The sequence below is a fragment of the Doryrhamphus excisus genome, linkage group LG18 (genome assembly GCF_037039965.1).
Source record: "Doryrhamphus excisus strain RoL-2023G ecotype Guam linkage group LG18, RoL_Dexc_Guam_v1.1, whole genome shotgun sequence".
Lineage (NCBI taxonomy): Eukaryota > Metazoa > Chordata > Actinopteri > Syngnathiformes > Syngnathidae > Doryrhamphus > Doryrhamphus excisus.
This window is the reverse complement of record NC_136374.1, coordinates 13,995,981-14,233,726: the sequence shown is the minus strand read 5'-3', so window position 1 is coordinate 14,233,726 and position 237,746 is coordinate 13,995,981. Positions and strand designations below refer to the sequence as shown.

Sequence of the window (237,746 nt, the reverse complement as noted above, 5' to 3'; positions counted from 1 at the left end):
CTCACATTCATACCTATGGACAATTTGGAGTCGCCAATTAACCTAGCATGTTTTTTGGAATGTGGGAGCATGCACGGGGAGAACATGCAAACTCGAGGGTGGGATTGAACTCGGGTGAGGTCTCCGCGCTAACCACTTTTCCCGCCGTGCAGCCCCTCTTAGGAAACTATGGTTGTCTAATATGAGCTTTACAGTGCCACAAGCACATATTAAGACCCATATAGTGGAGCAAAATTACTAGAAACAGTTGTAATTATTATTCAACTACTTAGTATTAAATATTATGAAAGCCCTCTGAACATTATTATGTTTGTTAATGCATGTCATTAGATGCTGGATGTCATTAAATTGTGCAGTGTAGCTAATGAAGTGATGTCATGTGGCATCTGGCAACTTTTTCACATTCATGATGGGAATATTTAAATCCTGTTTTGTTTTGTTTTTTTTCCCTACAAGGAGAAGACTAAATCGTCTTAATAGAGAGAATTAAAGAGGTTTGCATCCAAGCTGGGATTGAAACTGTGTGAAATGGGAGGGGAAGGATTGATGAGAAATGACTGTGCGTCTGTGTGGAGGGAGGGAGGAGGGAGGAGGAGAAGGAGGAGGGAAAGCAGGAGTGTTGGGATGAAGAGAGGTAGAGAGAGAGTGAGAGAGAGAGAGAGTGCGCCTCCTCCATCCTAACATCTCCGTGTGTTGTATCACTGCCGCGCGGCTCAGCTCGCCTCAGCCGCCTATTGTTTGTTTATTTGAATCAGGCTCCGACGGGACCAGAACACCAACCAGTCCCAACATCATCTTCTTTTCTCCCCACCCCCCCCCCCCCCCCCTCCCTTCACTGCAGGCGACATTCTGCATGCTGCATCCGCGCTCAACTTGTGCGCCTGCTTGCACTTGGACTTGCATCATGACGACTAGTTTGGGGGCACCTTGCAGCCGCGTTCCTCAGGAATGGTGGGGACTGCACATCCGCATCATGGGGAGCATGTAAACGCCAGTGGAGTTTGGGATTTATTGCAACAAAGGAGGGAATGATGAGCGTCTTCTCGTTGTGCTTGCTCCTGTGCGCGGATCTACTGGATTTAGCCGTGGGTGAGTGTCACTTTATTATGCTTTGGAAGCAACAATAAATACATAAATATTAATAATCTGAACCACACAAGTGAGTGCATGCATGCTGCATAATAGCCTGAAATGGAACGTCTCATCCGGACAGCATGGATTGTGGTGTTTGGTGGTGGTGCTGATCAACTTTCCCGACCCCCCCTACCCCTCTCCCTCCTGCAAGTGGTGAATCATAGTAAAACTATAAAATAATCCATGCAGAAGATAATCCACGCATAAAGAAAATGAAAGAAACATGCATTTGACTTGCACAGATTGTTTTGCAGCAGCGCTCAACAGATACCAAGACAGCAAAAACATGAAAGAGCAGCAGTGTGGAGCTCTACCCTCCTCTACCCTCTTCCTCCTGGCACCTTTCACTGTCATGTACACAGGGAGGCAGTATCATGCATGATGCTGCATTTCTGTTTATATATTCTCATATATATATATATATATATATATATATACGTAGATTACTTGGGAATAATGCTTTCTTTTGGATGTCTTTTTTGAGGTGGCGATGCAGTAGCACATCCATGCAAGTGTGCAAAAAAAAAAAAATGGCATTGATTGCACTCATGTAGAGCAACCCTTTTTTTACATGGTGTGTCACAATGGCCTGCAGGGTGAATGATGTTGTTTTAAATAGACTAAGGTGTTTTATTAGCATTGCAGTCAAGCAATGGAGTCTCACATCAGCAGCAGTTAAGATAAGGATGAAAATGGATGATTTAGAATAAGATTTTAGAGGTGAAACAGTGCAGACAGTGTTTTAATGCAGTGCGCAATAAATAATTAGAATAATAATTCCAAACTTGAAATGTGATGTCTTCGTCTGGCATCACAATAAGGTTACAATGACCCGTACTTTTACACTGAGTTGACCTTTACTGACCTCTCAACTTCAGCAGGTGACAAACCGCTGCCTTGTTTAAGTGACGTAACACACTCGATGATGCTTTCATGCTGTACTTTCATCACTGTACTTGATCACTGCGCAAACAAGTGGAGACAAATGCAGGGTTTAAAAGCCTTGAGAGCTGATTCACCGTTAAAAAGGCACAGCTGTTGGCTGTATTTGTTTGCAAGAGATGCAGCAAACGGAGGATTTTCATCCTTTTTTTTTTTTTTTTTACTGGTGCTGCCGTCTGCTTGGGTGTCACTCTCACCTGACAGTGCGACAGGTTGACTTTTAATGTGCGTGGCGTGGGGCGGTTGCAGGATAAAACATCAGGCTGTGATGCGGCATGTTAAACTGTCAGTAACCAGCCTCGACTAGTGGAATTGTACCCGAGAGGACTTACAGTATGTGTGGCAGTTAAGCATGTCAAAGAGTCACTGGAAAAGACACCTGGATTATGCTTACATTGTGAACAGAAGGGGCTGCACGGGGGTCGAGTGGTTGGCGTGCAGCTTGGAGACCATGGTTCAATTCCACCCTCGGCCATCTCTGTGTGGCGTTTGCATGTTCTCCCCGTGCATGCGTGGGTTTTCTCCGGGTACTCCGGTTTCCTCCCACATTCCAAAAACATGCTAGGTTAATTAGCGACTCCAAATTGTCCATAGGTATGAATGTGAGTGTGAATGGTTGTTTGTCTATATGTGCCCTGTGATTGGCTGGCTACCAGTCCAGGGTGTACCCCGCCTCTCGCCTGAAGACAGCTAGGATAGGCTCCAGCACTCCCCGCGACCCTCATGAGGAAAAGCAGTATAAAATGAATGAATGTTCACAGAAGTGTGAGATGTAAATCAAACCTCATTTAAGTACATGGAACACTATTGGCAGTATTGGTGTTTTTAGCCTGCAGTGCACCTGATTGATGTGATTGACTTTTGAATTGAAGACATTATGCACAAACCTAATTATATGAAACTTTGGCACCGTAGTAACATAAGAATACAACATTTATAGGTCAGAAAAATTAAAAAAAAAAGCATAAAAGGCATAATTGGTCCCCTTTAAGGTGCAATGCATTAATAAGCCCATCCCTTTCTATCATCCACTTATTTGTTTTGGTCTTTTTTGCATGGTAATTTTGGCTCTCTGACCTCATTTCCTCCCCAAAGAGTGAGTCCTACGTGATATATTATCAACTGTAACATGTCATCACCTGGGAAATACCCAAGTCCCAGGGTTCTCTTCATGAATAATCAATAATGAAGTGTGAAATCAGTACTTAAATATATGAAGTTACAGTAAAAAGAATTGAAATCGTTATTTTCGGTTGTCTTTCTGTATAATATGTGCAATATCACACTAGCAGTGTGATGTTTCTTGAGGGTCAGATTGGAACAACTTGACGCGTGAGGAGAGCTTTCCACTGTTCAATACTTCTAATTCCGTGAAAAGAAAAACCTGAATGAATGGTTCATGGATGCCCGAGGCTCAGTGGCGCATGTGGGGAGCAAGGCTGAAGAGCTTGCTTCGATCCCTCAGAAGAACTATTGTAGCAGAACAAAGCTATGCAGGAAAGCCAGCGCGCAGAGGCCGAGTGATGCGCTCGAGCCTTGCTCTGTTGGGACACACACCGCCGTCCGAAACGATATTCCAGAACCAGTACATCTACCATATGTATTGCAAATAATTCTGATCAGAATTATTGATTTAATGTTCATCGTCTCTTCTCTGGTCATCACTCGGCATGGACTCTACCACCGCTATTGTACGTATGTGAGCTACACTGCTAACATGGCGGTGACATTTTAACATAATGGTAGGTTAGTTGGCTGATTGATAGTTGGTACAGCCCCAGAATGTATTTTTAGCTGTGTAGTGAAGCCTGAATTTTTGCGTGGTGGGATTTTTTACATCAAATGGTGGGCCTCTTTATTTACCGTATTTTCTGGACGATAAGTTGTTCTGGAGTATAAGTCGCACAAGGCCAAAAATGCATAATTACGTAGAAATAAACATACATAAGTCACATTTAAGTATAAGTCGCATTTTTTGCAGGTAATTTATTTTAATTACTTAACCAAAACAGACATTACGTCCTCTTGGAAGGCAAGTTCTAACAATAAAAGAATAGAGAACAGGCTGAATAGGTGTAAGATATGCTAACACAATGCTTATTCAGCTACACAAACATTAACATAACAAAAATTTTTTTCATTTATAAGTCGCAATGGAGTATAAGTCGCAGGAACAGCCAACCTATGAAAAAAAGTGTGACTTATAGTCCGGAAAATACGGTAAATGTATCCAATAATTTTGAGTCGCAAGCTAACACGGCAAGCTAGCTGATGTTAGCCATAGTGTGTAGAAGAAGCTTTGGTTCAGACTACAAAACAAAACCGGTTGACAAGCCTACAATGATTTAACTCATAATTGGAACACTAAACGTGTTGGGAGACTTAAACAAGTCCAGTTCCTCCAACCGGATAAATAAATCATCTAAGAATAATCTTGTGCACATAAGAGTTTGTCTCAAAGATGGAGAGATGTGAGCAATACCGCCGGATTTACCGGCCGTTGGATCTTTGACGAGGTCTGATGGTTTCCGTTGCCCCGTGACTGTCTGCTTCCAACAAAGTGAGATAGAGGTTGCTTTTTGATTCCCAATTGTCAGGAAAAAAATCAGTGCCAATAGAAATATGAGTCAGTGTTGTTTGTTATGAAATGTGAATGCATATGATGGAGCTGGAGTCTCCATTCTGTGAATATTGTTCTTCTCTTAAGATCTCTTGAGCCTTCCTTTCAAAGAAGCATCAAATGAAAGCCAAAGAAAAAGCAAAACCTGGACAGATTTAGGGTCCCTTGTGAGACTCTAATGTATATCATCTTTGACCATCTTTAGTGGCATTTATGTCCGAAAAAAATGATAAAATTTAGAATTGGTGTGATTTAATGTTGCTTTGAAGCTTATCAGCAATGACCAAAACCATCCATCCATCCATTTTCTTTACCGCTTATACTCACAATGGTTGCGGGAATGCTGGAGCCTATCCCAGATGTCTTCGAACTGGTTGCCAGCCAATCGCAGGGCACATATAGACAAACAACCATTGACACTCACATTCATACCTATGGACAATTTGGAGTCTCTAATTAACCTAGCATGTTTTTTCATTCATTTTCTTATCCTCACAAGGGTCGCGGGGGTGCTGGAGCCTATCCCAGCTGTCTTCGGGCGAGAGGCGGGGTACACCCTGGACTGGTCGCCAGCCAATCCTAGGGCACATATATAGACAAACAACAACAATTTGGAGTCGCCAATTAACCTAGCATGGTTTTGGAATGTGGGAGGAAACCCACACTTGCATGGGAGAACATGCAAACTCCACACAGAGATGCCCTGGAATCAAACCCGGGTCTCCTAGCTGTGTGGAGTGTGTAGCCATACAGTATATATCGTATTTTCTGGACTATAAGTTGCACAAGGCCAAAAATGCATATTTAGGTAGAAAAAAAAACATACATAAGTTGCACTGGTGTATCCTCACAATGGTTGCGGGCATGCTGGAGCCTATCCCAGCTGTCTTCGAACTGGTCGCCAGCCAATCACAGGGCACATATAGACAAACAACCATTCACACTCACATTCATACCTATGGACAATTTGGAGTCGCCAATTAACCTAGCATGTTTTTTTCATTCATTTTCTACCGCTTATTCTCACGAGGGTCGCGGGGGTGCTGGAGCCTATCCCAGCTGTCTTCGGGCGAGAGGCGGGACAAACAACAACAATTTGGAGATACTAATTAACCTAGCATGTTTTTGGAATGTGGGAGGAAACCCACACTTGCATGAGAGAACATGCAAACTCCACACAGAGATGCTGGAGCCTATCCCACCTGTCTTCGGACTGGTCGACAGCCAATCGCAGGGCACATATAGACAAACAACCATTCACACTCACAACCATCATTTAATTTTCCCAGCTCAAAAACACAACCTCTTTACGCTGTTAAAATATTATTAATTAATTAATGATAATAATTAATATTATCATATAATATATATTATATATATAATATATTGTAGAATTATTAACAATTGTTACATTATTAAATAAATATAATATATTAATTATATCTCAGGCACAAGATTTTCTGTGTCTCCTTTTAAGTACAGTGATACAGGATTTTTTTTTCTATTTTATTAATCTAATAACTTCTGACTAGACTGCTGGTTATTTTTGATTCACATGGCACAACCTCTCCGTGTGTGTCACCATATCCTGTGCCGCTACGCAAACCCCATTAGTCCTTCACTCTATTATGTATTCTACTGATAGCTCTAATGCGACATTCTATGTGAAACAGTGTGCCTGTGTGGTTTGTGGAGATATTTAACCCAGTAATAAACTGTCATTATTTGACCTTAAATGACTCAAAAGAAATATAACATAAAAGAAAACCTCCAGTATTTTTCCTGGCCATACGTAGTCTTTGTGTATTAAACTGTGGTTTTGCTTATGCTTACCTATTTTTCAGTTCAAGTCTTTCATAGCTCAAACTTTCAGTTAATATGATGAAAGCACCATATGGAATACTTGTATTGGGTTGCTGACCCAGAAATGGCAGCTTTTGTTGGAAGGCTGCAGTCAGCTTTGTGTTTTTAGCGCCGTGTGCTAATAGCTTCCAACGAAAGGTCCCAACAGCCTTCAAAACACTTTTGTACGTGAGGGCATGCACCCATGCACAAATGCACAATATCTGTAGCTTTATTATGGAGGCTTTGCGGTTACTACTTAAAGTAAAGCTCAACTCTGTCCTGCATGTGTCGGAATTACTGTATGAGTGCAAGTGAATATGAGGGCACCATTTGAGTGAGGGAGGGATTTACGTAAATCCTACAGATTTGATTGGATTGCTTTTAAGTGGGTGTTGAAAAGGAAAAGTGATTCTAAAAGAACTGGAGGTTTCCACTCACGCATTTGTAACCACGCGGTAAAGCAACAATTCAAGATAACCAACGTTTGTTAAATTGTGTCTTATGGTACCGGTCATCCTTCACCACATTACAGTTACATTTTTCAAAAAGTATTAATAATTCATGCTGTTTCCCGGTTGAATACAGCCTATTATTAGTTTAAAATATGAATATTAAAGAATTGTATATATTATTTGCCTTAATTAAGCATGTTTAAACATAAAAATGTCTGTGATGTGGGTGATGCTGTGTAGTATTCTATATTGGTCACTAGGTGTCAGTAATGTTACCTTAATATTTTGTGCAAAAGACTTAACTTTTATTACAGGTTTGAATTATCAGGCACAAAAATAACAATATGCCGTTTGGTTAGCAGGCCTCACAGCTAGTAGACCCGAGTTCAATTCCACCCTCGACCATCTCTGTGTGGAGTTTACATGTTTACATGTTTTCTTCGGGAACTCCGGTTTCCTCCCACATTCCAAAAACATGCTAGGTTAATTGGCGACTCCAAATTGTCCATAGGTATGAATGTGAGTGTGAATGGTTGTTTGTCTATATGTGCCCTGTGATTGGCTGGCCACCAGTCCAGGGTATACCCCGCCTCTTGCTCAAAGACAGCTGGGATAGGCTCCATCACCCCTCGGTAGACAATGAATTATTATTATTATTATTATTATTATCATCCAAGCTAAAATTAAATTCTGAATCTGAAATGTCATTTCCTGCTCTCCACAGGGCTCAAACAATGTTAAGAACGTTTTTTAGAAGGTCATAAACAAGTTTTCCGATGCTGTAACTACAACAATATTTGATTCATGAATAAGGAATCCTACTTTGCGGAAATGTACCTGTCCTGGTCCTGTCCTGGTCTGGTCTGGTACCAATAAACCGGTATGAACTAAGGACTACTATAGTGAGGTTAAGTTTGACAAAGCATTCTGTTCAGTTTCGGCCATTATTAATCAAGTATTTGTTGTCGTTAATCGATGTATATTGGAGCTAAACATGAATTATCACTGCTGGCCACCAGTGTAACCAGTTGCTTGTTTTGTTTTCGGCAAATAAGACTCGGCTCCTGTGCATGCAGCTCATTTTTTTTTAGGAAGGTACGCACACTGAGACAGCAGTAAAGGGAATATCTTCAACAACATGGCTAACAATGAACAGCATGATGTCTGTGATGAACACAGGAGAAGATAGCTGCCACATATGCTAATGATGCTTTATCTGCTTTTCAGCCAAACGTACGAAACCCAATCATCTTGTTGACATTTCTGACACACTAAAGTGGAATGTTTGCACTCAGTTAGACACCGGAAAACAATTAAGACTTTTTCAGCCGTGCGAGCTTCATTAATAAGGTATTTCCATGGAAGACAATATGGCGCCCCAAGGGTGGGCCACATGAGGGGGGGGGGGCTTGCTATATGTCTACCGCAATGTAAACAATGCAACGATCTCCACAACTCTGTCCTCCTCCACTTTTTATATTTTCAAAGCACTTTTAACACTGATTAAATGAAGACTCTTGTGATGAGTAGAGACAACTTGGCTCAAGGGCAAGGGAGTTCAAATAGATAACTAACTTCCACCATTTTCTCCACCACCCCCGAAGTCCTTCATATCACAGATGTGAGTCTTCCTCGTTGATGTCTTTGGCTTGCGTGGGAGTTTTGAAGCAACTCTGATTCCCTCAACAGCTGCTGACTTGCAGCCACCGAACAAAATCTCTTGAGAATTTGAACCGACAGAAAGCTGTTTATGATCTTCATCCGCACCATTTTGTCCATAGCTTTGTACCGTTTCCACACTTATCAAGAGACATATTAGCTGCGTTATTAGAGACTCGCACTTTTAAATTACAGCAAGATGTTCCAGAAAATGATATGTAAATGTTACACTTAGGGGGGGGGAAAGTGGGCTAATAAATTGACAATAAAAGCACAAATATTGCGGATTTCGGAAAACAACAGATAGAATGATACAGCACTCTACAAGAAGCAACAAAGTCTGAAAAATTAAATTATTTAAAAAAAAATCTAAAAAATTGTTACAACTATAATGATGAAAATGGTAATATTAATGATGATTATAATAATGGTGATAATAATAACAATAATAATGGTAATAATGATAACAATAATAATATTACAATGATAAGAATAACAGGGGAAAACAAGACTATGGCATGAATATGATTATATCTTGCAAAAAGGGGTAGGCATTTATTAGCTTTTGCTTCAGCCTACTCCTTTTGGGCTTGTGATCAGATAGTTGAATACAAATGTAAATAATGCAAAGTTATATTTTGATTCATGTAAGAAATGCACTGTAATGTTTCATATATTTGCCCCCCCAAAAAAACAAAACAAAAAACAAAAAAAAACAACACACAGCTCGGAGACCCGAGTTTGATTCCACCCTCGGGTGTTCTGTTTTCTCCGGGTACTCCGCTTTCCTCCCACATTCCAAAAACATGCTAGATTAAATGGTGACTCCAAATTGTCCATAGGTATGAATGTGAGTGTGAATGGTTGTTTGTCTATATGTGCCCTGTGATTGGCTGGCCACCAGTCCAGGGTGTACCCCACCTCTTGCCCCAGTGCAGCTGGTATAGGCTCCAGGATAAGCAGTAGAAAATGAATGAATGGATGTTCAATGATGTCAGAGTATTAGTCAGGGGAGAATTATCCTTTACAACTGGATAGGCAATCCATACTTCTATACATGTACATGTATAGTGTATGTACACTGACTACTCTAAAGTATATACAAGTTACATTCTTTAGGATTGTCCATTGAGAAAATTATACTGTAGTAAAAATTTGTATGGAGTGTCTAAATATCCTGAGTGACTGCTACATTTTCTTTATTTGGTTTAATATTCCACTCCATTCAAAGCGTCCCACAGCCAGTGAATGCAACATGCCAGCAGCTTCACCAACCGTTCAGATTAGACCTTAAAACATGGAAGAGACTGGAAAGGAGGGGGGATCGGGGGAACATTAATCCGCACACTTGACGTCACACTGGATTGGCTGAAATTGTGCAGATGGGAGAGGAAAACCAGGATTGTGTGGGTTCTGCATCTGACAGATTATTCCCTCTTTATGTATTCTGACTTCCTACATATATGAGCCATGGGGAGATTTTTTGCCCTCGGGACAACATCCCTGCATTAAAAATAATAAAAGTAAAAAGAAAATCATGAAGCCATCAATCTGTCATCGTACAGGCAGGTCTTGGTGCTGAGTCAGTGGATGACGGGACACCGGAGAAGGGCTGCCGTCTGTGATAACATTTATCAGCAAACCTTTGATCCGTGTCATGCAAATAGAGAATTAATCTCGGCAACAAGTGACATGAATTAAACAGTCATTTAAAGCTCCGTTGCATATGGATCTGCACTCTTCGTGTATACAGGAGTTAAAACTTTTTTTCCGTCCTGCCATGATTGCATCATATGTTTGCCACTCCGCTCTTTTTTTTTATACACAAAGTAAAGATAATATAATTTATTCTCCCCCAATAAAAGTGTCAGTGTTCATTCGGTTTTTAAGTGAAAATGGCTGAGGCCTTCTACCTGGTTGCTAACTCGCTCTCCGCATCACGACATCACCGTCTCGCTGTCGTTTGCTCATGTTGTCGCCTCGCGTGAGCGAAAGGACTTGTTGCGTAAACAGATCTTGCGGGGTCATGGCGTGATCTGCTCCTCTTATGACACTAATCTCTAGCGGGAACGCCGGCACGGAATTAAAAGCTGTTTATGGAGTCCAATTCGACCTAGGAAGCAGAAGAATGACACAAAAATGCCACATTAATTTGATTTCTATGGAACTTTTGCCCACTTTCCTTAGCTACTTGCTATTGACTTTTCCACTGGCAAAAGCAGGTACTAGCAGGTACTTATTTTGAATATGCAAATACTTACTTTGCAAAGGAATACCATATACAGTTGTCTCTCATATATCGCGGTTAATTGGTTCCAGACCCGACTGCAAAGTGAATTTCTGCGACTTAGCATTCAATATTAATAAGAGGAATATTTTCATAGATAAAGCATCTTCTTTTTACAATTTTTAAACAATTTTTAGAGCCCTAAAAACATGAAAAACCCCTTATAGTCACCTTTACTTTCTTTACTTTATTATTCTTTGTTTACAACACATTGGTCAACTGCAATGATCGAGACAGTTGTAGCATGCTAACTAGTTAGCCTCTGATTTTTTTTATTCAAAATTTAAGAAAGGTTTCAAACGGACGAAGTATGAAGTCAAAAAGTTACCACTTCAGACGGAATGGGATGAGAACTTTTTTTTTAGTACGTCATGTCGGACATGCGGGCTGCACGGAGGTCGAGTGGTTAGCGCGCAGACCTCACAGCTAAGAGACTCGGGTTCAATTCCACGCTCGGCCATCTCTGTGTGGAGTTTGCATGTTCTCCCCGTGCATGCGTGGGTTTTTAATTCGGGTACTCTGGTTCCAAATTGTCCATAGGTATGAATGTGAGTGTGAATGGTTGTTTGTCTACATACTATATGTGCCCTGTGATTGGCTGGCCACCAGTCCAGGGTGTACCCCGCCTCTCGCCCGAAGACAGCTGGGATAGGCTCCAGCACCGCCCTGCGACCCTCGTGAGGATAAGCAGTAGAGTACCCGTAGAAAACCCACGCTTGCACAGGGAGAACATGCAAACTCCACACAGAGATGGCCGAGGGTGGACTTGAACCCTGGTCTCCTAGCTGTGAGGTCTGCTCGCTAACCACTAGACGGGACAACTGTATAGTCAAGCCAATTGATGATTGCTTTAAATGATAATGCTGCAGCATTACACTGTACTCCACAGTCTCCACTTTGCTGCAGTTCTCAGTCATAACTTGAATACATTTGAACTCATCATGGCCACGTTGAGAAGTAAATACAGGAAGCGGTACTGTTTTTGTAGCGTGTCTTAGGCTACAACAACATGACTTTAACACTAAACTACAATATTACTCAACAAATAAGAAACTGACCAATTGTTATTTGGATTGACATCAAATGTTACACTTTCATAAATACCTACTTCCTGTCTGAATATTGTCATTAAGATTCATGCTTTCATGCATTATTCACAGAGACCAAGTAAAATGTTGAAAAAGGTCCCAGCTCACTAAATTGAACATAAATTACTAAAACTGCACCAAAACGTAATGGGTTTTTCCTTGGCACCATCAGAATGTTAAATGAATGCATTCTCACATTTTGTCCATTAAAACCGAACATTATTATCTTTTGAAGAAAACAGAATTCTTAATACATATCTAGGACTTGATTGTGCATCCATCCATTCTAAGGGTGCTTCATGTAGTGTCCTATGTAAATACATAGAATGGAAACATCCTGCAATCTATCTTTATTGCTCTTTATTAAGACTCTACATATCTTTGATGTTGCTGTTGCATTTTCTGTTATTGGTTGCAAAATGCCTTTGCCTTAAATGCACATTAATATTACATAAGCAGACACCATACATACGAACATACATACATGCACTGGCTTTTTTAATTGTCTCTTCCGCCTTGACTTTTAGTGTGCGCTTATTAGGTGCCGCTCCCATTTTCCTCCACTTTTACGAGAGTAGATATTTCTCCCTGAGCAGAATCTCTGATATGAAATTGCTATCCCTCGCGTTTGAAATGACTCACAATTAATTTTACTGCGGCTTGAGACGCCGTTAGATTAAATACAGTATGAGCCGTATTATCAGCTGATGGAGAGGGAGTAGGAGGGGGTGGGGGGGGGCATCATAACCATCCCAAGGGATGTGCAGAGCTAATATTAAGCAATTAATAAACAGTGTGGAAACATTGTGGCTGTAGAGATTAATTCAGGTGTCATTTTAGCAGGCGTCACAGTTTATGGCTCGTCACTTATGACGTGTGCACTGTGTGCGGCGACCATTACTTGAAACTCAGTTGCACAGTTCTTTTTCTTTTTATGCATCAGTCTGATGTTTGAGGTCATGTTTATTGTCTGTCGTGCTGATAAAATAAATAGATAAAATCTAAATCCAAGATTATGTTTAAAAATGGCAGATTTCTACTACAATTGCTACGGTGACACTTTCCATGCAAAGTTGTGAAATCGCAGTGCTACTCCTGGTGTTGGTGTTGTGTTCCCCCCCGTGGATAAAAAAAAGAGTAAATCCTGTAATCTTGCATCTCTCATGTTGATTGTGCTTGGGTGGCCGTGCTGTCAGGGCTCAGAAACTCATTCATCCTGTGTGTTATTAGACCTTTTCACGCATCTGAAATTCAATCCAGTCTGCAATGAATGTGATTAACAGGAGGAAGGCAGAGCAAAAAAAACAAAGAAGTCGTACAAGAGGAAAAACAAGTGGAAAGCGAAGATGGAAATTGCCAGACTGCAGTGCCAATCTATCTTTCGACATGAACTCAGATGGCAACATTTGAATACAGGTGTTGATTAAAAGTAAAAAGAGTAGCAACGGAAACTGTCGTCTCAACAAATAGGATACAGTGCAACCTCTAAAGTCGAACAATCGAGCTGTACGAGGTTTCTGCATCTGCAGTCAAACAAACACATTAAAGCATCATCACGCGTCATCACATGAAAGGTCGGCAAATCCCACGGGCTTCCCGTCAGTGAACATTTGTACAGGAATGAATTGCAATGAAGTGAACATCGCTGGAGATGGACATACTAATCAATGACTCTGTAATTTGATGTTTTTACTGTCAGTTTGTTTTGAAGCTTTATGTTGATTATCAGTGTCTTGAAACAACAGAGGCAAAAGGGAATTGACTGTTTGCTAACTGGAATTATTGCACAGGATACATTTTGCAAGATAATCACATTCTTCCGGTGAATTCACATGCTTACTATTGAATTGAATTGAATCCAATATCACCTCGTACTCCGGTACGAGGTACATCATTAAAAAATAAATAAATAAATAAAACCTTAAACTGTATTATTGAAAGCAGGAAGTGAACAAATGTAGACACATGCCGCATTTGTACAAGTGCACCGTGGGAGGACGTCGAAGATTAACAATAAGTAGAATTGTTATGAAAATATTCTGCAGAACACCATAGTAGGGCTGAAGTTAAAATGTTACCAAAAATACACTGTATATAAAAATATATATGTAATTAATGGCTTAATTACTTAATTAAAAAACAAAACAAAAACAAACAAACAAACAAAAAAACCTTAAACTGTATTATGGAAAGCAGGAAGTGAACAAATGTAACAGTTACTGATAGTAAAAGTACCAGATGGAGGGGTAGGATTTAATAAGCTTTGCTTCTTCCTACTCCTTTTGGACATGTGGAACTGTGAACTGATTATGTGATGCATTCAATTGTAATCGGATGCATGTTCAAATGAAATTAAACCAACGGTGTGTTTTAATTTATTCCACCCACGGCCCGCCTCCAGCCACACTTTGAAAACATCATTACCTGAAACTTTGGTATTGTTTAACACAATGTTTTACAACATTGATACAACTTTGATAAGGGGCAGTTAAAAATGAATCGTAGTCTGCATTTGTCCCATGGGCCACAGTTTGGACACCACTGACTTAGCCACATTAACAGGTTGTTATTTTGTATTTTGAAATGCGTGCTGATTTAAATAACGGCTCCTTGAGTCATTTATAAATGTGTCGTCACTCTTCACTCTTGTTTGGCTTTTCAATGAGTGATGATACTACATCCTGCAGCTTGCACCATCGTACACCTGTTCAAGTAAAAGAAAGCGCCACGTTAGATTGAAACATTTTGCTGTCATTTTACTTGTCTTGATGGATTTCCCCATCACGTTTCCTCATGTGGCTGCTTCTACCGTCTCAGAAAGCGAGATGAGTGTGAGAGAGTGCTCACATTAAAGTCAAGCATTACGCTGCATTCTGCAGGACGGTGAGGCTTTCATCACCTCCCTGTTAACACTCAGGGAGAGAAAATGAAGGAATCACAATATTGTTGGCTCGGGCCGCCAGTGAACGTTTGCCAACATTGACAGTCACCCATAGCATCTAAATGAACACATGACGTGATAGTAATATGTATGTAGGAATTTGTGTTTATCCATCCATCACGGGGGTAGGCTGGAGTCTATCCCAGCTGACTACTGGCGACAGGGGCAGGGTACACCCTTGACTGGGCGCCAGCCAATCACAGGACACATATAGACAAAGAACTACCTGCATCTAGCCACCCATCTAAATGATATGTATCTGAGTGGGCGGGGCATAAATCGGAATTGGGCATGGGTATATGTTATAGGTTTACATGCGTAAATCTGTGTACTGTGTATGTGTGTAAGTGATCTGTAAGACTGACTACTTACTTATTTTTTTAATGATCTGTGTGAAGTTGGTGATTCATGCAAACATACAATGATGGCAAACAGGGAAATACCGTATTTTCTGGACTATAAGTCGCTCCGGAGTAAGGATCGACCGATAGATATTTGCGTTCTTTACTTGAATCGGTATCGGCCGATACGGGCGTGGGTTTGCCGATATATTTTTCCGCCGTATGATATACATACAGGCTTCCGCCAGGAAGCTATGTATTGTCAGAGGACCCTGCAATACACCCAGTGGCGACATCGCTGCCACATCATAGCAAGGGTACGTTTTCAACTTTTAATTAGCCTCTATTTAGCCATATGAATTGAAGAAGCAAAAGCAGTATCGGCCACAAATATCGGCCCAAGCAAAATCGGCCATCGGCTAAGGGTGATGGAAAAAAATCGGTATCGGCATCGACCGGAAAAAAAACATATCAGTCGATCCCTACTCCGGAGTATAAGTCGCACAAGGCCAAAAATGCATAATTAGGCAGAAAAAACATACATAAGTCGCACTGGAGTATAAGTCGCATTTTTTGCAGGTAATTTATTTTAACTATTTGACCAAAACAGACATTACGTCCTCTTGGAAGGCAAGTTCTAACAATAAAAGAATAGAGAACAGGCTGAATAGGTGTAAGATATGCTAACACAATGCTTATTCAGCTACACAAAAAATAAACATGAACAGAAAAGGTGTCCAGTGTTTATGTAACATAAACACTTTTTTCATTTATAAGTCGCTCTGGAGTATAAGTGGCAGGAACAGCCAACCTATGAAAAAAGTGTGACTTATAGTCCGGAAAATATTGCAGCATATTTAGAGGGGTTTAATATGTTGAGTGTTCGATGCAGCCACTGCGGCGTTGTACCTAATGTTGTGGCTAGTCAAGGCGGCAGTCAATCGGTCTGTGTAGTGCCAACTGAAAATTAACAAAATTCCTATATTGTAAGTGATGACTTCATAGAATAAGACAAAAATAAATTTCATGGAATATAGCACTCATGTGTAAGTGACCGATGTCACACAAGCTTGCATACATTACGTGACACGTTTACCAAGTAACTTGCGATGCAAACCGAAATAGAGGCGAGCTGAAGAAAACCTAATGAAGCGGAGGCAGCGTGACCGACGCAACCCGAGTTTTTTTAACTTGCCGATTGCACCGTGTACACGAATGAGGCACAGCTGAGCTGCCGCTGTCTAGGGAGAGGCGGTCACTGTGTGTGAAGCGTGAATACGTAATGAGCATGGTCTTTAAACACGGATACAGATAATGATGACATGTACTCATTCCATGCATGTTTTTGGAATGTGGGAGGAAACCGGAGTACCCGGAGAAAACCCACGCATGCACGGGGAAAACATGTAAACTCCACACAGAGATGGCCAAGTGAAGATCTGAACCATTTGTGTCTTTATTTCTTTTTAATTTGAATTAATTATGCAAATGTTTACCCTGAAGGACAAATCAATATTAGTACATTTTCTACTGCTTTTCCTCACAACGGTCGCGGGGGTTGCTGGAGCCTATCCCAGCTGTCTTCAGGCGAGAGTTGCGGGCCAGCCAATCACAGGGCACATATGGACAAACAACCATTCACACTCACATTCATACCTATGGACAATTTGGAGTCGCTAATTAACCTAGCATGTTTTTGGAATGTGGGAGGAGTACCCGGGGAAAACCTACGCATGCAAACTCCACACAGAGATGCCCAAGGGTGGAATTGAACCCTGGTCTCCTAGCTGTGAGGTCTGCGAGTTAACCACTCGACCGCCGTGCACCCCACAGAGTAAATTCACGCAGGTTATCTTGACAAGTGTCGCAATTGAACAGCCTCATAATTGCTTCATCACACACCTTGTCAGTCTCTCTTGTTGTTGCTCTTTGTTGTGTCCTGGCGAATGAAGCATTTAGCTTGAGCTATCCTCTTCATCCATCCATCTATTTTCTATACCGCTTATCCTCACAAGGGTTGCGGGTGTACAGTCCACTTGCATCACATCACGCCAAGCGGGGCTCTACAGCCACCTACAGGATTGGAGTAGAAGAGTATTTAATGGAAAAAACATATTTAACATGAGCCATGCTTCTTGTCATTCATTCATTGTGCTGCTATCATGGTGGCTATCATTTGTCTCTGATGATTGGCAGAGCAATTAACACGGCTGTGATATGCAGAGCCTATTTTCATCGTTCGCCCAATTTCAGTTCCGTGCCTAAAATGGTGGGGGAAACGTCTCTTGTCTATTTCAAATCAAAGCGTTTTGCGAGACACACATTTGTCGTCCTCCAGGGACAGACACTGTTGATGTACATGGCTTCTATCCGCCCAGACTCTCTAGTGATGACACCATTGCTGATTGCTATCAGCATGCTAATCTCACAGTAGTCAGCACAGAGGATGCTATAATTCCTCCCCTTTCACCATCCCGTCTGAGGCTACACAGGAGTTCACATTAATCCCATTGTTGGAGCTGCTCTCACAAGGAACGACATCAGACGACGAGTATTGGAATACAGCAAGTCGGGGATTGAAGAGTTTGAAAGACGACATTACTTTTTCTTCGTGATTGAAGTCGCAGTCCAAACAAGACTGAAATGGCAGCCATGAGAGCCTTTGGGGAATTGTGGCGGCGATATGTTAAACACCCTTCGCTTACAGTCCTGTTGAAGACTCACAGCTGATTACTTTGTACAAAAAGATGTACTCATGGACAACATCATTTTCAGCACGATGGCGTCTTTGGCACAATGAAAGCGATGATCTTTGTTGAGAAGGCAACCTGCTGCTTCGCCGGGCTCCAACAGCACCGTCAATGCACTTCAGCTCTCCTCGGCTGGGATCAAAATAACGCCCGGCGCGAGCAGATGATGTCAGAGTTACATCACGCGACCCAAAGCGTGCAGTCACCAGCCAGTCAGGCTGCTTAGATCCCACAGCAGATTGAAAACTAGAAGTCTGTCAAGGACAGTAAAAAGGTGTACTTCAATTATAAAAGTACACAGTGTGAAACTTCACCTTTTTGCTGTTGAGTGTTTTTAATGAATGAAAGATACTGAAGTGCCGTGGGCTTGTTTTGAATCATCCAGTGCTTCTTGTACATAAGTACAGTAATTTGTAGTGAGCGTTGATAAGTGCATGTACTGCCCCTGGAAGCCACAGAATTTATTCATCAGGTGAAATAAGAGGCGGAATATGGATGGATTCAAGATTCCTTTTTTTTTTTTTTACTATTTGTGCTACTTTTATACTGAAAAAAGCGTGGTACAAGGTCCACAAAGGCATGTTTTGATGAGTTTGGTGTAGAATAACTTAGAACCTAGACCTATAACACCAACAAACCCTTATGGGATGACATATTGTACTCCAGTGTTGGTTTTGGTCTGACTTACACATCACTTCTAAATCCATAGTTCATGGTTTTGTTTGGTAAACTTAAATATTATTGAATTTATTGATCACTTTTAGTACTGCAAAGTGCAGAGAAACACTGTGAAACTATGAACTAACAGTACTAACTTTTGGGTTCTATGGAAGAGAATCTTGTAGGCAGTTTACTTTACAGTGGAATACGTTTACTTGACAATAAAACCTTACGTTTCATCCTTAGTCTGTTAAACCAAAACACTGAGACTATAGCGATATCCGCAAGATAAAAATACCGTATTTTCCAGACTATAAGTCCCCTTTTTTTCATAGGTTGGCTGTTCCTGCGACTTATACTCCAGAGCGACTCATAAATGTAAAAAAAAAATGTTTATGTTACATGGACTGGGCACTTTCTGTTCATGTTTATTTTTTGTGTAGCTGAATAAGCATTGTGTTAGCATATCTTACACCTATTCAGCCTGTTCTCTATTCTTTTATTGTTAGAACTTGCCTTCCAAGAGGACGTAATGTCTGTTTTGGTCAAGTAGTTAAAATTAAAAATTACCCACAAAAAATGCGACTTATACTCCAGTGCGACTTATGTATTTATTTTCTACCTAATTATGCATTTTTGGCCTTGTGCGACTTATACTCCAATGCGACTTATGTATGTTTTTTCTACCTAATTATGCATTTTTGGCCTTGTGCGACTTATACTCCAATGTGACTTATGTATGTTTTTTTTCTACCTAATTATGCATTTTTGGCCTTGTGCGACTTATACTCCAGTGCGACTTATGTATGTTTTTTTTTCTACCTAATTATGCATTTTTGGCCATGTGTGACTTATACTCCAGTGCGACTTATATATGTTTTTTTTTTTACCTAATTATGCATTTTTGGCCTTGTGCGACTTATACTCCGGAGCGACTTATAGTCCAGAAAATACGGTAGTTTTTCACGTTAAATGCTACAATAAAAATATCACTGTGGCTTGGTTAATATACAAGTCAGTTATGTAAATGGAACACCGTTGGCATTTTGTGAGGGCTTTAGCGTCAGAATAAGTATTTCGAATGACGTCTGTTGTTACCTAGCTTATATTAACTTGTTTTCTTGCGCTTCAATGCACAGAAAAGGGAAATAAATATGTGTTCAAAAGTGCAGTTCCCCTTTAAAGCTGACGTAACCTGTCATACTTTAGCAGCGTGGATCTGCTTCCACGTTATTTATTTTTAAGGTTCCCTCCCAGTTCAAGCTGTATACGTATTCAAACTATATACCCTCACAAGTGTGACATAAGGGGCAGAGGCAAAGCGGCAGACGACAAAGCAGCAGGCTGCTTGATATTCCTAAAGGCTCGGCGTCTTCGGATGGAACTTGAAGTGAAAAGTCGATGCCCTTTGTCGCTGAGGGCGTCACATGAAAAACACACACTTATGAAGGCAAGTGTGAGGCCGCTATGCTGAGGATACTCTAACAGTATCCATTCATACCAGCAGCTGTTGCCTCCTTTGGAAACCATCCAAATCAATGTGGCTTGAAACGAGGACTCCAAGATCACTGTTGCTGCCGTTTAAACTCCTTTTAAAAACCAGTGCACGCTCTAAAGCAGTAGATCTTCTATAAAAAAAAAAAAAAAAATTGCTTGCTGCTTGGGAACATCCTGGTTTGTGTCCAAAAGCTCTCCTGTTGGGCTCTTTAGTCTGCCCTCGGGATAAAGTACCATCAGGCTCCTCCATCACCAGATGTAATTCTGCTGTAGGCAGCATTCAGGCAAAATCAGCCACATGCCAAATGCTTTGTGGCTAACCGTCAGCAAAAAGATAATCAATAGAGATTTACAGGCGGAACCTTGACGCTGGGACTCGATTGTGCAAACCACCAGGCTCAGCTACAGGACTAATGTCATTTTCACAGGGTTTGCCGACTTCAGGCATCACGACAGGGCGATGGTTGGTACGGTGGTACTGCATCAAGGACCACCTGTGTCGGATCAGCTGCAAAGACTCAGTACAGGAGCGAAGTCATTATGGAGCCTGTTTGTCATTTTTAGCGCTTTCATGGATGTTTTTTTTTTAATGCATATTGATCTCATCATTACTGCCGGTCATTGTGAGGCTCAAGAATCCCAACATTTGGGAGAGATGAAATGATGATCCGTACACAGCTGTATGCAGGGAATTGATTAAACGCTTGATTAAACACAAGGCGGAGGAGTGTGGCAGTCTCATTCAGAAGCATATGCAAATAATCTTGTGTCCTACATTATTGCCTTTCATGAACTCTTTCTGCTAATGCATATTCACCATTACACTGGGAGACCATGCAGGCGCGTATGAGTTTATAAACATTCCATCACACCCACACAGGAGCAAAAAAAAAATCGACTAAGTTCTGTTCAAAGCAGTGATGTAACGATTCCATTTGGGATTCAGGGTCAATACACTTTAGAAATAGTTAAGATCCAAGGTGTTTGTTCAGGACAAATGGCATTCAGCAGATGTGCTGCTTCATAAATACGTAAACTAAAGAAATATGAGAGAAAAACTTAACATACAGTGCAAAAATATACAGTAAACACAACTATTGTCGTTCAGGTTGTAGCGCCATCTGCTGGATCCTGTTGCCCCCACTTGGCCCTAATGCAAGTCATAATAATTTATTGTCTTTGCGCTTTTATTTGTAACCCTTTTATATTTTCTCCATGTTGAATGGAAAATGGCTTTGAAGTTTTTGCATAATCTTGCTTTTGGTGGAGGTTATTACCATCTGAATGGAATTTCCCCTCAAGTGACTAATACATTGTTGTTGTTTTTCTTCTTCTTGCTTATTCACCATTGTTGCTTTTCTTGGAGTTAGCATACAGTAACTTGACTAGAAATGAAGAGTGGATGTGCTAATTGGCTTGAGACACAACTTTCAATCACGGCGGGTTCAAATTCAAAAGGATTACATTGTAAAACCCAAACAACAATATTACGATGCAATGCGGTTATTGTTGTATCCCAATGGGGAAACCTGGGAGACGGATTTGTCGTCGGAGTGCCAATTTTAGTGTGCCAAACACAGTTAATACATTTATGTCATATTGCATGTGCAGTTTTCAAAATTGTATTGTTGCCAGCATGATTTAATTGGATTCTTATTTGCTTCTCTTACTGGTTGATAGTCGGAGAACATATTTTTTGTTGACTATTGGCCATGACGTTTTTGATAACCTTTCTTGATACAAAATTGGTACATAATGACTATGGCACTTTTTGATAACTTACGTTGCCAAATGCAGTTTTTGTCTCATTTTGTTCAGTGTTTGTTTGTGAAATCTATCCAGTGGCATCACAGTAAAAAAAAAAAATACACAAGATGGGACCTGAGATTAGGTTGAGGAATAACATTGAAGGGCATGTTTTGTGCTTGAATTTTTAAAAATGTCACTTTCTCCAGGTCTGGAGGAAACGAGCCATCCCATTCGGAGGTTCATGTTCAGTTTAATGCATCCCCAAAAAAAACATGAACCAAAAGAGCACCAGTGAGACAAAGCTCAACAAAAAAACTACGATCAGGATACAAACTAAGGGCACGGCAGTACTAGCACAAAACAAGGCGTACTGGTAGCACTTGACAAATACAGTTGGCGATTTGAAACACAAAGCAAGGCAGGATATAATCATGGTAGCCATAAATACTCTAACAACTCTTTCCAAATGGAATCTTTCCAAATGACCTTTCCGAAAGCAATGGTATCCATGGAAAGGAATATTCCAATCTCTTGTCTACATGCGCCGCTATAATCAACCAGAATAGTCAATGGGGCATTCGCAGTAAAGCGTAAACACCAACATCACGTGATACCGACTTCCTTGAGTTTTTCTTTCACTTGTTGGAATAACTCCGTATTGCCAGTTTTTCGTTCGTCCAGTCTTGAAATTTAGTTTGAATCAAAAACAAACTTTCCGCAGCAGTCCAGTGCCAATTGCTCGCCTCCATTTTTTAAAATCAAAGAACGTCTGGAGCTGCGTGTTACGTCATATCTCAGCATTCGCTGAAAGAACGCACCCGGGAACAGGAAAAGATGAAGTTCAATCTTGCTAATATTTTATAATTAAACTCGGGACATGTTTTATATAGATATGTATTTTCTTTTTTAATAATAAAACTGGACTTGTGAATGGCGTATAGAAGGGTTTAGATTCTGTTCCACAGATGGCGCTAATGCACACGAAAGCTGCTTACCATCCGCCAATAAACAACAGAAGAAGAAAAACACCACGAAGAAGAACACAGTCTGACAACTTTCCGTTTGAGCGAGTACAAGATACCTCAATCGGATTGGGGAAAGGAATATTCCATCCCTGTGAATCCGATTATATATTCATTCGGATTGGCACTTTTCTTTGGGAATGAGGTGTATACAAAGGTTACATTCTTTCCGTTTGAGCAAATAACCCGAATGGAATTGGAATATTTGGGTCCATGTAAACGTGGCTATTGTTAAACAGACTGATTGCAGATATAGGCTGTCCATATTGAAAAGTATGTTATGTAGACGAGCAAACTCTACTCTCTGAAAATAAAGATGTCACCTCCCAGTTGCCGTCCCGTGACCAGAAGTGACAAAAGAACAGTTGAGCTGACCATATTTTGGTACACAGTTGTTCTGTTGAGCAACATTTATGGTACATATGTATACAGTATCATCAGGTAGCTGTTGGATACACTGTCGTTGTCACGGCCAACGATTTCTAGAGCTTTTTCCCTGTAAGTTGTCTCTTCAGTGTGCGCTTTCAGATGTCGTTGAACAAAATCTTTTCATTAAAAAAATCCTTAGATGTACATGTGCGAGCAGGCAAAACACTCGTATTTATTCATCTCAATACAGAGAATAAATAAAAAATATAATCGACACAATTGTAGACTTTATTCACTTGTGAAAGGCCAATGAGTCCATGAACAACCTCTTCTAAGTAAAGTGTTTTTCATCGGTGCCTCCGAGCATGAAGATGTAATACTTTTTTTAGCATTTATTTGCTAACTGTATCATGCAGTAGTCCTGCAATAAAAGTACAAGAGCTCCCACGAGGCTCCCAGTAGCAAGTTGTCCTGCTGTGTCGCCTAACATTAGCCCATAAATCATTTCTCATGTTTGTCCAAAGCGGAATCTTTTTCCCACAAAGAGCTTTTGATATACAACAGAACAGCATGGATTAGAATGGCTTTGATTGAATTCCATTTTGCCCTTCGGAGTGTTTTGATTTGCTGCCTCGTTCTTCCTGACTTGGAGCTCAAAGCCACCTGTATCAAAAGAGCCACACTTTTTTTTTTTTTTTTTAGGTTCGCCGTAATCATTGTCTGACTTTCAACACTTGTATGCTCGGGGAAATTGTTATATTGACGTAATCACAAACTTCCAAGGACCTTCTTTGGTCTCACTGTTAATTCTATTTTTAGAGGCTGTCCACACCGCGACATGTGACCGGAAGTGGGCAAAGTAACTGAGTATTTCGACGTGACTCACACCCGTCAGCGTTCTCCTGATGTTTTATAGTCTTGTACTCCAAAATGACTCGCAGAAGTAATTCCACACAAGCCTTGGAGACGACAGACCTTCTTCTTCTTCTATAGTTTTGGTGTCACGTGGTTCTGTCTGAGTGTGTCTGCTTACAGCGCCACAGGAAGGTGTACCTTATATTTTACATCGTTTTCACCAGTGACCAATTCCTGTCCAGATGCAACTATATGCTAATCTGCATTTTTTTTAGTGTATAAAATATGGCTGGACCCCCTTTTTCCTCGCTTCCAATTCAACTCGATACCTGAATTTTGATGTCTGACGATACCAGTACAAGAGCTTTGCTTGTTTTAATTAAAATTAAAATTAAAATTAAAATTAAAATTAAAATTAAAATTAAAATTAAAATTAAAATTAAAATTAAAATTAAAATTAAAATTAAAATTCTCCAAATTGTCCATATGTATGAATGTGAGTGTGAATGGTTGTTTGTCTACGTATATGTGCCCTGTGATTGGTTGGCGATTTTTGATGTATTGTTCCATTTTTTAGTTTAAGTTTATTTCTACAAAGGGGTAGCACACAGGTAATTGCATGGGGCCCCTGAAATGTCTCATAAAATTGATTATTGATTTTTTTGTACCTACATTTAAATTACATATTGCTTTATTAGTCTTAAACTACATCCTTAAAACAACATCAAAATTCATAACCTTTCATAAGCGTTTCAACCACTGCCCCTCCCTTCTCACGCTATGTGTGAATGGTTGTTTGTCTATATGTGCCCTGTGATTGGCTGGCCACCAGTCCAGGGTGTACCCCGCCTCTCGTCGAAGACAGATGGGATAGGCTCCAGCACCCCTCACGACCCTCGTGAGGATAAGCGGTAGAAAATGAATGAATGCATAATCACGCATCCTACAAGTGTATAAAACAGTTAGGCAATACAAAATTTGAACCACTCCAAAGTATGAGATTCTAACAGTTGATATAATTCAAATGCAATTTTATAGAGATGCGTCAGTTTCAAAGATGACATCAAACAAAAAATGGGGTGACTCCATTCTGCTAATGCAAACAGTCCTGAGCTTTGAGAGGAAACAGAGCAGCGTGTCCATCTGTCTAATCCTTTACAGTACATAAGAATATGTCAGGGGGGGTCATTCAATAAGCTGCAAGGCAGAGGATGAATCCTCGCCTCCTGATTCCATTCATTTCATCTTAGCCCATCTCTTACTGCTGATGTCTTTACAATTCGATCTGAGGCTACGACGGAGACTCAAATAATAGGAATAATCTGAGGATATCTTTGGGCCGAGATGGAGATGGATTTCAGGAAAACACAATGTTTAATGATTCATTATTGCGCTCGGCCACTGAAAATGGATGAGCTAGACATTTTATCCTGATTAACGCCTCTAATGGGTTTGCCCATAAAACCAAACTGTAGCATCAGTGATGCATGCAGAGTGTCTGGCTTTCATATTTCCAGGTTGATAACACACGCGCTAATCCATCACCATTGACAGCCATCATTAGAATAATACACAGAGCAGATATCTGACAGCAGCTCTCTTGGTGGCGCTTGCCAGTCGAGTAAAAACCAGCTGAGACAAGCGAGTAACCTTGACGGCAGGAGGAGGAGGCCACTTGGTAAAAATTCATCACAAAAAGTTCACTCTGCCCAAAGATAACTTTTCCATTTATTTGCAAATATATATACTTTTTCTTTTGGATTCTTTCCCAGGCACACTATTGTTTCACAGGGTCCTGGCCCAGCATTTTAAGCTAATGTGAAGATAGCAAATAATCTACATTTACTATAGTCTTATCCAGCCAGCGCTGAAGGCATAAACACCATTTGTGATGCAGACTTGTTTGAATATGTGACCGCATCTGTGCACCTGTCTGATTGGACTGTTAGGTTTGACAGCTTTGCACACTGTGGGAGGCAATGGCGTGTGGCGAGGTTTATGTGGGGTAAGGTTCTTGGTAAGTAACTTCCAGATCACGCATGCAACTACCCCTGCAGGATGATGTTAGTACTGCAAGTGAAATTTCTATGGATTTGATGTCACACTAGCCACGTTTACGTGAGTTTTTTCTCTTTCTGAATGGAATCTGAGTCTGGAGTCTGATGTCAATTGCAGCCCGTTTGAGCATCCGTCATTTTTAAACACGAAAAAGTGTGTAACAAAGACATTTAAAATCAATAAATAGTACAAAAAGCTGCGTATAACACCTCATTGTGCAGCAAACTGCATCCAAAATATGTCAAAAGTAAACAGTAGCCACGTTTACATGAGGAGTTTTTCTCTTTCCGAATGGAATCTTTCCGAATGACCTTTCCGAAAACAATGGTATACATGGAAAGGAATATTCCAATCTCTTGTCTACATGCGCCGCTATAATCAACCAGAATAGTCAATGGGGCATTTGCAGTAAAACGTAAACATCAACATCACGTGATACGGACTTCCTCGAGTTTTTCTTTCACTTGTTGGAATAACTCCGTATTGCCAGTTTTTCGTTCGTCCAGTCTTGAAATTTAGTTTGAATCAAAAGCAAACTTTCCGCAGTAGTCCAGTGCCGATTGCTCGCCTCCATTTTTTAAAATTGAAGAACATCTTGAGCTGCGTGTTACGTCATATCTCAGCATTCGCTGAAAGAACGCACCCGGGAACAGGAAAATAAAGTTCAATCTTGCTAATATTTTATAATTAAACTCGTGACATGTTTTATATAGATATGTATTTTCTTTTTTAATAAAACTGGACTTGTGAATGGCGTATAGAAGGGTTTAGATTCTGTTCCACAGATGGCGCTAATGCACACGAAAGCTGCTTGCCAACCGCCAATAAACAACAGAAGAAGAAAAAAACCACGAAGAAGAACGCAGTCTGACAACTTTCCGTTTGAGCGAGTACAAGATACCTCAATCGGATTGGGGAAAGGAATATTCCACCCCTGTGAATCCCATTATATATTCATTCAGATTGGCACTTTTCTTTCGGAATGAGGTGTATACAAAGGTTACATTCTTTCCGTTTGAGCAAATAACCCGAATGGAATTGGAATATTTGGGTCCATGTATACGTGGCGGTAAAATGTCACGGTGTATATAACACAAGTCCGACATGTTGAACTAAGCGCCAACTAGAATAGTGTGTACTGAAAAGAACTACAGACTTGTCAAAATAAACTAACCGCTGACAGCTGTTAGCAAGGCAAGCTAACCGAAGCTCAAGGAGGTTGCTTAGCAACAATGCCAAGAAAAAAATCTATTTGATTCAGGCGTGGCGACCTCGGGGCCAAATACCCCGGAAAGGCCACCCCTGAAAAGAATCCTAACCTTAAGCTTGACAGCCATGGGGCCACCCGAGAAGCCTGAAGACGTGGGGCACAATTTTTTCCGTCTGAGACGTTGAAGTGGAGAACTCAAGTGGAGCTCTCAATGTGTAAGAGCTTATAGAATATATTGATTGCACAAAACAAAGAGCTACAGCAGCAAATGGCGGCACATAGTGAATATGTTTACAGTGATTATAAACATTGACTCCTATTGCAACACATTGTTATAATGCCTTTTTTTCCATTTTCCTATGTATTTAATATTGGCGAGCAGTACATTTGGAATACAGGAAGTGAACACATGTATTGCAATTAATATGAACGTTTGAAACTGTGAATTGTATTATTTGATTTATTCCAATGTAACTTGTTTAAATGTACAAAATACACTTTAACTTATATTAGCGACATGCTGACAAACAGAATCTGGCAGTTGCCATGGTTCAAATCAGTGAGTGCACTTCATTAGGTACACCTGCACAATCTAACGAGATCTAAGAAAATGAAGAGGAACCAGCAGGATAATTAATAGAGAGTAGACCTCTGCCAAAATTGCACCGTTAATAAGATGAACTGAATTGTTTTCATCTTTATTGACCAATATAACTTCAGATAAATCAAAGCTTGCCGTTGTCTCTTGCCACTTCTGAATGAATTTTGCACCCACGTTTTTTAAAAATGTATTAATTAGTAAAAACACATTTTGTGGATGAATATGGCCTAATGTTTGTCAAAGAAAAATGCATATATTTATGTATATATACATATATTTCTTGCCTAAATTAAGCATTTTCAAGAGTAAAAATTGCTAAATTACCTAACATACAAATATTAAGGCATTCAAAAGACGCTTTCAAAGGCACTGAATGATAAGTTATTAAGTTATTACTTATTGTAATGTTCAATGAGACACAAAATCACCAGACTTGATTTTTTTTGTAGCTTTCTCATAACAGGCAAAATAATCCTGAATAAAGTCAAACTAAAACACAACTCTGAACCCCCCCACATCACTTCCTGTCCACCCTCCACATTTATAGCAACACATCTTAATGGTTTATTTACACACATGGCAGTTTGTCTATTATGTTTTGTAATACAAGTATTCAAGGTGACTATAGTGTTGTTATTTCATATCTAGAGGGCTCTAATAATGCTTATTTAGAAGGTCATGAACAAGTTTTTAGGATTTTATGAAAATATTTCAGTTTTAAGTAAGGAATCCTACTAAACTGTACATATAATGGAGATTTCATATCCTATACTTGATAAACAACCTTACAGTTTGTTGTCAACTGGAGTTCTATCAGTATTTAGATTCAGCAGTACAATTGCTGAATCAATGTGAAAAGTCATTATTTAAAACTGAAATATTGGACTGACATCAAGCAAATGTTTGGATTAAAAGTGTAAAAATGAGACGAGAGAAGTAAAATGCACCACAAATAAAACATGTAGGAGGCGAGCGGCTGTTAAAACCCGCAGGTGAGACAAAGGCGACAGGGGCTGATTAAACTAATAAGAGACAGGCGAAAACAATAGCTGACGGGTGGTGAAACACATGCTGCAACAATTTGAACAATACCATCGCAAACAAATGGGGCTTCGAATGATATAGTCATATTAATAACAAGCGTCGCGCTATGTGATTAGTGGCACTCATGACATGACTTCACCGTCACTCGAGATGAAATACTAGTGAAATAGTACACAAGTATGCACACTTGATTTGTCAAATGATGTTTATCATGATGAAATATCTCGCTTTAGCACACAAGAGACGAGGAATGAGAAAGTACACCACTAGCTGTAGTATCTGTGTCTGTTCACCCATCTAAATTATCTATATCATTAGCCGTATTCGGAGGTGGGCGGAGCATAAACCGGCAGTGGGTGTGATTTAACCGGAAGCAGTGCGCTCTAGACGGTAAAGTTGCATAAATTCCGGACACGCTGTGCATCCACGCGGCGCCCTCACATCCGGCTTCTGAGCTCCGCAACACCAACGGCGCCTCTGACAAAGTGTGTCCGACATTGAGTGCTATGTCTCAGGTAGGCGAGATTGCCACACGTCCGGCTTCTCCTGAGCTACTATGTTACCACTTTGAGTTCATACATGGTAAGTCAGGGGTCTCCAACTGGTAGATCATGAGCTGCCAGTAGAACCTAAACACTTTTCAATTAGCTTCTCAAAGACTTAATCATACATTATCAGCTCCTACACCCACCATATTAGAAAGTGGGGTTTGTTTGTAGTTAGGAAGCACTTTGGGTGTGTGACCAATCACAGGAGTGGCTGGACGTGGGCCGTAGGTGGAATAAATTACCGTATTTTTCGGACTATAACTCGCACTTTTTTTCATAGGTTGGCCGTTCCTGTGACTTATACTCCAGAGCGACTTATGTTACATAAACGTTGTTTATTTTTTTGTGTAGCTGAATAACCATTGTGTTAGCATATTTTACACATGTTCTCTATTCTTTTATTGTTAGAACTTGCCTTCCAAGAGGGCGTAATGTCTGTTTTGATCAAGTAATTTATAAAATAAATTACCCGCAAAAAATGCGACTTATACTCCAGTGTGACTTATATATGTTTATTTCTACGTAATTATGCATTTTTGGCCTTGTGCGACTTATACTCCGGAGCGACTTATAGTCCAGAAAATACGCTAAGTATCTAAGTATATCTAACATTTGTGACAATACTATCCAAGATAAATGTGTCTTGCCTACGAGCATGTCTTGAGCTGCACGAGTGCTGCCAGCACTGGGGAGTGGCATTTCATTCAGCAAAAAATGCATTCCATCATGTACTCTGACAATGTGGAACTGTTGGGAAACTGCTGAAACACACTTCTAAAATAACAAGTGCTTTGCCGAGAAAGATGAAGGTGAAGGTGATGGAGTGATCAAATATGTCTCCAGGCCTGAAGCATCCTCAAGAGGAAGCAAGGCGGAGAAGTGTTTCGGTGAATTCCAGTAACAACCTGTGTAGCTTTGATGAATTCCTTGCCCAAGAGGATTAAGACAGTAGTAGAAAACATTGGTGCTCACACAAAATATTCACAATTTGGACATATTCACTGTGGGGTGTACTTTGTTGTGTTGCCAGCTATTTAGATAAGAATTGATGTCTCTTGTCCAGTCTGAAATTGACATGGATTGGTCAGAAGTTGCTATATTTATTATTCAGCGATACATGCACCGTGTATGTGTGTAAGTGATCTGTAAGATTTTATTATTATATATATGTATATATATTTTTTGTCAGCTTTGTTTACTGTATTTTATCAAAAGTACTGCACGGCATACGTTCCGAAACTTAAGATTGCAATGTGCATACGGCAACATATTGAGATGGGTGTAACGTTTTACTATGCTTGTGTATACAATGTAGTATGATAGCCATACAGGCGGAATGTTTGATGGAGCTCTTACTATTGTGCAGGTAACTAACAAAAAATATACTGCTATTTTGGTATAAGACTCCAGTATTATGATGACTTGAATAAGACAAAAATACAAGGAAAAAAGTGGTCATGCTGGGGTAGCATGAGTTAGTGCATAAGTGACTGCATGGTGCTGTCTTGTCAAATGCACCGCATACATTACGAAACAAGTTGACTAAGTAACTTTTGATAAAGACCAAAATATAGGCAAGTGAGGAAAACCTACTAGAGAGGTGGCAGTGGGCAACGCCACATGAGCCGTTTTCAACGTGCCAATTGCACCGTGTACGTGACTGAGGTACCACAGCTCCTCTGCTGTTGCCACTAGAAGCCTGCAGAGTTGATCGGGGTGGAGGGCGGGTGGTCACTGTGTGTGACCGGCCAGTCGCAGAGCATGAAGATTGAATACATCATGAGGATTTTCTTTCAGAAAAATATATGATATGATATACTCGTATAAAATAAGATATACCCGGCAAAAATTTCGTATTCGTAACTGATACTCATTTATAACGAGTATCAGGCTCATTCCTATTGACTAGCGTTGGGTTATATATTTTTATGTAGCAGTATGCTGGTATATATTCTAACAATTATAAGAAAATGACATATTAGTGACATATAAACGATATATCGATAAACATTAATGATAACGATAAAAAGTGACTGCACGCCACAGTGGATATATAAGATGAATGAAATGCTATCATTGTGGGGAGAAGGAAAGTTTGTGTGTGGAAGTATATACACAATCTCCACACAAACAGAACACACTTCTGTGACAGTCCTTCAAAATAAGAGCGCTATTTTCCCCATTTTTGCCTAAACAAAACAAGTGTCATGCAAAATGTCTTCCACGAGTGACGACATCACTACTTTAGTCTGTTACCAATAAATAAACGTTCTTAACAATTTGAAACATGTGTATTTTATTATATGGCTTTTTACAAGACTCTGCTGAATTGTTATTTTATATTGTTTTATATCGTCATATTACGATACATACAAAAGATTTTATGATATATGCTAAGGTCCATATTGTTCAAGCCTACTACTGACCTTTTTTAAATTAATGTTGTCCCTGAACAAGATGTAATGTTGCTAAATTGTTAGGGCTGTATTCACTCATATGAGAGACTGTACAAAAAAATATCCATTAGCTCCTTCGCAGGAAAAGCTATTTGTATAGTTTAAAGACTTCCTTTCCTTCCGATCCTCTCAAAAAGATAAAGATTGCAAATGACAGAAATGGAGTAATCTTCCTGATTACTTGCATTGTTAGTTGTGTGGAGCAAAGCAAACAGCTCTTTATATTGCAGCCAGGAACAATTCCTCCCTCTCTGAATTTGGGTCGCCACTTGCCTACAAATCCGCTTTTTTTTCCCCCCAGGTGATTAATCTCCCAGACAAAGCGATGTTGGAGCAGGGAAGTTATCCATGCGCACAAAGAGAAGGTGACGCATCCCTTGCAAAACATAGATGGACAACCTTTCTAAAAAAGAAAAACAAGTCCGAAAATGCCATGTATCCATCTACTTTCCTTGGTGTGAATACGCCTCATTAGAGTGTATACTGCCACAGCAATCGTAGGTATGAGGCTTGTCAAAAGAGGCCATATTTGTGCTTGGGTCTGCACCCTGTCGTGACTGACTGCCACCCGTTGGGCAAGGCGAAGTTTGCAAGTGCTGACCTCTAAGAATTTCTCACTGAGAGGCCTGTCACTCACATGTACTGTATATACGGTTTAACCTGTGGCTCCTCGGAGAAGATGTGCTTTGATTGACAGGAGGATATTTATATATGGTCTCAATGCCGCAAACGACCCAAGTGTTCCGGCCTATTGGCTTCACTTAGGAGTGATTTCCTCGGAGACATGCCAGGATAGACAATGTTTTTTTTTTTTTTTCTGTTGTGGCGAGTGAGCGACCATATCAAATGACTCAATTAATCAATTCCACAGCCAAATTGACAGCATTTAGCCTGTGTTGTTTTATCATAGCTTAGTCTGCTGCTTCTCATTACACTTACTTTCACACCTTAAAACACGGCATGAATTCCGATTTTTAGGGAGCTGCCTCGCAATTAGACTCTCCCACAGGGTTCCACACTTGTCTGGACTTGGACATACCTCATGGAAAAGCTGTTGAATAGATTTAGAGCAGCTAGTAACGTTATTTTTCCAGTTGACTGCTCGGCAAACAGCAGCTCTGCAGATGTTATATCAGATAGTGGATCATCAAGGTACATCAGAACCCAATGATCTGTTATCCCCTCATTACATTCATTTGTCTATTTAGATGTAAACTACATACGCGCCAGGGTTGTAAACGTTCAGAACGGCAACATGGTCTCAATGGAAACTAGAGCCTGCTGAGTTGCAATGATGCAAAACTACACCACTGTCGGCTGCACGGTGGTCAAGTGGTTAGCACACAGGCCTCACAGCTAGGAAGTCTAGCTAGCTTATATTTTACCTTATATTTTACATCGTTTTCACCAGTGACCCATTCCCGTCCAGATGCAACAAAATAAAAATAAAAATAAAAATAAAAATAAAAATAAAAATAAAAATAAAAATAAAAATAAAAATAAAAATAAAAATAAAAATAAAAATAAAAATAAAAATATGCCATTATTATTATGATTATGATTATGATTATTATTATTATTATTATTGTTGTTGTTGTTGTTGTTGTTATTATCATAATAATGCAGGCCGAGTGGTTTCCTCCCCCATTCCAAAAACATGCTAGGTTAATTGGCGACTCCAAATTGTCCATAAATATGAATGTGAGTGTGAATGGTTGTTTGTCTATATGTGCCTTGTGATTGGCTGGCCACCAGTCCAGGGTGTACCCCGCCTCTCGCCCGAAGACGGCTGGGATAGGCTCCAGCGCCCCCGCGACCCTCGTGAGGAAAAAGCGGTAGAAAATGAATGATTGAATAAAAATAAAAATAAAAATAAAAATAAAAATAAAAATAAAAATAAAAATAAAAATAAAAATAAAAATAAAAATAAAAATAATAATAAAAATAATAATAATAATAATAATAATAATAATAAAAATAAAAATAAAAATAAAAATAAAAATAAAAATAAAAATAAAAATAAAAATAATTATATGCTATTGTTATTATTGTTGTTGTTGTCCTGAGTGGTTTCCTCTCCCATTCCAAAAACATGCTAGGTTCATTGACGACTCCAAATTGTCCATAGGTATGAATGTGAGTGTGAATGGTTGTTTGTCTATATGTGCCCTGTGATTGGCTGGCCACCAGTTCAGGGTGTACCCCGCCTGTCGCCTAACGACAACTGGGATAGGCTCCAGCACCCCCGCGACCCTCATTTTGAATGAATGAATGAATACACCACTGTCCTCTGTTGTAGGAATAACAAATTAGAGCTGATTTAGTTGGGATTTTATGGAAAAATACATTGGGAAAAACTTTTAAGTGAACCAGAAGTGTGTCCAAAGATCTATAGCATCTCTTTTAATGCTACAGAAGTCACAAAATATTTATTTAAAACCAATATTCAAACATAAAATATGCACAACTGTCTGTATCACTGCATGAATAATTTTATAAAAATCCATACCACCAACTATCCCTACTGAAGTCCTCGTCAAACAAATATTTACTCATAAGAAAGCCCATTTTATATATTCCTTTGAAGGCAGCACTATCCTACCCTCCTGACTGTTTTGCCGCCCATTTTGCTGAATATGCTTTATGGACACATCTCAGGATGATGGTTCAATAAAAGCACCCAATTTCTGGCACTGCAAGAGTCGTTTTCATCGTACACAATACCTGCACCTGCTGTAAAGAAAGAATCATTATTCTGTGTGAGTCACAGAGAAGCATAGACGGCTAAATCAATCACTGAGTTCAAGCAAGCACTGTCTTCCTCTTACTCTTGGCCCGTCTTGATGAATACACACTTCCTGTTCAGACAGACTCATAACTTACACCCCTTAATGATCCATTCCCATGCCGCCTGGGGCCGTATTCTCTATATTTCCATAGCCTTTGGAAAAAATGTACTCTTAGCGGCATTTAACATTCAGCTGTGACAAGTGATGGCTTTGCAAAACGCGGATGTCTTGGCTGGTACTCAAAGATTGACTCACATGACCGTTTTACTAACGTCACTTCCTGTTCTCACCTTGTGAAAATAGTGGCAAAAATGCATTATCCGTAATTTAGGCTTTATTAGAGTGTCAAAAATTTATATTTTAGGCCCAATTTGTTGGATGGTCTTGGATTGTAACCACCGCGGATTGAAGGAATCTACTGTGTCTCGTTGTGGGTAGGTGTATATTTTGACTCGTGGGCTGCATTGAGTTAACAAAATTGTCCAGGGAGGCCAAAACATATATTTAACACACACACTATTTTATGCTTATAATTTTCCTTGAAATATTTTGTCTAATTTTATGTGTAAAAGTGTCCCTTTTTTCAGCAGCACTTTAAACATCAGACCACATCAAACCATGTAATTAAATTTTACAGTTTTACAAATTTTTCATTTTTGTTTTTTTTTTTTTTTTTTTTTTGCAAGACATCCGACTTGCAAGTCATGTTGCCAGTTTATATGTTAAAAGTTGAAATACTTAGAAAGCAACTGGTGGGCCGGATTGAAACGCTTGATAGGCCGCATGTGGCCCCCGGGCCATAGTTTGCCCACCCCTGGTGCAGACGAATGAGCCAGACATAAACAGGAACGGGAATGTTGTGCGGCTTTTATTTCCTATCTGTCCTCTGATGAAAGCATTAAATGTGATTTTATTTGGCATGTTAAAAATATTGGTAAACAAAAATATGATTTCCCTTGTCTTGTGAGATTCAGAAAAGTGGTTATCTCGAAATAAGGAAAAGACAAAATAAAAAAAAAATAAACAACAGTAGTGGTCCTAATATACAAAATATAAACACCACTAACTTGGCATTCAAATTGCACTTGCAACAAAATACACAACTTTGTCTATTACTTTGAAAACATAATACATTTGATTCATGCCTTGTTTTTATATAAGTATACTTGAACTCACTTGAAAATGGCCGGCAGTAAGCCGGTAAACAAAGCAAAAAGCACAAAGTATACACCCACCCTTCTATAAAGTATTCATATAGTGTTGGTGAAACACTCATGCCGCAATGTACACTGTACTTCCCTACAGTGGTACTGAATGTTCAATTCAGCAGTATCAATTTCTCCCAGATGAGCCATTCTACATCAATCTGTCATTCTACCCAATGGAATGTCAGTCTTACAGTATTAGGCTTTTATGCAATTGTCTAATAATACAGCACTTAGTATATTTAGCTGACATTACCAATTTGAAGAAACATTTTCCATTTCCAATCGTCTTTCTTATGATAACTTCTGAGAACCATCAGCTGTTGCACGGTGGAGATGTTACACATGTGACTTTGCACTCGCTTTCAAACGGGAATAATAGCAACGGTTACATCTAGAGTGGGAATTAAATGTTTAGCATGATTGTCGTGCAGTCAAAGGTTCTGCGTATGAATCTTGACTTGATTCTCTGACTTTTGTGTGCATAGTTTAATCATGGCGTGTCAGTGTTTACTGTAAGTGCGAATAAATTAATGAATGTGGTTTTGGTTCACAGATACCGAAAATGCTGTTTTATTTGTTTGTTTGGACCAGGCCAAAACACTTTGAAATACCGTATTTTCCAGACTATAAGTCACACTTTTTTTCATAGGTTGGCTGTTCCTGCGACTTATACTCCAGAGCCACTTATAAATGAATAAACTGTTTATGTTACATAAAACTGGACACCTTTTATTGTTAGAACTTGCCTTCCAAGAGGACGTAATGTGTTTTGGTCAAGTAGTTTGTAATACAATTTACTCGCAAAAAATGCGACTTATACTCCAATGTGACTTATGTATGTTTTTTCTACCGAATTATGCATTTTTGGCCTTGTGCGACTTATACTCCAGTGCGACTTATGTATTTTTTTTTTTCTACCTAATTATGCATTTTTGGCCATGTGCGACTTATACTCCGGAGCGACTGATAATTCAGAAAGTACAGTAGTTTTTCACATTAGATGCTACAATAATAATATCACTGTAGCTTGGTTAATGTAAATGGAACACCGTTGGCATTTTGTGAGGGCTTTAGCATCAGAATAAGTATTTCGAATGACGTCTGTTGTTACCTAGCTTATATTAACTTGTTTTCTTGCGCTTGAATGCACAAAAAAGGGAAATAAATATGTGTTCAAAAGTGCAGTTCCGATTTAAAGCTGATGTAACCTGTCATACTTTAGCAGCGTGGATCTGCTTCCACGTTATTCCGGAGCGACTTATAGTCCAGAAAATATGGTAGCTGCATCAAGAAGGGAATGGTTCATCTCGACTTATGAGAAGTGGAATTACTTTTGTGAGTTATTACGGATATACGTAAAACAACAAAATATCAGGAGAATGGAGACTGAGTCATGTCGATATGTTGGCTTGTCGTCGAAGCTGACTTCCGGTCATGTGATAGCAACATGGTGGCGGTGGTGTCGGTCATATCTTCGTTTTGACAAGCTGAGTTTTTCATATTTTTGAATCTGGAAGCCGTTTTCAGAAAATAACATTTCATTGCACCCGGAATGCCGTTTTCATGTGGATGGGAATCTGACTCACACTTTGCTGTTATGACCTGAAAACGCTTTTGTGTTTGCAATCCAGTTGATTACCCATCACCACCACCCCCCCCCTCTCCCTTAGGCACGCACGCACTCTCCCTCGCCCTGCGGCCATACGCACATGATTGCTTCCTCTATGTGAGAGCACCGCTCTGCTGATGTGTTTAAGGACCTCCTGTAGAGAAAGCTGTAAAGCTCCTCTACAGGACAACAGTGCTATGCTGCGAGTAGGACTGTTGGTAAGAAAGTATACTTGCAGTCTAATTTCGTAACCAGTTAAGTAGCCCTGCTTGTCCATGAACGTACCTAAATATTTATCAATGCTGTAAACACCGCCTTTGATTGCTTTCCCGATGCATGGCCATTCAGCATGATTGTCATCCCTGTATTATGGTGATATTATATCTTGGTTGCTGTTTCCTGGCAATCACGTACAATTAATTGCTCAGACTGACATTGGCATAACACATTCATAACATAATACATTCATCCATACATTTTCTATGGTGTTTATTTGAGAGGCAGGACACACCCTGGACTGGTTGCCAGCCAATCGTAGAGTATATAACACGTTCACACAATGTTTATTTCTTATTTTCATAATTTCATCATGTATTGCATTTATTGAGGGTCGCAGGGGGTGCTGGAGCCTATGCATTATGTATTTTTTTCATCTTACTAAAGTCATCACACAGCAACTTACCACTCCAAAGGCAGTGATCAGAAATTAAAATTTTTGGATGTACCAATACAAGTTTAAAATGAAAAAAAAAAACCAACAAAACATTGTAAGGATTTCCCATAAAGGCATTGTGTCTGAACAATGCATTCATTGGGGTGCTGCAATGACATCCGCCTCCCTGTGAGTCTTGTGCTCCCCAATCCTCTGGCTTCCACTGGTGGACAGAAGCAGCATTGGAGGGCCATCTATGTTGCTTGTCCTCCAATGAACCGCAATGAACTAATGCATTATGGGTAGATGACTAAATAGTTGATGTTTGCTATTGTGTGGATACAATCTTATTGTCGTCAGCCATTTTCATCTATTTATTCCTCCCTTCATCCTACTTCTTCTTATTCCGCCTCATTTTTTGTATGCTAATAAACTACTTCCTAGCCACTTCAAACAAATCCAACATCAGCTCACTCAGGACAGCTGGGGTACCTTGTCAGGTTTGTCAAAATATTTAGTGTAATTTTGAAAATGTTCCCATTAGAAATGAATGGCAAATTTAAATGGCTCCTTCTTGCTGGTGAAAAGTCACTTAAAATGTTCTGTTACTGGAGCTACGACAGTGATGTCGGGGCTTGGTTGACGACGTACATGCATCCCAACCCAACCAGTACCTGGCTCAAATGGTAACCTGACGCATGTAATGGTAATGGTTTAATTTCATTTGAACATGCATCAGATTACAATTGAATGCATCACATAATCAGTTCACAGTTCCACATGTCCAAAAGGAGTAGGAAGAAGCAAAGATTATTAAATCCTACCCCTCCATCTGGTACTTTTACAATCAGTAACTGTTACATTTGTTCACTTCCTGCTTTCCATAATACAGTTTAAGTTTTTTTTTGTTTTAAATAATGTTCCTCGTACCAAAATACAAGGTGATATGACTATCCAATGACATAGTAAATAGACGAAGTATTGGATGACATTTTTAGGTAATTGGTTATTTTTAGCCTTATGCATTATTTTATCTGTTTGAAGATGAACTATATCAGCAAGTTGAAGTATTTGTGATTTTAGAAATAAGGAGCTAGTATGTTCTCTGTAGGCGGCATTATGAATTATCCTTACTGACCTTTTTTGCAGTGCATTTGCAGGAGTTTGATTCCACAAACTGAAATGCTATGGCTTTTTAACATAGTCCTAGCATATAAGTGTTTCAAATGTAGATCATATTTCTCCTAAACACATGAAGTGAGTAAGTGAGTAAGTGAGTAAAGTCAGTAATTGCTGAGACGTACAGAAGGGATAAGATTAAATAAGCTTTACTCCATCCTATTCTTTTTTTGTTGAATTGTGTGTGCACGTTTGCATCATTTCCATTTAATCATGTTTTTGTCATCTGAAAACAAATCATAGTCACATCAACCGTAGTCCTATGTTGGCATATGTGATTGTTTTTTTGCAATGTGTTTTTCCTTTAATGGTTGACAATGAGAATCGCTTTAAGGCCATTGATAAACACTGCATGCTGTCAGGCGTCCCAACACATGCGAGGCACAGTGTCCCCCGCGGTGAAGAATATTGCATGCTAAGAGGCTTTGGACAATTTTCTGTGGGGAAAGTTTGCGTCAAATGCTCTATGCTGTTTTAGTAGAAGCCTTTTATCCCTGTTAGATGGCACTCCATGGTCACGAAAATGACTATATCCACGACAACAGCTATGAGGGTAATTAGCTCAATGATTTAAGACCTCTTAGGGGCCTTTGGTCCATGGAGGGCTTACCAGAAGGCGCCCCTGCACAAAGCAGAGATGGAGATGTTATTGGAGCTTCCAGTGGATGGGGCGGGAAGTAGCATTGTTGCTCCATTCATCTTCCTCACAGCGCACAGGCTTTTTCCCGCTCATTAGAGCTCCACTAACGCTCTAATGAGGAAGCAAGAGGGGAGTTGGCTACGGGGCGGAGACACTCAGCGGTCAATTTATTTTTGTTTGAAGGTGACCACGCCGTTTAATGGAGGTCGAGCGCTCTCCGCGCATGTCATCTGTCTCCCCCGGAGTTGTCCAAACTCTTTGCCGTGGCTTTGTCTCATTGAACTTGTTTATCACCTCGTCTTTTTGCTTCCTTCGATTCTTCGCCGCTTCTGTCGTTCGCTCACTGTGTGACGTTCTCCTTCACCGCGGCAGAGGAGGTCCTATCGTGAATAATGCACGTCAAACCGCAGAGGTCAAACGGAATGGGTTCTGCGAGATAATGATTGGAGCGACGGTCGCTCAGGCGCCACCAGATTGTGGAGCGTCTGAGCTCGTCATAAAACGACAGGGGAGGATGCTCGCCGTGTCCTTTAAGCGTTATGAATGTTGAAGAGGCAATGTCAGTACGGCCCCACTTTCAACGCCACCCTGCTCTGTCTGACGATGCCGCTGTCATTTTCATCCCGGGGAAAAAAAAAAAAAAAAGTATCCCCACAGTTCATCCGTGGGTCACACAGGATGTTGGCTGGTTACAAACTCCATCTTTGATGGAGTGACAGCCTCGACTGCGTGTCATCAACCCACGTCGCACGCTGCTCAAACATAATATTTATTGCATCTGTCGTCTTGTCTTTGAACGCCTTTGATGCTCGCTACTCACCACGCGCTCCGAGTTGTCTTTTCCACACGTACACCTCCTGTTTATCCTTTTGTCCGCCTGCTGCTTTTTGAAGTAAAAAAAAAACAACATGACGACTTAAGAGCAAAAATGGCATCAGGGCGGCGTCCTCCTCTGATAAGACACACAACACTTGCAGCCCAAAGTGCTTCCAATTAAACGGCAATGAGCTGGTATCGTACGGCGCTGTCCAATTCACTGACAGTACACAAAATATTCTGTTCTATTAAATGTCGTTGTCAAGTATTTGAAGTGGGCGGACAACAGTCAAGTACATGTTTGGAATCCAACATGTCACCTGTCAAAGAGAGGGAGGTCATTGCTGGGTTGTAATTAAAACAATAAAGTGAAGTTTTATGAAGTGTCATAACTGACTTTGTCAACTTCATGAAAATGATTTGATTTTTAAATTTTGCTCCTGACCCATTGAAAACAGAGCACACACTGCCTCGGGCTTTGTGTCTTGCTGGATGCTGAATTGTATGCCGATTTAGTTGTAAGGATTGTTAGAGCTCCTTATTTGTTCTCTGTAGTAACTTTTTGTTGGATCACTTGAGTGCCTGCTCAACCATTAAGAGTGGAAATTGCACAACTAGTAATGTTTTATCTTAGCTGCCGATGCCAGAAAGTGAGCCATTAAACATGAACTATCCTACATCTGCTCATCTGCTTATGTCACTTAGTGCTATTTTGTGAACAAAGCTGGATTGTCCAATTGAATGTAATTCTTCTTTACTGATTACCGATATGACTGCACGGTGGACGAGTGGTTAGCACACATGTCTCACAACTTGGAGACCCGAGTTCAATTCCACCCTCGGCCATCTCTTTGTGGAGTTTGCATGTTCTCCCCGTGCATGTCCATTGTCCATAGGTATGAATTTGAGTGTGAATGGTTGTTTGTCTATATGTGCCCTGTGATTGGCTGGCCACCATTCCGGGATGTAACATTCTTCTCGCCAGAAGACAGCTGGGATAGGCTCCAGCACCCCCGCGACGAATGATTCCCGATAACCATTAGCATATAACCAGTCAAGCAAAGGGAATAATGCAGCTTTCCCCTGACCTGGAGCATTTTATTAAAATAAACGTACTATCATGGTACTATAGCAATTTCTACAATAGAAATGTACTATAGTGTACTATAGTGGTACTAGCAATTTCTACAGTAGAAATGAGCAGGATAGGGTCTGTTTTAGTGTAATGGTAATGGTTTAATTTCATTTGAACATGCATCAGATTACAATTGAATGCATCACATAATCAGTTCACAGTTCCACATGTCCTAAAGAAGTAGGAAGAAGCAAATCCTACCCCTCCATCTGGTACTTTTACAATCAGTAACTGTTACATTTGTTCACTTCCTGCTTTCCATAATACAGTTTAAAGTTTTTTTTTTAAATTATTGTACCTCGTACCGAAGTACGTAAGTAAGTATAAGTGATTTTAGAAATAAGGAGTTAGTATTATGAATTATCCTTACTGACCTTTCTTTGCAGTACATTTAGCGAGTGAAGATTGCTTTTATAGTTATTAGCCCATATTTCCACACAATAAGTAAGATATGGTAGCCTCGGCTATTTTAGTAGAAAATGAATGAATGAATGATTCCCAATCAAGCAAAGGGTTAGAGTGCAGCTTTGCTCTGATCTGCAGCATTTTATTAAAAGAAACGTACTATTGTGGTACTATAGCAATTTCTACAATAGAAATTAGCAGGATAGGGTCGTTTTAGTGTGACAAAACAAGACCACCCTTAGACAGTTTCTCTTCCCATGACTTAGGTACGGCTAGAGCGAAGATCCGTCCACTTCATATCTTGCAAGTCACCACCATTTTGCTAAAGGTGAAAGCTAAACAGAAATGCAGTGTTGTTGGATGCACATCATTATGTCATCATTATGTCACTTATCCGTCACAGAGTCAGTTGGTTAGATGATGTTTGACCTGGGATAAAGCAAAGACGTACCTTCTTAAAGGTGTTTGAGGTAGGTAAGGTCAGTAGGGCGGGTACTGACTGATGTGCTGACTCATGGTTTTAATATACATTTGGTTCTTGTGTAAAGCAAAACCGCAGTAAGGATTATTGTTTTCTAAAACAAGAGACTATGGAACTGAGGGCAAAGTTCTGTCCATCTTCTTTGGTGCTCACAAGGTGGACAAGTTTGTTTTCTGAGGTGAACTCGCATCATCTTGAACAGCCGCACCTTCTTGGCAGCAGGAGATAATTGTTTCCAAATGTCAGTACTTAAAAGTGATTCATTGTTGTGGTGGGAGAATCCCAACACTCGGTCAGCCTTTCTATCTTCTTTGCTGATGTATGCCACTTTTTTTTTCTTTTTTAGCTTAAATGCCTCACTCGTTCATGTTTAGGAGACACTTAGATTTAACAGCTTGCTACATTTTGGCTATGTCTCCAGGCAAACAAACGCACATGGCCGCCCTGATGATCAGCTTTTCAGTCATGGGATATGACCACGATGAAGATAGCGCTTGATTTATATCAAATCTGGCTGCGGATTGAATTGTTTTAATAATTTATGGCCTAAAATGTTGTCTGTGAAATTATGTATGAACATTCCCTCTCACACGTGAAGTCAAAACTCCATTCTAAGACTCTCCAGCAATACATCTTTCCCCACATCCGATTGCTCTAGTCCTTGCCCGCCTTGCTCCACAATTAGCGGTAACGTTCACACCCGATTTGCTCCGATATCCCGTCGGCCCAGAGGGATAGCTAACCTTGTGGGTGGGTTCAGGGTTTTGCCAAGGATGATGCTCGCCGTCCTTATTTAGACCTTATTTGCTAAAGCTCAGCGGAAGCTCAGATGGATGAGCCTCGTGAGTGAAGCGGCGGCATGTTTGAGGAGAAGGTCCTCCATCTTTTAGCTTGATGTCTTTGCCTGCTACCATCGCTCAGGTCGCATCTGACGTGTGTTTAAGCCGTCACACTTTCCCATGAGCATCTGATTTACAATAAAGATGGGCGTCTGCAGTCCATCAGATCTGCTTGTCAGGAGACACCCACTGGCCACGTTAGGTACCACTGCACACTTTCCCTCATTTTGAATCTTGATTAATAATACTTTGTCTGTTTTTAATGTAACTTATATTTACATGTCAATACTCGAGGTATTTTAGTAAGATCGAGAGGAAAAATACATCTTAATTAAATATTGATTGATACTGAGAGAGCGCTACTAATTTAACATTCATTCATTCATTTTCTACCGCTTATCCTCACAAGCGTCGCGGGGAGTGCTGGCCAGCCAATCACAGGGCACATATAGACAAACAACCATTCACACTCACATTCATACCTATAGACAATTTAGAGTCGCCAATTAACCTAGCATGTTTTTGGAATGTGGGAGGAAACCGGAGTACCGGAGTCACACTTAAACTTAAACTGTATTATGGAAAGCAGGAAGTGAACAAATCTAACAGTTACTGATTGTAAAAGTACCAGATGGAGGGGTAGGATTTAATAAGCTTTGCTTCTTCCTACTCCTTTCGGACATGTGGAACTGTGAACTGATTATGGGATGCATTCAATTGTAATCTGATGCATGTTCAAATGAAATTAAACCATTACCATTACACTAAAACTCCACACAGAGATGGCCGAGGGTGGAATTGAACTCAGGTCTCCTCGCTGTGAGGCCTATGCGCTAAACACTCAATCGCCTCCATCATTCATTCATTTTCTTCCGCTTATCTTCACGAGGGTCGTGGGGGGGTGTTGGAGCGAGAGGCTGCGGTACACCCTGGACTGGTCGCCAGCCAATCACAGGGCACATATAGACAAACAACCATTCACACTCACATTCATACCTATGGACAATTTGGAGTCGCCAATTAACCTAGCATGTTTTTGGAATATGGGAGGAAACCGGAATGCAAACTCCACACAGAGATGGCTGAGGGTGGAATTGAACCCCGGTTTCCTAGCTGTAAGGTCTGCGCGCTAACCACTCGACCACCGTGCAGCCCAGATATGTTTATTCAGAGATAAATATTGTTTGGTTTTGTGGTGAATTTCCGAGCAGCTACAGTATGTGTTGTATGTACCGTATGTTGCTGTGCTGTCGCAACAAAATATTATTTCTGACGCGCAAAGACAACGACACAAAGTCCAATAAAATACCAGACGAGTGAGCGTGGAAAGTATCCAAGCGATTAGCAGCTGTTGTCTGTGAGACATGTGTACCTGACGGCCGCCGCCCAACTCCCACACGCCTCTGGCTGCACACAATTATTGCCTTCTCAGAGGCTTGAAAGGAGCTGTCAAAAATAATGTTGTCTCTCTCTGACTTGCTGTAAATAAAACTTTTAAGCTCTCTCCTATTGAGCGGCTGGCAGCGCTGCTCATCCAAGTATTGGACGTTTGCCGTCAGATTGTGATTTTCATTTTTCTCACACCATCACACAACAATTGGATCCAAATGGCGTCGGTGGAGCATCGCGACCATCGGGTCTCAGCTGTCTCGTAAGCCGTGTGCAAAACTTTTCATTTATTCAATGCAAGAAAGATTAAAAAAAATATATAGGTACACTTATGGGAATTGAAAATGGAATGAAATATATTTGTTCCCTCTTTGCTGCTCTACGGCTTCTATGCTGTTTGACGAAGTCTTTTCCACAAGATTTTTGGAGTGTCAAAAATCAGAGGCCACTGCTGGCTCGCAGTCTCCACACTGTAGTTCATCTCAAAGATGTTGTTTTACACCAAAATCATCAAAGCATGGCTTTATGGGCCTTCCCCAAAACGTTCCCACAAAATTGGAAGCATATAGTTGTCTTGCTAAGATAAAGAACTGAGATGCTCTGCCAACTAAGGATTCCAACCTTTCACTGATTTATTAATTGGCGTGCACATCGGTGCATTTATGTGGACAATATCTTATAGCAGCTGATGTAAAAGGTCATTAGAATATTACTTTATTGCTGACTGGGAATTACCTCGTCCCCATTGTCGCCTTCATTGCATTCGTCAAACCGTAACTTATGTTGGTTGGGAATGGACACACACACACACACACACACACACACACACACACACACACACACAGAATGTGCTGTCCGCTTTGCACAAAGAGCACAACACAATGCTGTAGTAAACCTGCCTGCTTGTTGAGTGGCTACTGGCTTGCTGAAAATAGGCAGCGTTTTATGACTTATTGATCTGTACTTTGCGGTGGACTTTGCCAAGGATTTTCGGGATCAGTTATCTGTTCTGCAACATGGAAAGTGGGATGTGTCCATGGGTTTTTTTTTGGTTGTTTGTTTGTTTATAACGAGACTTTACATATTTTTCAGTTAAACAAACCCCAGTAAAAAACATAGCAAAATATCTGTCTCCAATTTAGCCAATTAGCTTCTTTCTTTTTACCTCCCTACAATGCTCACAGTACAGTGGTACCTTGGTTTTTGTATGCTCAGGTTGTTGTAGGATTCAACTTTTGACAATTTTCCCCAAAAATTATTCCCAAAACCATGTTTCCATTTTCATACACTGTCTTAGTTATTGAAACCGTGTGCCAATTAAACTTGCATAACATTCTGCAAAATCCAGTGTCCAAACAAAGCATCCATTGTTGACTAAGTCTCTGTTAAAAATTGGTTCTATCAGTACCGGGACACTATAGACAGATTACGACCTTGGAATCCTTTAATTATCTTTATTGTGAGTGTGGGTGTGGTTTATTTGTGTGTTTATGTGTTCATAGAACGCACACAGAACATCACTCACACCTCAATCACAAACTGACCTCTCGTGAGGTTGGTGCCACCGAGCACCGTACGCCGTTGTACTGTACCAAGACCTCCAGGCACAGAGGAGGTTTCTTTCCCCAGGCCGTCGCTCTGATTAAAGGGTACCTATTATGCTCAGTTTTCAGCCCTTCGTATTGAGTTGTGGACTCCTATAGAGAATCTACACACAATGACCAGCACAAAAAGCTTTCTAGATCTTCCAGAATCTGAACCTATTCCAGCTGTATTTCTTTGGATTCCGTGCTTCCCGTGAAAACAATCTGTTTTATTTTATTCCACCCATGGCCCACCTCCAGGCACCACCACTCCACTGTGGTTGCTCAGAAGGACTTCCAGTGTTGTGCCAATACCTGAGGAACCCAACCTTAGACCTGATGAAGGGTATAAGGGTTGTGTTTGAAAAAACAAACCAAAAAAAATGTAAATTCATAAAATTTTGCGATAAATGCAGCTCATTTGCTGGTTTATTAATCACATTCTCTTTAACTTGAATTGCACTGCCATTATATTATTATCCATTTTGCACATCTCAATCTCACATTTTAATGATCTTATCTTAATTATCTTAAGTGTCTGTGTTTATTTACTGTGATGGCTAATTTAACCAAAGTCAAATTCTTTGTTTGTGTTAGCTTGGCCAATAAATCTGATTCTGGTACTTATTTAAGTGTGACATAGGGAGCGAACAGTCTGGTTTTTATTTTGGCGATGTGATGCTGGAGACTGGACGTTGTCTTTTAATCCCAGAACCTGCCAGATGTGATCCATCTATGTGTGCTTATATTAATTTCCCCTCTTGTCCCTAATGCAGTTTGGCCCAATTAACACAGTAGCTCTTTTAGCAGTGGGAGGGGTGGGGTAGGAGGTGGGGGGGGGGGGCGCATGTGTCAGAGTTGCAATTGGCTGCAGCTTTGAGCTGAGTGTGATCCAAAATGGAGGGACAGCTGTGAATACCAATGCTTCCTGCTTCCCCCAACCTGCAAAGAGTGATAGGTTGTGCTCTCTGCCTTTGGCTTCCTCAAGCCACTTTAGAAATGCATCATCTGCAGAAGGTCAAAGTAGGATGGGGAGAAAAAAAAAACCTTAAAGGCACACATGAGTGCACAATTAGAGGAAAAACTGAGACGCCTAATGGGGAATTTGGGGAATTCCTTGGAATGTAAAAGTAATTTTAAACCCATTTATGCCATTTCTGTGCCTTTTTCAGCATCGAAACAATGGGCACCATTAAGGATGGGTGGTTCATTTCAATTAGAACACCATTTCCAATGTAGGCGTATGGCTTTTAGAAATAGACGTACAGTTGCTTGAGATGCAGTTCACTCTAATGCACTTTGGCTAATGACTGGACAACAAAGGGACGAAAATCTACATATTTACAATATTCAGAAGTTGCCCACAAACAATCTTGTCATGGTTGTCTTGCGATACCCTGACTATACACACATTGTGAAAATAGTTGGTATCATTGCGCCAATGGAAAAACCCACACATATCACTGGATTAATTGGAAACTCAAACAAAAACAATATATATTTTTTAAACTTTTGGTTCACCGTGAAAAATTAAGTACCGTATTTTCTGGAAAAACACTTCCAGATTCAGAAAATATGAAAACCTCAGCTTGTCAAAATGAAGATGTCACCGACCCACCGCCACCATGTCGCTATCGCATGACCGGAAGTCAGCTTCGACGACAAGCCAACATATTGACATGACTCAGTCGCCGTTCTCCTGATATTTTGTTGTTTTACGTATATCCGTAATGACTCACAAAAGTAAATTCACTTCTCGTAAGTCTAGATGAACCATTCCCTTTTTGATACAACTACCGTATTTTCTGGACTATAAGTCGCTCCGGAGTATAAGTCGCACAAGGCCAACAATGCATAATTACGTAGAAAAAAACATACATGAGTCGCATTTTTTGCAGGTAATTTATTTTCCAAACTACTTAACCAAAACAGACATTACATCCTCTTGGAAGTAAAGTTCTAAGATATGCTAACACAATGGTTATTCAGCTACACAAAAAATAAACATAAACAGAAAAGGTGTCCAGTGTTTATGTAACATAAACTGTATTTTTCATTTATAAGTCGCTCTGGAGTACAAGTGGCAGGAACAGCCAACCTATGAAAAAAAGTGTGACTTACAGTCCGGAAAATACGGTATTTACCTGTAGTTACTTTCCTAAAAAAAATAATGAAATAAGTAATGAAATTACTGTCATCGCTTGGCTTTGGCATTCTGGCAGCAATTCCAGGATGAGAGAGATGAAACCAGACTGCAGGTAAAAATTGATTAAATATTTTTGCCCTGCATCGACAGTATGCCAACAAATGAGCAGTAACCAAAGCAATGCCAAAGACTGCCTAATAATAACACACCACATTTCACGACCGTAATGATGCTGGAAGTCGCTATTAATGAGATTACCCATTAATAGAAAACTGGTAATCAAAGGAATTTTAACAAAGTGTTTAAACTTACAGCAATCGCACCATTTTTATCCAAACCATATGTAACAAGTGTGAACAGATCCTTTTTCTCTCGGTGCTAAACAGTCTTCTCAAACCGATGAATATAAATACTATGATCCTTATATTCTTACACCACTTTCACACCAACCAGCTAATAGTTAATCATTTGGAGCAGCTTGAAAGGCTGACTAACAGGAAATAGCCACAGGACAGAGGACATGTCTGCTTTGACGGTGCCATGCCAGCTAGCGGGAATCATTAGGCGACAGCAGAGTTAATGCTGAGTGATCAATGGTGGGTGTAAATTTTGCCATAGGGGCAACAACAGTGATGAAGGATCAAACTGGAATACAATACCTTTTAGTTCAATCAGGGCGCATTTCATCATCCGGTTCAAGTGCAGAAAGGTGAGATGATGAAGGGGAAAAAAGGCCACTAAAGGTAACTATTGTAAGGTTACATTCAAGCATTTCACGATGTTGCGTCAATTGTGAAGTCATTTCCTTTGTCAGAATATGAATAAAAGAGGAGCTCAGAAAGCTACCATCATTCCTCCACATGAACAGATGGAATGAGAAGGTGTAGACGGGGGTGTCCAAGTTTTCCCTTGTGGGCTACATGCTGAAAAATTGAAGGATGTGGGGGGTATTTTCATATTTTTAAAACTATGTTCCGATCAAAGTTTTATGCTGCTGATACCGATCCCGATTATCCTTGAGTGAAATCATCTGATACTGCTAAGGTTTTTTTTTTCTTGTGAGAGCTGCTTTTACAAAATGAAAAGAGCTATTAATTTTTGTAATATTTATTTGACCAGAACATTAACAAAATTCTGGTATCCACAGCTCATATTTTGTATTTCTCAGTGCATTTATTTCTACAAACATGAATGAAAAGCAGGTTTGCCCGTCTCTGCTGGGCCCCTCCAACCGCATCCGCTGCCCTATGAATCGCAAATGCTGCCGACCTGTTTTTTCTGTGCCCTCAGCATCCCGGAGAGGAGACAAAATGTCAGCACTCGTACATCAACTTAGCACCACTGCTGTAGTCCGTCCCACACTTGCCTGAACAGCGGGTTGGTACCGTGGCTTTAACCGCTGCCTGACGAATGACCACATCACGAGCCAAGTGTTTGGCTCCCTAAATGCCACACCAATCTAAAGATTTTTAAAGCGCCACCCCAGTGAGACGTATTTTGTGGCATCTTTTGCAGGGTCTTTTGCAGACATCCTGTCTCACAAAGACAGGATGTCCCGCCCACAACAGACATGGTTGTTCTGATTGCTGGAGTGGCAGAGCTGATCGGCAGATACCGATGTCGATACCATGCTTTTTCATTGATATCGGCCGAGACCGATCGGTGGCTAATCGATCCCCTATTTAAAGCTTCTTAATTTTTGTTTTTGCCAATTTTTGTTATACATTTGTGACCGGGATTCGGCCTTAACGGGCCCTTGACCAATTAACGGTAATGGAATCAATCATGATCGCGGACCAATCACAGTGGCAATTAAATTACTCCAGCTGTTATGGTTAATGCTACTCGACTCAAAATTAGTCAATAAAATTGTTTGTATACTTGTAGGAACGATCCATTCATGTTCGATTCCGCTACTCAAATGGAACCATGGCTTGCTCAAAACTAAGTTGATCAAGAAAACCGATCATTTAAAAGTGAAAGTGAAAATTCTTACTGAATGCAGTGCCAAACCGATGTGTCTCATGTGTTCTGAAACTGTAGCGGTAAGTGTGAAAAATCTACGAGACTCATAGCACATATTTACAGCACAACATGTAAATGAGTATTCACTGCAGATTTTATGAATATTGGAGCAAAACAACATCTTTCGCTGATGGGAGATTTGTGGTGTGCCGCTGGTGCATCGAACCCACCCAAAGGTAAACAAAGTATTGTTGCGGCTTTTCTGTTAGACACTTACTCAATTATGATTTGATATTTTTTCAGAGAAAACAATGCAGTTTTATTCATTGTTTGCACAGTGAAACTTTTTATTAATTATGTAAAATTCGGTCCTGTTTTTTTTTTTTTTTTATGCAATTTAAATGCCAAAATAAATGTGTTGTCGGCCAGTGGTTCTCAGTTACTTTATGTCATGCACCCACTGGGGGACAGAAACATCTTCACACCGGCTCAATTTGAAATATTATTGAGAAACTGATATTATCTGTATTGTACAGACTGAACTTGAAACTGAAACCTGAAACTGTACACGGTGCATTTTTTTTTTTCCAAGACAACGGGCACGATTGTGCATCAGTCACTGACAGTTTTTTTTATTTTTAATTTTTCTCTGCTTGCTTTGGCTGGTTTGGCTAGTGATATAAAGTCAGTTGGAAAACTGATTGTTGTACTGAATGTGGTGCTTTTTTTTATTTTTATTTTTTTAGAAAAAATACAATCAACAAGGCTGACAGATTATTTCCCTGTTTACCATGTTTGCATGAATCTTCAGAAAACTTCACACAGCTCATTAAAAATAATTAAGTATCACTTACACCCACACACAGTACACATATAGCTGAATAATAAACAATACATATATCAACTTCTCATCAACCCATGTCAATTTCACACTTAAAATAATGTACAGATGTATGCTCCGCCCACTCCGAGTACACATATGGATACAGATAATTATGTTGGCTGAACAGATACAGATGGTGGTGTACTCTCTAGGGATGAGCCGTATACTTGTTATAAATAAGTATCGGATAATGCATTCATGCATGAACACAGTGCATCATACACGGAAAACATAATACAGTCCCATCAATTAGGTTTGACTGTAAGGTAATTGACGTTGATTGGCATGTGATGTGTACAGTACAGTACAGTACAGAACTGAGTTGTGTGTCTTGTTTTTCAGTCTTAAGTGCTTTGTTTTGGTATATTTTTGAGATCAAGGCTTTAAAACAAGGAGGCTCCACAACAGTGGAAAGGTTAAAGCGCTAGCTCGGAGGAGGATTGCACATTAATGTGAAAAGCAAGTAGATCCACCATGTCAGCCGCGCAATCAATCAAGTGTAAGTCAACATAGTCAAAATAAACAGAGTGCATTGCGCTGACACGGCGCTGACATTGCATCACATGACGTAACTCCACAAAAGCATGGCGCTGCCACAAATCTGTCTCAACTGTCCATCCCTCCACTTTCGATGCCGCTTACCCTCACCAGGGTCCGTCTCAGATGTTTCAACCTTATTTCATTGTTTTAATCAGCGCTCCAAAGCATGTAATTGGCTTTGGGTGTGTTCCCATTCTCCTTTGCTTAAAAGTAAAGGTTGACTGTTAGAACGAGGCTCTGCTTACCTCGCCAAAACCACTGATGCTCTTTAACAGAGGTGACTCACGGCAGACGACTTTGATGCATCTTTTGCTGTGACGTTCCTCGGAACCACGGGCGACTCTATTGAAGCGCATCTTGAAGAGACGGAAGAGGTTTAAAAGCTGCTGAAACAAAGCGGGCCAGCAGTGGGCTGGTGATGCAGGCAGCGGGGGGGCTGGCAGGACTTTAATCCTGGCCGCAGTGCTGATAAATGGGTGCCAGAGTTTCATTCATACCACTGCGCTTGGCTCCTCGGTGATGATGGAAAATGCTGCATGCCCGTGAGGCCTTTTGATGTGGTAGCCAAACATGGATCATGGCCCCCCTGTGTTGGGCCGGTCGGGGGCTGCTGGTGCTGGGCTTGCAGGTGGATGGAGTCGGGATTCAGGTAGCTTTGATGAAGAAACAGAAGAGTTTCTTGGAAGTCTGAAAACTTAACGGGGGGGGGGGGGGGGTGTGGATGATTTCTTTTGTTTCAGGTGGTGCAGCGTTTTGAATAATTTTAGTTACGAGGGAGGGGATGTCATATGCGGGATTAATTTGCTGTCATTACACGGCCATATTTGAGGCAATTGAGTATTTTCATGGTTGATTTTTTTTTACTCCCATATCATATTTGGTCCTCCGACGACCTAGTTATGTACGTAGCTGTAGCTTTCACACCTTTGTATGGTGTCTATATGTGAAATGTCAATACATGTTTACACTACAAGTGATTAAACAATGACATTTGCAACTTATGAGTAGCATAAGTTGATAATCGATATTACTGATAATGTTTTCGGGTAATTTTTTTATTAATTATTTGAGATAATAATGCAAATACATTGTATCAAAAATGATTTACTTAACAGTATTTAACATTGTAATTGTCATAAAATAACATTGTAACATAATAAATGAAACAAAAAATCCCTTATGAAAAATTTGCATCAAAAACAATAAACTTTAATTATTTACTTAACAGTATTTAACATTGTAATTGTAATAAAAATAACATTGTAACATAATAAATGAAACAAAACATTTTAAAAAATCCTTTATGGGGGAAAAAAAAGAAAAATTGCACTAAAATAAAAATCATAATCATAACCAAAAACAATAAAAAAATAGACCCTCAGCACAACACTCCAATAAAAAGCACACACAATAAAAACTGTCACGTCTTGTCATTGTGGTGTTTTAGGTCAACCCCAGGATGTGCGAGATGAGACCTGATGCATCTAAAATTAATATTTATTAATATTTGCTGACGTGCAGCGACAGGAAATCACAATATAGATCATAAACAAATGACAATGCTTCAACACAGGGAGAAGAGCGCACATGAATGAAATGCACATCAGCAAGTCTAACTAAGAACGTCAAGGTTGGAACAAAGAATGGATCAACACAGGAAGTGACTACAAAATAAGGGCATGGAAACAGAATCGAAGGCACAAAAGAGAAACAAAACAAACAATGCAGATTGTGACAAAAAAAACTATAAATAGTCTCTATAGTCTCAAGTCTCTATATAGTCTCAAGTCTCTATAGCAATAATTGAATACTGTATTGTATTGAATAATAATATCTACGAATAATGAACATTGGGTATTATTCCTTAACAGGAAGGCTTAAAATGGAAACTGTTTTATACCGACCCATACCTCCCTCCGACCACTTGGCCACTGAAAACCAATACAGCAATATATTTGAGATAAATCATTTTTAAAATTTTACAAACAATTGATTGAGAAATGTGCAATGTACCGCTGTCACAACAACAACAACAACAACAATATGCCTGATAAAAAAAAACCTGTTATTTTGTCTTAGACACTATTCATCATCAACACAGATTATGCTTCAGTCATCCATAAAAGGTTGGTTCGGATTTCACAAAGAGCAATAATCCCTGCAGGGACATTAGAACATGCCTTGCCCAAGGACACCTCAGCTGTAGAAGTCAAAGGTGGCAGCATAATAAGGTCATGACTGACCGTACTCCCCCCTTTTTGCTAACATTCGATAGGCTGAAATTATGGTGAGATTCAATTAAAAAGCGCATCCTGTCCTTGGGCTCAGCCTTAGTGCTGCACTTAATTTAATATGCTCTTTTTTTTTTGAACGCATCGCACACGGCCCACTAGTGATGATTGTATAAGCACGGCTCAACATTAACGAGCCGGCGTACAAAGTGATGAAGCGGCAAAGTTTAAAGGTTCTCCTTCTAAATAGCCACACATGGACCGGAGGAGAAAACCGACATTTTAGCCGTAAAAGTATGTGATACAATAGCGGAATGGAGAGAAATCTCGACACAGTCTGTCGTGATCTCTTAACCGAGTATATTATTCGCAATAGTTGTACTTCATATCTTTTCTACCACATCAAGGCCGACCGTTTTTTGTCATTTGTATCTGAAAAGGGTTTGTATTAACACAGACGCAGCAAAAAAAAAAAGATGATTAAATGCTCCGTCTCAGCTTGATGTTCCCCTCACTAAATTTTACCCGTTTGACATTCAGAGTGTCCACCTCATTTCCTGCCGCCCGCTCATGACCTGCACTGGTGCAAGGCTTCACACGTTGAATGCACAAACAGTGATTGATACACTCCATGTTACCACGACAACTTGCTTCCGTGGCAATGCAGAGACCTTCATTAATATGGCATCCCGGTCCTGTATGGCTTATTTAGGACACAATGGTATATTCCGTTGTGAGACATGTAAAAAAAAAAAAAAAACCTGAGTTTATCCCAAAAGCTGCCTGGCATGTACAAACATGCAGAGGACCCAAACTGATTATACTGCAGGCTTTTATAGAAATTGGAATTAAAGAGCGGTGAACAACAAGATAAACTCCTATTTGGAAGATTACTTTTTTTGGGGGAGGGTATTAGGCTTTGGGATTTGGGGAGCACAATTTATATTTACGCTGCAGGTGTCCACTTTGTTTTACGAGGCAAACAAACGCGTTAAGACCAGAACCGACAACTTCTAACGCGGCTTGATCGTGTTTCTGTCAGCAGCTGATTTGCCGAATTAGAAGGCCGTCTGACTTTATCTACTCACTGCAAGTTTGTTTGCATTGGGGGCTTTGTGTTGGACGTCCAAATGTGAAAAGCAATAACATTTAGCTAATAGGCTCGCATTTATCTGATAGGACCTTTTAAAAGAAGTCATTGCTTTTGTTCAGCTGTCTCAACGAGCATGTTGAATAACAAGACTTTGTCACCGGCACACGGCCGTACGGGTACAGCTTATCCCAGCTGTCTTTGGGCGATAGGCGAGGTACCCCCTGGACTGGTCGCCAGCCCATGGATTTTTTCATGTTTGAAAATTATATCATTTATTAATTCATTTTCTACCGCTTTTTTCTCACGAGGGTTGCGGTGGGTGCTGGAGCCTATCACAGCTGTCTTCGGGTAATAGGTGGGGTACACCCTGGACTGGTTGCCAGCCCATGGATTTTTTCATGTTTGGAAATTATATCAATAAAATTCATTCATTCATTCATTTTCTACTGCTTTTTCCTCACGAGGGTAGCGGTGGGTGCTGGAGCCTATCCCAGCTGTCTTTGGGTGATAGGTGGGGTACACCCTGGACTGGTTGCCAGCCCATGGATTTTTTCATGTTTGGAAATTATATCAATAAAATAATGTCAATAAAATCCAATCCAGACTTGAGTTCAATCCCACCCTTGGCCATCTCTGTATGGAGTTTGCATGTTCTCCCCGTGCATGCGTGGGTTTTCTCCGGGTACTCCAGTTTCCTCCCACATTCCAAAAACATGCTAGGTTAATTAGCGACTCCAAATTGTCCATAGGTATGAATGTGAGTGTGAATGGTTGTTTGTCTATATGTGCTCTGTGATTGGCTGGCCACCAGTCCAGGGTGTACCCAAAGACAGCTGGGATAGGCTCCAGCACCTCCGTGACGCTCATGAGGATAAGCAGTAGAAAATGAATGAATGAATGAAGTTAATTATTTGACCTTTTTAATGATTCAGGGGAGGGCTGCACGGTGCTTAAGTGGTTACCGTGCAGACCTCACAGTTAGGAGACCCAAGTTCAATCCCACCCTGGGCCATCTCTGTATGGAGTTTGCATGTTCTCCCCGTGCATGCGTGGGTTTTCTCCGGGTACTCCGGTTTCCTCCCACATTCCAAAAACATGCTAGGTTAATGACTCATACCTTGAATACAGGTATGAATGACAACTGGGATAGGCTCCAGCACCCCCGCAACCCTCATGAGGATAAGCAGTAGAAAATGAATGAATGAATAATAACAGGTTTCATTTAAAAACTGCATTTTTATTCAGCTGTGTTGTCATTGACTAATATTTTAATGTGTTAATGACAAAAATAATAACTACAAATCTGTCTACATTTATCTATCTATCTATAAGAACAGTTCCATGATTATGTCATCAGCTCTCCAGAGGAAATACACAAGTTAACAGCACATTTATCCTGCTCACATCCGAGGTCCCAGACGGATTCATGTTTCCTCCTTTGTGAACGGTGCAGCCATGAAATGTCTGACGCTCTGACTCTCCCGACACCGCTTCCTAAGCTGCTTATGCCGCCTTGTAATTTCTTTCACCTTGTGTGGTTTTTATGCTTCCATATTGCAAAGACTAACTTTGCGTCCTTAATTAATTGAATTTATGCTAATTAATATCCTGGGACTTTATGGAATGTAGCATGGCTTGTGGTCCTGACGCTCATGAAGCTGACTTGGCAGGTAAATGCTTCCTCGACTGGCAGACCTCCTCATATGGATCCTTGTTGGGATTGGTACCAAACTGGCACCTCCATCGATATACAACTTTAACTTTGTAGACTGAAACTGATACACTTTTAACTGGTAAATTTAATGTTCAAAAATACATCATTTAAATAACGGGACAATTCTTGGCTGCACGGCGGTCGTGTGGTTAGCGAGCAGACTTCAAAACTAGGAGACCCGAGTTCAATTCCACCCTTGGCTATCTCTGTGTGGAGTTTGCATGTTCTCCTCGTGCATGCGTGGGTTTTCTCCGGGTACTCTGGTTTCCTCCCACATTCCAAAAACATGCTAGGTTAATTAGCGACTCCAAATTGTCCATAGGTATGAATGTGAGTGTGAATGGTTGTTTGTCTATATGTGCCCTGTGATTGGCTGGCCACCAGTCCAGGGTGTACCCCGCCTCTTGCCCGAAGACAGCTGGGATAGGCTCCAGCACCCCTGCGACCTTCGTGTTTATATATATATAGATATTTTTTTAATTTATTTTTTATATATATTTTTTTTACAATTCCGTGTCATTGTTTCATTGAAATGGACTAGTACTACACATTTAACACACGCTGTTAACAAACATGAAAACAGGTTTCTTGGCGGACGTTAACAGGAAACTGAAAGCAAAAGTGACAAAGAAGCCCTTGGTTCTTTTATGGCGTATTAAGTGGTGCAATGGTGGACCCTTTTCTCTGTGTTGTATTTCCTGTGTGGAAGCGACAATTGTCATCAATGTCCTGAAGCACCATCAGGGCGAGAGGATGCTGATTGGGGTGGAGGATTGCAACAGACATGTGGCCAATACGTGTCATTTAGCACAATAAATCATATTGATGGTCCATGTTTGTTCCATCTGTAAGCGGCTATGTTTCACCTCACAAGCTCTTTTTACGTTTCGTCCGTTTCTATGCATCTTTTTTCTTTCGACACTTTCAGTAAAACTAAATAAAAGCAAACAAGCAAAAATGCTAACCTAAATTGAGACAAGTAGAGCTGAGGCAGGGATGGCTAGACTCATTTAACATCTTTTAAACTTTAATAGGTTCTGTTCCAAAGTGCACAAGTTTGCTAAGATCAAAGGTCAGATCAGAAGGTCAGTGGTCAAATTTCCCTCAGATCTTCAAACTGGCATTGATTGTTGTATAAAACTAAATAGGATTTTGAATTATATTCCGTTAATGGTCGTGGAGATTAAAAGTCAGTCAGTGGCTGTTCATTTCCTTCTTCTTTTGACGACGAAGAATTTTCCATCAGTTATCTTTTAGGCAAGCCAGAAGCCCATTAATGAAAATATATCTGCTCCAGTATGGTGGTTATTGACATCAAAAGTAAAATAGGTACGCAGTTTTTGTAATATTTCACAGATTTGGATTATTATATCGACTTGGATTATTATATTGTACCAAACCAATTAACTTTTCAGTCTGAATGATGAGGTCAAATCTATGTCGTGTTGTTCAAGCACCTCTCACAATTTTATTTTTTAAAGCTTCTGTATTTTATATCAAGACAAAAACACCACAACTGGCAAGATCACAGAGTCTGTGATCATCTGTGGGATGTGAGGATTCCATATTTTCCACTATGCTTAATGCAGTCCAAATTATCATTATTGACCGTGTCATGCCTCGTTAAGGTTTTGCTGGCATCTTGGTCCATGGAGCGCCGAGGCTATCTTGTTTAGGTGTGGGTTCCACAGCTGAGGAAGATGGAGCATCTTCATCACATACACACTAATAGACAGGAGACAAGGATATGGCATGCATTTTTTTTTTTTTTTTAACTACAAATGTGTTATTATTCTGAACGGATATTGTTTTGAGAAGCTAAACTCCGAGTACCAATCTGGGTGGTAAGTCACCTTTACTGTAGTACACAGGGGATCACAGGGGGTGCTGGAGCCTATCCCAGCTGTCTAGCTGTTTTATTTTATTTTATTTTATTTTATTTTATTTTATTTTATTTTATTTTATTTTATTTTATTTTATTTTATTTTATTTTATTTTTCATCATAAGATTAATACAAGCAAAGCTCTTGTATTCAGGTAAAAATCAAGTATCATTTATTCATGTTTTTAGAATGTGGGAGGAAAACATAGGAAAACCCACGCATGCACGGGGAGAACATGCAAACTCCACACAGAGATGGCCGAGTGTGGAATTCAACTCGGGTCTCTTAGCTCTGCGGCCTGCATGGTAACCACTCGTGCACCGTGTAGCGCTCCTACAACTTAATGTACAAGAATCTGAACTATCCATTTAAACTACTTTGAGCCCAAATCTGACACCTCTAGTATGAATGGTGGTGCAATTAGTGCTACAATATACAGGATAACACCATGGCCACTTAAGTTCAGCAGCGCCACAGGAATCGTTGAAACTGGCTGAATTACTGAGGGACAAAAACAGCAGCAAACTCACACATGCACCTCAGCTGTGTCACTAATGGTAATGGTTTAATTTCATTTGAACATGCATCAGATTACAATTGAATGCATCACATAATCAGTTCACAGTTCCACATGTCCAAAAGGAGTAGGAAGAAGCAAAGCTTATTAAATCCTACCCCTCCATCTGGTACTTTTACAATCAGTAACTGTTACATTTGCTCACTTCCTGCTTTCATAATATAGTTTAATTTTTTTTTTATTTTATTTTTGTCACGTACCAAAGTACGAGGTGATATGACCATCCAATGACATAATGGGTACCATACTAAGTGTCAATATAGTGATATATATAGCACATCATGACTGGTTCAAGTCCTTGTATTTAGCAAACATCAACTGCTCATTGTTGTGCATTGTTTGTGCAAATGTGAATAACATCTAATGAGAAGCCCACACTTCATAGCGTATTTATGTAAATGTGGCCAAATAGTTGAAGTTGCAACTCACTCTTTTTCCTGAGCTTATTTTGACGCATTTAAAGACCAAATTGATGATAAAAATGGTCAATCAGTCTTCAAACCCTCCCCGACTCCATTTACAAAAACATTTTAGCCTTTCATCTCTTCGCTGAATAATGTATTAAAACTTTAATAAACCATCCGGGAAGGGGAAGAGATGCAACTTCCTTTTTATTTGACTGTAAAATATTAATTTTGACTCGATATTGGCTGTAAATATGCTTCTTTTTGTTTTTTTTTGAAACTGTGCAACACTGGGGAGGCATGGTATTTTTGATTTGTTGTCCTTTCACAATTCAATTTGAGATTAAACATTCAAATTGTCACTTTTTGAAACAAAAAACACATTTTTTATTCAATGTAGCAACATGCATCAATACTATATAAAATTCTCTCTGTAGTTTAAGCTGCTTTGCAACATAGATAAAGTAAAAAGTGGTACACTACCATGAATCACAACCCGCCACCCAAAAATAAATTTAAAAAATCCACATATTTGGGTTCTGGCCCATCAGTGGATGTCTTTTGTTTGCCCGTTTTAGCTCAGCAAATTGGCATTATTAATGGCGGAACGCCGAGTTTGCAGCCCTCATTAGATTATGTTGTTGTGATAGATGAAAACAAGACAAGGGCCTCTACAAGCAGCTAATATACGCCAATTAAACACCCTCTGGCCGACCACTCCACACCTGCTTACACATAAATGGACTTAAGTTTGAGGGTAATTTACCGTTATTAGCTGCACTAATAGATAGGTGTATTGAACGTTGTCCTCCTGCTTAGGAGTACAAATATCTTCCTTGTTTATGCTGCAACTGATGGTAAAGCACGGCCTTTGGGGTCTTTGTTTTTGCCTTATTGATATGCCCCCCTTTAGCCTCAGAGTACATGAGGTCGACTGGCATAAAGAAAGAAAAAAAATAAGCAATTACTGTGCGTGAAATTCAAGGAGCCGTTTGGATGACGTGACCGCGATTGACTTGCGTGGGAATGAGAGTGAGTGTAACGCCGCCTGCATGTGCCCCGACTCCTCCAGACGTGAACCACCCTGACGAGTGCATCACCCGTGCAATTTGCTCTTTTGAAATTTCCCATTCCTTTTCCTGCATGGTTTCCAGTACTGGCAACGCCACGTTTTACTGATGTCACACTGAATTGTCCACAATGTATTTGTGCACCAACACCAGTGGACGCCGTGATCATTCAAATATTGTACTTTAAAGGAGCGATATCTTCCTCATTTCAGGGGATTTTGAAATGATATTGTGGGGCGTTATAGTAAGTTTATTTTAATAAAACAGCCCTTAATTGGTTCCAGACCCGACCAAGATTTCCAATTTCCACAAAGTAGGATTCAGTATTAATAAATGGAATATTTTTGTACTTAGGGCAAACAAACCTGTTTATGATTTTTTGAATTATTATTATTAGAGCTCTGCAGCCCATGAAATAACACCCCTATAGTCACCTTCACATTTTTAGAGGTTCACTAATTTTTTACTTCATTTCCTATAAATGTTATGGTAATGGTAATGGTTTAATTTCATTTGAACATGCATCAGATTACAATTGAATGCATCACATAATCAGTTCACAGTTCCACATGTCCAAAAGGAGTAGGAAGAAGCAAAGCTTATTAAATCCTACCCCTCCATCTGGTACTTTTACAATCAGTAACTGTTACATTTGTTCACTTCCTGCTTTCCATAATACAGTTTAAGTTTTTTTTTTTTTTTGTCCCGTACCGAAGTACAAGGTGATATGACCATACTATGACATTATGTGTATCATAGTAACTGTCAAAAGAAAGAAAGATAAAACATATAATTGTATGTGTGGTGTTAGTTTAGGAAGAATTATTCTGATGATTTAAATAACGATCAGACTAAATTTTATGACCAATTTATGCAGAAATTCCAAAGTTCTAAATTCACTTTATTTTTCTTCCAGCTGTATATTCTTATTCCCTTTCAATATGTGTGTTAAGTAAAGTTTTTAAAAAGTCATAAAAATGATAAGAATATGAATAAAATATTCATATTCATATAGTCAAACAACCATTCACACTCACATTCATACCTATGGACAATTTGGAGTCGCCAATTAACCTAGCATGTTTTTGGAATGTGGGAGGAAACCGGAGTACCCGGAGAAAACCCACGCATGCACGGGATTGAACTCGGTTCTCCAAGCTGTGAGGCCTACGTGCTAGCCTGACATATAAGTAGTGTAACTAATATTTGAAAGCCATTAAGGATAGTTTCCATCCATCTATTTTTGACCACTTTTCCCGTTCAGGGTTAAAGTCGGGAGCAATTTTTCGGGAACTGATCCCACACCAACTGTGCACACTACTAGCAATGGTTCCTCAGTGATGTTTCTCCTCAAGCTTCCCATTCCTGTCACTCCAAACAAACTTGCTGCGTCACAATGTATCTTCTCTTAATAAATACCGAGACCCTACAGCAGTAAACACATTAATGGCGTCATTAACGACTTACAATTAGCCACTTATAAAGAATGAGGGATGACTGGAGTCATCTGGGAGGAGCGAGGACGTCTTTGAGCACAGGTGGCTAACTTGCCTTTCACGCTACACAAATGGGTTTTTACCAGATGGGACGGAATTTAAGTCATTAGCTGCTTCTTTTTTCTGCTCTGTATACTTTAAATTCATGAACACCTTGCAGCATCACCGCTATTTTCCTTCAAGTTCTACATAGTAATGTTGTTTTTTTGTGTGTGTCATGGCAGGATACTTGACAGTTACCATCGAGCCGCTGCCTCCCGTGGTTGTGGGTGAGACTGTGACCCTCAAGTGCAACTTCAAAACGGACGGAAGGCTCCGGGAGATTGTTTGGTATCGGGTGAGTGAGCCATTAATGCTCTCCAGAGAAGAAGACCTTTATTGTGACACAATGAATTGGCTGCTTCCTTTCTGTATCAGGCTTTTATTTTGGCCAGCTGCGCGGGAGGCATCTCTGGCTGTCGTTGGCGTTGCTTAATAGTTCACAGCTGGCGATTTGACGGTTATTAAAGTCCCGAGCGGTTTACTACGCCACGCAACTGCTGCCAGTAATTAAATTTCTGTTGGGGAAGAGTGAAAAAAAATGTGTATGCTTGTAGGAAGTTTATTTGGTTCACAAAATCAACACTGTATTAAATTAAAATGCATGTTCGTTGACATGCACTTTAAATGGAAACTTCCTGTCTAAGATTTATGACAAAAACTCAATAAGAATATTGAATATTCTGATTTAATTTGATGGTTTTATGAGCATTTCTTTTATTCTGTTAGTTCTGGCTCTTCTAAATAAAATTACAATTGTTGCAGACAACACAGTAAATATCTATTTTTACAGGTTTAAACATTGTATTCGCTGAGATCACTTTTTTTTTGGCCGAGTTTTGGAAAGTGTTGTCATCATAGTTTAAAGTGATGGAAAAGGACTTAAAAAGAAACTCTCCTCACAATTGCTCACAGCCGACAAACAGCAATTTGCTGCGTGAAGGTCTGTCGGAAACACAAAAACAATTTGGACTCGCAGCTGGAAAGGAAGAAACAGCTGCCCCCTGTGTCGCTCTCAGCTGTCCACGCCTCCGACCGCTTCTCTCCAAACGCATCCGCATTTTATATTGATGTCTTTCTTTTGTAATAAGTGATCATTCAAGTGTTGGAGAATGCAGCTCGGTAGAATGAAACTTAAGTATTTTCCAGCAGTGCATCATAGCAAGCTGTTAGGCAAAGTGAAAGTAAAGTTATATCAAAATAAAATTACTTTTGAAAGTACCTTTACTTAAAAAAATATAAAATTGCTCCCAAACATTGATTATTTCATAAATGATGAGTATTTCATGGTTGACTATGGCCTACTATTCGTCAGAAAATATAATAATTATAATAAATTCATTCATATTCTACCGCTTATCCTCACGAGGGTCGCCAGCCAATCACAGGGCACATATAGACAAACAACCATTCACACTCACATTCATACCTATGGACAATTTGGAGTCGCTAATTAACCTAGCATGTTTTTGGAATGTGGGAGGAAACCGGAGTACCCGGAGAAAACCCACGCATGCACGGGGAGAACATGCAAACTCCACACAGACATGGGCGATGGTGGAATTGAACTCGGGTCTGAATTTTCTTTGTTAATTAATTGTGGATACTCCCTATATATGTCTCTGGTGAGTGATGTCACAATAGAGTCGTTGGTGAATACCTGAACTGTACAAAAATCGGTTATCTAATGGGAAAACAGCTCGTTAGTGACCATTCATCCAATGGACAGGTATTATCATTATTATTGTTGTAAGCAGGTGATAGGTGATGGCCTCCTCTGTTTGCAGCCTGGCAAACATGGCTTCTTTTAAACCAGCAGTCCTGCATATCCAACAATTGGACATTGTTTTCCTAAAAAACAAAATATTTTTGAAGGGGCATTTTTTATATTGGTCCATGTGTTTGTTTAAGGGTTGCTTGGTCTCTCCAGTGTTCGGATCATTGCACTCTTCGATGCACTGCACTGTATAAACAACAGTCCTTGGGTTGAACCAACTTTTTTTTCTGAAATGTGGTATATTATGTTTGGAGAAAATCCTTCCGAGTTTCTCTGACAAACGAGCCATGTTAGTACCACCAAAATCCGCATCCATTCTGTTTCGGTGCTCAGGCTCAGGTGTAGTGCCCAGTCTTTGCTTTCTGGATTTAACAAAGGCCCAGTGAGGATCCCTAAAGTTAGAAAGAGCCTTCCTAATGGTTGTCTGTTCTTTTTGTATTCGGTCTGTTGTTTGTAGTTGTGTTCTGAGTAGCAGTGGACGGACCCATCCAAATACAACTAATAATGATCCCAACGTTGGTATCAGTATTGATCGATATCAATGTAAATAGATTGATACTGAGCCCTCAGTTGGTTTCATGCCCAACTGCATCTGTTTCATTCAAGATGCAACCTATCTGTGTGAAAATCCGTGCTACTTGAACAACAAATTTGTTTGAAATCTCACCATCAAGGAGTTTATCACTACAATTTAAAAATAACTATATAAGATTTTTTTTTTTTTTCATTGGGGACCCCATTGCATTTTCCAGGGACTCACTAAATTCACCATCTGTGAGTCCTGGTCCTCACAACATTGAACATCATTGTACACTACCGCTCAAAAGTTTGGGATCACTTGCAAATTTCTTTGTTTTCCAAAGAAAAACACATTTTCATGCATTTCACACACATTTGTATCCATTTCACAAACAATTAAAATGAATGAGATGATTTTCAAAGAAGGATGTACATTTTTGCATAGAGGCCTACTATCAACAACTGTCAGTCCTCTGCATCAATCTCCTGGTATGGCTGCTAATCCAAGTTCATCATTTTATAAGGCTAATAGATGATTAGAAAACACACCTAAAAAATCTCTTACCGTGCTGTTAACTACTCCCTTCAGAGAGCAGCACAAACTGGGTCTAACAAGGACAGAAAAACGCTGCACAACTGTGCAAGAAGACAAATATCTGAGAGTGTGTCAGCATGTGTAGCATTAATTTATCTCATCGTTGGTGCATGACGGCGCTGTTTTTCACCACATAGTCTACGTATATTAACCTGAGCTTTAAATGGTCAAATGTGGTTTAAATAAGGTGTTTACATGTGTTTAAAAAAAAAACTTTGAATTCATGCAATTCATGCAATGAGTCAGCCTTTTCATAGTGGCTTATACAGCACTGATTTTATATTAATTATGATAGTTGTAACACCAACATAGTGACACTGATATATGGTAATGGTAATGGTTTTATTTCATTTGAACATGCATCAGATTACAATTGAATGCATCACATAATCAGTTCACAGTTCCACATGTCCAAAAGGAGTAGGAAGAAGCAAAGCTTATTAAATCCTACCCCTCCATCTGGTACTTATACAATCAGTAACTGTTACATTTGTTCACTTCCTGCTTTCCTTAATACAGTTTACGTTTTTTTTTTGTTTTTTTTGTCAATTTCAATGTTGTCTTCTGCATTTGTTTTCCTTTGTTGCTCTTTTGTTTTGTTTGGCACACTTTGCAGTCAACTTGTACATAGCGCTGCTTTAAAACAGTGATTTTCAAGTGGTGGGTCTTGACCCAAAAGTGTGCCGCATAGCCGTTTTCGGTGAGTCACGGACATATCACGGCACTGTAGTTGTTTGTTATGAGTTGTTGCTTTGAGGTCATCATTCAATGAGTTAACCTGTCAAGGTCAGAAAGAAGCAGATCCGTAACATTATACATGCGTGTACACGTGTGTATCATTGACCACGGTCCTTTATGCGATGGTGTAATTACATCAGATGGGAATGAAATAGTGTCCTCCTTCCTCAGACAGCTGCTGTTGAAGTAAGCGCTCCGTGCATGAAGTGTTCTCACGAGGAAAGTAAAGCGGTAGTAGCAGAGAGTGGCCCCATTTCTCGGGTGGCCACGACTCAGCATAACTGCTGCTAAATTATAAATCAATGGCCCATAGTTGGCTGCCAAAGTTTCTTTAATCTCTTGCTTTTATTTGACTAAATACTGTTGACTTCTCATTTTACCTCCAGTTGCAGTGGAACCGAGGCTGACACTCACCTGGGGAATACTTCTATCTAATCGAAGCTTAGCCAATCAGCAAGACTTGTGCACAGACTGAATATTTCAGTGCTTGCGGCGTTGCATCCTGACATATTCTGTTTGAGGATTTTTAAATGCATCCAGACTGCAGTTGGAATTAGCGCTTTGGAGAACCTTTTAAGCCACAATTAATCAAAACGCTCTTCAACGTTATGTGCGGAACAAGAGCGATAACGGCAAAGGATTTGAGTCCCTTTCATATTGAATACTTGTCTGTTTTATCATCCATCATGAATTAGGCCTTTTCTGTAAAGTGAAATGTAAGGGCATGCAAACTTGACTCCTTTAAAGCTTTTTCCGTCTTAGCAAGATTGCTTCATATTTTATGAAATAAACTGTCTGTGCACTTTTTAACCTCTCCAGCATTACTTAGATACTGTATGTTTCTACGTATAATTAAATAGAAAGCACAAGTATGATGTGGCAGCTTGCAAGCGGTTGACTGAGCAGCAGAACAAGGCCAGCTTTAAAGGCAAAAATCTAAAATGTCAACGGAAGAACCTTGTTGACTTTGAACAATCTATTTTTACCATTTTATACCATATTTTATACCATATTTTATACCAACATTTGCTATATTATTTTTTTAAATTTTATATTATATCTGTTCTCGTACTTAGTATATTATTTTATATTTATTTTATTTGTTCTTCTACTCCAGTGGCAAAATGCTAAGCCACAATATAGTGATATGTTGGAATGGCTGATCAAAACTATTTAAAATTGACAGAAAAAATATAATTTGGCTTATGACAGAAATTTTTGTTATATCGCCCTATTGCGATAATTATTATTATTTTTTTTTAAATATACCTTTTGTTGTGTTGTTTTACTGTTTCACTGTAGGTTTTATGCTTTCTTTGTAGCACTTTGAGATTTCTGTAATGTAAAGTGCCATATAAATACAATTTATTATTATTATTATTATTATTATTATTATTATTATTATTATTATTATTATTATTATTATTATTATTATTATTATTATTAATGCATTTTGATAACGGAATCAAACCATGTCCTGCAAAATCGAGAGTGACAAGTTGCAAAAAGCTGCTGTGGATTGCTAAAAACACAAGAGTTGTAATTTTTGTTTGGATTCTGAATGACAATATTAATATGGGTATATAATAATATATATATATTAATATTTATATATATAATGAAAATATTCATTACAGACCTCACTAAGATTGGCAAAGTCCATGAGGGACAAAACAGAAAAAGAAAGCAGGATTTCATGGATGAAAAGCCAACAAAAAGTGGTGTGAACGGGTGTATCAAAAAGTCACAGTAGGAGAAAGCTAAAGATAAACAGAGGACCCACAGCGAGGAAAACAAGGCTGGTGGTCACCAGACCACATGCTCCTACTCTCACCCACGGTCACAAGCTTTGGGCATTGACAAAAACAGCAAGATGCAGGATACAATCAGTTGAAATGAGTTTCCCCCGTAGGGTGACCAGACTCACCCTAAACAATAGGATGGAGGAGCTTGCTTATCTGGGTTGGAATAGTTCCGCTGTTCTATTACATTAAGAGAAGCCCGTTGACCGTCTAGTCCGATTGCTTTCTGGACACTTCCCTGGTGACGTGTTCCGGGCAGACACAGCCAGGAGGGCTAGGACATGCTGGAAGGATTATGTCCTGCAGCTGACAATTGGAAGAGGTGGCCTTCTGGGCTTTGTTACTGAGATGGCTGGGTCCAGATAAGTGGAGGAATATAGATGGATGGACGGATGGACAAAGCAAACTATTTCATCATATGAACTTTTTATCAACTTTACTATGAATTTCTGGCTGCACGGTGGGCAAGTGGTAGGCGTGCAGGACTCACAGCCAGGAGACCCGGGTTCAATTCCACCCTCGGCCAACTCTGTGTGGAGTTTGCATGTTTTCCACATGCATGTGTGGGTTTCTTTCAGGTAATCTGGTTTCCTCCCACATTCCAAAAATTTGATTAATTAGATTAATTAACAATTAGATTAATTGGCGACTGAAAATTGTCCATAGGTATGAACGTGAATTGTTGTTTGTCTATATGTGCCCTGTGATTGGCTGGCCACCAGTCCAGGGTGTACCCCGCCTCTCGCCCCAAGACAGCTGGGATAGGCTCCAGCACCCTTGCGACCCTTGTGAGGAAAAAGCGGTAGAAAATGAATGAATGAATAGATTAATTAACAATTAGATTAATTGGCGACTCCAAATTGTCCATAGGTATGAATGTGAGTGTGAATGGTTGTTTGTATATATGTGCCCTGTGATTGGCTGGCGACCAGTCCGGGGTGTACCCCGCCTCTCGCCCCAAGACAGCTGGGATAGGCTCCAGCATATAGTATGTGACCCTCGTGAATCTGATTATATATTCATTCGGATTGGCACTTTTCTTTCGGAATGAGGCGTATACAAAGGTTACATTCTTTCCGTTTGAGCAAATAACCCGAATGGAGTTGGAATATTTGGGTCCAAAAGGGAATAAATTGTGTTTATATGCAAATGAGCTGATATCTGCATTGACACACTTCAGAGTATCCCTGGGTTATTCGTCCTTTTTTTAAAATATATATATATATATATATATTGATAAAATAAATAATGATAAAATCTTGTAAAAGTAGCTCTCACCAGAAAAAAAAAATCTGTATTGGTATCGTTTCATGGTTTTAATCAGTATTCGATATCGGTATCGGCACCATCAAACCTCAGATGCATCTTTTCTTGTTAACATTGTCCGTCTTGTCTAAGAGCGGCCATAATGCCTCGTCTACCTCCTTGCACCATCATCTCCACAACCTACAAACGGATTGCAGCCATTCGTCATTTTGTGGGCGTACGGCTATCCAAAGGCAACACAGGCTTCTGTTCTTGCCCCATGACATATTCACTGCGATGCTGTCAGCACAGAAACGTGTAGTTAAAGCATCGACCAGCTGCGTTTGGACACGGGCCAGCTGCCTTAATTGCTTGGAGAACAACACAAGGTTTATATGTGGAAACACTCGGAAGCGCTGACCCGACTGCAAGCACACATTTCAACTTCAAAAAGAAGAAGACGAAAGTTATTGTGGGATGAGACACTTGATGCCCACACAGGCTCAGCGCAGCTCATCTTCTTCTAATACCCCCGACTCGCACCGTGGCCCTGAGGGGGAGGCTACTCGCATTTCCTTTTGGCCCACATTTTGACAAATCCCATTAAGGCTGTTTACAGGGTCCAAGCACAATATATCAGCCATGCAAATGACTTATCTGTTGTCTGCCAAGAAGCATAGAGAAGCCACCTGAGGGACTTTCTGTCCCCTGACTTACTTCAAAATGTTGCAAACCTTTAAAAGTCAAACCCAATCTCATCCGGAGGGATTTATAGTGGAATCTGTAAAGTTGAAGAGTTTGGTTTACAACCACATTTTTGGGTAAATGTATGCCTAAAAAGTCAAACAAAACTTTGTCATCATGCATGGCACCATCCAGGACTTCAACGAATAATAAGACCTAAGTTTTGGGATTTTGCTGGTTGATCTGGAAAATATTATGAACATCAGTGCCATCCCCTTTCGGAGCGTGACCAATAGGCACGTGTTTTGACCACTGAACACATCCATACGCCTCTCTGCTTGGCATGCAACCCGCCTGCCCCAACCCCGAGCCCAGTCCCCAAACTTGGATAGAGTTGCCAGTGCATTCCACACTGGCTCACATTGCGTGAAATGTTCCCCTTCCAAATAAGTATTTGAACTGGGGCGGTGGGGATTGTTAAAGCTGACTGTTGGAATGGCGGCACGGTGGTCGAGTAGTTAGCGCGCAGACCTCACAGCTAGGTAACCAGGTTTCAATTCTGGATATGGAGTAGAACGCATGCACGTTCTCCCCGTGCATGTGTGGGTTTTCTCCGGGTACTCCGGTTTCCTCCCACATTCCAAAAACATGCTAGGTTAATTGGCGACTCCAAATTGTCCATAGGTATGAATGTGAGTGTGAATGGTTGTTTGTCTATATGTGCCCTGTGATTGGCTGGCGACCAGTCCAGGGTGTACCCTCACCCTTGTGAGGAAATGTGGCAGAAAATGAATGAATGAATACTTTTTAACTAATTCATTGCCAGCCATGTTCAGGGACCAGTGCTCAATGCTGCCAGGGTTTGGGGGTATTTTGCTGAACTTTCAAGACCCACAGAATATTGAGTTTTAGGACTACAAACTATGTAAATAAACTTTAGACTCTCTTCTTTCATCAGAAAAAAAGTTTGTTTTTAGCCTTTTGGGGTCTTTATAAATCAGCAGTAGTACATAGGGTGGTTCCAGCAAAAGTACCTGATTTTGACCAAGAAACAAAGAATTAAATTCTCCAGAGAGAAGCAAAGTCAAGCGGAATGGTGACTGACATACATATGTTTTGTTGTAGTGACACCTCAAACATCTCAACAGATGTTTAATTCTATCAAACAACAAAAATGACACAGATGTAGAACGTAGTAACATAAAACATAACACTAAATAATCATCTATTTCCAGATGTTTGCATGTGTTGGGACTATTTACAGATATGTGCATGGGTGTAAAGTATAGCCATATGCGTGTACACGTGCGTGCAAACTATTCCTAGATGAACAACAACAGCATCACCAACATCACACCCATCCTTTGTGATCGCAAAACAGATCCACAGCCAGAAAAACTCTGTTCCTGTATAAGCTGCCTGAAACTTGGAACTTTAGTTAGAAGGTTATAGAACTGTTGCCCCAGAAATACTTCGCCTACAAGTCTGGAATTCACACGCAAGATACATAAGACTTTGATCTGTAGCTCCTGTGATAAAAAAAAAAAAAAAAAGCAAAAGACGTCAATAGTCTTTGGCAGTCAACGTTACATTTTGAAAGGAGACGTCTTTGGCAGTGAATGAGTTAAAAACCTTTCCTGAACAAAAAAAAAAAAAACTAAACTAAAAATCTGGGCTCAAAAAGCTTGGTGACACTGATATAAAGGATGAACTCTTTAGGGCAGAATTAGTCCCCTAAACAGGTTGCTGTTCTTTTGGTATTACATGTCAGACAGGATTTTTCACCTTTTAATTTGTTTTTTTCCCACTTTATGTTACAACTTTTTGATTTGTTTGGGTTTTTAAGTACTTTCCTAATCAGTAATATAAATGAATTTAGTCAGTTTCAAATATCAAAATCTGCACACAATTACCCTTTTGTGTATTCTTGTCATGTATTTGATCACTTCTTGTTGGATCACTGGGTACTTTGAGCTGCAAAGGTGTGATTTTTGTTGTGGTTAATACTATTTTTTTCATTGAGCTGAAATACAGTAGTCCGGAACCGGAGCCAAGTTTAAAATCTGCAGGAAAGGGTTGCCCGGGCAACAGCAACCTCACTTAATGTGAAGGCACAGCACTCTCCTGTGGCAGCGTTTTTCGGGTATCTAACTTGGCACTACCGAGTCCCTCGGCGGAATTGTGTAGGGAGCTCTCCTGCATGACCAAAGACAAAATTCGCCCACATCCAGAATGAGCATCTGTGCAGTAAATGAGGGGAGAAGACCAAGCAAACTCCATTAGTTTTATCTGAGAAGAATTATAGTCAGGTAAATATTTCCTAGATTGTAACTTTTGAGACGTGTAATGGATTCTTGCTCAGATATGACGACAGACCAAAAACTGATTATAAACATTATTATGACATTTTTATTATGACAAGTTGTCCATGACTTTGCGTATTTAGACAGGTTTATTTAGTATTTAGCATTTCCCAAATAGAGGCTGCATGATGTAAAACAAGTGAGCGGGTGGTTAGTGCATAGGCCACGCAGCTAGGAGACTCGGGTTTGATTCCGCGCTCTGGCATCTCTGTTTTGCATTCCAAAAACATGCTAGGTTAATTGGCGACTCCAAATTGTCCATAGGTATGAATGTGAGTGTGAATGGTTGTTTGTCTATATATGCCCTGTGATTGGCTGGCCACCAGTCCAGGGTGTACCCCGCCTCTTGCCTATCCCAGACAGCTGGGATAGGTTCCAGCATCCCCCACGACCCTCGTGAGGATAAGCGGTAGAAAATGAATGAATGAAAGAACTTTTTATGAACTTCATACAGGGCTGTTTTTAAATAGAAAATGGTGGTGCATTCACTGACCGCTGAACAACTCCCAAAACCACGGATTATCGGTGAAGCACAAGGGACACAAACATTTTAAATGATGGTCTTTCTAACAGTGCTAACATTACTCTCATATTTTAACAACAATATCAATCTAGGTGGGATGCACGGTGGTCGAGTGGTTAGCGCACAGACCCGATCCAAATTGTCCATAGGTACGAATGTGAGTGTGAATGGTTGTTTGTCTATATGTGCCCTGTGATTGGTTGGCCACCAGTCCAGAGTGTACCCCGCCTCTCGCCTGAAGACAGCTGGGGTAGGCTCCAGCACACCCGCGGCCCTCGTGAGAATATGGAAATGAGTTATTAATTTGAATTAAAAATATAGATAATAATAATAAAGTAATAAAATAGTATTCACTTTGATTTTTAGACTTTTTCCCTGAATATCCCTCACAAATTGTGCGTAATTGCGAAGGTCTGCGTCTAATTGAGTTTCTCGCTGTAACCAATGACCCTCTGTGTTGCTTCTAAACAGAATATTTTAGTAGTCTTTTCTGCAGTAAGAAAACGGAAATAAAACGATAGGGAAAGGAGCCTCCTCTTCCCAGGCCCGCTGCTCCATGCTAAACATGGCGCCCCAAAGGGGAGATACAGTGATGCGGATCATTGCACCATGCACTGCCTTTCCCTGCAAGGATCACACTGAGGCAAATAAGCAGCCTGTTATACACGGGATGATAATTACCTACTTCATGTCAGCAAAATACAAGATGAGACCCCTTTTTATCCACAAATGCTAACAGCAACAAGGGGAACGGTCGTTGGCCTGCTAATGGATGCTGCTGACATGAAAATGGGATGCTTTCTTGCCAGTGCTGCTGGGAGTAAATAATGTCTTCTTTGTTGGTGTCATCTCCAAGTACAGATCACATCCCCACTGACTAATTAATTAGGCCCATGAGATCATTTGACTTTCCCTTAATGACTCCTTTGCTTGCCTAGAAACGAGGCATAAAAACATTCTCATAGGCTTACTTCCTATTATAGTCGGCTGCCGTTATAAAAACGTACGTCATTGTATTACATTAACTCTTTATAGGGCACTTCTTGAAAATAATTCAAATAAAATAGTCAGCCTTTGTCATTAGATTATAGTGTATGAGGGATGTTCTAATCAGGGTTGTATACTGCCAATCAGAAAGTGAAATAATAATAATAATAATAATAAAAATCAATATAGGTCACATGGATTATCCACCTATCCATTTTCTGTACTGTTTATTCTCATGAGGGTCGCAGGGGATGCTGGAGCCTATCCCAGCTGTCTTCGGGCGAGACTACAGCCTGGACTGGTGGCCAGCCAATCACAGGGAACATATAGACAAACAACCATTCACACTCACATTCATACCTATGGACAATTTGGAGTCGCTAATTAAACTAGCATGTTTTTGGAATGTGGGAGGAAACCGGAGTACCCGGAACAGAGATGTCCCAGAGTGGAATTGCACCTGGGTCTCCTTGCTGTGAGGTCTGTGCGCTAACCACTCCAGCACCGTGCAGCCCCCTGCATAACATTCATTCATTCATTTTCTACCGCTTAACCTCACGAGGTCACGAGGGTGCTGGAGCCTATCCCAGCTGTATTCGGGCGAGACTACACCCAGCCACAGGGCACATATAGACAAACAACCATTCACACTCACATTCATACCTATGGACAATTTGGAGTCTGGAATTAACCTAGCATGTTTTTGGAATGTGGGAGGAAACCGGAGTACCCAGAGAAAACCCGCGCAAACTCAGAGTGAGGAATTGCTGGGTCTGTTTGTGAGATAATTCCAACCTGCAATAAAAGACTGTTGTTCCGGGGATCGGATCTGGTGATTGTTTGGCTCATTGAACATTACAGTAACATTATAGACACATAGCGACTGGATTTGAATACCATGTCAACATCTTTGAATGCGTCTTGTGAATGCCTAATATTTGCATTGTAGTTTTTAGCCTTTTTTATGCATGAAATGTTTAATTTTGGCTAAACATATGTTACATTGGTTTAAATATGCATGTTTCGATGCATGTACAAGCCAAGGGAAACTCTTAATTGTTAGTTAGCAGGGTTCTTTCTAGTTCGGAAATCAGTTGTATATGTTTTGCATGATCCTAACTGTGTTTTTCCATTTACTTTTTAACAATGTCAAAAGGACTGCTGTGAAAAAGGTCATTAAAACACCAAAGCTAGTGGTGGTCTTGGTTATGTTCCCCTTAATGGTACCATTCATTACTCAACTTTGCTAATTGGTTGCAAAAGTCACAATACCCAATTTTCTAAATCTGATCCCTTAGCCGAAAGACCGTGGAATACAGATGACCAGGATTTAATTTTTTTTAATCTTTAGTTCCTTTCAAATTGCCAACACGTCCCGAAAACGTAATCCTCGGACCAGAATCATCCCGGATTTCTAAAAGCCATTCTTATCATCGCAGAAGGATCAAACAGGAGAGTGATTACTTGATGATTAGGAGTGGCTCAGAGCCTCTTTGTGGCATTTGCATTAGACGAGGAAGTCATCTCCATGCCAGATGAGCCTTGGCAGCCGCGTCGCCGCCAGACATCTCAATCAAACGTCCGGCAGGAGAGTTGGGATGGTTATATGTTTATTTGTTTATCACTTTTATTTTTTATTTACTCGTTTATTGCTGTGTTTGCTTGGCGAGAGCGAGTTAGACGTGTACCGAGGGATGAAAAACAAAAAAATGAACTACTTTCCAAATGTATGATATCGTATGAGTGATATCATGTGGGGCTGCATGGTGGTCGTGTGGTTAGCGCGCAGACCTCACAGCTAGGAGACCGGGATTCAATTCCACACTCGGCCATCTCTGTGTGGAGTTTGCATGTTCTCCCCCCGTGCATGCGTGGGTTTTCTCCGGGTACTCCGGTTTCCTCCCACTTTCCAAAAACATGCTAGGTTAATTAGCGACTCCAAATTGTCCATAGGTATGAATGTGAGTGTGAATGGTTGTTTGTCTATATGTGCCCTGTGATTGGCTGGCGACTAGTCCAGGGTGTACGCTTCCTCTCGTTTGAAGACAGCTGGGATAGGCTCCAGCAACCCCCGCGAAGCAGTAGAAAATGAATGAATGAATGATATCATGTGAGTTTTACATAATGAGTAGCTTTTCATTGGCTATCTCAAAAGTTATGAATTATCTTGGAAGGAACAGTTGTCTGGCTGATAACAACCACTGATTAATTTGAAGCAAATACAATTATCCAAAAATGGGACTGGCTCTTATATGACTTCAGAACAATATCGCAAATGAACCCCCCCCGGCTGGCTTAAATTTGGATTTCAAACAGCTCCGCAGTGCCGGCGCGGATGATAAGAGTCAAAAGGAAAGCCCTCATTTGGAGGAAGCAAATGCTTGTAGTGAAAGTTGATTTCTGAAAAGTGAATTAGGCGGAGTTAAAGCAGCCGTCCGCCCGCTGTGCATGATGGCGCTGTACTTGTCTCTTTTTGAAAATGTTGTGATTGCACATTCACATTTATGATGGCCTCATCCAGCGGCGTGATTCCATCTGAAGGAAATGTTAAGAGTCTGTGATGCAACTTTTGTCTGGTATCAGGAAGCAGTGTGGCTTTCCTCCCACCAAAAAAAAAAAATATATATATATATAGTAACATTTGTGGAGTTAAGATACGCAGTTCCTCAAAAAGCGGCTTCTACTGTGAGGTTGCATCGGTCTCACACTCGTCTCGTTTTGTTACAGTGATGCTTTTAGTTAGCCATTCTGGGAAAAAAAAAAAAAAAAAGAACGTTGTGCATGGTGTGGGGGCATGTGTGGAAGGTGCTTGTTGCTGCTGTCCTTCTATAGAGAGGAAATAGAGAGCTATCCCTGCTGAAAAAAATAGACCAGCTACCAGCATATGTTGTGTTTTCATGCTCGTATCCTGGTCTCCAAATCTAGCTATATAGCTGAAAAGCTCTTTATTTAGCTATATCCCTGCTGTAAAAAAAACAGCATACGTTTTGTGCATATGTTGTGTTTTCGTGTTGGTATGATGGTCTCCACCCCACTGTGGAGCTGGTCTACAGACCAGCATACCCGCAAGACCAGCATATGTTATGTTTTGATGTTGGTATGCTGGTCTCGAAATCTAGCTATATAGCTAAAAAGCTCTTTATTTAGCTATATCCCTGCTGGAAAAACAGGTCAGAGGTCATAGTGATGACAGCATAGGTGTAATCATCATTGTCATCGCTGTGTCATAACCAACGACAACGCTACTATCATTCTAATGTTAATTAGACTTAAAATTTAAGATGCATTTAATTTATTTGTAAGGACATTGCAAATGAAAAATTAAAAAACAATTAGAAACGAAATTACAGCATTTTTATTGTAAATGTTACAATTGATATTTCAATAAATAGTGCATTGCTGCCGTGAATTACACCAAAATATATACCAAAACAGAACATCTAGTTAATTTTAATTTGTAAATTGATTAGAAAATAAAAAAAAATTGCTTGTTGTATGCTTTTGGTGTCCCTTTGAGGAGAAAAAAAAAGAATTATCAACCATCCATCTAGTCAGTTATCTTATGTCTTCCTATTCAAGGACACCAGCTGGAGACTCTGCATTCACATGGGTTGGCGAATGACCTCACTATCACGGGTCTTATCATTCATCAGCTGCTGGTAAAGACCCGTTAATACGTATCGATTAGAGAGCTCATGCTACATGTTTAGTTGGACACAAGGATGTCATATATTTGAATAACGTGATGATGTTTGACTTCCTGTTAGCAGAACATCTTTGACAGAGATTTGTGAATACTACGGTTCACTTTTGAGGAATGTTCACCCAAAGTGTCCATTGATTTGTTTTTACTGTCTTATGTTGTTGTTGCTCGGGATGCCACTGAGAAGTGGATTGAGGTTCAGCTGCCCAACTCCAAAAGGACTCATTTGATTCTCGTCAGGCAACAAAATAGTCTTTACTGTTTGTTTCAACACTCTGCTTTCTGGCTCCTGTACCATCATCATACGCCCCCCTCCCCCCAAACCCTCCTGCTTGCTTGATGCTGATGTCCTTGTCCGATTTCTGATAAGCACTTACATAGATTATACTTACTTAGATCATTTTGATGGGTGAACAGATACATATAGTAGTGTACTCGCTCATCCCTACCGGTTACACCAAATTATCTGCAACACAATTAAACCGTATCAGCCACCTGAAACGGCAACCTGCCGTTTTTTTAAAAATGTGGAGTTCAAAAAGTCCAAAAAAAGTTTGGCATAAATCACCAAAGTTTTAAATCAATCTGCGATTCAATCATGGAATTGATCACAAATGTGCAGGGAGCCACTGTAAATACAAGCAGCCTGCTAACATAGCAGTTTTATCAGAACAGAACAACAAAATAACAAAAGAATATCAGTTGGACAAGTGGTTAGCGCGTAGGCCACACAGCTTGGAGACCCGGGTTCGATTCTACCCTCGGGTATCTCTGTGTGGAGTTTGCATGTTCTCCCCGTGCATGCGTGGGTTTTCTCCGGGTACTCCGGTTTCCTCCCACATTCCAAAAACATGAATAAACGATACCTGAATACAAGAGTTTTGCCTGTTTTAATCTTATGATAAAAATAAAAATAAAAATAAAAATAAAAATAAAAATAAAAATAAAAATAAAAATAAAAATAAAAATAAAAATAAAAATAAAAATAAAAATAAAAATAAAAAAAATAAAATAAAATAAAATAAAATAAAAATAAAAATAAAAATAAAAATAAAAATAAAAATAAAAATAAAAATAAAAATAAAAATAAAAATAAAAATAAATAAATGCAGGCCGAGTGGTGACCCGAGTTCGATTCCACCCTCGGGTATCTCTGTGTGGCGTTTGCATGCGTGGGTTTTCTCCGGGTACTCCGGTTTCCTCCCACATTCCAAAAACATGCTAGGTTAATTGGCGACTCCAAATTGTCCATAGGTATGAATGTGAGTGTGAATGGTTGTTTGTCTATATGTGCCCTGTGATTGGCATGTTCCACCAGTCCAGGGTATACCCCGCCTCTTGCTTGAAGACAGCTGGGATAAGCTCCAGCATGTCTGCGACCCTTGTGAAAACGAACGAACGAATGAATGAATGAATAGCACTTGATGAAAAGTGTGTTTTCACTGGTCTCTTTGGACAGCTTGTCAAGATGGCGCTATGTATTTCACTCTTCTACTTGTTCCTCTGTATCGGCTGTGGTAATGCTTTTAAAGCGTGAGATATTGTTGGAGAAGGCTTTTAGGAATCAAACCCTGCAATCTCAGAAACAAGAAAGGCTGAATGCACTTGGCCGCTGCTTGGGCACAGTTTAAAAAATATATGGAAACAAAACAAACTTGTTAGGTGGCTTAAAAAATGAACCCCATACTTTATTTGTGTCTCTGTCAGGCACAGGGACAATAACTTGGAGATTAAAGGCAGAACACCTTCAAAATTGCTATTTTATACCAAGTAATGTTCGACCCCCTCACTAATTACACTCATAATATTGAGGAGGTCCACTGACTGTAGAAGCAGTCCAGTTGTGCAGCCAAGGAAAAACAATTAGAGAAAAGCCTCCACCCCTAGAGGATTTAATGTGAGCACAGACACAGAGAGATAGGCTTTATAATAGATTTTTGTCCGTGTAAAATGAGACACTGACCTCAAGGTCTGACACTCTGAAAGGCATCAAAGGAGTGGGCTGACTCAATCCCAGTGGGGGGTGGCAAAGGATGTTCATCCAGGACATCATTCTTTCGACTGGCGTGAGGCACATCACAAGTGGTTCTCAATGAAGAATGCATCGCTGAGTTAATTTTTAAAACGTTGCAAGACCTCGGCACCGACCGCAGGCTCTCACCTGTTATCGCGTCAGTTTGTCACATGATAATTCATGTTTATGCGAGCTCACCGCCCTCCTCATCAACTGAGAACTTGTCGAGACCTTCACGCATGGTAGATTAGCCGGTTCCTTCACATGATTTTGTTTTCGTTCTTGCAGTGGTGACTACAGGGATGTAGTCCTCAAATAGTCCTCAGAGGCCTCAAATAATGTTTTCTATGCTCTAACTATGAAAATAAAACATTTCTAAATAAGAAATTTTCCAAAAACATACACTACCGCTCAAAAGTTTGGGATCAATTGGAAATGTTTTTGGCCAGTCTGAGATATGGCTTTTTCTTGGCAGTCCTGCTATGAAGTCCAGCATCCTGAAGTCCTGCTTCACTGTTGATACTGACACTGGTGATTGACGGCTACTATTTAGTGCAGCTGCCAGGTGACGACGGTGTCTTAAACTACACACTCTCAGATATTTGTCTTCGTGCAGCGTTTTTCTGTCCTTGTTAGACCCAGTTTTGTGCTGCTCTCTGAAGGGAGTAGTTAACAGCATGGTAAGAGATTTTAGTTTTGGTTTAGATTTTTTTAGATGGCTTTTCTAATCATCTATTAGCCTTATAAAATGATGAACTTGGATTAGCAGCCATACCAGGAGATTGATGCAGAGGACTGACAGTTGTTGATAGTAGGCCTCTATGCAAAAATGTACATCCTTCTTTGAAAATTAACTTTAATTGTTTGTGAAATGGATAAAAATGTTTGTGAAATGCATGAAAATGTGTTTTTTTGGGGGAAAACAAAGACATTTGCTAGTGATCCCAAACTTAGTGTACATGTTAGGATAACTGGCAACTCCAAATTGTCCACAGGTCATCATCCTGTGGAACAGTCTGGACTGTCTCTGTCAATTCTGCAAAAAGGTGGTAGGCATGGTTGGAATGATGGCTTATCAAAAAAAAAAATGCTTTTACAAATATAACCTGATATGCTGATTTTTGATTGACACTGTCATTTAACGTGTTTATTATTATCATGCTTTTCTCCGGGTACTCCGGTTTCCTCCCACATTCCCAAAAGATGCTAGGTTAATTGGTGACTCCAAATTGTCAAACCTGCCTGAGTGGTTAGTGCGCAGGCCACACAGTTAGCAGACCCGGGTTTGATTCCGCGCTCTGGCATCTTTGTGTGGAGTTTGCATTTTTGCATTCCAAAAACATGCTAGGTTAATTGGCGACTCCAAATTGTCCATAGGTATGAATGTGAGTGTGAATGGTTGTTTGTCTATATGTGCTCTGTGATTGGCTGGTGACCAGTCCAGGGTGCACAAAGACAGCTGGGATAGGCTCCAACATATCTGTGACCCCAGTGAGGATAAGCTGCATGGAAAATGGAAGGATGGATGTTGGAGAAATTCATTTGTCACTGCCGGCTCTTGAATCAATGGAGCGCATTAAAAGCGGGATTACTGTATGTATAATGTTCTTTATTTATTTAGACTTAGCTCCAAACAGCACAGTAAATGGAGGACTTGGACAACAGTTTAAGTGCTGGTCAACACTCCATTTCCTCCCTGTGAGTTCAGTAGTACCCATACAAAGGCTATAATACTATTGCAGCCCGGGGGTGGAGAAAATACACTTTGAAATGCATTCACAGGCTTTCAAGAGCATTCAAAGCAACAGGTGGTGGTGCTACAGCTATTGGGTCATTTTCGCCATGGCTGTACCCATCCATGCACAAAACACACACACCGTTGGGAAAATCTCCACCATGGGTTTTCCAAGGGAATTTGCATGGATGGATAAAAATCTGCAAGAGCTTTTTGGAATAAAAGACCAATTATACAACATTGTACTAGAGCAGGAGTCCCCAGTTAGAAGTTAAATAGATCCATTTTACATAATACAACTTTTTCATGATTTTTAAAGGTGTACATAGTTTGATGCAACTTTTTCTTACAAACGACCTGATCTACCTTGTGCTATTTATATAACTACATTGACGGTTACCATGGTACCCATTATGTCATTGTATGGTCATATCACCTCATACTTCTGTGTGTGACAAAAAAATAAATTAATCAAAATACAAAATAATATTCATTAATTCATTCAATTTCTACCGCTTATCCTCACGAGGGTTGTGGGGGTGCTGGAGCCTATCCCAGCTGTCTTTGAGCGAGAGGCGGGGTACACCCTGGACTGGTCGCTAACCATTCACAGGGCACATACAAAATAATAAAAAAAACCAAGCAAAAAAAACTTAAATTATATTAGGAAAGCAGGAAGTGAACAAATGTAACAGTTACTGATTGTAAAAGTACCAGATGCAGGGGTAGGATTTAATCAGCTTTGCTTCTTCCTACTCCTTTTGGACATGTGGAACTGTGAACTGATTATGTGATGCATTCAATTGTAATCTGATGCATGTTCAAATGAAATAAAACCATTATCATTTTTTATAACGCTTTTCTGCACTAGGGTTGCAGGGTATGCTGGAGTCTATCCCAGCAGTCTTCAGGCGAGAGGCAAGGTACACTCTGGACTGATTGCCAGTCAATTACAGAGCACACAGAGACAAACAACTATTTCAACACACATTCATTGTTGTCTAAATAGCTAGTGAATTTCTATAGCATTGTGCCTTGAGGAACTGAAAAATATCCTGTGTGATGAATATACCTTCCATCTCCGGTTCTTAGTCATAAATGAGCTTCAGAGCCCAGAGAGTCAAACCGCTTTGAGGTTTTCTAGTTGAGATAAAAGGATTTTTTTTTCTTGATTTTTAATTGTAGCAACACAGTTTACTCTCTGCCTCCGTGTTGTTGGAGGGGGGGGAAATGCTGCTTTGTACGTAAACGACAAGGGTTGCATTATTCTTATGAAATATATATGTGGCATCTAGAGCTATTTTTACTTCACAAGTAACTGCTGTGAATGTGTTCATTAGAAATCCCAAAGCAGCACCGTGACCATTGGAAGACGTTTGTTCTCTAGAGTCACGGAGCTGTAAATTTGTGTCCTAATAAATAAATGTCCTAATAAATGTCAGGGATGTTGCTGCCTTTCAAGGGGACTTTAGGACGTTAATTAACTTGTCAGACGGACTCTCAAAATCTCCAATATAATATCCAATATAAGAGCCAATATAAATATTGAAGTATGACCCGTGTCATACATTTTTTTTTTTTTTGGTTATTTTATTTTTAACAAATAATTGGCGACTCCAAATTGTCTATAAGTATGAATGTGAGTGTGAATGGTTGTTTGTCTATATGTGCCCTGTGATTGGCTGGCCACCAGTCCAGAGTGTACCTTGCCTCTGGCTCAAAGACAGCTGGGATAGGCTCCAGCAACCCCTGCGACCCTCGTGAGGATAAGCGGTAGAAAATAAATGAACTTCTTAACTTGTTTTTCAATATTTTTTTTAACTAATAATAGTCTATAGTCACACAAAACAACATCATTTAGTGATTTTTTTTTTTTTTTGAAAAGCCGCAATGTTCGAACTGTGCAATGTAGCGAGGTCTTAGTTTTCGTTCCTGACGCAACACATTCAATAATTGTAAGAATTCCACTGGCTGCATGAAAGGCAGCAACATGTACCACTGCACTGCCAGTGCTCGGAGGGACTTCCTTGTTATCATTGGAAAAGCTAAGCTACTAACTACCCCTGTGACCTTGTGACAAAGGCTGCATAATTAAATCCTGTTTTCCTGTCACTAGGAAAAGCAGACACAATAAAAGCACTGCATGGCAAACAAGTTTAGATGATTTGCATTTTGATTTGCACCATTAGCTCTAATGTGTTAACAAAAACGCTTATAGAGGCTAAGCTCAGATACAAATGACTGAACACCTCCCATTGTGCACCATGTTGTATATACACAAGTCAAAACCAGGTTAAAGCCTGCTAAAAAAACTGTTTTAATATCCTGATCGATTGTTTGGCTTGTTATGACTTCACTGTGTTACTCAAAAACTCCCTTGAGTAAAATAAATTGACTAAAATAGTTTAATTTAATATAATTTATACCAGTTTTTCTCTGTTTTAAAACAACGGGAGAGGTGTTTTGTTGCGGTGAAAAGGTTACGGATGAGCCGAATACTCGATCTAAATGAATATCTAAATGAGATAATGCATTTTTGCCGAATACAAGCATGAAACAAATACATCTCCTCATTATGCGGAATTGTGAGGAAAATCCTCATTATGTATGTTGGTCACTCACACACAGCAACCGCCCCTCTAGACATAAACACAAATGCACAGCAACATAACATCTCCGCTTGAAATAACACGCTAAGAACATGATGAATTGGTGGTAATGCTGACAAGAGTAATTTACTTCAATAGTGACCAGCTTGGCGGCTGGATGCTTAAGGCACACAACGCAATACGATATCATGGTGCAAACAGCGTCTAACATTGAACGAATGCGAAATAACCAGGTTTAAGTTCCGGTTTACATGTATGTGTGATTTAAACAAGACTAGTAACCCCAAAAATTTGACACAGCTCTCAGGTAAGTGGCAGTATTCGAGCTATTTTTAGAACAGGCTGGTAAGCGACTCATGTGGTCCTTAGGGGCCACCTGGTGCCAGCAGGCACCGTGTTGGTGACCCGATTTAGACCATACATACACACATAATAAAGACATTGATGTGATGTTCGGAATGTCCGTGAATGCATCTGGATGTCTGTCTAATGCAGTGCTTCACAAATAGTAGGGCTTTCATTTTAGTGCAGAGCTGCCAACATGTACAAATGTATAGTACTCAACGTGTAATTTGACTATTGAATACACTTGTATGCTCTCCATTTTGTTTCATATTCCTGGTTTAGGTTTTGAGTTCAGTCTGTACAGTACAGATAAATGGATAGACATTATCCATTTTTCTAGTATTCGAGGGTGACAGGAAATAACTGGTCTAAGCACTGGTCTAATGACATTGAGGAAGTGGTTTTGCAATGACAAATGGACTAGAGGCGTTTATTAAGTTTCTTTAGAGTTGGAACATATATATGATGATGTGATCAGTGCGTTAATTAATTTTATTTAATTAATAAAAAAAAGTCTTACAGATCAGTTACACACACACAGTACACAAATAATATACAATAAATATAGCAACGTCTGATCATTCATTCATTCATTCATTTTCTACCGCTTATCCTCACAAGGGTCGCAGGGGTGCTGGAGCCTATCCCAGCTGTCTTCGGGCGAGAGGCGGGGTACAACCTGGACTGGTCGCCAGCCAATCACAGTGTAGATAGAATATATTTAACAGAAAATTGTCCACAGGTATGAATGTGAGTGTGAATGGTTGTTTGTCTATATGTGCCCTGTGATTGGCTGGCCACCAGTCCAGGGTGTACCACACCTCTTGCTCGAAGACAGCTGGGATAGGCTCCAGCATAACAGTATCGTGGTTGGATGGACATCTCTTTGACAGTGAAGATAAAACGTGATCCACATTTTTTTTTATTTCAATGAATTTCACCGTGTACACCCTGGACTGGTGGCCAGCCAATCACAGGGCACATATAGACAAACAACCATTCACACTCACATTCATACCTACGGACAATTTGGATGTTTTTGGAATGTGGGAGGAAACGGGAGTACCCGGAGAAAACCCAGAATATGCAAACCCCACACAGAGATAGCCGAGGGTGGAATTGAACTCGGGTCTCATAGCTGTGAGGCCTGTGCGCTAACCACTTGACCATCGTGCAGCCAATGTCTGATCAATGCATGTCAATTTCAGACTTAAGATAATGTACATATATTTAAGCCCCACCCATTTCTGGTAAATTCATGACCACATTCAGTTCATGCCCCGCCCATTCCAAGTACAGATCTGTATACAGATAATTTAGAAGGCTGAACCTATACAGATACAGATCGAGGTGTTCTTCTTCCCTAGAAAATGTGTTTTTTAATCTACCAGTCTGTTCTCAAAAGGGAAATCTCAATTAAAAAAGCTATACGTATGTTGTAATTTAGAGCAAAACTGTCCTCATGTGCCCACTGGCGGAATGATTTCGTAGACCCTGCAGAGCAGCACTGGATTACATGCAGGGGCAGTAGAAGTAAAAAATAATATATAAAGACATGGTCACAAGCAACGCCCATGCAGCAGAGTTGCCGATCAGGCATTTAAAATGTCTTGTTTACGGGTTTAATTACGCTTTTCAAATGGACACATAAAAGGAAGGGGCAGGCGAAATTTACGATGTCAGATAAATCTGTTGCTGGATTTCTTAATGCATCCTTCGAAAGCTGCCCGTTTATCTCTGAGGCAAGATCTTTTCTCAGCACTATCAGAGGCGGAAGGCATGCAAACGTACGGCTCAAATCAATTTCAAGGATAAATAGAGTTGGTTTAGCGGTGATGCAGAGATAAACTGATAAAGTGAATTGTAAAGTCTCTTGCTCGAATCCCCGCTGAGAGGACAAAATATGATTGGATCAATCAACATAACCGTTCATGCAGTCTGTTATTATTCTATTATCTACTCTCACGATTCACAACATTAGGTACACCTGCACAATCTAATTTGATCCAATACAAGAGATAGGGCAGCAATTCCGCGCCTTGGGAATAAACACTGAAAGGATCTGGATAACTCTTATTCACTCTTATCTGAAAAGTAGAGATGTGGATTCGAGTCATGTGACCTCGACTGGAGTCAGACTCAAGTCAGAATTTCCATTACTTTGAGACAATATCAACAAAGACTTGTAACTATTAAGTATAAAGTGTGTTAATATTTCAATATTTAGACAATGTTTGTCTTCAATATCCTAAAACTATACCTTTAACCTCATAGCTGTATATTTTTGTTTTGTATGAAACGGTTTATTTAGAGAGGGCTTCATAGTCGAAATAGATGTATCTCAGTAGCCACATATACATGGACCTAAATATTCCAATTCCATTCGGGTTATTTAACTTTGTATACACCTCATTCCGAAAGAAAAGTGCCAATCCGAATGAATATATAATGGGATTCACAAGGGTGGAATATTCCTTTCCCCAATCCGATTGAGGTATCTTGTACCCGCTCAATCAGAAAGTTGTCAGACTGCCTTTGTGGTGTTTTTATTCTTCTGTTGTTTATTGGCGGTTGGTAAGCAGCTTTCGTGTGCATTAGCGCCATCTGTGGAACAGAATCTAAACCCTTCTATACGCCATTCACAAGTCCAGTTTTATTAAAAAAGAAAATACATATCTATATAAAACATGTGCAGAGCTTAATTATAAAATATTAGCAAGATTGAAATTTATTTTTCTGTTCCCGGGTGCGTTCTTTCAGCAAATGCTGAGATATGACGTAACACGCAGCTCCAGACGTTCTTCGATTTTAAAAAATGGAGGCGAGCAATCGCCACTGGACTGCTGTGGAAAGTTTGTTTTTGATTCAAACTAAACTTCAAGACTGGACGAACAAAAAACTGGCAATACGGAGTTATTCCAATAAGTGAAAGAAAAACTCAAGGAAGTCGGTATCACGTGATGTTGATGTTTACGTTTTACTGCGAATGCACCATTGACTATTCTGGTTGATTATAGCGGTGCATGTAGACAAGAGATTGGAATATTCCTTTCCATGTATAACATTGCTTTCGGATTCAGAAAGATTCCATTCGGAAAAAGAGAAAAACTCCTCATGTAAACGTGGCAAATGACAACATTGTGAGCTAGCTGAAATTAACTTGTTTTCTTGTGTTATAATGCACAGAAAAGGGAAAGAAATCTGTGTTCATGTTTCACATAAGGATTGTGAATCATGGGCAACATTTTTCAAAAGTGCAGTTCCCCTTGAGCGTATGTGATTGTGAAGAACCGTTTTCTTTCAGTCGAAGTCATCATTTGGATGTCAGACTTGCTGAAGTGAGAACAAAAGCCCAGAGAGAGTGGTCTTTTAAGGGCTGCTGTACCTTACACATTTCTTTGTAGAGCGGGAGCCATGTTTCGAGGCTCATCATTAGTCCGGCTGATAGATCGTTGCAAAGATGACATGCCCGTGAGGACAAGAACATGACATCAAATGGCCAGCTCATCTCAAAGGTCTGGTCTTATTAAACATTCGTTCTAAATAGCTCATTAAGGCCATGTGGGGTCTTGCCTCAGCATTCGTCTCAAGACGAAGCGTGACGCAACGTCATGCCACATTCCTGCCACCTGCGGCGCTACATTCCTTCATCTAAAGAATTCCTTTTCACGCCAAGTCAAAACCTTTTCATCAGACGTCTTAGGGACTGTTCGCACTGGAACGTTTTCATGTGAAAAAGGCATAGTACTTTATTGTTTCACCCTTTCTTCCACACGGAAACGTCATTCTGAATGTCTTGAAATTGTATTTTTTTTTAACGGCTTCCAGAGTGGAGAAATTTGGCAACTCCAGTTTGTTATAAACAATAAACAATATAAACAAGTCTAAACAAAAAACAGGAGCGTTCCTGTTTGGACAGGGAAACTTTTCCGTCCCTTTGTATTGAATTGTGGACTGCTATAGAGGAGCTACACAGGATAATCAGCAAAAAAAAGCTTTTTAGTTCTTCCAGAATCTGCACCTATTCATCTGTATATGTTTTGCGGAACTACCAGTGTTTAAAACACTCCAGTAGAGCCACTAATTTTGGTGCTAAAAGGCTATTGGCAACCCCGGTCCCTTATGCACACTCTATAATGCTACACAGACAAGCACTTTTGGTCCATGATTTACACACAATTTTAGGATATTTTAGATATATTAGATATATATATCTTTAGAAATTGTAAACAAATGTGGCTTTCCCTTACAAGCCATTGCTAGCAACGTAAACAGAGAAGGAGAGCTTGAGGAACAGTAGGGGAAGCAGAGCTTGGGGGACGGCAGAGAGCTTACCTGACTTACAGCCACGCCTATATAAGGAAGTCAGCTCCTCTGTGACATCACAAAGGGGAAGTTTTACCACGCCTTCTGAAACCAAGCGCTTTGAACCATCAAATGCACAAATTTTTACTACATTTGTAGGTCAGAAAATTAACCTCCATGTTTTAGTATTTATTGTATTTTATCATGGCAAAAAAAAAAAGCTGTTTATTGGGGCGTACACTTGTGTTTATACCAGATAAAATAGATGCGAGAGTTGTCCTAAATTATCATCTATATTAAAAGCAATAGAGCAAGACCAGGGTTCATTTTGAAACATTAGCATGACTCATTTATGGAACCATGAGTACCATTGTCCTAATTGTAAAGCAATGGAACATGAGATTATTTGAGTGACATTAATAAGTCAAATAAAAACATTAAGTCATAGACCCTTGAAAGAGTTATTTGGAGTTAATTATTTGAGCCTGTGTCTGCCTCCCCAATTTACATCAAGCATGTCTTATTAAAAATGGAAAAGGGCCCATGCCACATTAAGGATTTGAAAATTGTACTCAAGCATGAAATGAGTGTCGCACGGACAGAGAAATGCCAAGATGAAAAAAAAAACAAAAGACATCATTTGGATTTGCATGAAACGCGGCAGCATTTTAGCCCTAGAAAGAAAATAGCACGGTTTATTTGAGCCATTTTCACAGCAAGGAAAAACACATGCAAAGTGATCAAATTTTCATGAGGAAATTATGAAGGATGTTATTAACGTCTCTGCTGCCTTTTGGATGCACAGAGGAGACCAAAAATTGGGATACTTCTGTTGGTACACCAGATTTTGTGAGGGTTTTACTCACATATTTTACTAATTTACATGTATTATATTTTAGTTGTAAGCAAACAACATATCTAGTCTGACTATTATTTGTATTAATAGCCATGCACCACAGCCAGAAGGAGAATTACTACAATAAATGTTGTACTTAAGTAAGTGTAAGTGTCCTAACACTTTCCTTGTGCTCTTCAAAGCTTAAAGCAATTCACACAATCCAATGTTTCTCGAGGATAAAATCAATCATCCTGTGGTGTTATGCATTTACTTTTTAAAAGAACTTTTGCTTTCTACCAATTTTTGTCTAAGGATTGTCCCAGTGATAAATCCTCTCACAGCGCAGACAAAGGAGACACTTTATCATAATAAACTCGCTCATAAAATTTTGCAAGGGGTGGAGAAAAAAAAAAAAAAAGCTTTTGTCTATTTTAGTGTTCTGCATTTGGGATGTGCTCCCAGCCTGCTTCGTGATGAATGGCTTGAAGACCGTTCCTATACATCCATCAAGCAGCACATGCAGATGGTGGCTGGAGGATAAGGGATGCAAAAAAAAAAAGCAAAAAAACAACAAACAAAGACAAAATAAGTTGCAAACATAAGCAGACATGTCATCTCTTCAAAGACCCTTGTGTGTTTTAAAACCATCTGTTTTCTTTTGTTATACCATAATTCACAGAAGAGATATAATGAGCAAGAATGTAGTTGGAATGAAAATTATTGGTTTATTCCAGGATATTTAATGTGCATTCTAACAGAATTTTGAATGCAAATTTTTATGGCCGGTCCAAATGTTTTTAGCATGTTAAAAACTTTTGAGATGGATTTGAAGTTGAAAAATTTTGAACGGCATTCGGAAGGAATTTAACTGTAGTTTGACAGCATTCTAAATATTCTTATGGTTGCAAGCATTGCAAACATTATAATCTCATTTAACTAAAACAAACAAAAAAAAAAACACAGTTTGATGCTGCTGAAAGATCACATTCACATCATTAGCTCCCTCTGCTTGCGCTTGAAAAGGTTCCTTGTGCAGCTAGTGATATGTTTTACACTTGTCATATTGTTGTTTACAACAAACTAATCAGCGCTACTAATACAGACTGAGCAGTTTGCTCCTTACTAGTACATTGGTTCCATCAAATATATATTTTTTTCTTTTCCACTTTCTCATGCAGTCTAAATCATTTGCATTTTGCATTTAACATCACATCCTCTCTACAGTTTTTGCCTGCTTTTAATTTGACCCGTCGGTCCATCCTCTACTATGTAATCAAAATCAATAAACAACAGTTATATTTAGAGCGTTCAGTCATCCTTCGCCATTTTTGGCGAATTCACACTACCACAGTTTTTCTAAAACATATTCATGTCAATTCCGGACTATTGAGTGCACCTGAATATGAGCTGTACCCACCAAATTTAAAGGCAGCACTTGTCTCTAAACCACGGGTGTCCCCATGCCCACAACATGTAATATTTACACACACTATAAACCTTGCCATCCTATCAAGACACAGTGTTCTGTGAGAAAGACACACTATAAACCTTGCAATCCTACTTAGACACAGTGTTCCATGAGATGTTTTGTGTGTATAATTTATTAAGTACAAAATTTTCATGGTGATATTTTTTTTTCAATGTCCATAACACATCGGTGTTTTCATTTTAGCTGTCTGTATGTGGCTGTATGTAACCCATATGTGACAAAAACATCAACACATCAAACATATCTTACATATATTATATATTCCACTAGGGCTGCACCGCGGTCGAGTGGTTAGCGCGCAGACCTCACAGCTAGGAGACCCGCGTTCAATCCCACCCTCGGCCATCTCTGTATGGAGTTTGCATGTTTTTCCCGGGTTTTCTCCGGGGACTACGGTTTCCTCCCACATTCCAAAAACATGCTAGGTTAATTGGCGACTCCAAATTGTCCATAGGTATGAATGTGAGTGTGAATGGTTGTTTGTCTATATGTGCCCTGTGATTGGCTGGCCACCAGTCCAGGGTGTACCCCGCCTCTTGCCCGAAGACAGCTGGGATAGGCTCCAGCACCCCCGTGACCCTCATGAGGATAAGCGGTAGAAAATGAATGAATGAAGTTCAGGGATGGGCTACACAGCGGATGAGTGGTTAGCGCGCAGACCTCACAGCTAGGAGACCCAAGTTCAATCCCACCATCGGCCATCTCTGTATGGAGTTTGCATGTTTTTCCCGGGTTTTCTCCGGGGACTACGGTTTCCTCCCACATTCCAAAAACATGCTAGGTTAATTGGCGACTCCAAATTGTCTATAGGTATGAATGTGAGTGTGAATGGTTGTTTGACTATATGTGCACTGTGATTGGCTGGCTGCCAGTCACAAGAAGTAACTTTCCTCTGCCCTCAGAGCTAGGGAGGCCTCAGGGAAGACGTACGTTGTGTTAGAGAGACGATATGGACACATTATGTCACACTGGAAACCTCTTCCATTCCTTTACATCATGTTCCTCACCATCATATGCACAGTAAATGAGGCCACGTACTGTGAAATCGTTACATGAGCCATCCTTACCTCAGCCCAAAATAAATTTCATAATCTCATAAAAAAGGGTTTGCTGTGTGTGCATAGTGCAGCAAGTCGGAGTAGGTCCCAGGGTACAGTGTATGCTGTATTTTGCAAGAAAAAAAGTGCTTTATTGCAATACTGTAATTGCAGAAGACAGTAGGGATATCGTAAAAGTATATATAACAGTGGAGGATGGTATAAAGCAAACTTAGCCATTCCAATATTGATTCACTGTTTTATTACAGTGAACATTGAAATTATTAAAATTTTTACGGTTTCTTTTTTCCCAATAATGATTAGTATATTGTTGATATATTTTCAGTATTTCCGACATACATTGTGTTCCACCTTTGAGGGTGCCTTGGAGCAAACTATTAGAAAAATCTATATAACATATAAAATTCAGCCTCCAAAAAATAAATCTGTATTATTATATTGTTATTCTATCATATTTTATGTGGCTTCTTTTGGCCCTTTCATCCTCTGCTCCACATGCGGCCCAGATGGACACCACCAAGGCTGCAGATATATTTTTGGGTCAGTGGTGTCACATGCTGGCACTCTGCTCTGGGGCATTTTTCATTGTGATATTAGAGTGGAAAACAGGTTGCGATTGGCGGCTGCTGGAACTGCCAGATTACATGTGGATTAAAGATGGGCTGTATGGAAAGTGTGCCACCAACAGGAACAGACCGGCTGTATTTGGCTCCGCCTCAGAGGTATGGGAGGGAGTGTATCATTCAGGCATTTAGCTGTTATATAAGCATGTTATTGAACGCCATCTGAGACATGCAGAGATGCTTATTATAGCAGCCGTCGTGAGTGAGACAGGCTGTCAGCAGCGAGAAGGTTATCACGGCAAAGCAGGTCGGCTACAGTGTGTTTCGTATTATGAGGGCACAATGCACTCGCAGGCCACAACATTAGGTATACCTGATGTTTACCAAGACATGTGTCACGTATGGTAATGGTGATGATTTCACTTGTTTTAGACATCAACTTAACTTGAGAAATGTTTACATTTTTCATGTTTGCACAATTCGACGTGTCTGAAAAAAGGAGTAGGGAGAAGCACATCTTATCTTATGCACCCTTTTGCATCAATTACTGATAGTTTGTTCACTTCCTGTTTTCAGTGTTACTTAGAGATTGAATGCTAAGATCATTCATTCATTCATTTTCTACCGCTTTTCCTCACAAGGGTCGCAGGGGGAGCTGGAGCCTATCCCAGCTGTCTTCGTGCTAGAGGCGGGGTACACCCTGGGACTGGTGGCCAGCCAATTACAGGGCGCATATAGACAAACAACCATTCACACTCATATTCATACCTATGGACAATTTGGAGTCGCCAATTAACCTAGCATGTTTTTTGGAATGTGGGAAGAAACCGGAGTACCCGGAGGCAACATGCAAATGATGGCCGAGGGTGGAATTGAACCCTGGTCTCCTAGCTGTGAGGTCTGCACACTAACCACTTTTCCGCCGTGCCACCCTGCTAAATTCATTGAAATAAAAAAAATGTGGCTCACTTTTCAACTTCACTGTCAAAGAGACGTCCATCCATCCATCCAGTTGGGCCGTGGGTATGCTGGAGCCTATCCCAGCTGTCTTCAGGCAGGAGGCGGGATACACCCTGGACAGGTCGCTAGCCAATCACAGGGCACATATAGACAAACAACCATTCACACTCACATTCATACCAGGGTGTACCCCGCCTCTCACCCAAAGACAGCTGGGATAGGCTCCAGCACCCCCGCGAGGATAATGGATGAATATTCTATCTATATTCTACATATCTATTATATCTATTGCATCTAATGTTTTGCACATTATATCTTCATATTCATTCACTCATATTCCAAAAGTTGATTCGCCCGCTTGCATTGCAAATCACAAACGATGATTAGCAAACAATCAAATATTGCTAGGTTGTTACGGGCAGCCTTGTGTAAATGAGAAGCAATTTGAAGAACTTTTGCTAATAAATTAACTGCTGAGTTTATTGCTTGAATGTGGAATGTAATTACAAAGGGCCAAAATTGGGCGTGACTGCTCTATAAACTACAAACTTCAAATTAGCTTCCTCTGCAGACCTCCAGTGAGTGACATATTATGTAACGCCACACCATCGGCAGAAGGCCGAGCAGGAAGGAAGACAGCAAGGAAGCTGTTTTCATGACTTACTTATGACACATTATTATTGATTTGACACTGTTGTTGTGCTTTGAAGCCCCCGAACGACTCACGTTACTTCACTCACAGGAAAATGATGTTAAAACTGACGAATAGCAAACTGATCTTTGAACGCAGCTACTCTGATGTTGTATTGGGAATCATGAAAAAAAGTAGTGTTCTTGCTAACACCATATATCTGTGGAAAGGTGGCAGAAAAATACAGAATATATAAAGTTCAAAGAATCAAGTTCACGAATCAAAAATCAGCAAAAAGGCAATGGTTTGGTTTTAAATATATGCAAAATTGTCTTTTTAAGCGTTTTTATAAAATTTTTAAAAACTATCCAAAAAATCTAAGTGCCTCCCCACATCCCTTGTATGCGACCTTCAGTGGAAACAATTTGGACACATGATAAACTGTATCTTCTTCTCTATATTGACAGTTACTATGGTAACCATTATGTCATTGGATGGTCATATCACCTCATACTTCAGTACAAAAATAAAATAAAAAAAAGCAACTTAAACTATATTTGGAAAGCAGGAAGTGAACAAATGTAACAGTTACTGATTGTAAAAGTACCAGATGGAGGGGTAGGATTTAATAAGCTTTGCTTCTTCCTACTCCTTTTGGACATGTGGAACTGTGAACTGATTATGTGATGCATTCAATTGTAATCTGATGTATGTTCAAATGAAATAAAACCATTACCATTACCATAGAGTTCAAATATTAAAGAACAAAAAACAAAAACAAAAAATAAAAAAATAAAAAACAAAAACTATATTAGGAAAGCAGGAAGTGAACAAATGTAACAGTTACTGATTGTAAAAGTACCAGATGGAGGGGTAGGATTTAATAAGCTTTGCTTCTTCCTACTCCTTTTGGACATGTGGAACTGTGAACTGATTATGGGATGCACTCAATTGTAATCTGATGCATGTTCAAATGAAATTCAACCATTACCATTACCAATACCATTCTCTGACCCCCTCATGCTTATCATATATTCTATTCTATGTCATTGTATCTTCTTGAATCTTCTCGAACAAATCTGTGATACACTTTAGGAGGAGTCAATGTACAGCTTTAGATTTACTATTCACTGATATTGCCATGATTGTCTAAATAGTCAGGTAGTCCAAATTGTGTCCTAAGTGTGAATATTCTGTGCAAGCACTATTAATACCTTAATCCTCTTGGAAATGGAATTAACCAGAGCTGCACAGGCATTTACTAGAATCCCGGTGGAGGTGGTGAAGAGTCGACATTTTGCAGTCCTTCACCTTCGTTCCTTCCACTTGAGTATGCCCCATTCAGGGAGACATACTTGGTTATTTCATCACCTTCACCTTCTTCAACAAGGCACTTGTCAGGCAACTTATTATGTTGGGAAACTACCGTGCAAGTCAGTTTCTCAAGGAAGGGAATCATGCTCTGCTTGTTGGGATTAATTTTTCCCTCAATGAACCACAACTCCACTGTACCAGCAGCACTCATGCAGCCCTGAGAGCATGTTTCTATAGATAACCTTGCAACGCACTTGTGTTCTCAGCTATCTACAAAAGTATTTTCAGTGGAAAGGAAACTACCTATACAATCTGTATAGTGACTACACTAAAGTATACTTTTTATTGTATTCTATAGGATTTTCCTTAGGCTTTTGTGTTTCAGTTGCAATTTTGCCGAAAAGGTATCACTTTAGCACACATTCAGGATATTTGACCAGGATCGAACTTGATCTTTTTTTTACATGCATACTTTTACTCATCTCCGTGCTGTGTGCACTGTGTTTATTCATGATGTTTCCAAGCATGTATCCACGCCTGAGTCACTCTTTGACCCATTTAACCTCCAGGCTCCTGCAGCCTGGCTTCACCTGCAGTTTACCACGTGTGCATGCATCATGGACACATCATAGCGCCAACCACTGAGAATGTATGTTTATACTGTTTTGTGTGTCCGTGTGAATAACAGGAATTCATAGTCATACCAAGAAAAATCTATGGATCCAGAAGACTAGAAGAATGGGCATACATGAGTAGCATGTTCCAGTTTGATTCATTCTTCTATTGCATACAGCAATTACACGGATTTAAAGAAAAAAAAAAAGACAGTGTCTCCCAATGCGTCCCCACCCCAATCTGTTTCAAAAAGACACTTAATGTGATAATAATATTCAGCAAATTAGCATGGATACGACAAAAAGTACCAAGCTGGCTCATGACAAAGCTCTGATCATCTTCTTTGTTGCAGCGTGTCTCATTCTGCTAATGAGAGGCTCAATAGGAATAAATCTCATTAAGAGTTTTTTTTTTAATTCTTATTATTTTAAGAGCTATGCATCCATCTCATGGACATTGAAGATGTGTGGATTTTCAGATTAGGACAAAAAGGGGCTTAACATTTAAAGTAGTGATTCTCTATGCATATGTAAGACCTGCTACAGTTATAATATGTTAAAATGGGGGGGTGCTAATTGTAGGTCCGTTCTATGAAATGACTTTCTGTGGTGATTTTGGCCTGCAGTGATAAGGCGGGATTTAGGTTGAATCTCTCACAGCTGGCCTGCAGTGAACTAGCTGAATTTCCTCCAGTGGCTCTTGATGCAGTTGCAGCCTATAAATAGTCCGGCCCCAGACTGGCAGGGGGGAGGAGGGCTTAGGTTAACCCCTAACACCCGGTCCTTGGTCGGGCCCAATAAAACAAGAAGCATCATTAGAGTGGTTGCTCAGTCTAGAGAGATGTTTCCATTATCATAGCAAGCGTTGGAGAGGTGTGCTGCACTGTGCACCTGTGTGGCCTACATTTTAGCAAAACAGTCGTAGGAAAGCTTAGCTTCTCCCCACTGATGCTACTTTATTGCAATCAAATATTATTCATGTCTTCATGCTCTACCACTTGAGCGGCCATTTTCTCAGTTGCTGCATCAAAATCTGGCACCTCTTCCCTGCTACCACAAATGGGATCGGTAGATATTCAAAGATGCTTTGCACGTTTTTTGAAAGAAAGATGAAAAATGTAGAAATTTTAAGTTTTCAGGCTGAATTGTGATTAAAAATCAAATTTTTGGTCTATTTACATCCTTTATATCACATTTACTGATGTCTGGCCTGGACGGGATTCAATGTTCTAAACATATAAATATACACTGTTCCACAAAGTAGGGTTCCTTATTTGTAAATATAATACTCTCATAATTAGTTAATGACTAGAAAGCACTAAACAGATTTCCTGTGCTCTAACAACCCATCGTCACCCTTCCACTTGTATTACCCAATATAGTAGACATTCATTCATTCATTTTCTACCGCTTATTCTCACAAGAGTCGCGGGAGGTGCTGGAGCCTATCCCAGCTGTCTTTGGTGTACACCCTGGACTGGTCGCCACCCAATCACAGGGCACATATAGACAAACAACCATTCACACTCACATTCATACCTATGGACAATTTGGAGTCGGCAATTAACCTAGCTTTTTTTTTTTTTTTACTTCTAAGGGCCAGTGGCATCATTAGGCCTATTTTAAAATGTTCTTAAGCCCCCCTAAATGATTTTATATTTTTAATAGATTTTTTTATTGATTTTTTTATTTTATTTTTTACCCAAAAAAAATCTCTGACATAAGCAAGCCAATAAGCGGACTAATACTAGCCTACTACTAGTAGTAGTAGTAATAATCATTCATTCCTTTTCTACCGCTTATCGTCACAAGGGTCGGGGTACACCCTGGACTGGTGGCCAGCCAATCACAGGGCACATATAGACAAACAACCATTCACACTCACATTCATACCTATGGACAATTTGGAGTCGCTAATTAACCTAGCATGTTTTTGGAATGTGGGAGGAAACCGGAGTAAACCCACGCATGCACGGGGAGAACATGCAAACTCCACACAGACATGCTCGAGGGTGGAATTTAACCTGGGTCTCCTAGCTGTGAGGCCTGCGTGCTAACCACTTGTTCACTGTGCAGCCCAATTTCATAACATAAACAATCCAAAAAGGGTTGTTTTACATTGAAATAATAATTTATATAACACCATGAACTAGTTAATATTCTCACATTTGGTGATGAACGTTGATGGACGTGTGCATAAGCGTGCACACCTTCTGCATGCAACACTCCAACGTGCTCTTCCACATCCTCCATGCTGTTGAGTGTGTAAATACATCTCGAAGATTCATGCACAGTTCTTAGGAAATGCACTTCTGCCAACTTGCGGCCATTTTTTGTGGCCTTAAACTGCAGTGACAGTGATTTCTATTGGTGTGCAGTTGTGTCATCACCTCTTTTTGCCTCTCGCACAAAAAAAAACGTCTTTGAGGGACAGCATTCAGCTTTAAAAAAAAAAAAGCCCCACATAGTACAATGCTTTCAAAGATGACTACTACTACTACTTACCTGTTTCTGTTGTTACTGCGGTCGTTTATCAGGTTTGATGTTCGTTCAAGTGTACCATTTTTGGGTGACTGACTCAGTGTGAATATGCGAATATGCGACTTCTGCTCCTCACGGTTCATGTTATCTAATGTTCCCTCTGATGTATAAAGATTGCATGATTTAACTGTGGTGCAATCAGGCGAGAATATCAGTAATGGCCTACTTACGTTAACATATGAGCTTCAGAACATATTAACTGTGATTGGTGGTGTGAATGCTATCCGGTTGGCGTTACCGATTGCTACCTTCACTTAGCGGTCGGTTCTATTTCTAACACCAGCAAATGTCACTCGCTGCCATTTTGCATTGGTGCCATTTGACAGGTGAACAAGCGTTCACGGGCACTGTTGGGGAGGGTCTGAAACGACTGATTTTCATTTCCTGGCTGGGCTCTTGTTGAACTGGGCATGTGCCAACACATCCACTCCAATTACTTCAGAGTTTAAGAAAAAAAACAAAATGTCATCATCAGCAAAGGTAACCTCTTAGAAGGTAGATTTCCACTCATTTGTGAGAGATAATTAGGAAAATAATGTATGGCCAAAATTGCATGGCCAGCTACTACCTCTAAATTACTCTTCATCAAACTGAGGCTTTGTTGATCATTATTTCCTAACAGCAAAAATAGATTTGTTTGCAATAATTTCCCTAAAATCACCTGACTGATGTTATGACAAGTTATTTTTTCCTCTCACCAAAGTTAAACACAACCCATTCATCCATTTAGGGGCAGAACTTTGCCATTGTTAAAGTATTAAATGCCGTGGTGACATTTCCGAATAGTTTTGTTGTTAAAAATATGACTGCTTTTAACAGTAAAACCAGCCATTGAGTCTTGCAGCCTTGTAAAACTTAATAACCATAAGAGTATAGTATAACAATAAACCATAAATACAGGAGCAGCAAACTTTCTTTTGTGATCAGCACTGCATCTACATCCTGAGATGGGATCTGAGTTGGGATGACGTTGACGTCGGAGGTTCAGAATTGAGTTTAGCGTGGTTTATCGGCAAAACAATAGCCTGTGGTAGGGATTATGGTGGAAGTTATGGTGAGATAATTCAAACTTGCAATAAAACCCTGTTGTTCCGGCGATCAAGTCTGGTGCTTGTGTGTCTTACAACAACAATATAGTTGTTAGTGACACCTACTGACCAGTATGGAGTCCTACATATCATCACAACATCTTTGAATGAGTTTTCTGAATGCCGAATATTTGCATTATAGTTCATTTATCCAAAATTTGCTTAAATACTTAAAGCAAATTATTATATGACTAATAATAGGTCATATCTAACCTGCATTTGATTTGATATCGTCTTGTTTTTTGTTTTTTTTCTGAGACAAGAGGTAGAAAACTAAGCTAAAAATGATTTGTCAATGAATGTCAATGAATTGAAAATATTTTTTGTTGACCATCTTCTTTCCTGATATTTACAAATATGAATTCTTATTTCATCATGTTGATTTTTTTTGTAGTTCGCATTTGACCTTTTAATATTTTAATTTCAGTATTTTAATGCTGTCCCATTTATATAATATTTATATAATAGTTTTGCAGACTATTGAAGACTATTTTAACTAAAAATAAATTTTCTTGTTTTTACCTCGATATAAAAGTGGGTTACCATGGGAAAATATGAGTTCCGCGGTGATAATACTCATTGAGAACCTCTGCAATAGTTGTTGTTTTCTTGAAGACCATTAATAGAGTCTCCATTATAACCCAAGATGTAGTGTTTGTGTTGTACTGGTTGTATTCTAATCCATCTTTCAAAGTGTCATTGAGTCATATGGTTCCCAAGAGGGCAATTACTATCTAGACGGGAATATCACTGATTGGATTTACTTACCCAAATTTTGCTTTAACTTGCCCCGGGCCATCGGTACATCGTTATTGTCGAGCCCTGATTTTTATCTGCTTGTTTGGTCCTGCTCTCTGCATCCTGGGGTCGAATCGCAAAGCTATCAAGACCCAACTGATTTGCAAGGTCCAGTACAAGCTCTCCTTCTCCCAGAACTTCGGGTCGGTTTTGTGTGTATTCCCAAAATATGACTTAGGCCGTTGTTTTGCTAGGGTGACGAATTGTATTTTTCCGTGTTTAAAAATACCCAAAAATTGGCCACTTTCTGGTGACAAGCATGAAGTTAAATTATGTCCACGTTGTTTCAGCACCATTGACTTCATATGTTGTAGCGCTCGACACAGTAAGCCCGAGGCTCTCCGCTTTCTCCATGGAGGCAAAAGCTTCTATGAGTTAGCCAACATGCACGTCAAATATTGTTTGCTATTGTAAATAGAGTTTGTCTTTGTCTTCATGTTGCGATGTGTACACTGCGGAGACTAATCAAGAAACGCCTTGACAGTGTTTACCCCAGTGAAGGGATTGGGTTTGATGTGAATGATACCTTCTTAACTAGAAAAGCACGCGAGAGCTTCCAGGCCCAGCAACAATTTCCCTCTTCAAAGCAGTATTAGTGACTCCATTAAAATCCTGTCACCTTTTTTTCCTTTATGGCAGCTTGAGGCTTCTTGGGAAGAGAAGCAATCACTGTCATTCACATGCTAAGTGACTTTAGCAATTCTGTGAATATTAAAGGGAGAAAAGAACTCCTCCATCATCCATCCTGCCTCGAGTGTTTTGAATATCCTCCTAGCTCTGCAGTATCTCGCCACAAGCCATTACCTCTGCAGAATGCCACATCCTTGATACCTCGGTTGTCCGTCATCACTGAGGTCTAACCACACGGACGGACATACTTACTCCTGAGAGACTGTGCCGCAGATGCTATCCAATAAGCAGGTGTTCAATGACTAGCTTGAAGCTCTACAAGCTTATCATTCCAGCACATTAATCAATGAGGCAATTACACGTATCTCCTCCGCTGCGGGCCCCCCTGGACAACAGGTTGTGCATAGGCGAAGCTCAAGGTGCAAAAAGGTTGGCCCTGTCCCATCCATCACCAAATGAATCATGAGTGTTCTCTGGTTTTGCTTCACAGGTCACAGATGGAGGCACCATCAAGCAGAAAATCTTCACTTACGATGCCATGTTTAATACCAACTACTCTCACATGGAGGACTACCGCAGGCGTGAGGACCTGGTGTACCAATCGACTGTGCGGTGAGCCTCATTAGTAATTACGTTTATTCTTCAGCAAATGACGTGTATTTCGCTCTCTGGGTTTTGTAACTGTAGCAAATGATGAACTATTGATGATGTGGGGAGATCAAATATGAATTGGTCAATGGCACATCACATCATTAACAAATCATGCCATTTTGTGGTTGAAAAAGCCTATTTAAACATATTTTTGTTGTCCAAATTCAGCATTTTCACACATAAGAATGGTAAATCCAGCTAAGTAAATGAAATCAAGTCCAAATACAAAGAAGAATACATATTCCTACGCACAGCAAGCGAAAAATCAACGCGGAAACCCCCAATGACACACACGTGTTCGCCTGCCACTAAGTTCCCCTAAGGGGAACCCATTTGCCGTGACACACACACACGTCTTAACGGGTTTATTGTATCTGGTTATCTGATCTGATCTCCTATAGTACAAATGTAAATGTGACTATATGCAAGCCATTTCATGCCTACAGTGATAATTCTTTTTTTTTTTAATAATGTAAACAATATTGCTAATGTTATAATTCCATACATATCCCATACATAAAGAAAAATATATTTTCATAGTTTTATGTGCACAAAATTATTTGAAATGTATAGAAATACACATACAGTAATTGACTAATTAAAGGAGAGATGGCAAAGGCGATGGCAAAGGCGGCAATGTGGCAGCGATATCCTTTTTGCTTTATTTGTTATTTTTAAAAATGTAATAGTGTTGCTCACCTTACAACTTTTTCCAGCTCCATTTTGGGTTATTTTTCATCCGTGACCAAAAGAAACGCAGAGCCGGAACAGTTTTAGTTAGAAATACTGATGATGATGACATCACAGAGAGGCGATGGAGCTGACTTTCAGTTCTTGTTTCTATGTGTAGCATGCTAATAGCGTGCTAATAAGGATGTTGGACTAACGCAGTGTATTAATAACACGTACATTGTACAATAAGTGGAAAATGTATGTAAACAGAGGATACGTTTTACTAGAAATTGTCAGGATAAACCAAAAAAACACGCTCTACAGCAGAGGTAGGGAACCTATGGCTCGGGAGCCAGGTAGGGCTCTTTTGATGACTGTATCTGGCTCTCAAGCATTTCTTACCACAATAAAAAATGTATTTTTGCTAACATTTTAAAGTAAACCATCACAGAAATGACTGTTAAAAATAATATTCAAAATCAACAACTTTTTTATGCATTTTAATTCGTCCATCTATATTCTGCTGCAATACGGCCAACCATATCTATCTTTCCTGATGATATTTTCCAGGTCAAACACCAAAACTTGATTATTACTGGGTAATGCGGTAGTCTACCTCGGTCATTGAGATGTCAAAAAAACATGTAAATGTAAACTTTCCTCCTTTAGTCAAATAGCTAAAGCTGCAGAACCAAGCCTTCTGACGAAGATGGCCAAAAGAATGAAATACGTCTACGGAGTACGGTGCAAAACTATGCAGCAGCAGAAGTTGTATTAATGGCAACAAGTATTTGATTTATTATTAGACACTACGCTGCTCACGAAAGTGTGCTGGCCACACCCCATTGGCGTGGGGTAGTGTGCCTGGTCTACGTAATTAGAGCCCATTATCTAAAACTGTTGGTCTTACATAAAAATGCACACATTTTATTGCATTCAATGTTTAAAAAAAATGTATATGGCTCTCACAGATACATATTTTAAAATATCTGGCCTTCATGGCTCTCTTCGCCAAAAAGGTTCCCGACCCCTGCTCTACAGTAATGGTAATCCAAATTCCTGAGTCAAACTTTTGTTATCATAAAAGGTCAAACTGTCATACAAGTGTAAAAAATTAAAATGTTAAAACAATAAAAATCTTTTTATAAACATCCCTGAGGGTTTAGTGCTCAGGCCAGTGCCATAGAACATATTCATTCATCGTAACAAGTGGTTAACCACTGAAAAACATTTGAAAAAGTATTCTTTTGTCACCTCCTATGTCCTTAATGACATTCAAATTCAGAGGTTCCATTGTAATTCATTTTGGCTTAGTAGGAGCACCCCCACCCTATTGGATTATATTGTTACCTGATAAGAAATGGCCAAGGTAGGTCAAATACAACGGTCAAATTAAATCGTATTATATGTGATCTATCATAATTGATTTTACGAGACGGAAACATTTCTGTGGGGGTCGCACGGCATCCCAATGATTATTATGTGGGCGGCAGTCAGGAGATCAAGGGTTCAAATTTCCATTGAAGCATCTCTGTGTGGCGGTTGCATGTTCCCATGTGGGGGTTTTCTTCCTCCCACATCCCTAAAGGACCAGTCCATGTTCAGTTGCATAGTTGTTTGTTTATATTCATTCATTCATTCATTCATTGGGGGGTGCTGGAGCCTATCCCAGCTGTCTTCGGGCGAGAGGCGAGGTACACCCTGGACTGGTCGCCAGCCCATTGTTTGTTCAGTTCAGGACGTATCCTGTCTACTTACTCAAAGTAAGCAGAAACCGAATGAGGATAAGCGGTATCGAAAATGGATGGACGGATAATGTCTGTGATGCTGTTTCCTTAACTCTACTGCCTCTGGTGGTCGCTCCTTATACTCTGCTTAAAGCATAGTCCGTCATCTGAAACGTAATTCCATGAAAGCCTTACGCCGCCAAATACCGAATATGATAAATCTGTAGACTTTACCAATGGAAATTAGTATGAAAAGCATAGAAAAGTAAAAATGGAGGACAGATGCGTGAGATGTATTCCGACAACCCCCAGATCGGCCCTCTTGTAGGCCAGATCGTTAGCCTGATTAGCCTGAAATTCCATCAGTAATGAGGACATTGTGCTTGGGTAAACACTAATCACTGATTTTTTTCTAAAGATAGAGTGTTCAGTCTACAAGAATTAGCAAACATCTGGCCAGGGTGTTCTCTTAGTGGTACTTAAATCCTTGTAAATGCCCACACTGCGTACTCATTAACAGGTCTCTAGGAGTGAATGTACCATCTAGAGAAAGATGAAGTAGTACTCTAAGAGCGGAAGTCCTTCAGGGAATGTCTTTGGATACTCTTGACTTCTGTCTGCCCATCTTGTAATTTTGACTTCCTGCTGCTTTCTTCGCTCTCGACAGATATGTTGAACGTACTGTTTGTCAGGGTTTTGGAACGAGTCCTCTCATTATTGTGCTTCATCTGGTCTTTGCTCTTCTTGTTGTTGGAGCCTGTGCGTACGTCTCTCTCTGTGTTGTGTGTTCTCCTGTTTATGTAGCTTTTTTTTTTTTTTTCCGTTGCTCCCCTTTTGTTTAGTGTGGCTGCCCAACTGAGGATGATTTATCCGGACAAGCCTACTATCCCTTTGGGAGGGTAGCATCATTACAACACATGCACAAAGACACAAAAACACAAATGCACACATGAAAAGCCTCGACAACGCACAAAGAGGAAGTCGAATTTTAAAATGAGCAAGCACCAGATGCAGATACAAAGTAGCTGCACTGACCTTTACTCATATTTGGATCAGGACGCTTGGCCTGTGTGGTCAGCTAAGGACAATTTTCTTCAGGAATTTCATAGGAACTCATAGACTAAGTACTTAAAAAATACAATTATGAAGTCAAACTCCTTAACCCGTGACCACTTTGAAACGATGGTGGAAAATGAGTTTCTCGTGCCAAAATATTTCTTTTTTATTTCAACATGCTGATGGTTTTATACTACTTGGCTTTGCATTGGAAATTGATGTTTGAATGGCGTATGGGGGAAAATAATTTGATAGTTTTTGTTACACAATAGCATTGAAATCAAATACTGAATTTTCTCAACTTCTCGTTATATTGATCAGAAAATTGGAAAGGAAGTCCACATGGATATGACTCGACTTGCCATTATTTTCTTACAGCAAAACGGCTTGTTGCAGCCCAATAGTTTCCTTCATTTTGTCAGTAATTGACACACAACATAAAAAAAAATATTCTGAATAATGATTTAAGGGATTAGTTCACTATGATACCCATTTTCTTCTTCAATGGGACTCATTGTCCAGGATTGTTATGCACAATATGTGTGAAAATTGAGCAAAATTATTTACGATTGAATTTCCCGTAATCTTACAGTCGAATAATATTGTGGGATTGCATTTTCATGACAATCATAATCTACTAATATTACAGCATTTTCACTTGGGCTGTAAAATAGCGCCTTAACATTCATTCATTCATTTTTTACCGCTTTTCCTCACGAAGGTCGCAGGGGTGCTGGAGCCTATCCCAGGTGTCTTCGGGCGAGAGGCGGGGTACACCCTGGACTGGTGGCCAGCCAATGACAGGCCACATATAGACAAACAACCATTCACACTCACATTCATACCTATGGACAATTTGGAGTCGCTAATTAACCTAGCATGTTTTTGGAATGTGGGAGGAAACCGGAGTACCCGGAGAAAACAATACTTGGTCTCACATTCCCGTCCATTCTAAAGAAGATAGATGCCGTCATTTAACTTGTCTTTGACTAAATGAACATTGATTACAAGCCGGATCCAAATCCCGTTTCGTTGATCCGTCTAAGGTTCGTCCCACGGTGAATTTTCGAGGCCCCATTATCTCTGTTACGATGGCTGATGGAGGCACAATAGCAGAGGCCGAAAGGTCTTGCGAGTGTGTTATCGATTTGTTGTATATAAGCACATACAGTATGTTTCAGTACTCATTGATAATGGATTGGAAAATATTCCATTCCTAATAGTGCTTTGTGATTGTTTCTGTTCAGTTCACTGCAGATTAGACTTGTTTGAAGTTCAGTTGACTATGTGGGGACTTGTGCCCCCTTTAATAATTGCCTATATTGTGTATTGGGCAAGACATCTCTTGATTTGATGTTTTCATCTACGTATGCTCCTAAGTTGGTACGGGTCCGAATCAACCTTGTACAGTTTTACTTGTTCTTCTAAATTCTCTTGAGAAATCAGCCCTTCTGTTCAACACCGTTTATAAGGTTTATTTTGGTAATCTCCTTTTACTGTGTGAATATCATCCCAACAAACAGGAAAATCAATCCCTGTTTATGTTTTATAAACCAATAGCTTCTTTGAAACTGACCTCTCACCTTTTTTTTCATTTCACGACACAGAATTAACAATAATTGAGGCGATTCTCATTTCTGGCCTGCTATCCGATGATTATACGGGTTCAGACGTGACACTGGTATTGACTACATTTGACATGGCCGGCCGTCGCTCTGCTCTGAGAGCCATTACACACAATCATTCAAAGGGAAGAAGAGCAGCTGTGGGTTTTTTTCTATTGTTTTCAAGTGCCAGCGAACAGATTAGTCCTTGTGCGACAAACAGCTCACATGTCGCTGATGACACTCGAGCCTTACAGCATTGGATTCAACTGGTTTGGCTGCGGGACCCACCATCACCGTTTAATGGCTAGGAATGACCCTAAGGTATACACAAATTATACTTTTCTCTTGATTAACTCTTGATTAAACATTTTTTCCAAGAGTATATAAACACAACATCCTCTCACAGTCTCCTTGGTTGATATGAAAAAGTGTACATTTTCGGGAAAAGCAAGCATTGACCAGCGTGCTCGATGGAAAAATCAGATTATATAAGTTAGCTGTTGGCCTAGCCCAGATCCCTCTGTTTTCTATCACACCGCCTGCGGCGCTTTCTCTGCACCTGCAGTGCAGTAGTGGGGGTCGAGGCTGAGTTGGGCCACCGGAGGGTGCCTGGCTTCTGTAGTTTTACTGGAGTACTCGGGTTTTAAAGTCCATAAAGAGCTGCTACCAATGCGTAACAGTAACTTTCAACAGTACACGTATTCTGGTCAAGCCAAACTCGGTACTTACAAAAACATGTAAACACATCGGGAAAGTGAGGGGCTGCTGCATCCCAGTCACACCGCCATGTCAACCTTTCAGAATAAAAGCGTAGTATTTGATTTTTAATGCCAATTTCATTGCAGTTTCTGATAATTATCGTTCTGTTTTTGAATCATCAATTTCAGGTAACTGACAGTAATAAACCTCATAAACATTACTGTACCCGAGCTGGTACAGTAATGCAAATTGCATCAAAGCCGTCAAATAAATTGATGATAAATAGAATGATCACCAGGCTTGCATTTTGTGTTCCTTCAAAATTGGAGAATGATTGTGTTTGAGTGGATACATAAAATAAAATAATAAAAAAATGTCAATGTTTTCCAATATCAATGCTGATGTGTCTGTGGGCTGCATGGTGGTCGAGTGGTTAGCATGCAGGCCTCACAGCTAGAAGACCCCAGTTCAATTCCACTCTCAGGTATCTCTGTGTTGACTTTGCATGTGTGGGTTTTCTTGCTAGGTTAATCGGCGACTCCAAATTGTCCATAGGCATGAATGTGAGTGTGAATGGTTGTTTGTCTATATGTGCCCTGTGATTGGCTGGCCACCAGCCCAGGGTGTACCCCGCCTCTCGCCCGAAGACAGCTGGGATAGGCTCCAGCACATCTGCGACCCTCGTGAGGAAAAGCGATAGAAAATGAATGAATGATTGACTGAATGCATGAATGTTTTCCAATATCAATGCTGACGTGTCTGTGGGCTGCATGGTGGAAAAGTGGTTAGCACGCAGGCTTCACAGCTAGAAGACCCCATTTCAATTCCACCCTCGGCCATATCTGTGTGGAGTCTTCACCAGGTACTCCGGTTTCCTCCCACATTCCAAAAACATGCTAGGTTAATTGGCGACTCCAAATTGTCCATAGGTATGAATGTGAGTGTGAATGGTTGTTTGTCTATGTGTGCCCTGTGATTGGCTGGCCACCATTCCAGGGTGTACCCTGCCTCTCGCACAGAAATAGTAAATCTTTTGATTGAATTACATAATATTCTATATAGTGTATTTTCTATCCATGCAATAATTCTCCTGAATCAATGAATGGTGTGTTTAGGCAAGCAAACAACAGCACGGCAGCTTTGTGGGTAAGGAATAGAGAGATGAGCTACCTCAGCGCTTCTTCTAATCTAACCAAAACCAATCACATATCCCTTGACGCTTTCAGAGGCACGGTATTATGCTCATCATTTTTGCTTCATCATTGCTCCCTCCTCCAGGAAACACGAGTGATTACACACATCTGTGTGCATGCCTCTCCCTCTCCAGCGAGGACTGGCTGCGTTGACCTCCTTCACCCATAAAGCTTTGGACCAGAAGGAATATCAGACGGCGTGCTTGTTATTTTGATGGAGGGATTGACTGCTATTTTTCACGCTCCATTTAGACAGTGGCATATGCTTGCATTAGCAGGCGCAGGGAGCTCTGCACACACTCTTCCTAAAGAGGAAAGAGCTTTCCTATACAACTCCTGGGGGACAATCGATCCCCTTCTGCGGTGTTCTGTGTTTGCCGCTGATCCACCAGGATCTACACATTTCACAGTCTGTGGTCTACTTGGGAGACCTTGCAGGGTTCATATGTTTGCTTATTCAATTTATTTTGTCAGACTCTTAGAACTTACAAACCAATGTATCACCCCCCGGCCTCCATGTGTGCATAGCTGACTGTTGTTACTGTTGTTACACTCACAGTGAGCATCATTTGTCTCCAACTTCCTCTGCAGAATTCATCCTACCCAAGCAGCCCAACACATTACTTCACCCTCGTTCTTTCTGGTCTTCAGGTTAAGTGCAATAACAACATGGTTGCTTTCCAAGGGAGTTCTATTTTTAGAACAGACTCTCCTGCCTTGTGCATTTCCTGTCACTTCTCACAAGACAAAACACATTTAATAAGACTGTGATTTCATGACTTGGGCAGCACAGTGGTTGAGTGGTTCGTAATGACATTTTATGTTTGAATATGCAGAGGTTTTTAAATGTAGAGTTAGAACCAATGCTGTATTGGTGCTAGTTCCAACAAGGGGAAAACCAGGGTTCAATTCCACCCCCGGCCCTCTCTGTGTGGAGTTTGCATGTTCTCCCCGTGCATGCGTGGGTTTTCTCCGGGTACTCCGGTTTCCTCCCACATTCCAAAAACATGCTAGGTTAATTGGCGACTCCAAATTGTCCATAGGTATGAATGTGAGTGTGAATGGTTGTTTGTCTATATGTGCCCTGTGATTGGCTGGCCACCAGTCCAGGGTGTACCACGCCTCTCGCCTGTCTCTGATGTATTATGTTACATGGCTCATTTAAGATTTCCAGTTGATCAGTAATTAGCTGTGACAGAAGACAGTGAGTCATCGAAGATGTGTTGAACGTTTCATTACAACACTTTTGAAAATGAAGAAACCCAATGTGTCAGGTATTGATTCTCTTCAACATTTTGTTGTCAACTGGTCCACTAGTTTGAACTCGCTGTGGTTGTAGGTTCCTTATTGGCCTCCTCACCATTTTTATAGCAGGCAGCAAATCCTCCCCTAATGTTGGTTATGTCTGGTTTCTTTTCACAACACTTGTCTTGCTTTGAATCCATGAATTCAACAGACTGGACTGTGGATAGCAGATAGGGCTTTGTATGTAAAAAAAACAAAGCAATAGGCTACATCAGCGTTTACTGGAATGTAGTCAGCCAAGACAAAGCCAATTAACTCCCCTCTGGAGAGATTCACAATGCTACCCTCATCATTTTATAATACAATTAAAAAAAAAAAGAGAGAGACTATTTTACACATATCCCTCGAGCATGTCTGTTGAGACAGTCTCACTTTATGGCTGGAGGTACTCACATTTTTTTTTTTTAATATATACTGATCTTTATTTTTTCAAATATTTGTTCATCATTGGTTTATTCAAGCTTTACTTTGTCTTGTTTATTGTCGTTCTTAGATCAACTAAATGAGACAATTACTAACAAGTACAAACAAGTTTACTAAGTAGTTTTTGATACAAACGGAAATAGAGGCGAGCTGAAGAAAACGATGAAATTTAAAGGCAGTGCGAGCAATGCAAGATACTCGTATCTGGCAAAAATGCATTATACATATAATACAAGGTCAAGGAAAAAATAGTTGGGACAGTTGTATCAAAATATTTTGTATCAAAATAGTCCTAAAAATGTACTGAAATGCCAAGACATCTGATGTGGCAAATTTTGCCTTTTGAAAATGGATAAGATAAGATAAAATATGCCTTTATTCGTCCCTCAGTGGGGAAATTTGCATTGCACAGCAGCAAGAGTACATAATCAGTTAAGCAGTACAAAATGCACAATATAGAAAAGTAAACAATATAAACAACCCAAGTATTAACAAAATCAACAGTTTTACACAGAGTTATATACAAATACAGTATGCAAATAATATGAAACGAGATGAGATATATGACCAGTCTAATTTGAGGCATTATAGAAATACTTCACATAGAACATAATATATTGCATTTAGAGCCTTAATATTGCAGATATTGCAGAATGTAGTCTGGAGTAACTATACTGAATATAAAAAAGTATTGCACAGATGTACATAGCGGTGTAGAAGTCTATTGGGATACAAATGACAATAATCATATGGATTAGATTTATATTATACCTACATTAGTAGCGACAGCTGCCCTGAGGTAGACTGACGGAAATGTCTGCTAATTTGCGGCAAACATTCATTCAGTGTGAGCAGCACTAGAGGCAAGGTGGGTGAAGTGTCTTGCCCAAGGACACATCAACTTTGACTGGGATGGAGTAATTGGAATCGAAGCGGATCGAACACCAACCTTCTGGTTTCCGGATGATCCGCTCTTCCTCCTGAGCCACTACCACCCTTACCAACCTTACACGCATCTCCTTAGGTGTTCGAGCAAAAGCCGAGCAACAAGCAGGCAACATATTAAAAAAATTATAAACTGCACCACAACAGTACAGAATCTAACATAACACTTGTTTTTTTTCTGGGAAAGAGGATTCTGGTTTCAGTGCTGAAAAGTAAAAAAGAAATAAATATTTAAATATTCGAGCACACAGAAAATTAGCAATTCAATGTTATTTTTCACAACAAAAATAAGATTAACGTGTATTGAGCACTAGGATGGATGGTTGTGTTTTTGTACCATGAGACGATAACAAGGTGGGTTAATGGGATTGATCGAAAGGTAGCGTCACTGATACTCTCGGAGTTATGCATCCAAGAAACTACTGTTTGCTTTGGTTAACATAAACACAAATGTACCTTTTTATTTTCATGGTGGCAATGAAACTAATCCCAGGTGACTTTGAGCAAGAACTGCACTGACAACCAGAAGTATAAGACTTAATTAAGACACTGTCAACAACTGACATCTTAACATTTATAAATTAATTCCTTTTACTGTGATGTGCATTTATGCTATTTCCATCAGTGTTACAACAATTACAGTAAATATCACTGAAGCATTATAATTACCATTTATATAGCTGGATTTTGACAGAACACACAATGCATCCCTTAAGAATTGTATCAAGGGAGCTCAATGGCCCAGTAAACACGCATACAGTCTGTTACATTGAACCATATAAAGCGTTGTCTCGTGTGGCGGCCAACTGTCTAGAGTGTTGCGGTCAGTCAGGTTAAACTGTCCTCGTGCGACCGTGGGTGAGTCACCACAGTGGAACACACTCAAAACAGCTTTGGACCAACAGTAGGAACAAGCCTGAGATATCATCGGGCGCCGTGGACGACCTTGTCATTTTTTTAGTAAATATTTATGTCCCGTGCGGCTTTTGTCCTGTTTCTCTTTGGAATAATATATAACAATGACAATATGACAAAATGCTGTGTTGCTATTTATAAATGAGCCACTGTCATGCTAGCATGGTTGATTCTTTGGCCTTTGGGTGATTATCATTTTTCCAGCCAACCAATGAAAACCTCATTCATTTTCTACCGCTTATCCTCACAAGGGAGCCTATCCCAGCTGTCTTTGGGCGAGAGGCAGGACTGGAGTGGTGGCCAGCCAATCACAGGGCACATATAGACAAACAACCATTCACACTCACATTCATACCTATGGACAATTTGGAGTCGCTAATTAACCTAGCATGTTTTTGGAATGTGGGAGGAAACCGGAGTACCCGGAGAAAACCCACGCATGCACGGGGAGAACATGCAAACTCCACACAGAGATGGCCGAGAGTGGAGTTGAACTCAGTTCTCCTCGCTGTGAGGCCTGCGCGCTAACCACTCGACCGCCGTGCAACCAAAACCGAAACAATCATTCATTCATTCATTTTCTACCGCTTATCCTCATAAGGGTCGCAGGGGTGCTGGAGCCTATCCCAGCTGTCTTCGGGCGAGAGATGGGGTACACCCTGGACCGGTCACCAGCCAATCACAGGGCACATATAGACAAACAACCATTCACACTCACATTCATACCTATGGACAATTTGGAGTCGCTAATTAACCTAGCATGTTTTTGGAATGTCAAAGGAAACCGGAGTACCCGGAGAAAACCCACGCATGTAAACTTCACACAGAGATGGCCGAGGGCGGGATTGAACTCAGGTCTCCTAGCTGTGAGGTCTGCATGCTAACCACTTGACCACTGTGCAGCCACAAAAACCTCATGAATCCACGTTTTATGACTTTTCTCAAATGATGATATTTTCATTTATAGACTATTAAAAGTGTATCAACAATGTTTTATGTTTGACAACATTTTATAGCACCATGTTCATAGGAATAATTCCTTATCTTGTTTTTAATAAAGGGTGATGATGAACCTTTTGAGTTGTTCGGTTGTGAAACAACAGATTATCATTTCTGGTGTGTTCTATAAACGAACATCTTTGTTGGTGGTTTTATTTTTTAAATCAATTATTCAAGCTCCACCCTTTTTTTTCAACTCCAACGAACCCCACGGTGTTGTCTCGGAGCCCCTTCTTTTCAACTGCTTAGTCAACATCTTCTACAGATTCTACATCAGGCCTTACTGTTATGTGCTCCCTTTTGCCACCAAACTCAACTACACCCTCAAACACATCGTCCTCAAATTTATAAGCAATAAAAGTGAAACTCGACTCTGCTCTGTTTCTCGCCCCTCCCCACCCAAGGATAACAGTCCTCTATCCTCCTGAGATTCTGTGTCTGCAAAAGAAGGGCATTACATTCTTTCCTTTCAGCACTATGATACTGTTTTTTAAAACTTTGACCCATTAGCCTCATTCAGAGACACTGGCCACACCATCTTGTGGCGATGTTACGTAATTGCACCTATTTCTGTGATAACAAGATAGCAGCAAGTTAAATTTGATGCATTCTAGTAATAGTCAAATAGTTGTACAGTTGCCTATTACATATTACAAATCTAAAATATTGTCCATCTGATCCCAAACAGGAACAAATATTTAAATGTTATGATAATATAAGGACCTCATTTTTACAAAACTGCTTCCCTTACAAAGACAAAGATTAGTTCCAGTATTATACTCACTAGGTCCTTTCTTACCACAAATATCAAGGAAAGATATCAAGAAAAAGTACACTGCAGACAAACGCTTTTTCCTAGTCTGTTCTTTTCAACGTTGTTGTGTTTTCTAGGCTCCCAGAGGTCCGGATCTCGGACAACGGACCTTACGAATGCCATGTGGGAATCTACGACCGTGCAACAAGGGAGAAGGTTGTTCTGGCGTCAGGGAATGTTTTCCTCACCGTCATGTGTGAGTACCTGCTACCGTCATTTACAAACGTAAGGGTTTGGAGTGATATCATTAGTGACTGTGATTACTAGCTAATGCACTCTACTATCAGAGTGTTTGGTTTTAATGAATAGCAAGTATATTGAGAATTTGGGTACTCCATGAGGTACAGTAAGGTTGCAGTTTTAAGAACTGAGGGTATAAGCTGCCTACCAGATATAAGTTGGGTCTTCATTGTCTCAAACAAAGTGGGTGGTTCTCGGTTTCAGTGTCGGGCGGGAAGAAGCGAACGATGCAGCGGTGGGACAGCCGAAGCACCCCCGACTTTGCTAGGTCCTAAATTACCGCACCGCTGGAGACGAAGACGAATGGCCTCTGGCATTGTGGCTAATTGCTGTCTAAACTGAAACAGAATTATTCATAACCTATTAGTGTGTCAAGTTCAATAGGAAGTAGGAGAGCGGAGGGAACCGAGGAAACAAAACGAGAGGGAGAGAGAAAGTTTAATTAATAGCAAGCAGTACACGGAAAGTATTTTAATTTTTTAAAGGGCTTCATAAATAAGAATTATCATTTTAATGAATCCCCCTGCCAAGAAATTCAATCATCCAATTTTAAAAAGGATAAACCGTGAACTCTTGGTACCTTCGCGACTGCCCTTCAAAGTTTTCCTTCCTGTGTGTTGACTTCATGAAGAACTTCTTATCCTTGAATAACTCATACTATCATGTATATTTACAATTAACAATTAATCTTACAATAATTGTGTACATTTAAAATCAGTGAAGTTAAATTGGCGCAATCTGAGGGATATTTATGTGACATAATTAGGCACATAAATGCATTGTCGTCACTATTTTATAGTGCATGATTATAAATAAATCACGCCGCAAATGGAAAAATTATACAAAGAATATTCATTGTGACCATACAGTGCATCGAATAAATTCATCAGATGCTTTTTGTCACATTGTAAGATTATTCCGAATAGTGCTTCCACCTGAATTAGCTTGTCATGTCTATTTCATTTCTTTTGCATGCATTGGCCTTTTACATAATTTGCTAAATGGCTGTTGATTTGCATTTTGCACAGTAATTTGCTGCGTATATCCACATCTTTTCCAGCTAATGTGATGTCTGATCTAATACCATTCTCAGGCCCATAGTTTCATGCGTCGACTCAACACACAAATTCTAATTTGTTGGCAAACAAAGTAAGTCTGCATCCAAAATAGGCTAGGTTCAGTATTTACTTCTCAAAGTACAGGTATTATTTGTGGGGCCTTTTATTTCTACGGGAATGGTGCTTGAAATAGGCAGTCACATGACATTTCAGTATATTGTGATTCCATCATGTCGGGGTGGGGGTTCTGACCCATCACCAATCACATAAAATAGATATTTCATTGTGCAGACAGAGACATATCCATCTTTATGAAGCTAAGGTCGTAATTTCAGGCTTTGCTGGGTGAATTAAATCAATACGTCTTTTGCCAGTGTTGGAGATTGGGTCATTATTTGTTATTACCCAAAGTGATTCCAATATTCGACATTCCAAAGATGACGAGGAAAGGTCATTTGTCTCCGCTGGCTTGAGTTTGACCTTGACAAAACCGCCCATGGTCGAGCGTTGCTGTTGTGTTGTCTGCATGAAATGGACATTTTAGGTATTGGTATTAACCTTTCCAAAATTTTGAATGGAGAACACTTCGGTATTTGTTGCCAGCGTAAATGAGTGCTAAGGTGTAGTGAGGCTAATTACCTTCTCATCTTATAAAAGTAGGATTTGTTTGAATAATTGATGCCCAACTTCAACTAAGCGCTGCATATATTGTGCGGCTTGTCTATAAATCGGTGGGATTAATGGTGTAGGAGCTGCAGACAAGGCTGTGTATGAGGCGTTAAGTATATGGAGATGGAGAGTTCTTCCTGGAGATGAGAGAGAACATGTTAGCCCCAGTTGACCCAAAGACGATGGTCTGTATTTTTAGACTCCTTTTCGGGAATGTCGGAAATGTTCAGGCTTTCCTGATATGACTTGCTCTTACTTTGTCACTTATCCCACGTCTTGCCTTTTTTGGTGAAGTCCTACAAGGCTCTAACACAGGGGTGGGCAAACTACGGCCCGGGGGCCACATCCGGCCCGCCAAGTGTTTGAATACGGCCCGCCCAATCTTTCCAAAGTATTTCATTTAAACTCAACATACAACCTGGCACCATGGCCTGAGCCAACCTTTTGATGGTTTTATCAATTTCGTTTTTTGACATGGTCTGTTGTTTACAAAGTGCTCCTGAAAAAAGGGACACAAGCACATAATAATAATAATAATAATTAGTATTATTAGATTATTATTAGATTATTATTAGATTATTATTAGATTATTATTAGATTATTATAATCATTATTAGAACTATTATGATTATTATAATTATTATATTAATGCTAATTATTATATTAATTATATATAATATTGTTATATTTGCATATTTTACATAATAAAAATATAATTATTATTATTTTAATTTTATTGTAATTATTATAATATTTTATTATTTTTAAAATATTTAAATATAAATATAAAATAATAAATAATAATAGCAGATTGCATGACAATTTTACAGATACAATAATACCAGGTGGACTGTTACGTGTAAAATATATATAGTCTGCCCCCCCCCCCCCCCCCCGTAAATTTTGTCATATCAATGCGGCCCGCGAGTCAAAAAGTTTGCCCACCCCTGCTCTAACAGCATTGAAATGTGCTGTTTACTGTGCAAAAAAATGTCTCGTGCATAAGGCAGCTACATGTCAGTTTTCGACAAGGTGATGCAGCTACAAGCGACGTGCCCTAATTTTATTGTTTTTGTATCCTCCGGCATCATTTTGTCTCTACAGTATATTATTATATTTTTGGTGTTGCTGTTAAGAAACACATGCCACTCTGTTCCATTACGGCTCCTGACATCCACTTTAAATGGCTGGGAGAAATGACAGCACCAATGGAAAAAAGCTGGCTCAAGGCCCCACCAATGGAGGAAGAATGAGCAGATGAATTATTAAATGTTTGTCTTTGAGCAAAAACCCTGGAGTGATGAGGCAGGCAAAAAATAAACAGCTCACGAGCTTCCTCAAGGATTTTCCTACCCAACACTGAACTCGTAGTCTGGGCATCCGTGTCTGTGATCAAGATTTTATCAGCTTCTCTGGTGTCTGATTGTTTTCTTGTATTATTTAAAAGAGAGTTGAAGAATTTAACAAAGAGTGGAATATCGTATTATCATTTTGTCAGAACTGACCGAGTCACATTATTAGTATGAGCTCATATAAAGTGTCCATTCATTCATTTTCTATCGCTTATCCTCACGAGGGTCGCGGGTGTGTTGGAGCCTATCCCAACGGTCTTCGGGACTGGTCACCAGCCAATCACAGGGCACATATAGACAAACAACCATTCACACTCACATTCATACCTATGGACAATTTGGAGTCGCCAATTAACCTAGCATGTTTTTGTAATGTGGGAGGAAACTGGAGTACCCGGAGAACATGCAAACTGCAAGAGCAGGGAATCGAACCTGTGTCTCCTAGCTATGTGCAGCCTCATTTAAAGTGCATTTGCCCCAAGTAGTCATCAGTGAGGCACTGTGCACTGTGGATAATGCCTCTTTACACAGCCCTGTTCCGCTGCCACTCATTTCATACAGAAAAATGTGTCTCCGATTCTTGCGTCACACTCATCAGCTCATATTCTGCTGCTTTGGAACTGAAGTGGTAGTTTATGTCGGAGGATGATCATGCTCCATTTGCATGCCCGAAGCTATCATGAAGATTAGCAGAGACCGTCCTAAAAATAAAAAGCTAGTCAGGAAATGTCAAAATCCCAACAATGTGAGTAAACGGTAGCTTTTTTTTGTCGGGAGCCAATCACCAGCTGCACTCACAACAAGCTTGTCAACCCGTTGAAAAGGTCATTAAGGTCATTATATTTAAATATCAGTATGACAATATAACAGTCTGAGTCACAGTGTAATCTTACTGAGAACACTAAATTCATCACATAGCAACTTAACACTACAAAAGTATACCTCATAATTAAACAAACATTAATTCATTCATTCATTTTCTACCGCTTATCCTCACATAAAAAATGAAAAAGTTCACCATTTATGCTCTGACACAATCCAGTGTAATACAGGTCGAAGTAAGTGGAGATGGATAAATAAAAAGTACATGTAGTAATCGGTTCATGCTCATCCATGTTATGATGAACTCCCATAAATGAATAAAAACTTTACTTTGGTTCGTAAACACAACACTTGCTTAAGAACTGTCGCTCTCGACCACACCAAAACAACATCAGCAAACTCGGCACCCTGTGAATTCTCCCCCTAATGGCCGACATTAATACCACAATGGATATGGCCTATTTCTGCTTCCTCCTCAAACACCGGTCTTCACTCTTTTTGAGAAGCGGAGACATGTCCTCACTTCATCTTACCCTGGCCAGACACCCTGCAGGCTTTGGTTTCAACCCAGCAGAAGCCGCTGCAAGTGTTACCATATGGCATGGCATTTATCTTAAAGAGGTTGGAACCACAGTACCGAGAATGTTTAAGCTGTGGCAATGAACAAACAGCGTTTACTGCATGTGACATTGAGAGATATTTATTAGACCCTGCAGGGTACAGTGGCTTCTGACTGTCTTGCATTAATAATGTTGTAACTTTCCTCCAATGATGATATGAGACACCCGTCATGGCAGAGTAGCAGTGTGGGACCTTTTGCAAAGATCATTTGTGTATGGGCACCGTTTGCCAGCTATGCTATATTTGACATGAATGATATCAAACTAGTGATGTTCTACTGAAGTTCCGAAATAGATCACGAGGAATATTAACCATCTTTTCATTAATTGATTGTTATTTTAAACTGATGCTAGAATCTCTCCTTGAAAGTTCTGAACTCCGGTTTCTACGCAAGTGTGACCAATTATTGCTGTCATCTAGGAATTATCAAACTTCCATTGCTTTTTCTTTAGAAAGCAAACTCGTTGAGGATCAACAATCATCAACAATGCCTCTGCTGCATGCAGCCAATTAGTGTCCTCACTTGTGCCCCAAACGCAAAATAAAAACTTCAGTTCATTCCACAGAATGTGAAGAATTCTTAACGCTCAATCTCTGGATACATTTCCTTCCTTCCTAATTTTTTTTTCTTTTTTTGTCTTCAATTGATCTAAAAGAATCCCCTCCATGCTTATGTACAATAAATGTAACAAGGGGGTCCACTTTTTAACAGATTATTTCATTTAGCTGAGGTTGCAATGAGGTTGCAAAGGCGTAAAGGCTCTGCGAAAATGCTTGAATTGTATAAAACAATGGGTATTGTATAGTTTGGAGATATTTGATTTTAATTTCACTGAGATTACTAGGCCTTATTACGATTGTATTAACAGATGGAAGTGGAAAGAAGACCATAGCTGCGATTAGACCATAATCAGAGGGCTATACTGCTGATGCATTAGAGCAAACAGAAAGCAACCAAAACTTTTGGTGTCATTAGTCCTGTTATGCTTTTTCCACTTTTCTGGCCCATAAATGTATTTAGAATGTTGTATTCTCGTGTTAAGCGATGCCAAAGTTTCAGATGATGAGGTTTGTGCAATTGGAAGTGAGCCCTAAAATGGCTCAAAACGCTCAGTTCCAGAGGGTGTTGCCAAACTGTTCTTTTGTGATGTCACAGAGGTGCAGGCTTCCTTATAAGCGTAGCTGTCGGCCCGATACACTGCCTGCTCTCCCCCAAAGCTCTACTTCCCATGCCCTACCCCGAACTCTGCTTCTCTGTTTACGTTGCTAGCAATTGCTCGTAAGGGAAAGCCACATTTGTTTACGATTCCTAAAGTGGTTGGAGTTTTTGATTCCCTACAAGCAAAATAAATGCATTTGAATCTGTCAACTGCATTTCACACTGGACGCCTTTCCAACGTTTCTTGGTTGTGTCGAAAAGTCAGAAGGGCAAGCAGTAAGTAACAATTTATCTGTGTCCTAACTGTGTTTATTTTGTGTAATCACGGAGCAAAAGCGCTTGTCTGTGTAGCATTATAGAGTGTGCATACAAGGAGCAGGGTTGCTAGTTTTTTTTTTTAAATATCGGTAGTCCTGCAAAATACGTGGAATGACCATATTAGACGTTGCCATTGCTGTAGAAAACCTAACACTAAAATGCTAAAGCTACTTACATCTAGAAGTAACCACTTTTCATTAGAAACTTCGGACTGTCCAGTCTGTAGAGACGGGCCAGTGAAAATGAAAAGCACGAAATCTAAAGAAATACAGCTAAATAGGTTCAGATTCTGGAAGAACTAGAAAGCTTTCTGTGCAGGTCGTTGTTTGTAGCTGCTCTGTAGGACTCCGCAACTCAAAAGAAAGGGTCTGAAAAATTAGTATAATAGGTCCTTTTAACTTTCCAGTATTGTGTGTTCAAATTTAATTAAAAAAAAAAAGTTTTTATATGGAATGTATTCCCATGGGAATTTCTCAAAGAATATCTTATTTTTCAGGGTTAAGTGAAGTTGTATTGAAGTTGTATTACTACTGTATATTTGACATATAGCGTGTTGAATATTATCTTTATGCTACAAATTGATCCTATTCATTACAAATACTACAATGAATATAATTTCATGGAATAAATACTGCAATTTAAGTCACATTTATGAGGGCAATACTTGCAATGCTATATATACTATATGCTGTGTTTCCATATCACATGCGTTGAAACATTTGAGTCAGTTTTACACCAGCCTGTCAAGTCAGGTTTGATGATGTGATGCAAGTCCAAGGTTCTTCTCAGCACAAACTTGTTGGACTTACACAGAAAAACTTTTCACAAGTCAGCATTTTATACCAAAGAAACACAATTAAAACACATACGAATACATTTTCAAAGTATTCCCAGGGTCTTTTAGAGCATCACTTTAGAATAACCTTGTACTGTCTTTCATGATTCCTTTCATGGCTCCCTCGCTCATCCTGAGACGTGGATGTCTGATATGGAACACAACGGCTCCCCTGATGTCTCCTTTTTGTTCTCTCCACACTGTGAAGTGGAAGCGCCATTTCCTCGTGGTGTGTTCACCTCCCTTTGGATGTCTTCATCACTTGCTCCCCAACCAGGTGCCTCCTCTCCATCAAGGGAGGTTGCAAAGGAGAAGCTGATAACGGTCCCTTGACCATTTACCTCACTATCACCTCACTTGATACAACGTTTTTTCCTGACAAGCCATAAAAATAGATTAATTGTGTGTGTGTGTGTGTGTGTGTGTTTGACAAAACTTATCAGATAGTCTTATCATTTCCTGTTGTAACTGAATCAGCTCATCCTCTCCAGGCAGTTGTACATTTTATTTTAAAATTTAATTAAACTTTCAAGAGACTAACTCAAGGGCATCGGTGACGTGGAGAATGTCGGCTACAAAGTGCAAGAAGGATGAAAGAAGGCCGTACATCTCCCCGAGTCTTTAATAGCTTTCCACGAGATGGTTTGATATATTTCAAACTTTTTTTTTTTTAATTATAGCAAAACATGATATGAAATCACCTGTCTGTCGCTTATAGCTAGCTTTGTGAAGACTTTTTGGTGGCTCACAGTCGACCTTGGTGCTTTCTTTGAGTCTGCCAGCCAATGAAGCAAAGATCTTACCCGGAATCTAACACACCGTTGGTGTTCTCCTCCAATTTTAGAATTGGCGGTTTGCTCCGGAACCATCGCCTTCCGTCTTCAATTACCATTGTTCACTCCCACCATAATAAACGGGTTTAAGCCCTCACATATTTTTAAATACTCACCGTTCATTAATAATAATTTAAGACTTTTGATGAACAGATGGAGTCACATTTTGGCCAGTCACAGCACACAACTATGTCCCCTTCAAGGGCCACCGAACAGAATGCAAAATTTCATGTATGCTGTAAATTTCACCTGCATAATCCATACTTACTTATTATTATCGACTAACGGTGAATGAGATGTGTTTTCTGTGAATAATTTGGACGATTTCTGTAGGATAAAAATAATAATTGGACCAAAAATCTGGAAATTTGCACCGCCTTAAATCCACAGTACAGTACATGATTAGCGACTGTTTCTCTATATTAAATGAGTACTACAAAAAGGGAAGCTAATCGAAATCTGAAGGGAAATCCAGCAATAATCATATTTACAGGTATATATTTACAGGTAACGACTGCAACGATTCCTTGAAGCAGTAAAAAATAATTGAATATTTTTTGTAATTAAGTTACTTGAATTATATGAATTATCATTCAAGCCCCAGATTGCACTATTTATAGTAAATAATTAATCATGGAAAGTTATAACACACTGCTGATTTTGTATTGCATTTTTTACCTTTTTTTTACCTTATTGGTAATATATTCTAAAGTATGTCAACATTATTAATAATTCATACCTGATTCCCTTACCTAAAAAAAAACAAAAAACAATGGCAATCTAAGAAACTACACTTGCACTGTTGAGTATCCCGGTGTTTATTAACAGTCACACTGGTACATTTTTGGCTGAAAAGTTACTTAATTGATTTAAAATTACTGAATCAAATCATCCTTCGTGACACGAATCAAATCGTTATGAAAACAAATCGTTACACCCAGTGTAGTTTTAATTAAAATTCAAAACTCTACACACTTTAACTTAGCTTTAACTCTGAAATTACTTTTTTTCCCCGTTTCTTTTCTGGGTATATAAACACATCCCTTCCAGATGGGCCACATCAATTGGAGGTTTTTTTATCCTCCCAGTACACTTTAGGTGTGAAAAGTGTCAGACGTTTCCAAAAGAGATTATGTCATCGCGGTCTAAGCTCTTTGAGATTTGACACTCATCTGTGACACACAAAAGGACTTGGAGACATGCAAAAATATAAAAAAATAAAATAGTGGAAAGAAGAATAAGCTTTAGGAGGCCATGAAAGCCATCTGTAGCCCTGGATTTAATCAGTGTGCAGATTTTTCTGAACTTGAGGAGAAAAAGAGGAGATGAATGAATATTTGAAATAGTAAATGCTGATTATTTTTGCTAGCTGTAAACCTTGCCATTCAAATGACATGAAATGAACAAAAACTAAATTGATCATTTTAGCAGCAACAACCATTCACACTCACATTCATACCTATGGACAATTTGGAGTCGCCAATTAACCTAGCATGTTTTTGGAATGTGGGAAGAAACCGGAGTACCCGGAGAAAACCCACGCATGCACGGGGAGAACATGCAAACTCCACACAGAGATGGCCGAGGGTGGGATTGAAACAATGAGGCCTGTGCGCTAACCACCAGACCACCGTGCATCAGTCCTTTTATTCATTCATTCATTAATTTTTTACCGCTTTTCCTCACGAGGTGTCGCGGGGGGTGCTGGAGCCTATCCCAGCTGTCTTCGGGTGGGGTACACCATGGACTGGTCGGCCAGCCAATCACAGGGCACATATAGACAAACAACCATTCACACTCACATTCATACCTATGGACAATTTGGAGTCGCTAATTAACCTAGCATGTTTTTGGAATGTGGGAGGAAACCGGAGTACCCGGAGAAAACCCACGCATGCACGGGGAGAACATGCAAACTCCACACAGAGTGGAATTTAACTCTCCTCGCTGTGAGGCCTGTGTGCTAACCACTCGACCACCGTGCATCTGTCATTTTATTCACTAACACAAAAAGCACACACACTCTATTGTAATAAAATGATTCCAAAAAGGACCCTTTATGAGTGGACGACATTACTCCCCTTCCACTGAGAGATGGTTCAAGCCGGGAGAAAGTGTGCCGATTCCGGCCAGTGAACCTTTTTACAAAATATATTATCAAACCGGCCACCACTTAAATGCTCATTCGGTGAGGCAACATAATTTAAAGAAGAAAGGTCACAGTATTTTACTGACAGGGATTAAGCTTTCAACTCTGTCCAGTTTCACACTGAAATCGATATATTCCACTTTTAACGTTCTCCACTCTCACCTGGCCAGCGGAACCTTCATATCAGGATTTATATAACGCTGTGATCAATGGATGGAAGGAGTGCGGTTAGCTCAATTCAACTATCAACATCACAGCAGCATCTGCTTCCTAGCTCTGCACACTCAAATCTCTTTGTAGAAAGACTTTATGGAAATCAAGCCGTGCACACAATCTCCTCTCCTTCCATATTTGCTATATGCCGCAGCAGTGTGTGCTTTGGTGGCGAGAAATCTGCTGCCATTGTGTGAATAACACAACTTACCGGTAATTTACTGCTGTCTCCACCTAACAAGATCCCTATAGGGAGGAATGCAGTAGGGTTTCTAAAATATAACCACAGTCGTTGTTGATATGACACTCAATGCTCTAATAATTCAGTCTGCTTTAATCCACGCATCAATGTTTAAACTTTAGGAATGTTATTTAGCAATTTGTTTGAAATGATGTGCATGATGATGTGATCATAATACTGTACAACAGGGTTCCCAAAATTTCCGACTCAGAGCCCACTTGAAAATCTAAAACATGTCTGCGGCCCACCTTTGTCCTATAAACAGTACATAGACGGAATGCTGCGTTCAGAGCACTTAACTCAATAATAATAATAAAAAGATAAAAAGAATAATAGCCAATAATACTACTACTAATAATAATTATAATCATAAAATATGTATTATTATTTGTATTATTAATAATAATGTAAATAATAATTGTTACATGTTCTTTAGGATTATTTATTATTTACTATTTTATTATTTAGCATTTTTGTTATTATTATTACAATAATAATAATAACTATTATTATTATTATTATTATTATTATTATTATTATTATTATTATTATTATTATTATTATTATTATTATTATTATTATTATTATTATTCAGGATTGAAATGAAAGCAGGGGGATAAAGGAAGCCCATACTTTAAATCTGTGGTGTACACACAAAACATAATTAATTCTCATACTTTTCATAACTGCATTCATGACCGGCATGAGGACCCGAGAGCTACGTTCCAATCATAGACTTTATAAGGTTCCTAAAATATTGTGACAGGTCAATAACACTCAATAGGTTATTACTTATAGGTTATTACTTAGGCCTATAAATATTTTTTTTATCGTGCAATAAATACTTTACAATAAAAATAATTTTAAAAATAATATTTGCAAAAATGAATCATATTTTTAATGACCTCTCATGGCCCACCTGCAGACCACTTTGGGAATCTCTGCTGTAGAACTAGTAAAGCGCAAGGGGCTTGGCTGTGAATCTTGGGGAACTTTTTTCGATATTTGGGAAGGAAATGCATGCTCGTCGATCAGGTCTGCTGTTTCCAATCCAATTTCAAATTAGACAGACTTTTTATGGCAAAAATGTCCTGTAACTCTGCAATAAAAGAAACCAGCGCAAAAAGTTTAATGCTATGTTTTTATGGAGGGAGTTGCAGATTTAAAGCCTCTGTAGCATAGTGGAAGTGGTTGCACAGATACACAGTATGCAGCCTCATACTGTATGTGCCAAAGCCAATGTGTTTGTCAGATTGGCCTCCACCATAGCTAACCATGCTCTGTAAATGATTCTTCATACCATATAATGAACCTCTCCCACCGCGGTGGCTGCTGGCCGTGACTTTGCCTAGGAGCATTGTAGCACTTTTTCTATCTTATTGTGACGGAATGACTCTGGAATAGAAGCCGGCGCACAACCTGACTTACAATTAAAGCTCAGCTATTTCTGTCAGGGCACGAGGGGCGTTTTTGGCACCCTCCTTTATGAAGACAAATACACCGACACATTTGTTAGCTCACTCAGAATTACAATTTGTCCGTTACTTCTCATCACATCACTTAGCGGCCGCTTTGTCCAAACCCGTTTACAATAATGCCTTTTGTCTTGCTCATAATTCCTCCTTTCAGACTCCCTTTTTGACATACCAGTGCATTGGGTGTTCCACAGGTACTCCCAAAAAGCAGAGATTCAGTCAAATACAGTTGTATTGTGCTGCATTTCGACTAATTGACTTGAGCATCTGAAGTGATAACTGCTGTTTGATTTTATGATGCTGCCATAGAAATGTGGCACTGATGTTGATCAGTCAATAAATCAATTTGACTGGTTTGTCCTGTCAATGCCGTATTAGAATTTATGTTGAAAATGTGTCCATAAGTGTTTTAATCAACATCTACACTACGGTTCAAATGTTTGGGATCACTTGCAAATTTATTTGTTTTCCAAAAAAAACCCCAAATTTTCATGCATTTCACAAACATTTTTTTTTCCATTTCACAAACATTTTTATCCATTTCACAAACAATTAGAATTAATCAGATGATTTTCAAAGAAGGATGTACATTTTTGCATAGAGGCCTACTATCAACAACTGTCAGTCGTCTGCATCAATCTCCTGGTATGGCTGCTAATCCAAGTTCATCATTTTATAAGGCTAATAGATGATTAGAAAACCCATCTAAAAATCTAAAATAAAACTAAAATCTCTTACCATGCTGTTAACTACTTTCTTCAGACAGCAGCACAAACTGGGTCTAACAAGGACATAAAAACGCTGCACAACTGTGCAAGAAGACAAATATGTGAGAGTGTGTAGTTTAAGACAAAGACGCCTCACAGGTCGTCACCTGGCAGCTGCACTAAATAGTAGCCGTCAATCACCAGTGTCAGTATCAACAGTGACGCGGCCACTTCAGGACTTCAGACTTCATAGCAGGACTGCCAAGAAAAAGCCATCTAAAAATCTAAACTAAAACTAAGATCTCTTACCATGCTGTTAACTACTTTCTTCAGACAGCAGCACAAACTGGGTCTAACAAGGACATAAAAACACTGCACAACTGTGCAAGAAGACAAATATCTGAGAGTGTGTAGTTTAAGACAAAGACGCCTCACAGGTCGTCACCTGGCAGCTGCACTAAATTTTAGCCGTCAATCATCAGTGTCAGTATCAACAGTGACGCGGCCACTTCAGGACTTCAGACTTCATAGCAGGACTGCCAAGAAAAAGCCATCTAAAAATCTAAACTAAAACTAAGATCTCTTACCATGCTGTTAACTACTTTCTTCAGACAGCAGCACAAACTGGGTCTAACAAGGACATAAAAACGCTGCACAACTGTGCAAGAAGACAAATATCTGAGAGTGTGTAGTTTAAGACAAAGACGCCTCACGGGTCGTCACCTGGCAGCTGCAGTAAATAGTAGCCGTCAAACACCAGCGTCAGTATCAACAGTGAAGCGGCCACTTCAGGATGCTGGACTTCATGGCAGTGTATACTCTGAAGACACGAGTAGGAGATGTGGAGGCTGTTTTTTGTCTACTGTTTTTATATTACAGTGACTTGATGTTGCATATCTACTACCCTGAGAAGAATATCCAATAAATCATCACAATGAGAAAAAAAACCAGTCCATTTCTCAACGACGCCAAACAACGCTGCTTTGCATTTACACGTCTGTCAAAAAAATAAAGAAGTATGCTTTCACATGGAAATTTGCTCACAGAAATAATAAAGTTACACTTTTTCTGCATTGATTAGCACATTTCAGTCCAGACTTTCAGCACAGAACAAAAATCCTCCCAGGCACCTCTGGACCAACTAGGAATACGCACATTCAAATCTCAACTGTGTTTTTTTTAACATTCAAAACAGCTGATTAAAAGTCCCAGCTCAATGTGTGAATTATTTTTGTCTGTATCAGGCGTGTTTCAATTGACAGTCTGCTGCTGTAGAGCAGAACTGACAGGACAATAGACAATTTTAATGCTAATATTGTTGCTTGTTAAAATGCATAGAATGCCAGCCTCTTGAAAGATATTGAATTTTATCTGAATCTCTTTGGTTTATTAGCCTTTCTCTTAAAGGGGAACTGAACTTTTTGGAGGAATTTTGCCCATTGGTCATAATCCTTATGTGAAATATGAACTCATATTTCCCTTTTCTATGCATTATAACACTTAAATGGGTAAGTTTATATTTACAATACTGGGTAATATGAGTGTTCATCTGACTATAGGAGTAGAGGGCTCTAATAATGTATTTTGTAGGTCGGAATTCTATGCTCCAAATATGAAAATATTTATTAGAGAAATTTTATGAATGTGGAATCCTATTTTGTAGATATTCCCTAATCATGGTCGGCATCATTCAGCATCTTTTTTATTCTAAGTGTTCATTGTTATTATGACACTGATTTATTTACACTTTCTGTACAGTTGTTTACAATGAAGTCCATCATTTGTATTATATTATATCTTTGGTTCTGTTGTGGACTGCACGGCGGTCGAGTGGTTAGCGCGCAGACCTCACAGCTAGGAGACCAGGGTTCAATTCCACCCTCTGCCTTCTCTGTGTGGAGTTTGCATGTTTTCTCCGGGTACTCCAGTTTCCTCCCACATTCCAAAAACATGCTAGGTTAATTGGCGACTCCAAATTGTCCATAGGTATGAATGTGAGTGTGAATGGTTGTTTGTCTATATGTGCCCTGTGATTGGCTGGCCACCAGTCCAGGGTGTACCCTGCCTCTCGCCCGAAGACAGTTGGGATAGGCTCCAGCACCCCCCGCGACCCTCGTGAGGGAAAGCGGTAGAAAATGAATGATTCTGTTGCTGCTGTGTTATGGAATATAATTTTTGCCTCAGAACATTTTCTGTAGCACACAATAACACGATCAACTGGAATGACATGCCACACTACATGGTGGGATGTTCCGCAACAACCACTTGGTGAATGGAATGGTGTTCCGATTGTATAACCTGCCTTTTAACAAGCGTAGTAACCGATAAAACCGCAGAGTTTATAGCTCATCTGGTGTTCTTGTCATTGCTTTACAGAAAGAAATATTGCATTACACTATAATTTTATGCAGGTGCATAATAGCGCCGTTTTCAGAAAGGTCTTTTATTTTTTCATGGTCATTTTTTTTCTGATGTGGCACAGGTTGGTGATTTCTGTAAGTGTTTCAATGCCAGTCAGCTCAATGACTGTCCTCGCCCTTGCAAATGCAGTGGGATTTCTAACTAGTTAAGCAATTAAAAGCGCGCCTTGAAGTGAAAGCCACCTAGTCCAGAAGCAAAGGCCCCACATTTAATAGAGAACATTTGCCAGCTTCCTGAGTGTGAAATAGTTCAAGTACAAAATGGGATTTTTGGCCGGAATAATGTGGCGGCGGCTGCCAGGGGACGCTATGACAAATTCCCCAAGCTGCCTTTGTCAAAGATTCATTTGTCAGAAGAGAAATCTAAAAGAAATGGAGTAGGATTAATTCACTGACGGTATAAGATGCCAAAAAGTATGGACTGGAGTGTTGTGAAACATTCACAGTGGGACTGTCAAATGATTACACATTTTAATCAGATTAATCACATATTTTCAACTAATTAATCATGATTAATCACCATTTTTGTAACATTCAGGTTGTCGCTGAAGGCATTGAGAAGGACAGAATGGAGATTACACTAAAAAAAATTAATTATTGAAATTAACGGGTTGCACTGCGGTCGAGTGGTTAGCGCGCAGACCTCACAGCCAGGAGACCCGAGTTCAATCCCACCCACTCTGTGTGTGGAGTTTGCATGTTCTCCCCATGCATGCGTGGGTTTTCTCCAGGTACTCCGGTTTCCTACCACATTCCAAAAACATGCTAGGTTAATTAGCGACTCCAAATTGTCCATAGGTATGAATGTGAGTGTGAATGGTTGTTTGTCTATATGTGCCCTGTGATTGTCTAGCGAATAGTCTACCGAATAGGATATTCTGGGATAGGCTCCAGCACCCCCGCAACCCTAGTGAGGATAAGCGGTAGAAAATGATGAATGAAATTAACAGGTTATTTTTGACAGCCTTACTCCAGAAGACTATTAGGTACAGACATGTTTTCAGCCGTGAATAAAACGTACTCGGATCAAATCAAATCCATGAATATTTAGGATGTGGAGATGTAATACTTCATAGTCATTTCCATGCAAATGGAGTATTTACATGTGTGGCACATGTAAAAGGCTCTGAAAAATGTAAAACTCATCTTTTATGTAATATGCGATATATCAGACAATGTCATTCACTCACTTTCGTCCTTCCGGTGTTGATCACTTTGTTTGGATTAAGTTTGACTGCTGGTTAAAAAATATAATTACTTTTTTTTTTGGTAAAAACAAATGACACTATTAAAGCAGATGTGCTTTATAGTGATTATTCATATTGTTATTTAAGGGATAAATACATCTCCTCACCAACCTTTCCCAACTATAATAAACTGTAAATAGCTTATATTTATCTACTGAGATTTGCCTCAAGTGTAATCCTCACAAACAATTCAACAAACCAAATGATCAGGGCGATAAGTAAAAGAGTATCTGCCGTAATACTATTATTTGTATGAAATCTAATACAAATCTGTTGAAATTGCATTGTTTTGGATAATTTTTGTTTACGTTGCCTGGCGATCTGAAAATAAAGCTCTGCTTACTACCCATCAGTCAGCTGCAAACATGGTCGGTGTTTAATAGAGTGGAACCATTCCAGAAGGTCTGACTGCAGCGTACGCTAACCAAGCGTAAATTCCACCGTAATTTAGATTTTCTTCATAGAAAAGGCTAACCTTGCACGATGTTGCTGTTAAAATGGGACTGCATTGTTAGAACTCTAGCTCAAGCTAATGTTTGTGTGTCCTGTCCTGAACTTCCTCTGCAGAAAGAGGCATTTCTTTTATTTTCTGAATCAGTTCTTGTTTATTTTTAAATTCAGAAAATATATGCTCTGATATTTTTATAACCGATTTTTTCATGTATTCATGTATATCTGCGAACGGCTTCCTACTCGTTACACGCTCCAGTCCAGCAAGTGTAGTTGATGTTGGAGCATGTATCCACTTTTTTAAAGTATGTTTGATCTGCTCAACCTTCCGTACTAATTCCAAAATCTCTCTCTTAAGCCCATCTGTGTGTTTGTTTTGATGATTTCTCGCCACATATGAAGCATTGGCTTACATAGGTAAGCCAGCATCATTGCCAGTGAAGGCAACGGTATCTGTCCATTCATAAATAAAAACTTTTTTTTCCAATAGTTTTCGGGGCATGTATTCATGGTTATGATTAGGTTACAGCAGGGGTAGCACACTGCACACACTCTCAAGTTGTGTTTTTCATATCTCACACACGAACACACTGACCTTGCTTCCCCTTCACTTGCTCATCCAATCAGCAGTCAAAATACAGTATAAATGCATTCACAGTCTTGCGGTGATACTATGAGGGAATGCATAAGGGTAAGATCTGAGTTCTAGTGTGCATATTTGTGCAGTGCACTGCACAAAAAACAAGCTCTAGGTTTATACTGGTGGTTGCTGGTCCTGTTGGTTTTCTCTGGGTACTCCGGTTTCCGCCCATATTCCAAAAACATGCTAGGCTAATTGGCGACTCCAAATTGTCCATAGGTATGAATGTGAGTGTGAATGGTTGTTTGTCTATATGTGCCCTGTGATTGGCTGGCCACCAGTCCAGGGTGTACACCGCCTCTCACCTGAAGACAGCTGGGATAGGCTCCAGCACCCCCTGCGACCCTTGTGATGAATGAATGAATGAATTTCCTAATGTTATTTGTATCCATTCTTGTCTTCAGTCATGGTCATATTGACACCAGCCCCCAAATAACTGTCCTTGGCTATGCCTGCAGGGTTAACTTGCATTCGTAACCCAAATTTTAACTCACAGTTCAAAGCAAAACATGCCTGACATCTAAAAAAAAAAACACTTGTTAATTGGGACACTCATATGCCAAGGTACCTCTGTATAAATGACAATAAAAAAATACCGTCTCACTTCTCTCTGGCAGTTGACATACTCACAACTCAACTCACAGAAGACTAGATACAAATATGTTGGGCCTTGTTTCGAGAGCCATATGCCAGGACTTTGAAGCTAAACTTACCATACCCTTGTTTTGTTCATCTCTAGCTCTATATTTGCTCCCGCCTCTGGCGCCACATTCACCGCTGCAGGGTGAAACAGCTAATCACGTGTCACAAAAATTAGTGCCGCAACAATGATTGACGCCCTCGAAATCCATCATGTTTGTCAATAAGTGGAGATAGGCGCTGATGTATTTTGTATACATCTGTGTATATATACATGGAATATTATGAAGCCTAAATCCCACCATTGCTGTCTGGAAGGACTTAACTTAAGAACAAAAAAACAACAATTACTGTGTACTTTTATGAGCAACAAATAAGGCCTAGTATAAATTGCTTGGTGATAACGTCGAAAAGACACAAACAGAGAAAATTAATTTGAATTAAAAATGTGTTACAGCACTCCTGTGTTTCCCACAGATGAGTGAATTTCCGTAAAGTGGGATTCCTTATTAATAAATTGAATATTTTCACATTTAGAAACCCTGTTTACGACTGTCTAACACTGAGATAACACCCTATAGTCACATTTACACTGACATTATCTATTACCCATATCATAGGTACTATATTAAAATAAGAATAAGCTATACTATACGAATGAAACAGCAGTACTAGCTAGACTACTACTAAGAACAAGGTAATCACAGTCATTGTTCTGTGTTCTCCCTCCCATTAAAAGAAAAACAAATCCTTTTTCCATGGCTCCATATTTGTCTTTGTCATAACTTCCCCATCAACAACCTTTGCATGTCAGCTTGAAATATGAATTCTCCTCCCCGTCCCTGGATGCTGTTTATATTATATCGATATTTGTGGCGCGTGGAGCCGCCTGCCCAGCTGTGGATGCTTGATGTAGATTTTTCTCAAAGACGTGTTAGGGCGTATTGTCCGAAAACGGACACTTCAGTACCTGGAGCCATTCTGTTTGGATTTGTGTAATTTCACCAATGTCTTGGTGTGGAAATTAGGTGTCATTAAAAATGGAACAAATTCAACACAGCTAAGCTTTCTGACACTCTTATGGAGAAATTTGTGCACTAGGCACATTGGACTCGAACACGCGCCTATGCACATTGACATTAGCCACGTTTACATGAGGAGTTTTTCTCTTTCCGAATGGAATCTTTCCGAATGACCTTTCTGAAAACAACTGTATATATAGGAAGGAATATTCCAATCTCTTGTCTACATGCGCCACTATAATCAACCAGAATAGTCAATGGGGCATTCGCAGTAAAACGTAAACATCAACATCACGTGATACCGACTTCCTTGAGTTTTTCTTTCACTTGTTGGAATAACTCGCCAGTTTATTAAGTTTTAAACTTGCCAGTTTTTCGTCCAGTTTTGAAATTAGTTTGTATCAAAACCAAACTTTCCGCAGCAGTCCAGTGCCGATTGCTCGCCTCCATTTTTAAAACTGAAGAACATCTCGAACTGCGTGTTACGTCATAAATTTACGGGATACGTAATACGGGATAAATTTAAACAGGAAAAGATCAAATTCAATCTTGCTAATATTTTATAATTAAACTCAGGACATCGTTTTAGATACGTAGATATATTTTGGACTTATATATAACTGGACTTGTGAATGGCGTATAGAAGGGTTTAGATTCTTTTCCAGAGATGGCGGTAATGCACACGAAAGCTGCAATAAACAACAGAAGAAGAAGAACGCACCCTGACAACTTACCGTTTGAGCGGGTACAAGATACATCAATCGGATTGGGGAAAGGAATATTCCACCCCCGTGAATCCGATTATATATTCATTCGGATTGGCACTTTTCTTTCGGAATGAGGTGTATACAAAAGTTAAATTCTTTCAGTTTGAGCAAATAATCCCAATTGGAATATTTGGGTCCATGTATACGTGGCTGTTGCTGGGTATAGGGGCCAAATAGGAGCAGATTGCTAACCCTAAACCCCCGTGTTTGGGTAAAAACAAATAGATTTAAGGGAACTTAAGGGATGAGGGTGCCAGTCACAGCATAATTAATGCTGGGCAGGATACAGGGTGAGTCCCATCTGCTGGCATGGATGTAGGCAGGGGGGGGTAAAATAAATAAATAAACAAATAAAGCACTCTCCCTTTTGTCCTGTCTCAACCTTCAAACTGTGCTGGCCAAATCCTCACGTCTGTCCCCCATGTCCTCATTACAAACACATTGCGTTAAGGCCAAGTGTGCTTCACCATCAGCCAAGTACAGCCACAGCATATGTCCTATCATATGGGAGCCGGATAGCACAACACAAATTCATTACTATTGTAGGATATGTTGTTTTATCCTCCATGCGGTATGAACCAGCAGTATTTGCAGCCCCTATAGGACAACATTGGTGCATGCGGGTGGTGCATTTGTCCTAATGTGACGTCCGCTTGAGAGAGGCAGACAGCTGCCATTGCTCAGTAATGCCTCAGCGACACCATATGCTCTCCCATATGAACACATGAGCACATTTCTTAAAGAGATAAATTCAAATGCACGAGCAAGTCGTTTATACTCTGGCTGGAATTCTATGGCAGTGATTAATGGGCGACCCAAGTGTACGTGCAACTCGCTCATCGTGATACAAGCGTTCATGTCTGCGTGCGTCATGCTCTTCCTCCTCCACAGGATTCGCCGCCCAGTCGGAGCAATGATATGGCAGAATGGTGGCACTAATGCATGCCAGTGAGGCGAGTGGAATACATACACGTAAGGATCAATAGTGGCCGCATGCCCCAACAAATAACCAATATGTACTTTATATTTAATACAGAGGACTGATTCAATGTACAATTTTGAAATGGTACTGTTCTTCATAATAACTAAATGTTACTAAATATGGGTTATTAATTTTGATGATAATTATTATATTGCAAAAAATTATATAATCCAATTATAATATATTGTCACCCTTGGCCATCTCCGTGTGGAGTTAGCATGTTCTCTCCGTGCATGCGTGGGTTTTCTCCGGGTACTCCTGACGTGAAACATTCATAATAGGGCTGCCAAATGATTACACATTTTAATCAGATTAATCACATATTTTCAATGAATTAATCATGATTAATCACCATTTTTGTGACATTCAGGGTGTCGCTGAAGGCATTCCGCGTTGAGAAGGCCAGGATGGAGAATACACACAAAAAAAATTGATTAATGGGCTGCACAGTGGACGAGTGGTTAGTGCGCAGACTGCACGGCTAGGAGACCCAAGTTCAATCCCACCCTCGGCCATCTCTGTGTGGAGTTTGCATGTTCTCCCCGTGCATGCGTGGGTTTTCTCCGGGTAATCCTGACGTGAAACATTCATAGTAGGGCTGTCAAATGATTACACATTTAAATCAGATTAATCACATAGTTTCAACTAATTAATCATGATTAATCACCATTTTTGTGACATTCAGGGTGTCGCTGAAGGCATTCCGCTTTGAGAAGGCCAGGATGGAAAATACACAAAAAAAATTAATTAATGAAATGAATGCGCTGCACGTGGGTCTAGTGGTTAGCACGCAGATCTCACAGCTCGGAGACCCGAGTTCAATCCCACTCTCGGCTATCTCTGTGTGGAGTTTGCATGTTCTCCACGTGCATACGTGGGTTTTCTCCGGGTACTCCGGTTTCCTCCCACATTCCAAAAACATGCTAGGTTAATTAGCGACTCCAAATTGTCCATAGGTACGAATGTGAGTGTGAATGGTTGTTTGTTTATATGTGCCCTGTGATTGGCTGGCCACCAGTCCGGGGTGTACCCCGCCTCTCGCTGGAAGACAGCCCCGTGACCGTCGTGGGGATAAGCGGTAGAAAATGAATGAATGAACATTATCATGGTATGTTGTCAACACTGGCGGTTGGCAGCCCAAGCATTATTATTATTGTATACAAACACACCTGGTTAAAGGTGCTGTCTGTCATGGTTGGATAATGCAATCGGGTGCTGACGTTCAAAGGTGCTATCTATATCCTGATGCATGCAAGCCACAGATCCCATCCAACATACGAGCATAGGAAAAGGTGGCGTGATCAAACAGCCTTTTTGTTATTTAATGGGAGCTATCTGGGACTCGTGCCATCCCTAGCCCATTGTTAATGTGTAGAGCATTTCAATAATATTCCAGGCACTCTGACTTCCCATAATATGCAATACCAGCCTCTTGGCTGTGGTTTTACGTTTTTTTTCTCAGATGAAACAGGTTTGAAGCCCAACTACAGCTTGAGTATTTCTCAGAAGAGCTCCTAATTAGCATGTAGACCGCCATCAGGGAATGTTCTAATGTACATCGCCTCCAGCTGCCTGTCTAAAGTTGCCTCACATCCTCAAGCCTACGAGGAACGCCAAGATCGTACGAGTGACTCAAGACTGAAGCAATTAACTTTGAATGGATTAGGTGAAAGAGTCAATTAACTTGCCAGTTTAAATTCTTAATTGTTTAATGTGCAGTAATGGGTATTTCTGTTTCCACTCTTCACGCTTGACCTCTTATTTTGCCTTTGTGTCTGAGAGCAGCTGCAATTTCCATTGGCGAGACACAGAATATGGCGTCCTTCTTCCAAAGTTTACAATTCCATTTTCAACGTTTGAACAGGGACTTGAGACACTCGCTGAACAATTAGAACCAAGACGAAGGACAAATTGGATTCTGTATGTGAGCTTCACGCATGACACAACAGGAAGTGGCTGAACGGTTTAGTGTGACTGAAGGATGCTTAACACTCTCAAGTGCCTGCGTCACTTAGCATTAGTATCTCTGAACTGGACAGGTAATAGCATCAGTGACACAGGGTTCCCAACTGTGAACATTTTGCATGACTTCTGATCCCTCAGTGGACGGTCAATACGCTCTGACGATCCATCTATCTCAATCTTTTCCTGTCCAAAGGTACGGCATCATTCAGGGAGTTAACATCTTATACTAAGTCACCCAGCCTGGTTGGCTGGTGTTGTCGTTCTGCACCGTGTGGCTACAAAGATCTGTTCTGATCTAAGGCTGGTACTTATTTTTTTTAAATCACATTAAATTTGATGCAAAATTAGTACAATCTGAGGTTCCTTCATGAAGATACTGCATGGCATGCTGCCTACTGCTAAGCCTCACTGACCTTAGAACATTCATTCATTCATTCATTTTGTACCGCTTTTCCTCATGAGGGTCGCGGGGGTGCTGGAGCCAATCCCAGCTGTCTTCGGCGAGAGGCGGGGTACACCCTGGACTGGTGGCCAGCCAATCACAGGGCACATATAGACAAACAACCATTCACACTCACATTCATACCTATGGACAATTTGGAGTTGCTAATTAACCTAGCATGTTTTTTTTGGAATGTGGGAGGAAACCGGAGAAAACCCACGCATGCACGGGGAGAACATGCAAACTCCACACAGAGATGGCTGAGGGTGGCATTGAACACTGGTCTCCTAGCTGTGAGGTCTGCGCGCTAACCACTCAACCGCCGTGCAGCCCGACCTCAGAACAATGGACCCAAAATGTATACAAATGTATTGACAATATTGAGATGTTTTGCCAGAATCATACAATCATTAGCAATTACAGCCAGTCAGAAGCTGAAAAAAGCTACTTAAGGAAAAGGCAAACATATTTGTAGACTGAAATAGAAGTAAAACAAAACACGGAACCAATATCATCTCAAGTATGCAAAGTAGTAACCAAAGTGACAAGACATGAAAACAAAGTTTTCAGTGTGTTTCAATAAGTCACAACATATTAAAACACAGTAAAAATGTATTTATTAAAATTTTAACAATGCCCATGTTCCAAAAATCCCCCGCCCTAAGCCCAAGTATGTATTTTACATTTAAAAGTCACCACAACAACACAAAAAAATGTCAGAAAAACTATATAGAATATGTATTAGGTTAATTATGTACCATGTTGTGGAAGTGCATTTATAGATTAAATTGATATAATAATAATTCTAATAATTAATCTATTAATGTTTTTATTAGAGCTGCACAACGGTAGAGTGGTTAGCGCGCAGACCTCACAGCTAGGACACCAAGGTTCAATTCCATCCTCGGTCATCTCTGTGTGGAGTGCATGTTCTTCCTGTGCATGAGTGGGTTCCAAAAAAAAATCCAAAAAAACATGCTAGGTTAATTGGCAACTCTAAATTGTCATTCATATATTATAACAAAATGTTATTAAATGTGTGATAATTATTATTAGCGATAAATTGTATGAATGTGAGTGTGAATGGTTGTTTGTCTATATGTGCCCTGTGATTGGCTGGCCACCAGGAAAAGCAGTAGAAAATGAATGAATGTTTTTATTAGGGCTGCACGGCGGTCGAGTGGTTAGGAGACCAGGGTTCAATTCCATCCTCAGCCATCTCTGTGTGGAGTTTGCATGTTCTCCCCGTGCATGCGTGGGTTTTCTCCGGGTACTCCGGTTTCCTCCCACATTCCAAAAAACATGCTAGGTTAATTAGCGACTCCAAATTGTCCATAGGTATGAATGTGAGTGTGAATGGTTGTTTGTCTATATGTGCCCTGTGATTGGCTGGCCACCAGTCCCGCCTCTTGCCCGAATGTTTTTATTATTTGTATTATATTTTACTGCCTGTCACTCCGTCACTGGCATAGATAAAATAAAAAAAGAATAATGTGCAGCCATGACTTTTCTAATCAAAACTATTTTTTGACTATTTTTATTCCCCCAAAATAATCACCAGTCACTGCTGTCTGTTGCCATGACCTCTATTGTTGGCTTAACACAGTGGGATGACACAGTGGTACCTCGCTGATATCTCCAAGTGGATATATGTTCCAGTTTTAAAAGGCAACAATTGTGTTTCACCTAAATTAAATATGCTGCGCTTCTAAGCTGGCTGTAAAAGCTGAAATGTTTCCTGTGCAGTGGATGGAAACAAACAAAAAAAGCACTTCCTCTATTATGAAAGCTCCGCACTGACAAGTGAAACAAGAAAATTAAAAACACAAAGTAGCTCTGGTGCTTGCTCGCCATCCCCTGCGGGTGCCCTGTAAATAACGCAGTACTGTAAGTTTGTGGTTAGTGTGATTTCTCAAATGATGGACTACAGCTAAAATGTAGTACATATTTCTCTCACATTATCGCTGAATATTGTCAATGACAGCGTGAGTTTCTGTTCTATGCGCTCGTTCTTTGATCAAAGCCCTGGAGACGTGGACTGGGGGCGAGGGTGCTTAGCACAAGGGGATGTTGGGAGTGTTTCTTGTGAGTCCAGCTGTCTCGAGAGCTTTAAATCCCTTAATTATGAGGCCAGAGGAAGCTCTCCCACTTGGGAGCAATAAATGTTCTCTTGTTCTGCACATTCACCAATCCCATTTGCCGTGTCCTCAACCCCCAATCCCCTCTCTTTTCAAGAGGAATGATAGAGGGTTATGGGACACAGAGGACGGGGTGAAACGTGGCATGATGGGAGGGATCGGTATGAATACAGAGGATAGAAAAAAGGCAAACGTGCAAAGCATGCCACAATGTTTTTCCTTATGGAATGCTATAGATGGAGGCTGGTCGTCGGCCAATTTCCGGGATATTCTGAAAAAGAGTCATTTCAACAAGAGCTTCTCAAGCAGTCTTACCCTGGGACCTACATTTTCAATTTAAGTCAGAGAGCACTGAAGCAAATAAGTGTTTTTTTTAAGAGTCAAATCACATGCTGAGTATGACAAATTCTTACATATTGGCAGGTCTGCACTGATATTGAAGGTCCTCCCTGCTTTTCATGCCATGCTTTGCTTGCTTCACAATAACAGAAAACCAGTCAAGCATTGGTTGTGTATTACATATTTTAATCTCATGCGGGACTAGGTGTCTGCAAAAAATCCAGAATGGATACATAACCCACGTTTTGGGTCTCAACCCCCCCACTTGAGAATCACAGACGATTTAAACCACTCATCCTTATATGATCTCATTTAGAATAAGATCAGTGGTGGAGTCGTTGCTGTTAATGAAAATACAGCCAGTGATTCTCCTGCTGGAATCCTTCTCTCCTGCACCTGTGTACCCAGTTTGTGTGCACAGGTGCAGCACATTCCCCTGACAGAGTGTCCCAGTAATTGACAGCACCATGCACACAATCTGTCTTTGCACGCAGATTCCAAAAATAATAATAAGCTAACAAAGACGATGCAACAAGTCACCGCAGATGTATCTATTAACTACTTTTTTCTTCATATTGTGACAGTGAAACATTAATGGGAGGACATTTAATAACATTTCATAATAACAAGGGCCGCTGCACGTGGGTCTAGTGGTTAGCGCGCAGATCTCACAGCTAGGGGAACTGAGTTCAATTCCACTCTCGACTATCTCTGTGTGGAGTTTGCATGTTCTCCCCGTGCGTGCGTGGGTTTTCTCCGAGAGATGGCCGAGGGTGGAATTGAACCCTGGTCTCCCAGCTGTGAGGTCTGCACACTATCCACTCGACCGCCGTGCTGCCCAAACATGATTCGATGCTTGTGTTTGTCTACAAAAGCAAATAACCGTCAGGTCTCTCAATAGCTGTGGCTGTAGGCAACCTCCTGATCTAGTTTTCATTAATAAACTTTATATAATTATTAATGCTTCACTGCTATTGATTTGCATTATTGATTTTGTATGACCTGTTACTTATGATCACAAAGGAAACAGAAGTCAAAGGCTAAATGAGTAAATAGTCCTGTTCAGCCATCTTTACACTTTAACAGACCCAGGATACAGGAATAGCTGTTAAGAGGTCAAAGTTCATGTAATTATTTCACAATCTGACAACCACCAGAAACTTGTATTTGTGTCCATGAGATGGAAATACGAGTTTTGGTGTGTTTGCAGACTTTACGAGTGTTTCCATGCATCATTATGCACAGGCAGCCATGAATAGTCATCCGCTCCCTCAAATCCCTTCACATCAGTCAGCTTAATGCATTCCCCAAAATTCCAATCAATATGTGGAGAATTTGTTCAGAGGAGCGAGCCACGATGGTGCAACTTGAGGGGGAGCTTCTCGTCAGAAATGCTAATTCACAGCTTGCGCGGCCACGCTTTAGGGCCCGTGAGATAACGAGAAAGGTCAACACGGCGCCTTTTCTGTGTGTCGCTTTAATGTGTAAATCTATCAGGCACTCTTAAACAGACATGTCACAGCAATTAATTGATTAAAGGCAGGTGGGGATTTAGCTGCTGGCCTCCATGCCTCTGCGCTTCCACACCTCTTAATTGCTTATTGATGGGATTCATATGGTTGTAAATTAACCTTAGGCCACTCCATTAGCTTCCTGACAAGCCCGTCTCAACCTGGCACATCACAAGTTGTCTGACCAGTCAAGGACTTAACATTGTGGAGTGCTGTGCCACCAACAATAATACGTAACCCAAATTTATATATAAAAAAAACGAAAAAATATTTTTTCTGGAAAAAATGTTTCTGTTTGATCCACTCAAATCATTCATTCATTCATTTTCTACCGCTTATCCTCACAAGGGTTGTGGGGCGGGCTGGAGCCTATCCCTATCCCTACTGGTGGCCAGCCAATCACAGGGCACATATAGACAAACAACCATTCACACTCACATTCATACCTATGGACAATTTGGAGTCGCCAATTAACCTAGCATGTTGGATGGCCGAGGGTGGGATTGAACTCGAGTCTCCTAGCTGTGAGGTCTGCGCGCTAACCACTCGACCACCGTGCGGCCCCACTCAAGTCACATACTCAATAATTGTGCGGCCTCCCTACATTTCTGCTATCCTCGTCTCTTGATTATGGCTTCAGTCGTTAGACCTCTTGTCAGTCATACAGTCGCTTTGTCTGTGTGGGGGAGGCAGGGCCTCTAGCTTATACACAGCACAAGAGTGGAGTCTCGTAAGGACCAATGCAAGGCAGTAGAAATTAGATGGAAAAAAAGCCGAATAACACCGCCCCCGTGTGGGAATATTAATAATGAGTAAGGAGCTCAACATGAATGAGCAAGTATGCCAAATTTGTTCGAAAGTGATGGCAACATAAAACAAACTTGCCCACCTAAACATATCCACCCAACCCAGTTTTCCTATGTGGAAAAAAAATAACACACAATAAATTGCTAAAGAAATGTTGCTCTTTGATATTGTTGAAAAGCCAGCATTTCAGGAAATACTGCAAATGTTTGACAGAATTAGGACAAAGACATGTCATTTTCTTTAACATTTTTAAAAACTCAGGAACAGATTTCCCCCCCCCCATTATTTGTTATACTACTTTTTTAACCGAATTAAAACAAATAAGACGATATGGAATGGAATACAATATGTTGGACCTACTTATGACGCACTTTGTTCGACCTACTTCGACCTGCAGTAGTCCCGAGCTGAAGATGAAAAATTCCATTATTCCATATGACTATTTTGTGACTTTTTATATAGCTTCAAAATCACATTTTTCATTTGGGAAAAAAACTAATCTCGTTAATCTAATAATAATCACTGTTAAAGTGCAAGCGTTTGCTCGACGGATAAGTGCTTCTAATTCCCGACAAGTACCTTTTGCAAGAGCCGCAACAATCAGCGTTCCTGAGTTTGCGGGGATAAATATTTGAGCACCACCACTCTTGTTTCCTGCCACATGAAGCCAAAGAGTGCAATGAGATTCGGGCCGACAAATCTGACGTGATTAAAAGTGAAACCGCTGTACAAACACGCAGCTCCTGTGAAGGATTAGGTGCTTGTCGGAGTCCTTCTCCAGCAGTCTAATTGCTGTGCTGTCTTTGCCCACCTCTGCAAGCTTGTTTTTTTTTTACTCTCAAACTTGCATATGAATGTAGTTTTTCTTATTATAAAAATCATGATTAGGGTGGATTATCCTTTAGACGTTTACAAACGGTGAAGCGGTGCTGGTGCTTAAACTGTGCCTGAATCAGTACTTGACATATCCAAAATCATTCATTCATTTTCCACTGCTTTTCCTCACGAGGGTCGCAGGGGGTGCTGGAGCCAATCCCAGCTGTCTTAGGGCGAGAGGCGGGGTCCACTGTGGACTGGTGGCCAGCCAATCACAGGGCACATATAGACAAACAACCATTCACACTCACATTCATACCTATGGACAATTTGGAGTCGAATGGGCTGCACGGCGGACTAGTGGTTAGCACACAAACCTCACAGCTAGGAGACCAGGGTTCAATCCCACCCTCGGCCATCTCTGTGTGGAGTTTGCACGTTCTCCCCGGTACTCCGGTTTCTTCCCACATTCCAAAAACATGCTAGGTTAATTGGCGACTCCAAATTGTCCATAGGTATGAATGTGAGTGTGAATGGTTGTTTGTCTATATGTGCCCTGTGATTGGCTGGCCACCAGTCCAGGGTGTACCCCGGCTCTCCCCCGAAGACAGCTGGGATAGGCTAAAATTTTACTTTATTTTTGTTTTATTGTACAGTGGTTGAATTCTCTTTTGCTTGTGTATGATTGAAAAGGGCTGCACGGCGGACGGGTGGTTAGCGCGCAGACCTCACAGCGAGGAGACCCGAGTTTGATTCCACCCTCGGCCATCTCTGTGTGGAGTTAGCATGTTGTCCCCGTGCATGCGTGGGTTTTCTCCGGGTACTCCGGTTTCCTCCCACATTCCAAAAACATGCTAGGTTAATTGGGGACTCCAAATTGTCCATAGGTATGAATGTGAGTGTGAATGGTTGTTTGTCTATATGTGCCCTGTGATTGGCTGGCCACCAGTCCAGGGTGTACCCCGCCTCTTGCCCGAAGACAGCTGGGCTAGCCTCCAGAACCCCCCTCGACCCTCATGAGGAAAAAGCTATGGAAAATAAATAAATGTTCCGTTTTTTTTGACTGAGCTTTTGGAACAGATCAATGACAATAACTGAGGATAAATTGTATAAAGTTTAATCAGAGGTTTAATAAAACTTGGCATCGCTTCATTTGGTTTCGAAAAATGCTTTTTGTTTATTCCCAGAACTGGAAGCGTGTGCAGGAAGATGGTGTGCTTGACACTAGATTGTCTATGAAATATTCACGTTTCCCTTCCCAGGGACTGAAAGGCTCCATGTTGAAAAGTTGATTTTCTTTGGAGGGCCTCAGGAAGATTTCCATTCATTACCTGCTCCTCCTCACTGATGCCCACCCCCCCAACCCCCACACACCTTTTTTTCTCCCTGGAGAGGCTAAGACTGAAGGCCCAGTGATATGATATGTATGAGATTTTCTACCTGATCAGCCTCATCTGACTCACATGAGCCCTGGGGTGTGTGAAAATATTGTCCCAGCCTCTCAGTTAACATGTTAAAAGGAAAGGCTCGATATTGGAAATGTAAACACGGACTAAGATAGCGACCGTCCATTTGTTTGTTCTTGTGATGCTTTCAAATGAAATCTCGCCACTGAAATTTCTATTTGTCACCCGCATCTTCCGTGATGTGATGATGGAACATGTCAGGTTAATGTCAGTGACTGTGGTTCTGCTTGTCGTCCACGCAGCTCCTCCAAACAACATCTCAGTCGTGGCGGAGAACACACCGGCCCCGTTCAGTCGATACCAGGCCCAGAACTTTACTCTGGTCTGCACCGCCAAGGGAGGGAAGCCAGCACCTTCGGTGAGTAGGGAACCTCTGCAGCTCGGTGTTCCTGCTGGTGTTTTCAAAAAAGCAACATTCTCCATATACAGTACAGTGAAACCTGGAAAAATACACAATTCATTCCATGATGCCGGTTGACTTTCTTTCTTTCTTCCTGTGCATGTATGCATTTTTTTTATACAGTTGTATGAAAAGGTTTGGGCAACTTTTAGTAATATTACATTGATGAGACAATAGCTACCGCAGGAAGTAGGCGGTTAATGCTAACATCTGAGCCCATATTAAGTCTTATAATTGTCTAAGATGTCTCAGTTTATATTATTATATCTATAATATTTGCTAATAGGAATTTAAAAATGGGCTGCACGGTGTATGAGTGGTTAGCCAGCAGGCATCACAACCAGAAGACCTGGGTTCAATTCCACCCTCGGCCATCTGTGTGTGGAGTTTGCATGTTCTCCCCGTGCATGCGTGGGTTTTCTCCGGGTACTCCGGTTTCCTCCCACATTATGAATGTGAGTGTGAATGGTTGTTTGTCTATATGTGCCCTGTGATTGGCTGGCTTGCGACCAGCCCGCCTCTCGCCCGAAGACAGCTGGGATAGGCTCCAGCACCCCCTGCAACCCTCGTTGAAAATAAGCGGTAGAAAATGAATGAATGAATGAATATAAACGTGACTATAGGGGTGCTATTTTGTCTCTAAATGACTCTAATAATGCTAAAGATGTATTTAAAAGGGTATGAACAGGTATTCTCTGCTCTAACCATGAAAATATTCAATTTATGAAGAAGGAATCACAGACATTTGCTTATCATGTTGAACTCTGGAGGGTTTATGATTAGGTGCAATGATTTAACAAGAAAACATGCTTTGAAGACTCCATGACGGTTCTAGTTTTATGGTTATCATTCCATGGTTATTCTATATCAATACTGGTACCCATACATCTCTGTGAAGGCATCACCAAAATACAATAGGACAAAAAGAAATCACCAGTTATGTTGACATCTTGTATTTTTCCGAATGACAACGGTTTGACTTTGGAGGCCTTTTGGTGTGACTCCAGGTTGAATTAATTTTATTGTTTATCATTATTTTTAACCCATCTGATAAAAGTCTCCTGCAAATAGCTAAATCATTTACATGAGTGCTTCCTGTTTGTTAAAGAAAATTAAATTTATCAAATGCGAGCATTCATATTTTAATTAAAGCAGCAACGTGTGACAGACAGCATGTGAACATGATGTTAAAACATAGATACCAACTAATATTGCTTTAATACTTCCAAGCTGATCCTTGACTTAAAGGTGACGCCACCTCATCGTTAAAGTATAGCACCTTTTACGAAACTGAATAATAACGTTACAGATGGCTGCACCAACAGCAGTGACATGATGTTAATAATGTGCCCACATAAATCTAATTTGTACATAATCATAAATGGATGCATAAGCAGGCTGAGGAGATCTGCAAACATCCCAAGTAGCCGGGTGTCATTGGAGAGCCCCCACTGGGTCATTAATCATTGTCCACGGGTGTATGCTAATGAACTCCCAAGGCGCGGCACACGCATCTCTCGCAATTATAAGCCCAGTGAGAGGTGAATGCAAGGTGAATGTGATTTCCGCCTCTCAGGTGCCTTCCTGGTCAACACTCGTTTCTGTGCTGATGTCAAGACGTTTAAGCCGTCTCGTTTTTTTCCGAGGCAGACAAGAGGAAAAGAGAATGGACCGTGTGATGGTGGTTAATTAGCTTCGCAATTATTGAGTCACTGACCAAATGAGTGGGGATGAAAAGAACATCTTCAAGATGAAAATGAAGGTCATAATAGTGCTAAAACAAGGAACAATTTTTGGTCATTTGCACCTCAGTATAATCGAGTGATTTTTGACAGGCTGTATTATGTATTGTGACGTATTGTAAAGTGCAGAAAGTACACATCTGGTGCTAACAATGTACTTTGCGACCTTAGATTTTGCATAAAAAATAACTGACATCAAATACATTGTTTCATTTTCTTTTTCAAAGAAAATCTGTTTCCCGGGAATAAAAAAAAATAGAAACAGAAACCCTATCAGTGTACATTATTAAACAAATAATGATAATAATGGCTGCACGGCGGTCGAGTAGTTAGCACGCAGACCTCAAAGCTAGAAGACCAGGGTTCAATTCCACCCTCGGCCATCTCTGTGTGGAGTTTGCATGTTGTCCCCGTGCATGCGTGGGTTTTCTCCGGGTACTCCGGTTTCCTCCCACATTCCAAAAACATGCTAGGTTAATTGACGACTCCATATTGTCCATAGGTATGAATGTGAGTGTGAATGGTTGTTTGTCTATATGTGCCCTGTGATTGGCTGGCCACCAGTCCAGGGTGTACCCCGCCTCTGTATTATTTTATTAACTGTATTATGAAAAGCAGGAAGTGAACAAATGAAACAGTTACTGATTGTAAAAGTAAACTGTATTATGGAAAGCAGGAAGTGAACAAATGTAACAGTTACTGATTGTAAAAGTAAACTGTATTATGGAAAGCAGGAAGTGAACAAATGAAACAGTTACTGATTGTAAAAGTAAACTGTATTATGGAAAGCAGGAAGTGAACAAATGTAACAGTTACTGATTGTAAAAATACCAGATGGAGGGGTAGGATTTACTAATAAGCTTTGCCTCTTCCTACTCCTTTCGGACATGTGGAACTGTGAACTGATTATGTGATGCATTCAATTGTAATCTGATGCATGTTCAAATGAAATAATACCATTACCAATACCACCTACACAGGTTTGTTATTCTCTGTGTATGATAGCATGTGCTGAAACTTTGCAAAAGTTATTCAACTTCATGAGGGGGGAAAAAAACCCCTGCTAATCTGCTCACACACACACACACAAAGAGGTTTAATCAGCCGGCAGTGTGAGTGAGAACACCTGTGTGTGAAGGACCCACTGCGTTGTTCTCATGCATGGAAATTACAAAGGCTACAAAGATGTACGTGAGGCTTCCGTGACACCTTCGTACTTGACTGCCACTCATTCTCATCCATGTTTGCACTGTAATAATGCATAAAGCAATGAAGTCAAGAAGAGGAAGAATACATAATCAGTCAAATCACAATGGCTATGTTGGTATTCTCTAAAAGTTGAATTTGATGTCTAAAGGATAAACTTATGTACTTAGTGTTTTTTTGTTTTTTTTCCCTGATGTCATCACAAAGTGTACCATGTTTCTGTTGTTTTGCAACTGCTGCTAATTTTAGCTAATGCGCCTATTCAGTTCAGGTACGTGCATCATTCTTGGTCGGAGCATTGCTCAATGTCAGTAATTGTCATTGTACTGCTCTATGCTGTATGCCTGCCATTGCACCGCAGTTATTATTATTATTATTATTCAAATATACCTTTTACCTACAAGCAGGTCTCATCTCTCGCAAGTACATATCATTGAAATGATGAGCTTGGTGTTAAATAAACTAAAAAAATAATATAGTTGAAAACAAGGTGAATGCGAACAAACAGCGGTGAGTGATTATCTTCCACGTCAATGTAGCGACTTAAATTACATGCTGTCTTTGAACACAACCATAATCGCTCAGAATTACCGGCTTGCATGTGAGGTCAAATCTGGTTGGCAGTTGTCACAGGCCCATACACATAGTGTACAAAGAAACTTTATTATTGTATTACGACAACATACCCGGGGGGTGTAATTATACACACTTCTGCCTGAGGACATCGGTTCGATTCCCAGAATTGTGTCAAGAAGGGAGCCTGATGGGAAAAACGGAAAAAGGAAAGCAAATGAATGTTTTTCTATAAAACCAGCAATACTTTGCATTATGTTCTGTTTTGTACATGCAAACAAATAACAGTGATATGTGAACTTTCTTCACATTTAGTCTCAATTGTTTAGAAATCAGTTTTTTAACAATAGTGTACTATACAATACGATGCAGGCCTCTACAAGTAACACTTTTTTTTTTTTTTACAAACATGCGTATATGAAATTGTGTCACAACAGAAAAAAATTCTGAGCGATTTCATTCCATATAAAATATGGACCGGGTTTGTTGTGATAAATTAGTTTGCATGCAAATGAATCCTTGTTGCTATGCAACCGCTCTATGCATCCTTCCAGCAGGCATTTGTTTTTCTTTTCACCCAACACCGCTAAAACATCCTGCTCATTTTTAATTAGCATAATAAGCTTTAAGACATTTTTTTTTTAAACATAGTCACTTTGAAGAGTTACATTTTCTGTTAATGCCTCATACAACATGATGATGCTACTTGGGTCGCACTGGGGCCGGAAGCGGAGTTTGATGGTTATCTATTTTGGGATGGTAACCTTGTGATGGTAAACTTGGCACCGCTAAAAACAATTAAAATTATTGCATGAATTCGGTTGAAACCGTCTGCTTCATCAAACGTTATGTAGTGAAATAGGAATGGAATGTCCATATTGTATTGACAGTATAGGGAAATGGCGGGTAATTCACTGTGCATAGCGAAGAATTCGTTTTTTTGAAATATTTTATCTAAAAGCCAAAGCAGATGCCTTTTTAAAAAGCTATCGACCACATGTAAAAGTTCAATCAATTTGTCCTACTTGACAGTTATTGGCATGTGGCATTTTTTTCCTTCTCTACTCGCATAGCCACAATTGATGTTCCGAAGACATACAGCCAATTACCGAATTAGAGAGAACACATGTAAATGGGGACTTCACAAAGAAGCGTGAAAAATTTAAAGGTTGAATCATTTTAAGAATCCGTTTCAAGAACTTAGACCCTGTCCATACGGGAATGCTCTTGTTTTGTTTTTTTGGTTGTTTTTTTTTGGGCCAAAACAAGTTCTTTAAAAAAGAATTGCGTCCACACTTTTACTGATTACTGAGTGAAAATGATGTTACGCATCAGGCACACCAACACAAAACCGCATGACACACCAAAACAATAGAAGAAGAGAAAATGCATGCTCACAAAGGTTGAGATGAGGATGCTGATGTTCTCATTGGGAGTGACCAGGATGGATAGGATCAGGAAGGAGTACATCAGAGGGCCATTACATATTAGAGTCATATTAGAGGCCAGACTGCAATGGTTCGGACATGTACAGAGGAGAGATAGTCAATATATTGGTAACAGGATGCCGTTAGAGACCAAAGAGGAGGTTTATGGATGTAGTGAAGGAGGACATAAGGGTAGTTGGTGTGAGAGAGACAGATGCAGAAGACAGGATTTGATGGAGGTGATTGATTTGCTTTGGCGACCCCTGAAGGGAAAAGCTCGAAAAGAAAGAAGAAGAAGAAACGGTTTTCTTTTCCATACGGCAATGACAAGGATTTTCAATCAATCAGATTTTCCCACCCTGGAAGCCATTTTCAAAAAATACAATTTCAGGGCACTCAGAACGGCATTGCCTTGTGAATAAAAGGAAAAAAAAAGGATAAAATACTTAAGGTTTTGACCCAAAAACATTCTGGTGTGGACAGGCATGAGCATCAAATGGCACCTACACCCTCCTTTTAAAAACCTTTGCTTTCTATCTGGAGACAGCTGACATGCTCTTGAAGGTTCACACACTGCACATGTTTGTCATCGGCGGCATTGTATTTTGAGATGTGTTGCAATGTGACGTCAGTGCTTTCTTAGCATCGCTAATGGCTCCCCAGTACCACTCATTAGCACGTCCTTGGAGCACGAGTGCGCACTGATTGAAAAAGAGGGTCGATAATGATAGTTAATAACAAGGAAAGCTGATGAAGTCGTGGCAAGGAGCCTTCTCTATGCCGCTTCTCTTTTTGAATCACGAAAACAATAAACATGAATGCGTACGCTGACAGAATTATGTTTGCTCTAACAAACCGCCATCACGGATTTGAAAATAAATAATCAAGATTTAAAGTGAAGCTGTAATAGGGTTCACGCAGGGTACCATTTGTCTGTAGCGTAACTCTGACAATGTCAGAGTTATTAAAATGGATATGTTTCCATCCATTGTTTGCACATTAAAGGGGTTTCATAACAGTGGTTTCATTGATTGTGGCTTTATTCCTGGCACTGTAAGAGCTTACAGTATACAAGAAAATAAACAGAATTGATATAAGGTTAAAAACACACATAATGATTTAACCTGGGAATAAGCTCAATTTGCATGAATACCTTATGCAAATTTAATCAAACAACATTTATTTTATGTCTTTTCCCAATCTGAATATGATTTAATATGAAGACCTGATTCTTCTTTTTTCATATTTGTAGGAAATATACCGCAGACCAAGATGTCATTTTTTTCTAAAATAAATAATGTCAAAGGTCAGTGATGTTACATACAATAGATGTTGGGCGTTATGAGATATATATTCATTTTCAAAAAGACATATGTAATGGATACGAGCCGGTGTAGCTATGGAAGTGAGCCCTGAAAGAATTTTGGGATTGCTTAAAACGCTCGGTTTCAGAAGGTGTGGTAAAACATGCTCTTTGTGATGTCACAGAGGGACGGACTTCCTTATATGGTTCGTAGTTAGGAAGCACTTTGGGCTTGTGACCAATCACAGCAGAGTGGGCGTTCCCAAATAAATGAAAACAGACCGTTTTGGCAGGAAGCACAAATCAAAGGAAATACAGCTGGAATAGCTGCAGATTCTGGAGGATCTAGAAAGTTTTCTGTGCAGGTTATTTTGTGTAACTGCTTTGTAGGAGACCACAATGAAAAATGAGCATAATAGGTCCCCTTTAGGAAGGCATTTGCCCTTACGACGTGTATTAATGACACAACAAAATGATGTTAACCGAAAAACACGCTAAAACCTGCCATTTGTGATGTCACAGCGGGGTGGATTTCCTTATATGGCTCATATTTATGAAGCACTTTGGGCTTGTGACCAATCACAGCAGAGTGGGCGTTCCCAAATAAATTAAAACGGACCGTTTTGGCAGCAAGCACAAATCAAAAGAAATACAGCTGGAATGGGTGCAGATTTTGGAAGATCTAGAAAGTTTTCTGTGCGGGTTATTTTGTGTAACTGCTTTATAGGAGACCACAATGAAAAATGAGCATAATAGATCCCCTTTAAGAAGGCATTTGCCCTTATGACGTGTATTAATGACACGTCAAAATGACGTTAACTGAAAAACACGCTAACTGGGGTGTGTGCTATCCATAGTTCCAATGCATATGTAAAAAATACGACATGTGCTATGTTGCATTACGATTTGTTAGTTCACCTTCGTAGAATGTGCCCTCACTTTTCAATTGAGGTGAATCTAATCTGTCTGCTGACTTCTCTGAAAATAGTTTGAATGGGCGCTTCGGTGGTGGATGACAATGCAGGCCTTGGACTTGCTGGTAGTAGTTGCTAGAGCCAAACAAGATCATAGTGGATGTTGATAATGGTGACAATAAGAAAGATAGCTGGCTACTGATGCTTCTTTGTTGAACGTTTCAATAACAATGAAAGGCGTATCATTCCAAGAGGCATCCCTCAGAGTTTGTTAACATCACCCTGTTGTCATATGCGCCATGTTGTGGAATTCATTGCAGTGTTCTTTTTTTCTATTCATAGGCTGCACAAAGCACATAAACAGGACCTATGTTGCTCCCCTATCCTTCAATCTATCATTGTTATCAAGCTAATCATTTGCATGGGCTAAGCGTTTAAAAAAAAGCAGCAGATACAATTGCATTGTGGTGGGCACTAAGGAGACGAATCATGACAGAAATTAGAAGCATGAAGATCAGGTTTTAGCTGCTACAGTATAATAAGACTATGGCATGTGTAAGGTTTCTTCAGTGCTTTATTTTTTATCTTATTATGTTTCCTCCTACTTACCTGTATATCTATGTCGGCTTCTGGATGCTTGAATTTCCCTTGGGAAATAAAGTACCTATGTGTCTGGTTACTAAATATAATATAATATAGGTTCACAAACTATGGTAGTTATTGTGAACGACCCATGTTTTTGGATGGGTTTATTCATTTATCCGACATATCTGTGTTCTCCCCGGGTGTGCATGGGTTTTTTCCAGTTTCCTCCCACATTCCAAAAACATGCATGTTAGGTTAATTGCTGATTCAAAATTTTCAAAATTTTGGTTGTTTGTCTATATGTTCCCTGTGATTGGCGAGCGAACAGTCCAGGATATACCCCGCCTCTCGGAGTCAGCTGGAATAGGCTCCAGCATACCCCCGCAGCCCCAGTTTACACCGTCAGGTCTGGAACCGATTAATAGCGCTAAACATGTCCTTCTTCACGACATCCATAAACGTCCTCTTTGGTCTACCTCTACGCCTCCTGCCTGGCAGCTCTAAAGCAGCATCCTTCTACCAATATATTCACTCTCTCTCCTCTGGACATGTCCCAACCCTCTGATGTACTCGTTCCTGATCCTATCCATCCTGGTCACTCCCAATGAGAACCTCAGCATCATCATCTCTGCTACATCCAGTTCTACTTCCTGTCTTTTCTTCAGTGGCGTTACTCTTAATATTCCACCTTTATTCTTGTAAAAAGACAGCTCTTGTGATTGAACACGCCTGGCTTAGGATAATGGGACCGTACCATTTTTTTACATTTTGGGGCAGACAAAGTGTCTGGTCAGAATACAAAAGTAATTGGAGACCATGAAGATCACCAAAATGGCAAATGGAAGAAAATAACAATAATTCATGATGTACTCATTTCTGATCCTATCCATCCTGGTCACTCCCAATGAGAACCTCAGCATCATCATCTGTGCTACATCCAGTTCTACTTCCTGTCTTTTCTTCAGTGGCGTTACTCTTAATATTCCACCTTTATTCTTGTAAAAAGACTCTTGTCATTGAACACCCCTGACTTAGGATAATGGGACCGTACCATTTTTTTACATTTTGGGGCAGAGAAAGTGTCTGGTCAGAATACAAAAGCAATTGGAGACCATGAAGATCACCAAAATGGCAAATGGAAGAAAATAACAATAATTCATGATGTACTCGTTCCTGATCCTATCCATCCTGGTCACTCCCAATGAGAACCTCAGCATCATCATCTCTGCTACATCCAGTTCTACTTCCTGTCTTTTCTTCAGTGGCGTTACTCTTAATATTCCACCTTTATTCTTGTAAAAAGACAGCTCTTGTGATTGAACACCCCTGACTTAGGATAATGGGACCGTACCATTTTTTTACATTTTGGGGCAGACAAAGTGTCTGGTCAGAATACAAAAGCAATTGGAGACCATGAAGATCACCAAAATGGCAAATGGAAGAAAATAACAATAATTCATGATGTACTTGTTTCTGATCCTATCCATCCTGGTCACTCCCGATGAGAACCTTAGCATTCTCATCTCTGCTACCTCTGCTTCCTTTTGGGGCAGAGAAAGGGGTCAGAATATGAAAGCAATTGGAGACTATTAGTATAACATCAACTTCTGAATGAAATAATAGTTTAGTTTTAATTATGAACATTTCAAAAGGAAATATATGCTTTCATGAATTAATTTCACTGCCCAAGATGGAGGACTACGTATATATACCCAAACTCAATAGGTGGTGAAAAGACTTTTACAAAAAAGTATCAGAACTTTTCCTTGAGACGGAAAGGCTGCATGTACTTCATATACAAATAAAAGGTAAGAACACAAATATTTTTCGGTTTAAAAAAAACCAAACAATTGTGTCTAAGACGTATCTGAAAATATTTAGAACATTAAACCAAAGTGGATATTCTGCTCCCCCCCCCCTCTTCATAAGCACTCCAAACCAACTACCTTATTCTTTTACTCGTCTTTCCCGCTCGAGAGGGGAGTTTGTTTGTTATTTACAAGTCTTCTATTTTCAGCAGCAATTTAATGAGCCATGTTTGGTGACTGCAGCTTTTTCTTTCTCCTGTGTGTGTGGTTTTTTTTTTTTTTTCTCATATCCAATTACACGTTGAATGTCGTAAAATCACGAGGGCCTCACTCATTCAAGGCGGTGCTCAGCAACTTGTCCGTGTCACTTTGGGAGATGTAAATCTTTATTTTTGACACGTATCACAATGAGCGACATCCTCTGGCAGCTTCATAATCACTAGAGGAAAATTAATCAGTGTTTGCACTTCCAGTTGATGACACTTCAGTGTTTTTTTTTTTGTGTGTGTTTGTGTTTTTACTGCCTGTCAAAGTGAGATATCTGGAAAATTACATTTTAGCGTTGGAAATAAATAAACACAAAGCATACAAGTCATTAGATGCTCTCTTTAGATGCAAATATTTAAAAACACAGTATGGTGCTGGTGGTTCATTTGGTCGGGAACATTAGTTTCCTTTGTCTGTTCGATGGCCCACTTTAGCGGCTCATATCTCAAATGAATGCAATTACAGCTTTCACTGTATTTTTTTTGTTGCTTTGGTTTTTAAGAAGAAAATGAGTTTTAAACATGGAATGTCAGATTTCAAACAAAAGCATAGTGTGCTAAGTCGCATGGGCTTTAAATGTCATATTAATGTGATATTTAACAACTGCATGACTCGGAAACAGAAGTGAATCGTGGTGAGTGTCTTAGTAATATAATATCATGAGCCACCACGGGAATATACATTAATAAATAAGAATACAGTGATTCTGACTAGTAAAAGGAATTTAGGCTCATTCTGTCAGTTCTGACGACTCCATGAAAAAAAATGTTTGCCCTTTGGGCTACAACATGGCTCCTCAGATTTTTTTTGTTCATTTACTGAATCTATTACAGAACACGGAATAATGTAACATGAATATAACATAAAATAAGGAACTCAAACAATGCACAACGATGAGTCAATTCAAGAAACAATACAAGCAGTTGATGTTTGCTAAATACAAGGATGAAGAGTCTTGAACCAGTCATGATGTGCTATATATATCACTATATTGACACTTACTATGGTACCCATTATGTACCTCGTACTTCTGTACAAGGTACATTATTTAAAAAATAATAATAATAATAAAAAAACCTTAAACTGTATCATGGAAAGCAGGAAGTGAACAAATGTAACAGTTACTGATTGTAAAAGTACCAGATAGAGGGGTAGGATTTAATAAGCTTTGTTTCTTCCTACTCCTTTTGGACATGTGGAACTGTGAACTGATTATGTGATGCATTCAATTGTAATCTGATGCATGTTCAAATGAAATAAAACCATTACCATAAAATGGTGAAAAATGTCTACAAAACAGTTATAGTTTCTGCACAATTTCTGCTTGAAATGATATTTTAACCTTACATACTCCATCCATCCATCCATTTTCTATACCGCTTATCATATGCTGGAGCCTATCTCAGCTGACTTGTATAGGTGCTAAATATTCCCTTCCCATTGTGCTATTGGGTTAACACTACAAAGCACTCCAGGCCCAAGTCAATAAAACAGTGATGGCTATTGAATGTTCTTGTGCGGTCGCATTAAGCAAGCGCTACAAATTGTGTTGAGGTTTTAAGATAAAGTGGCATGCACTAAAAGTACTAAGCCACCCAGGACAACTGTTGGAAGTAGCAGTAGATTTATTTGTTGGCCACTTTTCCATGGAGATCGATATTGTAAGACTTGATTAAAGCAACACTGTAAATAAGACACTTGCGACAAGGGAACCTCAATAAGGTCAAATTGGGAGTTAGCGGTAATCACACATGGAACACTGTGATCTTGATATTGTTATTGAAGACACTTCCTGGCAGCTGTTTTATTATTTTGATTCCATTTGGATGATTAACTTGGCAGGCAAACTTATAATAGAAGTTATAGACTAAAACTGTTTCACGACTACTAATACTTCTATTATTATTACTACTGCTACTATAGCTACAGTACAGTAATTCCTCATTTATCACAGTTATTTGGTTCCAGACCCAATCATGATAAGTGAATCCAAACGTAGTATTGCTGTGGCGACCCCTAAAGGGAAAAGCCGAAAGTGAAAGAAGAAAACTCCTTGTGTTTTTGGAATGTGGGAGGAAACCGGAGAAAACCCACGCACGAGGAGAACATGCAAATTTCACACTGAGATGCCCAAGCGAAGCATCAAACCCAGGTCTTCCCGCACAAAGACAAAGAAGCCAAAAAACCTACCACCTACCATCAACCAGTCAACCAATGGTTGACTTGAGTGTTACGGTATCTGTCATGTCTGAACAATGTGACATTTCTGATATCTAGTGGCCAGAATACTACATACAAGATCACCAAAATGGCAAATGGAAGAAAATAACAATAATTCATGATGTACTTGTTCCTGATCCTATCCATCCTGGTCACTCCCGATGAGAACCTCAGCATTCTCATCTCTGCTACCTTAAGTTCTGCTTCCTGTCTTTTCCTCAGTGGCGTTACTCTTAATATTTCAATATTTCACTTTTATTCTTGTAAAAAGACAGCCCTTGTCCTTGAACAACCCTGACTTAGGACAATGGGACCGTACCATTTTTTTACATTTTGGGGCAGAGAAAGTGTCTGGTCATAATTCGAAAGTCCATGAAGATCACCAAAATGACAAATTGAAGAAAATGACAATAATTCATGATGTACTTGTTCTTGATCCTATCCATCCTGGTCACTCTCAATGAGAACCTCAGCATTCTCATCTCTGCTACCTACAGTTCTGCTTCCTGTCTTTTTGTCTGTGGTGTTGCACTTAATATTTCACCTTTATTCTTGTAAAAAGGCAGCTCTTGTCCTTGAACACCCCTGACTTAGGACAATGGGACTGTACCATTTTTTTTACATTTTGGGGCAGAGAAAGTGTCTGGTCATAATATGAAAGCAATTGGAGACTATGAAGCTCACCAAAATGGCAAATGGAAGAAAATAATAATTCATGATGTACTCGTTCCTGATCCTATCCATCCTGGTCACTCCCGATGAGAACCTCAGCATTCTCATTTCTGCTACCTTCAGTTCTGCTTCCTGACTTTTCTTCAGTGGTGTTACTCTTATTATTTCACCTTTATTCTTGTAAAAAGACAGCTCTTGTCCTTGAACACCCCTCACCAAAATGGCAAATGGAAGAAAATAACAATAATTCATCAAGCAAAATTAATGTCGTTATAGTACGGTAATGTTTTCCAAAAACGGTTTCCTTAAAGAGTATTTGAACATGCACGACAATATATACATCAGGAACGGATGTTTGCATGGAGTTCATAACCACACTGGATGGTGTAACATGTAAACACGGAACACTAGAAGAAGCAAGTCCCCTCAACATGACATTTCACACACGCTCTGATGTCGAAATAATAGCGGGGTTATTGGTATCCATGGAAACATACTCCTGACTCTGAACAGGCCGTATCGCTGAGCATCTTTGAGCTTCTGCACATGACACCCCGCATGCAATCTAATGATGTTGCTTTTGTCGCGGCAAACACAACCCCGGTGACAAGACCGCAAAAAAATAAAAATAAATAAAAATTCAGAAATAGCGTCTAAAAATAAATCGCCTATTTTGCATGAATAAACTCCACAGGTGATCTGATACTCTGATGAGAGTATGTATATATCTGAATGGTTCGAATGTTGTTAAGTTGAACTCCACTGCTGCTGTGCCGCCGAAGGGAGAAAAGCATTTGTCACAATAAAGAAGACTCATTTTCCACGATGTCAGCTTGCATTGTGGTCCAGGGACTTTTACTCTCTCTCTCCTATGTGAAAATAAATGCAATGACTGCTATGATTCCTTAAAGGCTAGGATGTATTAATATTTATTCACACTCATAGATGTATTCACACTGAATGTAGCAGCCCTAAAGGTGCCAGCCACAGTTACTGGCAACATAACTCTACTTCAGTGCAAATATCCAAACATTATGAAGTGCAAAACAAGCTGTAGGGCTCTGCAAAAGATCAGTAATGGAAATTCATTTGTCAACAAAGCATCGTGGGAAAAGCCCTTTTCTCCACTTGTGCACAACTAGCCACTCGGGAGATGAGGGAGGCCATCCGGCTGTCAATCAGTGGAGTTCGCTGTGTAACATGTTGGCATGCAGAGTAAAGGTAGATAGATACTTACTGAGAGATTTATTTCTTGTACTTGTACCTGTTTACATCTTTTTAATGGTAATGGTAATGGTTTTATTTCTTTTGAACATGCATCAGATTACAATTGAATGCATCACATAATCAGTTCACAGTTCCACATGTCCAAAAGGAGTAGGAAGAAACAAAGCTTATTAAATCCTACCCCTCCATCTGGTACTTTTACAATCAGTAACTGTTTCATTTGTTCACTTCCTGCTTTCCAAAATACAGTTTACTTTTACAATCAGTAACTGTTACATTTGTTCACTTCCTGCTTTCCATAATACAGTTTACTTTTAAAATCAGTAACTGTTACATTTGTTCACTTCCTGCTTTCGATAATACAGTTTACTTTTACAATTAGTAACTGTTTCATTTGTTCACTTCCTGCTTTCCAAAATACAGTTTAAGGTTTTTTTTGTAATAATTTACCTCGTACCGAAGTACAAGGTGATATGAGCATCCAATGACATAATGGGTACCATAGTAAGTGTCAATATAGTGATATATATAGCACATCATGACTGGTTCAAGACTCTTCATCCTTGTATTTAGCAAACATCAACTGCTTGTATTGTTTCTTGAATTGGCTCATCGTTGTGCATTGTTTGAGTTCCTTACTCAATCCATTCCATAGTTTGATTCCACATACTGAAATGCTATGGCTTTTTAACGTAGTCCTAGCATATAAGTGTTTCAAATGTACTTCTTCCCCGAGATCATATTTCTCCTCTCTTGTAGAGAAGTATTGGATGACATTTTTAGGTAATTGGTTATTTTTAGCCTTATGCATTATTTTACCTGTTTGAAGATGAACTATATCAGCAAGTTGAAGTATTTGTGATTTTAGAAATAAGGAGTTAGTATGTTTTATGGGAGTGAATGTATGGGTAAAACTCTGGAGACCGAACAGGAGCTAAAATCGAACACAATTAGTTGTTGCTGTTTTCGAGTGGATGACAGTCTGCCATTGCCTCTTATTATCTTGTCCAATAATCTCCAGGCAGTGGACATGTGATCAGTTATAGTTTTATTTTCACTGGATTGGCTCCAACCCCCCACAAATGCTGTAATTATTGCCTGAGTGTTTATTATATAGCACACATAGTAGAGGACAGGGCATTGGACGAGGAAAGTACTGTATTTATCCAAAGTACTGAAGGTATCAACCTTTTTCAGACCCTCTTGACAGTAGAACTGTTGTCAGTGTCAGCTGCAGTGGTGGCTTTCGAGATGAAGCTGAGTCATATAAAAGCGATAAACTACCTTAAATGTTGCTTAATGTTCTTATCAATTACAGTAAAAACATGGAAATTATTCACTTGTTAGGTAATACTAATACCACAGAAGGATTTTTAGCACTCTATGTTGTTCAGGAAATGGGATTTTTTTTCATATTCACACTTGTTAGTAATACCAACAAGTGTGAATATGAAAAAAAAATGTTTGAGAGTATGCAAACATGAATATGTACCTATAGCTGCTGCCCACACTGAACACCTTGTATTGAGGTCAGGATGCAGAAGGCCCCATTGACCACCTTGGGCCCCCAAATGACCAAATACGCCTCTGGTTGGAACTAATCACTTTTATTGAGCATGTTGCTTTGAAACTGCTATATACGTATATATATAAATATATTAATTCATTCATTTTCTACCGTTTATCCTTACGAGGGTCACGGGAGTGCTGGAGCCTACCCCAGCTGTCTTCGGGCGAGAGGCGGGGTACACCCTGGACTGGTTGCCAGCCAATCACAAGGCACATATAGACAAACAACCATTCACACTCACATTCATACCCATGGACAATTTGATATATTTATATATAAATATATTTATATATAAATATATCATATGTAAATAAATAAATATATATAACACACACACATATATATTATATTCATAAAAATTTCTTCGTATTGTATATTTCTGAGACACTGCTCAATTTGCACCATTTTTTTTTACTTTGTTGCGCTTACCAAAGCAAATAACTGGAAATTATATACTAATGATGTACAGTTTTGCATTCGCGATAATTGGACGATGTGGTATATTGCAGAACACAGCAGCAAGAGAACCAATGTTGTAATAGATGTAAAAAGCAATCGGTAAAGACAAACTGGCTCAGTCAGCATTAATACTGCTAATGAGTTAATTGTAAACAACCGTATAGCATGTGTAACAGACTGAGTAGCAACATTTTAAAGCGCATACAGAGGTACTGTAAGGCTGCTGGATGCTGCCTAGTCAGTATACGTTCAATACAGCTACTGCCATCTGAGGGAGTTAATTAAATTTACATAAGAAGGTTGGCTACAGCCACAGCTAAAATGCCAGTGTTTTTTTTTTTGATCAGGCACTAATTAGAGACCCCAGGGGTTATTTTCTTTTGTACTCTTGGTGGTTAAGCGTGAATTGGAACATTCACGGATGTGATGAGACAAAGATTGGACCAGTTTGAGACATATCAACACGATGGACCAAACACAACACCGTTGCATTTCGACACAAGTGTGTCTTTGCTGGATCCAAATGAGCAAAAACTCGAGTCCCAAACGAGATACGCCGGCCCTCCCTTCATGCTGTTGATTGTTTTGATGAATTATGCACGCATGCTTGTCAGTGGGCCAGAAACAGCAAACAAGTGTTACTTTGTTAGAAATGCTGGCATCCTTTCATAAAGGTTGGTTTGAAAGTTTGAATGTGACGAGTTGACAAAGCAGATCAGCCTATTAATGAACGTCTTCTTCTTGTGTCAAAAGGTGTACTTCAAGCGGGACGGTGAGCTGATCGAGGTGATCTCCTACACTCAGCCCACGGCCGGTGATCAGACAGGCGGCGGCTCTGCAGGGTTTCGAGGAGCCAGACCACTCATAAGCCGAGATCTTGACGAAACCAAGATGCAGCGCTCCCTCTCCCTACTGGACCCCGAGAGCCGGTCGGCACGCTTGTACACTGAAGGTCCTCAGCGTGTGCACACTCAGGGCCAGCAGGCCTCCGAGCCCAGCCCCGCCACCGAGGTCATCCCGGAGACAGTGGTGAGCCGAGAGTTCCCCCGCTGGGTCCACAGCACGGACCCTCTCTACTACTTCAGTCACACTCACGTCCCGCAAAGTGATGGCTCTGTGGTGGTGCAGGCCCGACTCACTTGGACTCTCAACCCTCAGCTGGATAACGATGCACTGTTCAGCTGTGAGGTCAAGCACCCGGCACTGTCCATGCCCATGCAGACCGAGATCACGTTAGGTAGGTTTTGGTTTTATTCTTATTCACATTTATCCTCCATCCTCCCCGATCTCATTATTCTTCTGCTTATGACTGCCTCTTCGTTCTCATTAAACGGCAGCTAATTGGGTTTCGGTGGTGAGTGCCAAACTGTCCATGACTGACAAGCCAATTCATGGTGCCAGATCATGATTGGAGACGTCAGATGACAGTCCAGACACAAAGTTGTTCAAATTTGTGAATATCTCTGATAGGACTGGGTTATTATTATTATTATTTCTGTAATTGATTAATCTAGAAAATAGTTTTTCGATGCATCGATTAATCCCTGAAAGTCCCTGATTAGTCCCTGAAAACAAACCACAAACACATGCACAGGGTAATAAAAAATATTCATTCATTAATTTTCTATCGCTTTTCCTCACAAGGGTCGTGGGGGTTGCTGGAGCCTATCCCAGCTGTCTTTGGGCGAGAGGCGGGGTACACCCTGGACTGATCGCCAGCCAATCACAGGGCACATATAGACAAACAACCATTCACACTCACATTCATACCTATGGACAATTTGTAGTCGATTATCCTATTATGTTTTTGGAATGTGGGAGGAAACCGGAGTACCCGGAGAAAACCCACACATGCACGGGGAGAACATGCAAACTCCACACAGAGATGGCCGAGGGTGGAATTGAACCCTGGTCTCCTAGCTGTGACGTCTGCACGCTAACCACTGGACCGCCGTGCTGCTAATAAAAATATATATTTCTAAATGATCTGCCCATATCAAACAAGGAAATTAAAAAAGTTGAAAATTTATGACGTCTTCTCTGGTGCTGGTGCATCGCCGTCGTGCTTTTGTGATATGCCATCTCAATTTTGCATAGGTCATAAACCACTGCATCATTACGTTTTGGCGTGAAGTATTCCTATACTTTGGATACTCTGTTGCGCAATCTTTTCTTCTGGCCGGACTTACCGATGACGTCGACACGTCGTCACAGCCATAGTCTCTGAAGGTCGGCGATTTTTTTGTTTTTTTCATTTAGTTTGAATTCTAATTTATTTTCAAAATCGAAACAATAACAGAGTTTGTGTTTCGGTGCTTCTGAAAATATCAAAGAATGAATTAAATGGAGAAAACAAGAGTCAAACTTTAAGGTGGGGGGGGGGAATACTTTTTAATGTGTTATCCAGGAGATGAACGCACAAATCCCCCTGTTTTTTTGATAAACTAAAAACAAAGATGGCTCCCAGCATTTCCAATTAACACTTCAAAGGCAAAACGTTGGTGGGATTCTTCTACAGAAAAGAATCCTGATCCCTGAGTATCAGACATTCTCTTCATTGGGATGAGAGCAGCAAGCCGGAAAGAAACACCGAATGAAGACAGATGCTATCCAAAACACAATCAGACTGTTTCTTCTTCAAAAGAAACATCGGCTTGCATTTGAATGTCTACCTGTAAATAAGTCTTCTCTAACCGACATCTGTTCTTGTTCAATCACTCTGGAGTCCAGTGTTGTTTTGGAGTGTTCACTTCACTGTGTGCCAGGAAGATTCTCTGCCTGAGTCCACATCCATATTTGGGTAATTAGGGTGATTCTACAGAGTCTCAATTAGCGGGAAAGGGACACTCCTTTTTGTTGTAGAAACGGAATCAGTGCAGACTTGATAGCAGGCCTCGGAATTCCACTTTGATGTTACGAATCTGGCCTGAGGAAAATCAAGAAGGTTGGCATCGTTCCTGATGTTCCTCGTTGTCAATCAGTTTGAACTTTGTGGCTCTTTATCTGACTTCCTGCAGACACTACGGCTCTTCCATGAGCATTCAAATACTATTTTCCTTATTATTTTATAGCTCCTAAGATGTTTGACATAGCTACATTTTTAGCTCATATGCACAATTTTGGTTCAGTTGAAATTTTAATGTCATTTCTGCTACACTTTTCGCTTTGCTGTCCTGAAACCTTATTTATGCAACACCGAAATAACATTTTAACTTTTTAACTTTTCATTTATCACCACTGTGGGACTTCAGCTCAGTGAGCATTTGATTCCTCCTCTTTTTTTTTTGGCTTTTTTAAAAATGTTTTGTGATGCCACCACAAATTGATGGAAGAGTGTGATGATTGATAGTTTGTTATGTTCTCATTTCCAACTGCTTACAGTGAAAAACACATTATCAACAACACGTTACACAACAACGTTAAACTTTAAATTGTGCAAAAATAATTGTTACATGACATCCAGGTAAGAGTTTTCGTCTTCAGTGAAAAGTGAAACGAAGATACTTAATATTTTGGTTGTTAGTGCATAGAAAACCTGTTTACAATCTTCTAAATGTTAGCAATATTTGCAATTTAGCCATTACAACCCTATATTCACACATATACACATATATACACATATATTACCCACTATAGTATAAATAGTAAGACAAAATTTAAGACATTAATTAGAGTGAGGTGGACAGAAAGACACATCAGGGATTAAGTGTTTTGTAGTTGTAGCTTGGCGTGGGTTACCGTAGCAACATTAGCTTGTGTTTTTGGTTGGGATTATTGTGCCTGTTGTGAGATAATTCAAACCTGCAGTAAAGGCCTGTTGCTCAGGTGATCAAGTTTGGTGTTTGTTTCACCGAAGAGTAATTTAAAGTAACTTTGCTGATTCTTTGTAGAATACTACATATTCATAGCACCTTTGAATGTCTCTTTTGAAGGCCTTATAGTTGTATTTTCCTTTTTTTTTGCCATTTGTATGTTGGAAAATGCTTAATTTAGGCAAACAATAACTAAAATTTGCTTCAATATGCAAATTTTTTAAAATTTTGTAATTTATTTTGGAAAAAACATGAAATTTAAACTGCCAAGTGGAAAGAAACAACTAAATTTGTTGCCTTTAGAGGGTTAATAGTTTTGCTTTATTTTAGTTTTATTTAGTTTAATTAAATCATGGTAAACATCCACTTTACTGGTAAAAATGTTACTTAAAATGTTTCCTATACAGTTAATTAAGGTGTTATGATGTTGACAGTTTGACCCCTGGCACTGATTCAAAGGTTCAAAGGGTCAAAGGTCGCAATTATTCATATAAAGTTCAGCACTAAATACAACCTATTTTCCTCGCAGCGGCTTTTTGATCAATGACATCTAAGCCGAAGAGATGATACAACATGTATTTAAAAACGACAGAGAGAAGTTATTTTAAAAACTTGTGCCACTTCTCACTTTTCCAATGGGAACAGGGCATCCCAGAATAATTCCTCGTGGAGAGCAGTAACTGTCACCGTCCCGTCCCCAGCGGGAAGAAATATAGTTCATCACATGCAAAACTGACTCAGCAGCGTCACATCAAGCTCCAGCGACATGAGCTGTCTTCATAACAGCGAAGCGCAGAGCAGTAAATATTTTAGCAGCTCTCTCTCTCTCTTCAACGTGGATGATTAAACGTGTGACAAATCCACAAGGGGCAGGGGGGTCGACAAGATGGGTAAAACTCTTGCTAAATGTCAAAGCCGCTTATATTTTGACAAGTTGTTCTCTCTGTTTTGCTTGAAGTCATTCATTTATCACCAGCGTTTGTTGTTGGAACGACTGTCATCAGACTTCTTTTGTTGTCGTCCCCCACCACGTGAAGAAAAGAGAATAGAAAATGAGCAATTGAATTGGAGCACACTTGGAATTCCAAACACTCCTCGGAGAAGTTGGATAGGAGAAAACAGAGCACAAATTGTGTGGGATTCTGCTCGGATAATTTAAAAAACACTCTACCTGTGTGGATAAGTAGTGCATTTGCATATCAATGATTGTTGGTACGTATTGGACATATTGGAATAAAAACATTTGAACCAGGGAAGTTTCACAAAAGTTTGGGATCACTTGCAAATTTCTTTGTTTTCCAAAGAAAAACAAATTTTCCTGCATTTCACAAACATTTTTTTGCCATTTCACAAACATTTTTATCCATTTCACAAACAATTAAAATAAATCAGATGATTTTCAAAGAAGGATGTACATTTTTGCATAGAGGCCTACTATCAACAACTGGTAGTCCTCTGCATCAATCTCCTGGTATGGCTGCTAATCCAAGTTCATCATTTTATAAGGCTAATAGATGATTAGAAAAGCCATCTAAAAAATCTAAACTAAAACTAAAATCTCTTACCATGCTGTTAACTACTCCCTTCAGAGAGCAGCACAAACTGGGTCTAACAAGGACATAAAAATGACACAGCTGTGCAAGAAGACAAATATCTGAGAGTGTGTAGTTTAAGACAAAGGTCGTTACCTGGCAGCTGCACTAAATAGTAGCCGTTAATTACCAGTGTCATCAGTGTCATCACCAGTAATCATTTTTATATTATTAATTAGCCTATTATTATTACTATCATCATTATTATTCTTCTGATTATTACTACTACTACTAATAGTAATAGTAGTAGATTATAAATTAATGACAGGTAATGTGAATATGTATTTTAACTCCTATTCTTGCCCTATTATATAAAATTCGTCAAATTTTTTTTAAATCAAATTATTTAGGGGGGCTTAACAACATTTTAGGGGGGCTGAAGCCCAGATTCTGATTCTGTTCTCTTGCTGCTGTGCAATGCAAATTTCCCCACTGAGGGACTAATAAAGGCATATCCTATCTTATCTTATCTTATCTTAAAATAGGCCTATTTTAAATTTAAGATTTGAAGAATGTGAATAAAAAGTGTTATTATACAGACTCCACATTCTCTACCTTGGTGGAGGTCTGCCCCTCATTACGTCTTTTCTAGTTAGATTGCAATCGGCGGTGATTCCCTCCACTTCCACAACCATGCAGCAGTAACGGAATAACTAGTATGTGCACACTCGCTGTTGCTTGCTGCTATTGGTCAGGAAATGAATAAGAGGTCTTTTCTGTGAGCATAAGTGATAAATCTTTCAGTGATTTAATATCGCCACATGAGACGGAGCGACAGTCTGACAATCGACCAATGTTGTACTACACTGCTTGAATATTCATGAAGGGCAGCGTGCTCTCCATATAAATGGGGCGGGAGACTGGCGTCGGCCTGGCCTCGGGGTGTTGGAAAGGAGCACTCCTCCTCCTCCATTAGATCATGTGGCTATTCTGGCACTTCTAGATTCTATCTACGATTGTACTTGTATGTGCCTAAATATTTCAAAGATGCTCTTTGCTCGGCAACGGTGTGGAATATTAACATTGATACAAAGCAGTGTAAGTCTTATTTCCTACACCAGACTCAAACCACCCTCGCATTGCCGTTGCTTTGCCAGCCAGGGATAATCAAAGAGCAGATGCTTGGTTCCAGATGGACGTTGGCATGTGAATAAGGGACGAGTGTGTGTGCATACACATGCAGTTCTTTGTGCTAACACTGGCCGCTCATCAATACGTCTTATCTTTGTAGCTTTAGTGCGCTGGTCAGAGCCGTGAAAGGAATTACATGGCCGGATTCACCTGGATGGAGCCACCGCCTGATGAAGTCGGTTGGCCCTTTTTAGAATTTACAGCGTGCATCTCTAGGTCCTTTTTTTTTTTTTTTAAAACAAAGCTGCTCATCCTGTTAATGCGACAGCCCCCCCCACACAACTGCTCCTGTCTGTGGGGCAGCTGGCCTCACCTGTTGACACCTCAAAGTGCACCTGATGCACGCCGTCATTTTTTAAAGGGGAAACTTTTACGTGCTCAACTTTTTTTGATTCAAGTTTGGTATAAATATGATTATTTTTGTTGTGGTAATATACAGTGGTGTAAAAAAAAGTCTTTCTAACCCCTTTTGTCACACATAAATCTTTCATATCATCAACCAAACTGCAATATTAGTCAATGACAGCACAACTGAACACAAAATTCACCTTTTAAATGATTTATTTTTATTATTTAAGATCCAAACAAATCCAAACCTACATGGCCCTGTGTGGAAAAGTGACTGTCCCACTGTCCCACTGTCCCACTTTATAAAGCCATTTCTAAAAATTTGGGACTCCAGCAAACCACAGTGACAGCTATTATCCCACAAATATCAAAAACATGGAACAGTGAACCTTCCTAGATGTGGCTATTCATTCATTTTTTACCGCTTTTCCCAGCTGTCTTCGGGCAAGTCGCCAACCAATCACAGGCCACATATAGACAAACAACCATTCACACTCACATTCATTCCTATGGACAATTTGGAGTCGCTAATTAACCTAGCATGTTTTTGGAATGTGGGAGGAAACCGGAGTACCCGGAGAAAACCCACGCATGCACGGGGAGAACATGCAAACTCCACACAGAGATGGCCGAGGGTGGAATCGAACCCTGGTCTCCTAGCTGTGAGGTCTGCGCACGAACCACTTTCCGCCGTGCAGCCCCGAAATGTGGCCAGTCAACCAAAATTGCCCCACAAGTGCAGCAATGACTCAACCAAGAGGTCACAAAAGACCCCACAACAACATCCAAAAAAAATTGTAGGCCTCACTTGTCTCAGATAAGGTCAGTATTCATGTCGCCACCATAAAACATTCAGAAAATTCATAAAGGGGCTTTCAGTACCCTTTTCATACCTATTTTCTGTTTTAATAAATTTGTTGGAAAATTCTGGTTTGGTACAGCCTGTGCTGGAGTATCAGTCATAAAAATCTGTTATTAAGAGGGAAAAAATCATATATGTATAATCACCATATATGAAGCCACACTGATGAGTGGTTAGCACATAGGCCACACAGTCAAGAGGTCGGGAAGACGCAGGTTTGATTTTGAAAGGCATTGATTTGCATATACTGATAATGTACTCAACTGATACTGATCGGTGGCCGCTAATATTTTTCCATGTAACTATATTTAATAATTTTTGCAAAAACATTCTAAAGCCGGGCTGCACGGCGATCGAGTGGTTAGCGCGCAGACCTCATAGCTAGGTGACCCGAGTTCAATCCCACCCTGGGTTTTCTCCGGGTACTTCGGTTTTTTCCCACATTCCAAAAACATGCTAGGTTAATTAGCGACTCCAAATTGTCCATAGGTATGAATGTGAGTGTGAATGGTTGTTTGTCTATATGTGCCCTGTGATTGGCTGGCCACCAGTCCAGGGTGTACCCCGCCTCTCGCCCGCCCAAAGACAGCTGGGATAGGCTCCAGCATACCTGCAACCCTAGTGAGGAAAAGCGGCACAGAAAATGGATGGATGGATGCTATCAGATATTATGCTAATGATACCAGTAGTACATAGTGGCTTTTTAGACAGCATACACACTACATGTTTGTACATGTTTTGCAGTACTAGTAGGTGGAAATACTAGGTGTTCATCAGGCAGCAATTATATTGGGATGCGGGCAGTAAAAAAAGATTGCGAACCACTGTTGTAGAATGAAGTGAAGTACTGGATGACTCCCCAGTGGGATCATGGCACATTTCTCCCGCTAGCGCTTCAGCCTCATGTCCATCTCGGCCTAATCAAGGGTGGTGACGTCGGACGCCAACTGTCGCCGCTGGACCAAGTCCCAGAAATCAGCCATCATCTTTTACGGCCATATGCCCGGCGAGCTCTGAGTTTGACACCATGAAATCGTGATCCTCCTACGCTAGCACTCGTTGTTGCCAGAAGTAGACTGTGAAATGCCATCCGTCCTCGGCAGGAGAAGACACACTGGGCCGCATCGCATGATACCTCTTTGCCTCTGCTGCCAAGGGAAATATGTTGATGTTTGCTCTCATCTTGAAAATGTCAGATTTAGATTTTGTCACTGTCCTACTTTAGGAGGGTTCGTATGATAAGATATTACAAGATTTAAGATGTTATTGTAGCATCTTAAAGGTGCTTTTTGGCATGGTTGGGTACTGCAATGGGAACAATTGCAAAACAAGTCCTGCCTTTTTCCTGCTCAGAGCATGCAAACCATGACACACGTAAGACACACCAGAAAAGACACACCTCGGAGACTGTGTGTGTCAGAAAATTTGGAAATTCATTCACATGCGGAGAAATAAACGGCGGTTTGTTCACTTCAAAGAGCCAGCACTCTAATATATCTAATTCATGTCCCAAACTCTTATATAAGAACATTCATTCATTCATTCATTCATTTTCTACCACTGATCCGCACGAGGGTCGCGGGGGTTGCTGGAGCCTATCCCAGCTGTCTTCAGACGAGAGGTGGGGTACACCCTGGACTGGTCCCCAGCCAATCACAGGGCACATATAGACAAACAACCACATTACACAGCCAAATAAAATTAAAAATGTGCAAAACTAAAATTTTTGTTTCCTGTTACTAATTTCCCTCACATTTCCAGATTCTTTGCTTTATGTCAATACATACAGCACCACACATTTTGACCATTCACATGCGAAGAAATAAATAGCGGTTTGTTCACTTCAAAGAGCCAGCTGTCTAATATATCTAATTAATGTCCCAAACTCTTAAATAAGAACATTTATTAATTCATTCATTTTCTACCGCTTTTCCTCACGAGGGTCGTGGGGATTGCTGGAGCCTATCCCATCTGTCTTCGGGCGAGAGGGAAGGTACACCCTGGACTGGTCACCTGCCAATCACAGGGCACATATAGACAAACAACCACATTACACAGCCAAATAAAATTAAAAATGTGCAAAACTAAAATTTTTGTTTCCTGTTACTAATTTCCCTCACATTTCCAGATTCTTTGCTTTGTGTCAATACATACAGCACCACACATTTTGACCATTCACATGCGAAGAAATAAATAGCGGTTTGTTCACTTCAAAGAGCCAGCTGTCTAATATATCTAATTAATGTCCCAAACTCTTAAATAAGAACATTTATTAATTCATTCATTTTCTACCGCTTTTCCTCACGAGGGTCGTGGGGATTGCTGGAGCCTATCCCAGCTGTCTTCGGGCGAGAGGCAAGGTACACCCTGGACTGGTCACCAGCCAATCACAGGGCACATATAGACAAACAACCACGTTCACAAATAAAAAAAAAATGTGCAAAACTAAAACTTTTGTTTCCTGTTACTAATTTCCCTCACATTTCCAGATTCTTTGCTTTGTGTCAATACGTACGGCACCACACATTTTGACCATTCACATGCGAAGAAATAAACAGCGGTTTGTTCACTTCAAAGAGCCAGCTCTCTAATATATCTAATTAATGTCCCAAACTCTTCAATAAGAACATTTATTAATTCATTCATTTTCTACCGCTTTTCCTCACGAGGGTCGTGGGGATTGCTGGAGCCTATCACAGCTGTCTTTGGGCGAGAGGGAAGGTACACCCTGGACTGGTCACCAGCCAATCACAGGGCACATATAGACAAACAACCACGTTCACAAATAAAAAAAAAATGTGCAAAACTAAAACTTTTGTTTCCTGTTACTAATTTCCCTCACATTTACAGATTCTTTGCTTTGTGTCAATACATACGGCACCACACATTTTGACCATTCACATGCGGAGAAATAAACAGCGGTTTGTTCACTTCAAAGAGCCAGCTCTCTAATATATCTAATTAATGTCCCAAACTCTTCAATAAGAACATTTATTAATTCATTCATTTTCTACCGCTTTTCCTCACGAGGGTCGTGGGGATTGCTGGAGCCTATCACAGCTGTCTTTGGGCGAGAGGGAAGGTACACCCTGGACTGGTCACCAGCCAATCACAGGGCACATATAGACAAACAACCACGTTCACAAATAAAAAAAAAATGTGCAAAACTAAAACTTTTGTTTCCTGTTACTAATTTCCCTCACATTTACAGATTCTTTGCTTTGTGTCAATACATACGGCACCACACATTTTGACCATTCACATGCGGAGAAATAAACAGCGGTTTGTTCACTTCAAAGAGCCAGCTCTCTAATATATCTAATTAATGTCCCAAACTTTTAAATAAGAACTAGTTGGGTTAAAATGAAGCACTTGAAATGCATTTTTCTTCATGGACATTATTTGCTTTGTCTTATTACAAATTAAAAGGTATAATCCATCCTTTCTTATGCCTCACAGTCAGTGACTTGTTTTATAAAAGACTTCATTAGCCTCAGAGGCCAGATGAATAGCTGTCGAGTGAGTTCATTTGCCTGTTGGTACTTATTGGTCCTCATCAATGAACATAAGGATCTGATGTAATTTATATTAAGAGTTAAAAGCAGCAAATTAATCTAAAAAGTGTCGTGGACGAATGGCGTTATTGATAGCAGGCCTTTCGCTTGACTTACCGCTGATTAATTAGTCAATTTGTTGAAAAACAGCAGCACACTGTTATGCATGGGCCATAGCCAACTTTCTTTGTTCATCATATCACATGGAGCAGAACCTGCTTAGACGGGCCTGAAACAGTATCTTCCGCCTCTGGGTCACCGTGAAAATGACCATTTTTGCGTTTCACACATTATGCAAATCGTTCTTTTTTATCTTGGCTCAACACATAAGGGATGAATTCTGACCCCGTATAATCTTGGAATATTAGAATCTCCCCGCCACATTGTTTTAGCGGGCCATGGAGGGGCGGCTGTCCACAGCAAGACAAGGGAATTAGCTCTCAGAGTGTCCCTTATCTCACCGCCTCCACACTTCACCCACCGTGCTCCCATTCTCCTCCAGTAATGAGTATCCACCCAATTTAGTCCCTTTTCTCTCCAACGGGGGAATAAATTCAGCGTCATCTTTCGGATAAAGGTACCTATGTGCCCCGCTGTCTCTTGCCCCGTAACCTTAATTGACAGGAAATTGTATTTGTCTGTCTCCTCCTGTGACAGAACAGGTGGTTTTGCTCTCCATGCACAGTGTGATGACCTTTTGTATTCTTTTTTTCTCTCTTCTCCCTCCAGCCGCCCCTAAGGGTCCGAAGCTCTTCATGACTCCGAGCAGGGCTAAAGTTGGGGATACGGTGCGCATCACTGTGCAAGGATTCCAGGTAGGACCTCATGGGGTAAGTGTGTGGGGCTTTTGGAATGGGAAAGGGACAAATTCAATCTTTTGTAGGGCTGGCGGAAATAATTTAAGCTTTTTAGTACATTTTTAAATGTATAGGGTTTTCCTTGTTTCTCTCCTGCTCAAATGGAAGACATTGTAAGACATTGTAAAGTCACTACGAGTCTCCAGAACCAACACACATTTACAGTAAGGTCACTTCAGGTCTATCAACATCGAGACATTTAAGTACAAATATGTCAATTTTATTTTATCACAACAGTTAAACTGCTTTAGGCCTATAGGAAAAATTAAAATGCATCCAAATAGACATAATGGCTGATAAAGCAATTGAAAAAAATTCAAAAGTGAAATGAGCCGTGACAGATTGGACTTTGTTTTTGTTTTTCATTGTTTATGGAATGTCCTGCTTTGACTTTGTCATTCCCATTTACATTCTTTTCAGCTGGCAGCTCACATATTCCTGATCCATAATTTGTGTCTATTTACGTTGGACTGCTACCTGTTTGCATGTGTTGCTTTACGTTTGCTGACTTTTGCTTCCTTGCACTTTTTGTCTTTGCATTCTGGGTCCTTTTGCACAAAGTAGGATTCAGACATCCAGGATAAATGTCTGAGCCGAGCTCAACCAACCAAATTCAATTGTGTTTAGACTTAATTGGTTGAACAAAACCCAAGCTAGGATGAGTAGACACGTATTAATCAAGAAGGTGAAACCAATACCGGATCAGTGAGAGTAGTTGAATGTGATAACAATATGTAGTGAGCAGTGGATGAAATTACTGGTGTCAATTTATGGTGACTGAGATTAAACAGATCCTGGATCTTAGCCTGGTCTGGAGCAGAATAAATGCACAGAATAAATCTGCATGGTAACTTATGTCAGAACATATCCCACTTTCCACTATTTTGTGCAATCGAATCATGGATAACTTGAGCCAGGATAACCTACATATCCTGACTGAATACTTGGTCCTAGTTGTGTGCAATGACAGATCATAACATAAACAAAGCAAACCGAGAAAAAGTAATGAACAACAATTCTTGTAAAGCAAGACAGAACAAACACACAAAGTCAAATTGTTAAAAATTAAGATTACTAAAGTTATGGGGTCCAAAAGTCGCCTAGTTTCTCTAAGTGATTAAATTGATGAGCTCATTCCTTCAAATTGATAGAGATATTGATCATTAAAATCACCTGCTTTAGTGACTGCAGTGTCCCAGCCTTCTGTGGCACGGGTTTGACACCCCTGGCATACAGTACAGAAAGAAAAGACCAATTTTAGTCATTTATTATGCATGACTACTTTGCCTTGGTGGTTTTAGTTTGTACTCGTTTTTTCCTTGTTGGGTTATGGATGAGATCAAATTGGTCTGAACAGTACAGGGAACTGATTTTGACCTCTGCTATGATTCAGAAATATTAGTTGAAGCATGGATATTGTGGGACTGTGTTTCTTCAGTCAGTACCGGTGCGTGTGGACTTACTAAAGACGGGTGGCCAAAGGGGGATTACACTCCTGAGCTTCCCTGGGAAAGATTATTCCAGAGTGCTGGAGAGAAGGCTACAACCATTAGTCAAACCTGGACCAACTATGCACACTTACAATGGCACAATCACAGTGCATGGGAGTGTGCCCAACTGATCCACATGTGCTTTATGGGTTTGGAAAATGGATTCAACCTTGTTCTTCGTTGTGTTTTGTGCTGTGGCTGTACAGCAGGGGTGTCAAATTCAATTCTACAGGAGGCTAACACCCAATGCAGACAAGTTTTACAGGTCCCGAAGCAGCAAAACAGCCCCAGACCATCACACTACCACCACCATATTTTACTGTTAGTATGATGTTATTTTTTTTAAAATGCTGAGTTACTTGTACGCTAGATGAAACGGAATACTTCGTTCAACTTTTGTCTCGTCAGACCACATATGCTGTGGCTGTATAGCAGGGGTGTCAAATTCAATTCTACAGGAGGCTAACACCCAATGCAGACAAGTCTTACAGGTCCTGAAGCAGCAAAACAGCCCCAGACGTCACACTACCACCATCATATTTTACTGTTAGTATGATGTTATTTTTAAAAAAATGCTGAGTTACTTTTACGCTAGATGAAACGGAATACTTCGTTCAACTTTTGTCTCGTCAGACCACATATGCTGTGGCTGTATAGCAGGGGTGTCAAATTAAATTCTACAGGAGGCTAACACCCAAAGCAGACAAGTCTTACAGGTCCTGAAGCAGCAAAACAGCCTTAGACCATCACACTACCACCACCATATTTTACTGTTGGTATGATGTTATTTTTTTTAAATGCTGAGTTACTTTTACGCTAGATGAAACGGAATACTTCGTTCAACTTTTGTCTCGTCAGACCACATAAGCTGTGGCTGTACAGCAGGGGTGTCAAATTCAATTCTACAGGAGGCTAACACCCAATGCAGACAAGTTTTACAGGTCCCGAAGCAGCAAAACAGCCCCAGACCATCACACTACCACCACCATATTTTACTGTTAGTATGATGTTATTTTTTAAAAAATGCTGAGTTACTTTTACGCTAGATGAAACAGAATACTTCGTTCAACTTTTGTCTCGTCAGACCACATATGCTGTGGCTGTACAGCAGGGGTGTCAAATTCAATTCTACAGGAGGCTAACACCCAATGCAGACAAGTTTTACAGGTCCCGAAGCAGCAAAACAGCCCCAGACCATCACACTACCACCACCATATTTTACTGTTAGTATGATGTTATTTTTTTTTAAATGCTGAGTTACTTGTACGCTAGATGAAACGGAATACTTCGTTCAACTTTTGTCTCGTCAGACCACATATGTTGTGGCTGTATAGCAGGGGTGTCAAATTCAATTCTACAGGAGGCTAACACCCAATGCAGACAAGTCTTACAGGTCCTGAAGCAGCAAAACAGCCCCAGACGTCACACTACCACCATCATATTTTACTGTTAGTATGATGTTATTTTTTAAAAAATGCTGAGTTACTTTTACGCTAGATGAAACAGAATACTTCGTTCAACTTTTGTCTCGTCAGACCACATATGCTGTGGCTGTATAGCAGGGGTGTCAAATTAAATTCTACAAGAGGCTAACACCCAAAGCAGACAAGTCTTACAGGTCCTGAAGCAGCAAAACAGCCTTAGACCATCACACTACCACCACCATATTTTACTGTTGGTATGATGTTATTTTTTTTAAATGCTGAGTTACTTTTACGCTAGATGAAACGGAATACTTCGTTCAACTTTTGTCTCGTCAGACCACATAAGCTGTGGCTGTACAGCAGGGGTGTCAAATTCAATTCTACAGGAGGCTAACATCCAATGCAGACAAGTCTTACAGATCCTGAAGCAGCAAAACAGCCCCAGACCATCACACCACCACCACCATATTTTACTGTTGGTATGATGTTATTTTTTTTTAAATGCTGAGTTACTTTTACGCTAGATGAAACGGAATACTTCGTTCAACTTTTGTCTCGTCAGACCACATATGCTGTGGCTGTACAGCAGGGGTGTCAAATTCAATTCTACAGGAGGCTAACACCCAATGCAGACAAGTCTTACAGATCCTGAAGCAGCAAAACAGCCCCAGACCATCACACTACCACCACCATATTTTACTGTTGGTATGATGTTATTTTTTTTAAAATGCTGAGTTACTTTTACGCTAGATGAAACGGAATACTTCGTTCAACTTTTGTCTCGTCAGACCACATATGCTGTGGCTGTATAGCAGGGGTGTCAAATTAAATTCTACAGGAGGCTAACACCCAAAGCAGACAAGTCTTACAGGTCCTGAAGCAGCAAAACAGCCTTAGACCATCACACTACCACCACCATATTTTACTGTCGGTATGATGTTATTTTTCTGAAATGCTGCGTTACTGCGTTACTATTCTCCCAAAGATCTTGGGAATCATCAAGCTTGGAGATGAATCAGGAAGTGGGCAAACACTTTTTCCACACTACTGTTTGTGTAGCTGAAGCTCCTTGCAGTGTGTTGTGCTCTTTATCTGCTAACATGCTGATGATATGCGTTAAAATCTGCTTCACGGGTACGCAGTCATGTATTTTTAGAAACAGGCTTGTTGACTGCCGGGTTAAAAACTGCGAGGGGAATAAACCGTTGTAAAGTGAAGTGTCGATTATTAATGCATGTTGTTAACTCACGGTTGAATCAGAAGGGGGGGACAGTTTGTATTATTCATGTATCCTTTGCTCTTAATCTTTTTTCTTCGCGCCACACTTCTCTTCTTCCTAACCCCCCCCCATCCATTCATGTGTTCCATTATAGAACGAGGTGTTTCCAGAGCCCCTCTTTACCTGGACGCGCGTTGGCGGGCGTCTCCTGGACGGCAGTACCGAGCGAGAGGGCAAGGAGCTGATTCTGGAGCGTGTGCCGGCCGAACTGAACGGCTCCATGTATCGCTGCACGGCCCAGAATCCTCTGGGCTCCACGGACACGCACACCCGCCTCATTGTCTTTGGTACGTCAGGATTAAGTTTAAACGGCAATCAACTTTAAGTATGATCCATTATTTAAAGCGCTCACATGAGCCAAATGGACTGCACCGGAATGCGCTGGAATGCTTTTTACACAATTAAATGTAAAAAAAAAAATGACATTACTCTTAAAAAATGTATTTCATGTACTGTATCTACAGTAACTGTGTAAAAGACCTTAGAGATTTATGACGCCACTTTTGGCAATGAATCATTAATATGGCTGCAAGAGTGTGATTAATAAAAGATCGTGTCCCTAATTGGTTTAACAACACATTCTTTTCAGGGCTGCACTTACAGAGATGACTATTCTCTAATGAGGGATTTAGTCCATCAATGGCGAGCGATGTTGCACTCTTATGTGAGCGCCAACTGCCGACAACCATAATGGAGTAACTCTGTAGCTGACTGACTATATTAAAAGTTGTTCTTGTCAGGGTTTGTTATAAGGCGAGACTCCAGATGCACAGAAGACGCGTTGGCGGAGATAATAATTATTTATTCGGCCAACAAAAGAAGTCCACTAGGCACAAGAAGGTCAAAGGCCATTTGGGAAAAAAAAAAAAACTCAAGAGGCGGCAACAAGAGCAAAAAAAAGGGCAAAAACAAGGACAGCAATAACTAAAGGGTAGTAATGCCGAAAACTCATAAAAGTCCAGAAGTAGATCAGCATAAACAGGAATGATGATAGTAGACAGTTGTGGAGCTGAAGAACTGTGGCGATGACCAAAAAGGGTGGAGCCACCCTGGACCAGTAACAGAAGAATCCAGAACAATAAAAGGAAACAGTAGAGGACAAAGCAGACGTAAATACCAGACGTAAAGAAGCCTGGAATGTGACAGTTCTGCATGAATTCAAACACTGGTGGTTAGCATTTATATTTGAAATACAAACACTAGATGGCGCCTTTCAGCCAAGTCACTCGAGTGCATGAAATATCAACTGGACAATGTAAGGTAAGGTTAGGTTCATTGGCCACTCCAAATTGTCCATAGGTATGAATGTGAGTGTGAATGGTTGTTTGTCTATATGTGCCCTGGGATTGGCTGGCGACCACTAGGTGGGTAGGTAGGTAGGTAGGTAGTCAGGTGGGTGGGTGGGTGGGTAGGAAGGTAGGTAGGTAGGTGGGTGGGTCGGTGGGTTGGGTAGGTAGGTGGGTAGGTGTGTAGGTTGGTAGGTAGGTAGGTGGGTGGGTGGGTGGGTAGATAGGTAGGTAGGTGAGTAGGTGGGTGGGTCGGTGGGTTGGGTAGGTAGGTGGGTAGGTGTGTAGGTAATTAGGTAGGTAGGCAGGTTAGGTAGGAAGGTAGGTAGGTTGGTAGGTGGGTGGGTAGGTAGTTGGGTGGGATGGGTAGGTAGGTAGGTAGCTATGTGGGTAGGAGGGTGGGTAGGTAGGTAGGTGGGTGAATGGAGATTGGGTAGGTAGGTAGGTAGATAGGTAGGTAGGTGAGTGAAGGGGGATTGGGTAGGTAGGTAGGTAGGTAGGTAGGTAGGTAGGTAAGTAAGTAGGTAGGTAGGTAGGTAGATAGGTAGGTAGATAGGTAGGTAAGTAGGTAGGTAGGTAGGTAGATAGGTAGGTGGGTGAAGAGAGATTGGGTCGGTAGGTAGGTAGCTAGGTAAGTAGATAGGTAGGTAAATAGGTAGGTAGGTGGGTAGGAGGGTGGGTAAGTAGGTAGGTAGGTAGGTGGGTGAAGAGAGATTGGGTTGGTAGGTAGGTAGCTAGGTAAGTAGATAGGTAGGTAAATAGGTAGGTAGGTGGGTAGGAGGGTGGGTAAGTAGGTAGGTAGGTAGGTGGGTGAAGAGAGATTGGGTCGGTAGGTAGCAAGGTAGGTAGGTAGGTAGGCAGGTAGGTAGGTAGGCAGGTAGGTACTATATTCATCTCCAAGAGAAATTCACAGCATTCACAGGGTGTACCCCGCCTCTCGCCCGAAATCACCTGGGATAGGCTCCATCATGCCTGCGACCCTCATGGGGATAAGCGGTAGAAAATGAATGAATTAATATCAGGTATTAGCTCCTTTTCCTCCAAGGGAACTTTTACATTCCCTGAATATAAAACTTCAATCTAGCAATCAGGATCTTTTTTCAGAAGTTCCAGGAACTTTTCTGGGCCAGTCTGTGCTGAGGAACGCTGAGAGGTTGATCACACGTGTAATGTTTCTATTCAGCTCATGTGCAGCTGCAAACTTGTCTATTTCATTTTATACAAGCTTTATTCTGTTTATTATTTGGAAAATTATTATATTCCCTCTGTGCGGCCCTATATCTGGATCCAAATAAGTTTTAAAAATAAATATATACAGTCTAATTTCTGCAATATGCCCATAAAAACAACCCCATCTTTAACTTTTTAAGGAGAACTGACATCTTAAGAGAGATGTTACCATGGGGGGGGCGTTTCACAAGGAAGAACACGGATGTCTGCTTAGCACCCTGATGCACCCTTTGGTGTCATTTGCTGTGAGCATCGTATGGCCCCATCTGTCCTCCACCGCCTTGTAGTTTGCTCCCACTCTCGCTTAGCGGGAGTAAATTGTGATTAAGTGACCTTGGCGCCATCTCTTGTGGCCTTGAGATACGATACTTTGGGGGGGTCTTTCGGGGACATTTACTGTCACCGTGCAATATACATTAACAGGAATAATCATCAGGTGTAATTGCGGCCCAGTACAGCACATGTCAGCGTAGACTCGCATATTGATGATGTTCATGGTCATGCAGCATGGGAGGAGACAGGAAAGTGACTCAGCACTGTAAGGAAGTGGACAATAACATGCATAAGTGTGTGTATTTATGATAATATGGAACACACAGTCAATCAATTATTGTGTTGATTTTTCAACATTTTGATTTTTCATTTTGTACCGCTTATCCTCACGAGGGGGGAGGGGGTGCTGGAGCTTATCCCAGCTGTCTTCGGGCGAGAGGTGGGGTACACTCTGGAGTGGTGGCCAGCCAATCACAGGGCACATATAGATGCCAATGGAGTCGCCAATTAACCCAGCATGTTTTTGGAATGTGGGAGGAAACCGGAATACTCGGAGGAAACCCACACATGCACGGGGAGAACATGCAAACTCCACTTAGAGATGGCCGTGGGTGGAGTTGAACCTGGGTCTCTGAGCTGTGAGGCCTGCGTGCTAACCACTCTAGTGCTGTGCAGCCTGAAATGTTGATAATAATAACTAAATATATATATATATATATATATATATATATATATATTTATATATATATATATTTATATATATTTATATATATATTTAACCTTTTTACAAAAAATAATCTAAGAAAAAAATATTTTAAAATATATAAAAAATATATACGTACATATAAAAAAATATCCAAGTGCATCTTTTGATTTCTCACTCTTTCCACTCAGTGGAAAAAAGTTTGGACACCCGCCCTAGCCTAGATTTAAATTCAACAAAAAATCTAAATACATAAACAGACCTGGGCGGCTAGTGGTTAGCGCGCAGACCTCACAGCTAGGAGACCAGGGTTCAATTCCCACCCTCGGCCATCTCTGTGTGGAGTTTGCATGTTCTCCCCTGTGCATGCGTGGGTTTTTTTCCGGGTACTCCGGTTTCCTCCCACATTCCAAAAACATGCTAGGTTAATTAGCGACTCCAAATTGTCCATAGGTATGAATGTGAGTGTCAATGGTTGTTTGTCTATATGTGCCCTGTGATTGGCTGGCCACCAGTCCAGGGTGTACCCCGCCTCTTGCCTGAAGACAGCTGGGATAGGCTCCAGCACCCCCCGCGACCCTCGTGAGGAAAAAGCGGTAGAAAATGAATGAATGAATAAACAGACCTAAATACTCTATATGGATACACACAGAGATGGCTGAGGGTGGGATTGAACTCAGGTCTCCTAGCTGTGAGGTCTGCGTGCTAACCACTCGACCACCGTGCAGCCCCGTATATATTATTTATTCCAAATGTTTGGCACCAGACTGGCACTATGTTCCATCATCAGGCGAGGTATTTTGTCATAATGATTATAATACTGACTTTTTTTTGTCTTCAACAGAAAATCCAAGCATGATGAAAAACACACAGAGCCAGAACAGTAAGTATTCCGACCACGCAAATGACTAAGCTTAGCGTGGGTGTGTGCTCTAAAAATCACTGAACTCCCACTCTGTGACTTGACACCCCAGCCTGCATGGGCTGACAGCAAGTGTGCGCATCACAAAAGCTAATTCCTCTGGCGCTCAAAATGTCATGTCAGGCATCCATCTTGGCCTCTGTGCTCACCCGACCTCCGTGGTGAACCAGGAATTGTCACATCCACTCGAGTGCGAAATTATGAAGTGGCCCCATGTGTGGTGATATGTCCCGATAGGGTGCTTTTTCCCCACACTGTTTCCTCATACACCTTTTACCTTTCCTACCAAACATTGCCTCTGTGTAAAACGCGAGGCGTGATGCTGGTTTGGATTTTTTTTTGGCAGAGCTGGGTCATGCATGTGTGGTCAACACAGACCATCCCCTGTTTTAGTGTTTTCATGCCTTCACGCTTCTAGTATGGTAGTCTAGTCTGGACCAAAGATGTAAAAAAAAAAAAAGATTTGGTGCACATGATAGTTTGGTTCACTGGTCCAAAGGCTGCGCAGTATGACAGTTGATTGGGAAGTTTTACATGTATGTACATATTACGTGACATAACTCACGCTGGGTTAATACATGTTATTTTTTAGGGGTGCTCTGATCAGCCTGCCTTCACGCCCTCTAGTATGGTAGTCTAGTCTGGACCAAAGATGTAAAAAAAAAAAAAAAAAAAAATTTGGTGCACATGATAGTTTGGTTCACTGGTCCAAAGGCTGCGCAGTATGACAGTTGATTGGGAAGTTTTACATGTATGTACATATTACGTGACATAACTCACGCTGGGTTGAATACATGTTATTTTTTAGGGGTGCTCTGATCTAGTATGGTAGTCTAGTCTGGACCAAAGATGTAAAAAAAAAAAAAAAGATTTGGTGCACATGATAGTTTGGTTCACTGGTCCAAAGGCTGCGCAATATGACAGTTGATTGGGAAGTTTTACATGTATGTACATATTACGTGACATAATTCACGCTGGGTTAATACATGTTATTTTTTAGGGGTGCTCTGATCAGCCTGCCTTCACACCCTGTAGTATGGTAGTCTAGTCTGGATCAAAGATGTAAAAAAAAAAAAGATTTGGTGCACATAATGGTTTGGTTCACTGGTGCAAAGGCTGCGCAGTATGACAGTTGATTGGGAAGTTTTACATGTATGTACATATTACATGACATAACTCACGCTGGGTTCAATACATGTTATTTTTTAGGGGTGCTCTTACTGCCCCCTATAGGACTGGGGTGGATTTACAGATCAGGCTCTGATGTACTTTATGTTTTAACACCTTGGAGGGAAGGAGCCCTCCTTATTTAATAAAATCCGGATGAAAATATCCTGTGTAATCTCAATAAACTGCTTAAATGAGCATAGCAGTAATGATGTGTCAATTACTGTTTGTTAAATAACCCTCTGTTATCAAGCACGCATTAATAATGTCAATGAAAGCATAACCTCTGGAAAGCACACACATAAGCTGTCATTTAATAAGGCAGCATTTGATGAAGGGGCAAATGCATTTTAATGGACTGCCTGCATAATGCCTTTTGCACAAGTGTGACAGCCATGTTTGTCCCAGTGCATCGTGGGAACAGCTTCCCGAGCAGATGGCAAGAGTCGTTGGAATGACAGAAGTTGAAGGAAAATGTTAACTTTCGTTCTCACTCGTCCTTTAATTGAAATAGTTGCTTTGTTGTTTTTGCATCCGGCCTCTGTCCTTTATTTGCTCTTTCTTCCTGTTGCTCCCCCCACTAGCTGTGTCTCAGAGATACACATTTGAATATGCAAATTCCACGATAAGCGCGGGAGCAGCTGAATCACAGCAAGGACAGAATTGGGTCGGCGTGGACACGCACGCTCGCTTTGCATGCTAGTTAACTTGGTGTACAACAAGGCCTGGAAGGTCACCGCGTACGTGTCCGCTCGTCCAGTAACTCAATATCGGATTCCTTCCTCAGCGCAAACTGCACACAACCATCGTAGTCACCAGAAAAAGTTAATATCAGGCCTACGTATGCCGGAACACAAGTTGTCTTGGAACAATTCTGTGTGGAAATGATCAGGATTGTGAGCAAATTTATTAATATTAGTTTTGATGTCCATCCATGCATCCATCCATGTTTGATGCCGATTATCCTCACTAATGTTGCGTATATGCTGGCGCCTATCCCAGGCGAGAATGTTTTTAATGTATAAAAAAATATTATTTTATGACCATTTTAAAAACAAATTTAAATAATTATGATTATAATTGAATAATAACTGCAAAATATTGAGAATTTTATTTTAAGCATAAAGTTGTCAATACAGTAATCCATTGTTTATTGTAGTTACTTGAGATTTACGGCCTTCTAAATAAACTTTTTAATATTATTAGCGCCCTCTAGACATGACGTGACACCCTATTTTCACCTTACATTTGTATTACCCAATATAGTCGACATAATGTGATAAAATAAGACATTTAAGACACAAATAAGACTCATATTCATGAGTTTTATCTTGGTTTGGATTAGCCCCTTTTTATATATTTTTATTAAGGATTGTTGTGCCTGTTGTGAGAGAAAGCAAACCTGCAATCAGAGTCATGTTGCAGTTTTACAAGTGAAAAAGTAAGAAAGTAATACATGAAAAAGCTGACAATAATATGAATAATAATAAATAATATAAATTAATTAAATTAATATACATTAATTAAATTAATATAAATTAATTAAATTAATATAAATTAATTAAATTAATACAAATTATTAATAATATTAAAGTTGCCATATTGCCAAAAAAAACACTAAATGCATGGATGCTGCCATGCAAGGCTAACTTATAATTCAAACTTAAGGGGTCACCATAGTAATACAGAGGAATAATCGAGATAGTTTGATCCTCTGTCACAAAAAAACACTCCTCAATCGACCCGTCTCCCAAGTGTTGCAAAGAAGGTTGTCAGAGTCTCATCCTGCGTGTAAACAAACAGATGGCCAGACAATTTGCGTGGGTAAAATAACCGTGGTCTGCAGAGGATGCTCTCGCGGTTGGATGAACCCATTTTGGAGTATTTACTGTGAGCATCCATTTGTTGCTGTAGTCTAATATTGTCTGACATTGTGCAACACAGAGACATAAAAAAATGGAGTACGGTGTGGATAAAATACCAAATTATGTGATTGCCTGGGGATTTGTTTTGCGGTGGCAAGTGAAGTAAAGTAAACTCCCCTAAAATGTCCGCAAAAAGTGGTGAAATATGTGCTGATGTGTGTATATTTCATTGACTAAATATGTGCTAGGATACCTCCATCTTTGATTCTGAATCAGGTGCTCATCACAGGTCTTCGAGGAAGCATAGAGTGGGTTGTTCCACTGCGCAAAATTGGACGCTCATTGGATAAATGCACACTCAGAGTTGCTGAGTGTCTATGAGACAGCGTATTGGCCCAGATGCTTGGCTTCTGCATGATGATTGGATCATCTGTCTGAGATAAAATCCCTTTTTGATTGACAGTGAAATGAGCAAATGAGCGAGCATTTTCCAAGTTCTGCATTCTGTTGATCTGAACAGAACCGATCCACAGCGACATTGTCTTTAAAACACCTAGCGTGTTTTGCCGACTGTCTTTTGTGAGTCTGCGGTTTCTGTCCACAACGAGCCGAGGCAGCTGCCGTAGCTTTTTCCCCCGTCACGATCACTCACACTCACAGCCGGTCAAACAGTCGCATGGTGCAGCAGCTCCAGCTGCTAGCAAGCTGAACATCTTGGCGGATACTACAATTTACATATAAATAAATAAACACATTTATAATGGAGGCGGTTGAGTGGTTAGCGCACAGGCCTCACAGCTAGGAGACCCGAGTTCAATTCCTCCATCTGTGTGGATTTTTCACCGGGTACTCCGGTTTCCTCCCACATTCCAAAACATGCTAGGTTAATCAGCAACTCCAAATTGTCCATAGGTATGAATGTGAGTGTGAATGGTTGTTTGTCTATATGTGCCCTGTGATTGGCTGGCTACCAGTCCAGGGTGTACCCCGCCTCTCGCCTGAAGACAGCTGGGATAGGCTCCAGCACCCCCCACAACCCTCGTAAGAATAAGCAGGAGAAAATGAATGAATAAATGATGGAGGCGATTGAGTTGTTAGCGCACAGGCCTCACAGTTAGGAGACCCGAGTTCAATTCCACCCTCGGCCATATCTGTGTGGAGTTTTCATTGGGTACTCCGGTTTCCTTCTACATTCCAAAAACATGTTAGGTTAATTGGCGACAAATTGTCCATAGGTATGAATGTGAGTGTGAATGGTTGTTTGTCTATATGTGCCCTGTGATTGGCTGGCCACCAGTCCAGGGTGCCTCTCGTCCAAAAAAAGCTGGGATAGGCTCCAGCACCCCCCGCAACCCTCGAGGATAAGCGGTAGAAAATGAATGAATGAATTAATAAATAAACACATTTATGACGGAGGCGGCTGCACATCAGATGAGTGGTTAGCGGGCAGGCCTCACAGCTAGGAGACCCGTGTTCAATTCCACCCTCGGCCATCTCTGTGTGGAGTTTGCATGTGTGGTTTTTCCTCCGAAAAAAAAACGACGTTAATCTGCGACTCCAAATTGTCCATAGGTATGAATGTGAGTGTGAATGGTTGTTTGTCTATATGTGCCCTGTGATTGGCTGGCCACCAGTCCAGGGTGTACCCCAGCCTCTCGCCCGAATTTTTTTTTTCTTGAAATAATACATAACTCGCATCCTTTTCAGTATGTGGCCCTTGATGGAAACAGTTGCAGCTTTCATATTTATATATGATTGCTTATTTGTTTTGCAGACGGAGTCTCCAACATGGACGCGGTTGGCCTCACATGGATGGCGCTCGTCCTCACAGTGACTGTGGAACTGACGTGAAAACTCTCTCGCTCTAACACATACTTGCCCTTCCTACCCAATACACACACACACACACACACACACACACACACTTTAAAACAAAACATCAGTGTACGTTCCACAACCTTGCCAGTGTTCTCCAGCCATCAACAGAACGCTCAGTCGATAAAAGCCACAAGATGGCGCTCCTCCCATTTTTGTAACAAAAATAATAACCAAGCTAAAAGAACGTGATGAATATGACAATGTCCTCCCATATATCCCTCCCCAGTTACATCTCTTTTTTTGTTCCTTGTCCCACGTCTGCCTGTTGACCAATAAAATTAGTTGATTTAAACCTCGAAAGACGGCGTTGGGATTACATTTTTTAGTAAGTCTACGTTTCATTGCTTTGCGGCACAAATGATGCTTGGGATGCGGTGCCAAAAAAGCCACCGCACCCATCTGCTCCATGTCCCGGGATGCTCCAGATCAGCACCGAGCTGCTGAACCACAAGGGATGGGAGGCACCAACACAGACGCCCCAAGACAACAATCTATAATATTATTGTTTAATTTTTTTATTTCGTTTATTTTTGATGGCTTAGAATGTACAAAAGAATCGGGAGTTGAGTGTATTTTGTGTACATCCGTGTAAATAATGCAGATAATTAAAAGAGGTTTTATGGGGTTCTCTAAAAAGGACAGTCGCAGAGTTTGGAGTTCACATGTTTGTACTTCGTTCATCACAGCTAAACTTTAGCTGACGGAACAAAAAAAAAAAACCTGAACAGCTTATCCCATATTTGTTTTTTTTTTAATACCAGTATGCCTTGGAATTGGTCTCACAAATGTCTCATGTTTTCAGGGTTGTGGTGCATGTGAAAGTTGTTTTTTTTTCTCTCTCCTTTTCCTTTTCCAGCCGCTGCAGTTATATTTACTTGTGTCATGCGATCTTAAGTGACCTACATTGTGTGTACGTAACTCTCATCCAGACATTGGCGAGATTAGACGCGTCATTCTATTCTAGCCGCCATTTCCACGCCGGCCTGAACAGGGTTGTTGCATTTGTTTCATTTCGCCTGTATTAAAGTGGAGAGATGATCCAACTTATATGACTTGACTTTACTTTTAGACATTTCTAGGTCTCATGAGATCAATACAAGAGCTGAAAAATGACACTATCAGGTATTTATTTATAAGTACGGTGACCATTAGTTGATCACCAACAACTAAAAACTCGACCCGGCAATGAGGTTCATTCATTCATTCATTTTCTACCGCTTATCCTCACAAGGTACATATAGACAAACAACCATTCACACTCACATTCATACCTATGGACAATTTGGAGTCGCCAATTAACCTAGCATGTTTTTGGAATGTGGGAGGAAACCGGAGTACCCGGAGAAAACCCACGCATGCACGGGGAGAACATGCAAACTCCACACAGAGATGGCCGAGGGTGGAATTGAACCCTGGTCTCCTAGCTGTGAGGTCTGCGCGCTAACCACTCGTCCACCGTGCAGCCCAAAGACAAAACAAAGAAGCCAAAAACGTACCACTTCCACACGCAATAGGAGGAGAACTTCTTTTTTTTGTGTGGAGTTTGCATGTTCTCCCCGTGCATGTGTGGGTTTTCTCCGGGTACTCCGGTTTCCTCCCACATTCCAAAAACATGCTAGGTTAATTGGCGACTCCAAATTGTCCATAGGTATGAATGTGAGTGTGAATGGTTGTTTGTCTATATGTGCCCTGTGATTGGCTGAAGACAGCTGGGATAGGCTCCAGCATATCATGTACTGTAAACTGCATGTCTCGTTTTCATATCCTGTCCTGACCGTCCTCTTTAAAAAAAAAAAATTTAGAAAGTGATAAAAATGTGGGCTGCCATGTGAGTGGCTTTTTTAAGTAGTGTTGCCAAAAAGCCAAAAACAAAGCTAAATATGCAATCCTCTGATTCTTGCTGAGTTGAGGTCTCGTAAAATATGTGACGTCATGTAAGTTCTTATGACTTTAGTGGGCACATTTTTCCCGCACTTATTGGTTACATTCCAAAAACCTTTCTGAGTATTTTTTCTGTTGTCGTGCTGGTTTTGAATGTTCTTTTATTGGAATTGTGCTTATGACAATTTTCTACCGGGCCGCACGGTGTCCTAGTGGTGGCTGGCCACAAGGTCAGTAGATGGGGGATATTTAGATTTGAGCATCTCTGTGTGGCGCAAAACAGTGGTGCATTTCAAGTTTAATGCAGTTTAACTATAGTGGCTCACTACTGACATGACCTGTTTTTGTCCTGTGGAATACAACTTTTTTTTTGGAAGTGTGGTGTTTATTTTTTTAAATACAGACGGGCCACTCTTGTGAAATATTCCTCAAGTAGTATTTACAAATACATGAATAGAAACACGCCACAGTAGGACACAGTACAGTTGCACACTGCAAACTTCAACGGCAATAACAGAGATGCTGTTAAAAAAAATACATTTTCTCACTTATTACTGGTTAGCTAAGTTATTGCATATTACTACATATCTTATACACCATGGTTCAATTTAATTTAGCTCAGCTACAGTGAACGGATGAGAATGACCTTTGAGGGAGAATGATAATGTATGTGTCCACCAGAAGGTTAAATGAATGCAGCATAATCCATTGTTGTTTATTATTTAATAGCTCATCTATAAACTGTAGTGTAAAGACACAACATGGATGAGTTGATGGATTACGGTTGTTTGCCTAACAGAGAAGAGCATAGCATCCACATCACCTCAGCTCACAAAAAAATGTGATGCAAACGAGAGCTGCCTTGCAACATGTTTAACATAATTATAATATTACTAAGAGGCCCGAGCTCAGAGAGGAACGCTGAGTGCACTCATAAATGTTCGACTGTATCTCATCATAATTTGTCATTTCCATTTGAATTCAATTGGCTTTTTTTCTGTTTTATCTTCACCAGACTCACAAAAAATAAATAAATATAAGTAAAGTAAAGCAAGTTGGTGCATTGCTAAAGTTATTGTTAAATGAATCATATTATTGTTAAAATGTTGTTGTTTTTTTTACACGCAATTAAGTATGAATTCAATGAGGGAAAACTGAGTATATGAATACTTTTCAGACACTTGCCTCTAACAGGAAGTGTATGTTTATTACTACTGTATTTCTGAAGGTGATGCTGACATATTTTGGTGGACTCCATGAGTGAACGTGTGGATATAGATACATGATTCTGTATAATGTCAGCTTTATTTTTTTATTTCTGGGTGCATAATGTAAAATTATTAATGACAAATGTATAAATATATGCACACATGAAGATGTATAATGTGCTGCTGATCCATATTATGATTATTCTGCCGTGCATGGCAGAGGTCTGCATTAACTTCTACTCTTCCGATGGGCAGTTTTTTCTTCAAGGAGAAGGAGGTGAACGTGACCACATCATCTGATCTGGGAGCAAAGGTCAAAACAATCTGCGGAACGTCACTGATGACCACCTGTGAATTATTCATTAAGTCAACCCTACTTGAAGAGTCTGGTTTCCTTCATGTTGTTTTATGTGCTGGAAGCTATCGGGTTACGTAACAATAGTAATTATGGTAATTCTGGTAATATTAATGTGTCTCTGTCAGCTCTGTCAGACTTATATGTGGGTACGTTTACATGACCAAACAATTGTTTGTGTTTTTAAAATAAATCATGTTCAAAGAGAAAGCTGAAAAAACACAACAAAATACAAAATAAAATAAAATAAAATAAAATAAAATAAAATAAAATAAAATAAAATAAAATAAAATAAAATAAAATAAAATAAAATAAAATAAAATAAAATAAAATAAAATAAAATACATATTCTGACTTCAGAATAATACAGATCAAGCACTTTTTTATCTTGGTTTCAGTTTTAATCATGCTTGGACTTCCACTTTTTGTAGCATTGTCCACAAGATGCTGTTATCACATGAACAAACAATAAAAATGTTTCTCTTTCTGTCCAGCTTCAACTAAAAAAAAAAAAAAAATCACTGAATTGGCACATTACCCGATGAAATGCAGGTCAGACCACCGTGAGCGTGTTTTTTTTGCTTTATCCGCAAGCCCACCTACTGTCAATGAATGACAATAAAATTACGGTGAGAAAAATCCAGTATATTTCTTTTTTCAGTTAGAGCTAAATTTACAAAGAAGTCAAATGTAAGATGAATGGCAGAGCTACTCATTACTTCTTTGCAATAATTTTTTTTGTCTCACTCGTATTTCGTCTTTGTGCCTTTGAAGCCCAATTTGAGATTAAACAATGTAAAATGTAAATTCTTGCAATTTTTCAACTGGTCTTAAAATTTTGATCGGAGCGTATGCTGTATATACATTGTTGATGATGTAAGTGTTTTATAAGCTTGGGTTGAAAGTAGCTACAGAGTCAAGTTAGAATCATGAATTTTGTTATGAATCATAACTTTTCTCCAGTGTGTTATCAGTGCAAGATGAAAATGAAAGAAGCTGTTAGTTTTTACTGTAGATACTGTCTCCATTGATTGAAAGTTGTGGCATAACTGTACAAACAGATGTATCCTGGTTGTTAAGGATTCGATAAATGTCACCTATCCTCCCACATCGCCCTTTATTTAAACCCTGCTGTTCAAGCTGTGCTGAGCAACTGAACCAGTCAATAATAAAACATCAAATGTAGTTAAAAATACACCGTAAAAAAATTTAAGAAAATGTTTTCTTCCTTGGATGACATTATCTGGAAGAAAGACTGAAGTACTGGGAAGACTCAGCCAAATATTGATCTTTGGTGAGTGTGTTGAATCAGTATCTGACTCCCCTCAGGTGTTGCATGGCCTAAGCCCCACCTTAAAAGAGATGCAAATATACCTCCGCAGGTTTCATTTTACACCCGGAGGCAAAGAACAGCAGTCATCGGATGACAGGAGCTCTTTTGCAATGAAAACCAGCCAGCATGCAGTCATCAACTGAGAGCCCTTGACAAAAGGATCAGTTAACCGGTCACAAGTGCCATCCCCATCGCTCTGCCGCTTCCACCACCACCGCCACCACCATGGCCATTGCAGATCTTTTAGGAGTCCAATTCGACATGCAGCTGCTGGTCAAGATGAGTATTTCTGTGGGGACAATGCTTCTGGTGTCGTTGGCCTACAGGTTCTACAGCTCCAGAAACAGAGACGAAAGCTCGGTCCAGGACAGCCAAGCACCACAGACTTGCCAGAGGTGCAAGACAGTCCTGCCGGGCACTGGTACGGATGACAAACAACACGAATCTTCGCTCGTTGATGAGCCATCATCTGAAAGTACCAAGGCAGGTGATTATGCAACCCAAGAACTTGGTAACATGGCACACAGTACTCAACACACTGACAAAGAAGTGGCATTGGTGACCTCCTGGGATACTTCAACCGATCAACCGTCTCTGGATCTTCTCGATCCAAAAAAAAACGGGCTAGCCAGTTCAAAAGGCAGACGTTCACCTTGCTTTTTGAAGAAGTTGGACGGCGGTACAGGCGTGGGCAGAGAACTGAGGAAGGACTTGGAGCAACATGGTGTCTACTCTAGCTTCTACTCCAAGGCAGAGGTCAAGGTGGAGGATGCCAAGCTGGTACTGGACAGTTCAGAAGACCAGATAGTGCTTGGAAAGATATACGAATACTATGTGGAGAGTTCTTCTCACTTTACTACAGACCCAACCGCCATGTTGGGTAAGAATGAGAAGAAATCTGAGTCCCAAGAAGAGCATGAAAGCCATCGCAACATGGCAGATTCTCCTTCTTCTGCAGACCCTGATGTTACTGAGGGATCGGACTCTGTTGGGAATCAAAAGCTGAGGTCCTCGCAAGGGTCTGTACCCGTATGCAAGCAAAGCTATCCGTCTGCTGCAAGTCCACTTCCACCCTCTGTCAGCTCAACCAGCACTGATCCCCTGACAGTCAGTCCTTCCACAAACAATACATGCCTCAGTGTGAATAAAGGATCTGATCAAGGAGCTGGACCAGTCAGTCCTTTGCTACACCTTTCCGCTAAAAATCCAGATTTTGAAACCCTAAAAAGTCAAGTGGATCTGGGTAACTGTCTTGAGGTGCTCCATTTTGCCAAAAAAACCGGGCAGAGCTCTGTGGAGCAAGCAGCCCTCAGGTTCATGTCCAACAACTACTTCCAGGTCCTTCAGGACACCAACCTTTATGGGCGGCTCACAGATGCCTCACGGGAACAACTACAGAGGCAAAGAACAAGAGGAAAACGATTCATTATGGTGGCAGATATGAACCCCCAAGACTGGTCGAGGAACACCGGAGCAACGAGAAGAATGTCCAGCGCTTTGTATTATTACAACGACTGCGTGGATGCTTGGCAGATGCTTTGCCCCATCCCGCAGGAAGTCATCAGCAAAGCCTGTGCCATGTGCACAATGGATAACTACTTATTTGTTGCGGTGGGATGCCAAGGAACCGATAGTGAAATGAGCCCCTCCAAGCGAGTGTTCTGCTACAATCCATTGACAGACATTTGGAAGGAGATCAGTCCCATGAATGAAGCCAGACCTCGCTGTAAATTGGCAGCACTGGACGGCCACGTCTACGCCATCGGCGGGGAGTGCCTCTCCTCAGTCGAGCGCTATGACCCACGATTGGACAGATGGACTTTTGTGGCCCCTCTCCCTAACGATACATTTGCCGTCGCCCATCATGTGACAGTATGCAACGGGGAGCTATTTGTGTCCGGGGGGAGTCTCCGTTGCATGCTGCTGCGCTACAGCCCCAAAACGGACACATGGAGGGGGAGTCTACTGGCAAGCGGGAAAGACAGGATCGTAGACATGGTGGCCGTGGGATCGTTTCTGTATCGCTTTGAAGTCAACTCTCATCTGGGGGTTAGCGTGTACCGTTACCACACTGTGGCCCGACTATGGTACGAGTGTGCCACCAAACGCCTTGCCCACTGCCCCGCTTTCCAGTGTGTGGCGATGGACGATAGCGTCTACTGTGTCAGCCGCCACTTCACGCTGAAGTTTGAGGCTGACGAGGTCTCTCCTGCTTTCGCAGACGACAATTTCAGTGTCCCTCCTGCAGCCAAGGGCTTACTCGTTCCCTTTGTCTTGTCACTTCCTGATAAGAGGCCTCTCCAGACCAGTGTCTAGCACAAGTTAGTTTTTTTTTTTTTTCACAGCTAAGAGACCAGGGTTCAATTCCAATCTCGGCCATCTCTGTGTGGAGTTTGCATGTTCTCCCCGTGCATGCGTGGGTTTTCTCCGGGTACTCCGGTTTTCTCCCACATTCCAAAAACATGCTAGGTTAATTGGCGACTCCAAATTGTCCATAGATATGAATGTGAGTGTGAATGGTTGTTTGTCTATATGTGCCCTGTGATTGGCTGGCGACCAGTCCAGGGTGTACCCCGCCTCCCGCCCAAAGACAGCTGGGATAGGCTCCAGCACCCCCCGCGACCCTCGTGAGGAAAAAGCGGTAGAAAATGAATGAATGAATGAATAACATTTTGCTTCCTAGCTCGACTATGATGGCCGTAACTAGCTATGAGCTCCCAGAGTTCCAGAATCACGATGATATATACAAGCTTACCCAAAGTGCGTTGGATGAATTGATTAGCTAAACGTTTTATATGTGCAGCTGTACATGCTGGATGTTTAATATTCATACATTATTCATTAATAAAGTCAGAATACAACAAAATGTAACGCAGTAAAACCTCTATGCATGGGGATCTTAAAATAATGCCCTACTTTGACTGACCGTGTTTGCTTTGTGCATGCTTTCTTTGACCCCCGCAAAAATAAATTCTTTACAGTTTTACTGCAATTACTCTTCCTCCCAACTTTATTAGCCGTCCCTGCCCAGGGATGTACAAATATTACTGTCCTGATGGCAGTCCAATGACTGTTTGCTTAGATTAACGCTGCATGTGCTGCCATGCAAACAGTTTGCTCCCTTAGATTTGCTGCTCCTCCCTGCCACTAAATGACTGTTACATCATTTCAGATGCTCAACTTCGAGCTCCGAGTATTATTCATGAGTAAGTGTTGCAGTACGTCATATACATTATACAAATTGGGCAATAGAGCCACAATCTATCACGGTGCTGCGAGTGCACTGGGCACAAATATAGCTGGCACAGTGGCCTGAATAGAACGCAATTATCTGCAGCCGCTGTGTAAATATGACAGCATGTAAATGGGAGTGTCGTGCAGTGCAAATAGGTGAGCTTCCAAAAGCAATCGTCACGAGTGGCCAGAAACTGTAGCTGAGTCCACCTAACACATTTTTTTATTGCACTAAAAATCCGAGACATGTACATACTTGGCATTGTTTGCTTTTATATGTGCATATGCATTAACTGCATTATGAAGTGCTGTATGTTAGAATGCTGTATATGGCCAAATCTATCAAGAAATAACTTAAATAATGTAAATATCCAACATTGGGGCTCAAGGAGCATCCTATCCTGTCTTTGAGACTGACAGCATCCCTGGAGAGTGATGCTGCTACAGCACCATCATGTGGTTCAGGCAGCAAACAGAGCATTGCTCTAAGCCTGACAGGTTGCACACTCCAAAACCTCCCTCAACATCATGCGCAGGACGCAGGTGGCGTCAGCACAGCGGAGCATCTAAAGCTGCCACCAGTCGATGTGACAGCGAAAAAAGATAGTTGACGCAGATGGTTGACCATCAAACATGAGCTTTTTTTTGATTCTTTCTCATTAAACACTTTGATTCCATGTAATTAAACCCCTAATGGGATGGGAGTAGCGTGCATCCCTGCAGACGTCACCTTGGATGACACATGACAAAATGCACGGGTCAGTTCCGGCGTCGACTTGTGTTTCATTTTGTTTTGTTTTATTTCTTTCCCTGCACAGGGAATCTAGGAGAACAACACATTCCGAGTTAAAGAGATGAGGAATTTGTATACAGTTATCCTACATGTGTAAACAATACAGTATATCCGCCAAAGTAGAACCATACAAACTAAATAGTGTTTGAACCAACAAATTACATAAAAGTAACACGGGGGTTCCAAGATACCACTGCTCGTCCCTCATTGGTCGGGCAGCTTTGTTATTGTAGCATTTGAGGACAGCCGTGCAGCCCTGTATTATGTTAATCATCTTATTTGATTCGTTAATGTAGAATAAACAACACAATTCTCTGACTACCTTACATTTTATTCCCATTGATAATAGTCATAATTCCTCATATATGGCCTGTAATTCCACTTGTAAAATATCCCAGAATGTTGCATCTCAAGGCATAACTGCTGCTTTGATTCCAGTAGGCCATGTTTGGTTGGGAAAGCTATAAAGGAAGTCATTAACATCTCTCCGCAACAATAAAACGCGCATCTGGGCAAAGATACTTTTCATTGCTCACGAGCAAGGCTGCTCCATGTATACAAAATATGTACAACCCTTAGGTGTGTTGTACTCATCGCCGGGGTACAGCTTAATATTTAATTCCTCACATATAATATCTGGCTTGCTGATGCACGGCCGCTTAAACTCTAGTCTGGTCAGGCTGGTTTTATGGAGAGTCATCTGGACTGGATGGAGGTTCAGCCATTTTTACTTTTTTTTCTAATTGATTGTTACATACAGAGGCTGCACGGTGGACGAGTGGTTAGCGCACAGACCTCACAGCTAGGAGACCAGGGTTCAATTCCACCCTCGGCCATCTCTGTGTGGAGTTTGTATGTTCTCCCCGTGCATGCGTGGGTTTTCTCCGGGTACTCCGGTTTCCTCCCACATTCCAAAAACATGCTAGGTTAATTAGCGACTCCAAATTGTCCATAGGTATGAATGTGAGTGTGAATGGTTGTTTGTCTAAATTTTCCCTGTGATTGGCTGGCGAACAGTCTACGGTGTACCCTGCGTCTTGCCCAAAAGTCGGCTAAGATAGAAATTATACGGTAATGGTTTAATTTCATTTGAACATGCATCAGATTACAATTGAATGCATCACATAATCAGTTCACAGTTCCACATGTCCAAAAGGAGTAGGAAGAAGCAAAGCTTATTAAATCCTAAACCGTTACATTTGTTCACTTCCTGCTTTCCATAATACAGTTTGTTTGTTTTTTTTTTATTTTAAAAATTTTGTAATTATTTGTCACGCACCGAACAAGGTAATATGAGCATCCAATGCCATAATGGGTACCATAGTAAGTGTCAATATAGTGATATATATAGCACATCATGACTGGTTCAAGACTCTTCATCCTTGTATTTAGCAAACATCAACTGATTGTATTGTTTCTTGAATTCGCTCATTGTTGTGCATTGTTTGATTTCCTAAATGTCCTTCCTTACTGCAATACAGTGCAATATGTATATTGAGTGTTTATTCCACAGATCGTGTCCTCTGGCAACTTTTCTCCGCAGGTTTATTGATCTATCCAAGAACAAATATGTTTAATGATGGAGAACACTCACTGAAGGTATCATAATGTATGTTTTAAAGATTAGAATATTCAACACCCCTCAGGACATCTATTCGAGCATTCATTCTTGAAATTTTTCAAACTATCTGGACCCAGCTTAACATTAGGACATTTTTCTGGGCAAGTATGGAGATTTTAAAGCATCAAAAAATGGACATATTTTACTTACTAAGATAGATAGATAGACATAAATAGACTTTTTTTATTGTCATTGCACAATAACACAGCAGTGAAATTGCCAACGTAATGTCGTTGCCTGGCTCCTGTATATTAATAAATAATAAATAATAATGTGGAGGAGTCTGAATTTTGGTGATCAGCCCACAACGATGAATTCATTCCTAACAGAACAATCTGGTCAAACAACATGAACTCCCGGGAAGTGTTGCGCATCCACAACCAACTCCTGGGACCACATTCAGATATCCTTCTAAATCTAGCCCATCCCATCAAAGCCATTCTGTTTGGAATCACGGAATTAACTCACAAGTTGTCAGAGATCCCTGCCAGCTCAGTGTCGGCCGATGGCAACACGCCCTCCAGATTAGCGGCCATGCCAGCCGAGCCGTCAGTATTGAGAGACTCTTATGTCAACCACCCAGAACCGATATCGGGCAAGTTAGCAAGTTCAAGAACACTTTTTTTCTTGACACCAACTTCTTTTTACCGTGCCATTACGTCCCAGAGGTTACGCCACCAATCCGTAAATAAAAGGACTATTTTTTGCATATTTTACTTATTATATCCTATGCTAATGATTCCGATTCCCTGAAGTGACCTTTTACTTAGAGGTTACAGCTTTGACGCGTGATTGACAGCCTGTAAATACTGTGCCGTTAGTACGCTGAAGAGGGTGAAAACTGATGCGCCACACAGGAAGTGGCACGCTGTGGTTTCCATGTCACGTCAGCATTGCACCCAGGGGCTAATTAGTAGGCATGGGAGGTTAGTGAGGGGAAACATGGAGGCTGTTTCAAGCATGTGTTGTTATTTTGCAGACAAAATAACTTTTGGCTGCTTGTGTGCTTTTGGAAAAGAGAGCTGACAGAAAGCACTGCGGTGTCCGACTCTTTGGCTACAAGCCGGCAGATCATGTTCCACAATGAGAGGCAATCAATCCTTCATTTAGGAAGTGGATTAGAAGGCCGGGGATTTCATTCCATTTCTTTCCATCGCCATTTTATTGTATTATTCATTCATTCATTCATTTTCTACCGCTTATCTTCACAAGGGTCGCTGGTATGCTGGAGCCTATCCCAGCTGTCTTTGGGGCGAGAGGCGGGGTACACCCTGGACTGGTGGCCAGCCAATCACAGGGCACATATAGACAAACAACCATTCACACTCACATTCATACCTATGGACAATTTGGAGTCACCAATTAACCTAGCATGTTTTTGGAATGTGGGAGGAAACCGGAGTACCTGGAGAAAACCCACGCATCATGCACGGGGAGAACATACAAACTCCACCAAGGGTGGAATTGAACTCGGGTCTCCTAGCTGTGAGGCCTGAGTGCTAACCACTTTTATTATTCATTCATTCATTTTCTACCGCTTTTTCCTCACGAGGGTCGCGGGGGTGCTGGAGCCTATCCCAGCTGTCTTCAGGCGAGAGGCGGGGTACACCCTGGACTGGTGGCCAGCCAATCACAGGGCACATATAGACAAACAACCATTCACACTCACATTCATACCTATGGACAATTTGGAGTTGCCAATTAACCTAGCATGTTTTTGGAATGTGGGAGGAAACCGGAGTACCTGGAGAAAACCCACGCATCATGCACGGGGAGAACATACAAACTCCACCAGGGGTGGAATTGAACTCGGGTCTCCTAGCTGTGAGCCCTGCGTGCTAACCACTTTTATTATATTATATTAAATTATTAATAACATTTTTAGAATGGGATATGAGCCAATAAAAAACAGCTGTGAGCAGCAAATAGCCCCCAGGCTGCACTTTGGACACCCTTGGCCTATTGTTTTGATGTAGGCAGCTATTTTTTTCGACTGCTGGAAACATATTGTTAAGTTGTAAGTAGTGTCTTTATATTAGTTTATATGGCATATTGGTCTATATTTGTTTGGGGACATGATACATAAAATAAGAATAATAGTAAAGGGAGAAGTCTAACCCCCAACAGTCATTAGCTTTCTGAAAATATGGCACAGAGAACAATTGAGACGAAGAGCCCAGCACTTTGCTTTTTGCAGCTTTTTATACTTACATTTGGGTTCTTTCTGTAGTGTTTAATTTCTGGTGTTGGTTTTTAACTCAGTACTGGTATCTGAACTTTCCCATCTGATCTGTAGATGGCAGTGATAGCATACCCTGTATTTAGAAGTAAACCCTGCTGTGGATTTCCACACTTCTAGCCTGAATCCATGATTATTATTTATTTATGTTTTGTTTTGGCAAATGCATCATCTCATATTTCAGATCTCACTTGCACGCCACTGTTGTTGTGTTTTTTAATAGCTCTCCCAAATGCCCGTAATGAAGAGAAGATCTGCAGCGGAGGTCCAAAGAGCCTCCAGTAGAAAGAGGTAACAAAAACTTTGCATCACAATCACAACACCCAGGGCCAAAAATCACAGATGGGAATTTTGTCTGTTTGTTTCCAAAGATTTGTTTAGTATAGCTTCCCTAGAGTGGTCGGCCTTTTTTCCCAAACACACACAGATATACACACATATACACAAATACACAACAGCACAACATAATGTTTTCTGAAGTTACAATATGTGGTGGCAGAAATGATAATGATTGTTTTCCTTTTTATTTGATTCATGATGATGATGCTAAGAAGTGGGTTGCATGGGGTTAAATGTAAGCAAGTCTTTCATTTCATTTACTCTCATTGATATGATTTTTTATTTGCACTTGGTGCATATGGACACTCCCTACATACTGTAGTACCAAGTGCTTTTCTTGTTGATTGAATGATTTTATTGTCATTATTTGCAGAGTGCAATGAGACGTGCAAATAAATAAATAGAAGAAAACTCCAAAGTCACATGCAGTTTTGCAGTAGATGATCATAAACAGCACTTATTTCATGTCATGACCTGTAAAAAAGTATTTTTTGTGGGGGGCAATACTTCCTTAAAAACAGGAGTGTACCTGTCATATATAGAATCTACAACCAGCATTTTTTTGCTTGTTTGTCTGTTTTTGCAATAGGTCCTTAAAAACAGCAGAGTGCTCCTATCGTATAAAGGATTTTTGACTACTGTTTTTTTTTTTTGCAGCAGCAGCAGCAGACCGCTCCTGCCATAGAGGAACTTGGACTAGCTTTTTTTTGCAGTGAGCACTCCTGTCACATAGAGGATCTTGGACCACCAATGTTGCTGCTGGTGTCTGAGCATACACACAAACGACCTCAGCATTGACTTCTGCGAACTCCATTGGACGCATACACTTGTACTACCACACCTGTGCAAAACCTGAGAACCTCAGGTAATCCAACTTCCATTTTGCAGTATTTTGTAGTAGGTGCTAAAGTTTTTTTTTTACTTTTTTAATCTTATAATTTCGACTTTCTATCTCAGAATTTTGACTTTTTAGCTCGTAATTTAGACTTTTTATCTTGTTATTTTGACTTTTTTAATCTCATAATTTCGACTTTTTATCTCATTGTTATGACTTTCTTATCTCATAATTTCGACTTTCTTATCTCGAAATTTTGACTTTTTATCTCGTAATTTCGACTTTTCATCTCATTATTTCAACTTTCTTAGCTCAAAATTTAGATTTTTTTAATCTCATATTTTTTCGACTTTGGCTGCACGGTGGTTGGGTGGTTAGCGCACAGACCTCACAGCTAGGAAACGAGGGTTCAATTCCACCCTGTGTTTTTCCGGGGACTCCGGTTTCCTCCCACATTCCAAAAACATGCTAGGTTAATTGGCGACTCCAAATTGTCCATAGGTATGAATGTGAGTGTGAATGGTTGTTTGTCTATATGTGCCCTGTGATTGGCTGGCCACTAGTCCAGGCCACTAGTCCTACCCCGCCTCTCGCCCGAAGACAGCTGGGATAGGCTCCCTCGTGAGGATAAGCGGTAGAAAATAAATGAATGAAATTTCGAGTTTCAATTTCAAAATGTTTACTTTTTATCTCATAATTTTGACTTTTTAATCTCGTTATTTTGACTTTTTATCTCATTATTTCAACTTACCATTGGGTAATTTTTTTTTTTTTTCAGTGGTGGACACGGGCTTCCATAGGATGTAGCACACCCATTTGTTTCGCGTTTAGCCAGCAGAATTTAACTTCCTGCACCTTCATTCCTCCCTCAAGCCCCTAATACCCTCATAGAATAGAAAATAGAATAATAGAATAGAAAATGGATGTATTGGCATCAGCAGTGGCGGAGCCAGAATGTATTCTTTTATTGAGACTATTAATCACATCACAGCAATACGTTACAATACCTGAAATGTCTCGCTGGCCAGTGGCATGGCAAAAAGGGCCCGCCATTAATTAACCATGCAGCTCTGGAATTGCAGCTCAATGTGTGTACCTAATGAAATGGCCAGCAGGTGGGTGTTTGTATTGATTTGACTTGATTGGTTTATCCATTGTGTGTGGCTGATGATTTGTTTGCCTCCCTCACCTCAGTAATTAAGTTTAGTTGATAAAAGTGCAGCAACAACAATAACAACATCATTTAATGTGGTTGTTAACGGTGCTCATTGTTTGCCAAGGAGTTTAAGAACCGCCAAATTGCAAACAAGGTGAACTCCCACCTGGCTCACACAGACCCCCTTGAGGGGGGCACGACCACATTTTTGGAGGGGGTGGGGTCGCAGAGACGTGAAAGGGGGCGTGGTCGAAGGGCCCACACGTCCATCCCCAGCAGTGAACGTGTCAATCAGGATTAATACCCCCACCTCCTCTGCAAGCCTGCCCTTGGCTCCTCCACAAGCTTCCATGTGTGCGGGAGGCGCGCGTATAAAAGCGGCGCACAGCGACTTGCGGAGCGCATACAAGATGACCGCAGTGGCCCGGAATGGTTCTCCATGACTTGTGGAAGAATGAGCCACCATGCATGCAAACGAAAGACACGTCCTGGAACTCCTGACGCGTTTTTAATCAAGCTGGTCTGAAGGTGCGAAGCTGCAGCCTGCAGGCAGGTGAGACTGTTTCGCAGCAAGTCGTGCTTTAAAACAAACAAAAAAAAAAAAACTTTGCACAAACATGACTATGGAGCTGAAGAGCGCTTGTCGAGTGCTCCTCTTCCCGGTTCAAATGCTCTTCTACGTGGTCCGGTCCGCGTTGTCGTGGCTGACGCCGAGCAGACGGAAGCAGCTGACCGAGGAGGTGGTGTTGATCACCGGAGGGGGACGCGGTATCGGGAGACACCTGGCCAAAGAGTTTGCCAAGCAGGGAGCCAAGAAGGTAAGACAAAAAAAGAAGACACTTGTTGCCCCTTTTTGTGGGGGCGACGTCCTTTCCCTCTGCGCACCTTGCTCAAGTCATGTCTGCTTTGCGCTGCTGAGTGAGAAAAAGCGGGGGTCGTGACCCCTGCAGCCAGACAGCAGACACCAATTTTTAGCATTGGGGTATTACACAACAACCGGGGTCACGCTAAGGTCAGCATCTGGGGGCGACTTTTTTATGTGATAAACATCAGCATTGACATGACTGAGGTACAGTAGATGGAGGAGGTGCACAATCAAGGCTTATTTGTGACCAAAATTGTGCCTTCATGATGATATTATTGCCCTAATGTGATTAATTTGATTAATTTATCAGTTAATTTATCATAACCACCAAAACAGCTCTGAGCATGATGTTGGAATTGATACTGTTGATGTTTGGAAATCGATTGCAGTGGCATCCAAATTGTTTATTTTCTACCGCTTTTCATCACGAGGTTCGCAGGGGGGTGCTGGAGCCTATCCCAATTGTCTTGGGGCGAGAGGCCGGGTACACCCTGGACAGAGATGGCCGAGGGTGGGATTGAACTCGGGTTGCCTAGCTGTGAGGTCTGCGCGCTAACCACTCCAACGCCGTGCAGCCCAAAGACAAAACAAAACAGCCAAAAACGTACCACTTCCACACGCAATAGGAGGAGAACTTCTTTTCACTCTATCATTTTGGACATGCTGGAGCCTATCCCAGCTGTCTTCAGGCGAGAGGCGGGGTACACCCTGCACTGGTGGCCAGCCAATCACAGGGCACATATAGACAAACAACCATTCACACTCACATTCATACCTATGGACAATTTGGAGTCGCTAATTAACCTAGCATGTTTTTGGAATGTGGGAGGAAACCGGAGTACCCGGAGAAAACCCACGCATGCACGGGGAGAACATGCAAACTCCACACAGAGATGACCGAGGGTGGAATTGAACCCTGGTGTCCTAGCTGTGAGGTCTGCGCGCTAACCACTCGTCCACCGTGCAGCCCACATCCAAATTGTTATCATTTAAAAATCATAACTAAGAGTGAACGGTGACTTCCTTTATCAGTGCATGTCATATACTCTACATTCTTATTTTTATTTTGGCCTGCCACAAATACATTTGGATCGCCACAAATAGATGTGCTGCTACATGTTCACTGCTTTGACTTTGTAAAAGTCTGATATGTTTCTGATATGATGTGATTTCTGATATGTTGTGGGCCAAACCACTAACTGTTTGGTTCATATTGATTCTGTCCATTTGGGGCAGAGGTCAGCAACTTTTACTGTAGCAACAAAGAGCCATTTGGTGGCCGTTTCTACCAAATTAAAATCTATTTGGAGCCGCAAAACCTAAATTGAATTTAATGCAACATACTGTTTGCGTATTGTCACATTCCTTTTTTGCCGTAGTCACACCTGTTGCCACCTGGCATCCCAGACCCTGGACTGGTCGACAGCCAATCACAGGGCACATAAAGACAAACAACCATTCACACTCACATTCATACCTATGGACAATTTGGAGTCGCTAATTAACCTAGCATGTTTTTGGAATGTGGGAGGAAACCGGAGTACCCGGAGAAAACCCATGCATGCACAGGGAGAACATGCAAACTCTATACAGAGATGGCCGGGGATGGAATTGAACTCGGGTCTCCTAGCTGCGAGACATGCATGCGAACCACTGGTCATTACTCATGTTTCTTCAACCATATCTTAAGCCTTCTCCACCAATTTTGGATCAGCATTCCCAATGAAAGTGTTGTAGCACATTGATTAGTTCCCGTTCTAATCCCAATTTCCATGTTACTTCAGCTGCTATTGTTAATTAGCGACAAAGGACGCTAACTAGCGGAATAATCGAGCAGCATCACAGTGTTGACTTACCAGAAAACACTTTGATACATAGCTTTTAAAGCTCACGTGGCATCGGAAGAGATGATGTAGTCGCTACACAAAAGCATAAAGCAGCTTGAACCACAACAAAAGGATAAGAGCCGCAGGTTGCAGACCCCTGGTCTTGGACCTTAATTAAAACAACAAGCTTTAAATTAATAATTGTTAGTCGTAGTCCATTCAGTATATGCATGTTTTGCATAATGTCAATTATGCAAATTGGAACACACCCCAGCCAATTGCCACAAATAGATTGCAGTCCTGTGGAAACTACTGATTAGATTAGATTATATATACGTTTATTTGTCCCTAAGTGGGGAAATTTACATGATGATACTCTCCATGATGTATAATATAGGGATATCCAATTGGATGTCATATTTAAATCAATATGCAAAGTGTTTTATCTCCCATTTTTTTTCAACCCCTCCAAGGAGCTGCCACTCCAGAGGCCTCCTCCCCTTCATCATCATCATCATGATCATCCTTCCCAGTTGATCTGGCAGTCCAGCGGGTGAACATTACACAGTCGAGTGCCTCATGAGCCACACGTGTCCCTTTAGCACTAATGTGTTAATACAGCTCGGCTCTGTTATTTCACATCAGATGGGATTCATCATGGCGTTGCGGCGAATAAAATGGAAAAATGACGGCACATTCTCAGAAAGGCCTGCTGCTTGTAATTAAGTGTGCATGCGCAACACGGGCGCCGCATCTCTTTTTAGGTGTCCATTTATTGAAAAAGAAAAAAAAAAGTCGGCAGCGAGTTTTAAAAGACGTTTTGAGTGTGCAGCTGCACAACAAAGGAGGTTGCCACGCTTTTCAGTGCTTCAGTGTTGGCTGCCACAAAGGTGTGAAGGCATTGAAAACAACACCTGCGCTAATGTGCACGACAACTACCTCCTGCCTGTGTGGATGCTAAGAGGAAACAGCGGGGCAATTTTGAATGAGGCTAACCTCTGATGTGAACCGGCGCCCACCCCGGTTTGAACCCCTTTGTGATTGTCAGCCAGAATTTCCTTTTTCCTCTTCCGCAGACTTCCACAGCGCAGGGAGTTGATGAATGAATCCTACGAGATGCGATTTGAGCAAGAGAGCCAACCTTTTTAGATTTGGTGCTGCAAAAAAAAAAGCTCGAAAACATTCGTAGTTATCAAAGTAAAGCTTTTTAAAAGGGACCTCTCAGTAGTCTAAAATCTTTTTCACATGGCCGGAAGATGAAGCCAAGCACAGTGCTGACAACAGGTTTGTGTGTGTGTGTATGTGTGTGTGTGTGTGTGTTGTACCAGAGGCGGGAAGCACACCACTCCCAGCTGGGTATTGCCCTGCAACTGACCTTGCTGTCTCTGCAGTAATTAGACAGCGGCAGGCGACTGCCTCCTGAACTCCTGCTGCCCCCTCTGTGTGCCGCCCCTCCTTCCCCTGAGTGGGGTGGGTGTGAAATTTTAAGGAAAAAAGGGGGCGTTCTGAAGTCACCCAGACGCTCCTACCTGATATTTGATTTGGAATCATCAGCATAAAATGCAAGAAATAGGAAAGCAAATATGAACAAGAAAAACTAAAATATGACTGACTGGTGAAATAGTACATTTAGTACAATAGTACATTATTTTTTGGTTACATCTGAGACATTGGATGTTTCAAGTTGTTTTTCACACTAAACTGACGACTTTCGTATCTTACGCCTGGTCTGTGGTCTAATTTCCTGTGTTCAAGCCACCACTTTTTTCTTAGACTTTGAAAGGTGCAGCTAATATGTGGCTTAAAATGACATTTAATTGCAAACCTTGTGTCATCAGAATCATTTTGGAAGTTAAAAAACCTTTTGGAAACTGGTTTCCAGACCTGTGGACTCATTTCAAATCATACTAAAAGTGAGCGTAAAATGGTGTACACTAAAAAGTGATGTATAAAATCACGGTACGCACACCTGCATGGAATTTCCCTCAATAAATCACACTCCATCTACAAGTTTGCGCCCTCGACACACCCAAATTTTATCATGAATGGTCAATGCAAAGTACCTCATGAGCGTATTTGCATATAAATATGGCTGCTGATTATTGACATTTTACATTCAATCATGGCAGAGAAAAGAAACATAAAAAAACTTCACAGAGACTGAAATAGAGGTTCTTGTGGGTGAGGTGGAGGCTAGAAAGGAGGTTTTGTTTGGTGGTCACAGTGGCGTCACAAAAAAACCCCCAAAAAACATTAAAAAGAAGTGGTCTGATGTCAAGGTGGAGACCAAGAACAAAGCGGCATGGCATCGTCGGAGCACATCTGCTACTGGTGGGAGCGAGGGCGAACCCGAGCCCACACCACTGGACACCAAAACAGCACATTGCTCTCAGGAATCTAAATCGACTTATTAACCAGTCATCATCATGGGCCAGGAAATCGTCTCTCCATTCTGTTCCTACCATTTGCGTGATCTTCCAGTACTACCAGTGCATCCATTGTGCAGCATTACGTACCAGTGTCACCGCACTATTTATATGCTTATTCAGCAAATTGAATGCTTGTTACACCTGTTGATGGAAGTATGACATATGAACATTGTGCATAAAGTGGTAGGCCTAACACACACTGCAGGTTTGGGTGTTTATGATGTCTGATATGTGATGACATTAAATGTATGAAATCAGTCGGGCTTCAATTCACCACCTCACCAGCTGCACCGCCACTTCCCCATGCCTCGTACAAAATGTTCGTACACAAGCATCAAAGTTGCCGTAGAGGTCCGCACATTCTCATGCAAAGTTTTTTTTTTTTTTTAATAAATCGCAACCTTTGTGCAGCCCCGTTTTTTTGCATAAGCAAGTAAAAATCCTTCTTTATAAATGGAATATTTTCATAGTTATGGCGTAGAAAACCTATTTTCGAAATTTGAAATAAATTTTGTAACAGCCATATAAGACGTGGAGGACAGGAAGTTATGTAGACGGAGCACACCGCTATCTGTATGTATCTGTTCACCCATTTAAATAATCTGTACTACCGTGGCATAAGCAGGAAGTGGGCGTGGTTTAATCAGACATGGGTGGGGCTTCCATCTGACCATGGATTGATGAGAAGTTGCTATATATGTGCTGTGTATGTGTGTGATCTGTAAGGCTTTAATATGTAATTATTTACATAAGTGCTGTCTTGTCAAATGCACCGCGTATGTTATGTTTTAAGTATCTTTAGATTCATAAAGGTGAGCTTAGGAAAACATAATTAAGGGGAGGCAGTGAGCAACGCCACACAAGCTATTTTCAATTTACCAATTGGACCACGTACGGGAATGAGGTAGTGCATCTGCTCTGTGGATGCCGCCTGCAGCCTGTAGAGTTGGTCGACGGAGGGGCGGTCGCTATGTGTAACTGGCCAATCACAGAGCATTACAGATAGAGTTGAGTTTTAGCTTGTAATGGGTAATGGCCGCAACAGTAGTTTGTGTTCTTGTTATCCATCCATCCATTCAGTTTCTTCCGCTAATTTGGGTCCGGGTTGTGGCGGCAGCAGTCTGCAGCAGTAGGGAAGCTCAGACTTCCTGGTCTCCGGCCACCTCTTCCCGTTCCACTGGGAAGACACCAAGCCGTCCCAGGCTTGAGACATACGTAATCCTTTATTGTTATTATTGTTATAATTATTACTATCATTACGTTGTTATTGTGCCTGCTGTCTGGTGCTTGTCTCACTGAACACTTACTGACACCCAGTGACCAATGTAGACTACTACATGCGTTTTTACTGGCTTTTATATGTATTTTCATTAATGTCACTATTTTTATGCTTGATTATTATTATTATTATTATTATTATTATTAATTTTACAGCATGCATGTTGTTCTGTTTGCAAGATCTGAATACTAGGTTTGGGCAATATGGACCTTAGCACATACCGTATTTTTAGGATGTATCACAATATAATGATATAAAATGGGTTACAAATTTTAATTCAGCACAGGCTTGTATAAAAAGCTACATAGGCCAATTGAAATAGATAAGAAATTGATTTATTGGTCAAATATGTTGCCTATGCTACCATAGGAAATGTCATGTGTGTACTCGGGTGACTTATTTCATCATGAAATATGTAAACATGCAAGCCAGCGGCTCTCTGCAAAGAAGAATAATGGTGGGGTTGTGCAGGGTTAATTCAAAGTGCTTTCTTATTATTTCCATTCAATTTGGCTAATCCTTGTTTGCTCAGAGGGTCTTTGTGTGTTGTGACGACTGATAAACTTTAATGATTCAAATGTCGTTTTGAGCAGGTGAGCGCGGTGAGAGTGCTGACACTTTAATGAGTTTTTTTTTTGGTCAGCTTTGTTTGCGAAACTACAATCCCATTAAAAGCTTTCACTTATTCATCAGGACCTGTCTTGTGCTTATCTCAAACGGCCTTGCAAACGAAGTAAACAAGAATCCCAATCAATGCTCAATAAGTTAGCAGAGGATTACTGCCGGTACTATCCAATTTCAATCTTCGCCCAACAATGTGGTTGGCCTTGCAAAGACTCGCTTCTCAACCTGCTCACTGGACTTATTGGCAGACAATAAGCAGTTTTTTAAGGCATATGATTGCACCTTTTTTGTATGTTTGTTAAACAACCTTTTATTATCAATTTTGGTGAATGTTTATTCTTTAGTGGGCTGCACGGTGGTGGAGTGGTTAGCGCACAGACCTCACAGCTAGGTGACACGAGTTCAATCCCACCCTCGGCCATCTCTGTCTCCGGGTACTCCGGTTTCCTCCCACATTCCAAAAACATGCTAGGTTAATTGGCGACTCCAAATTGTCCATAGGTATGAATGTGAGTTTGAATGGTTGTTTGTCTATATGTGCCCTGTGATTGACTGGCCACCAGTCCAGTGTCTACCCCGCTTCTCACTCAAAAGACAGCTGGGATAGGCTCCAGTACCCCCCCGCAACCCTCGTGAGGATAAGCGGTAGAAAATGAATGAATGAATGATACAAGGGCGTGTCAAAGGACCGCAGGACGTTGTGTAAAAAGATATGAAGTTGATGAAAAATGTTATACAGTACATTGATCCTTCCGAATGATGGTAAAGATTGTCTCCTCAAAATATATGAATTATATTTAAAACGTTTAAAGGAATGGAAATTATCAATATTTCTTACACCACTTGGTTATTTCCAGTAAAACCACACATTCTTCGCCCATCACGTCTTGTTGAGGCTTGTTTTGAGTGATATCTCTGCAATTAGGCGTGTGCTGATCCGATATTGATATTGGATATTGGGGCGACAACAACAAAAAAAGTATCAGATTATATGGGCCTGCATTGAAAATCTCCGATATTGCAATTTATAATGCAATACAAGCAATCAATTCTGGTCCCTGCCCAAGCACATCTTTCTAGGAGTGACCATGTGATCCCATCAGTATGTGATAATGTGTTAACAAAGTAGCAAAGAGCAGTAGTGATGCCAGGCCTGTAGCGGTATTTTTTTTTTTTTTTGTCCAAGAAAAACATTGCAGTCTGGTTGCAAAACTTGTTTCCTATGGTGGCACAGAACCGGGGAAGTTTAATACGTACAACCAATCTCATCACATATTTCATATCACATGATATACTCCTGCCAGATAACAAGAAGAAACCTAGAGCTTGTAAATAAATACTATATAATACTATACCTGCGATGCATAACAAAGTAAATGGGCCGGTTATTCTCATACAGTATCTACTGTTGCTGAGTAATATCACATGATTCTTAAATTCCACACTACATATAAATTAAATGTATGTATGATTTGTACTGATATTGGATTTGTATCGACTGATATTCATGGTATTAGAAGTGAAAAAGTTTGTTGGCACCTTTAATACACTATCTATTCTATATAATTGATTAACTATGCATTTTTAGTAGTTTTACAATGAAATAAATGACAGGAAAGTATTACAATAATCGTTAATAATATGCCTCCATGGATCCTAGTTTTAATAAATACAAAATTAATTAAATAAAATTTGTTATATAAATAAAAAGATAAATAGACAAATAAATAAAAAAATTAATAGACAAATAAATAAATAAATAAAAGTTGTTGCAACATGTGATCTTGCTTATTTGTCCTTTTAAGAATATAAGACAATTTTCTCTGTGTGTAAATGCATATTTAAACAACACACAAACTGGTCCACGGGCCAATATTTATGCATACAAATGTTTTTAGCCAGTTTCTCTCCACTGCATCATCCGTTCAGATATATTAGCCCTAGTCACGGGCAAGCGGCCAAATGGAAACACTTGCACCCTCAGCACTTTGCACACATTTTGAGACTTCCTGACCAGAAATGACAGGGCTCATCTGCTCAAAAAGCCGTGTAATCTCTTTGAGAATTTGTGTTTGGAGAGATGAGGAGGGCTCACCCGTTGATATCATTACCTTTCCCTGACCCCGGAGACTGACAGATCTAATTGCCCAATCACTGGTACACCTCCCCCAGCCTCACACCCCACCTCCACCCGGTCTGTGTTCTGGCTCAGATGACTGGCTCTTCATTTGGTCTTGGGGTGGATGAAGAGACAGTTCATTCACACAGCGGCAAACCCACCCCCACTGCACACACAAGCCTTTAATCTCGCTCAAAACTATTTGTCAGACTGAAAATGGCCTCTCTGTTCTCTCAATGAAAAGAGTGTTGCTTATCTGCGCAGTTCACTGAGATCTCTGTGCCAGAAATATTGTGCAATGCATACAGTGTTTTGTTGCCATGACTAAGCATTGCGTTACATGTGTTTTCTGTATTGTTTTGCACCTGATCTTCTCACAGTCTTCAGGTCATGACCACGCCAATAGTGGGCTTTCCGTTACACTTTTACCTCCAAGTCCAAAAAGCAGAAGTATCGGACCGGTATTGTTCTGATTGGCCATTGGTCAAGGCTTCCACAAAAACGACATGACTATTACTTGAGTCATTTCGGGTTTGATGTATCTGCTGATGTTGTTAAGCGGCGTGATGTTCAAAGTCGACCTGGCAGTTTTGGAAATAGTATCAAAGCCGTTATGGAGGCAGGAAAACGCCTGAAAGGACACCTGATTTCGCCTTCTCTGTTGTGTTGACAGCGATGGTCACTATGCAACAAGTCAGTTAATATCACTTTGGTCGGTTCTGGTAAGGGTCTGTCCACATGGGAACGATTTCAAGCTTAATGTACTAGGGGCCCTGAAACTGTATTTTTTGGGAAACAGCTTCCAAAGTGGGAAAATCGGACTGAGCCGTCTTGTGGTTACCACTTGGGTACTGCTGCCGAAAAGTCAATATGATATCTGAACATTTCGGTTGACATTCTCCTGATATTTGTTGGTCTTATACTACAATGTGCTGCACGGCGTTCGAGTGGTTAGAACGCAGACCTCACAACTAGGAGACCGAGGTTCAACCCCAGATCGGTCATCTCTGTGTGGAGTTTGCATGTTCTCCCCATTTCGCCTGTATTAAAGTGGAGAGATGATCCAACTTATATGCCTTGACTTTACTTTTAGACATTTATGTTCTAGGTGAACCCGTACACGTCTCATGAGATCAATGCAAGAGCTTAAAAATGCCAGCTTTACAAAGTTAACAATGCTCACTTTTCATTGACACTATCAGGTGTCAGGTTTTTGATCACCAAGAACTAAAAACTCACCCCGGCAATGAGATGTGTGCTCATAAATGTATTTGAATTTCAGTACATTTCGCACATTAAGGCCGCAGGGTGACCGAGTGGTTAGCATGTAAGCCACAATCAGAAGACCTGGGTTTGATTCTCCGCTTGGGCATCTCTGTGTGGAGTTTGCATGTTCTCCTCGTGCATGCGTGGGTTTTCTCCGGGTACTCCGGTTTCCTCCCACATTCCAAAAACATGCTAGGTTAATTGGCGACTCCAAATTGTCCATAGGTATGAATGTGAGTGTGAATGGTTGTTTGTCTATATGTGCCCTGTGATTGGCTGGCCACCAGTCCAGGGTGTACCCCACCTTTCGCCTGAAGACAGCTGACAGTCATGAGGATAAGCGGTACAAAATTAATTAATTAATTAATTATTATGTTAATGTTGATTATGTTAATTAATTATTAATTATGTTTTCAATATGCCAAAAAACCCTTGTGACGGAGCCTAGACATCTCTTTGTGAAATAGCTTTTCAGATTTGTTCAGTATTGCTTGATTTTTTTTACCTCCGGCCAGGAAGTAACCTGATAATAACTTTGCTGCGGTTGTTTGTGGGTCTGTTCCGGGATGGTCGTTCTTGATGGTTCTGAATGACTAAAATGTGCTACCTACTGCTTCGACGTACAGTTGACAGCTGACAAATCTGTTTGGGTGTGTTATTTCCCTCCTGCAGTGTGTAAAAGTATATATTTATTCCTGTGTTGTTTTAACACTTCTCTTTTACGGCAGGTGATCTTGTGGGGCCGAACAGAGAAATGCCTCAAAGAGACGGCTGAAGAGATCTCTCACTCGGGAACAGAGTGCCATTACTTCCTGTGTGACGTGGCAAATCGGGAGGAGGTTTACAAGCAAGCCAAGGTTGTTCGAGAAAAGGTACTGCAGTTTTTTTGTTTTTTTTTTCCCCTTCTCCAGCCTTGAAGCATGTTGGCTCTGAACTGCTCCATCTCCCATCTGGCGTATAGATTTATACTTCAACTGAAATCTCGAAGTAAGAGCGGAGAATGTTGATGACAGCTCTGGTGCAGCGAATGTGCATTATCTCATGAAAGCAGACATGCAGCGCATTTGCCAATGTTTTGTCTTTTTCGTTCTCTTTCTTTCCGGGGTTCAGGTGGGAGATGTTACAATACTCGTGAACAACGCAGCTGTGGTCCACGGCAAGAGTCTGATGGACAGCGACGACGACGCCCTTCTGAAATCGCAGCACATCAATACGATGGGCCAGTTTTGGGTAAGCAGCGGGTGTCATCTCCAGAAAGTTGGTAATGGTAATGGTAATGGTAATGGTTTAATTTCATTTGAACATGCATCAGATTACAATTGAATGCATCACATAATCAGTTCACAGTTCCACATGTCCAAAAGGAGTAGGAAGAAGCAAAGCTTATTAAATCCTACCCCTCCATCTGGTACTTTTACAATCAGTAACTGTTACATTTGTTCACTTCCTGCTTTCCTAATATAGTTTAAGTTTTTTTTTTTTTTTTTAATTTTTATTTTATTTTTTTTTTATTTTTTGTCACGTACCGAAGTACAAGGTGACGAGGTTCCTGCCATTATTTGCCAGGCCCACTTTCACAAAGTCGTTTTTTCCGTCTTTATTTCAGGATTTGATTTAACCTTTGATTTAATTTTGGGATATATATATATGGAACAATTGTTCATGGAAATATGTTTAGTGGAATTTTCTTCTTCCATTTATCATTGTTATCATCATCAAAAAAAATCAATGATATTTATTGTAACGGCTGAGAATGGCCACATTATACTGTTGGAGGCATTGCATTATTACTCGAAATGGTGCTAATAAGACTTAAATGTGCAACCATTCCCTGAATGGAAATGGCAAAATAATCCACGGTTTCAGTTTTAGCAGCTACATTTCATTCTCATGTTTTTTTCATAACCCGGTCACCCTGCCTTTATTCTTCTCCCAGACCACAAAGGCCTTTCTTCCCCGCATGCTGGAGCTGCAGCACGGCCACGTCGTTTGCATCAACTCCATCCTGTCCCAGTCTCCCATCCCTGGGGCCATAGACTACTGCACCTCCAAGGCGTCATCGCTAGCCTTCATGGAGAGCTTGACGCTGGGCCTGCTGGACTGTCCTGGCGTTGGCTGCACGACAGTACTCCCCTTCCATACCAACACCGAAATGTTCCAAGGCATGAGAGTCAGGTGAGACTTTGTACCACAAACCAAATATCTCCTCCAAAAAAGATGTTCAGCACCATTTTTAATGTTGTTTTTTTTTCTCCTGAATTGGCTTGACCGAGATAAAACTGTGTAGTGTTGACTTTGTCAGTCATGCTTTGTTATGGTCAATATATTTGGCACTTCTTTGAGTGTGCGGTATTCTTCCACAATAGAAGTACTGTAAACACAACAGTAAGCCTGCCTATACTCATATACGTATATGCTATTGAAGTTTACAAATGTTGAATTGAACTAATTTGTACTACCTGTTGGAAACAACTATACCTTTTGGTATAACTAACTCATCCAAAGTCATTTTTTTAGTGTCTGAAAAATCCATAGTGTTATGCCATAGCAAATAAACTTGGCATGCATTAAATTCAACCTTTCTTGATATTAACTGCATTGTTTCTTTTTATATAAACTCTCATTGGATGGATTAATCAGGACCGTCTCAAACTGAGACACTCAACTTGCTCCTTTGTGCAAATCAAATGTACTCAAGTACGTGTTATGATGTGATGATTTAGCCATCCATGCATTGTATTCTGCTTATCTGCACACAGGAAATGAGCTATAGCTCTTATCATATTTGTCTGATTGGTTGCCTTTTTGTCCTAACCCGCTTTGTCGTTTCCCTTATTAGATTCCCTCAACTGTTTCCACCTCTCAAGCCTGAAGTCGTTGCCCAGAAGACTGTGGATGCTGTCCGAGCAGACGTGGCGTTTCTCTACCTGCCTTGGACTATGCATGCTCTGGTCGTTCTTAAAAGGTGATATATCACATCCCATGTAGCACGTTTTGTTTTATTGAATCTTCTCATAATTATTCTTTCTCTTCTAGCTTCATGCCACAAGTTGCACTTGAAGAAATCCACAAGTTTACAGGGAGTTATACCTGCATGAACACATTTAAAGGGCGGACATGAACCTTAATGCTGGTTCAATTCTACCCTGGCACCTCTCAAATAAGGGAATATGGACCTAAAGACATTTCGAGGTGCTGGAGATGACATCACACAGAAGGAAGAGACATTTGCAAGGTGCTTGAATATGCAGGTAGAACAAAATTTGGACGTAGGGTTCACTGCGGTCACCTTCTTGAATGTCGGAGGATGTGTGTTTGTGTACATTGTGAGTGATGCCTTGCATAGGTGCGTACCTGTGACACTTCAATTTTAATGTTTTTTTTAACTTCCTTTTATTTGTATTTGCATCAAGTCAAGATAATAAAATGCAGTTCTAGACACCAACATTTTTTGTTTCAATGGAAAAAAGACACTGTAGATTCTTCTGTAGCAGTTTTTGGATTGACAGACGAGAATGTGATCAGTGTCAAAGATCTGCTGTCAAAATAATCAGCTGGCATTCACTTGGAACGTAATGGTCATTGAACGCAGTGGTCAAGACTTGGTCATTGCCATTCCGGATGGTCCAAAATCTATTTGGTGTGGTTTTCTTCCTCCAAGTCCCAACTTCAAGTCAATGAATGATGTCCGCACAGCCTGAGACAGATCTGAGTCAGCTTTAGCATCATCCTATTTTGACCTAATTTCTGTTTGTTCCCCCTAACTAGTACAATTAGTTCAACTCAAAGATCAATGAAAGTGTGTGTGCCAAACATCAAACGCACTGGGTTTAAATATTTACAATCAGTACAGCAGAAATAATATCATACTAGAGATTTAATAATCATCAAAGTGATGATGTGATGGCCTCATCAACCTGTGTTTGTGAGGCAACCAGTATAAGGATCACTGGGTTGTGTTAGGACACACTGGCCTGATGTTTTCTCTGCGACTTGGACCACATATGGTGGAGTAAATGTATGGCTGGAGGCTACAAAGAACCCACAATAGACAATTAGATGTGTGAAAGTGTCTGGTGTGACATTTACTTGTCAGCAACAATTGTTTTCAATACAACAGGGTGGGAGTCTTTGTTGTAAAATATAACACCCCTATATTAGCATTGTCAGTATAAGACGCATGTTACGAGTTTGGCTACTTCCTCAGACGCCGTAAAATACATTTAGTGCAATTTATGCAAAACGGCAGGGCGGCACGGCGGATGAGTGGTTAGCGCACAGACCTCACAGCTAGGAGACCAGGGTTCAATTCCACCCTCGGCCATCTCTGTGTGGAGTTTGCATGTTCTCCCCGTGCATGCGTGGGTTTTCTCCGGGTACTCCGGTTTCCTCCCAGGAAGGTTAATTGGCGACTCCAAATTGTCCATAGGTATGAATATGAGTGTGAATGGTTGTTTGTCTATATGTGCCCTGTGATTGGCTGGCCACCAGTCCAGGGTGTACCCCGCCTCTCGCCTGAAGACAGCTGGGATAGGCTCCAGCACCCCCCGTGACCCTTGTGAGGATAAGCGAAAATGAATGAATGACAACAGGGTGGGAGAACTGAGTCTTTGTTGTAAAATGTAACACCCCTATATTAGCATTGTCAGTATAAGACGCATGTTACGAGTTCTTAGAAGCCTTAAAATTCCGTATTTTCCGACTTATAGTCGCACTTTTTTTCATAGGTTGGCTGTTCCTGCGACTTATACTCCAGAGCGACTTATAAATGAAAAAAGTGTTTATGTTACATAAACAATGGACACCTTTTCTGTTCATGTTTATTTTTTGTGTAGCTGAATAAGCATTGTGTTAGCATATCTTACACCTATTCAGCCTGTTCTCTATTCTTTTATTGTTAGAACTTGCCTTCCAAGAGGATGTAATGACGGTTTTGGTCAAGTAGTTGGTAAAATAAATTACCTGCAAAAAATGCGACTTATACTCCAGTGCGACTTATGTATGTTTTTTTTCTACCTAATTATGCATTTTTGGCCTTGTGCGACTTATACTCCGGAGCGACTTATAGTCCAGAAAATACGGTACATTTCCCAATTTAGTTCAATTTATGCAAAATGGCAAGAAAGGAAAAAGCTGTCAACCAAGAGGCTGTTTAATCTGGGCCAACTCCTGCACTCTTGGTTCCAGTCAGTCCCCCCCCCCCCTTCTCCATAGGGATACACATTGTGATCAGTAGGTGACCCTCACTGGGTGAGAAGAGGGGGGGCCGTGGAGAGTCTTCCTCAAGGGCCTGTTTCTCATTCTCGGGCCGAGCCGTTGCGAAAGCGAGCCGGGACCAAGCCTGTAGGGATGGAAGTAGGTCGGGGAGGCACGTCGCTCAAATACGCTGGAAGAGGAGGACTAAAATGGTTAGAAATCTCCCGGGGCAAGTTCAGAGCAGGGTTAGCCAAATAGTGAATAAATCAAAGGAGGTTTGAAAAGCCTTTTTCCCTGCTGAAGGCCTTCAGCGCCAGGGTGACTGACCTAGTGCAGGTGGAGGCAGAGGATTCTTTTTTTTTTCGGTGGAGTGGGGGTTCATGCGGGGGGGAGCGCATTGCTGTTTCAGCTGTGACTCCACAGTGTTTACGCTTGGCATTTCACTTTTATTTAGGACTAGACTGCCTGCACACATGTGATGCTTTTTTTTTTTTGCTCTGCTCCAATCTCATTTTTAAAAGGCCAAGATGTGAGGAAGCTAGACATGCAGTCCAGATCGCTAAATTGTTACTTGATATCAAAGAACTCTTCTCTTTTTCATGCTTAAAAAATGTGCTTTCCTGCGTTCTGCCCACGCTTTTTTAGGCAATCCTGACTTCAGGGAGGAAAGTCTGTATTTTTAGTTTGAGTCTGTCCTCCTTATCTATTGAATTGTTACATCATTCTCCATCAACCACAAAGTAGACATTTTTTTCATTTCAATTAAACGTTGCATGTTTTTATTTTGGTTTGAGTAGAGGACTTCCCCATCTAACCCCAGGATAAAAACATCTAGAAAGTAGCCTGCAACTCTTTTGGTTAGAGTTCAACCTCATTTTGGAATGTTTCTTATTGATGTTTAATCCTTCCCTGAATTACACAAAGCAGTTTCTCATAGTTCGGCATCTAGTATGTGTAGTGACGTGCGGTAAGGCATTGACTCCTTTTTTGAAAATGTTAAAATATTTTTCTCATAAGGAGGATAAGAAAAAGGAGAGACTCATTCCCTTTGGTTGTAAAAATCTTTTAAAATACTACCTAATCCCATTTATTATCATTTTTTATTAACTGGAAAGGACATCCGCCCTATCATTATCATCATTTATTGTCAATTATGAAATTTGAGTGCAATTCCACCGTGCATTTTGTAGGAAAAAATAATAAGAAGAACAAAAAGGATAAAAATAAAGCAAGAAATAACAATATAAATATAAAAGTGGCAGGTGCTGTTTGTATTAAGTGTAAATATATGTATGAATGTAGAATTGCAGTAAAAAACAATAACCTTACCAATAACCTATATTCTCCAGGAAATGTTGTGATAGTTTGTCTTAGCAGTCAAATTCATTAATTCAGCATAGCATAAAAAAATATTTAATACATTTGACTTGCTCCTCTGTAGTTGGTGCTACTGCTGTAAAAAAAAAAAAAAAAAATTAAAGATGGCTTTTCCTCTCTATGGAAGGACGGCAATGGCACGCACCTTCCAGCACACACAGGCCCTCACCTTTTCAGGATATGACAAACTACGTATATTCATTCATTCATTCATTTTCTACTGCTTATTCTCATGAGGGTCACGGAGCCTATCCAAGCTGTCTTCGGGCAAGAGGCGGGGTACACCCTGGACTGGTGGCCAGCCAATCACAGGGCACATATAGACAAACAACCATTCACACTCACATTCATACCTATGGACAATTTGGAGTTGCCAATTAACCTAGCATGTTTTTGGAATGTGGGAGGAAACCGGAGAACTTCACACAGAGATGGCAGAGGGTGGAATTGAACCCTGGTCTCCTCGCTGTGATGTCTACGCGCTAACCACTCAAAATAATGATGTCACACTTACATTAAAGACATTACACAGCCTGTAGAAAATCATGGTGTATAATAAATATTTCTGTAATATTATATTATTGGCGACATGCTGACAAACAAATACTGGGCATCATTTTGGATATGGCTCCTAAGTGGCCAGCGAGTCTCATCACACCTGCTTTACCAACACATTCACCTAAATGAGCTTAAACATACAGTATCTCTGCTCAGCGTTGGACTATCACCTGCAGTAAACTTCGTGGACAAGTGGACATTACCCCGAAACACACAGAGGTGTTTGTGTCAACACCCTATCCACCTCTCTCTCTCTCTCTCTCTCTCTCTCTCTGCATAACACCATCAAGCTCCTTAAGGGTTCATCCATCACAGGGTGGCTAGCATGATAAAAAGACCCGGGTCTAACCCACGGCAAGGGGCCAGCCGTGACGCCTCAGTTGACTTGTCGAACTGCAGGATTTATTATATGCAGTGGTGTTAAAGGTCGAGGGGAGCAACAAGCCCACAGGGTGTCAGTCAAAACACACACACAGTAGATAAGTCTCCTAAACTAAAATAAATGAGTTGGGGGGCATTTAAACTAAGTCCGTATAATAGATTCCGACATGAGCCATGCAAATAAAATCTAAAATAAATCCTAGTCTTTTATGGTGTGCGTTGTACTGCCTCGGGCTCGTTAAGAACATCATATCAAGGCAAAAGATAAGAACCGCACTAGATCAGCAAGCCTGAGGCACAATAAAGATGGGACTGTTGTCACTGAGCCTAAATATAAAAGAAATAAATGTATATATAATGTGTGAGAAACTGAGTCAGAAACAAATAAAAATTTAGTTCATAAAGAATAAAAAGTTACTTTTTCATCAAATCTTAGCAATCGCCAGATGAGAACCTGACCCAAAGAGATTGTGAGCACCATAGCGGATAACATCAACACAACTGGATTTCCACGCCATTGCTTTCTGTGTGAATAAACGGTAGATACTAAACTGTGTTTTAGGCCTTAAAAAATGAAGATGGCATATTTTGAATGATAAAATCCCCCAAAAATTGAAATAGGCTACCATGGCATTGATCTAAGCAGCCCTAGTTGTCGCCTAATGTCCAGTGTGATTCTTAAAGCGTCAGGGCAGGGGCCGCGCCAGGAATTCTGAACCCCATGAAAAAAATCAGATTGGGGCCCCTTGAGGGTCTCAGGGAGTGAGCTTTACCGTCATACTTTTGCACAATTGACTGGCATCCTTTAGTAACAAAGGTGGGCGGTATACCAACCAAACATGCGTGATTACCTTTGGTTAACATGGCAAAATAATATTTGAAGGACTATGATGCTTTGGTTCTTTTTCAGTAACGATGTGCCCTTCAGACTACTCACAAAAAGTTAGGGATACTTGGCTTTCATGTGAAATTCCCTGATGTACCTAAAAGTTCAAATATCACTCCCTCACTTTATGTCAGTTTTAAAAAATGACTGAATTAATAAATGATTGCTGTTTTGTGTTTGAAACAGGCTATAAAAAATACATATTTAAGAAAATTGAACTCATTGTTATTGTGAATTAAGCCTTTTCAAACATAAAAATTGATATGAGGTACATTATTAAAAAAAAAAAATAAACTGTATTATGGAAAGCAGGAAGTGAACAAATGTAACAGTTACTGACTGTAAAAGTACCAGATGGAGGGGTAGGATTTAATAAGCTTTGCTTCTTCCTACTCCTTTTGGACATGTGGAACTGTGAACTGATTATGGGATGCATTCAATTGTAATCTGATGCATGTTCAAATGAAATTAAACCATTAACATTACCATAGATTAACTCACTAAATGGACTAAAATACAAATACAAGGCAAAAAAAGCATCGCAATTGTGAATGTAGTAGTATACATTGGCCACAAGGTGTCAGTAATCGTGTCGGTGAGACAAGCAGCAAAATAATGACAATAATATTACGGGCTACTGTTGGCGCCATAACCCACGACAAGTGAAAACTCAACTCTGAACCTTTGATGTCACTTCCTGTTCTCCACACAACTTTCTGCCCGACATTCAGGTTCCGAAGGGAACATATTGACTGTGACACTAAGAGCAGGAGTTTTGTTAAATGTCTACTATATTGAGTACTACACATATAAAGCAATTTAAAGCTGCCATTACAATACACTAAAGAGACAATAGCCACTACAGGAAGTATGCTATCCCAAAACAAACAAGGAACTGCTAAAATATATATGTGTATGTTATCTAATGTATGTCTAATATACAACAACAAACAGTTTTATGTTGCCAAAATCTGCAACACACTTCCAGAAGATGTGCAACAATCCTCAACACTTCTATTCAGATGTGCATTTGAAGGTATTTTACTTTACTTTACTTTTATTCAAGGTTGGTGCTTTTACTTTATAGAATGATTTTTATGGAATATTTTGTAATGATTTTGGATATATACATATATAGCACATTGAGACGCATCCGTTGATACAATGTCTGATGGAAAACAATATTGTAACAAGGATATTGGACGTTATTGATTCTTATGTATATTTGCCACGGTAGACCACCTCCGCTCCATTGAGATGTGTATATACTGATGTTAAATGTGGGGGTTAATTAATCACAAGGGGGCGGCACGGCGGCACAGTCAGCTCACAGACCTCACAGCTAGGAGACCAGGGTTCAATTCCACCGTCGGAGTTTGCATGCATGGGTTTTCTCCGGTTTAATTGGCGACTCCAAATTGTCCATAGGTATGAATGTGAGTGTGAATGGTTGTTTGTCTATATGTGCCCTGTGATTGGCTGGGGACCAGTCCGGGGTGTACCCCGCCTCTCTCCCCAAGACAGCTGGGATAGGCTCCAGCACCCCCGCGATCCTTGTGAGGAAAAAGCGGTAGAAAATGAATGAATGAATTAATCACAAGAATAAGATGTGAGTATAATCATAATAAGAAGAATATACTATAAAGAATAAGCACAAGGAATTATAAGGTGATCTTGGTGAAGGACGAAGAAGAAAGTAAATTTGAATACACCCGAGAGCAGTTGGTGTGCAGATTGTATTGCAGTATAGTTTTACAATCCACTGAATATGATTCCATTGGCACACAAGTGTTATTGTCTAAAGAGCTGCCAACACAAGTGAGGACGGAGTTGGATAATTGTGTGATGGTTGCCAGCAATGGGGACCTGCGGTCATTGAGTTGAGTCCTGTGATGAAAAATGCTTGTAGCATCTTCCATTTGTGTGTTTGTGTTTGTTGGAAGATGTAATGATCACAAAAAATAAAAACTTTTAGTTTTTAATTTGATGCCACTGTCACTCATGTACACCTCAATAGAAGTGAGAGCAACTTCATCCTCCTGAGCGACCGTAAAAAAAATCCCTCTGGGTCATGAGGCTGCGCGATGGAGCCAAAAGAGTTGTGTTTCACATGTGGTTTTCAGTGTTCTGCTTTTGAGCGCCGACAGTTAGCAGCGAGAAAGTGGGAGGCGAGCGCTGAGGGACAAACAAAGCCAAGTGAAGGCTGCTTTTCAGAAGGCGAACACTCGCAGGGGAAGGGCGTGGGAGGGTGAACCAAAGTTCAAATTGCCGCAACGGTAAACGGGCTTGGCATATTTAGAAAGCCCACCGGGCACCAGAACGGGAGAGCGCTCCTGAAAAATGTTCTTTCCCACAAGATTTATTTATTACCCAATAGCCTCCTTGTCGGTTATGCAAGAGAGTGTCACAGCAGCGAGTGAACTCTGTGACCCGCCGTTGTTTTGCCTGCAAGCTTGTCTTGTTCAAGGTGAATCAGATGTGGGTCACGTGGAAGACGCCAGGATTACACACCGCGCTTGGAACAATGACTCTACAATGAGGTCATACGAGTAGACGGATAGCAGGGTTTCATTCAGGGCCGAATCCTGTTTTGGACCACTGTTTTTTTTTACTTTGGACCATCTTTCTTTATCAGACCAAATAATAGTGATTCACATTGGATGGTGTCATGGCCGCTTTTCTTTATGAAGTTGAGCTGGGACACTCTCAACAACACACATTTAACTATGCAAATACAGATACTAAACTAGTTTAACAACTAGTACAGTCGTCGCATGCAACATCATGGTTTAAATTTTGTGGCTTCACAAAAAAAATGATACTAGTAATTAATAAGTCATGCTGTGCGTCAAAATTAAGGGTGCTCCGATCAATCGGCCACTGATCGGGATCAGCCGACATCTGTGAAAAAGCATGGTATCGATATTGGCCGATATTAGCCGATATGATATTATGGAAAGCAGGAAGTGAACAAATGTAACAGTTACTGATTGTAAAAGTACCAGATGGAGGGTTAGGATTTAATAAGCTTTGCTTCTTCCTACTCCTTTTGGACATGTGGAACTGTGAACTGATTATGTGATGCATTCAATTGTAATCTGATGCATGTTCAAATGAAATAAAACAATTACCATTACTTTCTTCATAACGCCGAGCCCATCCGATGATCATCTCCGTCCCTGCTGCACTATCCAGAAACAGCATGTCTGCCGTGGGTGGGACTTCCTGTCTTTGTGAGAGTCAGTTTTGCACCCTGCAATACGTCCCAGTGGCGCTTTTGGGGACGAGTACTTGGCAGGGTGTGGTGAGTTTTCGAGGCTCGCAATGCTAAAGCAATGGTTCCAACCTGCTGTACTTGCGAGTGTGGGCAAAATTTGACGATGAGTACCCCTTATGAGTATGAGCATGAAGGCACTATGTAGAACTTTTAGAACTTCCGGGTACATGGGAGTTTTGTGGAGAGAGAGCTGAGTCGGAAGGCAAAGATCTGGATTTACTGATCGATCTGTGATGCCAAACTCACCTATGGTCATGAGCTTTGGGTGGTGACTGAAAGAACAAGATCGACGATACAATTGGCTGAAATGGGTTTCATCTGTAGGGTGGACTAAAGAGGAAACTCTCCTGGTGATGTGTTCTGGGCATGCCCATCTGGGCGAAAATCCCAGGTCAGATCTAGGACATGTTGGACGGATTATGGATGGATGGATGGCATTGAAAACCTGTTACCCAATATAGTAGATATGATCACAGAAGATAGATAGATCCAAGATTAGGCCGACACGAAATAAACATCATCAGTCTTATCTTTATCAAATAGCAGTCCGATTAGTTTGGATGAGAAGCATCAAACCATCAGTTCAAATCCCTTGGTCAGCCATGCGCCGGATGAATGACAATCCTCCCAGACGTCACTCTCTCTGGAAGTTCTCTTGACACAGAAGCTGCAGAGAGATTGCAGAGCTCCATTACACAAACAAAGGCCTCCCGAGTCGGGCGCCGAGATGCAGGTCTCACGAGCAAAGCGGGCCGGCCCGCAGTCTGGGTGAACTATACCTGAACTTAGCTAACTGGAAACAGACCAAACATATAGTCTGCGTCAGGATAAAAACATCCCTCTGGAGAACTGGTCCTTAGGCTTTCTGCGGAGAGGATGTGGGCTCAGAGGAGTCTTAAATGAAATGCTTGAATCAGCATGGGTCTGACTTGTTGATGTCATACGCCAAAACTCAAACGCTTTTCTCCTGGTTTTGACCTTTGCTTCAGTTGCTTTGGTCCAGGACATATGGAGGCCACATTATGTGCATATTTGTGGCTTGTTTTGTTCCATAATAATTCTTAGATGTCTGCACGGAGCTTCTCTGTGATTGCATGACTGCATATGTCACAATATGATGTGCACAAGTGGAAAAACCAGAAACAAGATGGTGTTTCAATTGTAAAATGGTGAAAATGAAGAAAAATAACAAGCTGGCCTACAAGCTAAAGCTAAAACTAGTGGCACCCGAATAATGGTAATGGTAATGGTTATATTTCTTTTGAACATGCATCAGATTACAATTGAATGCATCACATAATCAGTTCACAGTTCCACATGTCCAAAAGGAGTAGGAAGAAGCAAAGCTTATTAAATCCTACCCCTCCATCTGGTACTTTTACAATCAGTAACTGTTACATTTGTTCACTTCCTGCTTTCCATAATAGTTTAAGTTTTTTTTTGTTTGTTTGTTTTTTTAAATAATGTACCTCGTATCGAAGTACAAGGTGATATGAGCATCCAATGACATAATGGGTACCATAGTAAGTGTCAATATAGTGATATATATAGCACATCATGACTGGTTCAAGACTCTTCATCCTTGTATTTAGCAAACATCAACTGCTTGTATTGTTTCTTGAATTGGCTCATCGTTGTGCATTGTTTGAGGTCCTTACTCAATCCATTCCATAGTTTGATTCCACATACTGAAATGCTATGGCTTTTTAACGTAGTCCTAGCATATAAGTGTTTCAAATGTAGTTCTTCCCTGAGATCATATTTCTCCTCTCTTGTAGAGAAGTATTGGATGACATTTTTAGATAATTGGTTGTTTTTAGCCTTATGCATTATTTTAGCTGTTTGAAGATGAACTATATCAGCAAGTTGAAGTATTTGTGATTTTAGAAATAAGGAGTTAGTATGTTCTCTGTAGGCGGCATTATGAATTATCCTTACTGGCCTTTTTTGCAGTACATTTAGCGAGTGAAGATTGCTTTTATAGTTATTAGCCCATATTTCCACACAGTTAATGGTACCCATTATGTATTATGTACTGATGTACGAGGTACATTATTTAAAAAAAAACAAAAAAACAAAAACAAAAAAAAACCTTAAACTGTATTATGGAAAGCAGGAAGTGAACAAATGTAACAGTTACTGATTGTAAAAGTACCAGATGGAGGGGTAGGATTTCATAAACTTTGCTTCTTCCTACTCCTTTTGGACATGTGGAACTGTGAACTGATTCTGTGATGCATTCAATTGTAATCTGATGCATGTTCAACTGAAATAAAACCATTACCATTACCATAAAACAGCTTTCCCTCTTTGGTTGGACCTGAGAGAGGGTTCTTGCTTTGTCCTAGTTCATCCCAAAGGCGTTCAGTGGATGTGTTCTTCCGCCCCAAAATCATCCAAACATACTTTCACGGTCCTTGCTTTGTGCACTGGGATCAAATCCCTAAATTGTTCCTACAAAGTTGGAAGCATACATAGTGGTTGTCCTTCAGCTTCTCCCATCAGGGGTCACTCACATGATTTGTTTGGATTAGTTTTTACACCAGATGCCTTTCCTGACATGACCCTCCAGGGCACGAGACAAACCCACAGCACCAGTACAAGGAGCATAGAACTGTCCGAAATATAATGTATAGTATAAGATTACTGCATGAAGTCATGGTTGTAGTACAGGCCCTCGTGAGTTTTGTTCTTATGGTTAACTATTGTGTCCTGTTGGAGGTACTGTTTCATTTAAAGTGCTTTTTATGGGCAAAAACCAACCTCTGAAAGGAACATCTCCACTTGGGCAAGAGCAGGTTTCATGTAACAGAATAACCCCAAAGGCCCGCCCACTTCTCTGCCACTGCTCCGCTGCCGGGCTTGGATGAGCCAGACTGGACTGAGATTGAACTGAGTCGAGGAATTCCAACATCTGGCTTGTATCTGCAGCTTACGGTCATTTGGATGCCGTTGATGATTTCCAGTAGATCCACAAAGGCTGGATTGTTCTGGGCTCGGGCCTCGTCTGCCTTGGACTTGGAGGGAGTGGAGCTCTGGCGCCTGACTGCCACAGCTGGGCCTGTCCGTCAAATCTTTCAGATGACACACAATCCTGCAGAAGAGGGAGAGGTATCATCACGCCAACACAGCAGCTAAAAGAGAGGAAATTCCACCTTTGACGCACACTTTTTTTGATTAAATTAGCTGTGTCTTATGAAGTCATGACACTTTTGAAAATTTAAACATTTCATTTTTTAAACTCTTTCGTCCCCTTCCCCCCCTCAGCAAAGTCCCAAACTCCACGGTAAGGGTTCAACACCAGGTCAAGCTCTGGGTTTGACAATGGGCCAAGCCGTCTTCAATGGGAATAAAGCAGACAGCTTTCCCACAAAGAGCTCAGTCACTCAGAGGGGAATCTGGCTTAGTGGCCTCTCCTATTTAAAAGCACACTGACTTGAATTACAGAAAATCTCTCTCCGGGCTGCGTTGCAAGCGTGCTGTTGACGTTGCGTTGTGTTGCTGCTGGTGGGCTGCTATCGCTCGGTTACATCTCCCCCCCGGCCCGCCACTCCTCCGCCTGTGTATTTACATTGAACATGTCTCCTCTATATAAACTTTGCTTGCACGAGTGTGAAAACAAGGTGCCCGCTTATGTGCGTGTGGAAGCATAGTGCTACAAAAACACTTAAATATGTGTTTGTGGCGTGTACACAATCACTCACACACACACACACGCGTAGTTTCTAGGTGTTTTTGAGTGTGTGTGTGTGCTCCATGGCAGAGGGACATGGATCTTGCACGCCGAATGTGTGAACTCTGGCTGAACCCCTGGGTGTACTGTTTCAGGCACGCTCTGACAAACTCGCCCCAATGACCCGGCTCGCGACTGCACAGTTCATGGGGAGGTCCTCTACCCATGAACAGCAACCCCCCCCCCCACACACCACCCCCCATTCCCCTCCACCTTCCCTTATACACCCTGCCTCTCCCCTCAACTTCTCTCAACCTCTCCCTTCATGCTGTTTTCTTCACCGTCCCCCCCCCCCCTTTTGCTTTCTCCTCCTTCGCTCTCTATTTCTATCACACTCTTGTCAACAAGACACTCTGTCTGCTGGCATGGGGACGGGACAGGCCGGGCCGGGCCTTCAGAGCCGCCAGCGGGGAGACAAAGCGTCTTTAAATTCCAGACGTCCCTAACATGCTTATCAGGCGCTTGGAAATTACTTGCCCCAATGTTGTTTTCCTTCTCACTCTTTCAGAAAAAAAAACAAAGGTAATTAAGATATAATCTTCTGGATTTAAAGGAAATAAAACAATGCTGACTAAAAGCAAAGAGCCCCCAAAAAATGTATGGCGTTATTGGTTGTGAGATAGATTGTTTTTTTTAACCTCAATTCATTAGTTTATTAATGCAACAGCAGTTACTTTGCTCCCAAGCGCCACCTAATCTCGTTCAAATTCAAGTCATAATGAATAAATAAATAAATACAAATACACAGTGCAAAACCTGCTCCAGATATGCTGATATTTTGGTTGCAGGGTTAGAAATGTCACCATTATATGTGCCAAATATTCATTCATTCATTCATTTTCTACCGCTTTTCCTCACAAGGGTCGCGGGGGATGCTGGAGCCTATCCCAGCTGTTTTCAGGCGAGAGGCGGGGTACACCCTGGACTGGTCGCCAGCCAATCACAGGGCACATATAGACAAACAACCATTCACACTCACATTCATACCTATGGACAATTTGGAGTCACCAATTAAACAGGAGTACCCGGAGAAAACCCACGCATGCAAACTCCACACAGAGATAACCGAGGGTGGAATTGAACAAAGGTTTTCAAAACCTCCAGCCAAAGTGTGGATTTGTGGAAAAATCAGATGATGCGTTTGGGTATGGATGCCAATCACCGGAGTTTTACGTTTCCCAGCGTCACTACCTGCGACCTGTTTACATCAGAAACAACATGGATGCCCTCAGAACTGTGTTGATTGTAGCTATATTTTTCAAGCACGTTCTGATTGCTTGTATGTGCAAGCCCAAATATTGCTTCACTTCACAAGAGCAGAGGCGGAGAAACAGGTCGACCATCTTCGCTCATATAACGATTTCACGTCCGAGGCGTCCTCCTCGTAGCAGACTGACGCCCACTTGTTTGGCACGATTCCCAATCGACATTTTTTTTGCATCATGTTGAATTTGTATTCTAAAACAACATTTAGGGCTGCATGACGGTCGTGTGGTTAGCGCACAGACCTCACAGCTAGGACACCAGGGTTCAATTCCACCCTCGGGCATCTCAGTGTGGAGTTTGCATGTTCTCCCCGTGCATGTGTGGGTTTTCTTCGAGTACTCCGGTTTCCTCCCACATTCCAAAAACATGCTAGGTTAATTGCCGACTCCAAATTGTCCATAGGTATGAATGTGAGTGTGAATGGTTGTTTGAACTACTGCCACCTACAGGTTTGGCATGGTTATGACTGCTGTTCCGAATGGATTTGTACAGTTACATGTTGATGCAATTTAATTTAAATACAAGGTTGTGTGGACACTATTTGTTTGTTAGCATACTAGTAGTATACCTGCTGGAGATGTGGTGAGTATTAAGCGTGACTCAGAAGCGTCTCCTATATCTTTTCTAGACCTAATCCTTTGTCATGTTTTGATGTTTCATTTTATTTTTTTATCATATGCCCATAAAAGCTTTGGACAATCATACTTTAATGCGTATTCCAATTTATTATTCTCGCCTTGCAGATGGAAGCTGCTCTGCCAGGATGAGTAAAAGTGATCTTAATGAGTCTTTATAATTCAATTTCAAACAAATCCATTTGACTGCAGACTGATGTCCCCGCTAACAACGCCTCATGTGGGTTGGAGACTATAAACGTTTCGCTGTCGTGTCACACAAGGGCTGATCACCCCACCAGTCATGTCATTAACTCCCTGCCAAACCCTTACTCAGGCTTACTCTTGACATTATGGGAGGGACCACTTAACCACTCAAAGCCCCCATGCTGGGCTGCCTGTGCAAACTGCCTGATTAGTTGGCCACCCCTGTCTTGCTGTTTGCTCTGTGAATGTCCGGTGATAGATGGTCTCGTTTGTCTTTTTTTGGGGGGTAGGGGGGGTTCTTTTTTCTTTTTTTGTCATTTTGTTTACCTTTCAGCGCTGTTAGCACAACCACCTGCATGGTTGCTGCCATAGAAAGGATCGACCATATGTCAGTTGTTATGGATGCTTGGAGAAAATCACATTCTCATTTTAAGCCGCATTTCCACTAAGTGTTATGGTTTGGAATACTATGGATCCTATGGAATACCGATGGCTTTCAGAGTGTCCAATGTTATTTCCTTTTTTATTAGATGTGTAGATTTATTTATTTAAGAAATATATGCAAATATGCAAGCCGGAACAGGGGTATGAAGTGTAACAACTAATGTCAAATGTCGCTGTCTGACATGACATGTTTTACACATTACAACAGAAGCTGACATTGTCATGCATCTAATTATGAGATTGTGGGAAGTGATGCCACTCAGCGACACAGTTTTGGCAATATCCTTCTTTAGTGGGTTCTGTGCAAAAGGTATAGGCGAATAAATGTTTTTTTAAAAACACAGTACCAGCACCACTAGGCAGTAGCCTAAAATAGCTTTGTCTTGATGACGTGCATTGTTTGCTAGCTCATATTAGTTCATTTTCTCATGTGCCAATGCAGGGCTGCACGGCGGTCGAGTGGTTAGCACGCAGACCTCACAGGTAGGAGACAAGGGTTCAATTCTGCTATCAGTAATATTGTATGTTTTTTGTTAGGGCTTAAGCATAAAAAATAGCCTTGTCTTGATGACATGCATTGTTTGCTAGCTCATATTAATTCATTTTCTCATGTTCCAATGCGGGGCTGCACGGCTTAGCGCGCAGACCTTCAATACCAGGTTCAATTCCACCCTCGGCCATCTCTGTGTAGAGTTTGCGTGTTCTCCCTGTGCATGCGTGGGTTTTCTCCGAGTATTCCTCCCACATTCCAAAAACATGCTAGGTTAATTAGCGACTCCAAATTGTCCATAGGTATGAATGTGAGTGTGAATGGTTGTTTGTCTATATGTGCCCTGTGATTGGCTGGCCACCACGCCTCTGGCCCAAAGACAGCTGGGATAGGCTCCAGCACCCCCGCGACCCTTGTGAGGATAAGCATCAGAAAATGAATGAATGAATGTTCCAATGCACAGAAAAGGGAAAGAAATATGTCTTCATATTTCACATAAGCATTGTGAATGATGGGTAGAATTCCAAAAAAGGACAGTTCCCCTTTAAACGATCAAAATTCCACGATGAAAGCTCAATACGCTTCCAATCCACTATTGTAGGACCTCTGAGACATTTTTAAAATTGGTAAAAATACTTATTGTTATGGGACCTTTAAGTAACTAGTTTGACATAAAAGCAGCGACACGTGGAACTCGCCATTGAACTCAAGGTGAAGGGTACACTCCACAGTGCTGTAAACCAATGTCGCAGTGTAAAAGCCACACCATAATACGTACCGTATCTAAGTGGACCATCAAGTGTACTTCCATGGAAAGCAACATGATCTTTTACAAAGACTCGGACGTAGAAAACAGAACTTTGAATATTTCAAGGAAATATTTATTGACGGAAGTGGCTCTCCTCAACCTCAGATTGACCTGCACTTACCTACAACTCCCACCCTCCACCACCACCACCACACTCCCCACACACTCAACAGAACTCCTGCTGGAAATGGGTTTGTGTTACAGGGCCCCTGGGGGGGCTGGCAGCAGGGGCTGGAGGCCGTCAAGAGCAGGCCCCTTCAGCCATGGACAGCTCCTCCGCTCTTGCAGAGTCAGCGAGGGAAAGACCTGAACTTGGAATGACCCCACCAAGCAAAGTCCCCGATGGGTTCATCCACAGGCCACAGCTCCGGTTCCCCTCACCCCTAAATTTTCCTTCTCTTTTTTTTTTTTTTTTTTTGGACCTGTTTTTACAACTCAACCAATACATTTTCCAGAACACAATAACCTCTGCTTCACCCCTCTGCCCAGTTCACTCAAGAAGAGGGAAGTCCTTTTTAAGCATCCGATGCCCTGTCCTCATTACACCTGCCATGCCACCCCGGGTTCAGAGCAAAATAAAGTTAGCCTACTTTATTGTGCTCTGATCACAGAAGAGGATGTTTTCTTCTTTATTACTTATAGCAGGTGTTCATAGGAAGGCATGAAATTCTACACATTTATCAAATCAGCGTAGATGAGCGGCAGTGTCATCAATATTTTTAAATATGATGTATTCCACGGGACATCTTCCTTATGTTCACCAATTCTGGAGTGAAAAGAAAGTTGGACCCAAAATGGGTACATTTGTTTTGGATTTTACAATAGAAAAAAGACTCATATTTTGATTGGCATATTTTCTTCATAACAAGCTGTTTGAATCATGTGTTTGATTTTAAGAAGTGTGTTAATTTATATACAGTATACAGTCGTGAACAAATCAGGGCACCTTGTGGTGTAACTTTTCTAGTCCTGATGTTGTGTATTTTTTATGAAATGTTTTGGAATGTCTCATAAACCTTTGACAAAAAGAAATACACTACTTTTGGAACATGATAAGCTCTGGAGTATGATATAGTAGAAAATAGGAATATGTTTCATCCCCTGTCAAGAAAATGCAGACAAATGTCACAAAACAAAAGTGATGCAGTAGCACCCTCTAATGGCTGCATCTTGTTATTACATATATCAGCATCCTAAGGCTAAATGTAGTTCTCAATTATGCTATTCGAAGAAAAAGACGAATGTTAAAAAGAGGTAGGAGGACTTTTAATAAATCTTTTACATCCAAGATGGCTGGAAGACATAAAGGAATGAAGGTGACATATGTATTTCCGTATAATGTTCGAATGTTTGCAGTTGACGATGGGGTTGTGACGTCATTCTGCCAAATCAAAACACTTTTTTGATTTCCCAACAGACATGGGAATAAACGAAAGCTGATTTCTCGTTTGTTCAAATGCTGTCTCGCGAGAAAAGGGCAGCCAGAAGCAATCAAACTGTGAACCATGGCGCCGCTATATGAATGATAATAAATGTGAAATGGAAACGTTCTGCTTCCTGATTGGCTCAGAGTGAACCCATGCGTTGTGTCTGCATCTTGATTGGCTAAAGGAAAACCTGCATCCTGTCAATCAATTCTCAATCAAACTCCTTCAACTCAACACCCAGAGAGACAAATTAGCTTAAAACCAACATTTTTGGTATTTTTTTATGGACGAGGAAGCCTAAGAAGGTAAACAAGAGATGAGAAGCAAATTTGATGGTAACTTATTGTTTTTAGTGTATTTTTATAGCTGATTTAATACATGGGTCAAAGCCGACCCGTTAGCATAAGAAATGATACCAGAAAGCTAACACAAGAGGAAGATTAACACAATATTATAACTAAATTTAAAGGATTTACAGAAAAGAGGAAAAAATATCCCCCTCCCTGGTGGCCGGAAATGTTTGGGCTTATTTGAGTACATGTATGTACTCTTGTCAAAGTAAATTGCTGGTTCCAGGCTAGGTACAATAACTTGCATTGGGTTGTCAAATTAACTTTCAGTGCACAATTTATTTGGTAGCTGTAGTAGCGTCTGATTTCCACTAGATGGCCATGTGTGACTCTTGTATTTTTTACCACAGAACAGCCAATCTTTTCAGAGTTGAGGTGGAGCAGTGTTTCCCAACTTTTATTGAGCCAAGGCATATGCATACTTTACATTACAAAAATATCACCACATAATTCTAATTAATGTGACAAAACAAAAAATAATAACCAACTGACAAAAATATCAATTGTAATTCAATAAATCTCTTCTTATAAAACAGTCAAAGGAAGCATTAAGGTGACACAGCATCTTTTATTTAGAAGGATTAATTCGGTTTATTTGCTTTCATTAGATTTAACAAGTACGACAATCCATCCCACAAATGAACCTGTCTCTTTTTTTGGCATGAAAGCTATCAAATGCTCTTGGCCTCCTCGATGCTTCCTTGTATAATCCAAGCAGATGTGTACTACCCTGTTAAAAGCCCCCTTCCACCGCTAGCAGACATGCAACCCCTCCCACATAGTCTAATCTCAGCCAGAGAGGACCATCTGCTCTGTTCCAGCCCTCTGACATCCACACAGCCACATCTGGACCCCCGCCTCCTTTTTTTTTTATCCCCTCTTTGTGGTCTGTCGTCTGGATGAGGGCTGTAAGGATTGGACTAGCCACCCATATGTTCGTCAAAACATGAAAAATGTACAAAAAAGTACAAATACTAATATTAAGTGTATTTTGTATTTAAAAATGAGGCAAGTGAACTCAGCTTTATTTCTAATCCCTGCGTTAAGCCATTGAGTGTTAAGATTGACATGGCAACCACACAAGTTGGAGCTAAACTTTACATCAACCATATTTGTTCGAATTCATCCAAAATGCGGCCTGTGATTGGCTGGCCACCAGTCCAGGGTGTACCCCACCTCTTGCCCAAAGTCAGCCGGGATAGGCTCCAGCATACCTGCGACCCTAGTGAGGATAAGCGGTAAAGAAAAATGAATGAATGAATAATTAAAGCAGTGATTCCCAAAGTGTGGGCCACGGCCTCCTGGTGGGCAGTGGTGGTAACTGCAGGTTCGCCATGAGAGGTCATTAAAAATATGATTGCAAATATTATTTTGATTGTAAAATATTTATTATTATTTATTTATAAGCCAAAGTAATAACCTTTTGAGTGTTACTGATACAATATTTTAGGAACCTTATACAGTTTATGATTGGAACTTAGCTCTCTGGTCATCATGCCAGTCTTGAATGTAGTTATGAAAAGTATGAGAATTAATTAGATTAAAAGTTTGGGCTTCATTTATCTCCGTGCTTTCATTTCAAACCTTAATAATAATAATAATAATAATAACAACATTATATATATAATATATATTATAAGATAAGATAAGATATGCCTTTATTTGTCCCTCAGTGGGGAAATTAGCAAATATTATATATATTATTATAACATATATGTATTATACGTTATAATAATAACATTATTGTTATTTTATTATTATTATATAATTTATATAAATTTAAATAAAATTATATATATTTATTATAATAATAATAACAATAACAACACTATATTATATAATATAATATATATTATATGTTATAATAATAACAGTAATATTATTATTATTATTATTATTAAGTGCTCTGAGAATGCAGCATTTCGTCTATGTACTGTTTATAGGACAAGGGTGGGCCGCGGACATTTTTTAGATTTTCAAGTGGGCCCTGAGTTGGTAAAGTTTTGGAACCCCTGAATTAAAGAATGGATTTTGTGATCCCATCATGAAAGCAAAATGTCTCCAATCCTGACTTCCTGTACAATCTCAACCTTCTAAACTCTAACTAGGACACACGATATTTATTTATAGCATCACACTAAAAATAAGGTGCTCTCTCTTTGAGTTATACATAGCCGCTTGCTTTTTTTTTTTTTTTTTTTTTTACTATTGAGCTGCCGCCCTTGTAAATCATGCTGAGATTTCATTTCCGAGCCGAGACCATTGATAAATCATGACGACTCAAGGCTGCATCATGCACAAAACTTATTGGCCTCACGTAAAAAAAAACAATAACTGTCAACTGATAAATCTTATCGAAATGACACTGTTATATTTTTTGCTGCCCGTTTGCTGCTTGGATTTCATCAACTGTGACATGACCTCAAGGGTTTAATGTCTTTTTCTACCAAATGCAATTCCAAACCCGTGTTCTGTTCAACATCACAGAAAGCGCTGTATTGACTTTAAACAATGGCACATGGCCCAAATGATATCAGCTAATGTTCTAGACACTTTTTAAGGCTTCAAACCTAAAAAAAAAAAAAAAAAAAACATACTTGGTGGGCTTTTGGTACGATTTGCTTAGATTTACGCTTAGATTTTTGTTCTGGGACCAAAACCGGCATTTTACAGAACCTATTCATAAAATCCGGAAACAATGACTAGTGTTTTTTCTGTGAACGTCAGGGAATTATATATTAAGATTACAAAAAAGGCTCTTTCCACAACAAGTCCTTTATTTATGTATCCTTCTAGGCACTTAAATGAAGTGCAAAACAGCAACAGGGAAGCCAAAATACTGTACATATTTTTGATGGATATGATTTTGAGGCTAATGGAGTCTGCCAACCTGCCAGCGTGTGTTTTGATGCAGTGGATGAGTGGAGTTTACCACAACCATGCACTGATGCTCTCACAGCTGCACATGCCGACGGTGTCCCACATTCACCTCTCATCCCACCCTGCATCCAATCGTGTTCTATCGGCCAAATATTCCAACTAGGCAGCCATGTAACATATTTATTCCTCGGTGGCGTTAGCTCGTCTCTCAGGTATACGAAGATGAGCACGGCTTGCGTTGATCCTGAGTGTCCTTGCGGTATTGAGGTCAAATATGGAGGGGATTTTCTCTCTTGGTGAACTCATGCGTGATCTAAATAGATGAGAGAGGGTGGTTGCATGAGATCTTAGCTGCAAAAGCATTGCACAGGCACGGATTAATAGCATGTTCGCCGCATGCATACTATGTCAATCTTATTCAAGCAAATGACTTCATAATAACAGCAGCCTCTTTCAGTCTGACAGATTTTTCCCATCTCAACGAAAACAGAATGCGGGGGACAAAGCCGAGCTTTTTCCACTTTTCCGACCTATAAATGTAGTAAGAATATTGTATTTTTGTGATAAATGATGACATAGTATCAGATAATGATACTATAATAATCATACTGAAATAAATTTGGGATGACACAAAACGCTTGGTTTGAAAAGGCGTGGTAATACCATTTCTTTGTGACATCACAGAGGGACAGACTTCCTTATATGGTTCATTAGTTAGGAAGCACTTTGGGTATATGACCAATCACTGCGAAGTGAGTATGCTCATAGGCGGGCTGTTAAACTATTTTTTTTATAACTAACAAAAGGAAATACAGCTGGAATAGGTGCAGAATCTGCGAAAGTTTTCTGTGCGGGTTATTGTGTGTAGCTGCTCTATAGGAGATCACAACTCAGTACAAAGGGCCGAAAAATGAGCATAATAGTTCCTCTTTAAAGGAAAATTGCACTTAATAATTTATCCATCAGGGCTGCACGTCAGGCGAGTGGTTAGCACGCAGACCTCACAGCTAGGAGACCCGAGTTCAATCCCACCCTCGGCCATCTCTGTGTGGAGTTTGCATGTTCTCCCCGTGTATGTGTGGTTTTTCCGGTTTCCTCCCACATTCCAAAAACATGCTAGGTTAATTGGTGACTCCAAATTTTTTTCATTTTATTTTATTTTATTTTATTTTATTTTATTTTATTTTATTTTATTTTATTTTATTTTATTTTATTTTATTTTATTTTATTTTATTTTATTTTATTTTATTTGTTTATATGTGCCCTGTGGCACATATAGACATTGATTGACATTGATTGTGATACATGGAGAACATAGTGCTGATATTGATCTAGCTGTGTCACTATGACAGAAAAGTCGTTCCTTTGTATCCTCGCTTCTATAATAGCAATTTTCATAATTGCAGGGTAATTGTCACCGTCTGACAAGTATTCTATTTGATCCACCAAATGCTAGTGTGGTGTGTGAAAAGCATTGTTATAACAAGATCCACCCATCCATTTTTCTATGTCCTCATCTTGGGTGAGATGGAACCAATCCCAGCTGACTTTGGGGAAACCCAAAGTCATGAATGTGAGTGTGAATGGTTGTTTGTCTATATGTGCCTTGTGATTGGCTGGCGACCAGTCCAGAGTGTACCCCGCCTCTCGCTCAAGGTCAGCTGTGATAGACTCCAGCAAACCCCTAATTGAG

The 237,746-nt window shown here is 40.4% G+C and overlaps 3 protein-coding genes across 4 annotated transcripts; all 3 read left to right on the top strand.

The window, feature by feature from the left end:
• The first annotated feature begins 649 nt into the window (after positions 1-649).
• igsf21a (immunoglobin superfamily, member 21a) lies at positions 650-187,057 on the top strand. Of its 2 annotated transcripts, none has more exons than XM_058054591.2 (10): positions 650-1,089; positions 63,080-63,192; positions 101,853-101,974; positions 114,446-114,564; positions 144,954-145,069; positions 161,838-162,321; positions 173,113-173,213; positions 177,528-177,720; positions 181,770-181,808; positions 186,654-187,057. In XM_058054591.2, the coding sequence occupies exons 1-10, from the start codon at positions 1,029-1,031 to the stop codon at positions 186,728-186,730; spliced, it is 1,425 nt and encodes a 474-aa protein (XP_057910574.2). In that variant the 5' UTR covers positions 650-1,028; the 3' UTR covers positions 186,731-187,057. The 2 variants fall into 2 exon arrangements, with proteins under 2 accessions (XP_057910574.2, XP_057910575.1); XM_058054592.2 differs by having other exon boundaries at positions 651-1,089; positions 173,113-173,198.
• A 4,130-nt stretch (positions 187,058-191,187) lies between these two features.
• Positions 191,188-194,959, top strand: klhdc7a (kelch domain containing 7A). The gene has a single exon (XM_058055802.2). It carries the CDS (start codon positions 191,760-191,762, stop codon positions 193,848-193,850), a length of 2,091 nt encoding a protein of 696 aa, XP_057911785.2. The 5' UTR covers positions 191,188-191,759; the 3' UTR covers positions 193,851-194,959.
• Positions 194,960-202,033: 7,074 nt separating this feature from the next.
• Positions 202,034-215,615, top strand: dhrs3b (dehydrogenase/reductase (SDR family) member 3b). The gene is made up of 6 exons (XM_058055714.2): positions 202,034-202,569; positions 212,888-213,031; positions 213,270-213,389; positions 214,096-214,334; positions 214,999-215,124; positions 215,196-215,615. The coding sequence occupies exons 1-6, from the start codon at positions 202,369-202,371 to the stop codon at positions 215,278-215,280; spliced, it is 915 nt and encodes a 304-aa protein (XP_057911697.2). The 5' UTR covers positions 202,034-202,368; the 3' UTR covers positions 215,281-215,615.
• Positions 215,616-237,746: the final 22,131 nt, after the last annotated feature.

Coding starts and splice junctions, on each gene's coding strand:
- igsf21a (XM_058054591.2), top strand. CDS start 1,029: ATGATGAGCGTCTTCTCGTTGTGCTTGCTCCTGTGCGCGGATCTACTG. Junction 162,322..173,112: donor GCAGACCGAGATCACGTTAG/GTAGGTTTTGGT, acceptor TTCTCCCTCCAG/CCGCCCCTAAGGGTCCGAAG. Junction 177,721..181,769: donor CACCCGCCTCATTGTCTTTG/GTACGTCAGGAT, acceptor TGTCTTCAACAG/AAAATCCAAGCATGATGAAA.
- klhdc7a (XM_058055802.2), top strand. CDS start 191,760: ATGGCCATTGCAGATCTTTTAGGAGTCCAATTCGACATGCAGCTGCTG.
- dhrs3b (XM_058055714.2), top strand. CDS start 202,369: ATGACTATGGAGCTGAAGAGCGCTTGTCGAGTGCTCCTCTTCCCGGTT. Junction 202,570..212,887: donor CCAAGCAGGGAGCCAAGAAG/GTAAGACAAAAA, acceptor CTTTTACGGCAG/GTGATCTTGTGGGGCCGAAC. Junction 215,125..215,195: donor GCTCTGGTCGTTCTTAAAAG/GTGATATATCAC, acceptor TTTCTCTTCTAG/CTTCATGCCACAAGTTGCAC.